Raw genomic sequence first — 254,160 nt, 5'->3', positions numbered from 1 at the left:
AGGACTATGTCTTTTGTTCACGGCCCTCCCAGAAACTGCTTGCTCAAGTCTCAGGAAACTGAAATTGAGGCCTGATCTCTGAGAGAAGACTGAGCAGCCAGTTATGGCATCTGCTTGGTCCTTTCATTGAACATCACAGTCATTCTAAGACGGATGCTCAGTCTTCACGTAACTGTGACTCTCAGTGTCTCATATGACAATAGGTGTGACTTCACAAGTCAATAACTACTATTTTGTTGATTAAGAGATAACACTTGGAATGACTCTTATTTCTTTGATATTGTTCCCACTAATAATAAACACAAAATTATTAAATATTATTGTCAGGCATATGTGAATAATGAAATTGAAGAATGAGATCCAATCTGGCAGGCATTTCCAAGCATATTGCTTGGGGTGGGGATGGAAAAGCCACAGGTATTCACTGACTTTTTGAACACAGACTGTTTTCCTACAACCAGGATACAAAGCCTCAAACAGACTTTATGTTCTAGATATTCAACCTGGTAGATTCATGATGGAGTCAAACAAAGGATAGAAAACACTATGCCTGTGTTGAAAATGTACAAACTGTTGTTATTCCCTAAACAATATAATCCAAAAAATGATTTATATATCATTTGTATTGTATTAGATAGTTTAAGTAATATAGAGGTCATAGACAAATTCCATACCACTTTATATAAGGCAATGGACAGTCTGTGGATTTTGATACACTAAGGTGGTTACCAGGATCCGTAACTTAGGGATACTGAATATGTATATTTTAATACGGTTATAATTCCCACTTTTTATGTAGCTAGCTTTACTAACATATATAAATATATTATACAGGAAAGGTTTAGAAAAATTTGTACATAGTGCACTTTTATTTATTTATTTAAAGAAAGTTTTTTTTTAAATATTACTTACCAATCCCAGTTCACCCTTCCTCCCCTTCTCTCACCCCTCTCACCTCCCCCTATCTCAACCCCATCCACTCCTCAGAGAGGGTAAGGCCTCCCTTGGGAGATCAACAAAGTCTGGCATACTAAGTTGAGACAGGACCAAGCCCCTCCCCACTGTGTCAAGGCTGAGCAAGGTATCCCAACCTAGGGAATGTGTTCCAAAAAGCCATTTCATGCACCAGGGATAAGTCCTGGTCCCACTGCCAGGGGCTCCCCAAACAGATCTAGGCACATTAGTGTCAGCCACATTCAGAGGGCCTAGTTCAGTCCCATGCATGTTCCCCAGCTGATAAGGGAACTCCATGAGCTCCCACCAGCTTGGGTCAGCTGTCTCTGTGGTTTTCTCCATCATGATCTTGACCTCACTTTCTCCTGTGATCCCTCCTCCTTCTCTTCAGCTGAAACCCAGGAGCTCAGTCCAGTGCTTGGCTGTGGGTCTCTCCATCTGCTTCCATCAGTCACTGGATGTGGGTTCTATGATGACAATTAGGGTAGTCACTAATCTGATTATAGGGGAAAGTAAGTCCAGGCACCCTCTCCATTTTTGCTAGGAGTCTTAGCTGGTGTCATCCTTGTGGATTCCTGGGGATTTCCCTAGCACCAGGTTTCTCCCTAACCCCTAATAATTCCCTCTACCAAGATATCTCTTTCATTACTCTTCTTCTCCATCCCTCCCTCCACTTGGCCATCTCAGTCCATCCTGTTCCCTTATACCTTCCCCGTCCCTTCTCTTCTACCCTGGCTCCCAATTTACCCAGGAGATCTTAACTATTTTTCCCTTCCTGGGGCCCTCCATGTGTGTCCCTCTTTAGGGTCCTCCTTTTTACCTAGCTTCTCTGGGGTTTTGGATTGTAGCCTGGTCATCCTTTGCTTTGCATCCAATATCCATTTAAGAGTGGGTACATACCATGTTTGTCTTTCTGGGTCTGGGTAACCTCACTCAGGATGATTATTTCTAGTTTCATCCATTTGCCTACAAATTTCATGATGTCATTGTTCTTTACCACTGAGTAATACCCCATTGTGTAAATGTACCACATTTTCCTTATCCATTCTTTGGTTGAGGGGCATCTAGGTTGTTTCCAGGTTCTGGCTATCATGAATAATGCTGCTATGAACATGGTTGAGCAAGTGACCTTGTGGTATGATTGAGCATTCCTTGGATATATGGTATTGCTGGGTCTTGAGGTAGGTTGATTCCCAATTCCCTGATAAACTGCCACGCCATACTTCACTCCCGTTCTGCAGCAGCTCTCACATAGTTCTACACAGCTGTCTCTCTCCACAACACCGCTGCTGCTGCCTCTTCACAGCCAAACTTGGTAAGTTCCACATCTATGAGAGACCTTGTCTCTCAAATAAATGGGGAGGGGTGGCAAGATAGCTCTATGGGTAAAGGTACTTGCCACTAAGACTGACAACTTAAGTTCAATTCCCAGAACCTACATGGTAGAAAGAGAGAAGCTATTCTCAAAAGTTGTTCTCTGACCTCCACCACACATCACCATACATTCATACAAACAAAAGTAACGAAATGAATAAATAAACAAATGCAAAAAAAAACAAACAAACAAGGTAGTTCTCACCTGAGGAACAATACCCAAGATTGTCTTTTGGCCACCACGTGCCCACACACTCACACTCACATGCAAATGCACACACAGAGAGACAGAAGAAACATAAAACATTCAGCAAAAGTTAAAACAAAGCTACGCCTTCCTAATGTCTAATATACGTGCTGAACGTGAGTAAGTACAGATTACGCACAAAGTTTAGACAGAGAGAACAAATAGTACTGTGGCACCAATCTTAAAATCACAATTTGAAAATGAGCAGAACGTAGACAGTTCGCAGAGTCTAAAGATTTTGAGAGAACTGGGATGTTCCCTTGACATCTCGGGCTCTCACCTGAGCTTCACTTCAGTGTCATGGCCCTGGAGGTTTTGCAATCACAGTCTCAGAAATTTACTGAGGCTTCCATCACACTGCTTTCCATGAAGAAGGCTGTAATGTAAGACTCCCCTGGGGTCCAGGTGTCCCCGCACAGCCAGGCACATCTAGAGATTGTCTCTGAGCTCTACTTCACCTCTGGCTGGGGCTTGAGTTCCAGTGCAGATTCCCGTGATGAGCCCCATGCTTTCCTGCCCCAGAGCAGTGTTGCTTCTATCTCTGCTTCACACATTCAAAAGAAGTGGTGGGAGCGGTCCCTGGGTCATCAGGATAATGTGATTCCAGAGGTTTAATCTTAGGTACCGGCACAGAGACAAGGGATGTCAGCACCAAGACTGACAGTGGAGATGTGTTACTGGGTCTGAGGTCCAAGGTCTGAACTTAATTCTTTCTCTAACCCTCAAACAGTAAGAGTCTTTATCTAGACTCACATTGATTTGAGTTAGAAGAGGTACTTTACAGGCAATTTTTGTCTTCCTGTCTTATTCAAAATGTTTTTCCTGTTATGCTAAAACCAGGTACTGTAGGTCTCTCCTGGCTTCTTTAGCCATTAGGAAAGTAGTTTTGATGCATGAATAGCTGTACGGTGAAATCCTTGAGCTGAAAAAGAAGCAGACCTAAAAGGACAGTAGAAGGCATCCACAGCAGAACAGATCAAACACAAGGAAAATTTGGTGACCTTAAAGATGGGCTATTTGAAAACACACAATCAGAAGAGTAAAATAAAGACCAAAGTGTCTTGAGAAAGCTTATGGGAACTCTAGGGGCATATTAAGAAAGCAGATGTTCAGCCGGGCGGTGGTGGCACGCACCTTTAATCCCAGCACTTGGGAGGCAGAGGCAGACGGATCCCTGTGAGTTCGAGGCCAGCCTGGGCTACAGAGTGAGTTCTAGGAAAGGTGCCAAAGCTACACAGAGAAACCCTGTCTCGAAAAAAAAAAAAAAGAAAAAAAGAAAGCAGATGTTCAAGTGTTTCAAAAGAGACCTTCAAATGCCAAAGTGGCAGAAAGTTTGTTAAAAGGAATAATAACAAGGTTTCCTAAATATAGAGGATGTTTAGGAAAACATACAAATATTCATGTATAACAAGACCAAAAGTTACAAATCAGGTCCTACTCAAAGCTAGTCTACAGTAAGACATGTTCAATTCAAGCAAATCTGCCCCATGGCATATTACATACAATTAAGCCTTCAAAGGCCAAATGGTGTTGGAGAGATAGCTCAGCAGTTAAAATTGCTTGCCGCTCTTGCAGAGGACCTGGGTTTGTTTGCCAGCATCCACACAGTGACTCACATCTGTCCGTAACTCCAATTCCAGGGGATCTGACACCATCTTCTAGGCTCTTCAGGCACCAGGCGTGCACATGGTGAACATACACATATGTAAGCAAACACACACATGAAATAAAGTTGAAAAGAAACCTGTCAAGTTAAGATGATAAGAAAAACAGTACATAAGGGTGTTTCAATATTCATCAGACTTCTCAGTAGAAACCTTACAGGCCAGTAGGGAATGGCATGAGATCCCCATAAAGGAAAAAAATTAAAAAGCTGTCAACCAAGAATAATGTACCTTCAAAGCACCTCTTTTATATAAAGATAGACACTCACAGATAAATAAAAGCTGAGAGAATTAATCGCCATCAGACGTGTTCTACAGAAATAAAAAGTTCTTTGAGCTGAAAGAAACAAATACTAGTGAAAAGAAAACATTGAAAGATCTAGAACTTTCTAGTAATGAGACAGGAGTTAGCTTCTGTTGAGCATGACACAGCCAAGCACACCTGTTAGGACATGAACAATTGATCTAAGAAGCAAGGCCAGTGTCAACAGACCAGCTGGCTAGCTTTCATGAGACATATGTTGGCTATTAATGGTCTTTTATATATTCTTGTTTCGAATGTAGATGGCTTTTACGAAAGCCCCCACTTTTTCCAGGAAAGAGACCCAAGACCACCCTAAGAACAAAGAGTTAACTATGAACAAATGCGGCCACTTCTAAAGAACAAGCTGGCCACTAGAGGTGGGAACAAAGAGACCTTGGTAAGTTCACTGCACTTGAGATACATGCAAGGTAGGAGGATGGAATATGCAGGCCAGTGACTAACATCAGGCAGACAATCAAGGTCAATAACTAACAAAATGGGAGACGGGGATGGACAGAGTGAAGCTTAGTGTAGACTATGTTTGAATTTAATCTGATTTGTGGCCCTTGACCTTCATATACCTAAGGAAGGAGGACTCTGAGTTTGATATCAGGCTGAGCTATGCAGAGAACCAAAGCCAGCCTGAACTATATAAAGATTCTTTGACTCAAATAACAAAAAGGAAAATCAGAAGGGAATGAGAGAGAGGGAGGGAGAGAGAGAGGGTTTTATTAATTTCCTTTTTTTGTTTTTTAATCTATTTCTTGCTCATGTTCCATTATTATCATTTTGAAAGTGATTATAACCAAATGATATACTTTTTATTTTATGGATAGAAATGCTTTCAAATTCCAAAATGGAAACTAAAGCCAACTGAGATCTTTAACATTTTGACTGTGACAGGTCTTGTTTATTTTTCAGAACACTAACTCAGGAGCTGCTGTCCATAACCAGATGTACAGTCAGCAGACTACACCTCTCAGGCATTCCCTTTCTTTCAGTCAAGTTACATCATCTTTACTGCAATCACAGCAGTGATTTCCTAATACTACCTTCCCAGGAGCAAACCCCCTGCATCCACTCCACCTCCCAGATCCATTTGTTTTGTGATTCCCACGGCAGGCACAATAGTTAACATGATAACAAGCTCATCCCTGACGCCTTTGCATTTCACATGTCTTGCACTCAGCGACAGCCTTGATTTATGTGCTAGTTAGTTTTATGTCTACTTGATATGAGCTAGAGTCATTTGGGAAAAGGGAACCTCAATTGAGGTTGGATTGGCCTGTAGATAAGTGCATGGGACATATTCTTGATTGATAATGTGGAGTACCACCTTGGATGGGTGCCTACACAACTAAGTAGACCATGAGAAGCAAGCCAATAAGCACATTTCTCCATGGCGTCTGCATCAGTTGCTGTCTTGAGTTGCTGCCCTAACTTCCCTGAATGGTGTTCTATAAGTTACAAAATCAAATAAACCTCTTTCTCCCCAGGATGCTTTTGGTCATTGGTGTTTTATCACAGCAGTTGAAACCCAAAAAGACACAGTTCTTAGTTAGTGCCTCCAGCTCACTTCTCCTGCCCAGGCACAGAGACAGGAGACCTTCCTACTTCACCCTCATTAGCCACCACCACCTTTCCCCTTCAATGGCTGCAAAAATCACTTATACCAAGATGAACTCCTTCTTGCAAGCTCAAACATTTCAAACCAGAGAAAGTACAAGGAATGTGAGTTCATGCTCTGTCTGTCTGTCTCAATAAGAACTGTCTCAAATGGCTTGATCTGTTTGGGAGGCATCCAGGCAGTGGCACCGGGTCCTGTGCTCATTGCATGAGTCGGCTGTTTGAAACCTGGGGCCTATGCAGGGTCGCTTGGCTCGGCCTGGGAGGAGGGGACTGGACCTACCTGGACTGAGTCTACCAGGTTGATCTCACTCTGCAGGGGAGGCTTTGCCCTGGAGGAGATGGGAATGGGGGGCGGGCTGGAGGGAAGGTGAGGGGGGCGGGAGGGGGGAGAACAAGGGAATCCGTGGCTGATATGTAGAACTGAATTGTATTGCAAAATAAAAGTTTAAAAAAAAAAAAAAGAACTGTCTCAAAGAGAAAGAACGTGAAGTTGGATGGGAAGCGACGTGGGAGGGTCTGGGAGGGGTTGAAGGAAGGGAAAAACATGTATTGTGTGAAATATATATTGTTCAAAATACCTTGTGTGAAAAAAATTAAATAAAAAATTAAAAGCATAAAGCCCTCACACAGAGACACACATTTTGTTCAACTCAGAAAAGGTGTTAGACCAGCAAGGGCACTTCTGCTGAGGAGCAACAGTCAACCTCCACTTGTACTCTCTAAAACCAACAAACTTTGTACTAAGCAAAGCAGGCTATGTGAACTTCTTCCTTTTTATTAATAAAGTCTTTCCTTTCCTTCCTTCCTGCATACCTCTGGCTTGCTATGATATGCATTCTACATTGCAATCTTTTTACTCAAATTTTCTCTGTCATTTTTGTATGTGGAGTTTTTCTATCCCAACTGCCTGGTCCCAAATAAACACACACAGGCTTATAGCAATTACAAATACTTGGCCAATAGCTCAGGCTTATTACTAACTAGCTCTTACGTTTAAATTAACCCATTTCTATTAATCTATGTATTGCCATGTGACTCGTGGCTTTACCTGTCCTCTAGCACATCTTGCTTCCTGAGTGGCTGGCTCACATCTGCCTGACTCCACCTTCCTTTCCTCCACCCTTCCCCCTCCACCACTACATTTTCAGTTTTTCAGTTTGGCTTTCCCACCTAGCCTTATTCTGCCTTAATATAGGCCAGTGAGCTTTTTTTATTAACCAACAAGAGTAATAAATATTCACAGTGCACAGAAGGATTATTCCACAGCACATTTTTTTACAGCTTAGACAGGGCTGGTCATTCATTACTCTCAGCAGAACCTGTATCTCTACCAAAGCCTTTGCATCCCACTCTAATTGCTGTAGGTGTTGTCTACATCTAACAGATGTTATCCCAGGACCTTGCATTACTCACTTGTATCATTGTATATCTGCAATCAAGAATATGGGTAATTGTGCCCAGTGTCTCCCTATGTCACTAGAATGTGTGTGCAAGCACATCAAGGGCTGTATTTTGTTGACAAGTATCCAAGCATTCCATGAGTTCTCTAATGTATATTGGATGCATGGATGCATACAGTATGAAAGAAAGGGAAATTCCAGGTGGTAAAATTGCTTGTGCTATTCACACCACCAGTGGCTCCAGACTGGCTTTTCATCCTGTACCATCCTAAGAAGCTACATGCCACCTCTGACACAGCAGGAGGGTACTGCCTGCATCCCTGGGCTGCATAGCAGTGTGATGCCAGGGAGTGCTAGCCTGGCCAAGGCAAGTACATCAGATCAGAATCATGCTCCCCATCAAGCTGCTGGAAAACCTGAAGCTGCCCATCAGCAGCCAGCCTTCCCTGTCAGTCTTCATGATCATCGGCTGCTCCACAGCTATAGCCTTCCTGTCCCTGGGCTTTCTCTTCAAACACGGAGACTAAGTTCTCCTAAATGGCAGAGGATTGGGATCAGAAAATGAGACCCTGAAGCATTTGTCCAACTACACTACACTACACTACACACACACACACACACACACACACACACACACACACACACACCAGGCCTGGGAAAGCTTTCAGGGGTCATCTTGACTGTGGATCCCCTCATCGTCTTTGGAAGGTGCTCTTTCAAGGTCATCTGTACTCTACCATCCTGGGATAGTGGATTGATGTTCAGGCAACAGAACTCATTAAAGTCGGCATCACCTTCACCCTGCCTGCCACCTGGCGCTCCAGTGACTGTGCCCTACACAACTGTTTCAAGCAGGTGGTGTTCACAGCCTCCATTTCCCACACAGCCTGATGTGTTCCTTGACACCATACAGCCACCCACTGTATTCTAGACACATATAGCAATGCCATGCTCTGGGAAAAGATCTTCACAACCTCCAGAGATGCCAACACAAAATATGCTCGTGAACCACCAAGATGGCTTACGGGTAAAAGTGCTTGTCCTTCAAGCCTGACAACCTAAGTTCATTCCCCAGAATTCAAGGTGAAAGGAGAACAATTCCAGAAAGTTAACTGCTGACCTCCAAATGCACATCATGGCAGGAGCACCTGTACTTCACACATGCATGTGCACACACACACATACACACACATACAACACACACACAAAGACACACATACACACACGTACATAGACATCCACACACATGCGAACACAAACATACCTACATATACATGCACTCTAAATACATATCATGGCCGGAGCATGTGGTAATGTTTTGTGTATGCTCTAACAAATAAAGCTTGTCTGAAGATCAGAGGACAAAGCCAGCCACAGAGTTAGACATAGAGGCCAGACAGTGGTGGCACACACCTTTAATCCTAGTACTAGGTTGAGACGGAAGTGATATGGCTGGGCAGAGAAAGGCATATAAGGCGGGAGGGGACAGGACTCAGAGGCATTCAGTCTGAGGATTCGTGGAGACGGGATCCTCCCCTTTTGGCTAAGGAGTTGGCAAGGTGAGAAGTGGCTGTGGCTTGTTTCCTCTGATCTTTCAGCATTTACCCCGATATCTGGCTCCAGGTTTTTATTGTAAGACCAATTGGGATCCATTAGGAACAGGTAAGGCCCCATCTCCGGACTTAGCAGACCAGGTCCCTAGCCCCTAGGCCCCGGGGGCACATCCTGTGCCCTTCCTCCAAGCCATTGGAGCCCCAGGGACAAGCCAGCTACCCCTTCCCCAGCCTCCTTGCCAAGAAAACAGCCCCCTGTGACACCAGTGAAAACTGGAGACATAAGCCCACCCTGCACCGATTGGGAATAGGTGCTCCCTGAGGCAGAGCCCACTGGTGCCCATTGGACTAAGATCTGCTCTCTGAGACACAGAATCCATCAGCACAGATTGGACCAAGAGCCCAGATTAGACCAAGAGTATCAATCGCACCAAAAGAGGCTCCCTCAGACACAGACAGAACTTGCATGTAGTGGAGGAAGAGATGAGTAGATGTCAGTGCAAAAATACAGTCAACAACATAAAGACTGAACAGAACCTAGTGGTGCTACATCAGCAAGACCTGAACATCCCAAAGCATAAGAAATAGACCTTAAAAATGACTTTCAGAAGATGATAGAGTCCTTTAAAGAGGAAGTGAAAACTGCCCTTAAAGAATTCGAAGTTTTAGACAAACAAAAAATTGGAAAAAATCAATAAATCCCTTAAAGAAAGCCCCCCCAAAAAAAGCAATTAAACAGGTGAACGAAAAAGTCCAAGATCTGAAAACTGAAATAGAGACAATAAAGAAGACACAAACTGAGGGAAGGCTGGAAATGGAAAATCTGAGTAAATGAACAGGAACTACAGATGCAAGCATAACCAACAGAATGCAAGAGATGGAAGAGAGAATCTCTGGGGTTGAAGATATAATAGAGGAAATAGATTCATCAGTCAAAGAAAACACTAACGCCAAAAAAAAGTCATAACACAAAACATTCAGGAAATTTGGGACACCATGAAAAGACCAAAGCTAAGAATAATAGGGATAGAAGAAGGAGAAGAATACCAACTCAAAGGCACAGAAAATATATTCAACAAAATCATAGAAGGAAACTTTCCCAACCTAAAGAAGGAAATGCCTATAAAGATACAAGAAGTTTACAGAACACCAAATAGACTGAATCCAAAAAAAAAGACCCCTCACTACATAATAATCAAACCACTAAATATACAGAATAAAGAAAAAATATTAAGAACTGCAAAGGAAAAAGGCCAAGTAACATATAAAGGCAGACCCATCAGAATAACACCAGACTTCTCAATGGAGATTCTGAAAGCCAGAAGGCCCTAGACAGACGTTATGCAGACACTAAGAGACCATAGATGCCAACCCAGACTATTATATCCAGCAAAACTCTCAATTACGATAGATGGAGTAAACAAAATATTCCATGATAAAACCAGATTTAAAAAATACCTATCCACAAATACAGCCCTACAGAAAGCACTTGAAGGAAAAATCCAACCTAAGGGAGTCAGATACACCCATGAAAATACAGACAATAGATAATCCCACACCAACAAATACCTAAGAAGAGAAACACACAACACTGCCACAAAAAAAAAAAACAAAACAGGAATCAACAATTGCTGGTCATTAATATCCATTAATATCAATGGTCTCAATTTGCCTATAAAAAGACACAGCTGACAGAATGGATATGAAAACAGGATCCGACCTTCTGCTGCATACAAGAAACACACCTCAACTTTAAAGACAGACACTACCTCAGGGTAAAAGTCTGGGAAAAGACTTTCCAATCAAATAAACTTAAGAAGCAAACTGGTGTAGCTATCCTAATATCTAATAAAATAGACTTCAAACTAAAATCAATCTAAAGAGTTTGGGAAGGACATTACATACTTATCACAGTGAAAATCAACCAAGATGAATTCTCAGTTCTGAACATTTATGCCCCAAATACAAGGGCACCCACATTTGTAAAAGAAACATTACTAAAGCTTAAATTGCACGTCAAACCCCACACACTAATAGTGGGAGACTTCAACACCCCAATCTCACTACTGGATAGATCTGCCAGACTGAAACTTAGCAGAGACATAAGGGACCTAACAGAAGTTATGACTCAAATGGACTTAACAGATATCTACAGAATATTCCACCCTAACACAAAAGAATATACCTTCTTCTCAGCACCCCATGGAACCTTCTCTAAAATTGACTACATGATCAGTCACAAAGCAAATCTCAACAGATAAAATTAAAAAAAAATTGGGATAACCTCCTGTATTTTATCGGACCACCATAGCTTAAAGTTAGATTTCAACAACAACAAAAATTACAGAAAGCCTACAATCTTATGGAAACTGAATAATGCTCAACTGAATCACCAAAATCACCAATGGGTCAAGGAAGAAATAATGAAAGAAATTAAAGATTTCTTAGAATTCAATGAAAATGAAAGTACAACATACCCAAACTTATGGGACACTATGAAAGCAGTGCTAAGAGAAAAATTTATATCACTAAATGCCCACATAAAGAAGTTGGAAAAATCTCACACTAGTGATTTAACAGCACACCTGAAAGATCTAGAACAAAAAGAAGCAAACTCACCCAGGAGGAATAGATGCCAGGAAATAATCAAATTGAGAGCTGAAATCAATGAAATAGAAATAAAGAGAATAATACAAAGAATCAATAAAACAAAGGGTTGGTTCTTTGAAAAAAAATCAACAAGATAGACAAGCCCTTATCCAAATTAACCAAAGGGCAGAGAGAGAGCATCCAAATCAACAAAATCAGAAATGAAAAGAGAGACATAACAACAGACAATGAGGAAATCCAGAGAATCATCAAGTCATACTTCAAAAACCTGTACTCCACAAAATTGGAAAATCTGAAAGAAATGGACAATTTTCTGGATAGGTACCACATACCAAAGCAAAAGCAAGACCAGATAAACTATTTAAATAAACCAATAACACCTAAGGAAATAGAAACAGTCATTAAAAGTCTCCCAACCAAAAAAAAGTCCAGGACCAGATGGTTTCAGCACATAATTCTACCAGAATTTCAAAGAGCTAATTTCAATACTCTTCTAATTGTTCCACACAACAGAAACAGAAGGAACATTACCAAACTCTTTTTATGAGGCTACAGTTACCCTGATACCCAAACCACACAAAGATGCAACAAAGAAAGAGAATTACAGACCAATCTCCCTCATGAACATTGATGCAAAAATACACAATAAAATATTGGCAAACAGACTCCAAGAACATATCAAAACAATTATCCACCATGATCAAGTAGGCTTCATCCCAGGGATGCAAAGATGGTTCAACCCACAAAAATCTGTCAATGTAATACAACATATAAACAAACTGAAAGAAAAAAAAACACATGATCATTTCATTAGATGCTGAAAAAACTTTGACAAAATCCAACACCCCTTCATGATAAAGGTCCTAGAGAGATCAGAAATACAAGGAACATACCTAAACACAATAAAGGCAATTTACAGCAAGCTGACAGCATCAAATTAAATGGAGAGAAACTCAAAGTGATTCCACTAAAATCAGGAACAAGACAAGACTGTCGGCTCTCCCCATATTTATTCAATATAGTACTTGAAGTTCTAGCTAGAGCAATAAGACAACATAAGGAGATCAAAGGGAAAAAATTGGAAAGGAAGAAATCAAACTTTCACTATTTGCAGGTGATATGACAGTATACATAAGTGACCCAAAAATTCTACCAGGGAACTCCTACAGCTGATAAAAATCCTTCAGTAATGTGGCAGGATACAAGAATAACTCAAAAAAAAATCAGTAGCCCTCCTATATACAAATGATAAAAGGGCTGAGAAAGAATCAGCTAAACATCACTCTTTACAATAGCCACAAATAATATAAAATACCTTGGGGTAACTCTAACTAAGCCAGTGAAGGACCTGTATGACAAGAACTTTAAGTCTCTGAAGAAAGAAATTGAAGAAGATATCAGAAAATGGAAAGATCTCCCATGCTCGTGAATAGGTAGAATCAACATAGTAAAAATGGCAATCTTACCAAAAGCAATCTACAGATTCAATGCAATCCCCATCAAAATACCAACACAATTCTTCACAGACCTGGAAAGAACAATACTCAACTTCATATGGAAAAACAAAAGACCCAGGATAGCTAAAAGAATCTTGTACAATAAAGCAACCTCTGGAGGCATCACAATCCTTGACTTCAAGCTTTACTATAGAGCTACAGTAATAAAAACAGCTTGGTATTGGCATAAAAACCAACATGTGGTCCAATAGAATCGAACTGAAGACTCTGACATTAATCTGCACACATATGAACACCTAATTTTTGACAAAGAAGCCAAAACTGTACAATGGAAAAAAGAAAGCATCTTCAACAAATGGTGCTGGCATAACTGGATGTCAACATGTAGAAGATTGCAAATAGATCCATATCTGTCACCATGCACAAAACTTAAGTCCAAGTGGATCAAAGACCTCAACATAAATCCAGTTAATCTGAATCTGATAGAAGAGAAAATAGAAAGTAGTCTTGAATGCACTGGCACTGGAGATCACTTCCTAAATATAACACCAGTAGCACAGACACTGAGAGAAACAATTAATAAATGGGACCTCCTGAACTGAGAAGCTTTTGTAGAGCAAAGGATACAGTCAACAAGGCAAAGCAACAGCCTACAGAATGGGAAAAGATCTTCACCAATCCCACATTTGACAAAGGGCTGATATGCAGAATATATAAAGAACTCAAGAAACTAGACATCAAAATACCTAACAGTCCAATTAAAAAATGGGCTATAGAGCTAAACAGAGAATTCTCAACAGAAGAATCTCAAATAGCCGAAAAACATTTAAGGAATTGCTCAACATTCTTAGTCATTAGGAAAATGCAAATCAAAACAACTCCGAGATACCATCTTACACCTGCCAGAATGGCTAAGATTAAAAACACTGAAGACAGCTTATGTTGGAGAGGATGTGAAGCAAAGGGAACACTCCTCCACTGCTGGTGGGAGTGCAAACTTGTACAGCCACTCTGGAAACCAGTACAGCGGTTTCTCAGAAAATTGGGAATCAATCTTCCTCAAGACCCAGCTATACCACTCTTGGGCATATACCTAAGTAATGCTCAGTCATACCACAAGGACACATGCTCAGCTATGTTCATAGCAGCATTATTTGTAATATCCAGAACTTGGAAACAACCTAGATGCCCCTCAACTGAAGAATGGATAAAGAAAATGTGATACATATACACAATGGAGTACTACTCAGCAGAGAAAAAACAATGACATCATGAGGTTTGCAGACAAATGGATGGAACTAAAAAATATCATCCTGCGTGAGGTAACCCAGACTCAGAAGGACAAACATGATATGTACTCACTCATAAGTGAGTACCAGATATAAAGCAAAGGATAACCAGACTGCAAACCACAGCTCCAGGGAGGCTAGCTAGTAAGGAGGACCCTAGGAAGGACTTATAGATTGCCCAGTGATGGAGAAATGGATGAGAGCTACATGAGTGAACTGGGGGTGGGGGCGGTAATGAAGGACAAGGGACAGGGGATGAGAGCTTAGGGGAGGAGGAGGAGGTTTGAGCTCAAACGGAAACAAGTGGGGGAACAAGAGATACCATGATAAATGAAGACCCCATGGGAACAGGGAGAAATAGAGTACTAGGGAGGTTCCCAGGAGTCCACAAGGATGACCCCACCATAGACTACTGGCAATGGTCGAAAGAGTGCCTGAGCTGGCCTACTCTGACAATTGGATGACTGAATACCCTAACTGTCATCATAGAACCCTCATCCAGTGACTGATGGAAGCAGATGTAGAGACCCACTGCAGGGTCCCAGGCGGAGCTCCAGGAGTCCAATCAATGAGAGAGAGGAGGGAGTCTATGAGCAAGAGATATCAAGACCATGACTGGAAAAAGTACAGAGACAACTAGCCAAACTAGTGGAAATGCATGAACTGTGGACCGATAGCTGAGGAAAACCCATGGTACTGGACTAGGCCCTCTGAATAAGCAAGACAGTTGTTTAGCTTGAACTGTTTAGGGGCCCCCCAGGCAGTGGGATCAGGACCTGTCCCTAGTGCATGAGCTGGCTTTTTGGAGCCTAGTGCCTATGGTGAGACACTTTGTGCAGCCTTGGTGCAGGGAAGAGGGCCTTGGACCTTCCTCAGCTGAATCTACCAGGCTAGGCTGACTCCCCCATGGGAGACCTTGCCTTGGAGGAGGTGGGAATGGGGGTGGGTTGGGGGAGAAAGCTAAGGGATGGGAGGAGGAAGGACAGGGGAATCTGTGGTTGGTATGTAAAATGAATAGAAAATCTCTTAATTAAAAAAAAACAAGAAAAAGTATACCTCATGAAAGCTGATTTACATTAAAGACTTAAAGTTATTAAATTCTAAAAAAAAAAAAGAAAGAAAGAAAGAAAATTTGAGACTAGGATTTAAATCACTTTTGACTGAAGATTAATACAGAGAGAAATAACCATCCTATCTATATCAATGTATCAATTCAATGAACAAGGTTGAAGGTGGTCTCCTTTGTCTGAATTAACAGTTCAGCCATGTACTTACAGTTAAAGTGGTATTATGGTTTCTAGCTGATGAATAAATCTCAATAAAAATTTTAAAAAAAGACCAGTTGGATTTGTGCTACAGAGTACCTGTACTTCACACACACACACACATAGACACACACAGAGACACATACACATACACAAAGACTACACATGCACGCACATAAACAAACACATGTACATGTACACACACATACATAAACACACAGACACACACTTACACATATATACGAATGCATGCACATATACATACAAACATGCACACACAGAGATGTACATATATGCATATAAGCACATGCACACACATATATGCACAGACACACACACAATAGAAATAAGTAAAATCATTTTTTAAAATGGGCTCAAGACTACAATCCTTTCCAGTATTATAATGTGGGCAATCAGAAAAGTCCTACACATTTTCAATCCCTAACTCACCATTACTGTTCCAGATGAAAACCATTCATTAAGAAATTTGCATATCATGTCCACTAACTAGTTCCTCTTCATGACCATGATAATATTTTGATATGCTGTTATCAAAGAAAAACCCAGAAAATTGCATCAGAGCAATCCTGAATTTTGTCCCAAGAAAATGGCTTTGGCCGAAGCCTAATCCCACAACTCCCCATTTTCCGGGACTGAGAATCATATTCATTGCCTACAGAGCCAACCAGGGCCTTGTCACTGTGTAAATACTTAATCTTGAAACGCTGGGTTATTCTAGTCAAGGCATTTCAAGTTCCCGTGAATGATCTGCACATATGTATAAAAACTTACCTGGAAATCGGTCCAATGGTGCAAGTGCTTCGCTCTGGATACACCCTGAACCCGTCACCTCACAGGGCTTTAGGGCGAGTGGGGGCTGTGGACATAGTGTTCTTCTGAGTGGTGCTGGGGGACATTGTAAGATAGCTGTCCACTCGGGCGTGTGTGTGTGTGTGTGTGTGTGTGTGTGTGTATGTGTGTACACATGTGTGCGCCTGCGTGCACGATATGAAGCCTTAGAAGATGGCTAACTTGATTTTTAGTTCTCTCTTTAAAGACTTTCAGACTCTTGTGATAAGATTGAGGAAAGAGCCATTTAGCTTGGCCTTTAGAAACATATCACTGGGGCCACCAGATTTCAGATTAAGCCACTACAGTGTTAATAAAGTCCCAGAGAAGGGACTGGAGAGATCACTTGGCAGTTAAGAGTGCAAACTGCTCTTACAAGGACCTAGTTCAGTAGTTTAGTCCTAGAACCTACATCCCGCAGTTCACAGACTCCTCTAATGCCAGCTCTAGGGGATCTGTTGTTCTCTTCTGCCCTCTTCAGGCTCTGCTCTCAAATGCACACATCTCCCCACCACCATACAGACATACATGTAAAATAAATAAAAATAAAACCTTTTCTCAATCCTAATGAAGTGGGGCTACAAGATGAGACCTGTAGCAGGCAGAGTGACGAAAGAGGGAAAAGATGAGCAAGAGTCTCTTTCCCTGCACGGTTGAGTCCAGAATGTTGCTGTCAGTCAGCTTGGTTTGAATCACGGACAATGGCTGGAATCCATAGCCAACAGGAGGAACACTGTAGGCCCGAGGAGAGGATGAGCCAAATGTGCTCAAACAGTGTGATTTATGCTGAGCTCATACACACACATTAAACAGCATTCACTATGAGGTGAAAGATAGATCCCAAGAGCCCCGGACAATGGGGTCAGGGAACTAAGGAGACTGAACTCCTGCTGCTGTTTGGCTGGTGAAAAGTAATTGTGAATTTTACATTGGTGAAATTTGCTGTTTGGTATTAGAATACATTCTTAACAAATATGACTGTGCTATATACCATTTTAATGCATATTTCTCGCTTTATGTTTGGGCTATATCTATTGGCTATATATCTATCATATTTATTTTATATTGTGCTAATAATATTAGACAAAAAGAAAATCTGAGCTATTTTCTTCTTTGAGCTTGAAATGGGCTGCAAAACATTAGTGACAACTCTCAGCATCGACAATACATGTGGCCCAGCAACTGCTAACAGATATATACTTCAGAGATGGGTCAAGTTCTGCAAAAGAGACAGGAACCTTGAAGATGGGGATCATAGCTGCTGGCTGTGGGAAGTTGACAATGACCAGTTGATGAATGACCAGTTAAGAGCAATCATCAAAGATAATCTTTTACAACTACATGAGAAGTTGCCAAAGAACTCAACATGGACCATCTGAAGGTTATTAGCATTTAAAATACAATGAAAAGATTTTTGTTAAAAGGTCAGTAAGTGTGTCTCGTGAGCTGACCAAACATTTTTTAAATGACCATTCTGAGCTTTTTCTACTGTTCTGTGAAAAAATAAAGAGTCATTTGTCAGTTGAATTGTGGTGTGTGACAAAAGTGGATTGTAAAGGATAACCAGCAGCATCCAGCTCAGTGGTTGGATTGGGGAAAGGTCCAAGACACGTCGTAAGATCAAGAAGGTCAAGCTTGCACCCAGAAAAGTCATGGTCACTGTTGGCAGTATTCTTCACGCATCCCAATGAAGCTGTGATGTCTGAGAAGTATGCTCAGCAAATAGCAATGAAAATTGCAACGCCTGTAGCCTTCTTCCCCTGACCAAACTCGACACAGCCAGTGCTTCAGAAGGTCAACAAGTTAGACTACAGAGTTTTGTCTTTTCTCCATGTCCACCCATCTGCTAGCAAACTGACTATGACTTTTTCAGGCATCTGGACAACTGTTTCCAGGGAAATCACTTCCACAACCAATGGGATGCAGAATGGTTTCAAGAGCTCATTGAGTTCCGAAGCATGGATTTCTACATTGCATGAATAAACAAACTTATTTCTTATTGGAAAAAAAATGTGTTCATTGGGGGCTGAAGAGAAGGCTCAACAGTTAAGGGCAGTTGTTGCTCTTACAGGGGACCTGGGTTTGATTCCTAGCCCCCTCATGGTGGTTCACAACCACCTTTAACTCCAGTTCCAGGAGTTAAAGTTCCAGTGTCCTCTTCTAACTTCCACTGGCACCAACATGCACATGATGTATATACATACATGCAGGCAAAATACCCATACTCACACATGAAATGGATAAATCGAAATTTTAAAACTCCTTAAAATGTGTTGATTATAGTGATCCTTATTTTGGCTGACAAAGATGTTTGAGCCCAGTTATGGTTTAGAACTCACAGTCCAAAACAGGAACTCCTTTTCACAAACCTAAGATTTGGGTGGGTACACAAGGCCCAGTCCTCAGATGTTCCTTTCTAGTAGATCCCAATATTAAAATGCCACAGGCCAGTCTGTTGGCCACTCGGGGGTGACCTCTGCCACAAAGCCTTGCCATTACCACCTCAGGTAGCAGTACTGGCTCATCCTCACACTTCTTAGACTGGAGGTCCGGTCAGAGGTCAGCAACCTACTATGAACATAGGTGTTCCAAAACCTGTTGGTCTCTTTCCCTTTTATTTCCACTATATGATATGCCTTCAGTTGAATTGATTTTGATTCTGTTTCTAAGTTTTTCTCATCACAGAACCTGCCATTTCTGTGCATTTTCCTCAGCAGTGGGAAGTACTCAGGTTCCTGGTATTTCAGCATACTGTGGGCACTGTGAAGTGCTGATGCACCCTGCCCATCTCCTGTCTCCTTGTGCATGAACATCTCTAGCTGTTCTGTGATGGCATTTCCTCTCTCACCCATTTCCCATGTTGGAAGTATTTGTATATGCATTTTACAGAATAAAAATATCTGGTTTTCAAAAATGGTTTGTGCATATCCAAAAATCTTACCTTTTGGTTTAATCTATACATAGTTTTTTTTTTTCCTTTATGTTTTGTGACAGGGTTTCACTGTCATAGGCTGACCTCAAACTCCTGAACACAAGTAATCTTCCTGTATCAGCCTTCCAAGGATTACCACAGCGATGGAAAGTTCTTTAATGATACCAGCACGGTAGGAGTATAGGGAGACAGGAGCCACCATCTTTGACTGGTGGACTATAAATACGTACAGCATTCCTAAAAGGTCTGGCAGTAGATGTCAACAAGCTTAAAATCCCCACCTGCTTAAATGTGTCCACGACATTGTCATGAGCAGAGCTGTAGTCCCCAAAGGGGACTTCCTGTAATGAAGGCCCAAGAGCACCGAATGTGAATGTGTTTAGCAGTAAGGTCTTTACAGACATTAAGTGAAAATGAGGCATTTATGCGGGGGGAGGTACCTGAAATGTACCAATGTTTTATAAGAAGAGGAAGTTTGCATGACAGAGAGACAGCTGATACCTGCTCCCAATGGAAAAACCATCTGAAGACAGCAAGGCATCCTCCAAAATAGGGAGAGTGCAGAACTGGGGGATTTCCGGGGCTGCAGAACTTTCTGTTTGTCTGTTTGTTTGTTTTTTCGAGACAGGGTTTCTCTGTGTTTCTTTGCTCCTTTCCTGGAACTCACTCTGTAGCCCAGGTTGGCCTCATACTCACAGAGATCCTCCTGCCTCTGCCTCCCGGGTGCTGGGATTAATGGCGTGTGCCACCACCGCCTGGCCGGGCTGCAGAACTTTAGGACGCTAATTTCCATTGCTTCAACAACCCATTCTGTAGTAGTTACGGCAACCCTAGCTAGCTGATTCCCGCAGACAGATATCTCTTATCAACAAGAAAACAATGGTTGAAGATTTGTAAAACTACTACACTCCCTGAGGTAAATCTGTGTAGTCCAGTTGCTGTTGGTCAGCCATGGTACTGGGTCCTGTGGACAAGGAGGGAGCAAAGCAGGCTCAGGTCCGCTTCTCAGCACTGGCGTTTTTCACAGGAGACACACGTGTACTAGGGTCCTGTGAAGAAGGTCCGCTTCTCAGCACTGGCGTTTTTCACAGGAGACACACGTGTACTAGGGTCCTGTGAAGAAGGTCCGCTTCTCAGCACTGGCGTTTTTCACAGGAGACACACGTGTACTAGGGTCCTGTGAAGAAGGTCCGCTTCTCAGCACTGGCGTTTTTCACAGGAGACCCATGTGTACTAGGGTCCTGTGAAGAAGGTCCGCTTCTCAGCACTGGCGTTTTTCACAGGAGACACACGTGTACTAGGGTCCTGTGAAGAAGGTCCGCTTCTCAGCACTGGCGTTTTCACAGGAGACCCATGTGTACCAGGGTTCTTTGAAGAATTGATGATTGAGTTCCAATCTGAGGGCACTCAGTAGGGGATGCTGGCTCCCTTTGGAGCAGAGGCCCTGCCATAGAAGGAACTTGCCGGCAGGAAAGGAGGCCCTGGTGTGCTAGAGTGGAGAGGATCTAAGAGAGGGAAGGGGGGCTGGAATGGGGAGATACAGGGATCTCCAGAAGAGCCATACCACAGATTGACAGTGTTAAAGCAAACCAAGTCATCTAAGATTTTCTTTGTGCTATAGGAATAATTTCTTGCTTCTCCATTTTAAAATAATTTACCCACTTCTCTGCAGTGACCTAGTATCAAGGGTGGGAGTGGGGGATAACCTAAGTATTGAGATTGGGAGTAAAACAGAGATGTTTATATAAATGTGCTCTTCCATCAAGAACCCTGAAAATACATGCCAAGAGTTTTGGTCACAGTATAAAGCATATACTTAATATCACCTTACATCATTGATTTATTTTTCATTTTTGTGCTTTGGTGTGTGATTTTATGGAAAATGGGCATAAAAGATAGCTCTAATTGGTGACAAAGAGAAACTTCCTTCTTAAAAAATATTTGCTTGCTAGTAAGACATGTTGGAATTTTTATTCTCTCCAAATATATGTCTCTAAAAGGTCATTAGACCATATCCTAAGTAGCTGTAAACAACTTTACCCCTCTTCCCTTCACACTGTGAAAGGGCCCCAGTATTCAGGTCAGGATCTTCCCACACTCTGAGTTTCCCCTGGCCACTGGGATCCCTGTACACAGTAGATAGTGGCCACTGCTATTGGCTAGGTAACTACGTAGTTGCACTGGTTCCCAAACAGAAGAGTAGCCACACACTAACATAATCCACAGAAAACAGGAGTACTTACACTACAGAATAGCGCTCACACTACAGCAAAGTACACACACACACACACACACACACACACACCAGAAAAGTACTTATATCACAGAACAGTGCTCATACTACAGCAAAGTACACTCCTATGCCACAAAATAGTGCTCACACTACAGCAAAGTACACACACACACACACACACACACACACACACTCCACACACCAGAAGAGTACTTATATCCCAGAATAGTGCTCACACTCCAGCAAAGTACACACACACACCGGAAGAGTACTTGTGTCACAGAAGAGTGCTGCTTGCACTGTGTATGCCCAACAACCCCCAGTCAAAGTCCTGTGCACTCCCTGGTTCCATGTCACAGGTTCTCACTGACACAGTATTCAGTTTCCACACTGCTTTGTGGACATGACATGCCTATGGCATTTATGAACTTACAGCAGCTGTGAGCATCCATCCAACCAATACCTTTCCAAGACTATACCATCAACATCCCATTACGTATAAGGAAGGGATTCATGAGGCCCCACCCCCTCCCTGTGAACCAACTGGTAGTTAATGGTTGCTAGAGAGGAAGGAATCATTTTCCTCAGTGGTTGCACCATTGAGGAATTATCCATTCTCCAATAAATATTAGTAATAAATAAATAACCCCCTTCCCATGCTCATGTAACCTTAAATAAACTAAATGGATCACACAAAAAAACATGAAAGTAAGAAGGGGTTTGTTGGGGGGAAAGGAGGTTCAGTAGGAATAGAAAGAGGACAAGGGAAAATAATAGGAGATAGAAGTTATCAAAATACAACAAAATTGTCAAAGGATTTTCTAAAATAGAAATCCATTTCTTGGCATGGAACCATCCTTGATGCTGTCACAATAGCGTGCACATGTATGTGTGTGGTTGTACATTTGTCTAAACTACAAACTCTACAAAACCAAAAGTGAAGTCTAAGGTAAAATATTGACTAAAGATAAAAACGAGGTGATAGTGTAGGTTCACTGATGGCATCAGCTGGACCACTCTGATGGGAGATGTTGATAATGGGAGAGCATGTGGAGCCTGTGTGTGGAGATATTACCAGTGTTTGGGGTCAAGGCCAAGTGTTTCCCAGGTACTGGCTTCTTATCCAAAGAGATGACAATAAATGCTCCTACAAATTTGCTAAAGAAGCAAAACCAGTTACTTCATTCAGAGCAAAGCAATGCTTTGTACAGATCAGAGAGGGAGACACCATCAATATGGAGAGTGTGCCAGCCACATGAGTAAGAGTACTTAAGAACCCCAAATATTGTTTGAGGTTTCTTTTATGGAGTTCAAGACATAGAGATTGGTTACTAAGGGGCATTCTCTGTTTTGTTTGATAAATTAGGTCAAATCATTTTCTACTGCACATGTCCCCATAATGCATCTGACTTAATCATATGCATGCCTAATGATGCATAGGCATAAGATGTTAAAAAGAAGAGTCTTCCTAAAAGTTTACTAGATATCATAATTTTGTTTTATTACACAGGCATTTCAAAGCAGTTCTGGCCAAACTGATCCTTTTATTATTTATATTTGAGTACATTGGGAGTAATTCAAATAGAAACTATCTAAATCTGATGTTTATTGGAAGCTAGGAGACTTAATCTATTGTTCAGAGCTAGCAGTGCTAATGCAGATAGAGTTTCCAGGGAGTTCTGAGATTGCTAGGTGCACTGATTAGAGAGAGGAGTGTGTATAGCCATAGCATGTACAGGTGAAGAAATTGAACTGCCCAGTGCATTATTAAAAGAGGGGAGGGTATAACCAAAAACAAATAGGGTCTCAGGATACTGAACTGTCTCTTATTCTTCCTTGACTGGAAATATGGCTAAGTGGGAAATATCTGTACCTGCTACTTCATACTGCCATAAATATAAAAGTGATCTTTAAAAAAGAATCTGACAACTCTAGGAGACACAATGTCACAGCAAACACCCCGTTCCTCTGGCTCTTACAGCCTTTCCTCACGCTCTTACACAATGTTCCCTGAGCCTTAGGTACAGGAGTTGTTATAGATGTACCAGTTAGAACAGAGCTCCAAAACTCTGAATTTTGGTTGGTTGTGGGTTGTTTTGTAATAGTCTCTGCCTGTTGCAAAGAAAAGTGTCCTTAATGTGGATGGGGAAAGGTCTCAACCCTGCACAAAGAACTTCAGGCAATTAAGGAAAGCTGAGAGCATGAGGGAAGAACACACCAATTGGATATTCACTCTCAAATGGTTAGCCTTGAAAACATGCATACAGTAATATTATAAAGACTGGACAGGTCATAATTATACATTTAATGTAAATATATAAAGAGATCATGAATTTGGAAGAAAGCAAAGGGGGTATGTATGGAAGGGTTTGAGTATCGAAAAAAATATTTTTAAGAAATTTTTTAAAATAAATGTGCTCCAATAGCAGAAGGAATGGGGACACCTTGGTTATATGATATCTTCACCTTTTGATGTGTTATACTCCTGCTTTAACTACAGTCACCCTTCAGTTGCATCACTTCTGTCCCTGAGTAAATGATTACCAGAAAGGCAAGAGTCAACAAAGGTAAGACTCCAGGTCATGGGATTATAAAAGCTGGAGCAAGCCAGAGTGCAGAGTGCACCAGGCACTCGGGAAACCATTTCTTTGTTATCTAACCTCAGAGAGAAAAATCCTGCAGTGGCATTGTTGCTCCCACTTAGCACAAGGAAAATGAATCTCTTGTGAAGACCAAGTACCTTCCCTGAGTTATGTGACTAATGACTTTATTATGATGATAAAGTGACATGCCTGAGCCTATGACATCTTGTTCCTGAATTAGCAACCCTGAACCTTTCATATTTAACAGCAGCAACAGCTTCAGTCTAGCTCTCCGTGAAACTGCCTACAGTGTGACTTTTAACAAGGTGCCAATTTTAACAATTTTATTACAAAAGCATAATAATAATGGTAGGTGTTTAGGAATTTGTTTAAAATGTTTATGTGAGGAAATTTTTATAACATGGTTTCATTCTATCATTAGAGCCGAGGGGACTGTAAATGAGTCATCAAGTCCTACATGGAAACAATGAATTCAGGTGTTTAATGTGTTAAACAGTAACTCTTCCATAATTAATAAAGATAAGCTCAACACCATGCACTGGACACCCTTTTGGGAAGCAACATGTTTTTAAATAATCAGAATTCTTTTTCTGATTCAGGAAATGAGTAGGACCTGCTCTAACTGCTGTTGCACAATAAACCAATGCAAAACAGTCGTGAAGACTCAATTATAAGCTGGTTAAACAACGGATTGTAAGACAAAACTCCTTGCAGCTTTTAATACTCAATTCTTTAGTCTCATTGAATCTTCTCCTACGGCATAGCTTCTTAAACAATCAGTCATGACCCCATATGTAGTCACACAACTTAATGTAAAGTTCAGAAGAGCGTTGACAATAGTAAAAAGTTTCTGAGCACAGAATGACCAAAACTTAGTGAAAAATAAAGCATGAAATGAATCTGAAGTATTTCTGGTGGTGCTCACCTGTGCTGCATCACACAACTTCACTGCAGTCTTGGTTCTTAACACACCAAGTACACATCACACTGCATGTGCCATCATACCTACACTGCCAACTAAACTACTGGAAACAGCTTAACTTACACACTGGCTGGCAGGAATACGTAAAGAAGCATAATTCAATGCCGGGTGGTGGTGGCGCACGCCTTTAATCCCAGCACTCGGGAGGCAGAGCCAGGCGGATCTCTGTGAGTTCAAGGCCAGCCTGGGCTACCAAGTGAGTTCCAGGACAGGCGCAAAGCTACACAGAGAAACCCTGTCTCGAAAAACCAAAAAAAAAAAAAAAAAAAAAAAAAAAGAAGCATAATTTATTTTTATATCCAGTCATGAGCACCATGGTATAAATCCCCTAACAAGGGAGGAGATCCATTAGATATGTATGGAGAGAGATTGTGAATTAGCTGGGTAAGTATTGGAAGTCTAATTAAGAGATGGCAAAGCCAATAGTCTTTTGAGAAGCAAGCTGTGAGGTTTTTAGAAGATATTTGGCCTTTGTAAATAGCCGTGGCTCTGGTGGCTGAGAACAAGAAAGGCAGGATAATAAAAGACATAATAGTTAAGTGGCACTACAGAGTGACCAATAGGATTAGGTAAAAAAGGGACCATGATATAGAGAATCAGAATGAATTTAAATCCCACTCCGGATACAGGAGCTCAACAATGTTGAGGAAGATGAATAAAAACAGGGACCATAACCTGAAGTAAGTAATGTCCCCAGCACAGGAACAGTTTAAGAAATCTTCCTAGAGAATCAGGGCCAGGATTAATTCCCTGAAATAGGCTTGGTCCTGTAGGATCAGTCAGTAAAGGAAGCTTGTAAAATCATATCTGAGAACTGAGAAAGGGAAGAAAGACTCTTGTCTACTCACTGGGATCTGGAAATGTTTAAGGATGGCTTTGAAATGGATCTCATTAGAAAAAGGAAATGGCATCTCAAACAGTTCATAGAAATGGACTTTTTTGAGTTTTAGGTGGAGAAAATTTTAACCTTTTCTTTGTTTAAAAAATTGTTTTCATAAAATATATTTTGATCATATTTGTTCATATCCCCCAACCTCTCCAAGGTCCTCTCTGTCTTCCTACCCACCCAGCTTCATGTGTTCTCATTATCTATCTATCTATCTATCTATCTATCTATCTATCTATCTATCTATCTATCTTTATCTCTATCTCTATCTCTCCTCTCTCCTCTCTCTCTCTCTAGAAAAGAAAATGAAAACTAAAACAAACAATCAAAACTAATAGGACAAAAATAGGAAAACAAAACAAAGCAAAAAGTATACACACAAACAAAAACCCTTTTTGTGTTGGCCAACTACTTATGAGTATGAGGCCTGCTCTGGAGTATGATGGATATGGCCAATGACACTCTGTTGAGGAAAACTGATCTCCCCTTTCCCAGAAGACATTAATTGCAAATAGCTTCTTGATTGGTGTGTGGGAATTTTTTTCTACTTCCCTTTCTCTGTGCTGGGATCTGGTCCAGTTTGAACCTGTACAGGTGTTGTGCATGCTGTCATAGTCTCTATGAGTTCATATGTGTGTCAGCCCCATTGTGTCTACAAGACATTGTCTCCTGGAAATCATTCACAACCTCTGCCTTTTACAATCTTTATGCCTCTTCTTCTGCAGTTCCATGAACCTTAAGGAGAGGGGTTTGATGAAGGCATACCACTTTTATCTGAGAGCCCCAAAGTCTCTCAATCTCTGCACTTTGTGCCATTATGGATCTCTGTATTAACCACCATCCACTACAAGAAGAAGCTTCTCTGGTGAAGGTTGACTGATGTACTGATCTATGGGTATAGCAATATGCCATTAGAAGTCATTTTATTGCTATATTCCTTTAGCAGAGTAATAGTAGTCAGTTTTCTGCTAGGGCTCATGACCTATTTAGTTTCAGGTTTTTGTCAACTTTAGCAGTGTCAGGTATAAGTTCCACCTCACGGGGTGAACTTTAAAATCCAATCAAAAAGTGATTGGTTACCCCATAACATTTGTGCCACAATTGCACTAGTATATCTTGCTTGCAGGTCACCATTGTAGGTTGTAGGCTTTGTGACTGGGAGATATTGGTAATTGCTGTTTTTCCACCTGTACCATACAGAGTACCTTGAATGCCAGTCAGTAAAGGTGAAGCTTCTAGTTGGGAACCAGCTCTATATTTCTGCATTCAGTGACATAAGTAAGTAATGTATTCAGCAACAAGGCCTTACCATGAGGTTGTGAAGGGTAACCAATAGTTTGTGGTGTTTGGGGAAGCAGGTATATGGGACCATTTTGGACATCTACTCAACAAATTGTTAGTCATTGCTGGCACTGGAGGTTTTACTTGGTGGCATAAGATGTCTAGTTGGGGCATTGTCTCCCCTAGTGGATGATGACTTTATTCCCTTCATATATGTATATATTTTAGGAAGCTTCTATAGTCATACATATCTTTTCAGAAGGTCTTCAGTGTTAGCTGTCCTTCCCCACCTTCCCTCTTCTCCTCTCTCTCTCTCAGCCCACACCATTTAATACTCCTAATTTCACCTCTGTCTCTTTGTAAAATCTTATTGTCTTAGTCCTTCCTTGGGAGATCCCCTCCTAACGCCTCTCCTGGTCCCTTATTAGCTACCTAACCTTTGTGGTTATTTTGATAACCCACATATCAAGAGCTTAAAAGCTAACATCCGCATATAAAAGAAAACATGCAATATTTGTCTTTGGGGGTTCTGGATTACCTCACTTTGTTTCAAGTTCCATTCATTTACCTGAAATTTTCAAAACTTCGTTTTTCTTAACAGCTGAATAATCTTTGAGTAAATGCACCATATTTTCATTATCTGTTCATCGGTTCATTGATATCTAGGCTGTTTCCAATGTCTGGATATTATTAGTAGAGCAGTAATGAACATGAATGAGCAAGGACTTTCTGATCAGGACACTGAGAGCACAGTCATTGGGGCCAACAATTAATAAATAGGACTTCATGAAGTTAAAAACATTCAGTACAGAAAAAGAAAATTTTCATTTTTCTGATTGCTAAGAATATTGAAAATTTCTTTAAGTATTTCTCAGACATTTATGTTTCATCTTTTGAGAACTTTCTGCTTACTTCTATACCCCATCTTTAATGGGATTACTTTTTTCTCCCTGGTGTATTTTTTTTTAGTTCTTTGTATGTTCTAGAGGTTAACTCTCTATCATATGTATAATTGGTAACTTTTCTTTCCATTTCTGTAGGCTACCACTTTACTTGAATGATGGTTTCCTTTGCTGTAAGATTTTTAACTTCATAAAGTCTTATTGATTAATTGTTGGCTTTAATGCCTGTGTTATTGGTGTCCTGATCAGAAAGTCCTTTCCTGTGCCAATGAGTTTATATCTATTCTCTACCTTCTCTTTTGTCAGATACAGGGTATCTGATCTTATGGAGTTGAGGTCCTTGATCCATGTGCAGTTGAGTTGTGTGTATGGTGATAGAAATAGACCTATTTTGATTTGACCACACCATTTTTTGGAGACACTATCTTTCTCCATTTTTTTTGTTGGCTCCTTTGTTAAAAAAAAAAAAGCAGGTATTCATAGATGTGTAGGGTTGTATCTGGGTCTTCAATTTGATTCCATTGATCACCATATCTGTTTGTATGGCAATGCTATTCTGTTTTTATTGCCACTGCTCTTTAATACAAATTAAAATCTGGAATGGTGATACCTCCAGCAGTTCTTTTATTATTCAGGAGTGTTTTAGCTATCCTGGGTTTTGGAGGGTTTGTTTGTTTGTTTTTTGCATTTCCATATGAAGTTAAAGATTGTATTTTTCTTTTCTTTTCTTTCTTTCTTTCTTTTTTTTTTTTTTTTTTTTTTTTGGTTTTTCGAGACAGGGTTTCTCTGTGTAGCTTTGTGCCTTTCCTGGATCTCGCTCTGTAGACCAGGCTGGCCTTGAACTCACAAAGATCAGTCTGCCTCTGCCTCCTGAGTGCTGGGATTAAAGGCGTGTGCCACCACCACCCGACAAGATTGTATTTTTCAATTTCTGTGAAGAATTATGTTGGACTTTTAATGGGGATTATGTTGAATCTGTAGATTGTTTTTGGTAGAATGGCCATTTTTACAATATTAACCCTGCTGATCCATAAGCATGGGAGATCTTTCCATTTTCTGGTGTCTTCTTCAATTTCTTTCTTCAGAGTCTTAAAGTTTTTATTATAAAAGTCTTTCACTTGCTTGGTTAGAGTTACTTCAAGATATTTTTGAGGCTCTTTTGAAAGGCACACTTCTTGATTTTTTTTTCTCAGTTTGTCATCATATAGGAAGGCTACCAATTTTGTGTTAATGATTTATTTTACTACTTTGCTGAAGGTGTTTTATCAACTGTAAAACTTTCCTGGTGGAATTTTTAGGGTCTTTTACATATACTATCATAGCATCTGCAAATGACTTCTTCCTTTCCAATTTGTATCCCCTTGGTCTCCATTGGTTGTCTTATTGCTCTAGCTAAGACGTCAAGTACTATATTGGATAGGTATAGAGAAAGTGAACATTTTTTTCTTGCTCCTGATTTTAGTGGAAATGCTTTGGATTTTTCTCCATTTAGGTTGATTGCTGCAGGCCGCAGGAATACATCAGAAGAACTCAGCTGGTTATGGCAAAGTCACTACCTAGAGGAATCAGGGAATTCCTCCAGAGGAAGCCAAATCCCAAGGAGTTTTTGGTGTTACTTGGCTTGTTATATATCAGCTGTATTCTGTTATAAAAATCATGTGTGCCTTCATAGTTTTCCCAATTGATTTTTCCCTAAGAAGGGCTAACAATGTGGACTGATCACTCTCTAGACATACACATTCCAGGCATTTGGAGAATAGCCTCAGGAAAGGCTTTCTCTGGAATCAGATATCTCCCCTAGCCATTTTCAAGGACTAAAGGAGACACCACCCAGGTGGTCACCCAACTTCCGAGGACTAACAGTGATAACCACCCACAGGCGAGTCTCCTGACTTAAGGTAAATTCCACAAGGAGACACCTCCCAGGTGGTCACCCAATTTCCAAGGACTAACAGTGATAACAGCCCACATACAAGTCTCCTGACTTAAGGTAAATTCCACAAGGAGACACCGCCTAGGTCAGGTGGACGTTAAGTAATAGCTTCACACAATTTAGCTCGGACCCTCCTTATATAGACCAGGACTTCCAGGGCAGAGGATGGAGAAGAGAAAAGAGAATGGAAGAACTAGATGGGTAAGAACTTGAGAGGAACAAACTGAGATGGGGAAGAACTAGATTGAAGGGCTAGAAGAGAGGACTAGAGGAACGAGATGGAAGCTGAGGAAGAGCCAGATGGGGAAGAACAAGATGAGGAAGAGCCAGATGAGAGAGAAGGAGACGGGAGAGGAGCTGATAGGGGAAAGAACTAGATAGATGAGAATCCAGAAGGGACAGAACTAGATGAAGGAATTAAGATAGAACCTAGAGGGGACAGTAGATAAATATAGAGAGAAATCAGGCAAGAATGGAGCTAGACATGAGAGCAGAATAGAAGCTGTACAGAGAGAGAACTATCACAGAATAATAGTGTATGAACTAAGGAGTTTCATGTACACAGATTCATTTCTTTTCATCAAAGATTAATTATCAGCTGGTTGTAGATTCTTCCCGGACCCTGGGAGGGGACTATCTAGGGGCTGAACCCCAATAGTCCCTGATAGTTGATATTGGCTTTGAATTGCCTTTATTATGTTGAGGTATGTCCCTTGTATCCCTAGTCTCTCCAGAACTTCTATCACAGAGGGATGTTAGTTTTGTCAAAGATCTTTTATGTATCTGATGAGATGATCATGTGTAGTTTTGGTCTTTCAGTCTGTTTATGTAGTGGGCTACATTTATTGATTTATGTATGTCAAATCATTCCTGCATCTCTGACAGGAAGTCAGCTTCATCTTGATCATGGTGGATAATCTTTTTTATGTGTTCTTATATTAAGATTTCATTTTATTAGGAAGTTTTGTATCTATGTTCATAAAAGATATTAGTCAATAATTTTCATTTTGTTGGATTTTGTGTTTTGATTAGTAGATGGTGCTATAAAAGGAGTTGGGAAATGTTCCTTCAGTTTTTATTTTGTGGAATAGCTTTAAAGTCTGGTAGAATTCTGCACTGAATCCATCTGTCCCTGGGCTTTTCTTGGTTAGGAAACTTAATTACTGTTTCTGTTTCACTAGGAGTAATGAGTTTGTTCAAATGTTCATCTTGATTTAACTTTAGTAGATCATATATACATCAAGAAATTTATTCATTTCTTTTAGGTTTTCCAATTTAGTGGAGTACAGATTTTTAAAGTATGTCCTTATGAGTCTCTGAATTTCCTTTGTGTCTGTTGTAATGACTCTCTTTTCATCCCTAATTTTATTGATTTAGTTATTCTCTCTCCAACGTTTTGTTAATTTGGCTAAGGAAAATATTGTTGTTTTTTTTTTCAAAGAACCAATTCTTTGTTCATTGATTCTTTGTATTTTTGTTGTTATTTGTTTCAATTTTACTAATTTCAGCCCTGAGTTTGGTTATTTCTTCCTATCTACTCATTTAGGTTATTATTTCTTCTTGTTTTTCTAGTTTTAAGTTACTAATATGAACTCTCTCTGGATTTCAATTGTGTTGTTAAGTTACTAATATGAGCTCTCTCTGGATTTCAATTGTATCGTTAAGTTACTAATATGAGCTCTCTCTGGATTTTTTTTTTATGTAGGCAATTAGTGCTATGAACTTTCCTTTTAGAACTGCCTTTATGTGTCCCATAGGTTTGGATATGGTTTGTTTTAAAATTTATTCAATTCTAAAGAGTTCTTAATTTCCTTCTTGATTTCTGTTTTGACAAAATTTTCATTCAGTGGTGAGTTGTTCAGCTTCCACATGTTTGTAAACTTTCTGCCATTCCTATTGTTATAGATATCCAGCTTTAATCCATGGTAGTCACAGATGCAGGGTGTTATTTAAATTTTCTTCTATCTGTTGAGAATTGCTTTGTGTCCTAATGTATGTTCAATTTGGGAGAAAGTTCCATGGACTGTGAGAAGAAAGTATATTGTTCAGTGTTTCTCAGAATGTTCTGTAGATGTCTGCTAGGTCCATTTGACTTATGGCTTTCTTTGTTCTGGAAAAACAATAAAAGCTTCATGAAACTGCTTCCATGTTAGAACATGGAATTTGGGGTCACCTAAATCTGTGTTTCTGGGCCATGCTTACTCAAAATGGCTCAGAATAAACAAACTATCTCTGGTCCCCTTTAAGACAAAAGCTGTGGCTTTTACATCAACAACAGGCACCAGAGTAAAAAGTGGCCAAGATAGGCTCCCTTTCCCAGACCATCAAAATGTCATGTGGGATAGTGTTAACAGACAGGTAATGAAAAAAAAAATATTAGATACATTGTGGTATAGACACAGCAGGAAAGGCAGTGGATAACAAATGCACAGCACATTCTAAGGGGGTGTTTCATTTTAAAAGTTCCTATCAGGTGGTGTTTCAATGTCACATTGCTCCAGAACAGTTGCAGCAACTCTTCTGATGACATAACAAGATAAGGGTTCTGCGTGGAAGCAGCAGTGTCCTTGCTCTGAGCCCAGCCTGTTCCAACACAAAACAACCTTGATCTGTAGTTAGAAGAGCCTACAACAGCTACCTCTAAAAGACTTTCACATACAACATCAGGTCTCTTTCTGTTGGTCTGAATTTTGTCACTCAGTATGATGCTTTGTCTTAGCTAGAGCTGTGTGAACAGCAGTTAAAGGTAACTTTGATTACTAAAAATGAAGAAGTCACTACCTAGTAGACAAAAGTTGGGACCTTTAAAGGACAACATAAAAAGACTTGAAGGGCTTTCACATGAATGAAGAGAGGGGCGGAGAGGGGTGGGGAGGAGGAGAGAATTGGAAGTACTGACTTTAACTTTTCCTTAAATAGTCTCTAAGTCTTCTGACCCCATTCTTTCTCTAGTTCCATGATAAATCAGTGAGTTGGGCAGCATTTTCTGAAACTGGCACCTTGTGGTTTGGTAGGCCATGTTGTGATTTCAAAGTTTTCTGTCACAGTTGTCTTTCTGGTTATGACCACAGAAGCTTCTTGTCCAATTTGCAAAAGGCACATCAAAAAACCATTATCATCACCTTTATACTCTTTGTAACAATGAATTAAAATATTTAAAAAAAAAACTCAAGATCTCCTCCAGAGTTCAGAATAAACTAGCACTTTTCAATTATTTCCGATAATGGCATTCTTGTTTTTTTGTTTGAGACAGGATCTCTGTATCAGGAATCTTAAAAGTTCTTATTAATAAAACCAAACCTGAGCCAGGTATTGGGGTGAAATGCTGGAAGATCAGAGAGACAGAACAAACCACAGCTAACCTCACCTGGCCATCTTCTCAGCTGATCTTGTTTCCTCAGACTGGAAGCCTCTCAGTCCTCATCCAGAATGAATCTCAGCTGAACTGTGCTGCTCCAAAGCCTGAAAGCTTAACCAGCCAAATGCTTAACCAGCCAAATGTTTAACCAGCCAAATGCTTCTAGTTTCTGGTCCTCACGCCTTATATATCGTTCTGCCTTCTACCACCACTCCCTGGGATTAAAGACTCGCTTTCTGGGATAAAAGTTGTGAGTCACTATGCTTGGCTGTATCCTTGAACACATGGATTTCTGCCTCTGGAATGCTAGGATTAAAGGTGTGAGTGCCACCATTTTCTGGCCTCTGTATCTAGTGGCTGTTCTGTTCTCTGACCCCAGATAAATTTATTAGGGTGCACAATATTTTGGGGAATGCAGTACCACCACAGATCTCTCTAGCTAGTTCAGGCTGGTCTTGATCTTGTGATCCCCCTGCCTCAGTTTCCCAAATGCTAGGACTACAGGCATGCACCACCATGCCTAGCTGATGACTCTTTTATCATCCTTGAGGAGAAAGATCTAGCAAACCACCACTTCATCATCAGTCAGCCTTCAGCAATGTCTATTTATAAACTGTTCGACCCACACTCCTCTCGCCCTTGTCTCTTTAAATTGGGAAACTTTTAAAACATTCTTCCAGGACTTGTGGCTTGCAGCCTAAGGGTAGGAAGTACAGCCTACTGCCTGGATTGCCCTGCACCTTGCTGCCAACAGCATGTGGTGACATCTCCAGCTGCCAATAATGATGGAGTGTGACCCTCATGTTATTCCTACCAGCTGCAGACCAGCTGTGAAATGACCACAAATAAAGACCCAGATGACTACAATTTGAAAGCTGTTATAATGTACGTAGACGAGAATACTCTTCTAATAAATTGATAGCGGCAGAAAATCCAGATCCTGGGTCAAACGCAACTTTTAATCGAAATATTTCCCATACACACACAAAGATAAAATATGTATTTCTTAAGCACAGTGTGATGAATTTTGTGTATACATGTCCCTGCATTACCAACCACTGTAGGTGAAGACACATTTGCAGCATCCAATATGGCTTCCCCTATCTCTTATCTAACTCACAGACACTTACATTACCACTTCTGACCTCTGCCCTTGGATGGAATTTGGAACCTTGTGTGGTAAGCATGTTGTGATTTAAAACATTCTCTAAGTGAGGAGTAGTTCCTTAAACTGTGCGCACACTGTGGTTTATGCTGAACATCCGCTTGTTTTCTGGGAACCTGGAATTTGGTGTGGACTAGGCAGGTGTGTCTTAGCTGAGGCCACCAAGCAAAACCTCTCGGGGCTGACCAAGGGTTAAACAACAAGCTAGTATTTTTCACAGTTATGGTTGCTGTGAGGCCCAAGACAAAGGCAGCAAAAGAACACATTTCCGGTGAGCATCTGCTCCCTGGCGTGTAGAGAGCCACCCTCTTGGCTTGCAGAGAGCTGCCCTCTCAGTGCATCATGCCAAGCCAAAGATCATCGTTCTATTGCCTTTTCTAGGGGCACAGTATAAGTCAGAGTTTTCTAAAGTATAGAACCAAAATAGTGAATGTCTTTGTGTGGTCCTTCCAAAGTCAAGCACTCAGCTGAATTAACTGAACAGGGAACTGTCAGGTAGAAGAGTTCCAACACACACACACACATACACACACACACACACACACACACACACACACACACACACGGGGGGGGGGGGTTGGGGAGAGAGAGAGAGAGAGAGAGAGAGAGAGAGAGAGAGAGAGAGAGAGAGAGAACGAACAAGGGGAAATACGAACAAATGTGGAAAACTGACTCATGGAATCATGGAATTTCAGAAGTCCCACAATCTACCATCTGCACAATCTACCATCTCCAACCAAAACAGTTGGTGGAACAATTTTGCCTGACTTCAAAGGCATAAAAATCAGGAGAATCAATGGTGTAAATGCCAATTCAAAGTTAGAGAAGATTAGATGAGATGTTTTGGGTCAAGCAATGAGGCAAATGAGTAGGGGATTATTGCCCCTTAAACTTTATACCTTTGGTGTATTCAAGCCTCCAGTGGATGGATAATACATATCTAGATCAGGAAAGCAAGCTTCATTATGAAGTCAAACAATTCATATGATAATTTCATCAACACATGCAGAAACAAATGTTTAATCTGAACAAAATAATATTTAATCTGAGTAAATCATGGTCAATCAAGTTGGTACATGAAATTAACAATCTTGTGTGTGGTAGTTTTAATGAGAATGGCTTCCATAGGCTCATACGTTTGAATACTAGGTTCCCAGTTGGTGGAACTGTTTGGCAAGAATTAGGAGGTGTGGCATTGTTGAAGGAGGTGTGTCACCTGGGGGCGGGGCTTTGAGGTTTCAAAAGACTTGCACCTTTCCCAATGTGCTCTCTGCCTCCTGCTTAAGGATCAAGATGTGATCTCTCAGCTGCTACTCCAGCCATCTAGCTTCTTACCCTCACTCTATCATCACAAACTCTAACCTTCTAGAATTGTTACGTTGTCTTGGCCATAGTGTTTTATCACAGCAATGGAGAACTAACTAATACTATATGTACTAACCCATTCATAAGAACTCTATCTCAAATTGTGTTTGCTTTTAGAAGGTACAAGATGAAAAAGAACATATCACAGGGGGTAGGGTCTCTTCCTCCACTCCTAACAGATGAGACAGTTGACTCCTGTTGTGTAGCAATCCTGAGGAGACATGGACAAGCACTAATTCACCCATGGTAAGCCACCAGTGACAGATCAAAGAAAGGATCCCACCCAAGTCTAGTTAGTAAACTGGAGTATTTGCTGGAGATACTTACAGCAGTAGGGGTGAGGAGTTGCTTACAGGAGCACAGACAACTCAGAGGCAGGTACATCCATGAGAAGCCCACCCCAGTATGAGGAACAATTCACAACTGCTCAAGTCTGGTAACTCCCTGCCTGACTTGGAGGCAGGCAGCTTCTCCAGGTCACAGAGTCTCTTCTACCAAGAAATGACTAGTGACAATATAACATTGGGAGGGACCTTGTCAAAGCTGTAGGAACTTCCAAAGCCTTGTGAGTTTCATTTACTTCCTGACTCTTAAAATGAATCTCCCTCCTGGAAGGAATGTTTCAATTTGGAGGAAATTACTACAGAATGATCCTTCTTTGAGTTTCTCAGAGTTAAATGTTCTAGATTATCTGAAGTTTGCAATAATGGACAGAGCCAAATTTACTCACTTTTCTCATTATGTAGATAGTTTAGTGATTCATTGAAGCTGGATCCAGACAGATTCATAATTCCAGGCTGTTTTCTGAATTTCTGAATAAATGGCAGGACAAAAAGAAAATGCTAATCTGAGCTTTTTGACAGTTAGGGATTTTGGCCCAATCAGAATATGATATTTTCCTGACCAATGTATCCTTATTTTAGAGGAGCCTTACTCTGCACCTCAGGCTAACCTAAAACTAACTAATTTAGGCCAGTCTCAAACCCAGAGCATTTCTTCTGCCTCAGCCTCTCAAGTGCTAGAATTATAGACATGACTCACCATACCTAGCTTAAGAATGTTTTTCTGTATAAATTATCTCATTCTCCTGGCACTTCACCTTTCTAAGCAAAGATAAGATAAAATAATATCTGGAAATCTGTGAAGTGATAGACTTCAAAGGAAACATACTGATTCTGTTTTAAGAAAATCACTTTATTCTCATTAAGTCAGTAATAAAAATAGCATACAGATGGTTTAAAGAAGCCACTCAAACACTACCTTGTCCCAAACTCTATACATCTCACTGAACTATGAAGGTAGAAGGGCTATTTTGAACTGGTTCTGTGATAGCAGAAAAAAAATTAAATCCCAGAACTTGGGAAGCTTCATGGAAAAATGACATTCATAATGTGCTTTTCACAAAAGCTCTTGAATGCCAGGATGATAAGAGGTAGTGATGTAAACTAACAGCTGGGCCTGTGATCACTTAACAGAGTTGAGGATGAAGCAGCAGAGCTAAGTGGCCCCCACTCCTACACTCACAATCTTGTTTCTAAAATTGTTACAGTTAATGGAATTTATTAAACAGCCTAAATATACAACTCTTTGCTTTCAAATGAAGTCAATACTGCAGACCAGTTTCATCCTGTAACCTGGGATCCTACTGATAATAAATTTGATATAAATATCTTGTCCAAGGGATTGAAATGTACTTAAATACACTAATGACTGAAACTGCCTATCTTTAGAAAAGACTGTCCACATGAATGGTCATTTACTGAATCTCAGAACTCTGATAATAAAGCATTCCTGCAGTGATGTAATAGTTTTTAAATTATAAGACTGGCTTAAACTGTTTATGTTACCCAATGTGGTTTACATAGTGTGTTAATCAACTTTGCATGATATGACAAATTATCCAGGATAACCAACGTTATCCTGTATATTCAACCAAGGAAGAAATAGTTACTTAGGGCTTTCAGTCCACTGTTGGTTGGATCTGCTGCTTTTGGATCTGTGGTGAGGCAGAACATCGTTGCAGAGGGCATGTTTTGGAGTAAATCTGCTCACCCATCAAGGCTGCCAGAAAGCAGATGGATGGATGATAGATGATAGATAGATGAATAGATAGATAGATATGAGAGAGAGAGAGAGAGAGAGAGAGAGAGAGAGAGAGAGAGAGAGAGAGAGAGAGAATGGCAGTAAGTTCCTTAGTGGCATAGTTTCAGTGAGACCCTCCACTTGAAAGTTCCACCACCTCCCATTAGCACCACAAGATGGCAGCCCAGCCCTTATAACATGCAGCCTATGGGAGCCATTTAAATCCATCACATGCTGAAAACTGATTTTCTTCTGGGAGCCTAGAATTTGGGTATTTGCTATGTTGAAAGTGCCTTCAAAACTAGTACCCAATAAAAATTTGAGGTGCTAGGTCTCTACTCCTACCCAGCAAACATGTTTCTTGATGTGTCATAACTCACTGCTTAAGGAATTAAGCATGTCTTTTGTGACTGGAAGAGGGCTCTTGGAAACACAACTCAGTTTTGCTCATGACTTTGCCTATGTACCTGTTTAGTTTAATAATTTTTCTTGTATCCTTTCATTATAATAAATATTAATCATGAGTTTAACACATGCCGAGTACTTTGAGTTCTTTCAATATATCACCAAACCTAAGGTAGTCTTGGAAACCCTGATTGAGGAAGCAAAGGGAATTATTTAAATCTTTGACTTCTGGATTATTTAAATGTAAACATTTCCCAAAGCAACTAGATTTTTACCCTAGAAAGAAAAATATTTAACAACAACAAAAATAAGAAGAAGAAGGAAGAGGAGGAGGAAAGAAACAAGAAAAATAAAGAAAGGGAGGGAGGGAGGGAGGGAGAGAGAGAGAGAGAGAGAGAGAGAGAGAGAGAGAGAGAGAGAGAGAGAGAGAGAGAAGAAAAAGATATGGTCTACATGATAGAAAATCCTCCAACTCATTGGTTTCCTAGCTAAGCCCATTTATTAGAAAATACATACACGTATATGGGAGAGATGACTCCTACCCACCTTGCCTGAGCTGAGGTTTCTATAAGAGGCCTGGAAGAACAAAACTCAAGAGCAGCAGTGGTTAGGTCTCAGCATTGGGAGAATGGCTCTCCCAGCCTGTCTTGAAATCCAGAGGACACATTACCTGTAAAACTCTTCACCAGCTTTCTCATACAGGGGCCTTGGACACTTGGTAGAATATAGTAAGTTGAAATAGACCCTTGTATATGTCCCATAGAATTTTGAAAAGGGCACAAAACTAATCAATGGAAGAAATATCAGATTTTCATCAAATGTTACCAAGGCAGTGTGTATCCACAGTTTAAGAGGAGAAGGAAGAGGAGAAGGCCAATTGAAATAATTTAAATTAGGTGGCCTCTATTCTGGTCCATATATCCATTGTGGCAGCACCATGCTGTCTTTATCTTTGTATAGCATGGTACCTCTGTGGTATAAAATGAGGTCAGATATTATGATGGCTCTAGCAGCATTCCTTCTGCTAAGAATTGCTTCCACTATTTGTGGTCTTTTATGTTTCCATACAACTTTTCATTGTTTTCCTAGTTCTGTGAAAGATATCATTGGAATTTTGATGAAGATTCCATTGAACTCTTAGATTATTTTTGGTGATAGAGCCATTTTCACAATATTCTGCCAATACAGGAGCATGGAAAGTCATTCTACTGTATACCATTATCCTTAATTTCTTTTCCCAGTCTTCTAAAGTATTCATTGTAGCTATCTTTTACTTCCCTGGCAAGTTTATTCCTGTGTTTTGTTTGGTTTGGGTTTTTTGAGCTATTGCTAATATGTTAGTTTTTCAATTTCTTTCTCAGTGTTTGTTTGGTATGTATGAATGCCACTGATCTTTTGTTTTGTTTATTTTTGGTTTGGTTTGGTTTGGGTTTTGTTTTTTTGTTTTGTTTTGTTTTGTTTTTGTATTTCGAGACAGGGTTTCTCTGTGTAGCTTTGCACCTTTCCTGGAACTCACTTGGTAGCCTAGGCTGGCCTTGAACTCACAGAGATCCGCCTGGCTCTGCCTCCCAAGTCCTGGGATTAAAGGCGTGCACCACCACCGCCCGGCTGGGTTTTGGTTTTTTGAGACAGGTTCTCACTGTATATCTCTGGCTGGGTTTGGAACTTACTATGTAGTCCAGGCTGGCCTCAAACTCACAGAGACCCACCTGCCTCTGCTTCCCAAGTGCTGAAATTAAAGCTGTGTAGCACTACATCTGACCAAACACCCCTGATTTCTGTATGTTGATTTAGGATCCTGAAACTTTTTACTGGAAGTTTCAGGTTTTTAATTATTATTTAAGAGTTATCTCATAGATTTGTAGAATCTTTTAAATATAGAATCATGTTATTTACAAATAGAGATACTTAAAATTATTTCTTTCCTATCTTCATTCTTTTATATCTGTGTCTTGTCTTATTTCTCTAACTAAGACTTCAATTTCAAGCACTATAATAAGGGAGAGGAGCCTTAATATCCACCTGTAAAAGAAAGAAATGAATTGCATATCTTTCACCCTATACAAAAATTGATTCAAAATAAATCAAAGATTTTAATTTAAAGCCTGAAATGCTGAAAGTACTGGAGACACGGAGAATTCACTTCAAGTTATAGGAATAGGTAACAGGACTTGAGCAGCACAGGAAGTGTTCGAAGAGAATTAACAAACAGGACTTCATGAAATCAAACACTTTCTGGCCAGCAAACAATCAACAAAGCAAACAGACTGTCTATAGCATGGGAGAAAAAAAATGCCAAGTATACTTCAAACAAGGGATTAATACCTAGAATATAACTTAAAAAAATTACACCTTCACCAAAACAAAACAAGCAAGCAAACAAACAAACAAAAACATGTTCAACATGGTTAGCCATCAGGGAAATGCGATTAAAAACTACTCTGAGGTTCTTCCTCACCCCTCTCAGAATAACTACCATAAAGAGAAGACACAACATCCAGTGCTGGGGAGAATATGGGAAAAGTGGAACTCCTATTCCCTGCTAGCAGAAGTGTAAACAAATGTAGCCATTATGGAAATCAGTATGGATATTTCCGTAAAAAAAAAAAAAAAAAAGAGAGAGAGAGCCATATGACCCAGCTTTACCATGCCTGGGCATAGATACCAAGGACTCTATAGTTTGCCACAGAGACATTTGCACATTCCTGTCTAATACTGCCTTACTTAAACAGTTGGGAAATGATAGCAGCCTAGCTATCCATAACAGAGGAGTGGATAACAAAAATGTAGTATACATACACGACATCACTTTACTCATCTGTAAAGAAAAATGAAATCATATGCAGGGAATGGATCGATCTAGAAAATATATTGTAAGCAAGGTAACACAGACTGAGAAAGACAATATTGTCTTCCATATGTGACTCATGGCTTATAATGTCTCTGTATACAAGTGGGAGGTCTGAGGTCAATGTGGGTACAGGTTATGAAACTAGTCCGGAGACCACTAGAGGAGAGCATAGAGGCTGAGGAAAGGTGGGAGGCAGCAAGGCAGGCCACATCAAAAGGAAAAAGGAAAAGAGGCTGTGGAAGATGACAAGGGTGTGACCCCAGGCACGGGGGAGATGACAGAGGAGGCGAATAAATACATATACGTGTAAGTTTTGTGTGAAAAAAATGTCATGATGAAACCCAATATCCTAATTTTAAAACTTTTAAATAAAAAATTGAAATTTAGATGGAAACACAAAATGAAGACAGGCAAAAATATTCACAAACCATGCATTCAGGAAAGGACTAGTATCTAGAATCCATATACATTTTCAAAATTCAACATTGAAAAAAAACCAAAGAATTTAATTATAAAATAAGCCAAATCTATGAAGGAAGGTTTTTTTTTTTTTAACTGAGAAAGATAAATAAATGGAAAATAAGTTCATGAAAAGGTAGCTCTCAACATTAGTTACTAAATAAAGGCGAATTAAAAGCATAAAGTGGCTGGAGAGACGACTCAGTCATTAGAGTGCTTGGTACACAAACACTAGGACCTGAGTTTGGGTCTTTGGCACCTACGTGGTAACAGAAAGCTGGGCATGCAAGCCTGCAAGCCTAGCTCTGGGGAAGCGGAGACAGGAGGGTCCCTGTGTCTTGCTAGCTAGCCCCTCCAGCTGAACTGAAGAGCTCCAGGTTCAGTGAGAGATGCTATATTCCAAAACAAAGGGGGATAACTCCCGAGGAATTACCCCCACACTTGATCTCGGCCTTCCACACACATGCCTGCCACCAAGCCTGCCAACCTGAGTTTGAAGCCTGGAACCCACATGGTTGAAAGTGAGAACCAACTCCTGCAAGTTGTCCTCTGACCTATGCCGTGGCACTTGAATGTCCACACACAGGCAAACTAAACAACACCAAAAAAATGTAATTAGATTTTTCCCCCCCAAATAACAGTCATGTACAAGGCAGCATTTCTACACTTCCAAAAGATACCAATTCTCAAGAGTGGCAATGAACTAAGTCACTAAGGATGAAAAGATCTTATAAACCTGTGAGTGGGCATAAACGTGGCAAACGAGTGCATAAATTATACACGAGTTATCAGTCACAGGGGAAGAGGGGGAAGTTGGGTTACTATTCACGGCTCCTTGCAGACAAATGCAGAGGTTGCCTCTGACAGCAGAATGAGCTGCCAGTTGATTGAATCATGACATGACAGGCCCCTGACAAGTAAAGTAGTACCACCTACTCAACCAAAGATTGGATGGAAGTTTAATGAGGTAGAAATCATCAGGACCAAGAGACAATTATCAGGAAGGCTCGGGAAAATGGGGATCCTACATATCATAAGTTGGATATGAAGCACAATGCAATCAGGTCCCACTAGAAGCAGCTATAGTGAAGGTGCAGGGCAGGGACCACAGCACAATCAAGTCTGGAACTAGCAGTGATGGGGGTGGGTTGTGAGGGAAAAGGGCTATCTGGGGTACAGCCATAGCAACTGAGTTGATTCCTAGCTGATACCAGTATTAGTGGTGGTCGGCAACATTGGCGCTGGACTGGCAAGAATCATAGAAAAGCTGGAGCAGCCAGGAACTTGTTCATTAAATATTTTATCAACCCTTTCTCCAGCATCAACTGTTTCAGGCATTGTGTTGGGAGGATAAATAAACTAACAAGTACCCATCATATATCTAATTTGGTAACAAGTTCAGGAGTACAAAGGTTACTATATCATGATCCCCACTCTTCAAGGAATCAGAATGAGCTGAGTAGCCGATATAAGAACAAATAACTATGGAGATATGGTATTAGTGGGAAAGAAACATAAACTGTCATCTGATGGTGTAGTCATTTTGCTGGTGCTATAAAAGATCCCCAAGACCCACAAGGCCAAAAGACAGCGGTGACTCTCAAAGGTTCCTACCATGATCCACAGCATGGATGCACCCATACACACCCATACACAACATAAATAAAGGGGAAAACTTTCAAATATGTTTTAGTTCCAATGGTTTATTCAAACTGGGAACCTGTAATCCTCCAAGATATCACAGAAAAATGTGAAGTTATAAGGGGAGAATCCTTTCGTTGTTGTTCTGAAAAAGCCAAGATTATTTACAGGGCAAGAGATTCTTCTTTTGAAGTTCTGGGACCAGCACAGTACCCGCAGCGATCTCTTATTTGATCAATTCCATTACACTACCATTTTTAGTTTGTTGCTAGTAAAACATTTCACTGGTGCAAGAAAAAAGGCACAGCCCTGAAGTTTCAGATGGGGCGATCCTAATTTAATCAGCCCATGTTGGTACATCTCCTTTGCATATTCATGTAATGCTGTTATGTTGAGCGTCCCATGGTACTTAAAAGCCAAATGACCACCTATATATATATATATATTTTTTTTACACAGGGGTGTTCAAACCTGAAATGAAGAGCCATAGTCTGTAATATTTATTTATTCATGCTTGTCTTTTCTTCTTGAAAATAATGTGAATTCCAAACACCTTGCAATGTAATGTTCATCTTTTGAGACCTGACCCAGAGTTCATGAAAGAAAACAGATGTGACAAAGTTATTACAGATAAAAGAGTTGAATTAAAATATACTCTGGAAACGAGGGAGGAAGATTTAAGAAAGCTATTTCAAATAAGTGAGCAAATTAGAGCTCTGTGACAGGTACATGTGCTCCAGGGAAGATTGTACGGGCTAGGATGTCAGGTGGAATTCCGCTCAAGACACAGACGTAAGGATGACTGGATCCAGGGCCCCGGAAGAAAAGTCTCTACTCTGAAAGCTTCCTAACAGACGCATCGCCTTTATAACTCCTGCAGCGGGAGCACACGGGCACCCTCAGGTCACTTCCTCCCTTTCTCCGTTCCCATCTAGCCTTTGCCCTCTGCCCTTGCCCCAGTCACTATAAACTCGTCCAAACCACAGTCTGGATCCTGCAGCGGTATGAAGCCGGGTTGCACCGCACAGTGTGTTCTCACCTTTTCCTCACACGTAGCCACAACCTCCACACGGGTCCCCAAACCCACCCATCACCTGGGCGGCCGGCCCCTCCACCCCCGCCGGCCAGACCTCCACAGCTCTTCTGCACTCCCGCCCACTCGCAACGCTCCAGGGAGCTGTCCCTCTGCTGATCCCCACGCGCCCCGATCTCGCTCCACTGGCGACAGCGCCACCCGTCCTTCCACCCTGGAGGAGGAGGAGGAGGAGGAGAGGTCAGCTGTCACCTAGGGCCTCCCAGGGGATTGCAAGCACACGGGAAAGGCGACCCAGAGCGCCCGGCTCCGACCCGGCCTTCTGACCCCGGAAGTGATTCTCCCCTACACACACGAGAGGGGCGGGCACAGCCGCGGGTCTAGCCCGGCATGCCCTGGGCTTCCGGTGACCTCTGGCCCTTCTCTGCCGTCCGCTCGTGCTGCCTGGCGTGCTCGCTCGCGCGTTGCTTTCTTCCACGCTCCCGGCTTCCTCCCCACGCTGCCCGGTGACCGTGGCGCCCGCGACCGGCGCGGCGGCGGCGGCGGCGGCGGAGGACAGTCGTCATGGCCGCCTCTAAGCCCATGGAGGCGGCGATGGCGGCGGCGGCGGCGGCGGCGGCGGCGCCCGGTTCTGGAAATGGAGTGGGCGGTGGCAGCGGGACTGCGGGCCCCGGCTCGGGCTCGGGGACCCTGCCGCGATGGCACGTGGCTCTGGCCATCGGGGCGCCCCTGTTGCTGGGTGCCGGGGCCATGTACCTGTGGAGCCGAAGGCGAAGGCGCAAGGAGGCGGGAGGCCGGGGCGACGCCAGCGGCCTGAAGCGCAACAGCGAACGGAAGACCCCGGAGGGCAGGGCCAGCCCGGCCCTGGGCAGCGGCCACCCCGACGGTTCTGGTGACACCCTGGAAATGGTGAGAAGCCGCCCGGGCCGCAGAGGTGGAAACGAGCGGATGCAGCTTTTCCCTGACCCGTTATGCGGGTGAGGGGCCCTCCCACCACCGGTCGGAAACGGCCGGGTGGCCGCAGAGGACCTGAGAGTCGTTCCTGGTTGCCTGTATAGGGAGTGGAGTAGCAGCTCCTGGCAGGCTAGCTTAGAGATTTTTTTCTTTAACCATTTCCTTTGGGATCCAGCAGGATCTTTGCGTGTCTTCTCAGTGACACAGCATTTATCCCTAGTGGTGTAGGTATGGGAAACACGCACCAATATAATAATTCTATTAAGCGAAGAAAGGTAAATTTCACGAGCGATTGGAGTTGTGCCGTGATTTGTTCCTGTGATTCCCAAGGCCAGAACTTACCAAGAACCGTTTAATAACTAACGTGCCATTCCTCTTTTGGAAGGGGGAGTTGAGCAACTACGGGACAAAATTGGAAAAATTCGTTAGGTAGCTTTGTATATAGGAAATAAGCCAGTTTCTAAGGAGTAAAGTAGTGCCCCCCACACACACACACACACGCACATACTTGGGCTGAAAGCATCTTCAAATTTTCTATTTCACTTGCATGTACACATGTGTCCAAGCCTGATATGTCTGGTAAAGAGTCTCTGGTGTTAGAACAAGCACTGGAGTGATGAATTGCTTTGATCTGGTGATCTATTAAATCTTTTTGACAAATCTGACAGCTGTGTGGAGAATTGGCATGGCCTGAGATTGAGTGAGGTAAGGGACTTTATCTGGATCTGGAGTTATATGGTGGTCTTACCAGAGTAAATCGAGTTCAGAGAGACTCACCAGTAATAATTCAGTAAATTCTTTATACGCGTGCAACCTAGATACACTTATGGTCCTGAGAAAAATTGTGTACAGTTAAATGAATGCCAGTCGTTTTCATTCTACCCTGACTGAAGACCCATTTTATTGATTTTATTTTTTTAGTAAGTAGCTTCGGGAGAAGTTCTGATACATGACTATAGCGGTAGTGCTTACCGTGTGTGACTCACTGTACGAGTCCCGAAAGAAAGCCGTTTGCTCTCTCCTATGGGGAAATAGTCTATTTCTAACTAGAAATTACTATGTTGGAGGGAACCGTGATCTTTAAGAACTGAGATGTCATTCTAGATTGGCCTGTGGAGCGTTGGTGAGCCCACTTTATCTCACTGGCATCCTAGTAGGCTAGGAGGATTAAAATATTAAGCCCCTTCTATTTTATCCAGCACTACCAATGTTAAACCAAAGTTTTAACATTTAGGATGAAAGCCTGGGCACTGGCTGTGCAAACTGTGCTGGACTACCAACCCCAAGAAGCCAGTTTCAGAGATAAGTAATGGTAAAAAGCAGAGGTTTATTTGGTGTGGCCGCCTGGAAAGAGGGACAGATAGAAGATTCCAGTAACCCCCAAGTTTGTCTTTAGGCTGCTCACAAGAACTTAAGGTTTAAGAAGAGAAAGAATCAGGCAAGAGATATGTATAATTAAGCAGCTCTGGTCAAGAAGTGATATGGTTGACCTTTGTCTCCAATCTGATCCTGCAAGGGGGAGTTGGAGGGCTGGGTGAAGGGCTCCTAAGAGGATTAATTTGGTTCCTACAAGATGATTACTGTGTTCCAGGGTGTGGACTCCAGGATAATTACCCTCCTCTGAAGGGTGCTCTGCCCTCTGAAGTTTTGTTCTTACCGGAATCCAAGGTGACTCGAGGAAACAGGTTAAGGACAATGAAACCGCTGCCTTTAGTTGGACTGAATGTGACAGACACAAAATGAATGCTGGGATGTTAGGCTTTTATTCTTTTGGGCCAGAGTGAAGTTGTAAGCATATTTTTAGCAAAGGCCTCTTCTAAGTGCTTGTTCTGGTTTGATTGTGAGTGCCAGTGAAGATGGTTGTCAAGAACATTCTTTGACTTGATTGTCCATTGTCATACATCATTTCCGTATGTATGAAATTTTGTACATGTGAAAAGTTCATGTACAAAATGTCTATTTAATTTTAATCTGGAATAGGAGATAACTGAAAGTTTTCATAAGAGTTTTTGGTTCTGTAGTACTTATAAATATAATTAAATTAAAAATAAGGGAGCTGGCCTGGAGAAGTAGCTTAACAGTTAAGAGTGCATATTGCTCTTGCAGAGAGGACAGGAGTTTGATTACCAGCAGCAGTTCCTGACAGCTCATGCCTGTAATTCAGCTCCAAGGGGACCCAGTATCTACAGCCTTCGAGGACACCTGTACATGGGTGCACATAAGTGAGCACACACAATTAAAAAATAAATTAAGAGTAGTTTTACATATCAAACTGCTTTAGCATAACACTGTAATTTTAGCCACATCCCCTATTCCAGGCATCCTTTTACTGTTGATTTGGAAAGAATTAGTAAATTCTCTTTCAGAATTTAGATTTCTTTAATTCTCTTTTCATTTTTGCAGCATTGTCTACAGCCAATGATTTTCATATTTTTATAAGTGGTTTATAGTTTTATAATGAATAATTTTGATTGACCTGACTTCTGTTGAGTTCTCTGTATAACTTGGACTGCTTTAAAATGATTATTATGTTTGCTCCAAAATAAAACTGAGCAAAACACTTGCATATACCATTTTCTTACTGCACCATGTAGAATTTAGGGATGTGTTCTTGGAATTACTGGATTATTATTTAGCAAGGCAACATTAGAAATCTTCATATTTTCTAATTGAAATGTATACTTTTAACTGTTGGTAACAATAAATATTGAAGACTATTTTTGCCTTTTAAAAATGAATTTCCTTAGTGTCATTATGAGTGTCTGAATGTAACTGACTGTTCATCCTAATTTATAGATTACCTGTGGTTGAAGGACTTGCTCTGTATTTGAATAGATGAGCATTTGTTTTAGCTGAAGGAAAACTAGAAGGTTTCTAATGCTGTGTTATTTCTCCAGCTGAGAAATAACTACATTTTAAAGAGAATTAGGAATCAACAAGTATCTGTTCAGAGTTCACTGTTAGAGTGAATGGAAACCTGTTTAGTTTTGTCTTAGGGCTTATGTTTGCCCAAATGTAAAATGAACTAGAGATATTACAGTGTTTCCATCTATTGGATTAGATGTTTATTTGTGTGATGTGGACCATATCCAATTATCACTTTTATGAGGTAGCAAAAACTTGGAAGAAAAATGTAAAGCTATTCATGTTGGTTTTAAGTAACTAGAATTTCAAGATATCATTAAAGAAAACATCTGATGGTTGATAGTTTCTAAGATTGAAGTAAAGTATGAAACCATATTCCATTTAAGCAGTTGTAAAATTTACCAGTGTTCCATGTTGCTCCAGTAGTTTTTTCAAACTTGAATTAGATTTTCAAAATTGGAAGATTTATTTTATTCATGATACTTCACGCTCTAGATTTGATCTACCTCAAAGGACTAACAAATACACACTAAACCTGGTATCCTAATGCACTAATAAATATGCATTAGTTTAAGAGCAGTGTTGATTTCATAAATTTATTGATTTCATAATTTTGTATTCAGTTATGCTTTAAATCCAATGATAAGAGAAAGTAGCCATTGTGATATTCAAGATTTTTAGCCATACAGATATTATACCACATGAAGTATTAGGGAACCACAGATCTATGCCAGAATAGTATTTAAACATGTTAGTGAAGGGTTAAGATTGTTTGCTGTCATAATCTTCCTTGAAATGAAATGATTCTCTTTTCCTAAATGATGTTTCTAGTTTATTTTTTTAGTCTTTTTTTATTTTTACTTATGTGTTTGTGTGTGTACAAGTATGGTTATGTGCACCTGAGTGAAGGTGCTCCTGGAGACCAGAGGCATCAGATTCCCCTGGAGCTGAGGTTAGAGGTGTTTGTGAGCCACCCAACATGGATGCTGTCTCCTCCTCCACCACCACCATCTCTCTCTGTCTCTGACTGTCTCTCTCTCTGATTTCTTTTTTTTTTTTTTAAAGGCAATGTCTCACTGTGTAGGCCTGGCTGGCCCTCAGACTCAGAGAACTGTCTTGATTCTGCTTCCCAAATACTAGGACTAAAGGCATACACTCTCAGGTTTAACTCTGGTCATTTTTTAAAGAAATTAACATGGGTTACTTGTGACACTCCTATTATAATTAATACTTTTCTTACCATTAATAATTTATACTGCCATTTAATAACATTTTCTATTGATGGGACACATTTTCCCTGATTTTATTTTATTTTATTTTTTTTTAATATCTTTCCAGTCTCTTCTACTTTTTTCCTTTTAATGACTTTCAAGGTTCTGTTGTGAGAATTCTTAATTACTCTACCAATTCCATGAATGTTAGCCATACTACTTACAAGGTCTAACTTAAAAGGAATCTTCATTTGTCTCACAAGTATTTCAGTCTCCTCTTCTTAATTACTGTGCCTCATAAAATGTACCAAGTAGAACCTTAGGTGTCATCACTATCTCTTTTTACCACTTTTGTGTTCTCCATGTCTAATCAGAAAATAAACCAGAATATTCTACATCATGTCTTAAGTACCTGACTACTCTATTCCCACTGCTGTCATTTTTCAACTGCGTAGCTACTATCTTTTTTTAAAAATTTTTTATTATAGTCAGCTCTATCCATGTTTCCTTTATCCATGAATTCAACAAATGGAGGATCAAAGATATTTGGGGGGGGGGAGAGAAACTTGCACAACTATTGAACATGTACAGATTATTTTCTGACGATTCCCTAGATAACAACACAGTAATGATTTACGTAGCACTTACATAAACATACACTTAGGTAATGAATAATCTAGAGATGATTGAAACAGGAGAGGACTAGACATTGTAGCATAGTTGGTAGAGTGCTTGGCTAGCTTAGCTTACACAAAGCTTCGATCCCCAGCACTGCATAAAACCAGGTGTGGTACATGCTTGCAATCCTAGCACTCAGGAGGTAGAAGAAGGAGGATCAGAGGTCCAGGGTCCTCCTCCACTACATAGGAAATAATATATAGAAAAAGCTATAGTCATAGCTGCTTGGGAAGATTATGTAAGCCCACAAGTTTGAAACCAGCCTGAGCAGAAGAGCATGACTCTGTCACTGAATCAAACCAGTTATGCTAGAGGATATACCTAGGTAATATGCAAATAATGTACAGGATATTTGAACATCCACAGATTTTGGTGTGGGATGAGGAAGTTCTAGAACTAATCGTGGATATTGAAGGACAACTGTTGTCTTATACTTTACTGTCACTATTGGATTAAATCCCATGAGTCCCGTGCTTAAAATAATAAAGTTCTATTTATCTTGAATGATGTTCCTCCTTGTAGTTAATTCCTCCTTAACCTTATTACTCTTATCCTGCCTGAGTACTGGGATTACAGAATATGTCACCCCACTCAGCTGCCATTTGCTGTTGATTCTGGTATTTGGATGTTTTATGAACATTGCCTGATGCCTCTCTCTCACATTCTCCTCACCCAACAGTGAAGTCATCTCACCTTTTCTGAAATCTCTGTCTATGTAATCCCATAATTCCCCAGGCTATAACACTTATCACATGGTGCTAAAGTTTCTTATTCCTGCCTTTACTGCTGTAGTCTTGAATCTGTGAACACTGGAGCTGGCTATGTTTTATTTCTAGTCTCAGAACTTAATGCAGTGCCTGACACATGGCAGGTGATTGAAACTAATCTTCAACTATAATTAATGTGTTTATAAGTTTATAGGCATAAATTAATGAATGAAGAATCCTAATGTAGGATGGTTCTACTTAAAATTTGTCAACTTTATGATGGAATGAAAGCAACAAACATTCAGTAGAAACTGTATTTTGAATTTTCATCTTGTTCCAGACTAGGTGCTGTGCTCTATGGGATAATCTTTTGCAATTAGGGGCAGCAGAGTTGTGTGAATAAACCACCAGCACTCTACATTTTACTGTGATGCTAAGCTATGATGTTGACTAGCTTAGGTTCACTAAATGCATTTATTTTTGTTTTTGAGTTTTGGAGACAGGATTTCTCTGTGTAGCTCTGACTGTCCTGGAACTCACTCTGTAGACCAGGCTGGCCTCAGACTCAAGAGATCCCTCTACCTCTGCCTCCCAAGTACTGGGATTAAAGCTGTGCACTGCCCAACACCAAAAAAAAAAATAAATAAATCTTTATAAAAAAAAATTACAAGATAATTTTACATATGTTTGTTAAGAATTTATAGTAATTTGCTGTTGCCAATTGTATATCACTTTGAACACACTCTGTAACATACTCATGATGTCAAGAGACTTGTTTTTAGATTCCAGTCCTTTTCTGGTGTCTTGTACGTTTTTATGTCTATTAATTCTCTTCTTTCTTTCTTTCTTTCTTTCTTTCTTTCTTTCTTTCTTTCTTTCTTTCTTTTTTTCTTTTCCCCCCAAGACAGTTTCTCTGTGTAGCCTCGCTGTCCTGGAACTTTCTATGGAGACCAGGCTGACCTCAAACTCACATATCTGCCTGCCGTTGCCTCCCAAGTGCTAGAATTAGTCTGCCTATTAATTCTTTTGGGTTGATGTTTTTCCTCCCTGAAACACTTTTTTGACTGTTCATTGGTCATTTTGGTTTCAGAGAAGATTATAAGCAACTTTCACTAACAATTTGCTGGCACTGAAACTTAATACCTAGAACTTCTATTGCAAACTGTAACTTGTTTTTCAGAGGATAGCCTCTTCAAGACATGGTGGGCAGCTTTTGCCTCTTATTTGACAAGTTTTTGCACAGAGTAATGTTGGTTGAAGAGAGAAAAGATATATTTAATACTTTTCATTGTTTCTTAAATGTATAGCCTGAGATAGCTGCTTTTGACTCTGTTTTACCCCATACATTTGGATTTATGTGCATATGTAGTTGCTATTCCTTGAACTAATAATTTTCTTGTCAGCAGTGTGATTTACTACTAGTCTAACGTGTTGCTTATGTAGATTGAGATTTCAGTATTTGATTAGTAGTAATTCATTTGAAAAGTGGTCATTTACTTGTATTCTATATTAGTACATAGCATGTGCCTTCGGGATTAAGACTACCCTGTTGGTTGTTGTATGGCTGTGTCTACAAAGGATTGGTGCCAGGGATGTCCAAATCTATAATACTTGAGTGCCTTGGTTGTTTTTGTGTGTGTGTGTGTGTGTGTGTGTGTGTGTGTATGTGTGTGTGTGATACTTTTGTATAAAGTATACATCATACTTTATATGCATACTCATGCTGATGTCTTCTTGATATATCTGTAATACCTAATACAAGGTATGTGTTATTTACTTACTATTTTTGGAATAATAAAAACAAAAGTGTGTATATGTAGTACAGATTCAAGATCTGATACAGATCTTTTGAGGCCTAATCAATATGTGCCAACAGCAGTTAAGGGTTTTTTGGTTTTTCTCCCTTGAATATTTTCATTTCACACTTTGTTGAAGCCGTGAACATGGAGGGACAAATGTGTAGTTATGAATTTAGAGCTTGGGGATATGGCTCAGAAAGTAATGTGCTTATTGATCAAGTCTGAGGACCCGAGTTCAGATCCCTAGTACCCACGTAGAAGGCAGTTGGAGACCATAGCATTGAGAGAAGAGAGGCATGTGCATCCTAAAGGCTCACTAGCCAGCCAGTCTAGACAAAACTGCCATAAGGATTGGTTCTCACCATCTCAAAAAATAAGGTAGAAAGGCAGTTGAGGAAGATATCCCAACATCAGTCTCTGGCTGCCACACACAGACAGCATGAACTAAATTGTGCTTTCCTGGCAAAAAGAAAAAGAAGTAGTTGTGCTGGAGATTTCTATTTGCATGGAATGGAATAAGTCTGTAGTGAGCATCATGCTTGAGTGTTTCCTTTGTTTAGTTCCAGAGTATATGCATTGGTGGTTGGTTGGTTGGTTGGTTGGTTGGTTGGTTGGTTGGGGTTTTTTTTTGGCCTTGTGTGCAGGCAAGTGGGCAGGTATGGTGAGAGTTGCTCTGTTGATGAAGATTCTTAATTTCCTAAAGCATCCTCCATAAACACAAGCCAGCTATGCCATACAGTATAGAAGTAACATGTAGTTAAGTCAGATCCATGGAGTTGACTCCTCCCTTAGGCATGTTTTTAATTCTGTCAGGGCTTTATGCATTAAATTGGACTAATACACCTCTTATGTCTTCAGTATGAAGCTCTTAAGAATATTTCATAAGCGGGCTGAAGAGATGGCTTGACTGTTAAAGGCTAGGCTCACAATCAAAAATATAATAATATTTTATAAGCAATTTTGACAGTAACTGATAATGTGCTTCATACATCATTTCCATGATCCTCCAGTTTTGGATCCAGATAATTGTTGGATTGATTTATTAGAATCACATGGGCATAACTGCTGGTGATTATTCATTATGAGGAGAAGGAACTTACTCAAATCTGGGGCAGAAAATGTTAAATTTTATAATTTTAAGTAATTGGTAGTATGACATAACGAGGAGAAAGGAACATCTTTAATTTATTTATATTCTTTTCCAATATCCAAAGATTAAACTTATGGCCTTGTATTGCCTTCTTTGAGGAAAGTAGACACATGAGACTTAGTCTCTTCATACTATCCTCGGAGAGACTGAGGGAATTTTAGCTTTGTTTTAATATTAAACAAGTCTTCCCAAGGTTGCCAGGCTGGCCACCATTCTACTGGTATCAGGTGATCTTGTCTGAGCGTCCCTAGTGGGACTAGCATGTGGTATGATTAATGTGTGTGAATGTGCATGCGCGCGCACACGCGCACACACACACACACACATACACACACACACACACACACACACACACACACACACACACGGGTGTGAAGGTTAGAGGTCAGCTTCGGGTAGTATTTCTCAGAAGTTGCTCTACCTTGTTTCTTAAGACAGGTTCTCTCGGGTCTGGAGAGATGGCTCAGAGGTTAAGAGCACTGACTGCTCTTCCAGAGGACCTGAGTTCAATTCCCAGCAACCACATGGTGGCTCACAACCATCCATAATGAGATCTGGTGCCCTCTTCTGGCCTGCAGTCATACATGCAGACAGAACACTGTATACATAATAAATAAAATCTTTAAAAAAAAAAAAAAAAAAAAAAAAAGACAGGTTCTCTCACTGGGACCAGGGGCTCTGATTAGACTAAGCTGGCTGGCCAGACAGGCAGCCCCAGGGATTCACCTGTCTCTGCCCGGTTCTGGGATTACACAAGTGCCAGCATGCCCGGCGTTTTATGTAGGACCAAACTTAGGTCATCTTATACTGCATGCACGCTGTGAACTGAGTACCAAGATTAATGCTCTTTAAGCTTGCCAAACTTGCATGTATGCGACCAGTGTGTAATAAAACTAATTGTGATAAAAGACTCAGGAGAAATAACTTTTCATAAAATTTAATTATAAAATTTATAGCACTGCGAAAAGACTACCAAAATCAAGTTGCTTCCAGTAATGTTTAAATGATGCTATCCTTTCTTTTAATAACTTTAGTAGCTTATGAATAGACCAGTAGACTACATGAAAAGATAGAACTGGTTTCTCATGATGTTCCCATTATGTTTGAGATCTTCTTGTCTTCATTCCTCATTTGTGAAACTTTGTTTTGAGGTGTTTTCTCCCCTAACTTCTGCCTTGGGTAGACAATGAAATGCCTTTGAAAAGCAGTACGAAAAGATTTCTGTGGGGGTGGAATTAAAACCCCTGTATTAAAAAAAAAGTCTATTGTGGTCTTCTTTTCCCTCAGTACATTTAATTTTTGCCGGAAAAGCCTAGTTTGGGGTGTAGCAGAAGGCTAGTGTTTGTGATAAAGTCCGTCATGTGGGAGGAGGTAGCTTCTCGTGACTGTCCTTGCTGTGTTGCTGTCTCTTCTCTGCAGTTTTATTGCAGAGAAACTATGGGCCAGAAAATAATGGGAGTCCAGGGAGTCAGAAGGTGAGGCCTGGTGGTGAACATTGTGATACACTGTAGTTAAGTGGCTCTCGTTGTGTGTCTGTATAATTGGATTCTTTTTCAACTCTGTCTTCAGACCACCATTTATTTTCAGTAGTACAATAAGGACGTTAAGTAGACTTAAGAAATCAGGATAATTTTAAAAGGAAATTGTTATAAAACTTAATTGAGGGGCTGGAGAGATGGCTCAGGTTAAGAATACTTGTTGCTCTTGTGAGAGGACCTGAGTTCAATTTCCAGCACCCATATAGTGACTGATAACCATATGTTATCACAGTTCAGAAGATCTGATACCTTCTTTTGTCCTCATGTGGTACATGGACATCCATACATGCAACACATCATATGCATAAAAGTAAATAAAAATTAAGAAGTAGCTAGTTGAGATTCAGTTTGTTGATTTTCACACATTTAGACTTTGCTAAATGAAACGTGCTGTCCTCTTTCTTAAATCTCGTATCCCTTTCTCCAGGTTCCTCCTCATCCTCTTGTCAGTCTTAGCTCCAGCTGCTTCTCCTTGAGTTCTTGTGATTTAGGAGGAGTTCATTGCCTGTTTGTGCCAAGGAAACAGGGTTCTGTACTTTACCAGAAAGTCTTTAGTTAAAATATGGAATAACTGAAATGTGTTGATAGTAATGCACATTATTTTCTACATAAATAGTCCCTAATGTTTTAGGGTAGTGAACAGTCTTCCAGTAACTCAGAAACAATGAAAATTTACTGTGCTAAATAAAATAATGCTTTTCTTTTGTTTTTACGTACTATCAAAGACAGTCAAAATTCTTTATTTTAAAGTTTTATTAAGCAAAAAGATCAATAATTATACTTTTGGGCAGATTGTACTTTTATCAATAGAACTATGTTATATTCCATCTGTAGCTTTTAAGAGTGGTCCTTAGATACTGCCTTTTGTGTTATATGTGCCTTTTATAGTGTGTATTTTTCCTTTCTTAAATGTTTCTGTGTCATTTTGCTTTAAGTCATCTTATTTAGGCAGCATTTAGTTTTACTTTTAAACAACTTGAAAATCTTAATCAAAGACTCACCTATTCACATTTATTACTGATTAGTATCATTAATGATTATTGCTGTATTTACTTTTTGTCCTTGTGCCATCCTTTCTGCCTTTCAATATATTGGTTGTTGGCCTGCTCTAGGTTCATTTTAGTACTAAAGCTGTGGTGTCATGTCTGTCTATGTTGTATTTAACTTCAAACACTCGTTTGTCAAATTACAGAATTTAGAGTTGGAATTCTTGCTTCAGAGCTTTGTGATAGTTAATTATTTGTCAGGACCTAATATTGGCAGTGGTACCTGATTTGTTCTTTTTCTTTTGTAGTTAACCTGATTTTCTTTTCTACTTAAACATCTTAGGGATTTTTTGTTGTTGTTGTTGTTGTGGTTTTTTTTTTGGTTTTTTTTTGTTTTTTTTGGTTTTTTGAGACAGGATTTCTCTGTGTAGTTTTGCACCTTTCCTGGAACTCACTTTGTAGACCAGGCTGGCCTTGAACTCACAGAGATCTGCCTGCCTCTGCCTCCTGAGTGCTGGGATTAAAGGCATGCGTCACTACCGCCCAGTGGGATTTTTGCTATATAAATTTCAGCATAACATGTTTAAATAATGTGTAGGGGCTTTTTTCCTAATTTTTTATACTCTCTTTAACTATATCTTTCCCTTGGAACCTTGCTAGATAGATGTTGGAACTTATTTGCTTATTTCTTTCAAATTTCTCACCCCCATCCTCTGTTCTCATTGCATTCTGGAAGTTTCCTTGATTCCACCTTGTACTTAATTTGTTCTTCAGCTGTACTTGTAATATACGTCCTCTATTACGTTAATTATATTAATGTTTTTCCTTTTCAAGATGTCTAACTGTGGGTTGTAGGCGTTTTATATTTCGGTTGTAGAACTTGTGCTTTCCATGTAAGAGGCCCTGAGTTCAAGCTCCAGCAGCTTCTCCCCACTACCTTCTCTTGCTACTCAATTTCTTTATCAGATAGCAGTTTTCTGTTGGAGTTAGGTGCCTCTCTTGCATGCATTGGCTTCCTTTCAGTGTTAGCAATTTCTCTTTGTGCTTTTTTTGGAAAGAGACCCATCCTCCCTTCTGGATGACACGGTCCTAATGCAATATGACTTGTGCTTTTTTCTAGTTGAGAAAGGCAATTAATGAGGTTATCCTAAATGCAAACTGTCCAGCTATCACCCTGATGGTTGTCTTCCTAATGTCACACAGGGGTTCTCTTTTGTCGTTTTATCTTTTCTTTTTTTCTTTTTTGGTTTTTCAAGACAGGGTTTCCCTATGTAGTCCTGGCTGTTCTGGAACTCACTTTGTAGACTGGGTTGGCCTCCAACTCAGAGATCTACCTGCCTCTGCCTCTCGAGTGCTGGGATTAAAGATGTGCATTACCATGCTTGGTTTATTTGTCTTTTTTTGTTGCTTCCAGCATGTTTTCATAGTCCCATGGATGTGCCCCCCCTCCCCCCAAAATATCACAAAGTTCTAAGTAAGTTTACAATTTTGTTCTTAGCTGTATTCATAGCTATCCTAGGACACATGAAGCCTTGGCTACAGGTGGGACATTCATATAACCTATTTATTCTTGAAATATGTTTCATGATTGTTATTTGACTTATACTGGAAAAGCTTTTAGAAGATGAATAAATCTGTTGACAAATGAAAGATTTTCACTCATCTATTGATTTGTGTTCTTGGTTCCTTTTATCCCACATCTTGGTTTTAAAAATACATATATTTGCCAAGCAATGGTGGCACATGCCTTTAATCCCAGCACTTAGGAGGCAGAGGCAGGTGGATCTCTGTGGGTTGGAGGCCAGCTTGGTCTACAGAGTGAGTTGCAGGACAGGCTCCAAAGCTACATAGAGAGACCCTGTCTCGGGGGAAAAAAAAAATGCATATAGATCTTGTTAGTTCTGTCCAGCTTACACTGTCTAGGTTATATCCCTATGTGAAATAGATAGTTTGAGTTACCTACAAATCCTTCTTTGTACACTATACTGAAAAAAACAACCCTATAACTATAAGATGCTAAAGAAGGGCAACAAAGAGTAAACAGGGAGCTTGCTACCTGTGAGAGGCCCTGGGTTTGATTCCTAGTACCTCCAAAAAGAAAAGTAGTAGTACATATGTTTGCAGCCATTATCAAAATCTTCTGAGGGTTATAAGGGATCAGCTGACATGACCCCATCATTTCGGTCATAACTACCCTTTGCCTGGGTTGGTTGCCTTGACAGTGTCTTAACTGATAGGAGACATAATAAGCATTTTGAGAGAGGCTAGGTACTCTCTTGTTAGCAGGAGCCTACCTTTGTCTACGCCTTCTGCCTTGGTATAGGGATCCTTGCTGCTGCTCAAAATGTGAAGTTGAGGATCTATTGGCCTCTTTTTTATTTAGTTGTTGCTATTTGCTTTTGAATAGGGTCTTGCTCTTTAGCCCAGACTGGCCTTCAGCTCTTGCCTTAGACTTTCTAGTGCTGGGATTACAAGTTTGTGCTACCACACCCAGCTATGGTTACTGGTTTTCATACACTGGGACTAGATTTTTTCCAAAACAAGGGGTTTAAATTACTTTGGCTGAGAAACATGTCTTTATAGCCATTTGGTTGGCAGACATTAACATTGTCACTTCTACTGTCGGCAGAAATGATAGAGAAATGATATTTAATGTGTTAGTCTTTTTGGAGAAAAGTCTGAGTGGTTTTAAACTGTAAACACACATCCTATCTTCTCATCTTTCATCAGCTGGTTTAATCACTATGGTCTGAATTTATTCTTGAATGTCAGTACTTAATAATGGTTTTCTCTCATTTCAGAATTCTCTGGATAGAGCCCAAGCAGCCAAAAACAAAGGCAACAAATATTTCAAAGCAGGAAAATATGAACAAGCTATCCAGTGCTATACTGAAGCTATTAGTTTGTGCCCTACTGAGAAGAATGTAGACCTTTCTACATTTTATCAAAACAGAGCTGCTGCCTTTGAACAGTTGGTATGTACTCTGGTGTTTCCTGTTTATCTGCTTAAAGTCTCAGTTAATTCTGCTCAGATCCAATGCACTTTTTGAAGTTAACTTGAAATTATAAGAATTTTTCATTTCATTGTTGCTAGCCAAAATTGTACACCAAAATTCTACAAATTTTAATTTTTATTAAAATCAGATAGTTGAGAAGGTTAACATTTCATGGTGATCCTGGCCTCCTCAACAGTTTGAGACTATTTGTTCAACTTTCTGTCTCTCTACCAACAGTATGCAAAAGGAAGAAAACGATGAGTTCCTTTTACACATGCTGTTTGTGCCATGTCTTTTGTTGCTGTCGTGTCTCGTACAGTTTTTACATCAGCGTAGCCAAATCTTCCATTCTTCTTAAAGACTATGTAGTAGGACTGTATGCTTTCAGAGAGGATTGATGCGTTTAAACAGTGGAGTAGAGGGTGTTAATAGAGGAACCAAGACATGTAAATGCTCTGAGACGAGCATTTGGTGTTTACAAAAGTAAAGTCTCCTGAGTACAGGAAATGAAAGTGGAAGTGAGCAGGGACAAAATCAGGAAAAGCCGGTAGGCAGTAAGTTTACATTTGAGCTAAGTGTGATGCTCGATTCCTGTGTTCTTAGCACTTGGGAGGTAGAGGATCATGAGTTGATGGCCAGTATGGGTTACATAGCAAGACCTTGGCTGAAGAAACTGATGAATAAATGAAACAAAATGAATTTGCAGTTGATTCTGAGTACAGTGGAAGTATTTAAGGGATTTTAGCAGGGGAGGAATATCATCAAAGATTTCTCCCACTGTTCTGTCAAGAATATATTGCATCAGAAAGGATGATAGTATATTGTTGGGATAGCCTACACAGCATGTAAAAGAAAGCTGAAGACCAGCGAAATTTGCTATTGCATTGGATATGAAAAGTAAATGCAAAAGAATTTAATGCCATAAAGGTGGAGAAGGAGCGAGACAGCTAAGTGGATAGTTTTACACCCATTTGTAATTTAGCAGGGTAGCCCAGCTAGCGATAACTTTGTGGATCACCTGATTTTAGATGTAAAATAAAGCCAGACAATCACCCAAGGAGAAGCGAGAGGTGAGTCTTTCAAGATTGTAGCGTGTAGTCAAGTAGAAGGAAGGAATTCAGCCAAATAAAGTGAGAGGGAGCAGCCAGTAATGTAGATAGCAAGTCAAGTGGCAGCGAGATGAACTGGTGACAGGTTGCTGGTAAGTAGGTAGTAACTGTAAAGAGTAACGAAGTCTGGGCATGTGTCCAGGTCATGGGATGGTTCGGAAGAGAGGTGGACTTTTGCAGGGAAGGACTAACTGAAAGAGTAAAGATCTTGGCATGGGGAAGGTGTGGCTCCAGATCACCAGTGATAAAAGGGACTACTTTTCTCAATTTTAGCAGGAGTGAAAATGTGCTGTGAGCACAAAGACACAGGTGGGTCTAAGGTAGAAAGTCTAAATATCTTCATTGCCTCTTTGTAGAAATCTGGTGTAGTGTCTTTATTTCGTGTGTGTGTGTGTGTGTGTGTGTGTGTGTGTGTGTGTGTGTGTGTGTGTGTATGCACTATTGAGAACCCCTTAACACTTGGCCTGTTAGGTTTTGAAAACTCAATTCTGTTGAACTGTTTTCAACGTAACTTTTTTTTGTTCTTTTCATGTTTTCAATTACAGCAAAAATGGAAAGAGGTGGCACAAGATTGTACAAAGGCTGTGGAACTTAATCCCAAATATGTGAAAGCTCTCTTTAGACGTGCAAAAGCCCATGAGAAGCTAGACAATAAGAAGGAGTGTTTAGAAGGTGAGGGTCTTTCTGTGTTTTCATAGGAAAATTGCTGGAGGCTGTGTGGTCATTAGTCAATTTATATGAAACTGCCTGTGAGTGTAGAAATCAGCTAATTGTCTTTCAATGTTAAACTGTTCCCCAGTTGAGATTTTTGTTCTCTAAATTGTAATTACTAGTATGTAAGTTCTGTCTGTTTTCAGCTGTGGAGTTTTTCTTTGTTTGGTTTTTATTATTGGTGTTTTTGAGACAGGCTGTATATAACCTGGTTGTTCTGGAACTCACTATGTAGACTAGCTGACATCGAGCTCACAGAGATCCACCTGCCTCTGCCTCCCAACTAAGGAGGTGCTAAGATTTAAGGTGTGCACCACCATGCCCAACCTTAACTGAGGAATTATTAATAAGTATTAAGACTCATTGAATAACTCTTTGACTAAGGAAATCAGAAAAGTAGTTTTAGCAGGTTAGTGTTGACATATTTTCAACTACTTCCTTGTAGAAATGTGAAATAATTTGGAGATGAATCATTAAGGAAGATGCTTTTTGCCCTTCATATTTTCAAACATTATTTTCTACACAATTGCAGAGTGTGTCATTCTCGGAAAATGTTATAAATGTTCTTTTGCCTCTAATTGGCCATGTCTGCTTCCAAAACTGCAATTAAAGTACAGGTCACAGGCTTTTAAGTTCATTTTTCTAAGTGATGTGAAGCTAAACCAAAGTGTAATTTCTACAGTCTAAAAGTACTTTCAGTACATGTTCACAAGTCCTTTAAAAACATCAGTAATAAAATTTAGCCACAATTACTCTTTTAATAACTTTTGGGGGTTGATACTAGGGAATAAAAACTCAGGATCTCACAAATGCTAAGCATGCTTTCCGCCATTGAGCTGAGCCTAAAATGCTTTTTTGTTCTGTTTTGTTTTTTTAAAGGAACGAGTCTAAAAGGATGTGGCTGTTTTATTTAGATCATGTTAGAAAATTTAAAGGTTTTTGTGATGTCATATGATGGTTGAAAGAATATTGTTTTTAAAATGGGAATACTAAGCTTTGAACTAGACTTTGAAGCAGATATAATTGGCAGAGAAGAGGTTGATTGGAATTTAGATCAAAGAAATGGGGTGAGAAATGAAGAATGGTGTTAGAGCTAGTTAAAGTTAGCAGGGAATTGTAATGCCCTGTTGACTTGTTTGGAAGAGTTAGGCTGTGGACTTGTGAAAAATGGAGAGTAGAAAGAGAAGTAACAGCTACTGAATGAATACTTGGAGGAAAAGGATAAGTGATTAAGGAACTTCTGTTCTTTCACATTTCAGACCACTGGATTGTGAGCTATGGCATAACCAGTTGAAAGTGGTATTTTCAGGCAAATTTGGAGTTCTGTGGCAAAGTAGCTTTAGAGACAGGGAATAACTCGAAGGCTTTAAAAAAGCTACTTAGGATTAATTGTGTGGAGAAGTTTGATAACAGCCTGGGCAGCAAAGCAAGATGTGAGAGCGTCTACTATGTCCACTTGCCTTGTGTTACTAGTCAAAAGAGAAGATTCTGGACTCCTTGTTTTCTTTGCTATCTACAGAACGTTAGAGCATTGACAGACATCAGAAATAAACAGGATAGGCCCATTCATTTCACAGGTGAGAAAACCCCCAGAGGAATAAAGTATTGACACTTTCTTGAAAATTAAACAGTCCCACCTTGCTTTGAGTTGAGTTTGCCTTTTTGTAGTTTAGTTGTACCTGTTTGATGCTGCTGGTCATCTTCACAATAATTCCATAATTCCACTTTCACATCATTTCCAGATGTTACTGCTGTGTGTATATTAGAAGGCTTCCAAAACGAGCAGAGCATGCTGTTAGCTGATAAAGTCCTTAAACTTCTCGGGAAAGAGAACGCCAAAGAAAAATACAAGGTAAGTTGATATGAGTTGGGGAACAGTTGGATAGTCCTTGAGACTGACAGTGTTAGGATAACAGCTGGAACTAGAACTGGGTTGTATTTCTTCTTCTCCTACACTTGGGTTGTTATGGCATATCCATTTTCAGTAAGCCCAAACCTGTACTCAGAGACTAGAATTCATTTTATGTACTAGGGATTGCCATGTAATAACCCAAAGACCAAATCTAGTCTGCTTCCTATATGTTAACCACTTGCATATTGTTTAGGGCTACTTTTGTGCTGCTGCAACACATTTTAGTGGTTGTCAAGTATACAAAGTCTATGTAGTCTACAGGGCCTCTCTGTCTATCACCTGATCTTTTATAGAAAAATATTTGCCAACTCCTGCTCTGTATCATTAATTTTTAAACAAAGCTCTATGCTAGAGCAACGGATACAAATACTTGTCCCAGATCCAGGCTGGTAGCTCTTAATGTAATTCATTCGGTTAAAGCTCTGTGCTAGAGCAGTGTGTACAAATGCTTGGTCCCAGATCCAAGCTGGCCGTTCTATAATGTAATTCAAGCACTTGGGAGGCTAGGATAGGAAGAGCACCATGAATTTGAGGCCAGCCTGTGCTATCTGAGAGAGAGACAGAGAGACGGGGGGGGGGGGGGGGAGATAGAGGAGAGAGAAGGTCCAGTCTTTTGCTTTAATGGGAGAGATGTCATTAAGTATAAAAGACGTACTATGGTTAGGTATTAGAGGGGAGAGGTATGTAGAGCGCTGGGAGAATGACAGAGCTTAGCCAGAAATGACTGGTGGTGTACTGCTGATTGCAGGAGTTCAGGGCACTTGTTCGCATTTCCTTTACTGATGACTCCATTTTCTCCTACATTGATCTTTGTAACTAATCTCTATAGGTAGGCTTAGGTGGTGCATGCCTATAGTTCCAGTAATTGGGAAGCAAAGCAAGGGGATTCCCAGTTGAAGACGAGCTAGTCAATATAGAGTGAGACCCTGTCTCAGAACAACAAACATCTGGTTTCTTTAACATAGGCTTTCATGTATCAAACATGCACTGTTAATCCAAGAGCAATATAACTAACTGTATTAGGGTCCAGAACTTTTTTGCTTTTGAGCAATTCATAATGGAATTCTTTACAATCACCTGGGAAACGTGTTAGATTCCCAGTCTTACCCTGTGGCTTAGAGCTTAATACTGTCTGTTAATTTGAAACTGAAAATCCACTGTTTATAAGTCATTACTCTGCAGTGTACTTGCTGCTTTGATTAGTGTTTTCTCATTTAAAAAAGAAGCTTAAACATGGTTGAATTTCAGAACCGTGAACCTCTGATGCCATCGCCACAGTTTATTAAGTCTTACTTCAGTTCTTTCACGGATGATATAATTTCTCAACCAATGCTTAAAGGAGAGAAGTCTGACGAAGATAAAGACAAGGAAGGAGAAGCTTTAGAAGTAAAAGAAAAGTAAGTATGCTGAGCATGGTGTCTGCTGGATGGGCTTTGGGACCATGGAGCACAAGTAGATTCACAGTCACCTTTAAAGGAAAATCTACATACAGATAGTTACATATAACTTTAAGTTGTATATAACTATAGATATACCTCTTTCTAGCAGTTATCTGTCATTTCTCTGGTACTTCAGATTTTACTGTTGGTAGGCGATTTGAATAAAGGGTACTACCTTAAGTTTAAGTGCAGGGTGATTCTCATTTATACGCTGATGAACAATTAGCAATGCTATAAATTTCTTTAAGGTTTTTCTGCTTGTCCAGGACAGTGGCATTCCTAATGACTTCTTGTCTTTGATACTATAGAAAGCTGAAACCAAAGGACAAGTGTCTTTATGGCTAGAGACCTTGTGATGTCATATATATATGTATATATATATATATGTATATATACATATATATATATATGCCATATAGGCTTCCTATTCATTCATATCTGTCAGTGCTTGTGGTTTTCAGTTAGACTAACTCTTCCCTGAGAGAAGGCAATAATATTACTAGTTGCGTATCTGTTAATGTGTGTGAAAGGGAGAATAATACTGTTCCCTGTAGTAAAACATAACTGAGTTTTAAGGAAGTGTGCAATTACACCAAAATATGTAAATGTTAATTGGTATACAATCTTTCAGAAAGTCATAGTTGAGAAATATGTTTCAGATGTCACTTAACTTCAGTAACAGTGATACAGATAATTTCCTCTTCTGCTAAGTAAATAGTTTTCATCCCATAAAAACTAGAGCAAAGTTAATCATATTCTATGAGCCATAGTGAGCAATGTCAGGCTGTGAATCATAAACTCAGAAGAGCTCACAACGGGAACTGTTGCTGCAATTTGGGGTTTGTAGTTCGGTCTCACTCTGAGCCTTGGCGTCATCCTCTTTTTGATGAAACTAGTACTTCTAATGCATAGCTTCTAGGGTTGTTTGAGGGTTTAGAGACCGATGTAATTACTTACCATGTTTTCAGTCAGTGGGAACTTTTTGCTTTCGATCTGATTTTAATATAATTGCTTCTATTTTCTTACACTGGTAATCTGAGCAACAAAATAAAAAGTAAAAGGTTAGTGTGAAGTTAGAAGAGTTTGATATAATTTTTCTTATAAATCACATACTAGTTTTCTCTATATAGACCAGTGGTTCTCAACCTTCCTAATGCTGCAACCCTTCATACAGTTCTTCATATTGTGGCAACCCCCAACTATGGAATTATTTTGTTGCTACCTCAACTAATTTTGCTACTGTTAGGAATCGTAATGCCCAACCCTCAGGTTGAGAACACTATCTAGAATATAACAACTGAAATGAGAAATTGAACTTTAATTTATAATGCTCTTTAATACAGATGCCCTTTAACTTATGAAGGATTAAACCCATATAAATACATTGTAAGTTGAAAATATGGTAAGTCAAGTATGCATTTACTTTATGTAACCCACTGAATAATATAGTATACTGTCATTTATTTACTTGTAGTCTTGTGGTGACTGGGAGCTGTGGCTATTCAGCATCGTTGCACAGTATTGTGCCACATGTCTCTAGTCTACGGCAAGATAAAACCTTGAAGTATATACTTCCAAAGTCTATCATTTTTCAAGCCATGTTAATGTTCAACCGTCATAAATCAAATGTCTTAGAAGTCTTGTGGTATACATTTTTTTCAGTCAGAAACCTCTTCATTAAGCATCTCCAGTAGCAACCATCTTAGAAGAAGAATATTGTACCCAGTCGGTGGTGGCACACACCTTTAATCCCAGCACTCAGGAGGCAGAGGCAGGTGGATCTCTGAGTTTGAGGCCAGCCTAGTCTATAGAGTAGGTCCTAGGATAGCCAGGGCTAAACAGAGAAACCCTGACAAGAAAAAACTGAGAGGGGGGAGGAAGAAGAGGAGGAATGTTGTATTCACTGTGTTTTTAAAGAGAGGTCATTCTAGGGGCTTTGCAAGATAGCTTGTTGGGTAAAGGGGCTTGCCTCGCAAGTCTGCTGACCTGAGCTAATTCTGGGTCTGCTTCTTTTTTTTTTTTTTTTTTTTTTTTTTTGGTTTTTCAAGACAGGGTCTCTCTGTGTAGCTTTGCGCCTTTCCTGGAACTCACTTGGTAGCCCAGGCTGGCCTCGAACTCACAGAGATCCACCTGGCTCTGCCTCCCGAGTGCTGGGATTAAAGGCGTGCGCCACCACCGCCCGGCTCTGGGTCTGCTTCTTAAGGTGGAACAATAAACCTATTTTTGAGACACTTCAGTGTTTTTACTTCTAGTTTTTCTTCCTTACTCACTCCATCTTCCACAAAACAATGATCTGTACAAAACAGGCCTGGCCACTCTTCTTGCCTTGACTATTGTCTATTTCCTTCTGTGTTCTTCTCTTATCCCTTGAATAGCTGTTGAGTACACTACTGATAGGCCCCAGACAGGAAGTAAGACAAGGTCCTCGTCCGTATTACAAAAGAGTGTCTTTCTCATTAGCTCACTTCACATTACCTAATGTTAGAATCGGGGTACTAGCCTAAGCATTCTGCCAGTGACCCTGCTGATGCCTCTGCTTGAAAACTGTTTCTCAAGGTATCAAGAAAATCCTGCTGGTTAAGAAAGCCTAGTCAGTTTAATCTCTCCCCCCAGCTCCAGTCCCATTCTGACAGATTAATATAGGAGGAAAAGACAGTTTGGAGTGTCGTATGTGGCAAGTTTTAGCATTTGATCTTTCCTTAGTAATAATCTCCTGTTTGCTTTCATCTTCAGTTCTGGATATTTAAAAGCTAAACAGTATATGGAAGAAGAAAACTATGACAAGATCATAAGCGAATGCTCAAAGGAAATAGATGCTCAAGGCAAATACATGGCGGAAGCCTTACTACTGCGAGCCACCTTCTACCTGCTCATTGGCAGTGCCAATGCTGCCAAACCCGACCTAGATAAGGTCATCAGTTTGAAGGACGCTAATGTGAAGGTACGTTTGGAAATGTGTGTGCGTGTGGAAAGTCAGAAAGTGAACATGATTTCTTCTACAGTTGCATTGCTCCATACCTTAGCATTTCGCTAGCAGTTCTCTGAAAGGCTGTTTTTTATTTTGAGGAATCTGCGTCTATTACTATTGGTGTAGTGAATCTGAAGGGGTAATATTTATCTTCAGGTAAGAAATAGACATCTTTTTTTCTACAGCAGTTACTATTAGCTCCCTCTTGTGGCTATAGCCTACTAAAAAATTGTCTTTGGATAGTAGCGTCAGTGAATGATGCTCTTGTAAGTATTCTTAAAATCCTTTTGGAATTTTCATATTGAAGTTACCCTACAAAATTTTCCTTAATTTCTTTTTGTGCTGATTTCCTAATTACTAAAACTATTGTATTCTGCTATAAAACATACATATTATTGCTTGAAGAAGAAACCTGTATTTATGATCATGACCTATAGCTTTAACAGAAAGGAGCAATAATATCTACTGTATGCCATGTATAAAAATTAACTCAAAAGGAACCAAAAACCTAAATGTAAGAACTAAAAATAAAACTTAGGAAACCAGGAATTAGTATTTGTTATCTTATAGTAGGAAGTAGTTTCTGAGATATGACACCTAAAATACAACTTCAAAAAAAAAAAGGTGCCAGCAAGATGTCTCAGTAGATAAAGACCTTGCTCCAAAAGCTGACAACTTGAGTCAGTCCCTCGAGCCCAGAGGGTAGGAGAAAGGGTGGACTCAAGCAAGTTGTCCTCTGACTTCCACACACTTTCTGTGGTAGATGCTTGTGCACACACAAAGTAAATAAGTGAATGCAAAAAAGAGAAAAAGAATAACTTTTGAGCTGGGCATGGTGGCCTGTACTTGGGTGTCTGAGGTTGGAGGATAGCTTAAAGTAAGCCTGTGCTTGAAAGGACAGTATCAGAAAACTGAAAACACCTTCCAGAGAATGGAAGAAAATGTTCAAGAAGCATTTATATGATAAAGTCTTTGTAATCAAGAATAGAAGCTTAGAACCCACCAGTAAAAGGGAACCTAACCTGAGAATACACAAAAGAATACACAAAAGGGAACTTAACCTGAGAATACACAAAAGAATACACAAAAGGGAACCTAACCTGAGAATACACAAAAGAATACACAAAGGGGAACCTAACCTGAGAATACACAAAATAATACACAAAGGGGAACCTAACCTGAGAATACACAAAAGGGAACCTAACCTGAGACTACACAAAAGCATATACAAAAGGGAACCTATCCTGAGAATACACAAAAGAATACACAAAAGGGAACTTAACCTGAGAATACACAAAAGAATACACAAAAGGGAACCTAATCTGAGACTACACAAAAGGGAACCTAACCTGAGAATACACAAAAGCATATACAAAAGGGAACCTAACCTGAGAATGCACAAAAGAATACACAAAAGGGAACCTAACCTGAGAATACACAAAAGAATACACAAAAGGGAACCTAACCTGAGAATACACAAAAGAATACACAAAAGGGAACCTAACCTGAGAATACACAAAAGAATACACAAAAGGAAACCTAACCTGAGAATACACAAAATAATACACAAAGGGGAACCTAACCTGAGAATACACAAAAGGGAACCTAACCTGAGACTACACAAAAGCATATACAAAAGGGAACCTATCCTGAGAATACACAAAAGAATACACAAAAGGGAACTTAACCTGAGAATACACAAAAAAAATACACAAAGGGGAACCTAACCTGAGAATGCACAAAAGAATACACAAAAGGGAACTTAACCTGAGAATACACAAAAGAATACACAAAAGGGAACCTAATCTGAGACTACACAAAAGGGAACCTAACCTGAGAATACACAAAAGCATATACAAAAGGGAACCTAACCTGAGAATGCACAAAAGAATACACAAAAGGGAACCTAACCTGAGAATACACAAAAGAATACACAAAGGGGAACCTAACCTGAGAATGCACAAAAGAATACACAAAAGGGAACCTAACCTGAGAATGCACAAAAAAATACACAAAAGACAGCTCACTGGAGACTGTTGTACAAATGACCAATGACAGCATGAGAAAGTGCCCAGCACCACTGCCTGCTGGGACAGTGTCAGCCAGAACTTTTGAAGTACCTCTTCATTCCTAAAGCAAAGGCAGGCTGACTGTAAATAAAAAACAGGGATTGTAACAAATACTGGTAAGGATATAGGGAAATTGGAACCATGTGTTGCTGGTAGGAATGTAAAATGGTAAAGAGTCTTAGGAAATTAGTTTGGCAATTCTTAAAAAAGTTAAAATAAAAAATTGCCTTGTAATCTGTGAAAGCTGTTTCCAGGGAATTTAAGACAGACATACATACCTGAATGTTCACAGCAGTATTACTCCTGACAGTCAAAAGATAAAAATAACCTATATGTCCACTATCATTTAAATATTACTGTGCCATAAGCAGGAATGCTAATGCATGCCACATCAATGAAAATTCTAAATGAAAACCAGAAAAAGAGCCATATAATATATGAAACATTCCAAATGTATAAATGTGAGGAAATAGACTAGAGATAAATGGTTTCTGTTGGAGGCATTTACTGTGTGTGTGAGTTCTCTGGGTACAATAAAATGCTCTGAAATTTGTAGCAATCAGTCTTCTGTTTAGTTAATGTACTACCAAACTTGCTTATAGTGTTTAGGAGGGTGAACTTTATAGTAGGCATTACAGATTTTTTTTTTTTATTCTAAATTGGATTTTAAAATTAACGAGGAACGTTTTCTTATTTTGGGTGTGTAGCTTCGAGCAAATGCCCTTATCAAAAGAGGCACCATGTGCATGCAGCAGCAGCAGCCTATGCTATCTACTCAGGATTTCAACATGGCTGCAGAGATTGATCCTCAGAACTCAGATGTTTATCACCACCGAGGACAAGTAGGTCTGATCTTATCTACAATTCTGGTCAATAACTTGATAACCACATTTCAGAATTTCTTGAAGGTTAAGTATTTTAGAGATTGGATTGGCTTTTACTTACATTTTGAATATTTATTATAGTTTTGGTATTATGGAAGATAGGGAAGGCAAAAATATATGGGCTTGGCAGATCAGCTAGTTGATTGGGTGTACCTAGGTTATAAATTTTCAGTGAGTAAACACTAATCCCACTTGGTAAACATTGAAATGATTCTTTGTAATTACATGTATGTGTCTGTAGGGGTTTGTGTATGAGTGCAGGCTCCCAGGGAGGCCAGGGTATCAGATCCACTAGAGCTGGAGTGGTGGCAGTTGTAAGCTACCCAACACTATCCAGGGAGCCAAACACCCAGAACACACCCGGTCTAGTTTGTTTAACATGGCTTCTTACAGTACAGTGTAGTAGAAGAGAGGAACAGTTCCTATAACAACTAAAAATATTTGTTCATTTATTTTAGATCTAAGTCTCTACTGTTGTGCAAGCTCATCTGAGCATACAGTACTCAGCAGCCTGAGTACTGGGATTGCAGATGTATCTGACCTGAAGTTCTTTATAGGGGAGAATTTTGTCCAGTGTTTCTGAAAGGTGTTACATGGTGTTGAAATGACACTTAAAAATTCTTGCCATTTCTATCTTTATTTTTAGAGTCTTGAAATTAATTGAATGGTGATTATATAAAGTCTAGCCTACTTTGAAATGTACAGAGGCACATAAATTTTTTACATTTCTTATTTTTTATCCAAATTGCAGTGAAAAATGGATTGTCATGTTTTATTTTTAAATCAGACGTTTTGAGTTTTTAGAATCATGACTTGTTTTACTTCAAAGTAATTTTATGTTGAATAATGAATAAATGCTGAGCATTAACTGATAATAGGAGAGAAATAGAGAAATGTAGTGCAAGCTTAAATGTTGAGCCTGTTATTTTGATTGCATTTAATTATATATATTCTTTCTTTAGCTGAAAATTCTGCTGGATCTAGTTGAAGAAGCAGTGGCAGATTTTGATGCGTGTATTAGATTAAGACCCAAGTTTGCTCTGGCACAAGCTCAGAAGTGTTTTGCATTGGTAGGTGCCGTTTTCACTTGTGATTTTATAAGCAACATTTGTATTTCTTAGTATTCCACAAAATGAATATCTCATTGTCCACAGAATCATGTTTTTCTCAAATGGTAAATTCAGGGAGGAAAGATGTTTGAAGCATGTTATTTGACATATAGCTGCCCTTGGACTCACAACCCTCCTGCCTCAGCCTCTCATGCTGGTGTTGCAGGTGTGCACTACACACCAACTCCTGATTTTATAACAATTCCTTCTCTACCATAAACTAGTTTAAAGGATTCAAAAACAATATGAGGAAATAATTTATAGTCATGACATGACATAACTGCTTTTGCTTTCCCTATGACCAGTCCTAAAATAATTTTCTCTTTAAAGAAAGTTGTTATAAATATTTATAAGTTTAAGATGAAAATAAAATTGCTACATTAAAAAGTCTGTAGATAGGCTATAGCTTGGTGATAGAGTGTGTAAAGGCCTAACATATATATGGTCCTTGTTTTGAATTTTGGCACTGCAGACAAGTGCATAAATCAAAATTATGGTATAGGCGGAGTTTTCCTGTCCCGGCAGCACTCCCAAATAACCTCTCAGAAACTTAATATTAATTGTAAATGCTCAGCCGATAGCTCAGGCTTACTACTAACTAGCTCTTACGACTTAGACTAACCCATTTCTGTTAATCTGTGTGTTGCTCTGAAGCTCGTGGCATTTACCTCTCTGGCATATCTTGCTTCCTCTCTATCTAGCTGGCCTATCAGCTTTTTATTAAACCAATTTGAGTAACAGATCTTCACTATATACAAAAGGATCATTTCACAGCATTATGCCATCTATATGCTTAGTTAACATCTTAGTTTTCTGTTGCTGTGGAGAGACAGCATAACCAAGGCAGCTTAGAAAAGAAAGCATTTAATTGAGTGCTACATTTTGAAATGGTATCCATTATCATGTCAGGGAGCATGGCAGAAGACAGGCAGGCATGGTGCTGGAACAGTGGTTCAGAGCTCACATCTGAGCCGTGGGAGGGAGAGAAACTGGGCCTGGCATGGACATTTGAAACCTCAAAGCCCACCCCCAGTGACACACCTCCAATAAGGCCACACCTCCTAATCCTCCCCACAAAAAAGTAAGAACTGAGCATTCTGATTTATGACTCTATGAAGGCCATTCACATTCAAACCACCGCAAGGCCTTAAGAGTTTCTCTGCTTTCTTCAGCACACTTAGTGGTCCTATAGTCCTAACATAGTGTTTGATTCTCTGCTGCTGAGTCGTTTGTTCCTTGAAGTCTTTTTGGATACAGCAAATTGTTAACAAGTCACCTGCTTTTCTGGAAATGCTTTTGTAATGTTCTGTATCTTTAATAATATGTTAAGATTCCAGAAGTTTCTTTAGCTCTTTGACTGGGTTGTTGTGATTTTTAAACAGTATCGCCAGGCATATACAGCAAACAATTCTTCACAAGTCCAGGCAGCTATGAAAGGTTTTGAAGAGGTCATAAAGAAATTTCCAAGGTGTGCCGAAGGCTATGCACTTTATGCCCAGGTAAGTGTAAACATTTTTTTTTTCTTTCTTTTTTTTTTTTTTTTTTGGTTTTTCGAGACAGGGTTTCTCTGTGTAGCTTTGCGCCTTTTCCTGGAACTCACTTGGTAGCCCAGGCTGGCCTCGAACTCACAGAGATCCGCCTGGCTCTGCCTCCCAAGTGCTGGGATTAAAGGCGTGCGCCACCACCGCCTGGCAAACATTTTTTTAAGAACTGCATTTGTAAACTGGATCCAGTATGGAATTGTGCTAGCCTAATCACAGTTTCTGTGGATGCAGGCAGCGTTGTTTCTGCTTTGATTGTGAAGGCCCATGGCATGGTCCTGAGTCATACAATCTGGAAACTGACCCTAAGCTCAGAAGGTGGAGAAGCTCTGGGCAAGCATTTCTCTTGTGCTTTTAGTAGAACTAGATTAGCAAAATTGCCTTCAGAAAATTTACTCTTTACTTAAGTGATAGGGAAAATATCCGTGGAATGGGGGTCTTTTTGCTTTATCAAAGCCCTTTAAATGGTTATCTAAGCTGTAATTGTTTACTTTCTCTTTTGTTCGTTTAAAATTCTTGTTAATTAGCATACAAAGTAACCTTTTTGGTTGCTTTTTTACTTTTATGCTACATGTATTCTGTTACCCATTTGTCACTCGAACCTCTCTTTACACATTAGTGGTCTGCTTTCTAGTTTCATGACCTGTAACAACCATGTACTTACACCTATGTATAAACATATAAAAATTCAACGCTTGGTTATGCACATGAGATAGATCATGTGATATTTGTCTTTCTGAGTCTAGCTTACATCACATAATAAAATAGTTTTCAGAACTGTTTACTTAATGAAATTGCCTGTCATCCTTGCACAAGAGAACATACTGATCTTTCTTGGAATGTCCTAATTTATGTGCTGCCAAAGTGAGGAATGTCTAACCCCTACCTCCCCAAGCCAGAATTCCCTGATATTAGAATTGTAGGTAGTTATTAGCTACCTTATGGGTGCTGGGAATCAAACCTGTGTTCTTCTGAGAGAGCAGCCAGGACTTTTAACCACAGCTGTCTCTCCAGCTACTGTCTAAAATTCTTTTTTTTTTTTCTTTACCTTGTAGCTTTGGCTGGTCTGGAACTCACTACATACACCAGGCTGGCTTTAAACTTGTAAGATCCATCCCCTCTGTCCCCCAAGTGCTTGGCTTAAAGTCATGTACCACAAAATTTGGCTAAAAATTCTTGAAACTTTTGTTTTAGAGTTGAAGTTACAGAAAGCAAGATTTAAGCCCAAATTAACTTTACTCTTATTTGAAATTCTTCAAAACATTGATTTTTGAGTCATCTATGTTAGTGGATAACTTCCTTCCCTTTGTCTTTCAGTTGAAATTTGCCTTTTCTGTATTTATTTTTTCCCTTTCGTGAGACAGGATCTTACTATGCAACCCAGAGTGGCCTTGAACTCATGATTTTCCTTGACCTGGCCTGCTAAGTGCTGAGGTTGTTGTGAGCCTTTGTCACCATACCAGATTCTAACCTTTTTTTCCCCTTAATTACAAAAGAAAACTCTAAGAATTTTCTCCATAACTATCATAGGAATAGAAAACATTAAAAAGGACTCTTCTCCAATCCTTTCTTAAGTTGCTAGTTTTATCTTATTTTCCCTCATGCTCTTTAGTGACATTTCATAAAAACTTGGAGGGTTTATTGAAGGAGGGAGGCCTATAAAAAAGTTGATTTGTGTGGAGGCTGTTCTTCCAATGTGTTCCACACGCCACTGGACAACAACTGATCATCTGGGACATGAAACAACCTAGAAGTTGTTGTCTCTTTAGTCTTAGTTCTATCCAGTTCTTTATAAAAATGACGTGTTGTTGCTCACTACACATGCAAAGTAACTATAAAAGCATGCACTAGCTGGGCATTGGTGGTGGCACACACCTTAGTCCCAGCACTCAAGAGGCAGAGACAGGCAGATCTCTGAGTTCAAGTCCAGCCTGGTCCAGGACAACCAGAGCAGCACAGAGAAAGCCTGTCTCGCAAAACCACAGGGCGGGAGGTGTGGGTGAGGGGAGTGGAGATGCCACTATATAAAGGTAAACTAAGACAAACATCTATCATGTAATAGAGTGGACAGGAACCATTCTTTGTTGTAGAATTCAGGACTTGTAGAAATTTGGACAACTTTCTGTGAGGAATTAGGAAGGCAGAGACCACTGCTCTTCAGTAGAACTAGCACCAGGAAGATCTTCTGCAGCGTGTCTCCAAATCACCCTTCTCCTCTCCCTTTTAAGTGGGTTTGATTCGTAGGCAGCCTTTTCACAGTGGTTCTAGCATTTATTCACTGAGGATGTCAGTATAACTTTACCCTGTGCTTATGTAATCTAAGACTTGTTTTCCGTAGCTTCTATAAAAGGTATACAGGATCAATTTTGTTTTAACTCTCAATGCTTGGGTTAGGTGCTAGCACATCTCCAAGTTAATACGCTCTGGTAGCCATGAAAATCTGATGACAGTAAACGTACATTTATAATGCACCCTTTGAAAGGAGTCTAGCCCTTAGACTAATTCCCTTAATATTACCATAATACATACAAGTATAGATTTGTGAAAATGTGATAACATAGCTGTCATTAAAGTAGGCTCCTCTGTTCTTCAGCTCCCAAACTCTCTGATTTCATTTAACTACTCATGAAAAGACAGGACAGTTAGGATCACATATTTATAGTAGGCACACCCTAAAAACTTGAATAATTAAGATGTAAAATTTAAACTGGCTTAAATTAATTTCAAACAATAATTTGATGGTAAATAAATAAACTTAAATACTTAATAAACAGTATACTTTTAACTTTCAGGTTAGCAATTGCATTAATATATATAACTGAAGTTTCTCTTCACATAGGCATTAACAGATCAACAACAATTTGGTAAAGCTGATGAAATGTATGATAAATGTATTGATTTGGAACCAGATAATGCTACAACTTATGTTCATAAAGGGTATGTATTTTTCTGGTTCTGTTTGTTCCAATAAGACACTAAAATTTCTTTCACAGTAATAGAATATTTCTTTTAGCCTTACAGAAATGATTCAGAGTAGACATATCAATGAATTACTTGATTGATTTCTTACAGTATGTAAATTTTTTTAATCTTTGTGCATATGAGCATGTGATATGTGTACATGTGTGATATGTGTGAATGTGGACACACGCTTGCCATGATGGATCTGAGAGGACAATCCTCACTTTGTACCTTGTCAGCTTCCCCAACCAAAAAGGGAGAATTTATTTATTAAACAGTATTTGAAAACAGTGATCGTAGATTGTTCCATGATACACAGCCTAAATTTACCAATAGTTTGTAAGTTCATAATATTTCTGCTATGACTAATTATGAAACTAGTCATTTTAATTGTAATATGTTGTGGAAGATTCTTAGGATGCAAGTTTGTGTGTTTGTTTGGAGACAGTCTTATGTAGTCCTAGCTCACTTTGAATGCATAAAGATCACTTCCTTCTGCCTTGCAAGTGCTGGGATTCAAGTGTGTACCATCATGGCCATCTGCAAAACTAGTTTGTAGTGTGTGTGTGTGTGTGTGTGTGTGTGTGTGTGTGTGTGTGTTGTTGTTGTTGTTGTTGTTGCAGGAAAGTAAGCTATATAAAAATTAAAATAGGGAGAAGCTGAGGCAGAAAGATCTCGAGTTTGAAGCCACCCTGAGCTAGTGAGAACCTTCCCCACAAAATTAAGCCTAAAATAATTATTGTATTTGTTAGGATATACATATTTGGGTGGAGTTTAAGGGGAAAAAAAACTAAAATTAAGTCTGGATGGGACTGGAGAGATTGCTCAGCAGTTAAGAACAGTACTTATTTTCCAGGGGACCCAAGTTGAGATCCCAACATCCATGTCATCAGGCAACTCTAAACTGCCTATAACTCCAGCTCAGGGGATCTGACACCCTCCTTTGGCCTCCACTAGAACTTGAACATATGTGTCATACATTCACAGAAGCACACAAACATAAATGGAAAAAAGTGGGAAGGCTAGAAAATAAGTATTCTATACATTTGATTTTTTTAATGATTGTATCAAATTATTAAGAATTTATAATATATTCAATAAATTCAAAATAATGTAACAATTTTAGTTTTGTAAGGATAAAATAGTTTATATTCTCACAGTAAAGAGAAGCCTTAATTTGCAGGACAATTTTTTGGCAGTATGTCTAACATACTTTTTATTCCCATGAAGTGGAACCAAACACAGCTGAGACCACGGGCTGACTGTACACTAGAAACCAGCCAGTGCCAGGAGCAGAGTAGAAAAGAGATAAAGAAATGAGACCCAAACACACAACATTCCCCTGGGACCTGAGGCCAGGAGTAAAACCAGGACTGGATTCCACAGTCAAAACCGGTTCCAGGACGAGGGTGGAAGGGAGAGAGGTGTAGGGGCTTGGAAGCAGTCACTACTCTTGGTATTTCCATTCAGTTGTCCCTCTTTTTTAGAAATACAGAGGCAAAAAAGATTGGACCGCGATCTGTGGCTGCAATTCACCATCAGAAATCAGGACCAAAAGCCTCCAGGGTGGTGTTGATTGTGTTCTTTTTTAGTCTGCTTTTCCTTAGGAACTAAGTTATGTGTTTATGGAGGGCAGAAACCAAACCTTACATTTCTATTTCTATCAGTACTGGGTCCATCTAACTGCCCTTTTTTCATTCCCAGTTTACTTCAACTTCAGTGGAAGCAAGATTTGGATAAAGGTTTGGAGCTTATCAGCAAAGCTATTGAAATTGACAACAAATGTGATTTTGCATATGAAACCATGGGAACCATTGAAGTGCAGAGGTAATTTCTAGAGTTTCTTCTTAGAAATGTAATGAAGCACCATAGATTTTTGGGTTTCATTCTCATTACATACATTTGATTATCAATCAATAGCCATTAAATTTTTAAAGTTTGCTGGACTTTTGATGCACACTTCCCTAAAAATTAGGGACATTGGATTTGCCTCATTTCATTATTTTTCCAAATTAAAAGTTACACTTGTAAAAGCTGTCATGCTTGTTCCTTAAAAAGTGAGTCTGGGTCTTTATGTATTGTGTATGATTTCTTTTTTCACTTTGATTGTTCTTGTGGGAAGACCAGAAACACCTGGTTTAGTCAGTGTCAGTTACAAGGAACACATAGCCAGGCTGAGGTGGGTTCTGGATCCTGCTACAAAGAAGCAACCAGCCAAGAAACTGGACATGTTGTACCATCTTATGAATTTTCATAAAAATCTTGGTTTGGTTGGATTTCTTACAGTTCTGATTTCCCATTATTTGTTTTGTGTAACTATTTACCAAGAATTGCACTTACGATCATTTACTATTGACAGCTATGTATGTAGAGGACTATACCATCTTAATACTGGCGTTTCCTCCAGTACGTATTCTAGACCAAGTACTGAAGGTCAGTGTCTTCCAAATCTCACTTCTGTTGACCTAATCCCCTGTCTTTTTATGATCCCAATATACGATTAAAGAGTACAGAAACTAATAGTCAGGCTGACGAGGCTAATAGGGTCACCCTGAGATATTAGTGAGGACAGATTTGAGTCCACACTTCACTGAGGTCAAGGTGACTAATCTTGCCACTATGACTTGTCAGGAGTCAGCACAGGTCTTCCTAGTTCCTATTAGGCTGCCCTTCCTGTGGCTCTCTTTCCTCCAAAGACTAATGAACATTGTGGTTCTTCTGATGGCGGGTATATACAAATATGTTTTCTTAACTACTAACTAGTTACTGCAAATAAAATAATGTTTTACTAGGATAGAAGAGTGGTTCCTAATTATGCTTGAGCATAGCTCTGGATTCTTCTTAGATTAGTGCATATAAAAATACTTCACATTTAATTTAAGGTATTCATAGACATTGCCTTAAAAGGATGGGGGTTGAGGGAATTTTATGAGTTAAACTGTGCTTTGGAAGTCCATTGGGGATGGAGCTAAGTTGATAGAATGCTTGCCCAGCATACTTGAGGCCCTAAGTCCATTCCCCAGCACTCCAACTGGGCATGGGGACAGACTTCTGAAAGAACTCTGGAGGTGGAGGCAGAAGGATCAGAGAAGTTCAGGGTTCTTCTAAGCTACATAGGGAGTTTTAGGTAAGGCCGGGCTAGAAATCTTGTCTCAAAAAAGGAAAGAGTTCATTGTAAATCCTACCTTAAAATTAAATGATTGGCATTGCTGGTTCTGCTAAATTTTGTAGATCTGTAGTTCATGATGTTAGCCATATGCTGTAGGAAGATAAATATGGTTACCTTTAGGGGTTCTTACAGTCTAACTGACAGTTAAATAATATTGACTTTGATTTTAGTTGCAGGATTATGCACATGCACACATGCATGATATATAGTTTTCCTAAACAGTTGTTTCTTAGTAACTATAAAACTTAGCTACACATAAATGTAAGAGGTAAACTTTGTTAGCCATAGCATGTCATCCATTTATTAATTGAGGGAACTGAAAGGTACCCATCAGTGAGCTAGTAGATGATCTGCCTATGAATATAGGGACAGTAGAACTCTGGGGAATATTGGGAATAAAGTGGTTAATTCTTCTGGGAAGAGAAGGTGGGGGAGTATCTTGTGTAAAGTTACACTGTTTGAAATAGGTCCTAAGGCAAGGATTTGAGGTTTGGCATGATCAAGGAACTGAGATTGACCTGTGACTGCATGGAAGTTCACAGGTTTGAGCATTGAGGGGAAGAGATGAGATAATAATCTTGTGTGTGGGCTTACATGGTCCTTCAAGGGGCAGGCCTCTGAGGGCTGCTAGTGTTCTGATGTTGTTGCCATAAGTCTCACATTTCAGCAGAAACATGGGGACTTTTAGACCCCAGGAAGAATTGTGACTTTTAAATAATAATTTAATTGCCCTAGTCTTACCGTATTTAAACGAAGGATACAAGATAATATAGAATAGTATTTTTAAGAATAGTTAGAATTCATTGGTACTTTCAGTGTGCTGTGCTACGCACTCTTGTTTATTATGAAAAAAACCATTTTATTAGAATTATAGTTGAAGGCTTCATGCAGCACAGTTAAACTTTATTGGTTATTGAAAAGTGCTTGTTAAAGAATCTTTGAAATTTGGATTTCTTTTTTTAGAGGAAACATGGAGAAAGCCATTGACATGTTCAACAAAGCTATCAACCTGGCCAAGTCAGAAATGGAGATGGCTCATCTGTATTCACTTTGCGATGCTGCCCATGCCCAGACGGAAGTAGCAAAGAAATATGGATTAAAACCACCGACATTATAAAACCAAGGGGAAAGCAGACTGACTCTTTTTAAAAGAAGTTTACCCCCTCTTCAACTGAACCCTGAACACACTGTCATGAACTGTGTTGAATGGTGGAACTTGGTATTCCCTTTGTGATGTTGTCATTCATTACATCTGTTTCATGTTTAGGTGTTGTGGGCGTGGCTGTTGAAGGAAGTTTGCAGTCTTGCAGCTTTTATTCCCTGTGCAACAAGAGCTTAGAACCTGTTAAAGGGATATGAAAACAAACTTGTAGAATACAAACAGTAATTGGCCATGCAAATAAAAACTTTGATTTGTTGATTTGCTTTTTTTTATATTGGGGTGGGGATTATGTTCTGATTGATTTTGTTTTTATAGCTGTTTGTATAATATGAGTGTTTTATAGTATGTTGGTCTTTAACATAGTAAGTGCTGTAAAATAGACTTCTTTTATATTCAATTAATCCTTTTTAATTTTTTTGAAGGATGAAAAGCTTCAATATGGATTTCAGTAAAATTGAAAGACTTTAAGCTATTGTCAGCATGCACAGTGCCTCTGATTCTGTAGTACTTTAGTAAATTATGCAGAAGCAAACTATTCTGATTGATACTTGTACGGGAAGACTATTAATGAGGGACTGAACAAGGAAGGTAAGATAAGAGACGTGTATATAATTGCCCGTGCCTATTCCATAGTAAGTACTATTTAATAGTGTGCTTTTTAAAGAAAATGGGTGTATGTGAACAACCCACATACAGATGGAGTACATGTGATGATATATAGGAATATTTAATTAGTTTAAATTTTCTAGTGACAGAAATATGGTAAAGGTTCAAAAAGGATGTCAGTCCTGGAGCCAGAGCATACTTTTTTGAAATGACAAGTTTAATGCTTTAGCTGTGGCTGTAATAACTTAAGGGATTTTGAGCCAGTATTTTCAGAGATGTCCAATACATAGAGTACTTTTTGTATTGAGGTAACCTTGACCTCTAAGGACTGTGGTCCATGTCCACATCTCCAGGGATACTGACAGTTGACTTTACTTTTGTTCTGTTCATTTTTATCTGTACCTCATCCTCTCTTTGGAATCACTAAGGTATGTTTCCATTCATTACTTTCACAGACTATCCTTTTGCTTATTTATATGCTGGATTTTTCTGGGGGGGGGGGCAGGCGCAGATTCTTACTGAGTCTGTTTCCAAGATCCAGGATAGGTAGAGGTTTATTTACATGAAATGATTAAAAAGAGCAAGTCTTTTAAGACTTATGGACATGACGTCTAACTATAGTTTACATAGTTGAGAGTAAAGGAGCATTTTACACTCTTATTTAAAAGGGTGCTTCATCCCACTGAAACCAAATGATTCTGTCTACAAATGCTGTCTTTTTAGAAACTATTAGAAATGACTCCTCTTTCAAAGTTAGTCTTTGGACAATATTGGTAAGCCTGTGGCTGATTTTAATAGGGGCAGTTAATATGATTTAAGGTGATTAATTGGGATAATGGAAAGTTGGAGAGCTCTTCGTTTTGTTCTGAAATAATTCTCCAATGATGATAACCCTAAATACAGGAATGTCCTACATCTCTGAATGTGACCTCTTCGCTTAAAAAGTTTTGTTTTTTTTTTTATTTGCATGGCTGTATTTACATTAATACTGACATTTTCTACTCTGCTCCCTTCTTTCTTGGGGCTGGGTAGGAAACAATGAAGCATGTGCCATTCAGTACTGTCATTCCAAATACTCACCAACTTTTTTGCCTGTTGTGAACATATTTGAAGCTGCACTAAAGCTGCATCTGTCTGTATCTTTTCTTTTGTAAATGGCTTCACATGTAAATTCACAAAATAAATACTACATTCAAGCTTTTCTATCTATTCTTGTAACAGAGATAGGTAGTTTGTTCATTTATTAACTAATACCCTTTTCAGTCAGTCTCTTGTTGGTTAAGACTAACTTTGGAAATAGACATATACAAGTTTTTATTAGTATGCTTGGGAAAATCCTAAGACTATTCATCCCTGTAACAATGAAACAAAGCTCTCTGGAGAGCAGTAGCTGAAGAACCCCCTCCTTCGTCCTTTATCTGTATCTTATACTTGTACAGCCACCTAGAAAACCACCTGTTAGATGTTGTCATGGGGCTCCATTCTTCATACTGTTTAGGGGGTGGACTTGTGATTGTAAGCTAAAGCCATAAACCGAATAAAGTCTTAGTGACCTTGGGTTTGATATACAACAGAAAAAGAACATATTTCAAAAGGAGATAAAGGAGGGCTGGAGGGGTTTGGTTTCAAGGACTGCACCCATATGTGGCAGCTCACAAACTGTCCATAACTAGCTGTAGATCTAGCTTCTGGAGTCAGGCACCAGACACATGTGCTGTGCAAACATGCATGCAGGCAAAATAAGTAAACACATAAAAGTAATCATTTTAAAAAAATAAAAAAATAACTTGTCCTTCATGAAAATGCACAATGTTTGTTCTTCAAATAATTCTTTAAAAAATGAAAATTATCCAGGCGGTTGTGGCACACACCTTTAATCCCAGCTCTTGGGAGGCAGAGGCAGGTGAATCTCCATGAGTTCAAAGTCAGCCTGGTGTACAAAGTGAGTTCCAGGACACCCATGGTGGGTACACAGAGAAACCCTGTCTCAAGGGGGAAAAAAACCAGTTAGTTGGCATGGTGGCAGAAGCCTGTAATCTCAGCACTGAGGAAGCAGAGATAGGAAAGTCACATGGCAAGACACAAAATAATGAAATACTAAGAATGGGTGAAGTTCCAGCTGTGTGGGAAAGAACATGTGTAGCATGTGAAGTCTCTGTTAAATCCCCAGTGTGGGAAGGGTAAATGTCATTTTCCCCTCCTCAGAGTAGGAGACTGTCAAACAATACTTGAAAAAGAATTTACATCAAAATAGGTAAGTAACAACACTTGATAAATAAAGCCATAACAATATGGGCAAAAAGGTATCAACTGATACTTCACCAAAGATACATGTGAAAAGGTTAGTCGCCCGGCGGTGGTGGCGCACGCCTTTAATCCCAGCACTCGGGAGGCAGAGCCAGGCGGATCTCTGTGAGTTCGAGGCCAGCCTGGGCTACCAAGTGAGTTCCAGGAAAGGCGCAAAGCTACACAGAGAAACCCTGTCTCAAAAGACCAAAAAAAAAAAAAAAAAAAAAAGAAAAGAGGTTAGTATCAGTCATTAGATAAATCAGTTTTCAAAAATACCTTTTGTCCTACTGTATGAGGTATGCATGTGGAAGGCAACATTCTAGAATTGGCTCCTTCCATCATAGGTTCCAAGGACTGAACTAGGTTATCAGGCCTGCAAAGCCAGTGCTTTACCCACTAAGCCATCTCTCCAGCCCAAGAAAGAAATAGTAAACTTAACAGTGAAGAAGCTGGTCATGGCATGGTGCCTATAATCCCAGCACTGGGGAGGCGGATGTAAGAGAACTCCAAGTTCAAGGCCAGTATAGGCTACATAGCAAGACACCATCTCCAAAAAAGGAAAAGTATAATAAAAATTTAACCATCCTGAGTGTCAATGAGGATAGAGAATAGGGGACAACTAGAACTCATATAATTGTTGGCAGCAGTATAAAATGGTATGACCACTTTGGAAAACAGTTTAACAGTGAAATAGATATTTGAACCCACCAATCCACTCCTAAAGACATGAAAACCTTTGTTTCTAACTCTTTGATTTGAAAGCCGGGAAGAACTTGATGTCCATCAAGTAATACATCTGTGATGCACAGGTAAGATAAACTGTACCAATAAAAGTACGAGGTCGTAATTCACTTTTTACATAATTCTAGAAAATTCAAAGTACTCTGTGGTGGGAAAGCTTACCAGTCATTGAATAGCTAGAGAGGTTACAAGATTATAGGGAGGGCCTGAAGAGATGGTTAAGAGTGCTTACTGCTCTCTTCTCTGGGAGAGAACCTGGATTCAGTTCCTATCACCCACATTGGGCAGCTCATGAATACTTCTAACTCAAGCCCCGGGGGATTTCCTCTGGCCTCTGAGAGCACCTGACATAGCCACACATGGACATGAATAATATATTTTTAAAGCTTATAGGAAACTTCCAGTGGTAGTACACATACTCACTTTCATGATTGGTATTTCATAGTTTTATATGTGTACCAAATTTTACCAAGTCATATATTTCATTTTTTAGTCACTTGATTTTGTTACTCTGTGAGTAACCACAGTAAGACTGACTGACTGACTGACTGACTGACTGACTATATATATATAAGTCAAAACTTATATATATATATATATATATATATAAGTTTTGACTTAACCAGTATGTTAAATGGCTATTATATATTGAATCAGTTGTGTTAGAGCAGTATTGTACAGGCCACAGAACCCAACTGCGCATCTATTACTGTTTAGAAGCAACATATTAAACTCCATTGTTTTCTTTTTTTGTGGACTTTTTATTTCTATTTGTCTTATTGCTTTTATTTCTATTTGTCTTTTGCTTGTTGGTTTTGATTTTCATTTTTGTAGAGTTTTTTTTTGTTTTTGAAAGAGAGAACAAAGTTGGATGGGGGGAGTTGGAGAGGGGGAAAACATCAAAATATATTGTATGAAAGCCAATTTTAATAAAAATGTTTTTGAAAACATTTGGGATATTAGTACTGTGGAAATCCATATTCCTACAAGAGTCCATTTTCTCCGACAGCTGAGTATCACACCTTGACCAGCCTACCACTAGCTACACAGACAAACAAGAATGCTTAGTCTTCAGGTTTTAATTGTACAAAAGGTTCTTAAGACTGAAATGCCTAAGAATCGCCAGCCTAAGTAGTTATTTATCAGGGGAGCTAGAACATCAGACCAAGCAAATTTAAAGAAAAGTCTTCACTCAATAAGGGGCTTGTGATGCAGATCAGTGGTAGAATTAACATGTGTAAGGCTGGGTTCATTTTCCCAGCACTGTCCCTAAAAAGGATTTAGTAAAGTTAATTATCATACAGAGTACCATCCTGCTTGTGATATGTCAGGAACAAATTTCAGGGCTTCTTTGTCTCTACTGCATAAAGGTCTGTTCTTTTCTGTTTTAAAATGGGAATTTGCTGCCGAATTTCAGCCAGCTTCTTCAGGTCTGCAAAAACAGGAACATGCATGATGAATAATTTGCAACTCCTTACCAACCAACGAGATTCTTCCCCAGACTAAAAACAACCAGTCTTAGCAAGTGACTCAGTAACATTGGCCTCATCTGGACGCTGTTGTCCTGGTGCTGGTCCTGGGCTCAATTCAAACCAAAGAAAGCCCAGTAAGACGGAGTCCCAGAGCTCATCCTCAGAACCAGACCCAGAATATCAACCAGAATAGAAGAGCAGGACACCTGAACCACAGCAGTGCAGATCTTACCTATGTCTGAGTATAGGATCATTTCTTCAGTGCCAGCTTTGGTTAGGACCTGTCCCCTGAAGGAGATTGAGAGAATGAATTGAGATTCACTGACATCTGGTGATAGTCAAATTCTCAATATTTTCCTCCTTGTCTAACAGGCCAAAAGAAAGATTCTAAGATCTAAAACAAGAAAACGGTATAAATTCGGAATCTACTATTTATGTTGTTTAATAAACTGCACACTGCTAGAAAATGATAGCTATTCTATGATTATAAATATATGGGAATAGAACTATCAGTAATCAACAGGAAGTACCAATATACTTCCTGGTGAAGCCCCTTCCAAGGATGGTCTCCATCAGTTCCTTATACCCTCCCAGCTGTTACCACACCTGAGAGTAGTGTGGCTGGGCCTGTGCAGGACCCAGATGTACTAGAACAGTGTTTCTCAACCTAAAGGGTGAATGACCCTTTGACAGGGGCCACCTAAGACCATAGGAAAACAGATAAAATCAGTTATGAAGTAGTGACAAAAATAATTTTATGGGTGGGGTCACCACATGAGGAACTGTATTGAAGGGTCGCAGCATTAGGAAGGTTGAGAACCATTGTACTAGAGCCTCTACATGGGTGGCTAAGATCCCTGGCTCCCTATGCTAATGAGTTCTGGTTTCAGACTGGAGGGAAAGACTAGCCCACAACGTCTGAATGAAAGTGGTAAAAGTCTATATGCTGGCAGGAGCAACAGCCCTTCAGAAGTCCAGGGGAAGGCTAATCTGGAAAACTATTTCCAGTACCCAGCCTTTTGGCCCAGCGCAAGAGCTCAAAAACACATCTAGAGAAATTATTAATTTTTAGAATAATATGTCATAACAAACCATCTGGCATAACTGTACTCATCAGTCACTCCTGGAAAGGATGAACTAATACCATTAGTTTCATTTGATTAAATCCTCTTTTCTAAATTTCCACCCATCTGTCCTGCCAAATTCAAAGTTCTTTCTCTATGAAGGTACCAAAACCCTTCAGAAGAAATAAAAGGGTAGAGCACATAGCACATGTAATTACTCTTCAGAAACAGCCACTCTAGGTAGCAATCACAACTGGCTGTAGAGCCTGTACCAACATCTAGACAGGAACGTGACAGAAGCCAGCCTAACCCCTCCAGTTCTCCAGTGCCTGTAAACCCTGGTGTGTGGAACTACTGAGAATCAGTCGTCACATCTTGTGAAGCCTCTGCATCACACACACACACAAACACACACACACACTGGGGAAACCTCTTGGGACCCCACAGGGATATTTAAACTCTTGGGTTTGATGACTAGTCTGTTTATTCTGAAATTGTAGAAATGCTTTCGTGTGTGTGTGTGTGTGTGTGTGTGTGTGTGTGTGTGTGTGTGTGTACATACACAGAAGTACCATGGACTAAAGCCAGCTTCTGAAGTCCAAAGGTCTAGTAGGGATGCATGTCTGAGTTGAAATCCTATGTGAGAATGTATGCTGTAAACTTAACACCTGCAGTTACCGACCGTGCGGCTTATCCATGGAGAAAACTCTGCTACTGGACAGATGTTTTATGTTCACATAAGGTAAAATGCTTTACCTTTTCACCGGGGACAGCTAGTTTCCTCTAACCCAATGGTTCTCAACCTTCCTAATACTATGACCCTTTAATACAGTTCATGTTGTGGTGGTGACCCCTAACCATAAAATTGTTTTCATTGCTACTTCATAACTGTGATTTTGCTGTTACAGATATATAATTATATGTAATTATATATAATACATATAATAAATGTACATAATGTAAATATCTGATATACAGGATACCTGATATGAGATCCCTGCGAAAGGGTCATGACCCACAGGTTGAGAGTCATTGCTTTAACTCATTCCCCTATCTTTCTAATCGTTACATGGGGAGTAACATTTTTGCCTTATTTCTCATTCCTACCCTGGGACCAGCCACTTAGCCTAAATTTTAGCCAAAAGCTAAGAATTCTGGAACCATTTACTAAAACCAACTGCCTACCCCACTGCTGCTGCCTTACTTATTTTGTATGATTGCCAAGACAGCTCCTTAGACAAGCAAAAGAGGACACAGGCCAAGGACAGCCTGGTAAGCAGGATGGTTTCCCTCACAGGGATTGGAAGTGGAAGCCCCCCTTTATACCTGTTGGGATATGTGGGTAAAAGGGAGGAGGCATTTTGGGGGAGACAGTCCTGTGTCATCTTTCAATTCCCAGCTGAGCTCAGCCTAAGACACACTCACCAAGGATCCACAACAGTGCTGTGTCCCCAGACCACATATGAGGCTTTGTCATCCCGGGCAGGAGAGGCTGTAGCCACGTACACTTGATTATCAACAGCCCTGTTGTCAACAGACAGACAGAAAGCAAATACTTTACACTTTGTAGACCTGCAATATGTTTTTTTTTTTTTTTTTTTTTTTTTTTGAGACAGAGTTTCTTTGTGTAGCTTTGGAGCCTGTCCTAGAATTCGCTCTGGAGACCAGGCTGGCCTCAAACTCACAGAGATCCGCCTGCCTCTGCTTCCCAAACGCTGGGATGAAAGGCGTGCGCCACCACCGCCCAGATGCAATATGTTTCTATCCAAGTATATACAGTTATTAAAAAAAAAAAAAGACAGAAACTATGAAAACACTAGAAGAAAACATAGGAAAAGGCTTCTGGACATTGGAATGAGCAATGATTTTTAGGAATAAGACACAAAAATAGGCACATGGCATTATGACCAAACTAAGACAGCAAATGAAGGTACCAAGAATGGCAAGAAAAGCTCCAGGAAGGAGAAATATATACAAATACGTAGCTAACATCTCTAAAATCTCAATATCACAAGACAACCCAATTTCAAAATGGTGAAGCATGTCTGTAACTCCACCAGTCGGGGGAGGCTGAAGCAGGAGGAATCAGAGTTCAAAGTCAGCCTGGCCTACTTATTGAGACTCAAGGAGGAGCAACAGAGCTAACTAGGTATTAAAAAGAAGCCAAACAAACAGTGCTACAATTCAGGGCCGGAATGTCCTCCAAAGGCCCATCTGAGGCTGGCTCCTCAGCCCACAGCACTCCTGGGAGGGGAGCTAATACAACTTTTACAGGGAGTAAGTCACAGCGGCAGAAGTTAGGCTATTGGGGGTGCCCTGGAAGAACACGGGACCCCAGCCCCTCCTCTCTCTTTTCTGCCTGGGGTGAAAAGGCCCGCACTACACTCTCCAGTCAAGTAAAATGAAACCTCTGAAAGTAGGGCCAAGATACACTGTCCATCCTTCTAAGTTCTTTATTTAGGGCATTTTGTCACAATGATAGACAGCTGACAAACACAAATGGCCAACGGAAATATTTTTAAAACGCTCAATATCACTAATCATCAGGCAAATGCAACTCGAAACCATGATGACCAACCACAAACTGCCTCACTCTAGTTCAAATGGCTGTTATCAAGAAGTAAGAAATCCCGGTGAGAGTGTGGAGAAGAAAACCACTACTAATGTGACTGTAAGTTAGCATAGCCATTGTGGGAAGCAGTAGAGTTTCCTTCAAAAGTTATAAACAGAACATGTGGTCCAGAAATCCTACTAAAAGGTATAAATCTAAATGAAATAGAATAGCACATGAAAAAAATCATTTGAACCCCAGCATTGCTGGACTATTCACAAGAGCCAAGAAATGGTAACATCCTGTGTCTGTTAACTGACGAGTAGATAAAGGTCGTACTATGTACAACAGAATGGCGCTTAGCCATTGCAAAATGGATGGAACTGGGTTGGTGAAATAGTTCAGGTGTGCCGCTCACGCACGCATGCGCACACATACATACAGACACACAGAAAAAAAAGAAGGAGAGAAAGAGGCGTATGTACAATCTAAAATAAGTTGATTTTATAAGCCAGGCATGGCACAGGCCTTTAATCCTAGCATCTTTAGAGGGCACTGCTATGGCATTGGAGACCGTATCCAGCAGAGCTCTTTGTACAGATTCACCCTTTCTAAACGCATCTGGATGCCAGGACAGGCTGGGTCAGGGGCAGAATTCCACTTATGGCTGATACTCCATCAACACTGAGAGGCTTGATTCCTTTCTTACCGGGCTCGCTGGAGCAACTCCCAGTGGGCAGGTCCAGTGGTCAGATTGAAAGCTCCGGGATACACTAAGAGCTGGCAGCCTCCAGGCATGAAAGAAGAAAATGCAATGTTGAACACTCGATGACTCTGGTCCCACCCTGTATTCCTTATCCAACAGAGCCAAACTCAAACTCTTCCACACACAGCAAGAGGTCGGTCTGGTAAGACACAGACAGATACGACTCTGAATTTAAAAGTCTTAGAGCTATTCCTATAAAACACAGCCACAAGAAAAATGAGCTGGATGGCTGACATCAGAACTTGTGCCTTCACTTTTAAAAAAGTAGAGAGCTGTGATCAAAATGTTGCTCGGCGCCAGATGGTCAGCACCGCACAGTGAAGTGTGTGATGTGACTTTCCAACCGACTGGGGCAATACGGTTTCCGACACTGTTAGGCCCAGAATGCACGCGCCTCATCTGCTGAACAGGTCATCCGTACCACTTCACTTAGGTAAGTGACGGTGGTTTCAGTGCCGTCGTAAGGAGCTGGGATGTGCTGAATGCCACCAGACGGGCTTTGTAAGTTCTCTCCTTGGTCCTCCTTCAGAGCAGTTCTCTGAGGGAGCTAGAAACCACACCTCTTTAGAGAGGAAAAATGAGGGATCAAAGTGCTGTGCCAACTCAGGGGAAGGGCTAGAACCAGAATTCGGATCTCCTGACTTGGCTCATTCTATTTTACAAACAGGAGGTCTTGTCCAGACCAAAATATTACTGACTATAGATGTGAGTACTGAAATCCAAGAGGGTACAGACCATTGCTCCGTTTCCAGTGAACTCCCTGTAACTTCAGCACAGTGATAGGAGGGAGGCAGAGGGTGGACAGGGTATTCGGGAACGAAGCTTCTGCTTTGGCTACACAGTGTATGAAATCATATCCCCCAAACCATATCATCCGCAGAAGTCTGTTTAGCAAGCTGGTGTGGTAGAGCTGGACATGAATACATTAACACTCTACCTCCAAGATTTGGTGCATTTGTGCAAATTTTCTGTGTTTTTGTTTGTCTTGTTTTGTTTGGTTTTTTTGTTTTTGTTTTTTTTTTTTTTTTTTTTGAGCAACTTCATGTTAAGGGCTCCCTTCATGCCACAGGACCATCCTTCCCAGACTCAAACCTCCGAGTAGCTTCCCAACCCACCTGTATAGTATTATCTCACCTCTCTGTGCATAGATTTGTGCCAGTTCTGCGAAGCGCATATCGTAGCAGATGCCCAGGCCTACTTTGCAGTAAGCTGTTTCCAAACAGAAAACACACCCATGAGAAGTGAATCTCCGGCAGCATGGGGCAAAAGGGTAAACCTTCTCTGATCACAAAACACTGACAGGGAAGAATTGATACGGGACTCCTATATAGAGACAATGTGTACGTTCAATCCTATTGGGATATCATCTCAAAGATATCATTCACCACCTCAGGACAGCTATGAGAAGTTCCTTGTGAGTCATGCGTACTATCTAAGTAGGGTGTGTCAGTTGTGGCCCAACAGGAACACTGTGGATGGTCAGGAGGCTGTAACCCAATGGAAGAGAAATACCATGTCAAAACCCTGGGTTTCTATTCTGTTCAAACTTTCTAGACCTCTGACTGCTTACCTTCCCCAATTCTGAACTTTTAGGGATGCTAAGTGAAAAAGGTGGGGACAGACATAGAAGGAAAAGTATCTGCTCCTCTCTTCTGGGATTACTATAAGAGGCAAACGTATCTGGTACGTACGAGTGTCAAATGTGGAGAGACTGTCACCAGGACTCAATGTTTTAGATTCTTGAAATGTAATTTTCCCAGGAACATCAATGTCAAACAGATGGATCTGCATCACAAATAATTGATTTGGTTACTGTGGGAGCCCGTTTTCGGGTTCCTCGTGGCTTTACCCAGCAGATCCGCATAGAGGATGATTAGGACCACGGGCCTGAGTGCAGGTGTCTGAGATGGTCTGCACTTGGCTGTGCTGGGGGAGGAGGTCTTTTGCTCCACCCCTTGGCGTCTCTATAAAAACCCTGGGGCAGAGACAGTCGGGGCCCGTTGGAATAGGTTCCAGGCCCTCTCGAGGGTTCCAGGCCCTCTCGAGGCTATCCTTTATTTTCTATCTGTTTATCTCCGCAAGATTCTATAAATCCTTCTATCTAATATTTCCTGCTGCTCGCACTCAGGAAAACTCTGGGGAACTGTGGGGGTGGTGGGTAAACGCCCCACAGGTTACCCCTTTCCCCACAGGCCTCACAGCAGTAGTGGCAGATATCTCACTGTGGTCAGATAAGGAAATACTCTTAAGACTGACAATACAAACATCCCGTTTGCCCATATTGCACCTACAAGCTGACTGACATCAAATCCCTATTGCTCTGTGTGGGATCTCAGGCACAGCATTAAACAATAGGTTTAAATAATCTTGTATTTAAATAAGAGTATTAAATAATCTTGTTTCCGGTCTCTGAAGGAATAGGTTCACTATTTTACCTATTCTATCTACTACAGGAAAATGGGGAAATGATGTAGGTTTTATCACCTGTTTTCTACAGGTGTGCAAAATGCAGTCTCCTCATGGGATGTAATATGTTGCTTTTACTCACTATAAATGCTCAGAATCAGAATCAAAACTGGCTAAAGAGGAGGAGACACTTGGCAGGCAGAGACAGGCGTAACTCTGTAAGTCTGAGGCCAGCCTGGTCTACAAGAATAGCCAGGGCTATGTAGAAACCCTGTATCAAAAAACCAACAATGACAGCAAAGAAAACAAAAAGAATGAGCAGCATTTAAAACAGGCAAGCTGTCGGGCAGTGGTGACGCATGCCTTTAATCCCAGCAATCGGGAGGCAGAGCCAGGCGGATCTCTGTGAGTTTGAGGCCAGCCTGGTCTACAGAGGGAGTTCCAGGGAAGACTCTAAAACTACACAGAGAAACCCTGTCTCAAAAAACATAAAAAAAAAAAACCTAAAAAAAAAAACAAAACCAAAAAACAACAGGCAAGCTGGCATGGGGGCACATGCCTGTAATCCTAGAACTAAGGATGCTCACACCCGGGGATTGCCACAAGTTCAAGGCCAGTCTGGACTACTTGAGTTTAATTTAAAGCCACCCTATTTACATAGAAAGACCCTGTCTTCAAACAAAACAAAAACAAAATCCCAGTAAAATTTTGCAAAACAAAGTCAGCAATGCATATATAATAATGCATCTCTTCCAGATGAGCTTTCTTTTTTTTTTTTTTTCTTTTTTTTTTTTTTCCCGAGACAGGGTTTCTCTGTGTAGCCCTGGATGTCCTAGAACTAGCTCTGTAGACCAGGCTGGCCTTGAACTCAGAGATCTGCCTGCCTCTGACTTCTGAGTCCTGGGATTAAAGGTGTGTGCCACCATCACCTGGCTAAAATGAACTTTTTTCCAGGAAAGCAAATGCAGCTTGACATCAGAAAATCAACCGATATAATTTATCACATGAGTAAAAGAAAGGCAGACGATCCCAAGGATGTCTACTGAGCATTAGTAAACTTACGCTGAGGAGCAGTGGCAGTGACTAAACTCAGGCCATACCCGTACTACATAAGCACTCCACCACTAAGGCGTGTCCAGCCTGTCCCTGGTAAACTTCTACAACCAACCGTGATTTTAAAAACGAAACAACAAGACTCTGCCATGAAAGGAACTCTTTTCATGTCATAGTCATAGTAAACAATGCTAAAACAATCATCATATTTAGGGGAAAAATAATGAACGTGTTCCTTCTGAGACTGGAAACAAGGCAAGGACACCTGTTATTTTCTGGTGGTATTCCTGAGATCCTACACGGAACAACAACAACAACAACAAAAAAGGTGAAATATGGAAGTAGGAGGAAGAACGAACGAGGCTGTCTTTCTCAGATTATATAATTGGTACTCAAAGTTAAATTAGGAGAATTAATGGGTAAATTCAGTAATGTTGCTACATACAAAACCAGTAGTTTAAAGATTAATTATATTTTTACATCCTAGCAAGAAACAGAAAATAGCTGGGTGTTGGTGGCTCACGCCTTTAATCCCAGCACTCGGGAGGCAGAGCCAGGCGGATCTCTGTGAGTTCGAGGCCAGCCAGGGCTACAGAGCGAGATCCAGGAAAGGCGCAAAGCTACACAGAGAAACCCTGTCTCGAAAAACCAACAACAACAAAAAAAAACAAGAAACAGAAAATGAAAGATGATGAGATTTGTATACCCCCTACTCACCTTTCTGTGCTTTACCAATAAACTTCCATCAGGCCCAAACACAGCACAGGTGTTATACAGTTTCCCAGCATCCTCTTCAGGGATGGAGCCTTTCATTGAGGGAAATATATAGTCACTCCAAGCAATAGCAAAAAAGAATGGGCCAATAACTTTGTGATGCTAGGTAAAGCCCTGGGAAATAGTCACTTGGTCCAATAATAAACTTTATCCCAAGCATTCTTTTTCCTCCTTGAATATATGTCAGTGATTAAACTCCAAATTATTGATAAACTATAATTAGGCCAGACGTCACAGGAAAGTTTAAAAAATAACCAAACTGGCCCTGAAATTCAGCCACGACATTTCACAACAGTTAATATGTAACATTAGAGCAAAATCAGGAATTCCTCATTGCTCAAATTCATCATCTTACAACAAAACTGAATCCCAGAGACCCCAGGATAAGAATGTTAAGATACAAGCCTTTCTCCATCACAGAACCAATTCGGTACACATTGCCACCACCTATTCATTCCTAATCCTTAATAATCATGATAATCATGACACAAAATAATCTTGTTCATTATATTTATTGAACCTCTGGAGGTTTACTATGCATGCCCCCCCCCCACCATCAGCACATAGAATACAGGTAAGGTTTCTCTTGCCACATTCTATCTAGTCACACTCCTTTTACAGGGAAAGTTATCAGTTCAGTGTGTTTCTTTCTATGGTATTTACTAGGCCTTTTACATATATAATTCCCTGTGAAAGTATACAGTCATCTTTTGTGGGGGAGATTAATCTAAGTGGCAAATTCTGTTCATAATCATGCTGAACTTGCATATTTTTACACTTAGTGTTTGAAGTGAATCCCAAGCTGACGTTGAACTTAACAATCCTCCTGCCTCTGCTTTCCAAGGGCTGAGATTATAGGTGTATGACACCATCCCTGGCAACCTCATTCTTTTCAAGGGCTGAAATGTGTTAGTTTAAATGTAACAAAAGGCATTCTGATGTTTTTAAGGTTTAGATGTTACACCACATGGAAGGAATTACCTCCAATGAGATAAACGCTATTCTCCTTTGCTACTTCAGAGAGCTTCTGTGTGGACTCTCCAGGAATCTTCTCTGCATATTCAGGAAAGTAGTTTGTTCCATATGGAGAATTAAAGCATTCCTAGATTAATGTTAGAAGAGAAAAAAGGGAAGCAAACCGTTTCAAATTCTGCAGAAAGTGGAAGCACACTACTTCCCACTCTGGTCCTGTGTGAGCAGATACAACACCTTTAGGAAAAGACCTAAGGCTAAACAGCACGCAATCAAAGGCAGACAGGCAATTAGCCCGTAGCCCGGCGAGGACGGAGGAAACAGACCGGTTATTCTGGTGACCCTGGCAGACCGCTAGACCTGGAGACGGTAGAATGACCAGTTTTTGGACATCCAGGCCCACCGTAGCTCAGGTTTATTCTGTGATTTTGGATACTGAGATGAATTCTGGAGTTCAGAATTATCCTAAGTTTGTAAAGCAACAAAACTTACGCATAAAACGTTCTGAAAGCTACAGAAGTGAAGACACTTTACTCACTGTAGACAAGCTGTTTCTAATCCCATCTTGGCACTGTCCTCATGATCCTATGATGTCTCTCTCAGACGGAAAAAGTGGGTGAGGATGAAACAAAGATAGGGATGGGACACCAAGGACAATGACACCAATACAGACATACAACACACAGCTGCCTTCAACAGTTCTCTGACGCCTTTAATCCCAACACTCAGGAGGCAGAGAGGCAGGTGGATCTCTGAGTTTGAGGCTACCCTGTTCTACAGAGAGTTTCGGGACAGCCAAGGCTACACAGAGAAACCCTGTCGAGAGAGAGAGAGAGAGAGAGAGAGAGAGAGAGAGAGAGAGAGAGAGAGAGAGAGAGAGAGAGAGAGAGAACGGGAAGGGAGGGGAGGGGAGGGGAAGGGAGGGGAGGGGAGGGGAGGGGAGAGGAGGGGAGAGGAGGGGAGAGGAGGGAAGAAAAGGAAAGGAAAGGAAGAAAAAAGTGGACGTCTCCTGTAGAATGACATCCAAGACTGACCTCTGGCCTCTCAGGGAGTGCACACACACACACACACACACACACACACACACACACACACACACGAGATTAACAATAAGACTCCCTTTGTTAACGATTCCTGCTTATCCAGGAACTCCAAGGCTGACCCTGTACTTACCTTCCATCAAATATGACACATGGTACAACCTTCAACCAAAGGCTCAAAACAATTTTTCAAAAAATGCTGAACAGTGCTAAAACAGCATGGTCTGACCTGAGCTTAAACGTGACAACCACAGAAAAGCCTTCACTATGTAAGGAACAAAGTAAGCATTCAGTCCCCGAGAGTGTTACCTTGAGGTAATTGCCCTGAAATTTTGTATTCCTCATCTGAATAGAGCAGGTGATCCTGTTAGACCTGTAACCATGTTAGACGTCTTACAACAAAGACCCCTGCTAGTCTTTGTGATAGAGGAGACAAACACCGAACAATACCAAAAGACACCTCTGCAGGTAGGACACATGAGGACCTCCACTGGCAAGCAAGACTGAGGCACGTCCCCGGCTCCTAGAGAGGGCCGGCTGCCCCCATACTTACCGGCAGGGAGACCACTTTGGCACCTTGCTTGGCTGCCTCCCGGACGAGGCTACAAGCCCGGGCAATGTTATCTGATTTAATGGAAGAAACGTGAAGCTGGATGAGCGCCAATCGGAAAGCTGAGGAAAAAGACAAAAGGAAGCCGTCGTCGTCAGATCTGCCCACTAAAAGTTAAGAGAACCAGGATTCCCAAACAGAGCATCTGGGAACGTTTGGACATGGTATTGATTGTCACAACTACGGGCAATCTAAAGGATAAATTACGTCACCGACACTGACAAAACTTGGCTTCTGATGAAGGCCAGAATTGTCCTTAAAAGCATAAAAACTACGATCTCTCATTCCTTGGTTTACCCTAAATATGGTAAACAAAGCTACGATTCGCCCTGGATGCCTCTTATTGAACAGTGACAGAATCTGGATAAAAACAAAAGAAACCAGAACCCGGCATTACTTTCAGGTTGACATACCCGAGCTGTCACCAGAGTTCACACAAACTCACAAGGTCCCCCCGAACCTAAGAAGCTGGGCTGTCTCTGTTTCTGAGGGAAGGGTGGATAAACTCACTACGATCTAGCTTCCACTCTCCCTGAAGCCACTCTAGGGATAAGGTCCCGACCCAGGCTCGGGGCTGGTGGAAAGCTCCAGAGCAGGCTGGAGCAGGGAAACCCGCCACTGGAGTCCTCCGTGCGCAGGACTTGTGGCTTCACCTCCTCAACTGAAGATTCCCTGGCTGCCCTAATAACCATCACACATTGGTAATGACGATGACCCAAGGGGGAGGGACGCAAAACACCCCGAGTGAAGGGCCCAGTATGAGAACAACATTTAAATGAGCATGCCAGGTCGTTGCCCCTATAAGCATTTACAGACCAGGAAGCTTGCTGCGGGAAATCCGCACCAAGTCCCTGGACCAAGTGGCCCTTGAGGCTAACAGACGAAATGTGAAGTTCGAGATGCGACTAACAACCCTCTGTTAGGCGAGGGAGTTAGGGCCCCGAAACGTGAAACCACCACCCACCCCACAGCTCTGGGACCCGCAGGGGGAGCAGCTCAGGACGACTGGCACGGAGACCTGGGCTCGCACGGCGGCCTGTGCTCGCACGGCCGGCGGCCCCACTAGCCCGGGCTTCCCGGAGCAGCCCCGGCTCGGAGCGATCTGAGCGACCGGCAAGGCGGCCCGGGGCACGCAGAGGCCCAGCCGGCTCATCTGCACCGCCGCACCGAAGCCTCCGCTCCCCCCCGGGAGCTCGACGACCAGGCCGCGAGCTACTTACTAGCCATGGCTCTGCTCCGGAGCACCGAGCGCGACGGGGAACGCGACCAGTCAATCCGGTGGCCGAGCGCGGGAGGCGGGGCCGAGCAACGCGCAGAAGGGGCGTGGCCAAGACCTGGGCCGAGGGGCGGGGCCTTGATGAGTTCGGAGCGCTAAGTGTTTGGTTTTGACCTTTGTTATTTTGTGCTGTGTTGCAGTGCTGGGCAGTAAGCCGACGGCTTTGCACTTGTTGAGTACCTATCTACCACTGAGCTACCTCCTTGCCCCGGCTCTGCACTAAAAATGGCTCACTCTTTGCGCTTGGATACATGAAAGAGAAAGGGATAATTACAAATTCTTTAACTAAAGGCCTTCAGAAGGAAGGGCAAAGAGGAGTAGTAGCCTACATTACGGTGGTGTGCCTTAAACGGTTAAGGAGTGGTACCTTTTGGTAGAAAGGCTCTTTATGTGGTAAAAAGGACTGAAATTTCAGGTTGGATCACAGCAGTGGCCAGGGTAATGAATGCTACGTACTGACAGACGTGAGGTGGTGCACCTGGTTGATTCAGGCTAACAGACCTCAGAAGCTTGCTCAGAAAGTGGCAGGGAGAGAGTTGGTGCTAGGCGGTTCTAAGACTTGGCGTTTGTGTTTATTACTTAATTCGCTGTTTTGATTCGTTTGGGGGCTTTTCTGGTTTTCAGACGGGGTCTCATGTAACCCACGCTGCCTTTTAATTTATTATGTAGCCGAGGCCGGCCTTGACTCCCGAATGCAGGGACGGAGTCCTGTACCACACCCCCAGCTACACTGCTTTCTAACTTTTGCAGTGGCTGGGTTGAAAGTGCATACCTCGTCACATTTGCAGAGCCTGGAAGCAAGGGGACTGGCGAGCTGGGACAAGACCGGAACCAAATGCCTGGAGATCAAATCCCCCCAAAGAAAACTTAGCCAAAAGAGCATCGGGGGTGGGGGTGGTGTGGTGTGTGTAAAGGTTGAACCTTTACAAACTTTAGGGTGTAGCATTTGGGGGGTGGGGAGAGAGGCAGAGAGCCAGAAACAACAGTTTAAAAAGGTCAAAGCAGGGGCTGGAGAGATGGCTCAGTGGTTAAGAGCACTTACTGCTCCTGTAGAGGACCTGGGTTTGGTTCCCAGCACCCACGTCGGGTATCTCAAAGGGATCGCAGAATCATCTAATAACCTGGGGACATTGTGGAAGAGGGTAAAGAAAGAATGTACGAGCCTAAAGGTGTGTGTGAGTGAGTGCTGCAGTATGACCTTATTTATCCAGGTATAACATATTCACCCCATCTCCATCTTACACTAGAAACGGCATTGGCCTGGTAGCCACAGCAACTGCTAGAGAATGCCAGGTCTATGGAAATGGATCTTGAAAGGAAAAGTATCCGCTTAAGACCCCCAAGGCCAAGTTCTCAGCACAAAGGAGATTCATTTTCCCCAGAGGGACAGGGAATAAGAGACCAACACTGGAGACAGAGGACAAGGGAGATGGGGAAGAGAACAAGGGAGAAGGGGAAGGGGTATGTGCCCCAGAGGGACCAAGGACTGCCTCTGGATAGAGAGGAGACAGATGTATGTGGTCCAGAGGTGAATGGCAGTTTATAAAGGTTCAGGGGAAACCCTGCGTTAAGATGAGCTGCTAATTTTAATTGGCATGTTAATGAGGTGAGCCAGGGGGCTTTTGACTGCTTGACTTCAGTACTTTGATAGCTGGACCTTGGTAGTCAGCCTCAGGAGGAGGAAGTAGCCAAATAAGGAGAAAGACCTTAGTGGCCAGCTTTAGGAATGTAATCTAATGGTTTTTAGCAAAGCAGGAATAGAGGAGAAGGGCAAGGCCTGCCGGAACCATGCCTGCCACACTCAAGCTGGCCAGAGGCCCTTTAGATCTATTGACCTGTCCTAGTAAAAAGAGGAGGGTAGGGTCACAGGACCATTACTTCCCGAGCTCATCATCCTCCTGCCTCAATATTATTATTTAATAGCTGGGACAATGAGCACCCCAGTACCCCTAAGGTGTCATTAGTTTTAAGCTACCTAAGGTGCATGAATAGAAATAGGAATATAGTAGAAATGTTTACTCTGCAGATAAAATACAAATAAAAAAAAGAACAGACAGCCTTGAGAACAGAAGTTTTGAGCAAACTGTATCCGTTTATTTACAATTGTAATTTATAAACAGTAACACAAACATCTTTACATTAGTATTATGAAAAAAGTCCCATAGCTGAGATGGTTGAAAAATGAGACTTGAGGACATTTCAAAGAGGGTGTCAAGAAAATGGAAAAATGCAATACAATAGTTTGGGGAAGAGTTATAAATATCAAGTACTGCACAGGTGCAATTTCATGCAAATGTCTTCAACCACTCAAATAAATTGTTTTTATTTAGATATTAGAATAAGGTTCTTTTAATTGTGTTATCTTTTATTCACTTGATTTCCATTAAGCAAATTAAAACAACTGGCTACTAGTGGGGTACATCTAGATATTTCTATCAGCCAACCCCTTAAAGAAAATCTATTACGGTTTATGACATGGCAGGTTATAGTTCCTATTTTTCAAACAGATTTTATGAAAATCATCCCATGGTCCAAAAGATGTTTCTGGATCTCTCATCACATGTGACTCATCTGGGCCACAGAAATTAACCTGAGCAAGCTGCAAAATAAAGCAGACTGCTCGGTTTTGTCAGAGTGAAAACAGTTTCAGCTACTGACATTGTTACTGAGAAGACAAAACCAAAAGAACAGTTTTAGAAAGTGATATAAAAACACTGAAATTTCTATGGCTCTCTGATTATCTGTCTTTTTTTTAACTGGACATTAGTGTGGTCACAGGTGATCATCTCAAGAAGGATAAATCAGAGCAGTCAAAACACTCTGAAATATCCTAGACCAAATAATCCATGTAATAAAGACCAATGACATTTTACAGATACCATTCTGTCCCCCAAATGCTAATCTGAACCTTAACATGCCTACTTACTTCTAATGCTGTTAACTGTTCCTTAGCAACCACTGGGATGGAGCTTGGAATCTCTGAGGCAATTAGTCGACAACTAATCACCTCCTGGAGTGAAGAGGAGTGAAACTCATGCTTCAGGGTTTCACTAGGGCTCAGTTTTGAGTTGGCTACAATCTCCATTCATTCCATTAAACAGACTTCAATCTTTTTAAGAACAGAAACAGTGAGCTAATTATTAATCTATACTTTCAATTTTCTGATATTGCTCATTGCAGCAAAACTCAATGTAGCAATTAACTCTCTTCAACTAAATCTATCTCTAAATTTCAGTGAAGACATTGCAAATATGTATGTGTACAGTTGTTTTAGAACCTGAAAATGATGCATATCCCTTAAAACAGCTCTTCAAAACAGAACTGCATTCTGTGCCCTTGTTCCATAGGGCACAAGGCCAGTTACTTCAAAGTCATTTAATAACTGGCCTTTATAATAAATCATTTTATAAAACCAAAGATGCAAAAGAAATGTTTAAAAAAGTGTACCCATCCCGAGATTGATTACAATAATTTGCACTTAGACCCTCTACTCAGGCACCCTCATGAGCAAATGAAAGGTCTCTGGTTAGTACTGAGTCAGGAAATATATTTTCATGTTTCTCTTGGTTGCCATAATTTCACTTAAATAACTTTCTTTTACATTAACTTTCCAAAGCATCCAACACTTTCATGATCTGCTGTTTTATGGCTCTGGTAGCATCTCCTGCATTTGGAATCAAATACCTATCGGAGAAAAAAATACAGATGCGTATTAATTAATACAGCACTTCTCCTTCAGGGTTCTACTAAGATGTCACCTCTAACTAGAAACTTTCCTTGACCAATGAAGCTAGCAGAAATGCCCTCCTGTGTACTCCCACAAACTTACCCCAATAGACAATCAAAACATTACTTGAAAATCTAAAAGTCAAAGTGATGGGACTTTTCATATAATACACAGCTAAGATTCTCTGAACTACCAATAAGTGTGTATAATATCCAAATAAAACACAGGTAAAAGATTATACTTGCTGTAGTGGTTTGAAAGAAAATGGTCCCCAAAGAGAGTGGCACTGTTGGGAGGTGAGGCCTTGTTGGAGAAGTGTGTCACTATGGGGGTGGGCTTTGAGGACTCCTATGCTTAAGCTACTCCCAATGCCACAGTTTACTCCCTGTTGCCTGAGGATCATGATGTAGAACTCCCAGCTCCTTCTCCAGCACCATTTCTGCCTGCATGCTGCCATGTCCTGCCATGATGATAATGAACTAAACCTCTGAAACTATAAGCTACCCAATTAAATGTTTTCCTTATAAGAGTTGCCGTGGTCATGGTGTCTCTTCACAGCAATAGAAGCCCTAAGACACATGCTGTCTAGAACAGATGTAATTCAATCGGCTACAGTTATAATTTTGTTTCAGCATCCAATTCCAAAGACAATGACAACTCTAGAACTTGCTAGTTTGACCTTAAGCAAAACATTAAGTTGTCTAAAACAGATTCAAACCACCCTCCACTTACGACGTTTTGATGATAGAAAATAAAATACAAATTTAGCATTCTAAGACAAATTTAGTTCACTGAAAAGTCAGCATTTAGTATAGCACTTGTATAATTCTTTTCCTAAAAAAAGTTCACTTGTGTATGTGCATGTGTGTATACAAACATGGGCAGGCATGCACACATGCATGTGTGAATCTGTGTAGGTCTGTGTACACAGAGAGCAGAAGAGGGTGCTGGATGTCTTGCAGGTGGAGGTACAGCATCTGTGAGCCACTGGACATGCTTCTAGGTGCTGGGAACTGAGCTCCTAGAGGCCTCAAGCACAGAGCAGGGTCTCTACTGTTGCAGCAAGTCTTACTGCTTTGTTTATTTTGATGTTACACTGATTTGGTGTGGAGGGTGCTCATAGAGTGTGAAGTGGAGGTCAGGAGAGTTGGGTCTCCTTCTACCATGTGGATCCCAGGGACTGAACTCGGGTTGTCAGGCTTGGTGACAAGTGCCTTTATCTGCTTAGCCATCTCTCGTAACCTCTAGATAATTCCTGATGATCCCGGTGTCAAGAAGTTTATGAAATTTGCTACAGCATTTCTGAACTCATGCATCAGTGTTGAAGGCACCTATGACCAAGTATCAGGAAGAGGGTGACAAAGGCACCGTCACTGGAGGGGAGAGCTTCACGGTCCTATTCCAACACCCACTCACCAAAATCAAGAAGCAACTGGTTAATGATTTGCATTCATTCAGACAATATAAAAACATCTTACCTTTCAATAGCCAAGATTTCTATCCCAGAAGCACTGCTGTTTCCATATTTGAAGGTAATCAGCTCGGGATGTTTTTTTTTGGACGTAATTTTAACTACAGAATTTAGTGCTTGTCGAGACTGGATGTAAGCCAGTCCTTTCCGAGAAAGAATCTCCCTTAAGCAGTACATATGTGTTGCAGTTACCAGCAGGTGACTTGAAAGAAAGAAGTTTAAATGAATGGGATTCAAAGCAGACATGTTACTTCAACAGCTCCAGTATGAGAAAATTCAACTTTAAAAGACATGACTTTTGAGTTAGCTATGAAGCTACTCTATAAACAAGCTACATATTTTTCTTTAATTTTATGCAAAATTGTTTTGGTAACAGATAATACCACAACTATTTAAGAGTTTTATAGTAAGAAGTCCAGTATAATATATAAATAATTTGTACCTCCAATGGACTATCCTGCCATTCTCAAAAGTTTTAACAGGATTCTCTACACTCAAAGTATTCTCTGCCTATACACCAAGGTCAATATCGAAGGCCACTACGCAATTGCTGGGTTTCCTTACATATTTTATAATATTCTGCAACTAAATCCTGAAGGCAAAATGGGCATAGATTAAACAACAACAGAAAACCCCCAAACTCTTATACCTTAGCTCATAACTTTTAAGACAACAATAAGATAAATTATCAGATGTGCCTAGCATATGAAACATTTTACAAGATAATTGGCCTAGACTCCTGAAGAGAACAGTTTGTGGGAGAGAGGTAAAGTTCAACCATACACTGGACGAGATGAGCATTGACAGACAATGCAGTATGGACCCAGAAGAGAAAGGAGATTACCCAAGTTAACTTGGGAATACTGAAAATTCCAGGGTCTCAGTGTTGGGCAATATTAATTTAATAACATTCAGGTGAAGTAATGACATTGGGCTATCTATGCTGAAGCATTTAGGGGGAAGTAGCACATGTATAAGCTCCTTCTGAAAGACCTGAGTCTGTGCTATGGTTATGGGGACCTGAAGGGATGCCAAAAGCTGGCATGTCCAGGAGAGGCATATCAAGGAGCTCAATATACTCAGTCAATGTTTTGTCTCAGAATTTTCAAAACACAAATTACTTAAGAACTTTAAAAAACTGAGACACTTAACACAAGTTGACAGTAGGAAATTATGTCATTTTGCACTTGAATAAAAGTCCCTTGCAATTACTTTTATATTAACTTCACCCAATTTGAGTTTACTTCTAAAGACATTTTCAAAAGTACCTGGGAAACATATGTCCACTTTCTTTGACTTCTTTACAGGGAAAATGATGCTTGGTGTCTGGCTTGTTTATCCAGGTCTGAATGTTTACCACTTCCTTTCTGTCATCATCCGACATTGAAGAACTGTCGATTTCATCTAGGAAGAAAGAAAAGCGTTAAACAGGGCATCAGCAACTCAAACACGTTTCTAAGCAATCTGACTTTTTGTCGGTGTGTGTTGAACTCATGAGAAAGAGAGGGGGAAAAAAGCCATCTAATCCTACTGGCTATGTTATGCAACAACAACTTTACGGTAAGAAGTCCAGTCAAGACTTGGGGTACATATTGAAGAGTTTTGATAAGGGTAACACAACTATGGTTCTACCCTGTCAGCAATAAGCATCTCTCTTGAGGCAAAGGAGGCCACGCCCTCCTTTGCCAGTTTCTGATTTTAAACAGAAAATAACACCTAATTCAACCTGCATTACATCAGGAAAATATTTTTCATGAGAAAACCCCTACAACATTCTCATTTTGTTTTTCTAATGTAAGAAAAAGGAATTACAGGTTCCTAGGGTTAACAGTTAGAAATGCTTCTCCCTTTGTACCTGTGTGTGTGTTCCTGTGAGTGCCCGTGTGTGTGTGCAAGCGCCTGTGGAGGTCAGATGATAACCTCTGGTGTCAATCTTCAGAAGCCAACTACTTTCTAAATTTTTGAATTTTTATATTTATTTCCTTATCATTAAACTATGTTAGTTTTATTTATGTGCACGTGTGTGTCAGTGTGTGCCATGTGTGGGGATGCCTGTAGGGGACAGAAGAGAACAAGCAGTTGTGAGCCACTGGACATGGTATTGGGAAATAGGCTCAGGCCCCCTGGAAAAGTGGCAAGTGCTCTTAACTGCTGAGCCATCTCTCCAACCTGGTTCATTTTATACATGTATGTGGGTGTGGGTGCTGGGTGTAGGTGCAGAGATTCTTTTGTAGGAATCAGGTCTATCCTTCCATTCTGTGGGTCCTGAACTCAAGTTACCATGCTTGGTAGCAAACATCTTTACCTGCCAACCCATCTGACCTCTCCCTTCCCCTTCACAATTACCTTTCTTTTTCCTTTTCTTTCTTTCCTCTTTCTTTCTTTCTTTTTTTCCTTTACTTATATTCTCGAGATAGAGTTTCTCTAGGTATCTCTGGCTGTCCTGGAACTCTCTCTGTAGACTAGGCTGGTCTTGAACTCAGAGGTCTGCCTGCCTCTTCCTCCCGAGTGCTAGGATTAAACTCAGGTGCCACCATGCCTGACACAACCACTGTGGGGCATCTACCCACTAACCCCACAGCTCCCCAGAGTTTTCATTGTGAGCAGCAGGAAATATTAGATAGAAGGATTTATATTACGGAGATAAACAGATAGAAAATAAAGGACAGCCTCGAGAGGCCCTGGAACCTTTTCCAACAGGCCCCGACTGTCTCTGCCCCAGGGTATTTATAGAGACGCCAAGGGGTGGAGCAAAAGATCTAACCCCCCAGCACAGCCAAGTGTAGACCATCTCAGACACCTGCACTCAGGCCCGTGGTCCTAATCATCCTCTATGCGGATCTGCTGGGTAAAGCCACGAGGAACCCGAAAATGGGCTCCCACAAACCACCTTTCTTTTGGAGATGGGATTTTCACTGGCCTGGCACTCAGTGAGCAGACCAGGCTGGCTGGCCAGTGGACAAATTCCAGGATCCATATGTCTGCATTCTGGCTGCTGGGATTACCAGCATGGACCACTGTGGTGACTAGTTTTATGACAACTTAACAGAGTAACTCTGAAAGAGAAAACCTCAACTGAGAAAATGCCCCAGTAGACGGGTCTAAGTAAGTGTGTGGTGAGTTTTCTTATTGATTGATGTGAGAAGGCCAGATCACTATATGCAGTGTCAGCCCTGGGCTGGTGGATCTGGGCGCTATAAGAAAGCAGGTTCAGCAAACCATGAAAAGCAAGCCAGTAAGCAGCATTCCTCCCTGGCTTCTGCTTCAGGTCCTGCCTCCAGGTTCTGTCCTTGAGTTCCTGCCCTCAGTGATGGAGATGACCTGAGAGCAGCAACATGAAACAAACGCTTCCCTCCAAGTTGCTTGGATCATGCCATTTCATCCCAGCAACGGAAACCCTAACTAAGCCACCACAGTAACCTTCTTAAGTGGCAGAGGGGACTGAACTCAGGTCCAAGCACTTTACTGACTGGGTTATCTCCCCAGTCCTTTCCCTCTGCTTTTTAATAACTAGTTCAAAATACAGACGATGCAAAAGAAAATGTCACGTGTCAATATTCCAGCTTAAGTAGTAGTAAAGCCCTCATGGTATCACTCCTTAATCAGAGTCCCTTTACTGACAAATACTGACCACCTCTGTGCGAACAGTTCTACACGTGTCTTTTCTGTCATCAATTTGCTCGTCTTAACAATGTGGGAGTGTTTTGCAGTTCCCATGAGGGAGGCAATGTAATTACATCCATTCTCCTGTGCCTTTCCTCTTCTCCCAAGACTGCTGCATGTATGCACACTGGCACATGTGGTCCTGGTTTCCTTGTTTTGCTGTGGCCAGTTTCCATATCATAAATATGTGTGTGTGCAGGGAAGTGTTAGACCACAATCTACTCGTCCACCCGCCTCCACTCTGGCTCATGAAGGAAGCTGAGACAATCAGAAGGACAAATGCATAGCAACAGGAAGATGGAAAGGGACCACGAAAGGACAAATAACTAGAAATGCATGTACTTCAATGCAAGTTTTTTAGCAGTCAATTCTGTGACAGTTATAGAAACATCAAGTATGTTTCTCTTTAGCAATCTTACTGCTAAGAGTTAACTCTCTAGATATACTTTCAAAGTTCATCTTGATATATGTAAAAAATTTAGCCATTTAAAACTGACAGAAATCAGAAAACTACTAGAGTTGAATCCTGAACTAGGCAAGCAGGTGATTATACATGATGAAGAGAATAAACAGATAAGATGAGGTAAACATCAGGTATTATACTAAGTGGAAAGGACGATGGCATTTAGTAGTCTTTCCCTCATTTTTGTACACATTAACATAGCTTTTTCTAACTCAATGTACACATTAACTATGGTTACTTAATCACATAATTGAGGCTGTGGAATTATAAGTAAAACTGATAAACTGAATTTTTAAACACAAAGACAATCCTAGGTGAGGTAACTCTTCCTGGTACCACAGTGCCATCTAGTGGCCTTGTAGGACCTTTGCAACTTCCTCCATTCCCCCAGATCTCAGGCTCCAGGAGGACGGGTGGGTGTACAAAGGGTTAAATACAACTGCCACAAACTGCCTCTTAGCTGAAGACTCCGGTTAGTGGAGACCTATGTAAAACTTCTGCTTAGATTTTTAGTAGGCACAATTCAAGAATTCTAAAAACAAAGCATTACATTACATTTCATAGCAGTACCAAAATCACAGTTATGAGGTAGCAATGAAAACAATTTTATGGTTGGGGTCACCACGACATGAGGAATTGTGTTAAAGGGTCAGAGTATTAGGAAGGGTGAGAGCCGCTGCCCTCGACTTCCTGCTACAGTAGTTTGTTGTGTGAAGCGTCTGTGTTCTAGTCCCAGGATGACTGCCACACGGGGATGTGTAAAAGAGCCTGCACATTAGTGTATTACTCAACCTGTGTCGTACTCCTCTTCATCCCCAATGCTGAACACGGGCTTTACTCCACGGTAAGGCTTGCCCACTCGGTCGCTGCTGCTCACATGCCTGTATTCAAACAAGTTAAGGAAAGAAACACCACTAAGAAGGAATCAAAGAGTTTTAACTATTCAAACAAAATAGTTTTGCCCTTCACAGACCACCCATAGCTTCAGGACAACTATTCTAAGAAAAATGAAAGAAGATAAATTATGTGGGCGAAAAAGCATTATGTCTAGCCAAGTTAAACAATTTCAATGCTCCTATTTAATCCAGTTGTTAGATGCTTCAGTGTCTGAGGAAGTTACCCTCTATGCTGTCCCTTCATTTGTAAAATAATAATAACAAAAGATTCTGCCCTTCAGGATTACTGTGAAAATTAACAAGCTATCCCTCTCCTTTCAAAGCTCTTAGAACAATCCCTGTCTACAGTGGGTGATATGTACACATTTACTGCACCAAGAACCCAGCAGGAAGGCTCGAGGCTCCTTTGGAAGCTGCAAGTTTCTCAGTTTTCCCTCTCTGTTTCCATCACTGCTGCTTCTGTTCTAGTCCATACCAAGATTCTACTTCTTTTGCATAAATTAAAATGTTTCCGTAAAATACTACATAGTTATGGGAAATTGTTTTCTTTGTAAAAGAACTACCCACTACCAAAAAGACTAGAAGTGTTCTTTCTTCATCTACCATGAAAACACTCAATCTTCTGTTTTTCAAGACTCTTAATCTGGGGAGACAGGGTTTCTCTGTGTAGCTTTGTGCCTTTCCTGGAACTCACTTTTAAATCAAGCCTCCTCAAAGCAAGCAAGCAAGCAAACACTAATTGAGTTTAGTATGACAGATCCTCTTAGAATTACAAGTTAGGTTAACCTGTACTTAAAATTTTATTGATTTAAAAGTCAAAATTTTGTTAAAACATTTATTATTATTATTATTATTATTATTATTATTATTATTATTATTATTATTGGTTTTGCCTGCATGTATGTCTGTATAAGGATGTCAGATCCCCTAGAACTGAAGTTACAGACAGTTGTGAGCTGCCATGTGGGTGCTGGGAATTGAACCTGGATCCTCTGGAAGAGCAGCCAGTGCTCTTAATTGCTCCAGCTAGTTGAAACATTTCTAATGTAAAATTATCCTGTAAGCTATCAAACTTGATAGGAGGTGTCAAGAGTTTAGACCTGGAACGTCCCCCAGAGAAGCAGGTGGTAAAGCTTATTCCCAGTGTGGAGCTCTTTGGAAGGTGGCAGAAACGACAAGCTATTTCCAAGCTAAGTTTCTGGGATTAAACTCAGGTTCTCATGCTTGCAAGGCAAACATTTTGCTGATTAAGCTCCTTACCCTACAGTGAAAAGTTTGTATGAACAAGAATAATAAAGATTTCTGTGACATTTCCTTAAATTCCCACAAGTGTAATGAAATCCAATGGAGTTTTTTATTTACACTGGTTTGTTTGGGCTATTTTTTAAAGGTAGTATATTGATATTTTTATCAGAAATAAGATACATCTACAGAAATAGTTTGGACAAAAATTAACTTGCTGAGCTCAGAAATAAACTTGATTCATTCAAATTGCTAATTGAATTGCGCTTTCAAAACAAATACACCTGTACATGGACCACAAAAGATTCAAGTAAAAGTAAAAATTAAGATTCTGGGGAAAAACAAATTTAAACTGCCCAAGAAGCCAACTCAGTGGTCTTATAGAAGGATGATTCATAAATAGATGATAATTCCCAATAGAACAATTTTCCTTAAAATAGCCTAAGGTAAAATTAAATAGTTCTCCTGTAATTGCCTTGTGTAGGAACAGTCAAATATTCAAGTTATTCAAGTGTTATTTTTAAAATGCTTTTTCCAATTACTGAAAATATTGAAATGATGAGACAGTAAACCCACAATGGCTTACTTTCTACCCAGACTCTTCACAAATTCTCTCTTAGTATTTGTTGTGAGTTCACAGACTTGTATGTGTCACGGAGTGTAAGCGGAGGGCAGAGGACAATTCGTGGCAGTTGGGTCTCTCCTTCCACCACGTGGGTCCTGGGATCAAACTCAGGGAGTCAGCCTTGGCAACAAGTATCTTTATGTGCTCAGCCACCTTACTAGCCTTACACTTTCTTTTGTAAATGTTCAGTTATTGCTATATTAATATCCTATTGTTATTTATATTAATATTTAAACCGAAGAAAATTCTGCAAGAATGAAAATTATAATGCAGCATAAAGTTATTAAGTTGGTAGTGCTCATTTGCTTAACATAATTTAAAGACTCCAATCGCCAACTGCCATCTTACTGGGGAGAGAGAAGGAAACAGCTTAGACAGTAAAATGTCTCCCACGGTCTCCTTCAGGGAAAATCCAAATGCAGAACCCTAGAACTACAGTTCTTTCAAACAGATTTATAGATGTTAATTCATCAACCTAAATGCATATATCCCATTAAGAAAAATCAGAAAATACACATTTACATAAAGCACATGAGTTAAAACTTGATGCCAAGGATGTGGCTCACTGGTAAAGAACATGCATCAGCATGTTCTAGACCCTTGGTTTAACTCCAGCATCAGGTTTTGGACCATGAACTGTTTCTAAATTTAGGTGCTGTAGTTTTATGTAAGGGCAGGAGAGAATGGTAAATTATTGATACACTAATGTTCTGATAACTCCTGGCTCCATGGATATTGTCCTGTTTTCCTTTCCCTGCTTCAGAATAAAAACTGCAAAACTTATAAAGTCCTTGGGTTTGAGCAAGTTTGATTTTCATCTGAGGAATGGGAGATGGAGACATGCAAGGGAAAAAAATCAAGCACAAAGCAAAACGGAAAGCACAATGTCAGAGTGGTACACTGCCATAATCATACTGAAAAGGTTAGCTTTAGAAAGAGCAGCATGAGCTGGGCGGTGGTGGCACACGCCTTTAATACCAGCACTCGGGAGGCAGAATCAGGAGGATCTCTGTGAGATTGAGGCCAGCCTGGACTACAGAGCGAGATCCAGGACAGGCACCAAAACTACACAGAGAAACCCTGTCTCGAAAAAACAAAACAACAACAACAACAACAAAAAAAAAAAGAGCAGCATGAAACTTTAGCCCAGTCAGCACAAGGTTCACAGACAGCAGGGGCATGCTAGAGGAAACTGATAGATGGGATGGATCAGTTGGGCTGCTCTACTCATTCGCTTACCGCTCTGTACATGATCTGTCTGGCCAAGGAAGATTGAAAGACATTCTATAGCAAATCAAGGCAGAGGACAGAACAAAATGATTATAAAAAAAACGCAGCAACTTTAGAAAATACATAATAAAATCAATTTCTCAACCCAGCACAGACATTATAAAGAAAATATTTCAATCATCTCAAGCACAAAGGGAAATGAAGAGAAGCCAGTTTTATATGATACTTTACCAGACAACAGTCTTTTCAACTTATAGCTATCATTTGTCAATCTTAAAGAAACTAGTGCCCTTTAAAAGAAAAATTTTAATGTTCATACACAAAATGTAGCAGCAAGACTGGGGACTCAGAAGCACTAACTGAGAGCTTGGCTTTTGAGAGCAGATGTAACTTTATTGAGCAGGCAAATCTTTCAGGCTTGATCAATACTTTAATACTGGCTATTTTAGATGAGGCACAAATTCTGGATTAGTGAAGACAACTCCTCATGACCTTTGTACTTACTAAAGACTCTTGTATGCGACGTGCACTCTACTGAAAGGGGCATTCAGTTCCTAACATCAGAGTCTCAACTTTCCCCATACTTGCATGGAAGACAGGAGAGGAAATCAAATGCTAACTCATGCTCATGCTCAGGCTTGCCCAGAAACAAATCCCACATTTGAATTAGAAAGAATCTTTCGGCTTTTGCACTGTGACATGGCATCGTCTACGAAGTTCACACTTGAGAACTGTGTAATCAAGTTACACACATCACAAAAGTATCCCATAATGTTTTAAGTTTGGCCACACTCACAGCTATCCTGGGCTGCAGAATGTGCACCCGTGAATTAGACTACCACACACAAAAGCGTATCCTATACTCAGAACAAACAGCAAAACAAATATCTTCCAATGGGCTTGTCTGTTGCTCATCATGTCCCCTTTTTAATTCATGAAAAAATGGACTTCATTCATATTTTTAAACAAATTCCTACAGAGACCTGAACTTAGTAAAGCAGGATTCCACTGTATTAAGCATGACCAAATTATCTAGGTTTTAAATTCCTGGAGCAGAAGTTCCTGTTGTGAACTAACTGTCCGGTGGCATTTGGAGAGCAGCTGCTCCATGAACTATTAACCATGAACACAGGGACACGGGGACTATTTTAATGAAGGGAATGAAGGAAAAACCCGGATGCCTCTTCCTCTGAACACTGGGAAAGGGATCTATAGAGAGAACACAAGCAGTAAGCTCAGCCCTGCAGTTAGGATGAAATCAAATCTGACAGAAAATGTATGGTCCTGTTCTACACTACTTTCAACCAAGTTCAGTCACTGTGAGACACATCTCTTCAGTTTTAAGTATCCACCATAAGTCCATACTGTATAAGAGACTCACCGGTCCACAGGAGTTGATGTATTCTCAATAAAACTGATGACCTTCTCCCTGACATTAACAGATTTCGTCTTTAGAGCCACAGTCATTTTATTTACAAGGGACTTCATTCCTCTATCGTTTGAGCCATTACAAGATTCACCCTGAAAAACAAGAACATCGATGAACCACTCTCTAGGCAATTAACACATATATGACTGTTAAAGATTATCTACACTGTAGACAGAATTGTATCCCCACCAAATTCATGCTGAAGTACTAAAATCCAGTGCATCTCAGAAAGCCACTGTATTTGGACAAAGGGCCTTTAGAGAAATAATTAGGATTAAATTAGGTCAGGGTAGGTTCAATTCTATCTATTAGGGGAGAGTGTACATTTGGCCTTTCCTCTACACACATTCCCATGTCTCCTCTTCTGTGAAGAGTGGGTTAGAGGCTGGGGAGAAGACTCAGTCGGTCAAGTGTTCACCATGCAAGCAGGACGATCTGCTTTAGATCCCAGCCCCTTGTGAAACTGAGGCACAGCAGTATACATCTACAACCCCAGAACTGCGCTAGGGAGGGACAGGGACCATAGGACAGTACCTGACATTGGCCATCCAATCTACCTGAACTGGTAAGCCCCAGGTCCATTAAGAGGCCTGTCTCAAAAATAATAAGGTGACTGAGAAAGACAGATGTCAACCTCTGGCCTACATGAGTGCACAGACATGAAGCTGTGTTTGTAACAGAAAAAGGTGGAAAGCAATATAAGTACTTAGCAACAGGGTATTAACTAAATAAATTAAAACACACACAATGGACTATTATTTAGTTCTTGTATACCTAGAGGATCAAGGTAAAAAGAAATCCTCAGAGAAGCCTTGTCTGCCAATGTGACAATGATCTGTTTTGATCACATGGCAGAAAATAAGCCTCCACACATCTACAGTGCATCACTATGCACATTCCTGTCACCTAGTCCTCAGGCCCTCCTTACGGGAACAGTCTGTTATCACTGTATTGCACAGGTAGAGAAACCACAGCTCAAAGGTCTTACTGGAAATCAGAAAAAGGGGAAGCTGTGTTGCGGAATATTTGTTTAATTCTGTAAAGATGTGTGGCTGTTTTACCTTGCCTGCTTAAGGCACCTGGTTAGTCTAACAACAAGCTGAACTGCCAGTAGTGAGGGATGAGGTATAGGCAGAACTCCCAGGCAGGGAGAGTAAGTAGGAGGAGGAATTTAGGCTCAAGAGAAAGCAAAAGAAATGCCAGGGAGACACCAGGGGCCAGCCAGGAGACACGGAGGAAGCAGGGAAGTAAGACATACAGAATGAAAGAAAGGTAAAAAGCCCCAAGGCCAAACGTAGATGAACAGGAACAGGTTAGATTAAGTTAAAAGAGCTAGAGGGACAGGCCTAAGCTAAGGCCACACACTCACAATTAATAAGAAGTCTCTGTGTCTTAATTTAGGAGCTGTTTGGCAGCCCAAGAAAATTCCAACTACCAATTTGTACAGATGAATTCTGGACCCAAGAATGGCAGAGACCCAAGTCCAAATGAGTAAATGTGTTCCTGTACATTACTTTTGTCTCTGTTTTACAGAATAAACACTATAAATGACACTTAATAAACATTGTTTATTAAGAAAACAATGTAATGACATCTAATTCAACTGACAAGACTTTTTGCCCAGGTATTTCCAAAGCAAAACACATGTACTTACCCCCTATAACAAAAACTCACATAATTCACATCACAATAACTAACCATCAAATATATTAAGCAGGCCAACTTTTTACTTTCTCTACCTGGACCATTCACGCATGGAAACAGACTGAAGTCTTTCTTAATCATGTAAGCTCACAGTGAGGAAGGATACAGGAACACTATGCAGGAGATGTGGACAGAGTCTAGTATTCTGCCAGCCCAGACAAAATGAGCTCACTGAAGAGAGCTCCAGCCAGTTCATCACTTCATTAACCTCACAATAGTAAGTCCTCATTGTGTACTAAATCTCTGCTGTTGTGCTGGAGTTTGAGAGTCAAGCACCTTTTCTGGAAACTGATCCACATGTACTCACATCAACAGAACTGATGCTGCTCCTTGAGCCTGAGGTACTAGCAATCCAATGGCCATATCCACTTTCTGGTCCCTCCACATTAATGTCGGCCAGGTGCTGCTGCAGGGCTTATGACAAACAAGACAGACAAAGCAAAAGCTGAGACTCTGGAAAGATGGAAGTATAATAACACAGCACAGGGAAATGAAGAACCATCCAAGGACATAATCGACAAATGTGCTGTCCTGCACCCTCACTAAGAACTCCAGGCCACAGGCAACCTTCCTCTCCAGCTGTCTAAAGTCCTCTGCCATCCCGAGAGTGAAGATTAGGAAGCTTTTGTCTCCTCCTTACAAAGCAATCTTTCAAGTACTAACAGATATATGTGCAGAACTCAACAGAATGAAGAATTAATAGAAGACCTAAGAGACATCAATCCATTTTCCCATAATAATGTAGACTTAGGCAGTAATGGTCAGACAAAGATTAATGCAGGGGGGAAAAAACCTTTAAAAGGCTTTCTAAACTCTAGACTAAAACTCCAGCACTCAGGAATCTGAAGAAGGGAGAAAATGAGTCTGGGTCACACGGAGTACCTGGGATAGGTAACAAGTTCCAGGCCAGCTTAGGCTGGAAAGGACAGCAAGAACACTCGAGAATTATATGACTTGTAACCAACTTTTGTACTGTGTTATGAGGATTTCTAGTAACAGTAGGTAATGCATCAATATTTGTTTACCAGTATCTTTTTTTTTTTTTTTTTTGAGACAGGGTCTCACTATGTAGTCCTGGCTAGCCTCAAACTCACGGAGATCCACCTGCCTCTGACTTCTGAGTGCTGCACTTAAATGTGTCCCACCTGGCAACAATGTATTTTAAAAAATTTTTTGAGACAGGGTCTCATTTGTCCCAAGCTGTTCCCAAATTTGCTAGGTAGCTGAGGATAACCTTGATCCTCCTATCTCTACCTCCAGAGAGCTGGGAAGTAAATCCAAGGGCCTTGTGCACGCTAGGAAAGCACTCCACAAAATAAGCTATAGCCCCAATTCTCACTTACACACACACACACACACACACACACACACACACACACACACACACACACACACGTACTCATGCACACACATCTTTGTTGTTGTGAATGGGAGGGATTTTGTTTATTTTGCTATTTATTTGTTTGTTTATTTATTGGAGATGGGGTTTCGCTATATAGTTCAGGCTGGCCTGGAACTTCCTATGTAGCACAGTCAATTGGCCCTCAAACTCCTGGTCCACTTAAAGGCTGAGGCAAAAGGATCAGGAGCTCAGAGGGAAAATGCTTGCCTTGCATGCATGAGGCCCTGGGTTCAATCCCAAGCACCTTGTGAAATAAAAACAAAAAGGTTTGAAACCGAAGCTAAGTAAGCACATTCATGTATCTAAATGGTCTGTATTCACTCATTTCAATCGCCTGTGTCATTTGTTGTCTATGTACGCTCTACTTGCCTTCTCTTTTCTGAAACTACGCAATGACTGGAGACAGAAGATACACAATAACTAGTTTATAATTCTAAATCAGCGCTACTGATAATCACTGTAGTCTTTGTCTGAAAAGTAGAAGCAAAATTAATACATTAAGGCTTACCCATAAATCCTCCACTGGCAATACTAACATATTCTTTGTTTTTCTGTAATAAAAGACAAAATGTAAATTATTACAAACTGCAGCTTAGTTAAAGCTCCGGATAGTCCTAAAGTCCTAAAATATATAGTTAGATCTTACATTTCTAGCATGTCTCTTTCCTTGACAGTCTAGACTTCAGCACAGAGTAACATGTCTGGATCTGGCATGTTGTAGGAGTTGGTGCTTGAGCAAAAGAGAGGGGACAGCTTCATGGCCATTAAGACTGTGTGTGGTGTTATTTGTGTTACAGTCTCCACAGTACAAGGGTCAAACAAAACGGAATGAAATGACATTTCAGAATGTCATCAAAGTAGGATTTTAAAGTTTGAAATCTTTTGTGTCCTTTACTAAAAGGTAATATAAAAATATTATAGCTGGTTATAAAAAGGGAAATGACGGAATTACCATTTTGCAAACTACTAAAAACTTGTAAACATTAGATGTGTTGCTTTCCAGGCTAAGTCCTCAAGGTTGCAAAGCTGAGACAGCCTGGGCTACATAAAAGGGAAGAAACAAAACAACCACCAAAAAACCTAAGGCTAAAAAGATGACTCAGCAGGTAAAGGCACTCGCCACCAAGCCTGACAGCCTGAGTCTGACCTCCAGAACCCACACGGTAGGAGGAGAACAGGATCTCACGAGCCGTGCTCTGCTCCACGTATGCAATATGTCATGCGTGCATGTGCAAACTGGTGCAATATGTCATGCGTGCATGTGTACACTGGTGCAATATGCCGTGTGTGTATGTGCACACTGGTGCACATACAAAGAAATGAACTAAAATGTCACATTTTCTAATTCAAAAACAAAAGGAAAAATACATAATGGATCTAAGTGATGGCAAAACAAAGCAGAGATGGAGAAAGAAACACCAGGTGAACATAAGTAGAAAACTAGTAGTAGGAAAACTACAAAGACAAATTTTTTTGGGTTGTTTCAACAAATACATGCAAGGATACAATTAAAAACTGGAAGCCCATAAATTAAAAACATAACAATGCCATGATTTAAAACCCATAAAAAGCAAGAAAATGAGAATAGTATTTTTTGTATTAAAGTATGACAGTATGATTATGTTATAAAGATTTTATCACAGTCTGTTCCTCCACTTTAAAAAAAATTAGCTGGTTTTGATGGAACACATCTTTAATCCCAAGCACTTGGAAGGCAAAGGCAGATGGATATCTGTGAGTTTGTGGCCAGCCTGATCTACACAGTGAGTTCAGAACAGCCAGAGCTAGGTAGAGAAAACCTGACTCAAAAAACAAAACAAAACAACCACCACCACCAACAACAACAAAACATTTAAAGATTAAAAAAAAACAAAAACCTTATATTTATTTGTGTAGGTATATGCACATGAGTGCGGTTGCCTGCAAAGACATCAGGTCCCCTGGAACTGGAATTACAGAAAGATGCAAGTTGTCTTTAGTGGATGCTGGGAACCAAACTGCTAGCCAACTCTTTAGTCCCCTACTTATCTATTTTTATTTATCTTCATTTTGTGTGTGTGCATGTGTGTTGGGGCATACAAACACATGTGTGGTGTGTGCATGTGTAGACAAAAGCCAGAAATCAATGGTAGGTCTTCCTCATGAGCTTGCAATCTTTTTTGAGACAAGGTCATTCATTGAACCATTCTGGGATTATAGGTGCACACCACCACACCAGACTTTTTATGTGGGTGGTGGGGATTGAACTCAGGACCTCAAGACTCTGTTGCAAGCACCGTACTAAGCCATCTCCCCAGGCCCCCAATTCTTCTACCTTGCAATTTCTTTGAAAGTTTTGTGATGAAAATTAGGGGGAAGGAATTCTAAAACTCCATCAAGAATTTAAATAATAAACGACAAAGTTCATAATAGCCCAAACTCCTGCCATATGATATCCCTTACAGCATAGTTTATACTGGAACATTTTAAAATGGGCCACTTAGGTTTATGACTAAGGTGAGTCTGAACTCTGCACTCTCCCAAATAAACCTTAAGAATGTGTAAAGGCACTGAATAAACTCTCCGCCAAAGACCTTTGCTTCTCTGACGTTTTTCCCAAAGACTTAAGTGTTAGAAGAATTTTCTCAAACCAAGTTCCTCAGAAAATACGACAGAACTAGAAATGGATCAAGATGGAGTGGCTGTGGAGGAATAAGATCACTGTCTTCCTATGGGTGGACTTCAGGGTGGGACCGACCAGAAAAAGTACTGAACTAACAGCTGTTTTTATAAAAAAGAGCCATCAATGGCCGAGCCACCGAGGCAGAGGGTCAACTGCATAAAATCACAATGCACAGGAGCTGTGTTAAAGCTCCAGGGGGAAAATATGTCATGGGTATATATATATACACATACATATATACAATATATATAATCAAAACAAGTAAAATCATTCAAATAAATCAGATCTCTACTATTAAAAGTTCTAGAACATGAAGAGAGAAAGATGAACACAACAGAGTAATCTGGGGATACATTCTGGCACAGAGGAAGCCAGTATGTTAAGAAAACTCATCAACAAAACCATAGCACAGTTAGTTTCCTATTTGGAAAAAAAAAATCATGTCCTACATCACTTCTTACACACAAAATTGATTCCATATGGTTCATAACTTCAAAAATATCATATGAGCATATAACAAAAATATTGCAAAGAAGATATTTCTAATAAGATACCAAGTAAGCCGGGCGGTGGTGGCGCACGCCTTTAATCCCAGCACTCGGGAGGCAGAGCCAGGCGGATCTCTGTGAGTTCGAGGCCAGCCTGGACTACCAAGTGAGTTCCAGGAAAGGCACAAAGCTACACAGAGAAACCCTGTCTCGGAAAAAAAAAAAAAAAAAAAGATACCAAGTAAAGAAGCAGTTATAAAGAATATAGATAACTCCGGTAGAGTATACAAAAGCATACTCATTAGCTGTGGATTTCTTTAAGGTGTCGGCAACAACCAAGCCAGATGGGATAGTCTATGTCAGCGTACCTGTAAAAAGTGTGCCAGCACCATGTTCATATACATGTCTTCTTCCTCTCGGCCACTGCCCATAAAACAGAGGTGCTCCCCACCGGCAATGGAGCCAGACTCAAGGGACTGCTTCTGTGCTTCCAGCAAGGACTTCACTGACTGTGCAAACTCGGATGGATTCTGGAGCATCTAGACAATTGCAAAAATTTGAAATCTGGCAAACATACATTTGCAAACCTTGAAATATATTTCCAAGCACACTACCAACATTAAAACCAAGCATAAAAGGAATGGAAAATGAAAAGGCTTAGTTAGGTAAGTACAACTCCAGGGATAAAATAAAAGCTTCATATATATATTGGAGCAAAGGCTGAGGAAAAATACTGTTCAATTAGAGGGAAAAAATTGTTTCATAAATAACAAAGTCCAGCTACAGTAATCCTGAATCATAGTGGCTAAACAGGTTTAACTTCAAACAGAATAAGTAAAAACTACAGATCAAAACTGTAGGCAGAGTTTTCCTGTCCCGCAGCCGTTCAACCAGTAGCCGCTTCCCAAATAGCTGACTCAGAGACTTAATACAAATTATAAATGCTCAGCCAATAGCTCAGGCTTATTGCTAACTAGCTCTTAAATTTTAAGTTAACCCATATTCCTTATTTACACTCTGCCACATAGTGGTACCTTTATTAGCATGGCACATTCATCTCCTGCTCCCCCTGCTTCCGCCTGGCCACTCTTCTGACTCCACCCAAGATCAGCTTTGGACTACACACTGCTCAGGATAATTCCAAGGTGGCTAGCTGAAATGGTCCACTCTCATGTACTACTCCAGCCAGGACTTCAGACAAGTCCTTTACTTTCCCATTACTCAGAGACTGACAACAAATGATATAGCTAGCTCTCCCAGGGCTTGACCCTTGTTTTGGTTTTTTTCAGAGTCCCCTAGAGATGCTGTTGCCCCTTGGACAGCAGGAAGTAATTTTAGGAATACAACACCCACATTCCCAAGAGGTGGGGTGGATGGTTTTTGGTCTTTCACTGGGTTATGGATATTTGCCATTGTGTAGAGGGGTTAGTTACAAGTTGTTACTGGGTATGGTCAAAAAAAAGAGGGGGGGAGATAGATATGATAGGATAAAAAGGTAAATTATTGAATCTACTTCAAACTAAAAAAGCAACTATTAGTCTTAAATAATTTATATTGGTATGAATTTTTGTATATTGATACCAATTTAAGGTTATTTTTGTTATACTATATATATATTTCTACTTCTGTTTAAGGTATGTTTGTATATTGTTACAAATTTGAGGTTATTGTCCTTATACTGTACATCTGATTCTATTTTTGCTTAAGGCATTACTTATACAGCTCCTACCTATACAACTTGTTTAATTATGCAATGTGAAGTTAGTCCTTAAAAACTATTTAGGATAATAAAAAAATAAAGGCTAATAGTCACTCATAACTATCAAATATCATAACTATAGTCATGTTAGTTAGGTTTTCTAGGTATACAGAGATATATTTCAGATAGACAGGTAATCCTTAAACAATTCAAAGATCTATAGAATATGGCATTTAAAATGTTTTAATAACTTAGACTTTTCTCAACGTCTGCTCCTGGCAGCACTGATCTACTTCTAAAAAGGATGATGGACATTGAAGAAACTTCATATGGAGTTTGCTTTCTTTGTGGCAAATTTGTAGCCATTAGGGCAAGAAACTGCCCTTGCCTCGACTGTTGATAGTATGCTGTCCAAACTGGACAAGCAGAACACAAAGAAAGGTGACTGCCGAATTTTGCAAAGACAGAGTAAGACAGTCCTTCAAAATTTCCTGCTTCTGAAAAAAAGTCTGTCAGATATTCTAGGCCTGTAGGCCAAAGATAGATACCCCAATATTGCAGAGGAACCTTGGGGGACTGTCCAGGAAGTCAGCTGTTTCTGTCATTTCTCACATTTTTTGGAAGTCGCTTGCTTGCACTTCCTGCTTACACAGGTAATATTAATTCCTTCTCAGGTCTTTGATGGGGTTGAAGACTAGATAGACAGTTACAGTTACAGTTCTCCTGAATCTTGGCAAAAGGCATATTAAGTACAATATGTACAAGTGCTTATGGAGGCCAGAAGATGGGTCTGATCAGATCTCCTGGAACTGGACTTATAAGCAATTGTGAGCTGTCATGTGGGTGCTAGGAAACAAACTCAAGTCCTCTACAAGATCAACATGTGCTCTTAACCTCTTAGCCATCTCTCCAGCACCATAGGAAAAGAAACTTTAAAAAGAGAGACAAAAGGTGTTTGCACCTTACTTGTTTACCTCTATTTTCAGCCATCACTCTAGAAAACAAACAAAAAACCCATGATGATAATGCCCAAGAATGTGGCTGCTACAAAACACGCACAGATGAGGTCCACAGTACTTCGGATCTCTAAAGAGCAATGTCCATAGCCCTCAACCCACTAACTTTACTTCGAATAGTCTACTTCTTTACAGAACTATGTGAAAAACTACACAGAATATGTGTAATGTTTTCAACAGCAGCTTTGTTACACAAAACCTGAAAGTAATTCAAATGTACATTAATCGAGAACAAACTATGGTAGTATCTGTACCAGGGACCTTTATGAAACATTGAAGGAAATGTGTTTAAATGAAAGATCTCTAAGAAACTGTTAAGCAAAAATAAAGTGGCAAAAGAAGAAATATATACATATGTATTAAAGGTAAAGATTGAGCAAGCCGATGATAGAGCTTATTCAGAATATTTTTTAAAAGAATGTTAATTCATGAAAATGAAGGTATATATCAATCACGAGTAAATTTTAAGAACAAGCATGACAGAAATCAGAAGGAGAGGCACAGCGCTCATGCAGGGGACACCCACAGGCTAGCATGTCCTTTCTCACCCATAATGTCAGAATTCTGGGCCCTACCTTCATTTTCTGTCAGTTCCCCTCAATACCACCCAGCCCTGAAACACATGCTCTGGCCCCAGGGCCACCATCTCCAGACATGATGAGGAAGAGAATAGGAGGTGGTGGCGGTGGTAGCTGGGTGTGTGTGTGTGTGGGGGGGGGGGTCCTCCCTATTCCTATGTCTGCTCCTACCTCTGAGGCTCTACAACCTCAGAGTGGCTTACATGGTGCCAGTCTCAACAGTTCTAAGCACCTGTTATGACCATATTTATTTTACCCACTTCTCCAACAGAAATCACCCAAGGATAGTAACTTTAACAGGTAAGCACGTACATGTCAGCTACTACTGTGCCCACCTATCAGCTTTTTATATACATACTCATAAACTTTAAAAACAGCTTCCAGCAAAACCATCTAGGTGTCTTATCCAATTATGCTAAGAGCTCATATTTCTACAGTACTTACTAGATGCAAGGCACAATGCTAAGTGATCTACCCTTGAGATTGCTCACAGTGAGTGCAGAATTGACTGACATAACAATGGGAAGGAACAGTGAGCCACAGTTAACAGCTGTCACTATTTATGATGACACTGACCCCAGGAGAAAAGGGAACTCTAGCCCTACCCACAGACAGACTCTGCCTTAAGCAAAAGGAAAGCATCCTCATCAGGTCACGAAATCTGGTCACGAGCCAAAGAGGAAAGCACTGTCTCTTGTAGAACATCTGCCGTGCACTCGTACTAACCAGGTCTGAATCTAAGTGGAACGCTGTCGACAAATGTCCGGCATTATACTGTTCTGCAGGACGGCAGTCCACCACGAAGAACCGGACTCCTTCCTAAAAGGGAAACAACATTTGACATTCTGGAATTTGACATGAAGTTCACATCACATGACAGAACTGTGAAAAGAAACCAAAATATGGGGAACAAGTGTTTTGTAAACGGATCTCACAGGGAATTAGGAGGACCCAATTTGTATAGACACAAAAAAGTAACTTTTAGGATCTAAATACTTATGTCTGTTTTAAATAGTTAACACATATTTTTTTATGTATTGAGCTTGAAAGTCTCAATATGTAGCAAGAGTCTGGCAATTTGAGCTGAAATACTAAATATAGTGGAAATCAACACTTTTTATTATCTTAAACACAGTGCCAGATAAAATTATTTTCAGGCCGGGCGGTGGTGGCGCACGCCTTTAATCCCAGCACTCGGGAGGCAGAGCCAGGCGGATCTCTGTGAGTTCGAGACCAGCCTGGGCTACCAAGTGAGTTCCAGGAAAGGCGCAAAGCTACACAGAGAAACCCTGTCTCAAAAAACCAAAAAAAAAAAAAAAAAAAATTATTTTCAGGTCCACAAATTTACCAGCAATCCAATTCAAAGAACTAAACATTTTTAAGTATATGGAGGAGCTAGGAGTCTTTTTAACCTGGACTTTATTTTCTTTTTGATGTTACTTATGCAAAGAAAAACGTGACTGTTTACAACAAGCCTAGACAAAGACAGAGCTACAGTAGGAAGTTGAACTTGATGTGCTATAAAAGCCCCATCTCCTCAGAGCTGAGCCTCTTCCAGGCATAGTCTTGGAAATACAGCACATAGTCCAGAGCTTAGCCATGGTACTGTTATTTCGGCACATACCCAGAAAGCTCACTCATTAAACTGACTCATATTTTTATGAAGAACACACTAGAACACCATGACATATTTTCATAACTCTCTTTGGTTTGCTTTATGGCATTAAACTATAATTCAGCAAGCTGTGTAACTGCCCAGGACTTAACTGTCAGAGGCTAAGTCCACCTTTTAAGTTCTTCACACAGTTCCATGTTCACTGGCTTTAATGACATGTGAAAAGGGAAACTGTTGTCAAGAGAGACGAGAATAATTGTTGGCAGTACAAATACACAAGCCACATGGACAGGAGACGGAGCATCCTTATCTCTAGGCAATGTGATGTAAATGAATTGTGTGGGAATGCTGATTATTTCTTGTCGGTAGCAGGTACTGAACCCAGGGCCTTGGTCATACAAAATCCGTGCTAACACTCAGCTGTAACTGCAGCCCCAGCTCTCTACATTTCCAGGGCACAGCTTCGGACGGGGCTTTCCTTGGCTTACCCTTTGCAGCTGGTTTGCTTGAAGGATCTCTGACACCGAAACAGCCAGACACAGAGCCTGGCTCAGATCTGCCTCTTCATCCTTGATTCCCAACAGTGTACTACCAAAGAGATGATGATTGTCCTACACAAAGAGAAAACGGTGAACATTACAAGGAAAATCAAAATGTTCTTCCTACAAGTATTTTCCATTAAACTATGATAAAATGTAAAATTGTTACCACCTTGAGTCTAACTGATTTTTTAAAACTTAGTAACACATAATCTCAAAGTTCACTCTGTGTGTGTGTATGTATGTGTATGTGTGTGTGTGTGTGTGTGTGTGTGTGTCATAAAGTCTCTGTCAGAATTCACACAAAATCAAAGACTAAGAAGAATCCTTCTACACAGTTCTATCCTAACACCTACATTAAACATTAACTGTTGGGGCTGAAGCAGTCAGTAGTAGAATAAGCTTCCCTAGCATGCTCAAGACACTGGTCTGCCTGGTGTTAACGGTGCCCACTGTTAACTGGGAAGGTGAGACAGGAGTACTGCATCAACTCAGACCAGCCTGCGCTACAGAGCAAGAGCCAGGCTAATCAGGCTATAGAGCAAGACCTGTCCAAAAGAGAGTAAGAAGGCTGTGGGTTTGAACCCCAGCACTGGAGTAAGAGCACAATGATGAATGGGTCAAAGAAGAAATAAAAAAGAAATAAAGAATTCCATGAAAACACAACACAACAAAACCTCTAGGACACAGTGAAAGCATCCCATAAGAGAAATTTACAGTTCTAACTGCCTATTTTTAAAAAAAAATCAGAAAGAGCACAAATAAATGACTTAATGATGCTATTTAAAAAACTGGAAAAACAAGAACAAACTAAATCCAAACCCAGTAATTAGCAAGAAATTATAAAAAAAATCAGAGCAGAAATAGAAATAAAGAAATAAAACAGGGGGCTGGAGAGATAGCTCAGAGGTTAAGAGAACTGACTGTTCTTCCAGAGGTCCTGAGTTCAATTTCCAGCAACCACATGGTGGCTCACAACCATCTGTAATGAGATCTGGCGCCCTCTTCTGCATACATAACGAATAAATAAATCTTTATAAAAAAAAAAAAGGAAATAAAACAATACAAAGAATCTAAGAGCTGGTTCTTTGTGAAGATAAATAAGAGAGATACATCCTTGGCCCAACTAACTAAAATATTGTGCTCAAAGCACTAGTTGGAGCAATAAGGGAAGAGAAGGAAATTAAAGGATTACAAATAGGAAAAGAAGTCAAAGAATCCCTATTTGAAGATGACATACAGAAGAGACCCCCAAAATTCTACCAGAAAACTTCTCAGAATGCTGAGCAAATTCAACTGCATGTTTGGATACAAAATCACCTTGCACAAATCAGTAGTTTTTCTATACATCGACAACAAATGTAGGAGGCACAGAGGCTCTTGTGCTCACAGATAAACACTAGGGGAACCAGGAATATTAAATACACAAGGTTGTCTCTTCAACAGAGAGATGTATGGACCTGTTTCCACCCAGAAGTCAGGGAGAGGAGGTGGTTAAGAGCTAGGTTACCTCTGTACTATCTGTATGACAGAAACCACACTGGATACCTTCCCCCCCCCCCCCCCCCGACCCTCATAGTGAGTTTGTCAATCTATGGAACCTGTTGAGGAATATTATTTTAAGGTGTGTTACTTTTATTTATGTTGCATTTGTTTAACTCTGTGAAGCTGTGTTACTTTGCCTGTTTAAAACACCTGATGGTCTAATAAAGAACTGAACGCCCAACAGCAAGGCAGGAGAAAGGATAGGTGGGGCTGGCAGGCAAAGAAAATATATAGAAGGAGAAATCTGGGAGAAAAGAAAAGAAGTAGCCAGAGAAGGAGGAGGACATCAGGGGCCAGCCACCCAGCTACACAGCCAGCCACAGAGTAAGAAAGAAAGGTGTACAGAAATAGAGAAAGGTGAAAGCCCAGAGGCATAAGACAGACAGGATAACTTAAGGAAAGCTGGCAAACAACAAGCCAAGCTAAGGCCAAGCATTTATAATTAAGAATAAGCCTCATGTGTGTGATTTACTTGTGATCTGGGTGGCAGGACCCCAAAGAAACAAAAGTAAAAAAATCCAACCAACAACAAGAACCTATCTTTATGGAAGGTGTCACATGTACTTTACCAAGAGTTTTAATGTAGTCACGTCTTAAGGTTTATTGTGCTCAGAATTAAGTTAATTACCACTAGGAAAAATTTTCACCAAATTGTGCTGTTTTAATATGTGTGTTTAATATGCTTAAGATAAACTATGGAGGGTCAGGCTCCTGAACTTTCAACCAACACTGGCTACTGAGTCATGTTAAACCAAACTGCCTTCTTGCCTCCCACAGATCACTACTCTGCTGGCTGTGGTAGTTGCAGAGACTTAAGCAAACAAACAAATCATAAAAGGAGATCATGGACATACTCTGATTCACAACAACATCAAGAAAATATCTATGAATAAAACTATCCAAGGAAGTGAAAGACCTCGATAATGAAAACTTTAAACCTCTGAAGAAAGAGATAATGACACTAGAAAATGGAAAGACGTCCAATGCTCATGCATTGGTAGAATTAATATTATGAAAATGACCATTCTACCAAAAGCCATTTGCAGATTCAACACAATCAAAACCCCCATTTCACTCTTCACAGAATAGAAAAAAACTATTCTAAAATTCGTATGGAACCACAAAAGACCCTAGATAGTCAAAACAATCCTGAGCAAAAAGAAGAATGGTGGAGGGATTAACATCCCAGATCTCAAGATATATTAGAAAGCCACAGCAATAAAAACAATATGGTACTGGCTCAAAAAACAAACATGTAGACCAATGGATCAAAAGCAAAGAGCCAAACATGAGTGCATGTGCTTCAGCCATTTAGACTTCACCAAGATGCTAAAAACTCATGCTGAAGAAAAGAAAGTATTTTTAGCAAATGGTATAATGAATAAATGGTACTGAGAAAACATGCAGAATTTAATTATACCTGTAGCTATTACCTTTAATGAAAAACTATCTTCGTATGTATCAAAGCCCTAACCATGAAACCTAAGACACCAAAACTGATAGAAGAAAACATAGGTGTTTTATTCAGAAAAGGACTTTCTGAATAGGACTCCATTTGCCTAAGAATTAAGGCCAACAACTGACAAGTGAGACTCAATAAACTAAAAAGCTTTGCACAGCCAAAGAAACAATTAACTGGGTGAAGAAGGAGCCCACAAAATGGAAGAGAACTTGCCAGTTACACATCTAACAGAGGATTAATAACCAGAATACATAAAGAATTTTTTAAAAAAAGGGTCAAAAAAAACCAAACAATCTATTCAAAACGGACTTGGGATCTAAACAGAGACTTCTCAAGAAGAATAAGTAAAAATAGCTAAGAAGGGCTGGAGAGATGGCTCAGGGGTTAAGAGCACTGACTGCTCTTCCAGAGGTCCTGAGTTCAATTCCCAGCAACCACATGGTGGCTCACAACCATCTGTAATGAGATCTGGTGCCCTCTTCTGGCCTGCAGTCATACATGCTGTATACATAATAAATAAATACATCTTTAAAAAAATTAGCTAAGAAATATCTCAAAAAAATGTTAATCATGTCTAGCAATCCAGGAAATGCAAATCATAACAATTTTGAGATTTCATCTTAACCCAGTCAGAATGGCAAAGATCAATAAAACTGACAATAAATGCTAGAAAGGGTGTGAGAAAAGAGGAACCTCATTCACAGTTGGTGGGATTGGAAACTGCTCCAGCCACCCCGGAAGTCGGTGTGGAGAATTCTCAAAAATCTAAAAATAAATCTACCATGTGACTTAGCTATAGCATGCCTTGGCATCTGCCTAAAGGACTTGACATTCTACTCTACAGATCTCTGCTCAGCCATGTCATTGCTGCTCTATTTGCAAAAGATAAAATCTGGAAGCAAACCTAAATGCCCTTCAACTGACAAATAGATAATGAAAATGTGGTCCACATACACTGTAGAATACTGTTCAGCTGTAAAGAGAAATAAAATCATGAAATCTGCAGTAAGTGCAGCGCTCACTCCTCATTGAGGAAACTTCCCTTTGCAACAGACAGAAACACTACAGAAATAACAACCGATCAAAACAGAGTTGTGGAGCCCAGTCCCCACTGATACATCTATAACACAACTCCTACACCTGAGACTCAGGGACAGAAAGACTGTAAGAGCCAGAGGAACAGAAAGTTTGCTATGACAGATGTTTCCTAGAACATCAGCAGCTATACCCATGAAGTTTCACCAACACAACTGCCTAAATATGACCTGAACAAGACATCAATAGACATGCTAACGTGGGAAGGGTAGGAAGTTCATGAGGTCTCAGGCAATTTAGGAATGCTGAGCGTGGGAGAATAATCTTCCCCAGGAAGAGGACACCCATTAGTTATCTAATACTAAGTAGTCAGCCCTGAAAACACATACACACAAGTAACATTATATGGACTGACCAGGTTGTATTTACATATTTACATATTATATATATATATATATATATATATATATATATATATATATATATATATATATATATGCTTCTAAGGTAAAGTGACCCCAGTAAAGCAGTTCTGCATATCTATGGTTACCCAAGGATCAACTCCACATAAAGGAGACCTAACTACATACCCACCATTGGATCACTGAATTTCCAAAGTTACAAAAGCACTAATTTGGGAAATAATCTCCACATGACTAGAAACTAACAAAGAAACAGAACAAAGGCAAGATACTTCCTGCTATAATTTTTGTCAAGTCTAAAGGAAATTCCATTCCCCCAAATTCTGGCAGTTAGACAAAAGCCAGCATTCCTCAGGAACTTGTGAAGTCAGTTGCCCTCTATCAAGAGGAGCTATTTCCCTTATCACTGACAGAAGGGACAAATGACTATCTGTGGTGGCTATTAGCATACTAAAGTGCATGCTGGCCTCCAGGCTCCCTCAGCATCACAAGTACCTGTTACACATTTCAGAGTCAATGCTAGCATCCTAGCTCTTCTTACCTCCGCCCTTACCCTGAAGTCCCTCCACTCTCCCGAGTTACTCATTCTCCTTATAACCCTGCTATTTCCACTATGCTCACTCTTTGTCCTCTTTCTTTGTTCTCCCCTTTCTGTCTTCATCTTCCTCTCTGGTCTCTCTCTCTGGCTCGTTCTCCCTCTCTCCCTCCCACTGTGTGTGTGTGTGTGTGTGTGTGTGTGTGTGTGTGTGTGTGTGTGTTCAGGCTTTTCTACTTTCTTCTTTCTACTCTCCCACACTCTTCCTCTCTCTGCTCGGCTCCTGCTTCTCTCATGGCCAGGTCCAGTCTGCTAGCCATGTTCCTCTCTGCTGTGGACTCTTCCAGGTGCCTCTGGCTGTTCTCTCTCATATCTACAATAAAAGCCTTCCTGTTAAACATACCACTGAGCAGCAACAGTCATGTTGACAGTGTCTATTTAGTCCATTTCTCTATTAGGGAGAGAATTTATAGTGAGAGACCACAAAAACAAACTAACACATTTTTTAAAAAGTGGAAAAGAACCACAATTGAAATATTTTAACTGAAGTGACTACAATGTAAACAAGAACATAAAACATCCAACACAGACCAGTTTGCCATTTCTCATCTTTTACCTTCCTAAAAGAAGCTGGTGTTTTACTACAGTAATACTGAGCCAAAGAGAAGAGGTCTTCTATATCTTCCAGATTCAAACTAGATGGAGTGTTTTCCAAGAAGTCTGAAACGCAATTACAGACATGGCAACAGTTAATCAATTATTTATGAAGTATTTTCTTCACAATTATTTGTGAAGAAAACTGTCCCTGTTTAAAGTTACAACAGTTCCAACATAAGCAACATATAAACAATCTCGGCAGTGGTTCTCTGATGGGCTGTTTTCATCCTGTACACAATGCTGGGAACTGGACCCAGGGCCTTGTGGATACTAGTGCTTAAGAACCTGAGAGCTGAATGAAACCTCAGAACTCTGCCACATCCACCCTGTAACACTCTGGATGAGGTAACTGTGTTAGAGGCAGATCACATGACCTCAAGTGTTATTTTACACTACTTACGGATAACTTCTTCTTTGCTCTCAGACTCTTGTGCTGAAATAACTTCTCTGTAAAAAGGAACCAAGTGAACTTGAGTTAAATATTAAAGCACCATATCAAAAGTTGAAAAAAGAATAACATACTTGATACTTACTTTGTATTTACAAGGATAATTAACATTAAAAAATAAATAAAAAATGGATCTGCTTGCTGTAGATATCCATCCCATATCGCCTGAGTGACTTCAATGGAACAGTAATGTGCAAAAAGACTCCCAAGCTACAGTCAGGAGAGAGAGAGACAGAGACATAAACCACTGGAGCTGACTCAGCCTTTTCAAGTTAGTGAAGCAAACTAGTCAGTAACATCATAGTAAATCATCTGCACCTGGCATTTAATGTGTACCTTAACTTTAGCATATGGAACCCAAAGGCAGGACACTGGGGCCACTTAACTAGCCGTGTGACTTAAGGCACGTCATTTACCCTCATTAAAGCTTCCATTTCTACTTCTGTGACAAACAAAAATAAACAACACAAAAGAATACTCATTTTCTCCAGTGCTAAGAAGAGATAGTTAACCTAACTTTAGAGTGATCAAGACATACCTCTTCCATCGTATTGTATGTGCTATTCAGAACTTGTAAGGTGAGTTACACATTATTACTGATTACAGAAAGCGTTCAGCTTAGAAGGTAATTAAGAGGATCCAGCACAGCAGCTTAAGGATTCCAGTAAAAGCTCAACTCAGTACTAATGTCAGTTGCTCCCAAAGCTTACTTATAAATACATCACGGAAATATGAGACAAAACTCAAATTCTTCAATTTTTTAGATTTTTGGGAGCTCTCTGGGCTTTGTGTTTCAAGTAAAAGGAATTACTAATTTATAACTTTCTCTACCACCTGTGTTTTAAAGCACATGAAGATCTAATTTCACTAGCTATTAAGTTTTCCTTAAGCCCAAAAATAACTACATCTAAAGAATTACATTTAAAGTATCTCATGGCTAAAAGGAACATAAATATTTAGTGGAGACTTTGTATCAGGCACTAACTTATTGTTATGTACTGTTTATTAATTACCTTTAGTTCTTACAGTAGGCCTTAAGAGTAAGCTTCTCTCCCTAGACAAGGACTAGACTTGGATGACGTAACTATCCTAAGTTCATAGAGCTGAGCTGTGGTGCTAGGACTAGGAAAAGCCCATGATTCCACAGCCCATAGCTGAGCATCTAACCAGAAGGCTTTAAAGCACAAAAATGCTGCTGCAAAATACTTTCTCAGTTTTTTTTTTCTGAAAAAATTACTATAACAAATGCAGACAGGAAGGTATGAATATAAACTAGAATATGCAGCCATCCTTAACCTCAGCCAAACTAAAGACACCATTACATTTCTCAGTCATGGGTTCCAAATAAAAAAACAACAAAACACCTTGCATTTCATCAAAGGCAAACTATCTGGCAGACCAGCTGGAGAGAACTTGGTTGTTCTAGCACACATTTTAAACCCTCTAGCACAGCACAGTACTAATGTAGAGTTTTGGCAATGGAAATGTCATATCCTAGGCAGAGACCAACATTAATCATTAAAATGCTTAAGAAATAATTCCCGGGGCTGGAGAGATGGCTCTGAGGTTAAGAGCACCGACTACTCTGCCAAAGGACCCGGGGTTCAATTCCCAGCGTCCACATGGCAGCTCACAACTATCTGTAACTCCAGTTCCAGGGGACCAGACACCCTCACACAGACATACATGAGGCCAAACACTAATGTTCATAAAAAGAAAAAAGAAAAAAAAAAAAGAAAGAAATAATTCCCTATTCTAACAAAAATAAATAGGTTTAATGGCAACATATAAACTCAGGGATGCTACAATTTTATATGAATTTTATTTTTAACTCAAAATGACAAAATTGGACAGAGAACTGAGCCAGAGGCTATTGAGATTTAATGCGTCTGGAAATGAAACCAGTTAGGATGCTCGAATTACCATTTATGATTTCTAAATGATCCCATCATCTCCTGAGACATTATTATATTATTATTCCCATTTTACAGATAAAGAAACTGGAGCTCTGAGCCAACTGCCTAGGCTCACACAGTTACCAGGAGGCAGAATGGGAAGCTCCCTAAAGAAACGGTACGTAAGGTATGATCAAAGAATATGTTTAGGGCTGGAGAGACCGCTCAGAGGTTAAGAGCACTGATTGCTCTTCGAGAGGTCCTGAGTTCAATTCCCAGCAACCACATGGTGGCTCACAACCATCTATAATGAGTTCTGGTGCCCTCTTCTGCTGGGCAGGGGTACATACAGACAGAACGCTGTATATATAATAAATAAATAAATCTTAAAAAAAAAGACACATATCACAAACATGTGGCAAAAAAAAAAAAGAATATGTTTAGCTCCTTAGTAGTCTTCTAGCACTCAACCAATGCTGTAGGAATATCTTCATGTCAGCCTAGTAGGGCATTCTCAGAGTATGATCTGAGAATCCTAAAATCCCCAAGATTCTGTACCGGGAAATTCATAAACCACCACTATTTCACAAAAATTCTTAAGACTTTTAGTTGTCTATTTCACACTCATTCCCTCATTCATGAGCAGAATTCTCAGAAGACTACGAGATAACATTACAAACTGAATACATTTAGAAGCAGTTATATAAGCCCATCTGTCTTTAATTTAAGCGAGCAATAATGAAACATGAAAATAAAAAATAACTGCATTATTCTCACTACTCTCTTTGGGAAATAGAGACATTTTTCACTGTAAGGTAGGCTAATTATGTTAGCATATAACAGATTTAGCATTACTTTTAGATGAACTAACAACAAATAATTAAAATTCCTTAGTTTTTACCTCCTAGTCAACATAATCCATATGAACAATGAATCATCAAAAAATTTTAAGAGCATATGGGGTTCTGAGACTCAAAGATCTGAGAAACTATCAGATCTAGAATGAGACATCCCACTGAAAATATACATACAGAAGGAAAAGCACTCTTTTATAGTCTTTTCTATTAACCATTTGGTAATTTTAGCTTTCCTCATGATTATTGATCAGTTCATATATACACTATCAATAGTTTCAACACGTAAAGTTTATAAGCATTATATATATATATATTTACAAAAATATAAAAATTAGTTTTAATACATATCATATGTAAGTATATAAATACATAATATTCACTAATATATATGAAATATATTACTGCTATTTCTATATATATGTAAAATAACAAAAGACTAATGTTGTGGGGTCTTGGGGGGATTCAGCATTTTACTACATAGCCCAGCCTAGCCCTGAACCCACATTCTTTCCTGCCTCTAACTAACTATAGTTTTATAGAAACTATTTTTCATTAAATGTTCCTACTTTCACTTTATTACCCAGTTGAGTGCATAGGAGTCTGGAGTGATTTTCTTTGTATCAAGAAAAGAACAAAGCTCAGGCTCATGGTACTGGATGAGCAATCGGAAGAGATGAAATGGCCTCCCCTTCAGGGAACAATCCCTACGAGAAAGAGAAGCAAAGTTTCTCATTACTAGGTCATACACGATCACATTGGCATTCAGTCCTCCTGAAACACCATTTCCTCCTTCACTGTCAGAGCATCCCAGCATTCACAGCAAGCTCTCTGAGAGCCAGGCAGAGCTCTCTTCTAACATCTTTCCATAGATCTGCTTATGACTGACATGCAGCCACTTGAGGGAGGTTTTCGAGGCAAACCCAGGAGCACTCAAGTGAAAGGACTTCAGGGATCACTAAAAATAGCATTTAGGTTATTGTGCCACAGGCATGGTAGCCAAAGATCTAGAGGGCCCTGAGAGTGAGTCCAGCCTCCTCCTTCCTTGCCAAGAAAGCAGAAACTTCTTGGACTGCTTCAGTTTTGCACCACACTTTACACGTTCAGAGAGGAATGTCTTTCAACAAAGGTATAAGTCTGGAAAGACCACAGATGACATTTCAGAATATGACCTCTTAGCCTGAGACACTATCAAAATGGCCTAGGTACCAGGTGTCCACAGTAAATTCCAGAAAGTACTAAATGCCCAGCTTCAAAGGGTGCTGTCTAAGTATGACGAAAAACTTAAATTTATATACTGTTTCAAAGTAAGTCACCAAGTATATACTCTGCCATTTTTATTATCACAAGGCCTTTTCCCAAAGAAATATCACATTCCTGTGCAGATACTTCAAAAGAAGAGGAATTGCAAAAGGATAGAAACGTGTTCTGATGCCTGAATTCCCTGTGGCTTTTCACTATTAACTCAGGAAGCATCTTATCTAGTCAGCCACAAGCAGGCTCATCTGCCTAGGGTGGTCATGGGAGCTACCCAAACCCTGACTTCAAACTGTAGCCACACATCTGCTCCATGTGGATCAGGTACAGAGCGGTCCACATGCTAGCTCAGTACTCAGGAGACAGGGATGTCTCTTCCTGACCACACGCTGTCTCTGACGGAAATACAGAAGCCACACCTTCAAGTAAATCGTTGGTGTGCTCAAGATTTGGCGATACTACTGCCATCACACTTTGTGTATTTGTGTACTTAACATCTCAAAACTGAACAGTTATTTCATGGCAAAATACTCTACCAAAGACAGCCCATTTTCAGTAGCTTGATCTTACTGACCTTTGAACCACTGTATCTAAAACCAAACAAACAAAAAGCACTAAAAACATGGCTACTTTGCCCAGTGGTCTGTTACAGTCAGGTGGTACTATGAACTCTTCATTTAGGCCTGTAGGTTTCACTCACGGCTCAGTCTCCATAAACTACCTCAGTTTTAGTACTGAGATGCACCTACTCAGTACAAAGGAGCGAGGCAAGACTGTTCTCTGATGTATTAGTGAAAGCCCAGGCCATCATAATAAAAGCTAGCTACTTATGGAAGAAGCACTACCACATACTGTAATAAACATTTCACAAACTTACTTCATTTTATCTTCACAAACAACCTATCGACCCCCATGCCCACTTTACAAATGAGAATACTGAGGTTCAAGTATGTCACTGAAGGCCATACTGCTTGCAGTTAATAAATTAGGAACCATGACTTGACCACAGAAACTGGGCCTTAGCTCATTATGCAATGCTACCATCTTCCCATATGTAAAACTTAGTACATAGCCGGGCGGTGGTGGCACACACCTTTAATCCCAGCACTTGGAAGGCAGAGGCAAGCAGATCTCTGTGAGTTTGAAGCCAGCCTGGTCTACAAAGCGAGTTCCAGAACAGACTCCAAAGCTACACACAGAAAGCCTGTCTCGAAAAAAACCCAAAACAAACGAACAAACAAAAAGTCCACTAAATAATTATCACAGCTTTAACATGAAAGCATCATTAATTAGGGCCATCAAGATGGTTCAGTAGGTAAAGGCGTTTGCCACTAAGCTTCATGACCTAAATTCAATCCCAGGAACCCACTCCCACAGACTGTCCTCTGACCTCCATACATACACATGTGCATGCATACATACACAATAGAGAAATAATGTAATAAAAACTTTAAAAAGCATCATTAAAAATATTTTTAAATGATGGGCATTTAGTTCAGTGGTAGAACATATACTTGGCATGTGTAAGGACACAGGTTCAATTCTCAGCACTACAAAAATAAAAATAAATAAAAATGCTATTCATAGGGCATAAATGAACATTACATCTGTAAAATACAATATTTAACATCGATGCAGTGGTTTGTTATGGCTTTCAACTATCACTGTCTTGTTATCTTTGTCTTTTGAGACAGTGTCTCCTTCTGTAGTCCAGGCTGGATTAGAACTGACGATGCAGTCCAAGCTCACTGTGAACTCACAGCAATCCTCCTGTCACTCCTCCCAAGTGCTGAGATTGCAGGTGAGCCACCATGCACAGCTTGCTTGTTTGGTTGTTTTTTTGTAACTTATAAAATGTATTTTATGTTATTTGAGCATTTTGTCTGAATGTATGTCTGTGTACTATGTTCATGCAGTGTCTGAAGAGGTCAGAAGGTGTCAGATCTCCTGGAACTAGAGTTACAGACAGTTGTGAGCTGCCATGTGGGTGCTGGGAATAGAACCTAGGTCCTCTGCATGAGCTGCCAGTGCTCTTGACTGATGAGTCATCTCTCCAGCCTCCATGCCCACCTTTCAATCTACCCCTTTTGATATTACAAATGGCAGTACACAGAAGGCCCAGAGAGAACTGTATTTATCCTGGTAAGAATAATCCTAAATCTGAATACTTTCCCAACTGGGTAAATGCAGAACAATCAAATGCTAAGGTAGAACACAGAGGCAGGAAGAATCATAGCAGTGGGAACTACAATTTTCGGCCTTATGAGGGCCTCCCCACCCTCCCCACTGCCATGGCCCCTTCCATAAGCAGCTACATGTCTGTCTAGTCTCAGCAAAAGCATCATTGGCTGGGGAAGCCATCCTTGATCCTGATGGTAAATTAAGTCACCCACAGCATATTCCTATAGCATTCTATATTTCACCTTCCTAAGACTCTGCACATTTCACTTACTAGTTCAACATCTGCACATGTAGGACTGGGTTCCTGCCTGAAGTCCTAGCAGCTCCCGGAGGCAGTACTGCCACTTATCTGCACATGCAGGACGATATTCCTAACTGCAATCCCAGCACCTCACAGAAAGTGGGACTTACAAAATCCCGTTAGTTTTACTTTTCAGTAAAGATAGTAAGGTAAAAATAACATCAAATAAACCTAAAGTTAAGCTACAAATATCAACTCTAGTAGTGCAACTTCCTAATACAAAGAATCCTTTAAAAATCTTTATAATGGGGGCTGGAGAGATGGCTCAGCACTTAACTGCACTGGCTGTTCTTTCAGAGGACTAGGTTCGATTCCCAGCACTCACATGGGGACTCACAACCATCCGTAAATTCAGTTCCAGAAATCAGATGTCACATTCTGGCCTCTCCAGACACCAGGCACTCATGTGGTACACACACATACATGCAGGCAAGACACCCATATACATAATCAAGAAATTTTTCTAAATGTTTGTCACAAGAACAAAGTCAAACAGCAATTATACCTCTGGCAACCTCAAAAATTACTTGGCCTATTTACTTTACCATCAAAAGAAATCTAACAAACTTTATTTCAAAGTGAAATGGACTTTCATAACCACAACCAAATCATATTTTACCTGGGAATGTACTTATTCATGATGGCATAAAAGCAGTTGTATAGGTCGCTGCGAGGCAGCTGCAGACACACCAGTGGCTTTAGTAGATGAGTCCAGCTCAGGGATGTGCTGTATTTAACATTGCGTGATTTACAGTAAAAAGTAATTACAGATTCCACATCCAGAAGTAAATCTGCTGCCTTCTCCTTTGGCACTGAGAGCTGCTCTAGAAATAAAGCATCAAACCACAGTTACCAGGGAACTACTAGAGGCTCAGGGACGGGGCATACTACCTGTCCACAAATACATTCTGGGAGTGTATGAAACGATGATAAAAGCAGTAAAATCCTGACAGTACTTTTCTCATAATTTTTTTTTTTTATTTTTGTAGTAAGGAAATAGAACCAAGGCTTTGCATACACTAGGTACCTGCTTTATCACTGAGCTATGTCTAGTAGTTCTTATATTCAATAGACACTGGTTCACAGATGCAAAACCTAAGAGAAAACAGTTAAAATTCTTTATAACAACCTCATTTTAATTTTTAAAGCTGTCACTGTGTATACTCGTTGTATACGGTACAGTGTTACCTAAGGACATCGTCATACAACGATATATTTATGCTAAATATATTCTCCCTAATCTTCTAACTTTTTTTTTTTTTTGGTTTTTCGAGACAGGGTGTCTCTGTGTAGCTTTGCGCCTTTCCTGGAACTCACTTGGTAACCCAGGCTGGCCTCGAACTCACAGAGATCCGCCTGGCTCTGCCTCCCGAGTGCTGGGATTAAAGGCGTGCGCCACCACCGCCCGGCCTTAATCTTCTAACTTAAAGCAAAAATGCTGTTACAGAACAACCATCAGTTTCACATGAAGTCTTGTGTTTTTTTTCCCTAGCCCTCAGAGAGAAGGGAAGACAGAAGACAGTTTACTAACAAACAGTACTTAGTGACATTGACCACAGTCATGTGAAATGGAAGATGGCCAATTTGAGGCGGAGTGGTGGGCAACGACAGGCATAAGCCATGGAGCTAGAAAGCCAACGGACATATTCTAACAGGACTATCAAGTGTTCCACAATGTGAAGCTTTGGTAAGTAGAGGGAAAATTCATTCTCTACCATAAAATTCAGTACTTTATTCCTTCCCTTCCCTTGTTCTAAATCTTAGTTTTTATTTTGTAATAAAGCTAATCAAACATGCACAAGCAAAATTACCTATGACTTCTCATACTGGTATTCTCATATAGAATAAACAGATATAAAATGTGAATTAAATATGAACAAAACTATAACCATTATTATTTTTTTTTTTTTTTTTGGTTTTTCGAGACAGGGTTTCTCTGTGTAGCTTTGCGCCTTTCCTGGAACTCACTTGGTAGCCCAGGCTGGCCTTGAACTCACAGAGATCCGCCTGGCTCTGCCTTCCGAGTGCTGGGATTAAAGGCGTGCGCCACCACCGCCCGGCCAAAATGTAGGCTTCAAAGTCCCATTCTTTTTGTTTGTTTGGTTTTTTTGTTGTTGTTCGTTTTGTTTTGTTTTTCGAGACAGGGTTTCTCTGTGTAGTTTTTGGTGCCTGTCCTGGATCTCACTCTGTAGACCAGGCTGGCCTCGAACTCACAGAGATCCACCTGCTTCTGCCTCCTGAGTGCTGGGATTAAAGGCGTGTGCCACCACCGCCCTGCAATAACCATTATTATTAACATCAAGGTAATCTCAGAAATATATGATATACATCATGTGAAGTCTTCAAATCTCTGGTCCAAATTCCCTTTCTTTTGTTCACACTAACAATAGTCTTTCTGCCTGCTTGCCTGCCTGTCTGTCTGTAGTCTGGTGATAGAACCCAGGCTCTTGTATGTGTCAGGCAAGCACTCCACTGAGCTACATCTCAGATATAGTTTCTGAATCGTTAGTACACTGAAGCCTGTTTGTTTTTTTTTTTTATTTTACACTGAAGCCTGTTTAACCAATGCATTAACTAAGATGTAACAGAAAAACAAAAGATTCCAACGTACTATAAATAATCAGAAAATACAGGTATAAACTACATTGGCTTAATATATATCATGAATTAACACAGATTTTGTAGAGTGGCAGAAAACATATTCACCCATGATTTGTAACAATTTTAAAACAGTAGATCATGATCTGCAATACATAAACTTAGAGAAAACAGTCTCTTTCTTTGAAGGCTGCATATAAGCATGTGGGCCTATAATTATATGAGAAAAAAGGTGAAGAGCACAACAAAACTGCAAATATGTAAAAAAATCAATAATATAAAAGGAACAGTAAAAACTGGGCTCTTTCTCAAAATTGTATGTCTCAAGATTTTTTTTTAAAGGGCCAAACTTTTTACAAGACTTTTACAAATTCAACATATCACAAATTATAACAAGATATCCTTTTCACAGTTATCAAACTTACCAATAAACTCTAGGCAATCCTTATGAATAGTGTTCTGCTCGGGCAAGTCTAAAATACCATCCCAGGATGCCAAACTATCGCCTTTTCCTGCAACGTTCAGAGCAATCTGGAAGAAAGATGTTAGAAGCAACTAGCACCATTGTTACTGCTCTTTCCTGTAAAATATTCTGCACTAAAGAAAGCAGGAATTTAGGAATAATAACAAGATTACAAGCTTAAGTATCTGTACACTACCAAGTGTCACCACCACCAAGTGACAAAATTCTCCTATAGTAGATTTCTCCACTTCATGTTGATTCAGTGAATAGAGTGAATTATACAATATTTGTATACTTACAAACATGGCTTTATTTAAACTTTTTTTGAAATGTAAAACTAAGAATGTAATATTGAAAATTAAAAAATATACCTATGCCATGTACAATTAAAAATTATAAAAAAGAATTCTTAATGAATTGAGATGTTATTTTGTAAGTTTTTTCAAGTATATGTAAAAACTATTTCATTTATTTATTTATTTATTTATTTATTTATTTATTTATTTATTTATCTATTTATTTATTTATTTGAGACAGGGTCTGTCTACGTAGCCCTGGCTATCCTGGAACTCACTCTGCAGACCAGGCTGGCCACTATACATTTTTATTTTATTTTATTGGCAATGTTGGGGGGGATTTGAACCTAGAAGCCCTGCACAGGGTGGGCAAGCACCCTACCACGGAGGCACATCCCCAACCAAAATTAGCACTGTCTTAATTAACAGACTCAAGTGACCGTCAAATGCAATAAGTAGTCCTTCCAGCATTTGAATCTGAGCAAATCACCATAAAATTACTATTCTAAGATAATTGAAGAAATTATTTTGATACTAAAGAATTGTGGTTTTTAGACAACTAATGGTTGGTGGAGAGAGAAAGACATTTTCTTCAGTGGGTAGAGCCACTAGATAAGACTGCCTACGCTCCTATAAGTAACTCTAAAGATACCTGGATCACCTCCCCACAAAAGGGGGTGAAAAGACATGAAATTAGAAGAGACTTACTACAAAGAGGAGCAGGACCAGCGAGAAAGGAAGGGACAAGAGGGTGGTGGAAGGGAATATGACCAAAGTATGTAATATATATGTGTGAAGCTGTTACAATGAAATCATTATTGTGCACAGTTAATATGCACTGATTAAAAAGTAAGAAGTACTGTTCTTCGGGTGTCTAATGGTCTTAAAGTCACTTCAAAATTATTTTTCAGAAATTTCATTTTGAAGTATTTTAGTATACTACTAAGGATTTGCTTTAAAATAATTCAGCATCAAGGGACAGGGAAGATAGGAAGAGAATATTAGTCAAACAAGACTGGTCAGATACTGGTAAAAGTTGAAGTTGAATTATAGATACATGACAGTTCACTGCATAAGTCTCCACTCTTTTCAGTAGCAAGGCACACAGAGCATCTGTATATTCTGCTTTAGGAGACGGATTTCTGCCTTCATAGACATTATCAGATTAGAGGAACTATTAAATAAAGAATGGCACAAGCAGGTTGATCAATCGCACTGTGAAATCGTGAAAACAACCCATGGTAACTTATCCATGGCAGTAGAAATGGCTAACGCCTGATAAAGCACTCACCATGTGCCATACACTACTCTATGTGTTTAAATTCCTGCAATACTGCATTTAGAATGTTATGTGCAGTTATAATTCCAATTCTGTTAAATGTATATACACATAAGAAAAAAAGAAAGGACATGCATCTAGACATTATTGTGTGGTTTACTTACTGGTAGTAACATGATTTTTTTTTTTTTTTCCGAGACAGGGTTTCTCTGTGTAGCTTTGTGCCTTTCCTGGATTTCGCTCTGTAGACCAGGCTGGCCTTGTACTCACAAAGATCCGCCTGCCTCTGCCTCCCAAGTGCTGGGATTAAAGGCGTACACTGCCACCGCCCAGCGTAACATGATTTTTTATTTCATCCTTTAAGCTTATAACTTTTCACAAATATCTAATATCTTTATTCAATTTTTTTCTTTTTTTTTTTTTTTCAATCTCCCACCCTACCAAGCCTGTGTCTTCCCTATCTGTCCCTTTCCCAGATTCACTTTTGTTTTTGTTGTTGGATCCATTTGGTTGACTCAGGGCCATCTATGTGACCACTGAACTAGAAATGCCCATTGGAGCCTGGTGGGGTCACCAACAGATAAACAACTGATGACATTTACCACCCCATCACCTCAATTTCTCCATAGGAAAAAGCACAGTAGAAAACGGTAGAGACCCAAGTCCCTTCTCCATTTCTGGCTGGCTGGTGGGCTCATTCCCTTTTTTTTTTTTTTTTTAATGATTTGTTTATTTGCATTGTAGAAGGGTGCATCTGTATAAGGGTGTTGGATCCCCTGGAACTGGGATTATAGACAGTTGTGAGCTGCCATGTGGGTGCTGGGAACTGAACCTGTGTCCTCTAGAAGAGCAGCCAGTGCTCTCAACCGCTGAGCCATCTCTCCAGCCTCATGATGGGCCCATTCTTGAGCAGGCCCAGTGTAGTTAGCATAGTTGCTGAGCATTTATGAGAAAAGAAGACACATATGTGAGGTATAGTGGTGCTCACCTGTCATCCCAGCACTATAGAACAGAGAGGAAGGAAGGTGGATTGCAAGGCTAGGCAGTGAAACATAGCAAGATCCTGTCTCAAACAAAACAATGTCAAAACCCACAACCAAAACCCTACATACATCAGAGAACAGCTGGAAAAGCAAAATAAAGAAAAACTGTAACCCTAACACTCACAGACATATTTACTTTAATATACCTCAGATCATTCCATGTGTATCTATATGTGTTCTATTTTACTTACTGTGCATGTTTCTTCTCTTAGCTACCATTCACTAACAATCTTCATACGAATTACAGCCATTTCTATCACCATTGTAAACATTATTATTAAGGACAGAAAACACTACAGAAACATTTATTTTGAGACAGGGTCTCATTGTGTCTTCCTGGCTGGCCTAGAATTCACTATATAGACCAGTCAAGCCTTGAGCTCAGAGATCTGCCTGTCTCTGCCTCCCAGTGCAGGCAGGGATTAAAGGCGTGTGCAACTACACCTGGTTCAGAAACATTTAGTTAGTTACTCAGGTCCATTTTCTAGATGCAGCATACTCATAAACAGTCTTTTCAGAGAGTTGAAAAACAATTATTAAAAATTCTGTTAAGTGACTACATTTTACTCATAGGTTTCAAGTTACCTTCCAAACCTGTGCCCTCAGTTCAGCAGGCAGAGGTCTCCCTTGAATTATATTTCTCAAAGTTTCAAGATCACAACCTCCTGCTTCCAGGGCTTCTTCAAGATCTTTTTCCCTAAAAAGAAGAAGAAAGAAAAGTCCTGTTCATTCAAACTACTCTTGAATCATCTTTTTTTTTTTTTTTCTTGTACAAATTCTCTCATAAGGACAGGCAGCTAAAGGTTTTGGGCAGTCCGAACACAACAACACAAGGCACATGCAGCACCATACGTTCCGTTTCAGGGACAGTTCTGCCTTCCCAGGAATTACCGACCAGAGACGTTAAGTAGAAGACAGCACAAGCACATTGAAAGCACTGTCAACTCATGAAGACAAGTCCCAGGGACGTATTCATGGCATTTGGAGGGCCTGATGCAGCACTCACATGTGCAAGGCACTGTTCCACAATTCACATGTGTTCACTTATTGTTTGTTTAGAAACAGGATCTCATATACCCCAGGCTGACCTGAAACTTACACTTCTGTTCCTCCTCCCTCCATCTCCCAAGAGCTGGGATTACAGCCATACGACCACCCCAACCTGCACGTGTTCTTTTTAATCTCCACTACAGTGAGCTTACACACATCACTGGCTGCAGCTACAGTGCAAAATAAGGCAAAGAGGGGTTATGAACAGTTATGAGACAACTGGAGTAACCATCCTATGATATCAAAAATAATTATTCTTGTTTTTAATATGTTATCATCTCATGGCTATAATTGATAGCAAAGCCAGAAGACAAATTTTAGCAGTCTGGATTCAAATTCATAACATTATGCTAAACAGTGGCAAAGAGGAGAAACCCTAAAATTCCACCAAGACATCCAAAGCACTGCAGTCAGGACTACTTACTGCATAATTCTATCAGTGCTCTTCCCAGAGCAGAGCCCGACTTACAACAAGTGTTTGATAAATGTCAACAGAACAAAACAGGGCTCCACTGTTGTATTAAAACTGAAAACAAAACATCATCAAGCAAAGTAGGGGCAATTATGCTCAATCTACCATGTCTGAGGAGAAAAGTAGAAAGTTAATTTTCTTTCCACCATGCATGGTTAGGATGGTAAGTTAAGAACTTCCACAAGGTATGAGCTGTTTTGTAGCTAGAAATATCCTTAAATCAATTCCTTAGGAATTTCAGAGGTTGACATTTCAGTCATTTATTATTTTAGCATATATTAAAATCTGTAACAATGTAAAAAATCATAACTCCTTCATAATTTATAGCATTCTTGAAGCAACTTAAGAAGAAAGGTAGGGTTGCTAGAATCAGGAAATCAGGATGCTGTCTAACCTTCTGTAGTTTTAAAGAAAAATCAATGACTGAATAATTTAGACCTCCCCACACTGATACGATTCTAAGACTACTGTGTAAATGTACACATTTCATTAGGTTGTTCTCTTAACAGAAAGGAATGAAATGAAAATGGAATCACTCAGGTACAATCAACAGAAAAGCACCGGTCAAGTGCAAAGTGTCCTTCAACTAAGTTAGTCCAAATTCACACGGACACACTGGTGACCACACAAGGCATATTTTGGTCTTTTGCAAATAATCACTACAAAGCTGGAAAATGAAACGAGAAAATAATCACTACAAAGAAAAGGAAACAGAACGAGAGATTTCAAGGTTAGTGTTGAACGTGCAGACCTCATAAAGACTGGAGTCTGTCTAGTTCATGCTAACCAAGCTATACAATACAGACAATAACAATTTCAAATGTGGTTTATAACTGTGAAATTAAGAAAAGACAATGTATGCATGGTAGATAAATACCATATGTTGTCAAATGTATAAATGAAATGAAGAAAATATCCTTTAATTAAGATGGAATTTTATAATATAAATGAACTAGAATTTTTCTAAATTTTTAGGCCAACTCTTATTTTCTTTTTGAAGTAGCTCTGCCAAATACCTTACTATTCTAGACAACAAAGCTAGTATTTGGTCAAAATGCCCACTCTTCCAAGGACTTTCAGAATCATAAGTAGCGTACAAGCACACTGGTTAATGCAGCTGCTGCTGGATTCTGTGATGCTTTGCCAGGGGATCACCATCTGTGGTGGCAGCAGAGACTGTAAGCAAGTAGAGACCAGAAAATACTATACTTGAAGTAGTAAAGACACTTTCCACAAAACCTAAATAATTCAAAACAACAGTGTCTTTTGAGGAAACCAAAGGTTCAGTTTTCAGACTTTAAACACTACCACTTGCAACTGTAGTAGAGAGCTGTGAACACTGCAGTTGAAGACTGTATGGAAGGATGAGCAGAGATGGGAACTTGATATAGCATTCAGCTCCCAAAGAGGCTCAAGTCTCAGCCTTTGAACCTACAAGTCTCACTGGGTCCGGAGAGGTTTGAGTGGACAGACTGTAGTTTTCAGCCTTCTTTGGCTACAAGAAACTTCTAGCTGACCTTACAAGCTAAAGCTTGGTACAAATACACTAGACAAGCAGACAAGGCCCCCAAACAGTAAAGTATAAGCTTTATTCACAAAAATAAGCAAGGATTCCCTTTGTTTGGCAAGTTCAAGACACAGCAAATACAAAGCCTTGTGGTTGGAAGTAAACAGAAAACCACCTCCCCCCTGGCTCTGTAACTCTGAAACTATAACATATATTAGAACACAACAGGGTGCTTCAATGAGCTACCAATAACATGCTTACAAAATACAAATGAAAGTCCAACAATGGGTTTCACATCTGTGATCTCAGGAATCATGATACTAAAGGGCAAGAGAATTGTGGAAGTTCAAGGCCAACCAGGACTACTGAGTGAGTTCCTGTCTCAAAAAACAAAAACCTAAAAACAGAAAGAAAAGAAAGTAATAACTACCTCCAAAATAAAATTTCCTCTCATAGTATGTTTTGTGGCAAAATCATCAAAGCACTCTAACCCAAGGTGTTTTAGAATTACGGCCAGGCAGACAAGGGCTCATACTGTAGCTATTAACTGAGTTGGATCCTCTTCCATCAGATAGACAGGAGCTGGGACATATAGAGACAAAAGCATAACTCCATCCACTTCCAAACTTAATATGCATTCCCAATGCTTCTAATTAGTAAATCCAACTGAAAATTTTTATAATTGTTCTTAAATAAGCCATTAAATAAATCATATGAAAAATATGACTTCCAAAACAACAGATATTATCAATGTAGACCTTGGTTGCCTCTGTGGAATTGAGGGTGAGCCCCTATTGCTGAAGACATCAGACACATAAGACACAGGACGTGGATGATGTGAATTCAATCTGACCTGAAGGCCTCTTTCCTGTCATCTACCTTCCATGGTTCCAGAAAATACTACGCAAGCTTCCGACAGAGGGAAGCAACTCAACAGTCCTACTCAGCAGCAATACCTATGAAGCATGACAATGACCAGAACGACATGATAGACATAAAGGTGCAATACATGGCACTCACGTGTCAATGGTTGTCTAACTGAACTTAAAGCCCACTCAACAGGTGGGAAATCCTTGTACGGGAACCCAGCCAACTTCCTGGGGCTAGTGAAGCCATGGATCTTAGAAAAAAAACTTACTACCACCACTTTGCTAGACCAGCATAATTCCTTACTACATTCTAAATCTTATCTCTATACCAATAGAAAAATGTAGCAATCACCCCTTATCAGAAGCCTCTCTTTACAGCAAATGAAAACCACAACATGATACAATGAAAGATCAACAGACTGTGGGGAGCCCAGCCCCGACAGATACAACTACATCACAGTTCCTCTATCTATGGCTTAGCCAACATCATGGAAGAGAGTGTAGAAGACTGTAAGAACCAGGAAGTGTCCTGTAAAACGTTCTCTGCTAGAAACAGCTGCATAAACAAAAATGGAAGAACAGCAATATCACTGTACATGTAATGTGGAAAGAGGGAAACTTCCTACTACTAAACAAAGAACTACAGGCAACTACTGACTGCTGGGAGACAATTAGCTTCTCCCAGGGATGAGCCACTTATTGGTTGTCCTATCCAGAATGGTCAGCCTTGAGACCATATACACACCACCAACAGAGACAGACTCAGATTGCTGTATTCACATATATTTGCGTGCACAAATGCACACACGCGCGCTCATTGTCTTTCCCTCAACTATGTTCAAAAACTTCTTTTACTCACAATTTCAAAATTTACAAAAACTGTTTAATTATATACATTGTTTAAACGGAAGGAAAACAAGACTTACTTCACCTATTGTTTCAAGCATATTTCTGTATGTAAAGAAACATCACATCATTGGAATTCCCTCATCACTCCTTCCCACCAACCCTTCCTCACCTCGTTCATTTATTCTCTGCCTCTACATATTTACCTACTTGGAGTATTTCACATAAATGTAATCGTGGCACATGACCTTTAATGCCTGGTTTCTTCCTTTAGCATTATGTTTCAAGCTCTACTCATGCTGTAGTCTACATATCAGCACATGCTTTTACTGCCAAATAATCTTCCAGCACATGAATATATCCTATTTTGTTTGCCTATATGATGATGGGCATTTGAGTTGTTTCAAATTGGATATTATGACTACCTACTAAACTTAAATCAAGTGGTTAAACGTATGATTTCTCCTTAAAGAGCTCTGGAAGAATTTAAGAAGCAAATCTATTAAAGAGATGGGAGCAGCTCTTACTGGCTTGCAGTTCATTCAGATTTGTTTAGATGTAAGGCACTATGTGCACATGTTAAGCCATGGCAGCTCCATGTGTGTATCATGTAGACATCACTGCTAGCTTTAAGCCTGACCAGTTGTTTCTACTTCTAAACTAACTAACCAGCCAGCTGTAAGCACTGGCAAACAGTATGACAGGCAGTAAGCACTCATTTCGAGTTGTTTTGTGGCTTACTTTGTGCCTTGCACTTCTGAGTGCTTCCTATTGCACAGCTCATGAGACATCAGCACCAAACTTCTTTTGGGCTTATTGTGCTACGATTTTTTAGCATGCTGGTTACAAATTACTAACCCTGAACATTCTGTAGGACAGCTGGTAGAAACACAAATAGGAGAGTTTTGTTACAGAATCATCTGTACAACAGCTATGGACAGAGTTCAGTGACCATAAGGTGCTTTGTGTAACCTGCTATTTTTAAATACAATCTCAAACCACCAACACTTTCTAGGTATTTCAGGCAAGACATGGGATGAAACATTAAGAAAGCCCTGGGGAACTTGCAGTCTTTTGAGAGTTTAACTTATTTATAAAATCTTGTCATCCGGGTTGGTGTCAGAATAAGGTATGACTGTCATATTTTATTGGCTGGTATATTTATAAGCCATGGGGGAACATACCACATTTTTAGATTAAAACTTAATGAAACTATGGTTAGAAGTATTCCTTCAAAAGCAGCCTTGGGAGATTCCTTTATCAAATGATACAACCCTTTCTAGAATATGTGTGTTAACCAGAACCCTTTATTAAGTAAAGAAGATGCTAAACATAGTTCTTTTGGTCAGACAGCCCACACAAATGTGGCAGCAACAAGATTTCTTCACTCTGCAACGGGAAAAGGATACAGCAATCACAGAAATTCAGTTCTGTAAAAATTAAAATTAACTATAAATGGAAAAATGTCAGCAAGTCTTTTTTAAAGATTTCCTTTTTTATCCACAAGCTATGAAGATCAAATTGTACCACATGGTAGCCCTTGCTCTCCTAAGGGATAAACTTGAGGAGTTACTTTGGGGCGGGGGGAGAAATTTCGAACAGTTGCATGTGTGAAGCTGAGCTGTGTCTGCTGTACGGTTTTCCATCCGAAACCGCAGAAGAGTTCTCCACTGGTGAACAGTAACCCCCATTGGCTCTAACTTCTTTCCCTGTGCTTTCTCAAGATAAAAGTCCTCAGCATCGTCCTATTCACCTACGCGTTTACTTGCTGGTTTACTTGTGGATGTGAACATGTGCACATGCCACAACACATATGCACAGACAACAGGACAACTTTCAGGGTCAGTTGTCTCCCTCCACCCCATAGGTCCTGGGATCGAACTCAGGCAGTCAGCTTGGCAGCAAGCATCTTTACCTGCTGAGCCATCTCACCAGCCCACTTTCCAGAGAGAAATCTATTTTGAGTCAAAGCAATTTACTTGGGAATTAAAAACAGAAAATTGTTAGCTTAAAATAAAAAAAAAAAATGGGATGAAAATGGCAAAGTCTATCGGAGACATTACCTCTATCTGTTACAAATTTCTTTTTCTTTCAGGATTTCTCTCTATAACAGCACTGGCTGTCGTGGAACTCATTTTGCTGACCAGGCTGGCCTCCAACTCACAAAGATCACCTGCCTCTGCCTCCCAAGTGCTGGGATTAAAGCGTGCACCACCACACTCGGCTCCCTTACAAATTTCTAGTCTACCCAAAGTACAATGACTAAAAACAAACAACAATAACAAAACAGTATTATTTCTCTTGAAAACAGTCTTAGGAAAAAATAGACTGAAGTGGGAAAGTGATCATTTTGTAACATCTGTGCAATCTTATTTCCCAAAAGTACTTGATGTGAAAAAAAATTAAAAAAAAAAATTCTACTTTGGCAAGGAATGTATATGCCCAACTTACTGGATTCCAAGCACTGATCAAGATTTCCTTGATAAAAGAGGCTTTCACTTATCTTCACGTTGGCTGCTTGATGGAATTTACAAAACAAACCTCAAGAAGTTCTGGTATTCACTAGATATGATGGTTCCCACATTATCCTAGAACTGGGGCAGGAGGACTGCCACAAACTCAAGGCCAACCTGGCCTATATACTGGGTTCTAGGCCAGCCTATACCCTATCACCAAGCAAAAAGGATTTCTGGTATTCACCTGCACATTCACGAGAGGGTACAGTTTTCTAAGGAGCATTTTTTGTTAACGTTCATCCTTCAGAACAAAGGAAAGGGCCAGCGAGATGACTCAGGAAGTCAAGATGCTTGCTGCACATGCCTACTGCCCTGAGTTCAACCATGGCACCCACATGAAGGTGAAAGGAGAGATCCAACTCCACAAGTTCATTCTCTGTCCTTCACACACACACACACACACACACACACACACACACACACACACACAAAAAAAAAAAAAAAATAGAAACTCTTTACAGGGAAATAATACACAGTTTCCTAGGTATTTAAAGCAAGTAAGTTACTTATTTCTCCATCACTGAATTAAAGCAACCGAGAAACTGTCGAGTTGTTAAGGTTATCAAAACAGTAGTATTGCTTCCATGTCCTAAATATTATCAAAAATAAAAATAAACTAATCTTCTAATATATGATAGATTACTTGTTATATTAACATACAGCATAATATACATTATGTGCATTTATCTAATATACATATATTTATTAATATATAACATTAAATAAATTTACTTTCTATTTAGATGACGTAGGTAACCATACTAAGTTAAAAAAACCCTGTGATTTGAGACAGGGATATAAGAACATAATATTATGAAAATAAAAGGTATATATATATATATGATAGTGTACCTATAAATTTCTCCTTATTATCCTATCATGTCAATTATGAATTGTCTCTTCTCATGGATATAAGAGAGTTAGTAATGTACACAGCTCACAGATGTATCCTTATATCTATACAGGGTCCACAAATAGTCAACACACATATATGCTCAATAATGCACATCTTTGAATACTGTGCTTTCCAAAACACATACAAATTCAACATTTGATCATATTTTTATGAGGGCTTTGTTTAGGAGTCTCTTAAAAGATATGTGAGATATATAACATAAATTCAGTCCATATTAGAACGATCACAGGGCTTACAGAAAGAAGACATTAATTAAGTACATATCTTTGATTAACAGGATGTGCTATATGATCTCTCTAAGTCCATCCTCTCACCTCCAAGAAGGCATTAACAGTAATTCTTAGCTTCCTGTCTCAAAGCACTGCTGTAAAATGCACATCACTTGTGTGTGTGCACATGAGTACACAGCAGGAAAAGCTCTATACAAATGTTTAATAACACTGCTTATATTTCCTTGCTAAACTTTTTCAATATCATCTGCTATGGTTTGTATCTGAAATACTTTCTCACAGGCTCACATTTGAACAATTGGCCTCACACTGTGGCACTATTTTGTATTATTCCTTCTGACAAAATGATGAATTAAACCAACCAGAACACAGCACTACAATGAACAGCTCTGGCTTTAATACTGCTTCCATTTTTCCCCTAAAACTTTACCCAGCAGCTTGAATTAAACCGTACTGAGTGGATATTTGTTCAGCCATGAATGCTTTGCTAAACGATTTTTCTTTCTGATATGTAAGGACGGGCATTGTCTTTGGTTGACACCAAACAGAGGCCACATTTCAGCATTGTGTGGCAGAAATGCTCTACCAAGCATAGTTTATCAACTCTATTCAAAACTGTCCTCTTCATAAACTGGCTGTACCTTACAGATGTACATTACATTATAGATGTTTCTTTAGAGAATTGACCCTTTTACAACTAAAAAAAAAGTGTAATACTTGAAGAAGAATTCAGCAACACATTAGAATCATGAATCAAAGTGCACGCTGAGTAAAATTTCTAGATTAAGTAAGCTCAGAATGCCAACAATCATAAAATTAAAAGAAAAAAAAGTTTGGTTATAGATTTGTATCTCTAAGGAATATTTAAGAAAGAATTACAGAAAATAAAAGCATATGAGCCAGGTGGTAGTGGCATACACCTTTAATCCCAGCACTCAAGAAGCAGAGGTAGACGGATCTCGGAGTTCAAAGCTAGCCTGATCTACAAAGCAAGTTCCAGGACAGCCAAGGCTGTTACACCGAGAAACTCTGTCTTGAAAAACCAAAAAAAGAATAATTTAACTTTGATTTTATTAATTCAAATTCTAGAATAGTTTTTCAATTAACTTTAAATCATTTTAAGTTATAAAAAATTTTTTATTAAGAAAAAAATTTTTTTATCTTTCCAGTTTTTATTTAAAGCTGTCACATGGACATCTGGCTTGTAACACTCCATGAAAAATAATTACTCTCATCAGCACTCTGTGCCAAGTTATGTTCAGATATGGAATATTTACTAAGGTTCACTCTAATTTTATGTAAACCTGAAGAAAATAACATTTTATTATAATTTTCAAGGGGGAGAGAGTAAAAATATCTTATACAAAATAAACTAAGTGGTATGAGAAAAAATTATTTTCTAACAGCCTGAATCTATTGTCCAGCTTCCTAAATGATGCAGATGTACAGAGGTGGCAATAAGTGCTAATTACAGTGACGTCATTAGATGTCAAAAAAATTTAATGGGCAATGTATGCATGAAGGTGTGTATATGTGGCTGACACATAGATTTAAGAAATTTTTTTTCATTCATTTTACATACCAATCAAAGATCCCCTCTTCCCTCCTCCTGCCCCCCCCAAAGTTATAAAAATTAAACCATCTTAAGTTATAACAATTTTATGAGGGATTTCACCACACCCTTTGAGCTTCCATGGCAGAGGTTCTAGAGCGGTGGGAAGCTTAAGCAGATCACCTTGCTTTCTAAAAGGAAGGAGCATTATACCAGCCAGCAAACATTAGGAAATGTATATGAAATGATAGCTTGGTATAGTCTGTATTCATTCACATACATTCATCCAACCAACATTCACTGAGCTACCTGCTATTTCCTTGGAAGTCATTTCCTTTGAGAAGTTCACATCTACAAAGCAGTAAGTAAGATGGCTCAGCAGTTAATGTGCTTTCTGTCAAGCCTGATTACTTGCGTTCAATAACCAGCACACACACGGTGGAAAGAGAATCTTGACAGACCTCTACACATCTCTCTCACACACAATAAATTAAGCACATGAACACACAATTACACACAAAAAATGTTAAATAAACAAATAATAAAGAGCTATGTGATTAGATAAAATACAGCATAACTTACTAGGTTATACAATGTAATGTAATATAAAAAAATCCTCTGACTTATTCATTCTGAGATATACATTACCCACACCTAATTAGCTAAGGTGCAATTCATGAACAAACAGAACTGATGTCATGTAGGAACTACTCAGAAATAAACAATCTCAGGTCCCACCTAAGATCTGAATCAGTCTGTATTTTTAATGAGCTCCAAGGTAATTCCAATATATATTTAAAATTTAGGAAGAACTGGTGATTTAAAATACAACTAAAAACCAGTAAATAGGTAGATGTGATAATCAAAAAAATCTATGTATTTAAAGATTTATTTATTTTTACTTTTTATGTGAATGAGTGTTTACCTACATGTGTGTGTGTGTACATTCTGGAGCCTAGAGCCAGGTGTCGGATCCCCTGGAGTTACAGACAGTTATTTGTGGATGCTAGGAACTGAATCCAAGCCCTCTTCAAGAGCAGCAGATGTTCTTATCCACTAAGCCATATTTCCAACCTCTTAAAAAAAAAAAAAGCCCCTTTCTGAGCCCTTTAAAAAGTATATACATATTTTTAACAAGTTCAGCTATTTAGTTTCAGTTATTAGGAAGGAAATTGGAATACTATTCACTATCTACAAAGAGAGAAGACAGGAAAAACTAGTAAAAAGCAATTTCAAAGTGAGATAGCAGTGCTGGGCTATTTAAAATAACATTAATCTACCATGTCAGCTACAAAAAAGACCTAAATGTCTCATTGTGTTACACTAAGACAATGTTCTTTCTGTTGTTTTGTTTTTTGAGACAGGGTCTTAATGAGTATCCCTGGCTGTCCTGGAACTCTGTAGACCAGGGTGGCCTCACACCCACAGAGATCTGTCTGCCTCTGTCTCCTGAGTGCTGGGATTAAAGACGTGCCCAACCAGGCCCACTGTAGCTGATGGTCTTAAATGTGCCTTCCGGTCTCGATCATAAATGCTTGAGGACAGGGCCCTAGGTTTTTCTTTCCTCTCTTCTTCTCCTCGTCCTCCTTCCTCCTCCTCTCATGTCTTTCTTCCTCTCACCCTGGCTACTTCATGCTCCGTGGTTTCTGAGACAGGGTCTCACTCTGCAGCCCAGGCTGCTCTAAAATTTACTATGTAGCTCAGGTTGAACTTGCACTAACTCCCCCGCTCCAATCTCCTGTGTGAATAATGCTGGGATTAGCAGTAAACCACCATGTCCAGCCTAGTTTGATCCACAGTCAAAAGGATGAGTTTGGTGGTAATATGCACAATACACTTTGGAAAACCTTACAAATGACAAAGTTAAAATTAAACATGACGGCTAAACTAAAAACCATTTTGTAACAACCCCATTTACCAGGCACTCAAGGAAAAGTGGGTTTACTGATCTATGGCTCCCAAAGTCTTCCCTTACTCTATGGGAAGTGGCCAGGGGAAGAGTGGGACTGGAGAGAAGAAAGGGCGGAAGAGATGGGGTGAGACTACAAATTACAACAAACATTCCTGGAGATAAAACAAGCAAAAGTGGGAACCCACACCGAATATACGAACTGTGCTGGCTAGTGTTATGTCAACTTGACACAAGCTAGAGTCATCTGAGAGGAGGGAGCCTCAACTGAGAAAATGCCTCCATATGATCAGGCTGGAGGCAAGCCTGTAGGGCATTTTCTTAATTAGTGATAAGACCCAGCCTATAGTGGGGTAATGCTATCCCTGGGCTAATGGTCTTGGGTGCTATAAGAAAGCAGGCTGAGCAAGCCATGAGGAGCAAGCTGGTAAGCAGCACCCCTCCATGGCCTCTGCATCAGCTCCTGCCTCCAGGTTCCTGCCCTGTGTGAGTCCCTGTCCTGACTTCCTTCAATGACTGCAATGTGGAAGTGTAAGTCAAATAAACCCTTTCTTCCCCAAGTTGCTTTGGTCATGGTGTTTCATCATGGCAACAGTAACCCTAAGACACAGACTGTAAGGGATCTTTAAGAGAATAAATGCTACCATTAGCAACCATCCACTAGAGTGCCCTTGCCCCATAACCACACACACATAAGAGTCTCAACCTAAGAACTTCCTTACAAAGCTTTAACTCAGAAAAATTCACCCCTATGGTCCTCAATCCAGCTGACTAAAGACAGTTTATACATAATACAATTCAATCTTCCCAGACTGTAAATTCATGATATAAACAGATAGGTCACTTTCTAAAAAGTTCTGTATCACTAATTTTAAAAGGTTTCCATAATTCGTTAAAATCTTTTCATTAAGCTGGCAATATAGCACAGTGTAGGTAGAATACTTGTTTACAATGTACAAGGCCCTAGGTTGGATTCCCCAGCACCACTCCCCAGCCCGAGGAAAAAAAAGTTTTACCGATTTTCCAGACCCATCTTTGTCTTAACGCAGGCAGTTGTAGTTATTACTCTCCAAACAAATCATTGGTTTTCTTGCCTAAGCCCCTGCTTCTGCCATTTCTCTGGTCTCTTGATGGCCATGCATAGTAACTAATATTTGAAGTGTGGCTAGAACAACTGAAATTCAGTATAAATGCAAACCGTACACGAGCTTTTTCATAGGTAAAAATTAAAATCTGAAGCTGGGCGTGGTGGAGCACACCTTTAATCCTAGCACTTGGGAGGCAGGGGTAGGTGGATCTCTGTGAGTCCAGTCAAGGCTACATAGACCTTTACAGGCCAGCTACGGCTACACAGTGGGACCCTGCCTCAAAATAAATATGTAAGTGAAAACCTTTTTAAATAATAAGTACATGTTCAAATAACATACCGGATATGTTTTTTTTAAATACAGTAAAATTTTACCTCTTTTTTTAAAGTTTTCAGTGAGGCAAAGGAAAAATTGTTTTTACTTCTGTAGCTCACATTTTAATTATTTTGAACAGTGTTAAGGTAAATTTTACTAATTCTTCAGAGTCTAACTCACACACCAGGGCCTCCATGAAGCTTTTGTAATGTATGTTGAGGTGGTTTCTGCCTCTTCTGAACTCCCATAACACTTTTATTCACAATCTCAAAGAACAAAATTAACTTTATCTTGTTACTTTGTGTACCTGTCACAGTCCCCCCAAGTCCAATATAAGCTACCTGAAAGAAACAAGATTTATGTTTTCCTCCTATACTCTGAAAAAAACATGCACTAAGATGCTGATGGCCACTGAGGTAAACGTCTCAATTACTGCATCATCTATCCCATTCAACCATTTCCATCGCTCTGTAACCCAGGCTAGCCTCGAACTCATAGAGATCCACCTGGCTCTGCCTCCTGAGTGCTGGGATTAAAGGTGTGCGCTACCATCGCCCGGCTAAAGTACGTCTACCAATTCTTTTCATTGTGTTTATGTAAACAGTGCCAGTGATCCATATAAAAACAGTGTGAACGGGAAAAAAAATCCGTGAGTATTACATGCGGTCAATATACTTTTATCAACTGATCAAACTACTTCCAAAGTAGACGTGTTTGCTAATAATTAATGACACTGGGTGGGAAAAAAAATGCCTACCAAAAGGTATTGGAAGAGTTGGGGTTGTATCACAGTTGGTAGACTGCTTGTCTTAGCACACATGAAACCTTGAGTTCAGTCTCCAGCACTACATACACCAGGTAGCATAGAGCTTGCCTATAACCCAGCAGGAGAAAGCAAGAAGATCAGAAGTTCACAGTCATCCTCAGCCACACAAAAAGTTGGAGGCCAGCCTTGAACTACATGAGTCCCTTCAAAAACAAAATCTTCCCATGGTCCAGAAAGGCAGACATGCAAAAGCTTGGGAGAGACGATAATAAAGTCTAATAGGCCATCCAAAGCTATGCAATCAAGTTGTGAGGAAAGTGATGGGAAGGAAAAATAACACTTGAGGAAGACAAATGTTGGAAACTGTTGGGAGTCAAACAAAATTAATTAAAAAAAAAAAAAAGCTGAACTATGGAGGAGGAATGCTGCTGGGTGTGTCTCCCAACCTCTGTACTGTCAAAGGTTGCGTTGGTTATTTCCAAAGACCTTGTTTCAAATGAGCTCTTCATCCAGCCACTTCCTCCTTAGCGCGCCCACTCCAAGTCCCTGGCTTAGGGACTCGGCGAACTCAAGTGTGGAAGCCACCCTCCTGGGCTGGACCAAGAGGGAGGACCTGACTTGGGCGCAGATCCGGGACGACCCGGGAGTGCCCGGGATTCCGCCCCAGCCGCAGGAGCCCACGGGCAGAGGGGACCCGGAGACAGAGGGGGGCGGGGCAGAGGACCCGGAGGCGGACAGGTGCCCAGCTCCACGCCCGGGCAGCCGGCACGTCCCGGACGGGCAGGATGGAGAACAGGAGGAGAGGGGGCCATGGGGAATTAAACCTGGGCTCGCACTCACCAGCTGTCCCCGCCCGACGTTGACAGTGGCAGAAGCTCTTCTCCTTCCGCCATTGCTGTTGACGTCCACGTCACTTTGCCGAAAAGTGGACCTGGCGCCGAGACTTGCCTCCGAGACTCAGTGTCGTAAAAGGAGTTCTGAAGTCTGACACGGAGGAGGCTCCCCCGAGCGAAAGGGGTGGGAGGCGAGGAACTGGAGGGATGCAACGTCACCGCGTCCCGAGGGCGAAAGGCGGAGCCTGGCGCTTGTGGGAGGCAGCGACTCGGGGAAGACCACATATCCCAGGATGCCATGGGGCCGCGAGCAAAGTGGGAGGGGCACGAGGTTTGTGGGCGGGTCCACTGGGAGTGGGCGTGGCTCGGCGGGAAGGCGTGGCTCGGAGGAGGCTCTTGAACGTGAGGCATCCCGGCTTGGCGTTTCCTTAGCGTCTCCGTTCCTATTTGGCGTGGAACTGTGAGCCAGACTTGAGAGAGTCCCAGCTGGTGGAGAGAGGAGGGCAAGAACGAATTCACACAGAGGTGGGCTGAATGTGTGAGTAAGGAAAGGGCAGACCACCTCATTTGTCAGGACCATTCAAAAAAAAAAAAAAAAAAATGCCAAGACCAGGAATAGTGCAATGTACAGCGCCTGCCCAGCGTCCTCAGTGCAATCCTCAGTTCAATCACCAGCGCCACAAGAAAATAAAAATACACGAAAGGCTACATACTCTATGTCTGAATACTTAAAAGTTATAAATCAAACTATTCTGTAAAGAAAATAAGGTTCTAGCCTTCACAGCCAGAAGAATCAACTCTAGTTGGAATTCTGGAACCGGAATTCCAGTTGAAGAGAGCTGTCAAGATCCTTCCCTTCCTATCCTATGTCCCATTTGTCCCTCGTAGATGGACCTCCCCGTTCCACACTCGGGCTTCATCCACAGCGCCAATATTACCTCTAGCCTCTTGGCTATCCTTGACCACTACAGATTCAGGACGGACCTGAAGAAATACTGGTAAGTCCTAGGAGCAACGATGCAGTGAACTACATAAAACATGAATAAATCTGAAGATTTCTTGTTAAATGAGCAAAACGGATTACAAACGAGTGGCGTTGTTTATGTTTGGTATCAATATATTAGGAATAAATACATGTACACTGAAAAATGCAGGGGTGATGTGTAGAAAAATTGGAAAGGCAATTAAATTTTAGATGGGGCAGAAATGACCTGTTTCATTGGTTGTTTGGTTTTTGTTTTGTGTTTTGTTTGTTTGGTTTTGGTTGGGTTTTTTTGGGTTTTTTGTTTTGTTGTTGTTGTTGTTTTTGAGACAGGGTCTTACTAGGTGGCCTTGACTAGCTTGGAACTCGCTATGTAGACCAGGCTGGCCTGGAACTCATAGAGATCCACTTGCCTATGCTTGTGTTTGTTCTTTTAGACATGGGTTTTTGCTGTGTTACTGAGGTTGGTCTTGACTCCAGGCTCGTGTCTTTGAGCTTGTGGGCTCAAGTATTCTTCCTGCCTCAGCCTCTCCAGTAGATAGTATGACAGGTGTTTGCCACTGTACTGGCTTTATAATTTAATGTTTTATCTTTAGGAGCTGAGTGGTGCCTTCAGGGGTGCCCATTATTTTTTATAAAGTATACTTTGGTACCAAAAATGCTCTATAATTTAAAAAAAATTATTTGAACAGTGTAGTACAGCTGTCTCAGTTATATCCCCAAACATGTTGACTTCCCTTTGAAAAAAGAGACAATAAAAAGCTGAACATTATTGTAGTCACTTCCAAGCCTGGAGTAGATGTGTAATATTCAGTTCTTCGTTGCAGAGAAATCTTTTTTTACATAGAATGTGGCTATAGGTGACCATTATCAATCAATCAGTCAATCAATCAATCAATCAATCAATCAAAGGTGTGACTCAGATCATCATTCCAATGCACAGACCCTCTGGGGGATCCCTTCAGTTGTTCCAGGAGGTTTTCAGAAAAATGGCTCAAACACTATTCAGTCAGTGACAGGCAAGCAATTGTTCATCAGTCAAGGTGATTCCAGCCTCCAAAGTGCAGTTTATTTTTATTGTAACCAAATTAGTGAGTGTGTTATAGTCGGTGCAGTAAAAATATCCTATTAAAAATATATTACTTAATATTGTCAAACAGTTCTTCACTCTGTGAAAGTAGGTTGAACCTTTAGATTTCTTTTTAATCTGTTCAAACCAGCTATGTGGGCATCTGATTTGTGCAGATCTAAGACCCAGGCCCAGACAAGCACTGTGCTTGTTTGGATGACCTGCTTCTGCCATCTTGAAATTAATATTTGGAATAAAGAGTCTTCTCCTTTTCTTTTCTTTTTTGTTTTGTTATTTTTTTCAAGACAGGATTTCTCTGTGTAGGCCTGGCTGTCCTGGAACTTTCTCTGTAGACAAGGCTGGCTTCAAAATCCAAGATCCACCTGCCTCTGCCTCTCAAGTGCTAGGATTAAAGGCATGCCCCACCATGCCTGCTTGAGTCTTACTGTGTTCATTTTGTACCCGTCCTCACAATTAGGACAGCTACTGCCCGAAAAAGTGAATAGCATCTTAATATCTAATATAACAATTTCCTTTGGTAATAATGCTGTCAGGGGCATTTATTCATTTCTCATCTATCCATTCCAAGTTCCCCATAATCTTCATTTGGAGACCATGATGTGCATAATGAACCCCATCTCCTCCATTGACAATTGGAGGCCTATGCTTTTGAAGTCAACTCCTCACATCATTAGGATGCTTTTGGTTGTCTTCTTGAATAGCTTCCCCTGAGTCATTTCCCTGGTGTTTGGGTTGTTAACAACCAAGCTGCTGAGCTTGCACATGTTTCTGTGGTAGGTCAGTCTTTGCCCTCTCTAATCTTTCTTTTGTTCTTCTTCAGCATCAGAAACCTCTTCCTTTACCTTGCTTGGTCTTCTGAAAAACCAAACCCTGCACTGGATGAGGCTGCTGAGATAGTGTGGATAGCTCTGGGTGTTGAGGCCTCTCATCGTAAGGCCTTGTTTTTGCTCTGGCTCTGGTTTTCCCACATTTCCCCTAACATGCCTCATTCCCTGAGATGGCAGTGGTTTTACCGCCTGCAGAACACTTTCTAGCTGGCTGCATATTTGTGTGTGTTCTTTCCATTATTCAAAAGGTCCTGCTAGCTACCTGGATGGTTACATGTTTAAAATATTAGCATGAAACTACTGGTAGAGTGTATTAAATTCTAGTGATAGACCTCTGCTTCAGACCAAACCAAAAATAAAGCTCTTAAGAGATAGAGGTTTCATAATGAAATCATGTGCCAGCACTTTCCTTACAGTATTTTTCTCTCTTAACTACAACATCTAATTTATGTTTCTTCATCTGGAGAAGAGGGGTGTAGAGTCCTTTTCTATTGTTTTTATAAACCTAGTGCTATGCTTAGGTGGAGTTGATTGTGGTGACATGTGTACGATGCTGTGCGGTCACAACATCATCCAGTGAGATATTGTGTCTCCAGCCTGCATTTATGTTCGAGTCCTCACATCCTAAAGAAAAGGTATAATATTTTTCACATTAACCTTGAATAAAATCAGAGTTTATTTTACTTGAATTGTAGAAAAATATAAAAATGCTGTTAGCTATTATTTGATGTTTGGGGTCTGTGGTGGTTTGAATGAAAAATGGCCCTCATAGACTCGTAGGGGGTGGCATTATTGGAGCTGTGGCCTTGCTGGCGGAAATGTGTAACTGGAGGGTAGGCTTTTGGGTTTCAGAAGCTCCAGCCAGGCCCAGTGTCTCTCTCTCTCTCTCTTCCTGCTTCTGCCAATCCAGGTGCAGAATTCTCCGCTCCTTCTCCAGCACCATGTCTGCCTGCATGCCATCATGTTCCACCATGATGATAATGGACTAAATCCCTAAAACTGTAAGCTAGCCCCAATTAAATGTTTTCTTTATTAAGAGTTGCTGTGGTCATGGTGTCTCTTCACAGCAATAGAAACCCTAATTAAGACAGGGTCATATAATTAGGTGATTTATGTTGTATAACATATACTTAATTCATACTATTTCTATAACAAATAGCAAATTCTCAATAAATATTTGTTAAATGAACTGAGAGATTTGGGGAAGTATTTTTAGAATAGATGAAACCATTAAACTACATAGAAACAACTGGTTGTTACCAAGGTCAACTAGGATTATGAACTGATCTGTGTGGTCATAGTAACTGAATTGTATGGTAGTTTCTTTTATTGGTTTCATTTATTTATTTATTTACTTACTTACTTAATTAAATTGGGTCTTGGAGGCCTCAAATTTCTAGGCTCAACTGATTCTCCTGCCTCAACTTCCTGAGTAGCTGGGAATATAAGCATATTCTATGACACTTGTGTTCTGTACTTTTCATTATAGAATTATAGTGTGTGTGTGTGTGTGTGTGTGTGTGTGTGTGTGTGTGTGTGTGTAGTGGAGGGATATATGACTTATAACTTTTGATCACTTATCCCATATTCATACAGCTCTTTCATGACTCATGCACATTCTCAGCTAATGATGACATAATAAGATATAGCAGTCTACCTCTGTGTAACAAATTACCTTGGAACTCAATTGCTTGAAAGAAGAACCACTTATCTCTCAATATCAGTGCATCAGAAATTTGAGAACAGCTTGGCTGCATGTTAAGGCTCAGGTTTTTGTGTTGTTTTGTTTGAGACAAAGTCTCACTCTGTAGCCCTGGCTGGCCTGTAACTGGCTACATAGACCAGTTTGGCCTCCAACTCACTAAGATCTACCTGCCTCTAACTCCTGTGCTGGGATTACAGGGTCTTTTGAAATCATGATCAAGATATCAGCCAAAATGGCAGTCATGAAGTCAAAGGAAGGCACTGGACGAAGTGGTTACTCCCTCCCGTGGCTGGTCACTCACACAGCTGACAAGCCTTTTAGGCCCACCCCATATGAACTTCTTAATGGCCTGCTTGAATATCCTCTTGAAATGGCGACTGCTGTCCCCAAGAATAAGAGTTGAACAGAGGGACTGGCAAGATAGCTTAAAGGGTAAAGTTGCCCATCACTAACAACCTGAGTTTGAGCTGAGAGAGAAGGAATCAGCTCCCTCAAGCTGTTCTCTGACCTACACAGAGGAGACAGAGACAGACAGACAGACAGACAGATACACACACACACACACACACACACACACACACACACACACACAACTCATAATCAAAAAAAGTAAGGAAAAAACTAAGGTCAAAATCATCATTTTTGTTTGTGCTCTGGCCCTGGATGTCAGAGTCCCATCACTTCCACAACATCCTATGTATCAGTTCTGTTGTGTAGACGGAAACTACATGGGGCAAGGATCCCCATATTAGAGGCTGGCCGCACATCAGATCCTGCACATTCTTCATTGTCCCATCGGGTTTGATACTGAGGTCCCTGCTCCTATCACCTCAGCCTTCTTTTTATGTTCTACCTCTTCCAAACTTGTAAAAGATTACTAGCAAGCCCTTTCATCTGCACATACACAGAATTCTGTGATCTTGGTTGTCTCTTTGTTTTATTTTGTAAGAGAGCATCTTGAATTCTTGAACTCGAAAAAAATGACAGCCATTTATAAGTTCCTAGACCCCACTAACATGAAATGCAGAACTGAAAGCATAGATGTCACTCAACATTCTTGCAACATAACAAAATATTTATTTTTGTTGGTGAAGCTATCATGTGAGAGTTTCAGGATTTTAAACATTTCCGGGGCTTTCCCTTTTTATCTAATAAGGACAAATGTTTTCACAATTATCAAAAGAATTTCAAGTATTTGTAACCTTGAAATCCCATCAAGGATTCACATTCCAAGACGCCTTTAACTATTGACGCTTACCATCGAATTTAATGATGAAGGAAACCAAGTTCATTCCCATTCACAGACGAGAAGTAAACAGTTGGCAGCAATTTCAGCGTCTGCTTTTAATCAGCCTACAAGTGTTAAGCAAACAGCGATTAAAACAACTAGCTGAACACAGTAATACTTCTCCATTGTGTTTTTCCACTTGTTGACTTTTCTAATTCAAGCTGACACTTTAATAGGCTATGTAGATGAACCAACCCAAAGTCAACATTTGGAAAGAGACTGACCCATTCTTGAGTTTGGGGTATTTAGTGTGGGGGCCTGTTTTACTCTTCCCTCATTCCGAGTGTGTTCCCAAATGTTCCAAACAAAACGCTCTTCTTCATGGGTTGAGTCACTCCTGCTTGGAAACAGGGCTAGTAAACAGTGTATTAAATGAAACTAGACGAGTGTCTAAGAGGTGAATTCTTGCTTTTTGTGAATTAATACCTCTCAGGACACACATTTTGTAAGTAGTGTCCTTTAGAAGATGCCAGTGTTATTTTTATGTATGTATTTAAGGAATGTCTTCATTCACTTCAGACTCCCTTCCTCTTAGGTGTATTCCCTTCAAAATAAGAAAGTTATTAATGAGTAACGAAAGGTAGTTAGAGGGAATTGTATGATATGTATGTTAAAAATAATGAGTATGTTCTAATTTCGACAAATATGTTTATTTATAATCTACATTCCAAGTTTACTCGAAAAGAGTACAGAATTTAAAGAAAATCCAAGACATCATGAATATGAAAATGACCACAGGGCCAAAAACTTGTTTTGGTCCAAGATTGCTACAAATGTGACCCAACACATTTGTATATAATAACATCATGTTATAATGCCAAATGGTTTGAACACCTCTAGTTTACATACAGAATTTCTTCTCTGAGCTGGAGAGATGGCTGAGAGGTTAAGGGTGAATGAAATGATGACATGACTGCTCCAAGGTATGGTTAAGGAGAATTTTACTGTAGATATGAAGAATAGTTCAGCTAAATGCATCTGGAAGGGTCCAGACTGAAGCAGGCTATGGCAGGGGTGGAGGATGCGGGGCGGGGAAGGAGAGAGTGCAAGAAGACCAAGAAAACATATGGACAAAATGGCAGGTTTATATAGGAATGAGAAGCTAGGTGAATGGAAGCGAAGCCCAGCCCCTGGGCTGGAGGGGTTTAGGGTAGTGGGTGGGGTGAGAAGTTCTAATAGGGGCCACAGGTACTGAGTGAGCCTTGTCCAGGTTTCTTTGGGACCTGACAAAGACCACTTGTTGCTCTCGCAAAGGACCTGGGTTTGGTTCTTAGCACCCACACAGTAGCAGTTCCAAAGGATCCATTGCCATCTTCTGACCTCCTCAGGAACCAGGAACAGACATGATACACATACATGCACATGGACGAAATACTTATACAATAAAATAAACCTTTAAAAATATTTCGTCTTAATAATTTTGCTCTTGGTTTATTTCTGATAATCAACAACTAAATTTCTACTGTTAATTCTCTCCTATAAATGGTAGCCCCTGTATTTATATGTCTAATTCTGCTTTTCTTTTCTGCTCTTTCTCTGTATATCTAGCCATCATCTGTTTGATGGTTGTGCTTAGGTGACTCGCCAATATTCTGAACTAACATTTCTAAAACAAAGTTCATTGTCTACTTACCTGAGGCTCTTCCTGTCGTGTCTACAGTGTTGAGGAATTTGCATTGTGTGTCAGCTCATGGGCCAGAGGCTTAAGCATTATTCTGACTTCTTCCTTCTCCTTCCCATGAATCATCAGGGCCGATGAATTTCTACCCTCGAAATCTTTATTATGTTGCTGCCTTTGTAGTTGTTCCTCATCATGGTCTATACACATTCCTTAATTAGCCTCTATCCTCTTGACATTCTGTGCAGTGAAGACGATCTCTACTCTCAGGTTTGAAACATGCAGTCCTCCGGATCAACTTCCATAGCGGTTTTTACTGTGTTATTTTCCATCCATGGACATCTCCGTACATTTTTCAGTGTTCCTCCTCTAACAGCACCCCATCACCTTAGAGAAGACCCCAGGCTACACGTCTGTTACGTGCTTGGTCCGATGGAGGTGTTTGAATGTGTGCCCCTTGATGCACATGTTCGAGAGTGACAGTCTACTTCAAACCCTTCGATGATGTGGCATTCTCTACGTCAAACGTTTCATTTCCTCAGACCACAGTGTTTCCCCATCTTCCCTTCTAACCTTCACATCAGCTACTGTGCATTAAACACCCCGGAGAAGCCCTGGTACATACACCATGACCTTCTGTTTGCTGCAGCCTCGACCTTCTGCCATGTTGCAGTCACTCAATTAACTGCTTCTGATCATACGACCTGAGCAGAATTTCCTCTGTTACTCCTTTGCCTAGGCAGGTCAACTCCTGCATTTGCTACCACCATTCCTTAACATACATCAGTTATTTTATTTATCAACCTTATGTTTATCATGTGGTTATATTTGAGACATATACACATGAGATCTTTGGGACTAATTTATCCTTACATTGCCAAAGCCTAGTATATTGCCTGATACATAATTATAATTTGCTGTATTAATGAAGGGATGTAAGATAAATTGCTATAAACACTTGCAGAGCAATTACTATGTGCTACATGTTGTTCAAAGCACTGCTAACTCATGCTATCTTGTCAACAACCTTCTAACAGCAATGAATGAATATGCAGTTCAACTTCAAGTAAATAAAATAGCTGAGTCATTTTCTTCGTGGTTTACGAAGAATCTCTTTAGAAATAAAAATGATGGTCATGTTTGTATTAATTGAGAAAGGCATGAGTTCAGAGTCCTTCTTTAGTCATAACAAGTAAGAAGAATTTCTCAGAAATCCAGATGACCTCCTGTTTCTGCATAATGAAATCCTTGCTGGCAAAGGCAAAATTTGGTGCCACATTTTTTAACCTCAAGAAAAATAATTTCACCAGGCAGTGATGATGTATGCCTTTAATCCCAGCACTTGGGAGGCAGAGGCAGTTGGATCTCTCTGAGTTGGAGGCCAACCTGGTCCACAAAGCCAGAACACCCAGAGCTACACAGACAAACCCTGTCTCAAAACAAACAAATAAACAAAACAAAAAAACAGAAAAAAACAAAACAAAAATAAAATTAAAAAAGAAAAAGAAATTCTTTTGCCATGACAATATTATTATTAAATGTATTTGCACATTTAATGATAGTCCATCAGCTGAGATCAAACCTGATTAAAATTTTCCCAGTCATCGTCTTTTCAGTGTCCTAGAAGGCCCTAGTTACCTGTAACCCTAACATTTTCTCCAAATTGAAAGCTCCTTATCAGACATCTTTAGGCCTACTTATAAATGACATTCAGATAGCCAAAGCTGGGGGAAGGAATTTCAGATATTGAATGACATGATGAAGTGTGTTGTTGTTTATTTTGCTCTTTTGGGGGCCACAACACCCAGATCCCAAATAAATCACACATGGAGGCTTATTCTTAATTATGAATACCCAGCCTTAGCTTGGCTTGTTTCTTGCCAGCTTTCCTTAGCTTAAATTATCCCATCTACCTTTTGCCTCTGGACTTTTTCGTTCTCTTACTTCTGTACATCTTACTCTTACTCCATGGCTTGCTGTGTAACTGAGTGGCTGGCCCCTGGAGTCCTCCTCCTTCTCTGGCTACTTCTTCTTTTCTCCCAGATTTCTCCTTCTATATATCCCCTCTGCCTGCCAGCCCCACCTATCCTTTCTCCTGCCTTGCTATTGGCCATTCAGTTCTTTATTAGACCAGCAGGTGTTTTAGACAAGCACGGTAACACAGCTTCACAGAGTTAAACAAATGCAACATAAACAAAAGTAACACACCTTAAAATAATATTCTACAACACAAGTGCACCTAAGTGCCAGGTATTCTGATGTGAAGGATAGAAGTCCATCCTGTTTGGAGAGAAGCGTTCCTTTAGAGAGATGATGGGAAGATGCATCACATCAGTATTTGGTATAGAATGGAGACTGACTGAGGCTCTTAAACAAGAGGCAACCATGTAACCTAGAGGGAATTTTTACAAATATGAATGTAGGATGGAGTTCATGTTAGACTGAATGTGGAAGTCAACAGAGACAAAGATGTTGGATGGGAAATAATAAGAACTAAACTACGGGGCTGGAGAGATGGCTCAGCAATTAAGAGCACTGGCTGCTCATCCACAGGACCTGGGTTCAATTTCCAGCATCCAGTGGTGGCTCCCAATTGTCTGAAACTCCAGTCCCAGTGGATACAATGCCCTCTTCCAGCCTCCACAGTCACACGTGATGCACGCGTGTACACTCCGGCACACACACACACTGGGGCATGCACATACACTTTTTTTTTTTAAATTAAGATCCTGAACTAGGATGGCTGCCACAGAGCAGAAAGAAAGTGAGAAAGGTTGTCAACAGAGAAAGATTATGAAAGACACCGTTCCCAGTTAATTATGAGACACAGGAGAGGGATAGCAGGGTGGCCCAGATAACGGCCCCCAAGAGACTCGGTTCAGACGGAGGTAAGATAGAAATGGAGCATGTGAGACAACGGCAAGCAGAATGTAGGTCAGAACGGGGATAATGTCCGAAGATCTAAATCCTGAAAAACTCCCATTCTACTCATTTCTGTGGGATAAAAAGTAGCCAGCCAAGAGACAGAAAATGGCAGGAGTTGGTCAACCTTTTGGGAATAGAAATTGGGAAATACTTTCAAAACTTTAGACATAGGCATTCTATCCTAACAGTTGGTCTCATGGACTATTTGGGATATTTGCACAAATAGGTGAGAACATAGACAAAGATGCTTACTCTTGGCTTGCAATGGTTAAAAACAAAACAAAACTGGCCGGGCTGATTGTCCATCAGTGACTGCTTCAGCTGTCCAGTGAAATGCTAGGTTATCCCTAAAACAAGTTAGAGCTGTGCATGCTGATATGGAAAATATATGAAAAATTTTTAATATATGAAAAATTTACGAGTTCTGAAATAGCATATCCAGTAAAACCTTGTTTTCTCCCAAAATTTCATATGCACATAGAAAGGTATGAAAAAATATATTTGGTTTCCGGGTGTGGTAGTGAACATCTTTAATCTCAGCACTTGGGAGGCAGAGGCAGGCAGATCTCTGTGAATTCAAGGTCAGCCTGGTCTACATAGTGAGTTCCAGGACAGCCCGGGCTATGTCATGAGACCCTGTCTCAAAACAACAACAACAACAACAGAATATATTTGGCATTACTAACTTTGATAAGTCTGATTTAGGAGAATCTTCATTTTATACGTCTATACATTCATTGAAATATTTCCCCAATAAACATGTATTGGATTTGTAATGAGGATAAAATATTAGGAAGCTCCTTTTAGAAAAAACTGGAATTTTTTGAAAACCAGTTATAGACTTTAAGGCTATCAGTGAGTCACTGATATCAAAGATGAGATACCTTGCTGGAACAAGGCAGGTGAACTTAACCTTGAGAGATAGTGGCATGTGGCATCTAGTATATGCAAGTAAACGCTTAGGTCCTTTTCGGTTGGGCACCCCCAAAATATTGTAATCACTTTTGTATCTTCTCACACTGCTTTTCCTTTGTCCCTTGAATAAGTCCCATCTCTCACAACATGGCCTTTGTACCCGATGCGCCTGTTCTCTGTCTTAAGAGAGTCCCCCTGCTCTACAGGCCCCAACATAGGTACACGAAACTCTAGCTATCCACTGTTCTACAGACATCAGTTGTTAACTTTCTCAGAGAAGTGTCAAGGAATCCTTTTGGAACATGAAATCCTGCCTATTATTTGTGTCTCTATACCCACCATGTGTGGTTGAGGAGTCAGAAAACTAAGTGGGAAAAAGAAAATCAAGTGATATATGTATGTGCATATATATATATATATATATATATATATATATATATATATATATATGAGTCGTAGTTATATCTTAAAATATTTCTTCTTCTTCTTCTTCTTCTTCTTCTTCTCCTCCTCCTCCTCCTCCTCCTCCTCCTCCTCTTCCTCCTGCTCCTTCTTCTTCAACTTTATTACCTATTTCTTTTATTTTTTGTTTGTTTTTGTTTTTTTTATGTTACAATTTTTAACATAATTTCTTTACTGATTCTTTGGGAATTTCACACCATACACCTCAATTCTGCTCCTTTCTCAGTCCCCCTATATCCTCCCCTCACCCCTGCAGCACCCCCAAAAGAAAATTTTAAAAAATCAGAACGAAATAAAACATAGCAAGCAAACGAACAAAAACAAGAATAAAACAAAACGAAACAAAAAACCCTCTTTGCTTCTCCGTCTTTCCTGCCTCTCCAACACTTATTCTTCGTCTTGGCGGCATTGGGAGCCGTGTGTTACACAGTATACCCTTTTGTCCAATCAGTTTTGCTAGCAAATGTTCATTGTAATGAGTCATCTATCTGGTTCAAGGCCTCTGGTTTCTGGCACACCATCATCACTGGATCCTCACAAAACTCCTCTGGAATATCCCTCGGCCACCCCAAGTTAGAGAGATCCTGCAGGTATCGTTCCACAGGACTAGTCCCTTCACGAGCTCCAGCAGGTTCTAGGTGGGGTAGATGTTAGAGTGGACCAACCCAAGGCCCGGCTGTGGACCTGGGTGGTAGCTAAGCTGATCAGTCTGGGCCACAGCGCCAGCCCCTACTCAGGCCGGCCAGAGCCAGCTCCCCTACACCCAAGCAATCAGGGTCAATTCTCCCTCACCTGTGGTGAGGAGGGGGCCATCTATCCCGAGTGGGGTTGGGGAGAGGGAGGCAGCCCTCTCGTGAGGGTCCAGGCCAGCTGTCCAGCTTTCCCAGGGCCAGTGAAAGGCGGGACCAGCTCATCATGGCCCTCTGGTTTCATCACGCGTGGGTCCTATGGCCCCCTGAGGTGACATGGGCCACAGACATCAACACAGATCCCAGCTGTAGATGGACAGTGGACCCAGAAATGGCCCTCAGCAGCAGCTCAGGTCGGACAACATTCTGGCTCCAGGTAGAAGCACTGGCCACTCAGATCAGGATGACTCCGGTGGCAGCATGGCCCCCAGACACCAACAAGGCCACAGATTACGGCCCCAATCCCCGGCTTCCGTGTGACCTTTGGTGGCAACATGGGCTCCAGACTTCAACACAGATCCCAGCCCAGGTAGGACCACGTGTTTTCTTTTCTTTCTTTCTTTCTTTCTTTCTTTCTTTCTTTTTTTTTTTTTTTTTGAGACAGGGTCCTGTAACTCACTCTGTTGTAAACCAAGCTGGCCTCGAACTCACAGAGGTACCTACCTCTGCCTCCTGAGTGTTATGATTAAAGGCGTGTGCCACACCTGGCTTTATTTCTTTGCCTTTTAAGTTTCTTTGTGGTTCTTTGTAAATGTTTTGCATATGTACTGTAAGAGAGCCTTGGACTCATCTGCAGATCGTTAATTCCTTTTCCAGTCCTCTGTACATCTGAATAACGGAGGGAGCTAAACCGACAGGAAAACACCTACTACCCAAGTGCGTTTTTAAACTTCCTCGGGTGATTTCTCATGTGTGGACCATATGGAGAATCACTGGCAGAGGTAATGTTGAAGCTGCACTCTATGTGGAAAGCCGGAGAACACTTACACCTGGTTGCCTCGGACCCTTCCTTACAACTGGGCTCCAGATGGTGTCAGACCTACATCTTCTAACAGAGGCCGAAGGCGGAAAGCTCTAGAAAGTCTAGTACTCGGGATGCCTCTGAGTAAGGCTAATGGCCTGAGTCAAAGCAGCTGGCTGTAGGACTCATTTGATTACATGTGCAGCTGGTTTCGGGACAGTCGTCATAAACAGGAGCAGACACAGTGCCTATGGGGACCCAGACAGATTCCCTTCTCTGTCACTCACGTGACTCCGGGACTTTTAGGGCGTACAAATATTATTTCAGTATGTTAAGGGATGGGGGAGCCTGAGGCTCTGGGAGATTTCCGCTTTCTTTTTCTGCACAGCCCAACTGTTACATGAACCCTGATTCCCAAAGTCTTGAACGGTTTACCAGTTGAGGAGGCTCTGGATCAGGACAACTGATCCCCAGGTCTAGGTTTGTGACAAACCAGACTCAACAGGTCTTATTTAAATCGCCTCTGCTCCCAAAGCTTCAGTTTCCTATAACGAAGTAATGTGCCCCCCCCTACAGTTCTAGCAAGTGACGCTAGGTGGCACTCGTGTAACTTCAGTGGGGAGCAGTTGGGGCGGGCTTGGCTGCCAGACTCCTTCAGTTCCTTAAAAGACCCAGGGACAATTGGGAAATAATACAGATTCAGGGGGACTGTTTTTATTAAGAACTTTTGGGTCTGTGATAGCCTGTAGTATTTTTTACAAGATTCTTTTATTAATTATGCCCAGCTTTCATAGTCTTCTTTTCCCATCTGAAGGTTTTGAATGTGGAATAGAAACTATTTCTATGTCTGAGCCACGTTTATTTTCTTGTTCTTTGTTTTTGGTGTTTGGTCAAAGTCTTAACTATGCAGCTTAGGCAGGCCTCAAATTTGAAATCTCCTTGTCTTAGCCACCCAAATACCCAAATACCCCATCCAGTTGATGTGGGTTTTTTTTTTAATTATTTATTTATTTATTTGTATCCCTATTTGTAGGTTTCTCCGCTGATGCAGTAAACCAAATTGAGCTGAATTAAGAAGTAAAGAACTAGGTTTAATCCGAGTAAAGCACTGAGAGGGAGCAGGAGAGAAATCACATGGCTGGTCTAAAGGGCGTGGTTTAAATACCCTGTAGGAGCACCAAGGTGGTGATGTGCCACAAGGTTGGTTCGGGCTATGGTAAGCTTTTGGGTGGGGTCTTGGGCCCCTGGAGGGTTTCTCTGAGAGGGTGGGGTTTGGAGGTGGAGGCGTTGGAGTGGGGCGAGATGTAGGCACAGGGCTATGACACGCGTCCTCCACAAACTGGGTGGAACTCGACTTTTGGCATTTCTCTGAGAGAACGGGGATTGAGGAGGCAGGAATGGGGCTTTCTCAGCCAGCTGTTCTAGCCAAACAATAGTTTACATTTGTAACTGTGTGTGTGACATAAAAGCATATCATTTGGCAAGTACCACGCTCTCCCAGTCACATGCCACTCATCAGGAACTTTTGAAAGAGAACCCCTGAACCAATAATATGCTTTAGACTCTCTCCCCCCTTTTTTTAGAGAAATGCACTTATTCTTTCACGTGATGAGCTGCCTACCACTATGCAGGGTCAACTTGACATAGCTCTTGGTCCAAGCCTCGCTCCTCAGTGTTTGTCCAGACATCTGAAGTTCCCAGTGGAGCTCTTCCCAACTCTAGTTCATCTCAGGAATTCAGTCCTGCTCAACTGAATCAGAACATCCATTGCCCCAAAGATGACACTTCCTTCATTGACCAAAGTCATCCAGGCCACCTGCAGCCCTTTCCTTCTGTCCAGGACCACAGAAGTAGCAGCTAAGGACCTAGAAACAAGAACAAATATACAAGCACTGATTTGGGAGTATAACTGTGAGATCTGAGAAGACATTTATGAATTTCCATATTGCTGATTCATTTTGAGAGTCAGAGGAAAATTCTGGCTTTCACACCTTTGAGTTGTGTGAATTTTCTGGGTTGAGGTATCATCAGAACTCCCCAACCCAGAGGTGAGGTGTGATATGTGTTAGGTTTTCTGTAGAAGGCTCAATGCCCACATGCCTGTTCACAGGGAGAGGTTAGAGCTATCTGAAGCCCACATATGAACACCGGTGGCATTTGGGGTGATTTCCCATTGCCATTTGTTTACTTTTCTATATTTTTCAAGTTTAAAGAGCACAATTTAAAAAAAAAGATACTTCAAAAATGGGTAGAGATGGTGCACACATTTAATCCTAGCACTCAGGAGGCAGAGGCAGGTGGATCTCTTAAGTTCGAGGCCAGCTTGGTCTACAGAGCAAGTTCTAGGACAGCCAGGGCTACACAGAGAAGCCCTGTCTTGAAAAAAAAACAAAAACAAAAACAAAACAAACAAACAAAAATTACTTTAGAAGAAAAAGGAAGAAGGTTCTAACAAAGAACAGTTATTCGTAAATTACCTTGTTTATGGTTAAACAGCTAGTGTGATTTCAAAGGGGGGGTTGTATTTACTTTGGACATGGGAAATATATGCCTCTAATTTGATACAGTGGCTGCACTGGGACACTGAGAAGACTTTGACGAACATTGTTAACATTCCTCAACCCATTAAAATAAGAGTCTTGAAACAAAAGGAGGATATACAATTTTAAAATCATGTATAATTCTCTGTAATGATTATTATTTATTTATCATCCGTGTGTGTGTGTGTGTGTGTGTGTGTGTGTGTGTGTGTGTGTGTGTGTGTGTATGAGTATATGCTACAGCTCACCTGGAACTGTAATTGCAGACAATTGTGAGCTGCCAGATATGGGTGCTGGGAGTTGAACTCAGGTCCTCCTCTAGAAAGAACAGTAAGTTCTCTGAACTGCTGAGCCATCTCTCCATCCCCCCTACTTTTATGTTTAATTATGTGTATAAGTGTATGGGTTTGTTCATGTGACTACAGTGCCCTTGAAGACCAGAAGAGAGTGTCAGATTTCCTGGAGCTGGAGTTACAGGTAAATGTGAGTGTCTTCTGGAGAGCAGTACTTGCTTTTAACTGCTGAGCCAGCTCTTCAGCCCTGATAATTTGTACCTATTTTCTTCCATCAAAGTGGAGTTCTCTCTGCATGGGATTACATTTCTCTATTCTTTCAATGACCTGTTTTTAGTTTTCATCTTCATGCCAATTCTACAAAGTCTGGCAGGTCCTCAGTTGTGGTTTCTTTTAGCCCTTTTTATTGTCATTCACTGTTTTTTCCATCCCAAGAGAAACAAGACTGGACTCTTTGGAAGGAAGTTTAATCGAGTTTGGACACAAACTAGTTATATGAGTACAGTGATGCTCTGAATTCTGGTTTTCCATTGGTAACAAGAAGAATAGGGACCTGGGGTGATATCTTAGTCAGTCATGAGGACCTGAGTTCAAATCCCAAGCACCCATATGCAGCAGAACATAGTGGTGTGTATCTGTAATTCCATCTGTGGTGATGGAGATTGACAGGCATCTGGAGCTCATTGGCTAGCCATCCCAGACATCTTAGTGAAAAGTACCAGGTTCACTGGGAGAACCTGTCTCAAAAACCAAATGTAGCTGAAGTTTTCCTGTGCTTGCCCGGCACCAAGATCCCACAGCCACTTATAAAATTCCTGTGTCCTGCCTGGTCCTGTAACTGCTCTGACCCAAGTAAACACACAGAGGCTTATATTATTTTTAAACTATGGCCATGGCAGGCTTCTTGCTAGCTAGCTCTTATATCTTAAATTAACCCATTTTTATAAATCTATACTTTGCCACATGGCTCATAGCCTACTGGTACCTTTATATCTTGCTTCTCATGGAGGTGGCTGGCAGCATCTCTTCTCCTCTCTCCCTAGTTGGAATGTCTCATCTAACCTTATTCTGTCTCACTATTGGCCAAACAGTTTTATTATCAACCAATCAGAGAAACACGTATTCACAGTGTACAGAATGACATCACCCATTATTTCCCCTTTTCTTTCTATTCAAAAGGAAGGTTTTAACTTCAATATAGTAAAATTACATATAACAAAACAGTTATCAAGCAAGAATTATAGTTACAATATCTAGTCTATCTAATTAAAGAAGATATCCTATCTATCCTATATTTGTGAGTCTAAAGTTTCATATCTAATTTCTTTTATCGTGACTAAGGAAAACCATAATTATAACTATCTAATCTTCAACTACATCAAAGACCTCAGAAGGATACAATATTATCTAAGTAAACAAGAAGAGCATTGTAAGCAACTTCCAAAAATCTAGAATGACAGAGACAGCTGTCTGCCTGGACAGTCATCCAAAGTTCCTCTGCAATGTTGGGGCATCTATCTTCAGCCCACAGGCCTAGAGTCTCTCAGTTGCTTCTTCCTGTGTCCTTTAGAATATCTGGAAGTTTCTTCTGCAAAGTAGGAACCCGAAGGACCATTTCGCCTTGCAAAGTTCAGTGGTCACCTATGTGTTCAGTTTATACAACATATCAAGCAGTCGATGCAAGGGCACTATTTTACCCAGTGGATAACTTTTGTCACAATGAAAGCAAACTCCATAATGAGTTTCTTCAATGCCCATTATCTTCTCTGAAGTAGATTCCTTTCTCTAACTATAAACCTCTGTCCTTTGCTAGTGTTCTCCCTCTCTCTCTCTCTCTCTCTCTCTCTCTCTCTCTCTCTCTCTCTTTCTCTCTCAGAATCAGACATAGCCCTCCTTTTAATTTTTCCTCCCTCTTTACTGTGGGTTGAACCTAGGGGCCCATACTGGGAAAGTACTCTACTGCTGTGTTCCCTGTCCTTTCCCTGTTTTGTTTAAGGGACACCACTCTTCTCCACAATGGCTGGGCTAATTCACATTCTCACCAGCAGAGGGCAAGTTTCACATTTCCCTGATGCTTAGAGACACTGAACATCTTTTCACATATTATCTGTCCTTTGTTTTCTTTTTCTAAAATTATTTTATTTTATTTGTGTGTATGAGTATTTTGCCTACATGTATGTCTGTGCACCACACGCATCGGATCCTCCGGAACTGGAGTTACAAAAGGTTTGTGAGTGTTAGGAATTAAACCTGGGCCCCCTGGAAGAGCAGCCAAGGTGCTCAATGGCTGGCTCATCTCTCAAGCCTATTATTTGTTGTTGAGATGGGCTGGCCTCACTATTTATCTGAGGTTGGCCTTGAACTCCTGATCCTCTTGGGACTGCAGATGTGTGCATGCACTGTCATGATCTCTCTCTCTCTCTCTCTCTCTCTCTCTCTCTCTCTCTCTCTCTCTCAAGTTTCACTAGCTTGGACTCAATTGTCTGGCATTTTAATATTGCCTTCTTCTGCCGGTTTGATCTTTGTTTCACATGCCCGGCATACTGATTTCTTTCTTTTTGTTGTGTTGTGGTTTTGGTTGGTTGGTTGGTTACTAGTTGGTTTTGAAACAGGCTTCCACCATAACCCAGGCAAGGATGAAACTGGCCATGTCACTCAGGCTGCCTGAACTCATAACAATTTTCCTCCCTCAGCCTCCGGAGTGCTGGGATCACAGGCATGCATTCACACTCCACCTCCCTCTGAAATGTATGTGTGCCTTACTGAGAAGTTTGTGTAAGTCTTCTGAATAGTAAACGTTGCCTAACAGCCTGTTTCATTAAAGCCTTTACTTACAATCTGTGTGTCAGTTCTTATCATCTGTTTACACTGCAAGAGTTTTTAGAAGATCATTGACATTCATACTCACTTGGGTGGCAGAGGCAGGCAGATCTCTGAGTTTGGGGCCAGCCTGGTCTACAGAGTGAGTTCCAGGACAGCTAGAGCTACACAGAGAAACCCTGTCTCAAAAAAAAAAAAAAAAAAAGAAAAGAAAAGAAAAGAAAAGAAAAAAAAAGAAAAGAAAACCCTTCATTCATCCTGTCACACTGCCATGTGCTGTGGATTTCTGTGTACTTCAAGCATTCCCTTCCATTCTCCGCCCTCTAGCTTCTGTGTAGTGACTCTTAAGGGCTGGGCTATTATTTAAGCAAGTCAAACTCTTCTTGTTCAATACCAGAATGTGCTGAGAACTTACTTAATACTGAAAATGCAAAAAAACTAAATGAACAACTAATCAAATGAAGAAAAAATAAATCTGACGCATGTCTATTCAGCAGCCCCATCTAAAATACCTTTATCTCTTGCATATTGCTCACCACTAAATATAACTACCTTGCAGGAAATCTATCTGATGAATTTCTGAGCTTTCTGTCTTTGCTTCCTGGGCAGTGTCTAACATAGATAGTATTATAAAAAATTAGATAAGGGATCACAAAGGCAACAGGACCAACAGTGGAGGGCAATGTCAAGCCTCTACCCTTATTTATACAGCATACAAAGCCACGCCCTTGGCTCTGTCTAAATCAGGTATTGTCAGCCACCAAGGTAACAACTTAATGACCAAACCTGATAGAGAAGAAGATGATCTTCAGTGCCACATTTCATTCATAATGGTGACAGAAATAATGCCACTTGATCTGTTTACTTCTAAAGAATGTGCTTACTATCATAATCAGATCATATGCCAGGAACAAATCATCCTGTTTTGTTTACATTTTCTGGTATCAGCACTGTACCAATTTTATATCATCTGTCATCTTACCATTATTCATTTCTATGCTGGCATTTTAAAAATTGCATTACTTATTTATTGTATGTGTGCATGGGCATGTAGAGGAGGGCCAGAGGATGACAACCTCCCCTACTATCATATGGGACCCAAGAATTGCACTCAGGCTTGGCAGTAACAGTCTTGACTCACTGACTTCTCTGCTAGAATTTTTAAAAGCAAACTCTAGACATCATGATTTCACCCATCAATACACTGGTCTCAAGTAAAAAACAAAGGCAGAGCCATAACTTTGATACTTTTATTGCACTCAACTAGCATAATCAGTACTCTCATTGCCTTTAGTCTATAATCTATTTTTAAAATTTTTATTTATTTCTTTTATGTGTATGGGTATCTTGCCTGGATATGTGTCTGGGCACCATGTGTGTGCCTGGTGTATACAGATACCAGAAAAGGGCACTGGATCCCCCAGCACTGGAGTTAAGACAGTTGTGAGCCATCCTGTGGGTGTTGTAAACTGAACCCGGGTCCTCTGGAAGAACAGCCAAGTGCACTTAGTTGCTGAGCCATTTCTCCAGTCCCCAGTCTACAGTGTCTTTAAACATCTCTGCACCAAAGGGGCTATTGTCTTGAGGCTGTCCCCGGTGCACATCTTGTCCCTTACATCCTATTTGTGCGTACACATCATTTGTACCGGGAGGCAGAGAAGGAATTTTCAGTGTTCCCTGGAGTCTTTAACTTGGGCTACTGACAGGGAATTCTTATTGAATCCTTGAAAATGACACGATTAATGAGTCACACAAGGGAAAGGAGTGATGAGAAGAGGGGGCGCCACTATGAAAGTGGCCTCAGGACATTGGGTTTATCACAAAGTCCTTTCCTTGAGTCTGTTAATTTTTCAGTTTTAGTTGAGGGACTGTATTTGACCCCAGTGGAATTAGGAGTCCTTTCCTATATTTGCCAAACTGCTGAAGCCAGTGGATATTCAAGCAAAAACATGTCCAAATTTGGGGCCACAGAGGAGCCTCTGTGTGAATTATTGCTCCTGAAACCTCTCCACACAGCTGTCTGTGGAGAGGGAGAGATGGGGTCAGGATTCTTGGATGAGCTGCAGTCCATTTTCTGAGGATGTGGTTGATCCCAGAAAATACACAGCTAATTTATAAGAGGCTCGGAAGAAGGCAGCTGCCTTGAAGAAAACACATTGAGAATTCTAGGGGTCAAAAACTGACCTCAATTCTTATGGGAAATTTTCACTGGTGTGTACCAAAAAAGGCTGTAGGAAGTTGTGGGCCATCTGAAGGCTCCTGACAATACTATTTTACCTCTTAGACAAAAGGAGTTGCAAGACAACAATCTTTAAATACAGACTCAGCTCAGTACTGGCTGGAAGGAAGGCCTTCCTCTAGCACTCGCCCAGATCCTAGGATTTAACTGTTATTTTCAATTTAACAGAGTCCAACAGGGTAGATACATACATCAATAAATTTTTAGATGTGAATTATTTTTTATAGTCTTTGAGTCTTTAGAAGCTAATAAATCACATTAAACACAGCCCCAGATTATCTGTCTTCCTTTTTAATGCCTCTGCAAGACCATGCATTATCTCACCAGATCGGAATGTGACAGATTCTATTTTGAATCTTCCAACAACTCTTTTCATTTAGCCTTTCTGAGAACCAGAGTTGAAAAGAATTTGTGCAAGCACAAGTCACCCCCAGTTCACTGGACCTTTCAGTTCTGGTTTCAAAGACGTCAGTGTCTTCTTAAGAGCCATATGGACACTTGAGAGTGTTCTCAGGAGAATGAAATCCTTGTGCTGAGAAGTTATCTGCAGAGAATCCTTCACAGAGCTCTGTCTGGTGATACAGTGACACATGTGTGGCCAAAATAAATGTTCTGAGCACTTAAAGAACAGGACTGTTTCAGTGAACCCAATAAACCCCAATTAACGAGACTCTCCGTTGGTACGGAGACTATTCATTTCCAATGAAACTAGCAAGACAGGAGTCTCACAAAAAAAAAAAAAAAAAAAAAAAACCCACCACCACCACCAACAACAACAACAAAAAAAACAAAAAGAGTAAAGAGCATGCTGCCCAAGCATGTTACAAGGTACAGCTGAGAGCTACACTCGTCATTCTCTCCCTCCCTCCCTCCCTCCCTCATGTATGTATAAGTGTGTGGTATACGCATGCATCCCCATGTGTATAGAGATGCATTGGCCCATGGTTGTGCTTGTTGAAGTGTCTGCCTTTGTTACTCTCTACCTTATCTTTTTGAAGCAGAGTCTCTCTCACTGAACTTGGAGTTCACCATTTGGCTCAACTGGTCACAGGGACCTTGGGATTCTGCCTGTCTTTACACTGGGGTTACAAGAATGGGCTGCTTTTATGTAGGTGCTGCAGATTCTGGGGTCCTCATGCACAGCAAGCACTTTACCCACTGAACCATCTCCCCAGCCCTGCCGCACAATTATCGACTCAGAAACAGCTTTTGGTATCTGCTCTTCCAAATTTGCAAGTACAGCATGTCAATCCTGAGGGTATGTGTGTGTGTGTGCTTGCATTTGTCTTAACGCATGACTAAAAATTCAATTTGGGGGGCTGGAGAGTGGCTCAGGAAATAATAGTGATTGCCACCAAGCCATATGCCCCATCCCTTGAACCTACATGTTGTAAGAAATGAGTCACTCCTGCAAGTTATCTCCCACAGTTATCTTCTGACCTCCACAAGTGTGCAGTAGCATATGTGTGTTCCCCTTGCCCATTAATAATAACTCCCCATTCTTCTCTCTGCCAAGCCCCTGATAGCCACCGTCCTGTCTCAATGAATTGGACTGTCCTAGCTGTCTTGTGTTAGTGAAATCATATAGTGTTTTTCTTGTTTTTGTAAGTCACTTATTAAGGTTGTTATAGTGTCCTCAATGCTCATCCCAGTTTTGGAATGTCCATCTCTCAAAGGCTGGGTAGCATTCCATTGTCTGTAGCCCTCATTCAGTTACCCAGCCTCTGTCCATGGACACTTGGCTGCTTCTACTTTTTGGCTACTGCTACCAGTATGCACACACAAATACATCTTCGAGATCTTGCTTTCTAATAGTTTTTTAACTTATGTGTATAGATGTTTTGCAATCTATTTTCAAAATATCACAGAGAATTACCCAGGTGATAACTGATAGTACATGTTGGGCCCATCTTAGATAACATTTATCCTGACATTAAATACTCGCTTCCCAGCCACAATTTCCCCTCTCTCTTCTCCTCCCAGTACCTTCCTCAACCCCCACTTCTGTTCCCACTCTCCAATCCACTCCTCCTCCATTTCTGTTTAGGAAGGACAGGTCTCTCATGAGTATCAACTAAACATGGCATATCAAGTTGCAATAAGACTAAGCACCTCCCTAAGTATTAAGGCTGGGCAAGGTGACCCAGTATGAGGGGTAGGTTCCCAAAAGCCAGTAAGAGTTGGAGACAGCCCCTGTTCCCACTGTTATGAGTTCCACAAGAGAACCAAGCTACACAACTGTAGCATATATGCAGAGTGAGGTCAGTCCCATGCAGGCTCCCTGGCTGTCAGTCCATTCTCTGTGAGCCCCCATGAACCTAAGATAGTTGATTCTGTGAGTTTTCTTGTGATGTCCTTGACTCCTCTGGCTCCTACAATCCTTTCTTCCCCTCTTCTGCAGGATTCCCTGAACTCCACCTAACGTTTGGCTGTGAGTCTGCATTTGCATATGCATTTCCACCAGTTGCTTGATGAAGCCTCTCGGATGACAATTGGGCTAGGCAGCAATTGGGTGACAGGAGATAGTCAGTTCAGACTATGTATCCGCTATTGCTAGGAGTCTGAGCTGGGGTCATTCTTGTAGATTCCTGGGAGATTCCCTTGTGCCAGTCTTTTACCTGACCCCCAAAATATGCCCCCCTTTCTAGTAGTCTCTTCCCCTAACCTGATCACTCATGTTCCCATCCCCACGTGCCCACAATCTACTCACAAAATCTCTTCTATTTCCCCTTCCCAGGGAGATCCAGGCATCCCTACCTGGATCCCAAATATTGTTTATAAATGTTTATTTTTATTTAAAGCGGTTTGATTATAAATACAACCTCTTTCTAAAAAAGAAAAGTGGATATAGATATGATAGAATAAAAGGGTAGATTTTTGAATCTACTTTTAAAGAGCAACAACTTATTTGAAATATTTTATATTGCTATAGATTTTAGTTTATTGATAAAAATTTAAAGTTAATTTTGTTATACTGTATATACATTTCTACTCTGGTTTAAGATATTATATTTATGTAACTTTTAAATAGTAATAAATAATTAAAAATACAGATTAATAATTAGTCTTTTACAATAGTCAAACTTATAGTCATGTTAGTTAAGTTTTCTAGGTATACATAGATATAATTCAATTAGGTAGGTCATCTTTAAATACTTCAAAGACATACAGAATATGGCATTTAAAATGTTTTAAACTTAGACTTTCTGGACAGTGAGACATCTGCTTTTGGTAGTACCAATCTACTTCAGAGAGGAGGATGGGCATTGAAGACACTCCATATGGAGTTTATCTTCTTCTTGGCAGAACTGGCCATTTGGGCAAGAACCTGTTCTTGCCTGGACTGCTTGACAAAATGTTGTATAAACTGGACATGCAGAACCCATAGGAAAATGACCACTGAATTTGCCAAAATGGGGTGAAATGGTTCTTCAGGTCCCTTCTTCGCAGAGAAGACAGCCAAATATTCTACAGGACACAGGGAGAAGTGACTAACAAGCTCTAGGCCTACAGGCTGAAGATGGATGCCCCAATGTTACAGAGGAACTTTGGATGACTGTCCAGGAAGGCAGCTGTTGCTGTCATTTCCAGAATTTTGGAATTTGCTTACAATGCATTTCCTGTTTACTTAGGTAATATTATATACTTCTGAGGTCTTTGTTGTAGTTGAAGACTAGATAGATATATTACAATTTTCCTTAGTTATGATAAAAGATAAATTAGATATGAAACTTTAGACTCACAAATATAGGATATAATATTTTCTTTAATTTTGCAAAATATAAATAGACTAGATATTGTAACTATAATTCTTACTTGATAACTGTTCTATTATATGTAGTTTTACTATGTTAATGTTAAAACCTTCCTTTTTGATTAGATAGAAAAGGGGAAGTGCTATAGGATGTCTTTCTGTATGTTGTGAATATGTGTGTCTCTGATTGGTTGATAAATAAAGCTGCATTGGCCTATGGCAGGGCAGGATGGAGCCAGGTGGGAAAATCCAAAACAGATAGTGGGAGGAGAAAGGAGGGGAAGGACATGCTGCTAGCCACGGGCAGGAGAAGCAAGATGTAAAAATACCAGTAAGCCGCAAGCCATGTGGCAACTTACAGATTAATAGAAATGAGTTAATTTAAAATATAAGAGCTAGCTAGCAAGAAGCTTGAGCCATAGGCCATGGCCATACAGATTGTAATTAATATAAGTCTCTGTGTGTTTATTTGGGACTGAGCATCTGCAGGACTGGGTGGGACACAGGAAACCTTCCAGCTACATTACACCAAGATATTTTATATTATTTGAGGCTATTGTAAAGGGTGTTGATTCTCTGATTTCTTTTTCAGCCTGTTTATTGTTTGTATATAGGGGGGTTACTGATTTTTTTTTAGTTAATCTTGTATCCAGCCACTTGACTAAAGGTGTTTATCATCTGCAGAAGTTCCCTGGTAGAGTTCTTGGGGTTGATTATGTATACTATCATATAATCTTTGAATAATGATACTTCTTCTTTTCCTTCGGTATTCCCTTGATCTCCTTTAGTTGTTTTACTGCTCTAGCTAGAACTTCAAATTCTATATTGAATAGGTATGGAGAGAGTGGACAACCCTGTCTTGTTCGTGATTTTAGTGGAATCGCTTTGAGTTTCTCTCCATTTGATTTGATGTTGGCAATTGCCTTGCTGTAAATTGCCTTTATTATGTTTAGGTATGTCCCTCATATCCCCGATCTCTCCAAGACTTTTGTCATGAAGGGGTGTTGGATTTTGTCAAAGGCTTTTTCAGCATCTAATGAGATTATCACGTTTTTTTTTTTTTTTTTTTGGTTTTTTTGAGACAGGGTTTCTCTGTGTAGCTTTGCGCCTTTCCTGGAACTCACTTGGTAGTCCAGGCTGGACTCGAACTCACAGAGATCCGCCTGGCTCTGCCTCCCGAGTGCTGGGATTAAAGGCGTGCGCCACCACCGCCCGGCTACGTTTTTTTTTCTTTCAGTTTGTTTATATGGTGGATTACATTGACAGATTTTCATATGTTGAACCATCCCTGCATCTCTGGGATGAAGCCTACTTGGTCATGGTGGATTATCTTTTTGATGTGTTCTTGGATGTGGTTTGCCAGTATTTTATTGAGTATTTTTGCATCAATGTTCATGAGTGAAATTGGTCTCTAATTCTCTTTCTTTGTTGAGTCTATGTATGGTTTGGGTATCAGGGTGACTGTGGTCTCATAGAAAGAATTTGGCAATATTTCTTCTGTTTCTATTTTGTGAAATAATTTGAAGAGTATTGGTATTAGCTCTTCTTTGAAAGTCTGGTAGAATTCTGTGTTAAAACTGTATGGCCCTGGGCTTTTTTGGTTGGGAGATTTTTAATGACTGTTTCTATTTCCCTAGGGGTTATTGATCTATTTAAACTGTTTATTTAATCTTTTTAAAATATTTATTTATTCATGTATTTTATGTGTACAGCAAAATAAGGAATTTTACCCCATTACAGATGGTTGTGAGCTACCATGTGGTTGCTGGGAATTGAACTCAGGACCTCTGGAAGAGCAGTCAATGCTCTTAACCACCGAGCCATCTCTCCAGTCTCCTGTTTATTTAATCTTGATTTAACTTTGGTAAGTAGTATCTATCAAGAAATTTGTCCATTTCTTTTAGATTTTCCAGTTTTGTGGAGTACAGGTTTTTGAAGTATGACCTAATGATTCTCTAGATTTCCCTGGAGTCTGCTGTTATGTCTCCTTTTTTGTTTCTGAGTTTGTTGATTTGGATATTTTTCTCTCTGCCTTTTAGTTAGTTTGGATAAGGGTTTATGTATTTTCTTGAAGAATTAACTCTTTGTTTCATTGATTCTTTGTATTGTTCTCTTGGTTTCTATTTTATTGATTTCAGTCCTCAGTTTGATTATTTCCTGCCATCTACTCCTCTTAGGTGTGTCTGCTTTTTTTTTTCCTAGAGCTTTTGGGTGTGCTGTTAAGTTGCTAGTATGAGATCTCTCCAAATTCTTCATGAAGGCACTTAGTGCTATGCAGTTTTCTCTTAGCATTGCTTTCCTTGTGTCCCATACATTTGGGTATGTTGTGCATTCATTTGCATTGAATTCTAGGAAGTCTTTAACTTCTTTATTTCTTCTTTGACCCAGTAGTAACTCAGTAGAGAGTTTTTCAGTTTTCATGAGTTTATAGACTTTCTGCTGTTTCTGTTGTTGTTGAACTCCATCTTTTTAATCCATGGTGGTCTGATAAGATGCAGGGGATTATTTTAATTTTTTTGTATTTGTTGAGTTTTGCTTTGTTGCTGAATATGTGATCAATTTTGGAAAAGGTTCTATGCAGTGCTGAGAAGAAGGTATATTCTTTTGTGTTTGGATGAAATGTTCTGTAGGTATCTATTAGGTCCATTTGAGTCATAATGTCTGTTAATCCTGTTACTTCTCTATTTAGTTTCTGTATGGATAACCTATTCATTGGTGAGAGTGAGGTGTTAAACTATTATTGTGTGGGGTTCTATGTGTGATTTAAGCTTTAGAAATGTCTCTTTTACAAATGTTGGTGCCATTATATTTGGGGCATAGATTTTTCGGAATTGAGACATTGTCTTGATGGATTTTTTTCTTTGATGAATATGAAATGCCCTTCTCCATCTCTTTTGATTAATTTTGGTTGGAAGTCTAATTTTGTTAGATAATAGGATAGCTAAACCAGCTTGATTCTTAGGTCCATTTGATTGGAAAATCTTTTTCTAACCCTTTATTCTGAGATACAATATATATCTTTGATGTTGAGGTGTGTTTCTTGTATGCAGCAGAATGATGAATCCTGTTTCTGTATCCATTCCATTAGCCTGTGTCTCTTTACTAGGAAATTGAGTCCATTGATATTTAGAGACATTAATGACTATTTATTGTTAATACCTGTTTTGTTGTTGTTGGGTTGTGTGTGTGTGTGTGTGTGTGTGTGTGTGTGTGTGTGTATGCATCTGTGCATGTGTTTCCCTTCTTTGGGTTTTGCTGGTATGAAATTAACTATTGCCTGTGTTTTTGCGGTGTAGTTAACTTCCTGGGGTTGGAGTTTTTCTTCTAGCACCTTCTGTAGAGCGGGGTTTGTGGATAGATAATAGTTAAATTTGACTTTGTCATAAAATATCTTTTTTTTCTCCATCTATGGTGATTGACAGTTTTGCTGGGTATAGTAGTCTGGGCTGGCACCCATGATCTCTTAGAGTCTGCAAGACATCACTACATTCCTTTCTGGGTTTTAGGGTCTCCATTGAGAAGTTGAGTGTGACTTTAATAAGTCTACCTTATATGTTATATATGTTACTTGGCCTTTTTTCCTTGCTGCTTTTAATATTTTTTTTCTGTATTTTTAGTGTTTGATTATTATGTGGTGAGGGGATTTTCTTTTCTGTGGTGATATTGTGTTCCCCAAAATATTGTGCACTTTAATAAACTTATCTGGGGCCAGAGAACAGAACAGCCACAATATCAAACAGAGGTTAGGCAGTGGTAGCACATGCCTTTAATCCTAGCATTCCAGAGGTAGAGATCTATTTGGATCTCTATGAGTTTAAGGCCATACTGGAAACAGCCAGGCATGGTGACACATGCCTTTAATCCCAGAAAGTGAACCTTTAATCCCAGGAAGTGATGGCAGAAAGCAGAAAGGTATATAAGGTGTGAGAACCAGAAACTAGAGCTGGTTAAGCTTTTAGGTTTTCGAGCAGCAGTTCAGCTGAGACCCATTTGGATGAGGACACAGGCTTCCAGTCTGAGGAAAAAGGATCAGCTGAGGAACTGGCGAGGTGAGGTAGCTGTGGCTTGTTCTGCTTCTCTGATCTTCCAGCATTCACCCCAATATCTGGCTTCAGGTTTGTTTTTATTAATACGACCTGTTAAGATTCATGCTACACTTTTCTGATCCAATCTATTTGGTGTTCTGTAGGCTTCTTGTACATTTATAGGCATATCCTTCTTTTAGGTTGGAAAATTTTTCTTCTATGAGTTTGTTAAATATATTCTCTGGGTTTTTGAGCTGTGCTTCTTCTTATATTCCGATTATTCTTATGTTTCGTCTTTTCATAATGTTGCAGATTTCCTGAATTTTTTTTGTTAAGAATTTTTCTCATACTTCTTGGTGAGGCACCATACTGCTATTAGAAGTAGCAGTAAAATCAATGTATTTGCCACTGTTTACCTAAGTTAAGTAATAGCTAAAGACAGCTTTCTTTCTTAGTGGGAATTGGAGGGGAAATCAAATTAATTTGGACTAATTAATGCTGACAACTGACTAGGAGCCATTTTTAATGGAATAAATTTACTTTTTTTCCTAAAAATTATCTTGTAGTAAAATTGACTTTTTTTGATATATAATAAACATGTGTAGATCAAGGTAACTTCTACCACAATCAAGATTAGAGCAATTCTATCACAACCCCTCCTCTATCTCTATTCTCCTTTTGCCTCTTTGAGAATTTCATACAGTATGTGACATCTCTGTGACTAGACACTTAAGGGTGACTAATGGCTTCACTTGGAGCCATTTTGAGCAGGGACATCCTAAAGTACAAACCAGTATCATTACCATGGTAGGCAGCCATAAACATAATGTGTTCCACTGGTCTCAGGACACCAGCCTCTGAATTCATGTGGATCCCCATCTTCTGTTGGGAAAGGGTGTTGGCCAAATTATAAGGTTAGTGGTTGAGGATTATGATCAGGTTTAGCTCCTGGGCTACAAGGCATGGTAACAGCAAGTGAAGTCACCATCTGGGTTACATGATCATTTCATGGGTCATAATGTGTATCATCTACACATAAAGAACATAGAGGAAGAAATGAATCTTAGAAATAAGAAAGGTTCTTTTGTAGAGGTTATAAAATGTTTTTATTTCTCCTGCAATAACCAGTAGATTAATTTTCTGGCCTATTTAATAAAATGCATTTAGCAGAGTAAAATCAAACAGTCATAGTGTATCTGTTAGAATGTTTTAGCTGCAAGTTAACAGAACAGCCACCTGAAAGTATCTGACATAAGAGGATTATTTTCACTCTCTATAGCAGCCAGTTATAGGGCTGAATTGATGGTCTCCACAATGCTATGAAGAGCCCAGCTCTTCCCATTCTCCATGTCTCCATCCTCAATATGAAAATGTCAGGATCTCAAATTGCTCACCTCTTGTTTGTAAGATGGTTGGAGCAGCTCCAGACATGTTATTATCATACAATTGCATTCATATGTAGAAGCAGGGGACATCTACAGATTGTGTGTGTGTGTATGTGTGTTGCATGTGGTGCAGTGTGTACACATATGACATTGTTTTCCTCGATCACTCTCCACCTTGTTTTTTGAGACAGGGTCTCTCATTGAACCTGGAGGTCATTTCTACACGTGGCCAGTGAGCTCCCAGGGTCCTTCTGTTTCCCTCTCCCCACAACCCTGTGGTTACAGGCACACACAGCCATCCCTGGCTTTTCCATAGGTGCTGGGGATTCAAATCCAGGTCCTTTGCTTACACAGTAAGCACTCTTTCCCACTGAGCCATCTCCCCAGTCTCTACACGAGAGTTCTTTTGTGTGCTTCTTCCTCTTCCTCTTCCTCCTCCTCTCTCTCTTCTTCCCCTTCCATCTTCTGCCTTAGAGAAAGGTGGTTTCCTGAACTGACCCAATGGACTTCATACAGAACTGCACCACGTGGTAAAGTATGTCCCGAGCATTTCAGTGTCTACTGTATTTCAAGCTCTGGCGGGAAGGGAGAGGGTGAGGAGACAGTCCCCGAGACAGTGGCTCTAAGGCGCTTCTAACCACATCGCACATAGAACGAGCTTGCTCCTTCTCAGCTTTCTGTGCCGTTTCTCCCTTTATCCCCTTCAGTGTCCCCACATTTTTTTTTTAACCTTTAGAGAAATCATGGAAATCCAATTGCTCACCCTCCACAAACTAAAGCCCTGCTGGTCACTCAACCCCGACCTTCCTTGTCGTTTCTGGAGCACCCATTTTCAAAGACCATTTGGAGACTCCATGACTTCTCAAGAGAACTGCCCGCCTTAGAAATGGAAAATACATTTGTAATGCCTCGTCCACAGATGCCGACTATGAACAAGGACTGAGAATGTTTATAAATAAAACAAACAAATCAACAGTGATTTTCCAGTGTTACCCTGCAGCAAAAAGCTTGAGAATTGAGAGGCCTGCCCTCATCTGTCCCTGCTGCTGCTGCTGGCCTTGAGCCCCACAAGATACTTCTTGTCATCAGAGCAATGACTTCAGTTTTTCCATCCCAACTGTGGTGAGAATGAGTAAGAAAAGCAGAACCTACCTCTGGAAGCAAGACCCAAGCTCCGCACTCATAGAAGGGAGATCCGTTGCTAGGCAGTAGTTCACTCTCTAGATTTCGAAGACTTCCTACATTTGTCAGAATAGTTCTGAATCATCCGGTGGAGACCACAGGACAGAATGCTGATACTGGACGACTTTCCTCTGCGCAGCAAAGTTCCCTGCTTCTAAATGAACTGTCCCCACTGCCGTCTGAGACACTGTAATCCAAATTTCTCTATTTCACCACCTTCTTTCCTAATCATTTTACCACATCATCATTTTTTAGGGGAGAAAAGATGAGGATTTTTTTTAAAGCCTCACTCCAAAATGAAGTCTCTCTGAAACACTGATCTGTTACTAGGTTAAAAAAACAAACTAACAACATAGTTTTTAGGAATCTGCTTAATAGAGACTTCAGAAAAACTTAAAAACTTTTTTTTTTTTTGAGACAAGGTTTTGCTGCAAAGCCTAGGCTGGCCTAATATTGGCCATCCTCCTGCCTCAGCCTCCCTCATACTAGGATTACAGGTATGCTCAACCATACTTGGCCTTCCAAGGGTAACTCTATTTGGCAAACAAAAGCCGAGTTAGCAATGGAATTGTGAGCCAGTCCTGGTGAAAGAGACTCTGGGTTGAACCTTTGAGTGGCTCCCTTGGCTCTCAGGACAGGAAATGGACTTTGCTGTGGAGAAGCCAGCAAAGAGCTGCTTTTGTGGTACAACCACTTACGGATATTCAGAGACAAAAAATGTTGATAACCACAGGCCACGGTGCTGGGGAATTGCTGGACACATTGCAAAGCAGCCGTTGGAAGCTTTGTTTCCTCTTATGAACATTGCATTCATGAAGCCAGTGCCAAGCAACACAGCAGATGAAACCCCAGCCTTCTTAGGCTGGTTTCATTGGGATGGCTGCAACACTGGCTGGGGAAGGATGCTTTGTCAAAGCCAGTGGGTATTCTGGCTTAGGCGTTCTGGAGTTATGTGGAAGGAGTTGGAAGTCTGGTGCTGCTGGGAACATTTCCTTAATCCATAACATAAAGGAACCGAGAAAAACCTAGAAGAGCGGGGGAATCATGATCAACCATGGGATGAAGGTGTACATTTGTGGGGGGCTACCAAAGTTGATGCAAGACTAATGAGGAATGAAGAAAATCTCACAAGGCCCCACCCTAGATAAAGAACTGCAGACACCTAATGGTTGCTGAGAGACAGTGAGTTAGCCTTTCCCAGGGATGAGGCCTCTCTAATTGGTTATCCCAATACAAAGTAAACAGCCCTGAAACCATGTGCACACAAACAAAAATGGACACAGTGGGTCGTATTTATGTATTTCAATCTCTCTTTCTCTCTCTCTCTCTCTCTCTCTCTCTCTCTCTCTCTGTGTGTGTGTGTAATAATAATAATCAAAGCAAAAGATGCTCTCATTTTGAAAGTGATGGGGGGCGGGGTGGGACTTGGGTGGAGTTGGATGGAAAAACAAAGGTTGATGTAGGATAAAACCCCTTCACAGCTGGGGCGCTGGCTCCTCTGGCTGCCCTCAGCATTGTGAGCTTGCCACACAAGGCCATAGCCTAATAGGTACATTTTGAATAAACATCAGCTCTACATTACCACCATCACCATTGCCATCGTCGTCATCATTATCACAGGGTATCGTGTATCCCATACTGGCCTCAGATTCACAGTGTGGCTGATTATAAGCTTGAACTCAGGATCCTCTGCCTTTACTTCTTGAGCGATTGCAGGCATACAGACACCATCACACATGGGACTTATACGGTGCTGGAAAGTGAAATTCAAGGCCTTGTACATGCTGATACAGTATCATAGTATATGGACAAAGGAAATTGAGATCTAATGGCTACATTTATGCCTTTCCTAATCAGCACTGTAATGGAGGAATGTGGACTAAAAAAATATAAGGGATGGGGGTCTGAAGTCAGTGGGCTTGATTTCAATCAGACCTTCTTATAACTCTGCCCTGGACAGGTCACCTAAAGCACCAGCAGTAACTCAGCCACAGCCTCGGCCCAACTCTACATCGTTGTTCTCTCGTAACTCCATCCTATGCAGTCCTATTCCCAATGCCTCTGTCCCTGCATCTAAAATACACACCAAAATAGACGTGCCTTAAAGGTCTGGGTTTCCCAACAGTCCCAAGCTCCTCTTCTCGTGCTCTTATGCACTCAAACACACCCAGACTCACACTCAGACAGACTCTCACTGATTTTCCATTTTGTTCTTTTTCTCTTGCTCTCAAGTACATTCTTCCTCCTCTCTTTGCGTTGTTGTCAGGGTTGGAGACAGACTAGATTAGCACAGTTTCTCCAAGCTTGCACCAAATGCTTCACAGTGATATAGGAACAAGCCATGCACCATGGTATACACCTGTTGTTCTAACACTCAGGAGACCGAGGCAGGAGAATCATCTGGGCATAAGACATCCAAGACCATTCAATGAGATCCTAATACACATACCTGAAGAATTTAGAAACGTGCAGAAAGAAGGGGGTTATATGGTAGGAGTGGGGGTTAGGGACATGGAATGGGAGCCAATGAAAATCAGAGAATTCTAGTTTCCCACTACTGGGAGGTTGATGGTGAACAAGGAGGACTTCCAGACCATACCAGGGTGAGAGTCCTGTGGGGACAAATGGCTTTGGGTGTACTGGCTTTGGAGAAGCAAGAAAAAGGCACGAATGGCCATTTGTTTTTCTCAAATTGGTTTCTCGTGAATACAACTTATGTTTTTGTTCAGTTTCTCCCCATAAGCCAACACTAGCTCCAAGGGAAATCAAGAGTGCTTTCTTTGGGAAGGTGCTTACCCACTTGTTGAACACAGGTGCCTTCCTAGTTTCTATATGGTTAATTTTATGCCAACTTGGCCAAGCTATGGAGTTCCAAGATACCTGGGTGGGTTATTCTGGATGCTTCTGATGAGAATTACAACAGTGGACTCTTCATAAGCAGATTGTCCTACATAGTGTGTGGAACCCTGACTAGAAAAGGGTAGACTTTCTGATCAAGAGGGAACACTCAGCAAACTCGGAGTCCACCCACAGCATTACAGTTCTTGGCAGAATACTTTTGGACTTATTAACTGTAAGTCTTTTCTTGAGCAGGACTCATCTACTAGAATGTACAGTTCCCAACAATAACACAAGCCAATTATAAGGAATGTTTAGCTACCAACATCACACACACACACACACACACACACACACACACACACACACAGAGAGAGAGAGAGAGAGAGAGAGAGAGAGAGAGACAGAGAGAGAGAGAGAGAGAGAGAGAGAGAGAGAGAGAGAGAGAGAGAGATTTTTCTGTCTTACCAATACATCCCTAACTGATACAGCATCTTTATACCTTATATCCTTATGAGTTTGAGATACAGCCATTGTATTTGCTTTCTCTAATTAGCACTGAAAAGGAGAGTTGTGGGACAGAGGGCCAGGAGCTCAGGGTCAGAGGTTAGTTTTGCTCTGTTCTGGAACCCCCAAACCCCAGAAACAATTGCTGAGATGATTACAGCATCAACAGACAGTGGTGTAGCGACTTTCTGCTGCCGCTTACCCTGTGCTTGAAATAACAAGTTCCATGTGTGGATAGAATTCAAGTAGTCAACATCCCTGTTGAGCCTGGCGTGATGGTTAATACTGACAGTTAACTTCACAGGACTTAGAATCACGTAAGAGACAAGCCTCTGGGAAGACCTGTGAGGAACTGTCTACTCTAAGCTGAGGTGGAAGACCCAAGATACATGTGGGCAGCACCACTCCATGGGCTGGAGTCCCAGACTACATAAAAAGCAAAGGCCAGCTGAGCATCAGCAGTCATCTCGCGCTCTGATTTCTGACTCCTCGTGCAATGTGGCCAGCTGCCTCCTGCTCTTAGCAGCCGTACCTTCGCCGACAAGATGGACTGGAACTATAAACCCAAACAACCCCCTCCTCTCTTAAGTTGCTGCTGCTTCAGCTTTTCCTTTTTCTTTCTTTGTAGACCGGGCTGGCCCTGAACTCACAGAGATCCACCTAACTCTGCCTCCCGACTGCTGGGATTAACGGTGTGCACCACCACCGACAGGCTCAGGCCTGCCTTCAAAAATGCTTCAGGTGTTTGATCACAGCAAGGCAGATAACTAATATAACTAGTGTAATGGTACATGCTTATGATCTTAGCACTAGGGAAACTGAGGCAGGAGGCCAGTCTGCGTAGACAGTGAGTTTGAGGCCGGCCATCATTCATATTCTAGATAGTGTCATTTTAATATCAGGCCTAGAATTGCTTTGTGTCCTCAACAGGCTCAAAATAGTTTAAAGGATTAGTAACTCTTAGTGCTATTATCTTGTAACATTAAAGAAACTTTCTTTTTGATGTATTTTAGATACTCAGGGCATAGGTAAACATTGCTTGGTCTATTCTTAGCATAAAACTTGGTTGCAACTCAGTTCTACTGCTCAGCTCAACAACTGTGCTTTGAAAAAAATCTATAAATTCATCCAGCCAGAAAACCAAGTCTAATTGGACAGCTAAAAGGACTCAGTTCCGGCTTGCTTGCTCTTATTGTCATGGCAGACCCCTGGGGAACTCACCCACTCTCAAGTACAAGAACTTCAAATTCTTAACACTTGGTCTGGAGTTCAAAAATCATTTATTGTCTTCATTCCAAGAACATTTTACTGCACATATTTTCCGCCTCCTCTTCTTCCTCCTCTTCCCCCCTTCTCTTCACCCCACTCTGGGAAACTCATTATTTATCCACATAGTTGGGATTATATTTGATTGAGTCGATCCAGTAACCCCTTGTTGAGATAGCTCAGAAATGTTTCCAGCTTTGCCAGAGATCTTTGGTTCTTTTACTTCGTTGTCCATTTCTGCCTTCTGCTATTCTTCTTTTCAAACCTTGATTTCCCTCCTACAGGAAACATTTTCTATTCCTTTTCAGCATCAAGTAAATTGCCAGGATGGCAAAAGAGGCCAACAATGTCAAGGCCCCTGTCACTGTGTAAGTAAGCCCCAAGAAAAGGCCACCTCCTCCAATCCACGTCAGGGTGGAAAGAACAACAGATTTTTCTCCCTGGAACACAGTAACTGGAAAATCTAGAAGATGTGTTAAGGATTCAGTATTTTTCATCGGTACCATGGCATATACAAATACACTACATTAAATTATATAAAATTGACCTTTTTCCGTAGACATGAAACAGTTATTCATGTTTCAACACAGTCAACTAGTACTCTATTTTGCTAGAACAAAATTAGTCAGTACAATGGTCCCCTCCACATAGCTATAGTGTACAAAAGAGATGCTGAAGTATATTGATCAGAATGATTTGCCAGCAGCTAGATAAGGAGCAGATATCTAACTGCCTTTGATGAATCTAAGGTAGCACAAAGAATATAAATAGTGTTCACAGCAAGCCGAAAGTTTTCTTCGTGAATCAGAAGACTCCGGAGAGGCTAAGTTCCTTAACAGGCCAAAGCACGGATCCTCCCCACAGATAAGATTCTTTAAGAAGAATGAGAATAATAAATAAAGCAGAATGGACAGTGTAACGTTTTTGGTGAGAACACTAAGGGTGGCGGGTTTGTTAGGGTTCTGCAAAGGCAGTGTCCCTGTTACTGGTGAGAAAGTGTTTGAAGTGGGTTTGCTATGCCGCATTTGAATGATGTCATCTTCATGATGCATGCGGCCTGAGGGTTTTCAACATCTGGTGCCTTTTGTAAATGAAACTAATAAACAAACAAAGCCTTCTCATAGCAACACAGAGGACAGAGGCATTTCCCAGCAAAGCTCTTAAAAGGCTTCCAATCTCTTGGCAACATGCTATTTAAAGACAAAGAGCAAACATGTTAGAGACACGTTCTCTGTTTCTTTTTTTAATCCTGGAATTCTTCATTGTCACCTGGTCCTTGGGTGCTGCCTTACCTCATCTTCCTGCCTGTGTTCTCTCCTAGTTCATTTGAAAGGGAGCGTCCTATCCTCACCTGGAGGGCATCATTTTCCCCTTTAGTGGCAGGCACTACTACAGTAGGCTTTAGCTCCAGTCTAGGCTTCAGCCAGGTCACACAGGGGTAGTGTGAGCAAGAGGGCTCACGCTCAGGGTTGAATTTGTGCATGGACCATCGAGAGATCAGCATTCGAGAGTGGCTGTTAGCAGTCACAGAGGAGAGCATGTCTGGAGGGGAAAAACTGTCTCCCTTGTAGGACGCGGCTTCCTTTCCTCACTCCCAAACCCAAATTGTAGCAAGGGGTGAAGGCAGCATTTTTGATCATGTTTTTTCCTCTGCAGTTTCCTGTGTAGTTTACTGTTATGATAGTCAGGAAGTCTCAAGAGAGTCAACTTGAGAGACACTCACCAGGCAACATCCACTCTCTGTTTTAAAGCAACTACTGCAAAAGAAAACTAAAGGCTGACGAGGTAGAGATGTCACGTCAGCAGGGACCTCATAGAGGAGCACCCCTACTCTCCCGTGGAAGAGTTCCACACACCTCCTCTAGGAGAAAGAAAAAATCCTGTGGTAGGGCAAAGGACCACATGTGGACATATGCATTTCACATTGTGTCAAGGCTTTTCTATCCCAGGACTAGTCATATAGTTCAGTGGAGGAGCATTTGCTTAGTGTGCCTATGGTTCTGGGTCCAATCCCTGGCATTGAAAAATAAAACAAGAATTTCTCATTGAACCTCTCTGGGAGTTAGAGAGACTGTGGAAGTGGACAAGTCAGTGGAGAAGCTCTGGCCTGCTGGGTGTCCTCTAGAACAATCCTAGCCAGTAACCCTGGTGTGGATGCCTAATTGGATGCTGCCAAGCTGGGTGAGAACCTAGCTAAGGAATCTACCTCCTTCAGGGAAATGAACTCTGAAGACCACAGTTAGTATCAATGTAAATATGTAACTGCTTAAAGATAAGACTTGGTTACATTTTATAGTTAAAACTTCATTTTTTTTAAATCCAGACTCACATTTGTATCTTTAAATTCGGAGGAAAAATCATAATCCATTATTAGAACACATGTCTCCTAACTCGGCCCATATGCCTGTTACTAAGACATGGTCTCCCACTGGCAGGCTCTGTACCTAAGGGAGGAAGAGCACACATCTGCAGTGCAGAGCTCACAGCATTCCTGGCCTGGATCGCAACAAGCTGTCCACATCCACAATGACGTCTTCATTGAGGGAGCCATTGTTTGCTGGATGGTCTCTATCTAGCCCATAGGTAGGTTTGGTCATGTACAGAGCTTCCCATTTCCCAGGGTGATGCGTCGGGGAGATGGGGGCTCCCTTGCTCTAACACACTTTTATCTAAAGGTTCTATGGTCTGTGTCAGTGTCTGCTATTCCAGTCTGCCTTCCAGATGTACTTATTACCCCCCCCCCTTTATTTTTTTATTCTCCATCTCACTCTACTCAATATGGCATGCTTCACCTCACTGCTTTAGATGTCTAGATCTACTGTTTATTGGTCTTTCTTGGGGACAAAAATACTCCTTTCCTGTTTCCATACCTGATATTGCTACTGCCTGTTGTTCCTTAAAAAAAGACACATAAATAATTTGGACACTTTTATATGATGATGTTATAGTTGATGATATTAGCGAAAGAAGACATATCTTTGGGCTTAAGGTACTTGAAAATCAGCAAGTGCAAGAAGGGCATGCTGACCTTCCATCCTCTTCTGATGACATGGAGAGGAATGAAACACGCCCTCTGACACTAGAATTACTTTTTGCTAGGTGTGGGGACAAATGCCTTTAATCTCAGTGCTTGGGAGGCAGAAGTAGGAAGATCTCTGTGCATTTGAGGTTAGCCTGGTCTACATAGTGAGTTCCAGGATAGCCAGAGCTACATAGTGAGACCCTAACACAAAAAGAAAGAGAGAAAGAAAGAAAGAAAGAAAGAAAGAAAGAAAGAAAGAAAGAAAGAAAGAAAGAAAGAAAGAAGGTAGGAAAGAAAGAGAGAAGGAAAGAGAGAAAGAAAGGAAGGAAGAAAGGAAGAAAAAAGAAAGAAAGAAAAGAAGGAAGGAAGGAAGGAAGGAAGGAAGGGAGAAAGAAAATATCTTTACCATCAGAAGTCAACCTGTGAAGACAAATTTGGTTAAACTAACCCTCAGCAGTTCTTCCATAATTGACACTTCTTTAAAACTAGTGTGTAAATACATGCAGTCACTTCTTTGGGTCTCTCTATTTCTTGGGAGGGTTCCAAACTACAATATAAACAAAATTTGCATATTCTTCTCTTGACATGTCAGTCCTGAGATAGAACCTCCCCCTCCCCACCCCCAAATCAAGGAGGAGGCATTTTCCTCCTCTGTGTGTATTACTATAAAGTGGCTATTGTTTTTTAGTGGTACACATATTTGGCTGGAGGACAGAAACAGAATGTAAGAACTCAACAATGAGCAGCCAGATTTTGCCTTCACTCTGGGAAAAGGAAGTGGCATAAAGGATACTATAGGATATGTTGAAACTGTAGTTACCAGCAGGTAAACCGTCAACAAAATTGTGCACACGATTGAGTCGGCGGTACAGTTTTTTGAAAGTGGGAAAGGCAGCTGTCCGCATCCATACAATGAGGTCCTCATTGATGAAGCCATTGTTTCCTGGGTCATCTGTGTCTAGCTCATAGATAGGTTTGGCCCAATGCGGAGGCTTTGCACTTCCTGGGGGAGTGGGGGATGAAGAATATGGTAGAGAAAAGTCAGCTCTCCCTTTAGTTTTCCTTAGAGGAAGAACTGCATTCACAACAAAGGAGAAATTTGACTTTAAAAGAAGAATGTGTGTGTAAGTTTAATATGTAATCCTTAATTGTATTGGTTTAAAACATTTGAAGAAAGAGTGTATGATAATTTTGTAGGGTTAATAAGAGATATCAGAGACACCACAGCTAGCTCCTGCGGTAAGGGTGAGTGCTGTCAAGACTGAAGACCCGAGTTCAATCCCTGGAACCCACATAGTGGGAGATGAGAACCAGCTCTCAAAAGCTATCTTCTGACCTCCTGCACATGCACCACAGCATACTCATTCCCTGTCCCTCTACCCACCCACGCTCACCTCATGATCATAGAAATACATTCTAAAAAACAAGAACAGGAAGAGAAAGTGGGAGGGAGTAACCAGCACTGGAATCACAGGCTTGTATGAAGTCAGGAGACCAGACTCGGACTTTGCCCCAACTCTCACGCTTTGATTTTCTGCTGACAGCATTGCTATCCCCACTCTACAAAGCACCCTTGAAAACAGACTTGCCCTCATCTGTTCCCTATCATTTATTCCAGCACCTGGAACACAATAGGTATTCAATTATCAATCAATGCTTGATGAAGGGATCAAAGAGTCTTATTCAACCTGCCAAAAGTTGATAGAATCCATGTTGAATTTCAGAGAGCTAATCAACAACAGTAAATTGTGTGAGGGACTTTTTACTACTGTATGGCTAGTCCTTCTACTGATGGGGACTCAAAAGATAAATAAGAAGCCTCTTGGATGGGTATGGTGTCACATCCTTTTAATCCCAGCACTGAGAGGTAGAGACAGGTGATTCTATGAGTTCTCAGTCAGTCAAGGGTACACGGTGAGACCTTGCCTCAAAGACAACAACAACAACAAATCCCATAACCAGAACACCATTCTTCTCCAATGCTTCTAATAGAGCCCCCAGGTACAGGCTAAGGTACTTATCAAAGCTATACTAAGTCTGGTATGATTAGTCTACTGGAGTAGTTTATACCATACATGTCCCTCTGGAAATAATCCTGTGCTGGAGAATCCTCCTCTGCAAATATCATGGAACCTGTCTATTTTAGCCTTTCCCAAGACATCAGTCATTGATTCTAATTAAAAAATGTGTTTGGAACCTACATTGTAGAACCCAGCTACTTACTAGTTTACTTACATGGTTACTTGTAACCATGACCCAAGGCGATGTGTGCCAGGGACAACTGGGGCCAGAACACTGCTTGTAGAAATGCGGGTTTTAAGACCTCCCTATCACCTTCCAATCTCACCACTTCCCATATATCTGGATAGTATCAGATGCATGCATGGTCTGGTCTGAGACATCAGCTTTCTTCATTTTCCAAGTTAATTTGGGTCATTTGTTTTCATTCATTCATTGATTCATTCATTAATACCATTTCTTGATTGTTTACTTTGTATCAAAGGTCAAGGATAAAAAAACTGTGTAAGATCTTTGAAGGAACTCACAGACTACTACACAGACTATAATGTGATAACACTTTGAGGCAGGAACACAGGATGGCAAAGGATAAGAGAAATTTAAGGACTCTACAGTATAGGCCTACAGATATTGTGGTAAGACAAAGCAATAAAATGTTGTCAAGTTCCTTGAAAAACTAGTGATTGATTGTAGATGCAGGGACTAGGCAGCACAGGGCAGCCCCAGTTGATGTCTGCTGCCCATGAGTCCATGCAATTTGGTATTTATTGCAAACAGTCTGTACACATGTAACTTCACTCTTTCAGCCTCTAGACATGGTCTTGCCTAGTGTGTGAGACGTACACGTGCAGTGAATGGGGCAACTACTTGAACTTGTGATTGTGTCTGAAAGATGAGTGGAGACTTTTTCAGTCAAACTACAACGGAAGGTATCTCTAAGGCCCTGCCAGCTGCTCAACATTCCAGCTAGCAGGCATGCAGTTTCTGACTTTACTGGTTAGATGTGTGAGGCTGCCGGGCTGTAACTCAGGGGGGTGGTGTTTTGGGGTTGGAGTTTAGGCAACAACAGGTCTAGCTGTGTGTTCATGATGCTTCTGTAGGAAATGGATGCTGAGCAGTCCAGCTGAGAAGCATGTACACTCTAAATGGCCACTTTATGATATGGTGTGAACAGATCACTAGGTATGATTAGGTATCAGATTTTTATTTTATAATAAATCCTTTTAGCTGTGAAGAGCTAAAAACTGGAATGCATGTTTAATGTAAAATTAAGTGTATTTTCTTAAAGTTGCTGAAAACGACTCAGTTTGGTTGACATCATCCAACCACAGCAACCACAATGATGTTAATGACCATGTGAAAATAAAAAAAAAAAAAAGTAAATCAGAAGAACACCTGAACTTATTTCAAAAGTTTGTGATTAAAGACTGTATCCAGACAATGGTTTAACTCCTACAGAAAGTCCATTTATATATCTTTCTGGGAGCATGGCTTCATTAAGATTAAATGGAGCTGGGCATGGTGGCATTAACCTTCACACCCAGCACTCAGTAGGCAGGGTCAGGAGCATCTCCATGAGGCCAAGGCCTGCCACAGTGAGACTATAAGACCCTGATTCCAGAAAATAAGAAATAAATGGATTTATTTTTATTTTCATTTTGTTGTTGTGGTTGTTTATATAGTTTTTTGATACAAAGTCCTTTCCCACATTCCTGAGTGCTGGGATGGGCAGTGTACTTAGCCTACCTAGTTTCAGTGTGTGTGTGTGTGTGTGTGTGTGTGTGTGTGTGTGTGTGTGTGTGTGTGAAGGTGTACCTGTGTCCACGCTCATAATAAACACTGGGTGTCAGTCAATGTGCATAGCTTTTTGAGATAGGGTCTCTCCTAAACCTAGGGTATGCCAATTGGTTAAACTGGCTGGCTAGGAGCTCCAGGGATCTACCTGTTTCTCCAGTTCCCTGCCCCAGGACTAGGGTCACAAGTGTGCATTGCCACATTCAGCCTTTTATGCAGATACCAGGGATTTGAACTCAGATCCTCACGCTGCAGCAAGCACTTTAAACTACTGAGCTCTCTATCTCTCTAGCCCCTAGGTTTTTACTTAAATTTTTTTCATAGCCAAAGAAAAGGTCTTAATGTGTTAACTTCATTAGCACTAAAGAACTGTGAACAGTTAAATGAAGCTAGTTTTATGTGAATGTCTTCAGAAGGGAAAATTCAAGCAATAATAAACCCTTGGGTTTAATTCCTCATAGAATCAAAGCAAAGCTTTTAGAAAGTCAATCATGAAGATAAAAATCTGGCATTTATTATAGATGTTACTATAAACTCACTTAAGAACTCCAACAATCAAGTTTAAATTGTTTGCTTTTATAGTAATAAAAGAAGTGCAAATTTGGTGGAGCAGTACCCCAGAGTGAAGCTAATTCCCTGAGCAAGTAGAGAAAGCAACAGAGAGGAAATGCCCTTAAACTGGTGTGGTACACGCCTAAATCACAGTAGTGCCCATTAATGCTACAACACATTACTTGTCAAGAGTTTCAGCCGGGCAGGGTGACGCATGCCTTTAATCCCAGCACTCGGGAGGCAGAGGCCAGGAGGATCTCTGTGAGTTCGAGGCTAGCCTGGGCTACCAAGTGAGTTCCAGGAGAGGTGCAAAGCTACACAGAGAAACCCTGTCTCGAAAAACAAAAAAACAAAAAACAACAAAACAACAATAACAACAAAAGTTTCAGCTGCACAAAGAAGTATTTTTTCTATATTGACAAAAAAATTGCAAAACACTCAGAGTGACATGTGTGACAGGCAGATACGTATTTCAGCAGGCATATCATTGAAGACAGTTTTTGGAATGCCTCAAACTTTAAGGAAGGCTTTTGCCTATCAGCAACTCATGTCGTGGTCTACAGTGATCCCCAACTTTTCTGTTTTTTAATGAGCCCTTTAACTTAGGGTTGCATTTTGTGCAAGACACTTGAAAACTTTTTTTAAAGTACGCAACATAGGTAATGTCAGAAGTGTTGGGTTGTGAAGACTTTGTGAGCGAAACTTATGGAAAACTAAGCTTCCAAACAAAGAAATGTTAAAATTTACTCAGGTGACAGTAAAGGAATAACTGAACGTATTACATAATGATAGTTCAAAATAAGATTCAATTTTTGAATTTCATAATTATGCCTCAGATTATTTTGACTTTTATAAAGACTATTGGTAGCACTCTTACTTTTGGTTAAAAAAAATTTCTGTGCCAGAATAAAGTGATATTGAGAAAGTCCAGGATTTATACTGTAGCATCTAAACTTCATGATACATTCAAAAAACCCAAAATAGAAAAAACTGTGGAGTAAAAAATGCCTAGGAAAATATTTGGATTAAAATACTAGCATATTTCACTACAATGAAATAAAAATTCACATTCTCCTCTGTACTGGCTGGTTTTGTGTGCTAACTCCATACAAACTAGTCATCAGAGAGGAAGGAGCCTTAGCTGAGGAAATGCCTCCATGAGATCCAGCTGTAAGGCGTTTTCTCATGTAGTGACCAATGAGGGATGGCGCAGCCCATAGTAGGTGGTGCCATCCCTGGGCTGTTAGTTCTGGGTTCCAGGGCAGTCAGGGGTACACAGAGAAATCCTGTCTCAAAACCCACTCAAAAATGTGTCCAGTTTCATGATAAATTGTAGCTTAAACATGAGTTTCCTAAAACATTTACTTTTTCTTTTTTTTTTTTTTTTGTTTTTTTTGTTTTTTTTTTTTTTTTTTCGAGACAGGGTTTCTCTGTGCAGCTTTGCGCCTTTTCCTGGAACTCACTTGGTAGCCCAGGCTGGCCTCGAACTCACAGAGATCCACCTGGCTCTGCCTCCCGAGTGCTGGGATTAAAGGCGTGCGTGCGTGCGCCGCCGCCGCCGCCGCCGCCGCCGCCGCCGCCGCCGCCGCCGCCGCCGCCGCCGCCGCCGCCACCACCACCGCCCGGCCTAAAACATTTACTTGTTCTTAATGGTTAATTTGAACAAAACACAGAACCAGTTATTTCATATAAACCATGGAGGTGCCCAGGATGGGGAAAGTGAGGGCAACAGGAATCAAAGAAATAAAAAAAGAAGCCTCGTGGGATCTTCTACACGCGCGCGCGCGCACGCACACACACACACACACACACACACACACACACACACTTATAAAAATAGGGAACCAGGCACACACCTTTGATCTCAGCACTCTGGAGGCAGAGGCCGGCAGATTTCTGAGTTCTGCAGTAGCCTGGTATACACAGTGAGTTCAGAACAGTCAGGACTATGTAGAGAGACCCTGTCTCCAAACATAGGGGTGGGGGAGCTCTATTGAGTAACTGTCTGGATCTTACCTGCAAAGGCACTAGCAAGATCACCGGCTCTTGGATTCCGAAATTTGACATACTTATCTGTCCACCATGTAAGCCCACTCTTTAGCATTGGGACTTCTATATTTATAGACGAATTAAGGTTGTATGAAAGAGTTATGGTATCTGAAAGGAAATTTAAAATTATAGTAGAGATGTTAGGTAGCTATTTTGCCACCTTTTAAAATGCAGACCCAGACCCAGACGAAAAACAAATTAGTTTTGTTTTTTTTTTTTTTTGCAGACACTCAACACGCCTACATGCCATACATGCTTAACCATGAGATCATTTTTTCTTTAACCAACATTGAGCCAATTATTGAAAAATATTCTTTGGCTCCATTTAATTGTGTTCTCTGACTGTTCTTCAGATTGCTGGCAAGGGAGAAGTTATTTACAAATGAAACACCAGACCTCAGTGTTCGGGCTTATTCTGGATAAAATACTTGGCGTTAAACAAGCAAATCAAACCAGCCACTCAGCTGCCCGGGTTGCATCCTGGATGTGGCGGTGGTTACACACTTAGGAAAGAGATAGGAAAAAGTCACCCACCGTTGAACATGCTGTTGGCAACTGCACCACAAGGAATGATGGGAGTGCCGTTGTGGGACAACTGGAATGGAGAACAGTTCTTAACATCCTGTGTGCAAGACCGTGTATCAGTGAGAAGTGCTTTTGGCAAACTCTCCGACTATTGAAAGAGAGAACACTGGCAATGTGCATCAACCCTTATTAGTGTGTTGGCATGGGCAAGGATTATGGACTGCTACCTGTTTTCCTCAGGGTTTCTGGCTCACTCAGACTAGAATATGTTCAGTCTTTGGAGACATACGTGCATACGGATGTCTAGGTATTTTATTTCCTTTTTAATAACACAGAGCATGCCAAAACTATTTGCAGGAAAATTTTTTTTTTACCTTGTTATGCTTAGTATCACATTAAGTCTACATGGGAACACTTCTAAAAATCTTTTTGTGAAAGTGTACCATATTCAGAAGAGTATTCGGGCCAGAATCCATAGCTAGATGACTTCATAGGGAACTGCTTGCTAAACATGTTTAGGTTATCACTTCCATAGACTGTCAGGATGGAATAACAATCCAGCTAGCTTCTCTTGTTAACATATAGGAACTACTGAGGATAATCATACAATCCTAGGTTACACCTAGGCTTTTATACCCCGTTAAACCAAAGCCTTTTATTAAAGCAAATTTCCTTTAAGTAGGATGGATCAAGGACCTCAGTTATAAAAAGGCGAACATGGTTAGCAAGTGAATCAAGCAGACACCAAGGTCTCTCAGAGCACAGGATAGCTACTTCGATGGCTAGCACTCACACTAACTGCTTTAAAGGGGGCCAGTGCTCGCTCCTGATAATATTTATCTAAAATGCTCAGCTCCTTCACTTTAAGAATGAAGTGAACATTTCTATCTTCAAAAACCTAGATTCTGAGCCCTGCCCAACTCTGGTCTTTTAGAATGAAGAAACCCCCTGGCTTAAACAGAAGAGAACATTACACCAATGGGACTGAGCCTTACCCAAATATCCTTCCCCACCAGTTGACTGTTGCTTCTCGATAAAATATATCGATAGAGGTTCTGATAGAAACCATACAATTTGTAGTACATATAAACATCACCCTGCATAGAAGAGAAATAAGAAGCAAATAAGATAAATTGACTGGGATATTAATAAACATTGACACCTTCTAAAAAAAAAAAAAACACCAGGAAACAGTATACAAAAACGTCAATGGGAACTGAAAGTTTCTTTTTGGAAACTAGAAACTCAAAAATAAAAAAAATGTTCGGAGATAGGGTCTCACTGTATAGTCCTGGTTGACATAGGACCAGGCCAGCCTTGAACTTAGGAGATCTGGCTTCCTCTATCTCTGGAGTGCTGGGATTAAAGATGTGTGCCGTCACCATTCCCAGCTTTAGGCTGTGTATTTTCAGTGCATAAATTCAGAGTTATGGATTTTGTCTCTTTGTGGCGATACCAGGAAAATACTTGGCATACCATGTTCTAAACTTTTAAAATAACTATTTACAAGATTGCAATATCTAGGTATTTTTTCTTGACGGAACATGTTTTTCTTTTTGGGGTTCCCCAATCAATCTGAAACAGCTGGAACATCAGCAGCACTGGTATAAGCTTTCCTGGCAGCCTCTTCGGTGTGGCAGCTTCCGGTACAACGTCATTACTTTTGTCAGCTTCAGAGTGGAGAGACAAGGACTGAAGCAGCTGAAGTGGTTTGAGTAATTAATATCCAACAACCTTCCAGTGATTTTCCCAGTAAGAGTGGGGTGCGTGACTTGATTAAGAGGAGACTGCTGTTCATCCAATATTTGCCGGTGCTCTTGAGTGGGACAGCAGTCAAAAGCTAATGACCTTGTATGTGAAGACCAGGCCATGTATTAAGATGTGCTGGAGACTATGCAGTATATTTATACTATGGCATAGTGAGACAGCAGAATACCCACAGCAGCCGCGGCTGTAGGTTAGGGACCTCTTGTCTGTGGTGCTGTCTCATTGTATCAACTGGTAGTCTAGGAGCAGTTGGGTGGATGGTAGTACTGGGTATATTTTGGGATGGATGAGGGCTGGCATGCTGAGGGTTTCAGTGAGGACTTGGTTTTAGATGAACAACCTTGCTAGGATAGGATGATTGTTTGGAGCTTGATTCTGAGTTTGTGGGGTAGTTGCCATGGGATGACCTGAAGGAGGTGCTGACTGGCAAGGTTGACTGTGGGTTTGTGTGTGTTGCTCAGTGGGATGGACCCAGGGCTTGTCTTTGCACTAAGCTGAAGCTGCACACAGCCATTTGGTGGTCATTGTTCTCTCATTTCAGAAGGTGTTTTAATGCTTCTTTGGGGGAGGACAAACATACCACACCAAACATTTTGCGTGTTACATTGATGTAAGCACCGAGAGCCATGAATACAGTTTCAAATCCAGGGGATGTAACTTAGAACTGGAGTCACTAAGCATGTGCAGGTGAATATGCAGGCTGGGCACATGGGAGGCAGGAGACTAGGAACTCCTTGTGCTCAGGCTCTGGTGAAGAACGTCATTAGCTTAGCAACAAGTTCTGTGCTTTCCCTAAGAGCGCAGATGGGTGGGAACTGATACTAGGTTTTCTCTTTGTGATTTTTCTTCCTTCAAAAACTTAAATATCCTGAGCCTTCAAGGAGGAAAGGAGGGAGGGGAATTCAGGAAGTATGGATAGACTCGAGGGCTAGAAGAAGGTCAAGAACGAGAGCAAGGAAGGTCGCAGGCTGCAGTATTTCTTCAAACCATTCAGCAAGCTGACAGGAAGGCTTGTGCGATGATGCCTCACAGGACGCTTCTCTTCTGGGGAGAGTCTACCTTAGTTACTGCTGTGATCAGCCAGTGGCCCCTAAGATCCCCTGGAAGCCTGGCCCTTGGGCCCAGAGCTAGGACCACACCTCAGCTACACTCCCCGCATGCAGCGCTGAGAAGAGATTTTTATGCCTCCATGGTTCTATCTAGCAGTCAAGACTCAAATGAAAAATGTATTTTATTCTACTTCTCAAAGATATTTCAAATGTCCATCCTGTGCTCTGCATTCTACACCCTTTCCTTGCAGTGTCCCCCACACAGACCTGGTTCCCTCTGTCAGGGTGGACAGCTCTCCTTGCCTCCTCCTGTTCTGGGAAGTTTCTTCACGGAATCTCCCCAGAACCTGTATTCACAGAGAGAGTTTAATCAGCCCAACAGCAGGGGTTTTTCTTTGTATTTCTTGGCATTCCTCACACTGCCAGTGAACCACGCTGAGAGCCTCTTTCGGATCCAGGAAATGCACTGGTAAGATGACTTGGGGTAGGAGAATCCACGGAGAAATCCGCCAGGTAAAACTCTTGACACTAACTTAACGTGTGACCTTAGCCAAGTCATGTAACTTCTCAGTCCATTAACGATTTCACTTAACACGAGGTGCTAAATGTAGTAAGTTCTATAGCCCTGTCCACACACATATTTATAATAGAACCTGTGTGATTGATCATACAAATCATGTTGGAAAGTTAAGAATCTTGAGGTTGGGGTGGGGGTGGGCTTTTTGGAGACAGGTAGAAACCTGATGCAAGGGAAACTCCCACAAGCCTACAAGGGTGACCCCAGCTAAGACGCCTAGCAAGAGTGAACTGAACTGGCCATCTCCTGTGATCAGATTGGTGACTACCCCAGTTGTCATCAGAGAGCCTTCATCCAGTAACTGATGGAAACAGACACAGAGACCCACAGCCAAACACTAGGAGAAGCTTGGGAAATCCTGCTGGAGAGAGGGACAAAGGATCATAGGAGCCAGAAGGTTCAAGGATATCACAAGAAAACCCACAGAATCAACTAACCTGGCTCATAAGAATTCATAGAGTCTGAACCAACAACCAGGGAGCCTGCATGAGACTGACCTGTCTACATTTATGTGACAGTTGTGTAGCTTGGTCTATTTGTGGAACTCATAACAATGAGAGCAGGTTCTGTCCTAATGCTTTGGCTAGCTCTTGGGAATCTATTCCTCACACTGCATTGCCTTGCCTAGTCTAAATACAAGGGGAGGTGCCTAGTCTTATGGCAACTTGATATGCCATGCTTTGTTGATATCTATAGGCCCCCCCCCTTTTTGAATAGAAACAGGAAGAGTGGATTGGGGAGCAGGTATGGAGAGGGAATGGGAAGAAAGGAGAGAGGGGAAACTGGTCAGGATGTAAAATAAATAAATTAAATTAAAAATAGAATCTTGAGGCTTAGAAACAGAAAAAAAGCAACAATATAACAACACAAAAGGCATTGTGAGGTTGTAGGGTCATGGACTCAAGACTTATCATTTCTACCTTGCTTTATTTCTTATATCTTTCAGTTTTTGGAAAGCATTTGATGGAAAGTGCAAAAACAACATGCAGAAATATGTGGAGGTCCACCAGTATGAAGTGAATTGACTCACCTCCATTTTCTCTGGAAGGTAAAAGGGGACCGAGCAAGTGCACTCTTTGTCAAAGTTTGAGCTATCTTCCCGTAGCTGAGCACAATTTCCACATATATTTGTGTAATTAATCTGTCAGGCAGGGAAACACAATAATTCATGTAGAGGTTAGATGAGCCCACATCTGAAAATTCCATGTCCCAGCCTATCCAAAGTCTTCAGTTTTTTGGAGATGGAGCCCGTGGCATGGCTAGAGGACAGCCTGCAGTGTGGGTGTTCTTTTCTGGGGTGCTTGGGAGGAGGCCTTCTTACAAGTCTTCCACTGGGTCGCCAGAAGGCATTTTGCCACTGGCTGGGAACTCCCATATCTCTGTTGCACACTTCTGTGACTGGCTGGGAGGAAGCCACTTTCCCTCAGTCCTGAGTAGGGGCTGCTAGGAAGGCATTAGCCGGTGATTCACGAAAACCGTGCTTCCAGCCCGAGCCTAATCACCTTTACAGGAAACTAACTCTCTAGTTTCCATTTTTTTCTATGGAAAATATTCGCATTAATTACCTCACACGTCATCTGGAGGAAGTTACTGAAAGTGACAAAGCAGGAAAACAGTATTTCCAAAGGAGATTATTGATGTATGTGCAATAATTCTCAGCTTGAGAAAGTGGTGTGTTCTGCTTTTTGAAAGTTAAATTCTGTGGAAAAATTATATAATGAACTCTTTAAAAAAGAAAAAAAAAAAGAGTCAAGTGTCCCAAGTGAGTGACGCCTGTGTGCTCTGGCAAGGCACTCCGCACTCAGTTCTGGGAGGATGAAGCTGGAAGACAGTGGGAGGCAAGGTTCAGAGATGGGGTAGGGGCTTGGGGGACCAGGAACTGCGTGATCCCCAATCCTGTGGGCGGCTTCTGCTTCCCTGTCTATGATGAAGAGCAATCAGAGGATTCTGGCCGAGTGGTAGCTCAGAGAAGCAAGGAAGTGGCTTTTTCTCTGATAAGGTGCCAGTAGGATGTAGGATTCTTTTGGAGAGAAGACTGACAGGAAAAAAGGAATACTGAGTCTTTGTGAAGTCCCTTAGAGTTAAAACAGAAAAGCGAAGGGGAATATTAAAGTGCTACCAATGCTCTAAGTCACCATTCTCCACACCCACGGCGTGTGGAGAATTACTCTGAGAAAACTATTCCATTTCTGGTTGTGGAACCATGCTTCAACTTATAAAGAATGTTGGAGAACAGGACAGTATGCCAGTCAAGAGCAAGCACAGACAGCACACTGAACCACACCAAGGGAACTGGGGCTCCAGTGTGGCCAAAGTCCCCTTTTGACTGGAGGATTATTTTTGACCTCTAGGACCCGAAATTTTGATCATCAGCATATTTGGTAGAACAGTTTTATCTACCAGAGATGTCATACTGGAATGCACTTTATTTCATAGATTCCATTCCTTGGTGTAGGAACATAGAATTAGAAGAAATGTTTCATGACCACACAGTTTTTGATGAGATGGTATCTCTGATGCTTTCTACCTTTAAGAATTTTAGTGAGAAACACATATCCCCAATATACTAGGTACACAATGACAGTATTTTGCAATTCAGTGTTCAGCTGAATTTGTAAACCTTTAGATAAAAACAGAGCAAAGCGCCGGGCGGTGGTGGCGCACGCCTTTAATCCCAGCACTCGGGAGGCAGAGCCAGGCGGATCTCTGTGAGTTCGAGGCCAGCCTGGGCTACCAAGTGAGTTCCAGGAAAAGGCGCAAAGCTACACAGAGAAACCCTGTCTCGAAAAACAAAAAACAAAAAACAAAACAAAACAAAACAAAACAAAACAAAAAAACAGAGCAAAGACTGTAGTTTGCTATTCATAGAATTTGAGAGGCAGGTGTCATTCATACTTAAAGTGACTTGTAGAGAGTGATTCCTCTCATTGAATATATAGCTAAAGACAATGCAATTTAGCACATTAAAAAGATACCCATATTCCCACAATTGTTTGCAGTTCTATTCATAATATTATGGAATTGATCTCAATCTAATTGTCCAGGACAGATGAATACAGACAACGTAGTGTATCATATCTATAATGGAACATTATTAGGTCATAAAGATAAAACCTTGTCATTTGCAGCAAAATGAACAGCTATGGAGGCTACTAGAACAAGTGATATTGCATGCTGTCATTTATACATGGAAGCTTAAACAGTTCGTGTACAGGAGAAGAGTAGCCAGAGCTCAGGAAGGGAGGGCAGTGGGGGGAGGGATGAAGCTGACTGAAGTGACCCAAACACAGACAGAATAATCCTTGTGCTCCACAGGACAGTAGTGTATCAATGGCTCGTAGTAACTTCCTATATATTTCATAGCTATCTAGAAGAGAGGAACTAGAATCTAATCATAAAGAAAGCAAGGAGAGGAAAATGGCAATTCCCTTGGTTTGCTCAGTATGCATTTGTAAACATGTACTAAAACAACTCACTGTGCCCAGTAAACTATTACAACCATGACACGTTAACTACACAAGAATAACATTAAAAGCTCATATGCTTAAAAAAGAAAACCCAGATCTTTATTTTTGGCTCTGGGCTCATTAACATATGGATTACTGGGGTCTGGTGGGCTTTCGAACTACACCCTCCCCTTCTGCTTCTGTTTGTTGCTTGCTCACTTCTCCAAGATCATCTGACTTGGGCAGGCTTTTGTACGTAAATATGGCTGTAGATGATCAGCCATATTTACGTACAAATACGTACAAGAATGATGTCAACACAAAGGGCTCTTTTTCCATCTGCATCCCTGCCAGCCCAAAGTTGGGTGGATCCAGTCATACTTAGTTTCCCATTGAGAGGCTATGTTCTTAAAGTGACTGCTCCCATTTATAATCCCAAACTGAGCAACTTTGGAAATTAAAAGCGTAAACCACGACAAACCTCGATTTCCCTGGTGCTCTTTGCAGACAGTAGAAGGATGATGCCCATACAGAGGCAGAATCCTCCTGTGGCAAAAAAGATAGAGAGGACCACCGAGGCAGATAAATCTAGCTGGTGGGCAGGCAACGTTTGCTGCTTCAGGGCTGTGTTTTCTGGCATTCTGGACAGGTCATACTGGGGCATCATCTCCATTTTGGTCCTGTAGGTGACTTACAGACTTTAGGGATATTTAGAACATTCACACTTGTAGTCCTATCACATAATGCTAATACTACATGAAGAATGACATGAAGTTGTAAAGTTCTGTCTTGTTCTCTAGGCAGACCTGCTACCTGCATTAAGCAGAGCTCTCTCCAGTCACTGCTGGGTGCCCTTGATTTCAGTTCAGTAAGCCTGTTGTGTTAAATGCCAGGCCTAAGAGAGTTTGCCTTAGCGTCACTAAAAACCAACTGCTCACACTCAGAAGCAGTTGTTATGGGAAGGTTCTGAGGTTTGTTGGCTAAGTCGAGGCAAAAGCTTCCTAAGTGTATCTTTATGAACTTGTGTAAATCTTTGGTGATTAATACAATTGAAGTTAGGGCTATCAGCTTTCCTCCCAATACGGCTATTGCCTAACACGAACTAATATGATCTAAGTTGGGAAAATGCTCCGAGACCAGAGCTAGCTCTGCCATTTGTGAGGGAGAAAGGAGAAGCAAACAGGAATTTGCAGAATGTAGTTGCATGTATTAACATCACTAGCTTGCTTGCTTGCTTTCATACATAAGAAAGATCCAGACAGAAAATGTAGATGACAACATTTCCTCCTGGGGCTGGAGAGATGGCTCAATGGTTAAAAGCACTGGCTGCCCTTCCTGAGGACTCAAGCTCGATTCCCAGCACCCATAGGGCACTTCACAAGTGTCTTTAATTCCAGACCCAAGGGATCCAATACCCTCTTCTGGCCTCCTCAGGCATTGCATGCACATGGTGCACAGAAAAAATACTCCTGCACATGATTCAGGCAATATACTCATACATACAATATAAAATAAAAACCTTGAAAGAAAAAGGCTCCCCTTAGCCTCTCTCAAATCTACTCTTTAGAGGTTAGTGAAGCTTCATCGGATGTTCAGCCTTGCAATATGATATTAGTTCTGGTTTGAGGGTTTTCTCCCTTGGCCGTTAACAATTTATAAATATTCCTTTACGCAGGCTTTGAATTTTATAAAGTCGGCAGAGAAGCCATGGTGTGTCAATGACAAATGGCCCTGATTTAAAAGAACATCAAGTAAATGCAAATATATACAGTAGGAGGTTTCCAATTCAGAATCAGTCTTTATACTTGCAAAACAGACAAACAAAAAGAAAATCCCCCATGGGAGATTTCAGCATGCCATTTGAATCTGACCTATAAGTGGTCACTGGACAGGCTGCTGCTCTCACCTACCAGACAGCGTGAGAGGTCAGAGGACACAGTTAGCATCCGCTAGTTGTTTTGCTAAATGAACATGGCTAAGGGCTTGGCTTTAAAGAGCAGCCACATACTACAAGATTAGATTTATCTGTATAAAACTGCCCCACAAGACACCAGGCACGTTTGTGACTTAAGGTCCTGCTCCAATGTTGGAGCAGATAATGCTCAGCGAAAGGGTTATTTCTACCAGAGCATTAAGAACAGTATTTCTTAGCCTTCTAATAAAACAAGATTACAAACTTGAAAAAGCTTCACGGGTAGTTGTTAATCGTGCCTCTCCAGAAAATCAAATCCATAGACACGTAAGTATATATTATAAAGAATTGTCTCACACAATTTTAGAGGCTTAAGTCCAAAATCTGTGGAGTCCCGTCAGTGTCCCAGTTGAGTTCTGAAGACCAACAGACTGGCATAACCTCAGGAAGAGTCAGTTTTTCAGTTAGAATTCTGTTAGTTGGGGGTGGGGGAACTCAGCCTTCAGTTCTGGGCAGGTCTTAAATGGGGGGGGGGGCGGTGAATCCCACTCACATAATAGAGGGCAATCTGATTCAATTAAGTCTGATGATGTAAATGTTACTCTTACCACAGACAACCTCACAGAATAATGCCTCACTATCTGGCACCATGTGGCTCAGCCAAGTAGACATATTAAAACCTGTCATCATAGGCAGGAAGTACAGACATTTCTAGGGCAATGTTCTTGAGATAACCAGGTACACATTATATACGCACCTATTTATATTCACTCTCTTTTCTAAACTTTTGATGTTTTTCATTAATTTTTTCTTACAAACATATTTTGATCATATTCTTTCCTTTCCAACTCTTCCCCACCACCCTACCTATTCAACCTCATATTCCTTCTCAAAAAACCCCAAAAAAACGGAAAATAAAAATCTAGTAAGACAAAAAATACCCAAACAAAACAAAATGAAAAGACCCCCCCCAAAAAAAAACAATAACCACAAAACAAAACAAATCTCCCAAACTCCAGACTCTGTTTTCTATTGGCCAACTATTCCTGTCCTGTCCTGGGGTATGGTTGGTATACTCTTGAACATTCCGTAGTGTATTTCCTTTCCCAGCAGGTATTGACGACAAATAGCTTCTTGGTTAGGGGTGGGATTTTGTGTTCACTGCCCTTCTCAGTGCTGGGATCATGTCTGGTTTGAACTTGCTCAGGTCTTGTGCATGCTGTCACAGGCTCTGTGAATTTGTGTGTTTCACTCCTGTTGTTTAGAAGACAATGTTTCCTCAGAGTCATCCATCACCTTGGCTCTTACAAGCTTTGCCTCCTCTTCCACATACGTAGATCCCTGAGCCTTGAGGGGAAGGGTTTGATGACATCTTAGGACTGAGTGCTCTGAAGACTCACGCTCTGCACATTGTCCAGCTGTGGGTCTTTGTGTTAATTACCGTCTATTGCAAGAAGAATCTTCTCTGCTGAGGATCCAGTGAGGCACTTATCTATGGGCATAGCATTGTTATTAGGAGTGATTTTATTGCCATGCTCCTTTAGCAGAATAATAGTAGTAGGTTTTTCCTAGGGTTCATGACCTACCCCAGTCTCAGGTTGTTTTTTCTAGGGCCCATGACCTACCTTAGGTTCTTGGCCAGTTCAGCAGTTTTGAGTATGGTTTCCATCTTGTGGAGTGGGCCTAAATCCGGTTCTAGATAACACAACTTACACTTGCAAATACATTTCATTTGCTTTGCTTATTAATAACGTTCCTCAACACTTTTGACAAGTGGATATGTTGTGTGGCATAGAATATTTAGCTGCATCCCTGACTTCAACCAGCTTAGTGTCAGTCACACCTCCCACTGAATGCCAGTAGTAGCCTCCTGCTCCAGTACGCAGCTAAACATAATTTTAGGCATTGCAAATGTACCCTAAAGCTGGGCAGTGGTGGTGTGCTGTGGAATATTATTTTAAGGTGTGTTACTTTTGTTTATGTTGTATTTGTTTAACTCTGTGAACCTGTGTTACTGGGCCTGTATAAAACACCCGATTGGTCTAATAAAGAACTGAACGGCCAATAGCAAGGCAGGAGAAAGGATGGGTGGTGCTTGCAGGCAGAGAGGATATATAGAGGGAGAAATGTGGGAGGAGAGAGCGAGGATCCAGAGAAGAAGGACTCCAGGGACCAGCCACCCAGCTACACAACCAGCAACGGAGTAAGAGAACAGGAAAAGCCCAGAGCCAAAAGGTAGTCGGGATAATTTAAGTTAAGAAAAGCTGACTAGAAAGTAAGCCAAGCTAAGGCTGGGCATTCATAAGTAAGAATAAGCCTCTGTGTGTGAATTATTTGGGAGCTGTGTGAATTATTTGGGAGCTGAGTGGTGGGCCCCCCAAACAAATGAGTAAAATACCAAGAACAACAGTGGCACATACCTTTTATTGCAGCATTTGAGAGGCAGAGGTAGGAGGATCTCTGAGTTCGAGGCCAGCCTGGTCAACATAGGAGTTCCAAGCTAGTCATGCTAGTGAGATCCTGTCTTGAGGAGAGAAAAAAAAAAAAAAAGCAAATGTACCCTAAGAGGGGAAGTTGCCTAAGAACCACTGTTCTGAACTGACACCCATTGGCTAGTAGCTTGTTGTGTGGTGGTATCACTAAAAAATTTGGGGAGGGATTTTCTTAAATCATAGTCTTTATTTGTCCTTAATCATGGTGTAACCTGGTATGTACACTCTCTATGTACACTCACTGGAGACAGGGAACCAATGACAGACCAAAGTAATGATTCCAATGCAGTGTACTTACTGAGCTTCCTTGCAGGGGGTGGGGGGTACTGACCCCCAAACAGCCACATGGCTTTAATCTCATCCCAGCATGGGTAACTCTATCATCACGGCTTAGGTGGGGTCTATTCTTCAGGGAATGGTCTACCTATATACTAAAACCTACACTGTATGTTTTAATAACTCCTAAAACCACATGCATTTGGGGCAGAACTACATAGGGATGGGAGCAGGGTGCAGAAAGGAGTGGCTGGAATCTAACGACTCTCCCAAGTTTCTATTCTATGCAGGAGTGTCAACAGCAGTCATATCAGTTGTTCTGGTTTAGACAGTGATGGCAGCTAATGTTTGGAGGACAGCCCGTCACAATACCTTTTAGGCAGTATCACACACTTTACAAATTTGGACTGCCTTACATCTAATAGTCTTTCCCTATTACCTGCAGGGATGCACATATGGTAAATATGTGTAGAGTCAGGACGTGGTTATGTGTGCAGGGTGGACACTCCCAATATTCCCAATGGTCTCAGGGTTATGGGAAAGTTGGTGGATTGTTCTGAATTTTGCCAGGCTTAGACTGCCATGTCTTCATAGGAGCTTATGCCTGGTGTATATTTTTCTAGATTGTCTAAGATGACAAACAGTTACATGCCTGGAAGCTATGATGCGATCTGTTTTATTTATCATTGGATAAGGAAATCTCACTTGTTAGGGTTGAAAGGATGAAAATAACAGGGTTTGGCTTGGCCCTAACATTTCACTTCCCTAGCGGCTCTCCTCTCTCTTCGTTGAGCTCCAATCAGGGTCTCTGAAGGTGAAGTGCAGTCCTGTCTCCTTTGCTCACTTGTGTGGCAGCTCTGAGGCCTGAGGAGGTGCACAGGCAGTGCTCACTGGAATGTAGCAGTGTGTGGTTTTGCTTGACTGTGATTTGCCACCCTGTGAGCTAGAATAACTTCAATGTGAAACTTCATCAGCGACGGCATCCATTTCCTTTACTATCTGATGGCTGTACGCTCGAGTTTCCAAAAAGACAGCTTGATTTCCCGAATGGAATCTGAGTCCTGGGCCTGACTTCCCTTTCTATTATTAGTTCTTTGTGAGACTCAGTTTATTGACTATAAAACATGAACAAGAACTGGACATAGTGTTGCATGGTTCAATACCAGCACTTGGGAAGCAGAGGCTGGCAGATCTGAGATTTTAGGCCAGCCTGGTCAACACAGTGAGTGCCAGGATAGCCAAGGGAAACATGAGAGCTTGTCTCAACATAACAAAAAATGAATTAAAAGTGTGACTAATACTGTTAGGAATGTTTCAGTGGCGAAGCAGACTATATATGGAATTGTACACATGTTGCTTAGAACAGAGCAGATAATTATATGAGTAACAAAATGGAGTTTGATCAGTAGCCAGGTGTGGTGGTACATGCCTTTAAACCCAGCACTAAGGAAAGAGAAGCAGGTGGATCTCTGAGTTTGGGGCTAGCCTGGTCTACAGAATAGCCAGGACTATGTAGGGAAATCCTGTCTTGAAACAAAACAAATGAAAAAGAAATTTGATCAATAAAATAAAAATAGTAATATATTATAACCCACAGAATAAAATATTCATGTGTCCTCGTTGGTGTAAGAAATAACTGAATGAAGAAACCAAGAAAAAGGAAAGCTTTTCACAGGGATTCCAATAAAGATCAAAAGAATGAAAGGAACAGAAAAGATACTGCAGTAATAATCTGTGGCTGCTAAAAATGACTGGGTGGCTTGAAGAAAAAGGTATTTACATGTCTTTAAAGTAACTCCTCCAACACAGATATGGACTACAACGGGAAAACTGGTACATCCTTCTACCATGGAGGAAAGTGGCAGATGGCACCTTTACCGGATGTTCAAGGCCAGTATCATGGGAACTAAGACACGGTAACATTCTGCATCCCCTGATAGGACACAGTGAGACGGACATGCTACCACTGTGGCTCTGACTGAAAGCCACAGAACTTCATGTTATGATACAGACAATCAGAGTTTGGGACGGTTTACAAAAGGAAGGACGAGCGCTCATCCCGTGACGTCAGGAGGGAAGGGAAGCACAAGGCACTGTCGCCGTAAGGAAGACTACTCAGTGCAGCAGGATCCTCCACGGGGTCCTTGGCCGGGACGAGGCCATCAGAAGAGAAACTGGTGCTATCAGAATGACATGCACAGCTATTTAACTGCACTGTGCTGGTGTTGGCTTACTATCAAACTGGGGACCTGTGCACTGGGTCTATTAGATGGTACCATGGGGAGAACCTGGGGAAGGGGACATGGGAATTATCTACACTATTTTTGCAAAAACTGTCCATGTTGGAAACTGTTTCAAATTAAAACGTCGAATCAAGTAAGTGGACAAGGCTGCCGTATTTATTATCGGCTTGTACCAGGCACACTTTCTCTTTCTAGTTCTGTGGGCCACACTGTGTGCTGAGACCATGCTTCACATAGGCGTCAGACGGCACCTGACAGGCACAGAGATATGAAGAGACCATAAATAACATGACACTGTGCTTCCAGCTTCCCTTCAAGCTATGACAAAGACCCAGCAGGCATCTGTCTCCCCATGGTGGGATCCCTCCCAGCTGACCTGCCTGACAAGGGCTGTGAGCTGATAGCTCCCTTTTCTCTGTCTAAGCTGACCAATCAGAAATGAGGGAAGCGGGGCTCATCCCAGGCCACCAAAAGCACTTACAACCCTGAGCCATCTTCTGGCTGTGGGTAGGAAGTGGATTTTGGTTTCCAGATCCCCTCACCACTTGAGGGAAGTCTACTTTTGAGCTACAGCCCCAGCCGTCATGCTTAGTTTACCAACTTGCTCCCTGGGCATCATCTCATGGTCTCTGACAGTTTTGTGAGGTAGCATTCCCATTTTGGAGCCTCTAAGACAGACTGAAGCTCAGAGAGGGAAGTGGCTCTGGTTCTCAGCTGCTACTTCCTGTCTCCTGCATAGTCAAAGCAGAGGAGAAGAAAAACCCAGTCTGCTCAACAAAGACAACACGCACAAGGCAGAGCTTCTTTATTGTGTGAGGGCATGAGCCGGAGGACAGCTGTCCAAGAATCCCCAGTACGCATTCTCAGTGACCCACCGGGTGACGGATGCAGTTCACATCATTACATCACGGTAGGTAGTTACTGAGCACTTGCGGGATGTTGGCAACTGGATACTTCACCAGGACCCAGGCTTAGAAAAGGCCCAGCTTCAAGGACTCCGACTTGCACAGGCTAAATACTCCCATATCTAGAAGCTCAAAAACCTCTTTTCTTATCTAAATGAGAGAAAAAAAAAAACAATAGAAAGGTTATGATCACACGAAAGTAGTCCTAGTGAACAAAGTCTACATGTGGGGTTCCAGGTGTTCATACAGCTGTTATGCTCAGAATCAGAGAGGGCAAAGTCCACACCTGGGGCTCCAGATGTTCATACAGCTGCCATGGCCAGAATCAGAGAGGGCTAGGTCCACATTTGGGGCCCCAGATGTTCATACAGCTGTTATGGCCAGAGCCGGGCGGTGGTGGCGCACGCCTTTAATCCCAGCACTCGGGAGGCAGAGCCAGGCGGATCTCTGTGAGTTCGAGGCCAGCCTGGGCTACCAAGTGAGTCCCAGGAAAGGCGCAAAGCTACACAGAGAAACCCTGTCTCGAAAAACCAAAAAACAAAACAAAACAAAACAAAACAAAAAACAAAAAAAACAGCTGTTATGGCCAGAATGAGAGTGGGCAAAAGTCCTGTGCATGTTGATTCAGAGTTGAGACATAAGTAAAGGAAGAGTACTATGTAAAACATCAGTGCCATTAAAGGGCCTTTACGTTTGCATCCATCCAAAAGAAAATGCCATAGCAATGTTCAAGGACTCCAAAGTGCTTTTTGTAACCCAGATTTTCATGCAAGGATCCAATAAAGGATTGACTGCCTTGTGATCATTGTTAATGGCATGAACATAACAAAGATATCTATGATGCAGGAGACAGTTGTGTAGCTTGGTCTGTTTGAGGGGCCCTTGGAAGCAGATCAGGATCTGTACCTGGTGCATGAGCTGGCTTTTCGGAGCCCACTACCTATGGTGGGACACCTTGCACAGCCTTGATGCGGGGAGAGGGGCTTGGACCTGCCTCAACTGAATGTACCAGGCTCTGCTGACTCCCCATTGGAGGCCTTACTCTTTTGGTGGAGGGGATTGGGAGGGGAGGCTGGGCGGGAGAGTGGGAGGAGGGATGAGAGGGGGATTTGTGGTTGATATGTAAAATGAATAAAAACATTTTTTAAAATAAAAAAATGTAAAAACTGATGATAAATTTCTGACAATGTTATAGTGGATTAATCACATTTAACATTATAATAGAAACTATAAAACCTGGCTTTGTGTCTGACATATAACTAGTTAAAAAAAGGCTATTCATGGAGGCACAGTGTACCCCATTGTGTGTGTGTGTGCGCGCACGTGTACATGTGCCAATGGTTTTTAAACTTGATGCTTAATACAACTCATCAATCAATTATAATGAACTTTGTTCAGTCTAGGGAAGTAGTTTTATGTGGTAAATTAACTCAGCACGTTTTAGAGACGTAATCCAAGCCTCTTTGATAGTGACTGGTATGATACATCCTGAGAGGTGATTGACAGCCTTATTTATTATTACATAACTCCCTTCCCACACATATCAGATTAGATTGAAAAATTGTTCCATGATAACACGGTGGGTGGCAAAATAAAATTTCTATATTATGAGGGCAATGAGCTATTTTTCATAAATATACAGTGAGCTGTGCGGTGCCCACAAAGGCATTCAGTCATTCAGTTTGAATCTACTGAGACACAGAAACCCTCCACACAAAATGAAAACATCTTTGTAAATTATGTAAGTAGGTTTTGTGGGGATCTGAAGAAGCCAACCAGGAGGCAGCTTCTCTTCCCCCGATTTGGCCCAAAATGTACATGTAAGAATAAACAGCAAAGATGGCCGTCTGTGAGGAGAGAGAGGCACAGGAAAAAGGCAAATCCTCCAGATCGTCGAGCTTCTTTGAAGTACAGATGTCCTAGCGGGGTAGGGGCCATGGCCATTTAGTGGGCAACCAAACGGATTGTATACTACACATGGAAAGGATACAGTTATGTGTAAGCGGATGAGATGGTTCTATAATGGTTACCTCAGTGTTGAAGACAGAAATTATTTCCAAAGCCAGAATGTGCTGGCTCCCCATGCCAAAGACTTTATTACTGTGTTTGAACTTAAGTTCAAATTGGGAAAAAAAAAGATTAAAGACAACAGCTGATTACACAGTACCTCGGGAATGTCCATCATTCTCCTTAGCTTCTGATCTCTCCAGTTCCAGTCGAAAACCAGAAACTTTAAGGGGTTCAAATTAAGGCCATCTGAAAGACACAGCGAGAGTCGCGGTAGGAAAGACCTCACGACGTAAGCCTATTAAAATGGTTTTCATCCTCCTGGCTGCCTCACTCTCCGGCCTCTCCCCCAGCAATGAACCTCTGCACACTGACGCTCGCTTGATGGGAAACACATGCAGCACTCTGACACATGCAGCTGTATCGCTGCTTCTGAGGACAGAGAAGCCACCCTGCTTAAGTCTGTCAATACTCAGGTGTTCAGGTGAAAGCCAGAGGCTGGGGTCTCCTTCCTGACAGGGATTTGAGAAGCCGTCTCCTATAGCCAGGGCAAGTGGGCCTTCAGAGGAGTTGAGAGCACCAGAGTCTGCGTGAGTCTGAGGAGGTGGGGGGAAGGATGCTTGGGGGGGGGGCTACCCAATGATGAGGCTGGCAAATCATGTTAGGATGACACCCACTCTGCTGCTTGGTTTACCTCGAATTATTCACATGAAGACTGGAGGAGACCCAGGACTGTTGGTCCTCAGGTTCTGAAAGGCGGGCACAAATCCGGCTCCTTCAGTTGTTTCAAAGTCTTGCACGCCATGCTTGGAAACAGTATCTGAAGCTTCCCCACATGCAGCTGTCCCCACAGCCTTTCCCTCTGCAGCACCTCCCTCTCTGCCCCAGGTAATTATAATACCTAGTATTTACAACACTCACTGGAACGGTGCTAACAAACCCAGAAAAGGTAACAAGTTGATAGTCCCCCTTTAAAGGAGACTCAGAGCTGTCGAGTACAAGCAGAGAAGCCTCCCCTTTACCCAGAGCTATCAAACATGCACTGACAAAACAGCTTTCTTTCTATGATGTCCCAGTTAAGAAAACTACCAGAAGCTTAAAGGTACTCCAACGATGATCACTGTGTTACGCATAACTTTAAAAAACTGGATAAAATCCAAGTATTCTATACTAAAAGTATTGCAGACGGACAATGTAATACATAGATATTACAAATGAGAAGTAAATCAATTTCCTGAGAAGGAAAAATCCTCTTAAGGTATAAATATACATATTACAAATGAGGTGTATATATTATATTTATAATATAAAGTCTCTTTATATGTATACATATAAAACAAATACACTGTAACCATGTGGAATGTTATATGATCTCTGCTTCATAAAAATACATACTTGTGTATAAAAAAGACAGAAAGGCAGTATACCCATTATAATTAACTAGAAATTATCTCTAAAGTAACTTATTTTTTATCCCCATCTTAAGTTTTTTTTTTTTTTTTGGTTTTTCGAGACAGGGTTTCTCTGTGTAGCTTTGCGCCTTTCCTGGAACTCACGTGGTAGCCCAGGCTGGCCTCGAACTCACGGAGATCCACCTGGCTCTGCCTCCCGAGTGCTGGGATTAAAGGCGTGCGCCACCACCGCCCGGCCCCCATCTTAAGTTAAGAAACTTATTTAGTGTGTGTATGTGTGCATGTGTGTATGTGTGCATGCCTGCATGCCAAGGTGAGAGTATAAAGGTCAGGGGACAACTCTGAGGAGTCAGCCCTCCCTTCCCCCTGTGTTCCAAGAATCAAAGTCAAGACCTCAGGCTTGGTGGCAAGCACCCTTACCCACTTTGCCATCTCACCTGCCCCTTCTCTATCTTCCTGCATTTCTCACAGGCCCCGAGTCAGAACATTTCCTTAATTGCTAAATTAAAACACCACCATTCCGAAGATTGTTTTACAGACCCCAGTGTCATGGGATGTCTTTCATGTCTGGACACTCTCCTTACATACTGAAAATATAAGCATTGTGTTGAGAATATAAAATGTGCTTATATGTGTTAAGAACACATAAGCAGTTATATGACTGCTCTAGCTTTGACAGAACCTCAGTTCCCAGAGTGCTGGGGCTATCTTTATAAACACCTTCCATGCATCCTAACACTGTGGCTAATATGTTTTAAACTATCCAATCAGATTCAGAAGTAAAAGCTTTCACTAATATCACATAAAAAAAATCAACAGCCCAACATTATTTTTCCATATAAAACAGGCCGTCAAATAGAGTTTTCCCAACTGTAGAAATCTACTCAACAGCTTGGACCACTTCTTTCTGTCTCCTTCCCTTCCTTCCTCTCTGCTTCTATTTGAAACCTAAAAAGGGCCCTATTGGTAGGTGGTGGTGGGAATTGGGTAACACAGAAAAAGTCCGGGGTCCCAGAAGGGGCGAGCTGAATTTTGAGCTGAGTGTTGTTGGGGAGTCATGGACCAACCCGAGAATCTCTCCCTGGCCTCTCCCAGTGCCCATACAATTTCCTCAAATCTGCATCTCTTAGAAGGAGCAGACTTGGTACCTAACACCTGCTTCCTAATTCCAAAGCCTTCCTATGTCCATAAAACAAACACCCCGGTATCAAGGAACCCCTGGGGTTGGGGGGGAGGCTCTGGAATGAAGAAGCCCTGGCCTAAGACCATGGGTGGAGTCACTCATCTCTTTTGAGGCTCTGTTTTCTCTTATAAAAATTAAGAGTCCTAGCCAGCCAAGGATGCTGTGGATACCAGTTAGAAAGTACACAAAAGGATGTCCAGCATAACACCAGTTACAAGTAGAAATTCAAAAAATGTTTCTAACAGGAACCTTCAGTGTCTTAATTCTTTGCCATTTGCACAGAACTCTGCAGTCAGTGGGTTTAATTAGCTGTAGGTTATTGTCACCTGGAGAAGAATGCCAGGCATTTTAGATGTTGTTTCCTGAGTTATAATATTGCTGAAGATGTTACTTTGGCATATACAAAATAATTCAGGACTGGAGCCAGACAGAAGACAAAGTCACATTACTGTATTAAGCAATTTGAAAATGAAGAACGAAATCAATAAATCTGAACCAGCCTTTGGGCTCAGGTCTGTGACTTCACCTGCTCTGGGGGCTTAAGGAAGACCCCAAGATCAAGGCCAGCCTCGGCAGCTTAATGAGATTGCATCTCCAAGTACAAAGTAAAAAGAGTGCTGGTGATACAGTGTTAGAGCACTTGCCTAGCGTGGGCATGGCTTTAGATTCAATCTCTAGCACCTCAAAAACACCTCAGACCCTCAAACCTAAAGGTCTGGTCAAGAACAGGTAATAGGATTACCAGCAGGTTTTTAGGCTTCTGGCTTGAGGAAGTTGGCAAACTATTAAAACCCCCCAGGAATTCTGGAATACTTACTGTGTAAAGCATTAAAAGGGAAATGTGCTTGGGAGGAATATTCAGGAATATCTCTGTATCATCTATAGAAACGGTGTTTTCATTTCAGTACACTTATTATCCCATCATAACTAGAATGGGAGTCTCTGAGAACCAAGCCTCAATTTCCTGAGAAGGAAATACTCAGCATAGCTGACTCTACCAAGGACTGCTAATGGTGGTAAAGGCTGTGTGGATTCACTCAGCTGCTCAGAGCCACTGGAATTTGAATGTGTTTAGTTGGGCAAACGCATTTCAGTGGGCCACGGTCCTTGTCGTTCCCCATAGCACTGTTCAAACTGGCTGGCTTCTGAGATCAAAGGCTGAGTTGAGTTTCTCACTGGGCGATTTACAGAGGTCTGTTTTTCTTCTTGTAAAAAAGCACTCCAAATGTGCTTCCTAGACTCACATGGGGGCAAGGTAAAGGGCTAGCTATAACCAGAATTCTCACCATCCTCATTTCATACCTTGTTTAACAAGTTCTTTGATTCTCCCTGGAGTTCCCACACCCAGGTGTATCACACGCTTCTCCAGCAACTTTACCTGCTTCTGGATCTGGAGAAGAAAGAAAAGGCAGAATCATTAAGAAAGTATAATCACAGGCCACTTTAGAGCATTTTATCTCTACGTAAAAAATAAAAAAGCAAACAGGCTACTTGTGTTTGGGAACGATTGGGAACAAAAGAAGAACTTTTTTTTTTTTTTTTTTAGAACACTGGCCAATGGCCAAGGAATTGGGAATCAGACCTCAGCGTCTATTCAGGAATAGAGCCAGGCAGTGGTAGTGGCTGCAGTGGCCAGGGTGGCCATGGAAAGGCACAGAATTCAGAGAAAACCAGTGCAGTTGTTAAATCTGTCCTATCAGGAGTGGATAAGAGAAAGCGATTTCTAGGGAGATTAGAAGAGGCTGAATGGGAGTGCTGAGGTTTTCTGATGCCATTAGGGACGACTTACCTCTCTTATCAGAACTACAGGGCCTTGCTCACCTTTATATGTTTTGCAAATAATTTCATAACTTTGGCATCTCCTTTGAATGCTGTCAGTGACCTAACGAAAAGGAGTATGTTAATTAATGCACTGAATAGATGATGATAATTTACTCATTTAAGAATTCACTATTTACAAGTTATAGTTTATTGTTCAAAAGACTTCTAAATGTGTACAGTTATGTTTGTATCTACACACAAAAAGATCATTAGGCAAGTCTCTCTCTGCTATGAAACTGGAGTGGGCTTTTAGGCTGACGTGTGTGAAATCACTCAAGAGGCTGAGGCAGGAGGACTGTGGTGAGGCTGAGGCAGGAGGACTGTGGTGAGTTCGAGACCATGCCGTATGTCTACATGGCATAGCAAGACACTATCTCAAAAAAGGAAAAAAAAAAATCAGAAATGGGGAAAGGCTTTGACTCAGGTATGTAGCTACGTGTCCTTCTAAGTCAAACACAAGGCCAGCCACTTTGGTTTCTATGAAGATTCAAACACATGCGCCTGCAGTTCTCTAAACAGAATTTCGGTGTTTCAGGTGTCTGGCAGAGAATTTTCCCTGCAGTTTTGCATAATATGTCTCAAAAAACCCAAAACCAAAAAAACCGAAAACAAAAAACAAAAGCAACAAAACTGGTTACAAGAGGAAGTCTCGGAGCAGTGGGGTCCGCCCGTGATCTGGGGGAACCCAGTTGTCTGAAAGTCTGCTGGGGTGTCCAGACAGAGAACCACAGGATGGGTGCACCAGGGAGGAGGGCAGAACCTCCCCCCCCCCAACTTTTCCATATTGTAGACTGAACTTCTCTGTAAAATTTCATACATGAGGGAGGGAAGGAGGAAGGAAGGAAAAAAGACATTGGACAGTAGATCTTGATTCCTGAGAGCAGGTGTGAATCATGCATGAGTGAAGTGATTCTTTAGGTGGCAGCCGTGAGGACTGGGGGGCACTACAGACCACATGTCTCTGAAAAGGTCAGTTATTAAGCCAATCGCTAAGATGTGAGATTACAAATCCAGTGCTGAGACTTTATTTCTGGAGAAGTCAAGCATCTAGGTTTTTAGATGTACAATGTATTAAAAATCTATCTATCTATCTATCTATCTATCTATCTATCTATCTATCTATCTATCTATCTATCTATCCATCCATCCATCCATCCATCCATCCATCCATCCATCCATCCATCCATCCATCCACCCACCCATCCTTCATTCTAAATGGAGTCTTGCTATATACCCGAGACGGTCCTTGAACTTGTTATGCATGCTGTCGTCAAATTTGTAACACTCCCCTTGCTGCCACTCCCAAGTGCTGGGATTGCATGCATGCAACAATATGCTCAGTTTCATTTGAACCTTTTAGGACCAAAATGCTATTGGGTAGACTCATCCTTGGGTTGTTGACTTATAACATCTGTATGTAGGTGAGGTAGTCCATTCAGTTCTAGGTATTCAACAATTTGGATCTATCTACATCAACTCAGGTAATCAGTTTTGAAAGTCAAGGCTGCTCTGTTTGGCACCTTAGAGGAAAGGACTGTTCTGATAGCAGGCCCCCGGAGTCTACAAACAGTTGCTCTATGAACAAGCAGGTTACACCATCTGCCCATTATTTTATTTGATATATGACATTAATGACAGTGCCAATATGTCACCCTGGGGTCATTTTTGATTTTTAAATTTAAACTCACAGAATGCCAGGGATCTGTGAACAAACACATTCTGTCCACAGAAGTTGGGACCATCTCTACAACCTAACAAGGCTTTATGGAAGAGATCATGAACTCCACTTCCAGTTGGCTTCATCTGATTTTTTGATGTTTATTGTTTTCTTTTTAACCATCTGTTTTTCATTTTGGTGTATTTCTGTGTATCACCTAAAATTCTGTTTTGAGTTAAAGTGGGTATAATGAACAAGTAAGTTTTTAGTTAAGATTTAGAGTTATACTTAAGATGGGGTATTACTTTCCTTGATGTCATTATATTTTGAGAAATAATGTTGACCAGGAGGAAGCTATTGATACACAAAATAGCGAAACATGCGATCCAATTTCTATTGCAAATAAGTTCTTAATCACACATAAGCATTCTCCATTGCAGGGTTAACAAGGAAAACAACAGGACTTATGGCTCTCAAGAGAACGGATGTCCTTACAGTAGGATTATTAAACACTGGTCCTTGGGCCGGCTCAGACCACACTTTGTAATTCATTTAACCTTGAAATGGATCATAATATATCTGGGCACAGCTGGTAAATGAAGTGTGACGACCCAGTGCTTTTATACCCCTTAGGAAGGAATTTATAAACAGTAAAAGCTCAAATCAACATGACAACTTGTTTTTAAGAGGTCACATGTAGGCCAACTTCTTTGCCATTAGCATCTCAACTTCCAGTGGGTCTGTAGTAGTCCTGTCTAAAACTCAGAGAAGTTGGTGTGAAATGCTCTGGTTTCAGGGCCAACAAGTACAGATGGCTACCCAGGTAAACAGGAGTACTGAGGATCAATTATGTTCGGAGCAGACGAACTTGAAAGGAACATTTTGCTTTACTGGAGGGTGTGGGATATGATTTCATGTGTGTGCTGAGGTGGAGAAAGCAGAATCTGAAGGGACAATAAAGTTTAACAACTACTTTTCTAAAGTCATGATTAGATTAGTTCATCTAGAAAAACAGATGTTAAATCGCCGCGGAGTCCACATCCCTGCACCTCAGGGTACTTGACAAAGCTCCTGTTTCAAGACAGACTTCCTTTGTTTTGTCTGCTGTCAAAGCCTGGTTCCCAGACAGGGCTTTCCCTGTAAATGCCACCCTACTCTGTCTGTCCTCTCAATGTTACACAGACCCAGTGGAAGAGTTTTTTGTTTATTCTACAAAAGCAGCAAGTGGGAATGCCTGTGAAAGCGCTTAATAATGTGTCAACTTATCTTTACTATAAAATTTTTTTCCTTTAAGTTTTTGGTCCATTTGGAATTGATCTTGGTAGAAGGAGTGAGATGGGAATCTGACTTTACTTTTCTGGATGGCTACTCAGTTGTTCAACACGATGGTTGAAAATCCATCTTCCTCTGCTGACTTCTTGTCATCTTTTCCGTGTACTACATCTTCACTTGCATTTGGGTCTGCTTCTTCCCTTTCACGTCTGGCCCACTGATCCCTTCTGCCTGTCCTGCATGTGACAGACCCAGAGGCTTTGAACAGCTGAGACTATAACATATGTATTGCGGTCTGAAAGGGACAGTGAGCGCCTCTTCTCAGTGGCCTTTAAAACCCTTTGTCGGCCATTTTTAGCTGTATGTTTTCGTAAAAGTTTAAAATTAGTTTATCTAGTTAAAAAAAACCCAAATTTTCCTGGATTTTTACTCGGAAACCTGTGAAATTTGTAGATGACCCTAAGTAAAGCAGGCATATTTACAACACTGAGTCTCCCTTCTCAAGCATATGGTACCCACATTAATGTAAGAGCTTTTCCACCCCATGACATTTTCTTTACATAGGTTTAGACAGTTTATTCCCTGGTGTTCTGCCTTTCCTTGGTCCTATTTTGAGTCAGAGCATGCCTTCCATTTGCTTGCTGTTGTTCGCTAGTGTGGGCTTGTTGCTCTCACCCCTGCCCTGCACAATGTGTTTCCCCACACGGCAGTGTAGGTGTGCCTTTCAAATGGCTCACAGCACTCCTCTGGCCCACAGCCTTCCATGGCACCTACTTCAGGGCTCTCTGCTGCTCATTTGGAAGCCTACCTCTGACTCCAGGTCAAGAAAGCTATGTGGCCCTGTCCTTCACTTCATCTGAGTCTCTGCTCTCAAGCCATCCCTTAAAAAAAAGAATCCTCTTCCGCGTCCATCTCGTTTGCACGCACGCCTTATTTTCTTCATATAATGCATCACTGTTTAGGGTACTGTCATGCACACTTACTCGGTTACTCTCAGCTTCCCCACCAGAACGTGAATCTCATGGGGCGGGGACCCTGTTTTACTTATTGCACATAGAATACACAGGTTGGGACTCTGTTTTACTTATTGCACATAGAATACACAGGTTGGCACGTATTAGAAAACACTCAGGAGACCCCTACTGCTGACACGGACCTGATGAGCTCCAGGGCTCGCACAGCAGAGCTGCAGAGGATCAGCATCAGAACCGACTTCTTCTCGCCGTGGGTCTTCCGAAGTTTGACCCACTTAGGACAGACTGAAAGACAGACCACAAAAACTGTAGTGAAGACAGTAAGACAGTGCTGCGGACACTGGATAATCTCCAGTTATTGATCTGTAAGTGCTTAAGAAAACAAACAAGCACGGATTGTTATTACACTTTCTGCTATTTTAGATACCAGATTAAACTTATGTTTAATGCTTGAAGACGCTGTTGACTAATAGGGTAATTCTGATTCGATCATGTTAGATTTTAGTTCGGCTTAGCCTTTTGTTTGTTTAAAGACAGGATCTCAGTGCAGAGCCCTAGCCAGCCTGGAACTCATAGACATCCACCAGTCTGGGGTTAGAGACATGGGTCAGCATACCCGGCCCATGTTAAATTTTAAAGAGACATCCAGCATGATCTAAAATGGAACTGACAATAAGTAATACTTCAAATTCATTATTATGTTTATTCAATAGGCTTAGAATTTTAATATTTTCAAGTTTTTATGCCAGGATATTATTTGTATTATAATCCAGGTTTATATTTATGAAGTTAAATTCTGAGACGTGTTTAATAAGCACACTGAGAGGCTGACAGAAGAATGTCGAATCTCTCTATGTAAGTTATGGTATTGCTGGAAACAAGTAAATGATATTTTGATATGAATAATCTAGGTTTTTTTCTGGTTATACACAATACAAACTAAAATATCAAATCAGATTGGCTGTAATAGCTAGGTCTGAATTCTGAACATGTAAACAGAAGTTCTCCCAGCTATTAAAAATCGCATGGCTCAGTTTCTTGATCTTTCAGGTAAGAATGTCAAGATAAGGAGACTGGAGGCTTTGGGCTACGACATCCCTTTCCAGATTCCCAGACTAACGCATCTAAACATTATAAAACCCAAATGGGGCCAAACCCAAGTCCCCAAAGCCAGAGCAAAACGGGAATACATTTAAACATTAAAGTGACATGAAATAATGAGCATCACAATAATGAGCCTATAATCTCAGCATGTGAGAAGCTGAGGCAGGGGAATAGATCACCCTGGCCTAAATTGTACAACTGAGGAAAAAGAAGGTGTAACACTAAATCCCTCTCCACTTAAGCTAGAAACTTAAATTCACATGTAGTGCATGTGTGTGCATATATATGTGCATATATAATATATAGTATATTATACTACATTAAATGAAACTGCAATATAGATGTATTTAATTTAGAGAGATTAACCTTATTTATTTGGGTTTTTTAGTCTCCCTCTGTAGCTCAGGTTAGTCTTGAATACGTGTTGATCTTCCTGCTTCAGTCTCCTGAGCAAGCTGGGATTATGGGTGTACCGACATACCCGACTTAAAACCTGTTCTTTTGTGGAATAATGACCTGGTGAATAATTTTTTAAATATCAGACTTTACTTACTTTCTTTTAGGTATGAAGAGAGACTGTGAGTCAAATCGTTGGCCTTGAGGAAACAGGAGTCTAGAAATACGAGAAATATGCTTTGCTAAGAACTTTGCAAGCACACAGTCAAAACAGATTAAATGTGAATGATGAATTCTTGAATGAGTTATAAAACGTGAGTGACTTGGAGGCTCATTATTTAAAGTGTTATTTAAAAATAGCAAGCAGTAGCAATAACAGACTTTTTATTTTTTCACTTAAAATGTTTTATTTCTAGTTTTACATTTTTACCTAAAATGTAATTACATCACTTCTCCCTCCTCCTCTCTCCTAGCTTCCCCAGGTTTCCTCTGCCAACCCCTTCCACACCCCCACTCTCAAACTGATAGCATCTTTTTCTATTGTTATCGTGACACACACACATACGCACAAGTATAGAAATATAACCTGTTGTGTACATTTTTGTTGTTTGTGTATATGTGAGGATGACCAGTGTATATTGGATAACCCGGGCTCATCCCTGGGATAGGAACTTTTAACCCTAGAGCAGTGAAGTAAAAGCTCTGCATATCATTTACAGATAGGTGAGGCATCTTTACATTTGAAATCTGTGACTGAGGCAGTGTGCAGAGGCCAGGTGAAGCGGCTGAGAAATTCATGCGAGAACCTCAAATCCATTAGTTACCTAGAAGAGCAAACTGACAGAGCAATGGGGAAAAGTCAGTAGGATGGCAATGTTAGAAGATGTGCCACAGAAAGAGTTACGGAGGATGTGGGGTGATGGTAACATTTACCAACTGAGGGCAGACTTGTCAACCGCTAAACTTACTTTGGAAAGTAATAATACTAAGATTATATACTCTGTGATCCTCTGATTTATTTTCTGGGTGAACAACGGAAAGAAATTTTTGTGTGTCCTGTAAATGGACACACAAAAAGGTTAATTTTGGCCAAATTTATGATCTTGAGATGTGGGAAGCCATACACGTGTCCACATCTGGGAAAAGGGGTGAGCGCTTTGTGGCAGATGAAAGAAGTGGAACACTATGTAGCATCTCTAAGAAATGACTCAGATGTACACAAAGCCACATCTGGCATATCTGGAAAAAGTGTGAAGAAACAGAAGGAGAGGCTCTGCAAATGTAATTTCTAAAAATAAAAATACATACCCAAATGGCATATGAGAATGCATACATAAAAATGTGTAGCAACTATTTAAATACTTACGAGGAAAGGAAATATAGTATAGATTTGGAAAGAATGGGAATAATGTATCAAAATATAACAATTCAGCCTAGCTGTAAAATACAACACAACACATCAAAATAAAACAGGGCCTCTGCTGACCACGGATTATGTAACAATATTAACTCTGAGTGGAATCATTCACTCTGAGCCTGAGATATATAAAAAAGTAACATTATGGTTATCAGCTCAATTCCTTCTATAAGAAAAAGTTCCTGTGTAAACATAGGGTGTTAGGGAGTGAACTATTACTAAATGCAGTATGATTTAATTTAGTGGTACATATAATACATATAACTCATATTACATAATACTTTCAGAGTTCTTGCCTCAGCAGAGGCAGGGAGCCTTTGATGGCCTTTACAGTTACAGTTCTCCCAGCTGTGACAGGGTCAGGCTCATCTGGAGAACTTTATACAAAACAGTGACAACAAGAATGGACTCTACTTGGCTAAGTCCCTGATGGTGGCTTGTGTTTCTTTGGAGGAGACTCCTGGGTGAGTTGGTTGCAGCTGGACTGCAGGCACTTAGGGTCACTGATCTAAACCAAAGCAGCCCTCAGGAGACAGTAGAGGTTAATTAGCTCCAGGTGCCTTTGGTCTGGAAATCCCTAATTAAGTTCCCATGTGTAACATGCTAGCAGTGTACAGCAAAATTAATGGTAATTAAGAGGACATGTTCCTGCCCTTCAGACACAAACAGCCTCAGATTAAAATCCAGTCAGACACTCAACAAACTGATTAGGAACAATACTTTATAACTGACATCCCTTCTTTACCTTATTCCAGATAACAAATGGCATCATCTATCTCTTCAGCTAGCATGGTTACTACCTCTGGAGGCTGGTCTTGGTCTTGGTGAAGCGACTAGGGGTCTTTTCTATGAAATCTTCTAATGATGCCTTAATTGACTATGTCTCAGAGAAATCATCTATTAGCTAATAATAAAGCCTGTTCTTTCTGGCTGTTTCCAACACACTTCCTCCCCACAAAAGAAAAAAAAAAACATGAGTCCATGATCTTACCCAGTTATGTTACGGGGCTTAAATATAACTAATATAATACAAACTTATTATGGAACTCGGATTTGAATCCCAAGGGCTTCTTATAACCGTTAGCTCTCAACAATTCTACATAGAGTCAAGGTTTATGATGTTCTCTGAGGTCACAGAATAGCAGGATGTCCTTCACAAATCCTTCCAGGGCTCAAGTTACATGCTCATGAGGAACTAGAAGAGGAAACTGAGTCACAGTAAAAACTGGCCATCAGCCTCAGCTTGAGCAGAGGATTTGTGACACCACTTGGCTCCTGCCATAGAGCAGCCAGGATACAGCTCTCACACTGGAGGAGCAGCCCTCTGGGCTCAGTAAACTTTAGATTCTAGATCCTGTTCACATCCAAGTGCATGCCTCCAGTTCCCTCAAGGGCAACTGTCTTGGAAAAGAACAGACGGGGGGGCACTCCTGCTGCTAATCCCAAAGAGCACTTCAAAAAATAGCACAGAAGAATTACAACTATGCAGGGAACAGGCTGTTCTTCAGCTTCTCAAGCTTCTAGAACGCATAGAGCTGTAATGGAAAGTCAGCTACTGTTGACTTCTTCCCAAAGCTGTTTCCAGTAGTCTCGAAATAGCTTATCTGGAGCAGTGGTGCCAAAGCTCTCAGGGTTTGCTTTCAGGATAACATCTGTTTTCTCCTGTCCTTGCCCAGGAACCTCACAGATGCGCCAGAATCTAAAAGCTCGGAGTAGGGACTGTATTTTTGCAGTATCTTCTAAATTCTAAATAAGGTACTGGGCCTCAAACTATAGCGGTATCTGTGAAATGCAGAATTCTATGACTACATTTGGCTAGTTGGCTTGAAAGAGACTTGGGTACAACCTGAATACAACTCTAAAACTGAAACCATGCCACCACAGAAATACAACTAAAATGCTTATTAAAAAAAAAGTCTTGTTAATTTTTTGGAGATAGGGTGTTTATTCTATAGTTTAGGCTGGACTCACACTTGCTGTGATCCTTCTGCCTCAGGCTCCTGAGTTCTGGGATTCAGGACCTAGCTTAACAGGCTTCCTAAGCTAAAATTCTTATTTATAAAAGAAGGGTCAACAAAGTTTCACACCAATATTTTTCAATGTGTGAAGTGTCCTTATGTGAGTTTAATATCTATCTTCATTAAAGACATTTACTCTGTGAAGGGTCTGCTAAAATTGTGTACTGAACAGTTAATCTTCCCAGGAAAAGATAACGTACATGCACAAATCTAGTATTTAATTCAGCAAATACCTTTTTTAGTATCCCAAATAAATCACTAAGAGTTACAAAGTATTAGATGGAGGGAAGAGGATTACGAGCAAGGAAAATGTATAAATTCTGCCAGTAGAGATACCGATAAAACAGTAGATGTGAATTGACCTTGTCTGTTCCCGGTCCTTAGGACAACCAAAGCCCGGCTGTACCTGGTAGGTTCAGCTCTTCTAACTCAATCACAGACCGACTGCCACTGTAATGGTCCTTGACAAGCTGCTGAAGGTCTCCAGGGCTCCCTGGTTTGGGTTCTGATTTTGCAAGAATATCAGAAATTTTCTTCTAAAACAAGAGAAGAGAAAAAAAGTAGAACACTAGATTTTAGAATGGCGTGTGGCATAGGTTCATTTCTCTGGCATTTAAATGGCAAGTAGCTTTTGGTGATAGCTGAGTGGGAAACCTTCTTGCATACTTCTTAGACATAGTGAGTGCTTGAAAAATGAAGAAATAATCTAAAGGGCTCCTTGTAATGTCTGGTCTGCATCTTTCAGAAGTGAAAATTTTGCATTCAGCTCAGTAGGTTATTTTTTCTGATAAAGGTCTTGTTGCTATGGAAACTTCTCTCTTACTCCTAAATGATTTGTACTCCTGAAAGAGCAGAATTTTGAGAACTTCTTGTATAACCTGCCTTTTAGGTGGCAGGCCTCAGACTGAACTTCTGCAGACTAAGCTGAGCACAGGTGCTCACTGGAAAGTGGACTTGACGCTACTGAGTCTCCTGGTTTAGAAGGAGATCCCAAGGCCCCAAGGGAACACAACAGAAGAGATGTCCCAGGAGATACTTTCTCTCATCTCTTTTGATGTGGGCACCTTTGTATAGAACTTTTATTTAATGTATAATATTATAATACGTGGAAGCACAATTGTCCATTTTTGTCATAAACTCCCTTATTTCCTTCTAATGTTTCTCCAAAGACCCAGAAAGAGCGGTTCCTACCGACTCCCCGACTCCCAATGTCAGAACTACTCAAGGTTCCATCAAAGATATCAATCTAACATTGTCACCATGGGCATATGTTAGCATGACCTCAGCCAAGCTTGAGGTCCTCAAGGCTCCTCAAGGCTCTGTGTGACTGAATTATCAAAGTGAAGTTAAAAAGGCACTTCTTTAAGGGCTTGCCAAACCTCAGCCAATTTGGCATGTCCTACCTTTCTATTTGGCCATTTTTGAGGAAAGAAAACATACGTATGCGCACCCCTTTCTGACTGCTTGCTGTTAAATAGCTAACTGGTTGGACCCTCTCTTCTCTCACCCCAATCATTTCCTCAGCCGACCTCAGCAGCAGACCTTGCTTGACCTGCAGAGAAGCGCACTGCTGTTCTCACAGCGGCTGTAGAGGGGGAAGCGGAGTCTGCATAGGAGCAGCAGCGTCTTCTCTGTGCACAGAGCCATTATTTAAGAGGAAGGGGAGCATTTGCCTTGAATTATGGCCTGAATTAGAGTTAGAAATGATCGACAGTGCCTTCCTCTGCTTGTTTTCTTTTCGTCATTACTTTTGTGTATAAGGCTTAAAGCTGGAATGGCTAGGAAGAGGGTAACAGATTTTCTTGGATAAAGTAGAGGAGTATGTGTCAGAGAAGTTCTGGGCTCTGTCTAGATTAGAATCTATGTGTGATGCCACAGTGAAAACCCAGAGGCAAGAAAGCTGTTGGTGTCTCACAAGAGTGACATGCGAGTCAGGAAAGTTTAGTTTTAGTTCCCTAAAGAAAACTTATTCCTAGAAACCTTAGGAAAGTTAACAGATCTCACTAAATCTTACAATTTCTGAATCTCTTAGTTGGGGACCGAAATAACTTCACATAAGTATGGTATATAAAAATGTCATGGAAGCCACATGTGTCCATACCCCTGTAACAAACTGTTCTGGTACCTTTTTCCACTTCCTGGTCTTCCGGGCTTCCTCTTTTGTTTCCTTTGGTTGTGTCAAGAAACACTCTGTAGGCTGTAATGAAATATAAATGAGAAAACGTTCATCTTTGCAGGATGAAGTGTCAATGGACGTTATGAATCCCAAAGCATTTTCTGCCGGGCACAAACTCCTTGGAGTACCTTGGTAACATTCCACAGAGATGCTGGAAGGCCCACTGGAGCTGTTATGCAGCAGCTGAGCCGACAGAATTTGAGAAAGTCAGAAAGTAGAGATGACGGAAGACTGGAAAAATCTTTGAACAGAGATCAAAATGTGTGAGTGAGTGAGTGTATACATGTGCTTGATGTGTGCAGATTATTAGAGCTGGAAGCCAGGGGCTGGTTTGTAAAATACAGGCAGAAAGAGACATGCTTAAAAGGATGATGTGGCAAGGCAGTCCACGACTGACTGAAGTTTTCCATCAGCGCTGATTGTAGTACCCGCTCCTTCCCTCTTTTCAACATCAGAGAAAATCCAAAGTAGGATGTGTTTACTTATGTTTTTACAAAACCAGCTGTGCCAGCCAGCTGTACCCATGGAGTCATTGCAACATGACCACAGAATAAACGATCTTGCTAACGGTCTGAAAACAGGCCCCCCACTCTAGCACCCAGTGATTGATCTGCCAGTGGCCCCGAGCCCCAAGGACCCTACATAGCTTCGTGCTATTTTTAAGCTGAGTTTTGTTCTTTAAGGTAGAAAAGCAGGAAATTTGGACTAAAACTTTGATTTATAAAATGGAATGTGCAGGTTCCACATGTATTAATCATAAGCAGCAAAATAAAATGTTTCCTGTGCTGGATCTTTATGCAACATTTCATGCAGGTTGCCAAGAAAGATGTAAAATGGAAGTAGAAAGTTAGATTCATTCCAAGTAGAGGATAGCTGTTTAGCCAGTCAGTCACCAGCAGCAGCCTTGTCTCTATGGCTCTGCTCAAAATGATTGTAGATGAAAATTTTTAAGAAGGCGAGCAGATTAAAGCCAGGCATGGTGGCACACACCTTTAATCCCAGTGGGAGAAGCAGAGGTAGGTGGATCTCTGTGAGTTTGAGACCAGCCTGGTCTATATAGTGGGTTCAAGGACAGCCAGAGCTACAGAGTGAGACCCTGTCTCCAACAACAACAACAACAAGAAAACCTGAAGATTAGGAATGCCTACAGCCTCAAATCAAAGAGGGATACAATGGTCCATAACTTCTTTAAGACACTGGGCCAACAACAACATTGTTTAGACATTGTTTCAGGCAGTAGGGTAGATTAAAAAAACATGGGAATCTTTCATCCTTAGCTTCTTTACAGTTTAAACAAAAAACCTGTGAAGACCAATTGCCTTGCAGCTTAAGAAAATAAAGATACTGTCTTTCTTACTTAGAAAGTTAAGCTGCCTTGTGGATTTAGATTCATGTCCATTTAATGTTGGTACATGCCGGTAAGAAACTGGGCCAAGGCTGCTAATATGTCACAGGAGATGCCAGATGGCCATAAGCCTCTAATTACAGAACAAGGAAGCATTGAGCTCTTCCTTCTGAGGCAAAGGTCTGGATGTAATTAGCAGAGTCCCTAAAGCACATGTTGGAGCCAGGCCTATAACCAACACTTGGGAGGCCGAGGCAGGAAGACGGCCATGAGGTAGTGAATGAAAGAAAGAAAGGAAGGAGGAGGCCATGACTACTCCTAAAGGATGGAGAGTTTAACTGTAGTGAGAAGGGAGAAAGCGGGCCAAGGGAAGAGTCCAGGCTGATCATGGCCAGCAGACTAAACTGGACGTGAGGGGAGAGAGGAGGAGGGGGAGCGAGAGAGGCAGCCTGGGCCAAGAGACCAAGGGACCAGTGCAGCCAAGACCACTGAGTTTTATATCTAGGGATCAGGCTAGGGGAAGGGAAGCGGAGTCCAGCCCCTGGGAGGGAGAGGTTTAGGGTAGGGGATGGAGTGAGGAGTGGGGGGAAGAGCCATAGGAGAGGGAGAGAGGGAGGGAGGGAGGGAGGGAGAGAGAGAGACAGAGAGAGAGAGAGAGAGAGAGAGAGAGAGAGAGAGACAGACAGACAGACAGACAGAGACAGAGAGACCTATCTCAAAACAACAACGAAGACAACCAAACCAACCCCGCCCCCGCCCCCCTCCTCCCCAAATTCTGGTATTAGTTTTGTTAACCATTATGAAGGTTCTGGGGAAGCTGATGTAGACACCTATTTTGTTTTCTTACTTAGCATATGGAGCTATTCTCTACAAGAAGGTTTTGTTGTACCCAGAGTCCCCCAAGGACCACCAAGAGACTGAATCCAATGCAAAAGCAAAGAGTCTTTTTACTACAAGTTAACTCAGGACTCTCCGTCCGTCTGATGCAGCAGCAGAGCAGAGGCCCTGAGTAGCAATTCGGCAGGGTTTTTAAAGCAAGGGGGTCTGGGGTCTACAGACTACACAGGAATAGACTCAGGATTGGTTTATGCTGGTGGCAATCATGTTAATAACTTTTAATTGGCTAGGGTTAGTTGGGGGTTACAATTATCCATTTTCAGGCAGGCCTGGACAAATCCTAGGCTTTGACCTTGAGCTGCCATGGAGGCTGGCTGGCCTAGCACATACTGACTGTGGCGGCTGACTCAGTGGCCCAGGCTCTGTCCTTGAGCTGTCATGGAGGCTCACTGCCCTCACATGTACACACTGACCCATGCACATAGCTCCAAGTTGGTGAGGGGTCCCAGACAGTAAACAACTGGCTGAACCTTGAGCAGTCAGAGTACGTGCAGAAAGGGAGCTACTGCAAGGACTATGTCTTTTGTTCATGGCCCTCCCAGAAACTTGCTCAAGTCTCAGGAAACTGAAACTGAGGCCTGATCTCTGAGAGAAGACTGAGCAGCCTGTTATGGCATCTGCCTGGTCCTTTCAGGTTTAATGTGCTGATTACAGATTTTTAGATTTAAAAGATGATTAATTCAAACATGACGTGAGTTAACCCTAAACATGAGCTCACTTATTAAGGGTACGTACGGGCTCTTCAATTCTGGAGTTAAAAATAAAAACGCAATTCTGAATTGCTAACTTTAGCCCGCTGTCTTCTGACAGCTGCTGTCTACCCTTGAGGACCGCACAGACAACGTGGCAGACCCAGACTAGCCACTCAGCACTTCTAGAAGTTATTCCCATAGGACGAGACCTAAACAACCCATAAATGATGTCCTGTCTTTATAGTAGTCTTAAATATGTAGTCTGAAGAATCATGTGTATTCAGTATTCACAAGAACAGAAATCTTTTAAAGACAAGGTTTTGCTATCTAGCCCTGGTAGGCTTGGGACTCACTCTGTAGTCCAGGCTGTCCTCAGTCTCACAGAGATCCTCCTGCCTCTACCTCCCAGGTACTGGGAGTAAAGGCGTGCACTATCATACCTGGCTAAACACAGCTTTTAAGCATTTATGACACAATTAATTCTCAATTTCTTAAGTATTAAATACTACATGCTTGAAGACTGCTTCTCACAGCAAACCAATCTCAAAATGAAGAAGGTTGGAAAAGTATACACCTATAAAGCCCAAGACACTAGAAGAGACAACTTTGGTGCAAAAATTTCAACCCTATTTTGGAAAATGGAGAAAATGGAAAGTGGTTCAGGCTGGGTGGAGGTGGAAACTAACATTGAATGAGACTGACCTGATGGGCTGTGAAGAAGCCCAGTACTTGAAGGGGTCCAAGAAAGTTTACAGCTAGAACAAATTGTCTCCTCACCCCATTCTCAATCTGTTCTAATCTCCTACCCAGGAAGCCAAGCAAACATCCCATTACTGCTTCCTTTCCCTGGTCCTTCCTGCCAATGGGCCATTCTCTGGGCAGATGAGGATGTCTAGCAAGGGAAAGCACAGAGCTTGTGGTTTTCCACCATTTCCCACTGCCATGGCATACTTGTGCACTATTACCCTTTTTCCTTTTCTTGAGATAGGGTCCAGTGGTGTAGCTCAGACTGGCCCAGAACACAAGATTTTCCTTTCTCAATCTCCCAAGCACTGGGATTAGAGGCGTATATCACCACACTTGGCTCTAGATAGACTACTGAATCTTAGAAAAACATGAATGGCAAGAAAAATGCTGAAAGAAAGTGACATTTGGGGGTTTTAAAAATAAAGTTTGTGACTATCATCTTCCCAATAGTTACACTAATAAAAAAATGCTCTAAATTGAGTTTTTTTTTTTGTTTTTTTTTAAAAAAGAGGATTGTTCTTCAATACAAACAAAGCTAAGGTTAACTAGATATTTAAATAAAAGTCCCCGATATGGGAGCCAAAAAACATTACTGAAAAAGAAGTAATATCAAATAGTAAGGAAAAAACGTGCAAAAGAACAATAATTGGAGAATGCCCTTCTAGGACTAAAGGAAACCTTTTAGAACAAAAGCTCCTCAGAAGAATGGTACAATGAGAACTTCACACTGTGGAGCATCATTGTGGAATTTAGAATAATTGTGGATAAAGAAAAGAGTCTAAGAATTTACAAAAGGAAAATTAAATGCAAAATACAAAGGATCAGATCTGAGTGTGTGGTTTCAGCAAGGTTTCCTGGATTGTCTTATCACCTGCAACTCTTAGGGTAATACACAGCATTCTCTCCACTGATGCTAGCCAGGAGAGCTGGTCCAGCTGTGAGGAGAGGGAGGGACTACAGTGGTTTGAATAAAATGCCCCCTGCAGGTTTGGCATTCGAACAACTGGTACCCAGTTGGTGCCACTGTTGGGAGAAGTGTAGGAGGTGTGGCTTTGATGGAGAAAGTGTGTCACAGTGGCGAGCCTTGGGGTTTAAAAGCCTCCTGACATTCCCAGTGCTCTTTCTCTATACTTTGTGCTTGTGGTTAGAGATGGAAGCTCTTAGCATCTGACTCTAGCTGCCATGCCTGCCTGCTGCTCTGCCCTGACATATGGATTCTAGCTCTCTGGAACCTTAAGCCGAAATAAACACATTTCTTATAAGTTGCCTCATTCATAGTATTTTATCACAGCAACAGAAAAGTAACTAATACAGTGACATAATGTGAACCTTTGAGTATTTCACAGGTTTAGAATAGCATTTAAAAGACGTGTACATACCTAAAAGAATAGGAGATGAATCCACACCCGTGCAAAGGCCAGGCACAGCTCTGAGAGTCTGGGGATTATTACTGTCTGATAACAAGTGTATGATACCTGACAAAATTACTAGAAAAAAAGAGTCTTACCACAGCCTGTGTGTGCCTGTAAATGTAAAAGAGCTGCAGCTATTCTTGGGGCTTGTGTAATACTTCATACCCCTCCTTGCCCCAATTTCCCATCCTCTGAAAACTCAATAACGAGAGGTACTCTGTGGGGCTGTGATACAAATGCTCAAGAGGCTTTTGAGCAGGTTAAGGTCCTTCTAGGACAGGCACACATCTGTATGTCCTATTGCCAATGTCCTTCCATGTGAGAGGTTACCAGACACTCAGAAAGCTACATAAGGAGCTGTGGAAAACAACCAGAGCAAATGGTTCCAATAGGCTTCTAATCTCAGGCACGGGCAGGGGCAGGAACTCAGGAGACAATGCTAGGGAAGCAACTGCTGGCTCTCTACAGACATTACAACAGGAAGAATCCACCACTGGCCCCACCTTGGTGACTATAAGACCAGCTGATCCAAGTAAGGTTCGGATTGAAGGCCTGTGGCAAAGGCTTTTTCTGAGATGGCACAGAATCAAATCCTACGATGGTGGCATGCATATATCTATCTATATATCTATATCTATCTATCAATGTGGTGTAGAGTCTACGAGCTCTGTCACCAATGCCATGCAGGTTGTATTGGGGCCAGTGTCCTTTCAAGTCACTAAGCTAGTCCCTCTGAGCTAAGCTACATGCAGTATTAGAGAGGAGATCACTCATCTCTGCAGATGCCTGTTAGATGGATTGTATGAGTAGGAGCACAAAACAGGAATGGGTGGCTATAGCAATGCAAGTGATCACAGACACCACATGGACAGAAAAAGGAGAAGGCAAAAGTAGCCAGTGTGCTGATTACAGAGCAATATGGGTAGTAGTAATTGCTGAGAGTTGGCCTGGGATAACACATACCAACAGTTGGACTGCACTTAGAGACTTCAATTTATGACTTACCTAACGGGAAAAGGAAAGCTGTCAGGTTCTGAGTTGGCCATCATGAGAACAACAGATGTAAAAGGAAATACATACCAGAGTCCAGCAGGAATCAGAACCCCTGGCAGTTTTCCACATGGAAGCCAATAGCCCATTGATTTCTCCTGGAAATCAGGAAGCAGATGCCCTTGCCAAAGTATGAGCCAGTTGCCCTCAGGTGCTACTAGAGGCTGCTCATTGGGCTCATGTAAAGTCTGGTCACAGGAGGACAACATGGGATGGTGTCTTACTGAGTGTCCTATTGCTGTGAAGAGACACCATGACCAAGGCAACTCTTATGAAAGGAAGCATTTAATTGGGGGCTTGCTCACAGTTTCAGAGGTTTAGTCCATGATCATCATGGCAGAAAACATTGTAGCAGGCAGGCAAGTGCTGGTGCTTTAACTGAAAGCTATATCCTGATCCATAAGCTGCAGGGTGGGGAGGGAGGGAGGGAAGGAAAGAGAGAGGTGGGAGGTGGACAGAGAGACAAGACAGAGAGACAGAGACTGGGACTGGTTTGGGCTTTTGAAACCTCAATGCCCACCCCCAGGACACGCTTCCTATAACAAGGCCATGTGCCCCCTAATCTCTCTCAAATACTGCCATCTGAGAGAGTCGCTATCACAGGGACTGGGCATTCAAATGTATGAGCCTATTCAAACCACCACACATGGAAACAGCTAAAGCCTCTGGCACGACACCCTGGGTGCTGTTGTGAAGCCTGCTTTCGATTGTGGCCTTGTGGATGGATGCCATGATAGGACCCACACACAAGTCAACTTTCCCCACGGAAGACTGGCATATAGCTCATATAGTACCTATAGCTGTTGTCAGCAAAGGATAAAAGTGATCCCTTAGCTGGGTGGATACTGTCACAGGCCTTTCCATAGAAGTGACGGACAGGTGAAGCCACATCAAGGAGTTCACCCAACTTAATGCTATGTACGGGCACCCACTGAGAAGTGACAGTGACAGCAGTGGTGTCCCCACAGACACAGCTCTCCGGCCCCTGCAATACATTAGAAAAAACACCCGGGAAGCCAGGCCTCACTGGTTTACAGTTAGGAAAACATGGCCTTTTGAGAGGCAGAGAGAGTAAAAGCTTCCCTCAACCCCAGCAGCAGTTGATGTTAGAGTCAAGAAAATTCTGTAGCATGGCTGGTTACACATGCTCACAGTGACTGTCACCTGTCTGGTTTTGTTTGCTGGCTCAGGAGCTGGAGCGGTGTCCTGCGGCGTCATTTCTGGGTCTCCTCCTTCCTCACCACCTGATGGTTCTGAAAGGAGATAAGAAGTTAAAGAGCGCCTCTCCCATTCAGTGCAACCTTGGTAGTCCTGGCTTTCATTAGAAGATGACTTGAATGGAAATTATCGAAGTTGGAAACTGATTTAAGCACTCGGACGCTAGTCTTGTTTAGAATCTGAAAAACTAAAGATCACTAGAGAACATTTAATTACGTGTTATAGTTTGAGTCTGAAATGTCCCCTACGGTGTGATTAAGAAATGGTCCAACAAGAGGTGGGGTGGGGGTACGATGTGCATGCACTCAGTCCCAGCATTCAGGAGGCAGAGGAAGAAGGATATTTATGAGTTCAAGGCCAGCCTGGTCTACACTGCACAGTGAGTTCCACGATAGCCAGGACTACATAGAGAGACCCTGTTTCCAAAGAAGACCCAAACCAACCAAACCAAAGCAAACCAAAACCAAATCCAAAGGATGTGGCAGTACAACTTCTAGAAACTGGGGCTCAATCTTTGAAATTACCACATGATTTCTAGACTTCAACTTGTAGATTAGCACATAATTTTATTCTGCTCATGGTACGTGAGATGGTATCAAATACATATTAGGTTTCCTATCTACCTAAGCCAAACGCTTTTTGAGAATATGCTTAAGTGTCCAAAGTATTCAGCTCAGGGTTAGTTTGGAATTAAAAACCATCCCTTATTTACATTTTTAAAGATTTATTTTATGTATAGGAAGGTTTTTTTTGTCTGCATGTATAGATGTGCACCATGTGCATGTCTGGTGTCCCAGGAGGTTAGAAAAAGGGCAGATATCCTGTAACTGGAGTTTTGGATGGTATGAGCTGTCACGTGGGTGCTGAGAACTGAACCCATGTCATCTGCAAGAGCAGTAAATGACAGCTGAGCCATCTCTCTAGCCCCTAGTCCTTATGAAAATGTTAAATTTCCTTCTTCTTTTTTTTTTTTTCCCCTCGAGACAGGGTTTCTCTGTGTGACAACCTTGGCTGTCCTGGAACCCGCTTTGTAGACCAGGCTGGCCTTGAACTCACAGAAATCTACCTGCATCTGCCTCCCAACTACTGGGATTAAAGACATGCACTACCATGCCTGCCTCTAAAAGTATTAAATATGTGATACAACTATTTTCATATACTACTGTTAGCTTTAAAAGCTTTAAAAAAAGAATGACCTACACATAAATAGAGGAAAAGCTTTAGACTCTGTGTTTCTCGATTCCCTAGAATTTGCTAGCTGCAAAATACAGTCTATATTTGGCTAATCTAGTTGAAAATAGGTAACATACTTAAAAGACTCTATGCCCATGAGAAACATTTAAAATATCTTATTAATCAAATACTCTGAATCTCAGTTACTTCTTATTCCAAAAGTTATTTCATCTTTTGAAACTTTTCACATAAAATGAGATCATCTTGTCACTGTGGCTTGAACACATTAGCTGTTTCCTTAGTCTGACATTTTTTTGGTTCCAAAAGAGGAAGCTGCTCCCCTGAAGTAAGGATGGTGGTTCTGTGATTTCCATTAAGAGAACAGTGCAAGAAAAGTATAGCAGTTCAAGCTAGCCAGTTTTTCAGGGCTGCTGGGATGTGAGGTGACGCCAGGCCTGTCCCACTCAGTCCCAGTGGGTCATTCAGCCTGTGAAGCAGAGGCACCAAGACAGGATTGCATTTCTTCAACTCCCCGAGGACTGTTTAAAAACCACACGGCCAGATGGGATTGGCTGAATTTTTCCGAAAGAGGAGGCAAGGACAACGTCCTTTTCCGACCCATGGCAACAGTATCAATTACAAACAGAAGGTTGCTCAGTTTTCTCTCAGCGTTTGCCTTTATCTCTATATAAATATCTTAAGTCCAATTTCCCAGCATCGAGGCTTTGAGAGGGATGCTGACAATGAAATCATATAGTCAATTGCTCTTTCGAAGTTTGTGAAAGAATGTTATTTAAATCACAACCTATTCTTACTGTAATGGCTATCCTTGGTTGTTAACTTGACTACATCTGGAATTAACTAAATCCCAAGCAGCTGGGTACACTGTGAGGGATTTTTCTTAATTAAAGCACTTGCAGAGGAAGACCCACTTTTAATCCAGGTCTTTTGAGAAGGGAAGATCCACCTTTAATCTGGGCCACACCTTCTGGTGGCAGATTACATAGAGGACATGGAAGAAGGACGCTTTTGCTCTTTGCCTGCTGGCTCTTGCTGCCAGGCTCATTCCTTCACTGTTGGTATTCTGGCATATACTGAAGATCAGCTGGGACATATAGGCTCGTGGGCTAAACTGGATTCTTGAGCTTTCTGTTGGTACACAGCCATTGTTAAAATAGTTGGACCACAGCCTGTAAGTCACTCTAATACATTCCATACATATTTATCACAAGTTATTTTCCGTATTGTCTGGCGCAGGAATCTGCACACTTGAGGTACACGATCATCTAGAGAGTGGGTGATTGGTGCAGAGCAGTCGTGCTGGTTATGGTTTCTTATCACTGTGATAAAAACACTATGATCAACAGCAACGTGGGGAGAAAGGGATTTATTTCAGCTTACAGTCGCAGTTCCTCAAGTCAGGAACAGGAAGCCAGGGCAGGAACTCGCGGCAGGAACCTAGGGCAGGAACTAAAGGGGAGGCCCTGGAGGGACACTGCTCACTGGCTTGCTTTTATGGCTTAACCAGCTTGTTTTCTTACACAACTCAAGACCATACGCCCAGAGTGGCACCACCCACAGTGAGATGGGCCTTCCTACATCAACCATTAGTTAAGAAAATGCCCCACAGATTTCCCCACAGGGCAACCTGATGGAGGCATTTTCTCAACTGACCTCTTCCCAGATGACCCTAGTTTTTTTCAGGTTGATATAAGAACTAGTTAGCACAGCACTTATGGCCACTGTTGGTGTTGCTCAAATCTGCTATTGTGCATAAGAAGTCTAAAGTAGAGTGAAAGCAAGTAGTTGTGTCCTGATGAACTTTACAGTGACATTTTTATTGGATTTGGCCACGAGCCTTCATTTACAAAACACTGACTTACTACATGTAAGTTAAAAGTAAAAAGAGGTTTCGAGGTTTGTAAAGCATAGTTTTTAACTGTTTGATAGGAACACCTATATATGATCATAGATAAATTTGTTTTGATTTTTGTTTGTTTGTTTGAGCCAGGGTCTTGTTATACAGACCAGGCTGGCCTCTAACTCGCCATCTCCCTGCCTTAAAGTCTCTCTGGGCTCTATTTTATCTATCTATCTATCTATCTATCTATCTATCTATCTATCTACCTATCTATCTAATCATTCATTTATTGTGCATGATTTTTGCCTGCATATGAATGGGCAGGATGTGCATGCCTGGTGCCCTTGGAGGTCAGAGGAGGGCATCAGGTCCCCTGGAACTGTAGTTACAGGTGGTTTTGAGCTGCCATGTGGGTGCTAAAAAAAGAACCCAGGTCCTCTGCAAGAGTAACAACTGCTCTTAACTACTGAAAACCTCGAAAGGCCCCTGCCTTAGTCTCCAGAGGGTGGCAAATTTGTGTTTTTTAGAATTTTTCTACTTATGAACACTTATCTCTTAATCGCTTACATATATATGAACATCTCCTCACTCCATTTTGAACTTGTCAGTTTTTAATAGTAATTCTAACAACTTTTTAACTTGCACACAACCTAAGTATACTGGCACACAACAGTTCAGGGACTTTTAATGGCTTCCTGTTCAATTGCTCCCATATAACTATGTTCTGACTCTCTTTTCACCTGGGGAGTGGTAAGGGTTCTTCTGTATTTCTAAAAGTGTTTGGCTGTTCTCTGGGAAAGCTACATCATATAAACTGAAAAGTCATGCTGCATATAGAGCCTTAAACGCTCTAAAGAGTTTTGCTACAATTACTCATCCCTTGGAGCCAGATTGTTTTACTTGGCCAGGAGAACCAGGGCTCAGAACTCTCTTCAAGAACCTTGTTCCCAGCTCATTAAGAGACTCCCACCAGCATCACTAAGCAAGCACACGTTCCCACACTTCAGCCATGCAGGACACAGTGAGGGGCGGGGAGGATGAGGCAGTGAGGAGTCATGTTACAGAAGAAGAGGTAGTCAACTTCACTGAGAGGTAGTGCGATAAAGGAGGTGCCATGTTCTAATTGCTTCTGTACATCCATAGGACAGTTAATACAGATACACTGTGACTAGAAGAATAGGCTTTGCGGCATGTAGGCCACCTCAACCAAGAATCATTTTATCTGTAAGTGCATCTCACTCAGGTTATTCAGGAAACATAGTATCTTTGAACTTTACTATCTCTTATCACCTCCTACCATCTTACCTCTTCCCTTAAGTTAGAAAGACCTGAAAGCAGAATTAAGGCTGTCCTAGGGCTGTCTTAGGGCAGTAGCAGGCACCTCCAACTTTCCAAGAAAAAGAAAATGAGGGAGAAAGACACGGGGAGATGGAGACCCGGGGGAGGAGGTGGAGGAAGAGCCAGGAACTCAAGGCCAAGTCTATCAAGCCAGCACATGGCATCCGACCACTGGGACAGGCTGTTCAAGAGTCTTGCCATGCCTGGCCATGTCATGTCATGGATATTGGAACCCCCAAAGTCTTCTGAAGGTTTACACTGATTTACCAGGCTTCACGCTGGAATAGCTTTTGCCATTCTGTGCTCCACCCCCACTGGCTCTTACATTTTTTTCTATTGTCTTGATATTCTCTTATATACAGCAAAGAACTGGGCTAGATTCTTTATCTCTTAAGTTCCTCAGGGTCCCTTCTTCTTCCAAAAGACCTGACCGAAGAAATGTTTTAGGACAAAGATCTGAGCCAGTACGCTGGAACGCAGTATCTGTTGGTCTTTTGAACTTGGGGTGATTCAGAATGGGGAGTGGGGGCCATTCCTTTCCCCCACTTATTTTGCCATTTCTAATGGCAACAGCCACAATTTCCTCCACGTTCCAATAATGGTTCTATTTTCAGTCTGGGATGTCCCTAGCAACAGATTCAGAGTTTTGCTTACAAAATATGCCGCATGTTCCCACAGGAAACTTTAAAGCCAAGAATGTGGAGCAGGATGGCAACACATGAGATGAAGTTGCTTTCTGGGTCCTGACATTCTGAGAGAGGTAGAGTGTTCACACCAACAAGAGGACCTCGGAGAGAACTTGGCTGAAGAAAGTCTGAGTTGGGGAAATGCTCATGTTTCTCCTGCCACTTTTAAGTCAGTCGAGTTAAATCTTGCTTATTATCTAAAAAGGCTGACTGCTCTAGTTTAGTAATACTCTATGTATTTCTTAAAAAAAATAATAAAGATGAACTCTATCGTGGTAGCACATGCCTTTGGTCCTAGTACTTGGGAGGCAGAGGCAGATAGTATTGCTGTGAGTTCTAGGCCAGCCTGGTCTACAGAGTTCTAGGACAAAGATCTGAGCCCAAGTCTATCAAGCCCGGACTCGGGCTGCATAGAGGGACCCTTTCTAAACAAACAAACAAACAAACAAACAAACAAACATATGTTTACTTTCTATGTCTGTGTGTGCTCACTTATCTGTACATGCACTACATGTGTACAGATGCCTGTGGAGCCCAGAAGAGCCAATAGATGTACTGTCTTTGAGCCAACACTTGATGTGGGTGCTGGAACGGGAGCTTGGGTCCTCTGCAAGAGCAGCATGTGCTCTAAGCCACTGACCCATCTCTGCTGCTCGCCCAATGTCCTTATTTAAAATGCCCACAGAAAAAAAAACTCCTCGTGAACCTATGTCTATGCCAAGGCCACAACATCCTCACTTCACCTTTGAACTCTCCTGCTTCCACTGGGCCTCAGTGGCAGGGGGAAGAGCCTTCAATGCCCCAAACCAACGGCTACCTTTGTGACAAACACTGGGAGTAGGTCATACAGGAATCGGGCGACAGTTTTCCAGGGAAAACTTCTTTCTGTCCTGCAATAAAGCATCCCCCACCTACTTTCTTTTTCACTTAAGGAAAAAAAGATAAGTTGGCTTGTGACATGGATCCAACTTCAGTACCGCATGTTCATGTTTCTTTCTAGCCTGCTTTATCCTGAGATAACTGTACATTTAGTTCCAATTGCCGAACTGTGAACTAGGTGAACAGGCTGTGAATGACAGTGGTAGCATTCTGTGCCTCTTTTCACAGAGTTTACCTGATTAGTATATTTGGTGCATCTGGAAGCACTATAGAAACTCTCCATTCCTAGATGAGAAAGCAGTAACAATGGCAATTCTTATATAATCCTTATTTTTATACAAGACACTTCCAAATGCTCTAAGCAAATTAATTCAACCCTCGTGTGAATCTTAAGAGTAGGGGCTACTGTGATTACTGCCCACTTTACAGAGCTGGAAACTGAGGCAAGGTTGATGACAAGAGTGCCAGGCTTTAGAGCCAGGCAGTATGGATTCAAAGCTCTACCCATGATAAATTGCCCCATTACGTTGGAAAGTCAATTAAGCTCCTTTCTGGTGGTATGGGTGTCTATGGGATTTGAGCACAGCTTAGTATAACCATTTATGCTATTTTTAACGAGAACTCATCTAACCGAGGGAGAAGGTGCCGCATGTAGCAATCAGTTCCCCTCTTCCCTAAAGCCCCAAACCAACAAGTCAGGACCTTTCCCCTTATTCCCTGTTTTATCTGTGCTTTATGTCGTCACCGTCTGATTAGTGTCTGTATCCCACAGGGACTCATTTGCATGTTACTACGGGTTACTACTGCACAGGTGAAGGAACAGTGATGAGAACATCCTCGGGGCTATCTGTTCCCTAATAAATATCTGAAGAATGCCTCATAAATTAATCATTGTGTGCATACAGTTTTGTGCATGTGTGTGAGTATGAGTGTGTGTGCGCACACGAGTGCACCAGAGATTGTTGGTGCACCTTGACTGTTGTTATCTGTCTGTTCTTTGGAGACAGGGTCTCCTGTCAAACCTGAGATCACTGAGGAGGCCATGCTAGGAAGCCCGTGAACTCCTGTCTTGGTCCACACCTCCCGGCTCTGCCACCACACCCGGCTTTTTACATGGGCGTGGGGGATCTAACTCAGGCTCCCCTGCTTGCATTGTGCGCACTTTACTGACTGGGCCTTCTCCCCGGCCTCTGCAGGACACCTTCTAATGGCTCCCAGAACAGAGCTCTGGGTGGCTGTTTTAAGAGGTGTCAGGACAGAGGAGTGATGGGAGGACACTAGGAAGTCTAAGGTTTTTAGTTCCAACTTTTATGATTTGGAGCAAATCACTTACTTTATGCTACAGTTTTCTCATTTGTCGACTGGTGAAGTCATACTGCTGTGAATTATGATTCTCTTTTGGTTTATGGTAAGTTCTCTTGGAAAGGTATACACCATGGCCATGTCAAAATTTCCACAGTGTGGTAGAATGTTGAAGCACTGAAGGAAAGGGTAATGTCTTAAAAAATACAGGTGACTATGGCTCTTTATGTGGGTCTGCAAGTTATGTAATTTTTCCTAAGAGAAATTTCGTAAGGAAGACACTGGAGTCTGGAGTCAGCCTTGCAGTCCAGTGTTACAATGTTTAATCTCAGGGAAGAGACAGAATACAATGGAAGGCACAATTCTGTTAGGATTGCCTTTGGCTCTCCCTCAGAGACTCCGACCTCCTGCTGATTATTTGCTGCATACCCTCACGTGTCTTGCAAATCCATAAATACTCATGCTCCCCATAGGAAAGGCCCTTTCTTAGGGCTCAGGACAATGTGCTTTTCTGTTTTGTCTTTAGAGTTTCCTACTGCTAAACTGTCTTAAGGACGTCAGGCTATCAACTCACTGTCAAGTCCATGCTAAGAGGGTTTATATTTAGAATGTTCCAGAACCCCACTTCCTTGGTCTGATGATGGCGTTGGATAAAGCAACATGGAACAACCTAACGGAATAGATAAGATGGTCTAAAATCTAACTCCATTTGTAAATCAAGTTAGATGGAGGGGTTCTTTGTTCAAAAATTAATTAAAATTTATAAAGAACTTGTAAATAAAAAAATCACTTAGTGAAATTTTAAATAACATTGTTTACCACTTTTCCTAATACAATGTGAGGACATAATGTGAGGCTGGAGAGGTGGCTCCACAGTTAAGAGCACTGGCTGCTCTTCCAGAGGTCATGAGTTCAATTCCTAGCACCTACACAGCAGCTCGCACTGTCTGTAACTCCAGTTCCCAGGGTTTCTGCTACTCTCACACAGACATACATCCAGATAAAACCTCAATGAACATAAAAGAAAAATATTTTATATATTTAAAGAACATAATATATTAATTACAGATATTACAAAAAATATAGAAAATTTAAAAGAAACAAAAATTTGGTCCCACTATAAAAAGATGGTTTGATTAAAAAACAAAATTTCGATTTTGATGCATTTGCTTCCACATTTTGTTCTCGCTCTGTGTACATAAGCGTGTGTGTATTCACATACACATACTCAATTTTACATACCTAGAATTATGTGCTATATATAAACACTTGACCCTTTAACATTGTATGTAAACATTTTCCTATGCCACTAAATAGTTTTTTGTTTTGTTTTGTAGAAAAGGTCCTCTTATGTTGTCAGGATGGCTTCGAACTCATGATCCTCCTACTTCAGTGTCACACATTCTGGGACTGATGAGATCAGACTACGTCCAGCTCTAAGTCACTTCACATTGTGTCACATGGTGTCTCTTTTGAAAGCTATACACTGCCCCGAGACACTGCATTTTACATGCTATGTTTAACTTATGGTGAGTGAAAAACAGGTAGGGGACAGACAGTTGAGAGCTCTAGACGGTCCAATAGGCTTCAGGCTCATTTTAAAGTCCCACTGCTGAAATGGTCTACTCAAATTGCTTGTGTCTACTGATTCGACTATTTGGTAGTGGTTCTGCACTTTGCCTCTAGGCCTCCACGGCTTTGCACTTTGCCTGGGCAGCTGAACTTGACTCGGAAGTTCAGCTCAACTCTGGCTTGACTCTGCAGACTGATAAAGGTTTGTTATGTAACTCCATGGAAATGGAAATCCTCTTTGCACCTCTATCAGCTTTCTGCTGCCTTCAAGAAGGCCTTTGGGAAACTCCTTGAACTCTGCTGTGGCCTATTGTAGCCATTCTGTAACACACACACACACACACACACACACACACACACACACACGGAGGGAGGGAGGGAGGGAGGGAGGGAGGGAGGGAGGGAGGGAGGGAGGGAGAGAGAGAGAGAGAGAGAGAGAGAGAGAGAGAGAGAGAGATGTGATCTAAGAGTTAAATACTTGTAGTCAGAATCAAAACAAGGAACCTACATTTTCCAAAGGCCAACTACTGAGGGAAATCAGGACTACCTAGCAAATCATGGCTGAGAACACTGATACAGCTAATGAGTTTATTGTTAGCCAATAAATTCTGACATTGTAGAAAGTTACAATCATGTCTGTTTCTGCTCATGATAGTGTACCACTACATTTAGTTCCTTGAATATTATCTGTATTCTCATAAAAGATTTTTAGAAGGGAAACTACATTGTACAAGACATGAATTAAAAACAAAACAAAAAAAAAAAACAAAAAACCAAACAAACCTTAAATTCTATTTCCTAGAAGATTTGAGTCAACTTATGTTTAACATTGCAAAGTATTAACCATCTTATCATAACCCAGCAAACAGTGGGCATTATATTCTTTATACTACCAACCAGTAAAAACGACACATTTTAATTTGATGAGAAGCAAGGCTCAGCATTTTTCTTGTTTTAATAGTCATGTGCATTTTTACATGAGTAGAAATTCTTAACCTTTGCTCATTTGTCAAGGAGATTTCAGTGTTTTCAGTATCTATTTGTTGAAGTCTTTTAATGTCAGAGTTAAATTTTAAATGTTTCATTTTTATTTTTAAATTATTTTTGATGTATAGATATTTAAACTATATTAAGATCAAATAATCATGTATTTTCATTGCAATTCTACTTGGAAAATTCCCTCATTCCAAAGCAGGTAACTTTATCTATTGGGGGGGGGGTCCTAACTTGAGGCCTTGGGCTATACTCAGTCAAGGACAGCTGTAAATAGGCCCAAGAAAAAGTCATAAACTTACTTAAAATGCTATCGATCTTTTTTCAATTTTCTTTTTTAACTTGAACACACTAGGCATCCTCTACCAATGAACTACATTCTCAGACTTTGTTTTCACTTTTAATTGTGAGACATGGTCTCACTAAATGCCCAGGCTGTCTCTGAACTCATTCCCTGGCCCAGAAAGGCCTTGACTCAGTCTCCTGAGTATCTGGAATTCTAAGTCTAAGCCACCAGGTTTAGCCTTGCTTGAGAAATTTTATGTGGCTGCAGGTATATTGGTATATACAGGCATACAAATGAAGCATTTACTGATAATATGTCAGGAACATTTTTATTTTAAAACAATTCTTTGGTGTGTATATATAATTCTCACCACTTATTAAAGACAAAACCAAATTTGCATACTAATTAGATGGATGTGCTGGTTTATTTGTATATTAAGAATTAAATTTTGGGACTAGAGAGATGGCTCCAAGGTTAAGAGCACTTGTTGCTCTTGCAGA

The 254,160-nt window shown here is 40.9% G+C and overlaps 5 protein-coding genes, 1 long non-coding RNA gene and 1 pseudogene across 12 annotated transcripts in view; 3 read left to right on the top strand and 4 right to left on the bottom strand.

The window, feature by feature from the left end:
• Positions 1–4,883: 4,883 nt before the first annotated feature.
• On the top strand, positions 4,884–16,374 carry LOC131922888 (transmembrane protein 248-like; annotated as a pseudogene).
• Positions 16,375–45,255: 28,881 nt separating this feature from the next.
• On the top strand, positions 45,256–80,880 carry Tomm70 (translocase of outer mitochondrial membrane 70). The gene is made up of 12 exons (XM_059277389.1): positions 45,256–45,615; positions 59,396–59,569; positions 61,245–61,371; positions 63,153–63,262; positions 64,571–64,719; positions 67,495–67,702; positions 70,506–70,640; positions 71,645–71,752; positions 73,174–73,290; positions 76,172–76,269; positions 77,998–78,120; positions 80,426–80,880. Exons 1-12 carry the CDS (start codon positions 45,271–45,273, stop codon positions 80,577–80,579), a joined length of 1,848 nt encoding a protein of 615 aa, XP_059133372.1. The 5' UTR covers positions 45,256–45,270; the 3' UTR covers positions 80,580–80,880.
• Positions 64,945–98,277, bottom strand: Nit2 (nitrilase family member 2). 4 transcript variants are annotated; one of them, XR_009382323.1, is made up of 14 exons: positions 98,189–98,277; positions 96,912–97,030; positions 95,328–95,448; positions 94,290–94,378; positions 91,805–91,898; positions 91,248–91,322; positions 90,057–90,135; positions 88,222–88,320; positions 85,965–86,020; positions 85,570–85,692; positions 80,623–80,804; positions 79,479–79,552; positions 65,719–65,796; positions 64,945–65,073 (listed from the first exon to the last, which is right to left on the bottom strand). XR_009382323.1 is itself a non-coding variant. In XM_059277390.1 (11 exons), the coding sequence occupies exons 1-10, from the start codon at positions 98,193–98,195 to the stop codon at positions 85,601–85,603; spliced, it is 831 nt and encodes a 276-aa protein (XP_059133373.1). In that variant the 5' UTR covers positions 98,196–98,277; the 3' UTR covers positions 80,589–80,804; positions 85,570–85,600. The 4 variants fall into 4 exon arrangements, 1 of the variants encoding a protein (XP_059133373.1); XR_009382324.1 differs by lacking the exon at positions 80,623–80,804 and having other exon boundaries at positions 64,946–65,073; XR_009382325.1 differs by lacking the exons at positions 96,912–97,030; positions 98,189–98,277 and adding an exon at positions 96,668–96,784 and having other exon boundaries at positions 64,946–65,073.
• A 3,493-nt stretch (positions 98,278–101,770) lies between these two features.
• On the bottom strand, positions 101,771–158,090 carry Tbc1d23 (TBC1 domain family member 23). Of its 2 annotated transcripts, XM_059276803.1 has the most exons (19): positions 157,841–158,090; positions 143,550–143,661; positions 140,309–140,414; positions 137,905–138,109; positions 134,130–134,253; positions 130,883–131,007; positions 130,750–130,796; positions 130,309–130,412; positions 124,643–124,765; positions 123,266–123,358; positions 119,615–119,785; positions 116,605–116,647; positions 115,002–115,108; positions 112,943–113,082; positions 111,571–111,615; positions 108,361–108,449; positions 104,711–104,846; positions 103,450–103,644; positions 101,771–101,928 (listed from the first exon to the last, which is right to left on the bottom strand). In XM_059276803.1, the coding sequence occupies exons 1-19, from the start codon at positions 157,891–157,893 to the stop codon at positions 101,847–101,849; spliced, it is 2,100 nt and encodes a 699-aa protein (XP_059132786.1). In that variant the 5' UTR covers positions 157,894–158,090; the 3' UTR covers positions 101,771–101,846. The 2 variants fall into 2 exon arrangements, with proteins under 2 accessions (XP_059132786.1, XP_059132787.1); XM_059276804.1 differs by lacking the exon at positions 111,571–111,615.
• Positions 123,128–124,864, top strand: LOC131922125 (uncharacterized). The gene is made up of 2 exons (XR_009382218.1): positions 123,128–123,268; positions 124,652–124,864. It is a non-coding gene; the product is annotated as an uncharacterized LOC131922125 (long non-coding RNA).
• A 36,053-nt stretch (positions 158,091–194,143) lies between the features above and the next one.
• LOC131922150 (cell cycle control protein 50C) lies at positions 194,144–213,282 on the bottom strand. Of its 3 annotated transcripts, XM_059276852.1 has the most exons (8): positions 212,855–213,282; positions 211,426–211,624; positions 208,529–208,639; positions 205,101–205,202; positions 204,115–204,202; positions 203,548–203,688; positions 197,960–198,169; positions 194,144–194,607 (listed from the first exon to the last, which is right to left on the bottom strand). In XM_059276852.1, the coding sequence occupies exons 2-8, from the start codon at positions 211,615–211,617 to the stop codon at positions 194,423–194,425; spliced, it is 1,029 nt and encodes a 342-aa protein (XP_059132835.1). In that variant the 5' UTR covers positions 211,618–211,624; positions 212,855–213,282; the 3' UTR covers positions 194,144–194,422. The 3 variants fall into 3 exon arrangements, with proteins under 3 accessions (XP_059132835.1, XP_059132833.1, XP_059132834.1); XM_059276850.1 differs by lacking the exon at positions 208,529–208,639; XM_059276851.1 differs by lacking the exon at positions 208,529–208,639 and having other exon boundaries at positions 213,214–213,222.
• A 5,375-nt stretch (positions 213,283–218,657) lies between these two features.
• Cmss1 (cms1 ribosomal small subunit homolog) overlaps positions 218,658–254,160 on the bottom strand; it is a 322,789-nt gene continuing 287,286 nt past the window's right edge. The window contains exons 2-10 of the mRNA XM_059277572.1: positions 243,517–243,605; positions 236,159–236,230; positions 234,440–234,569; positions 230,756–230,815; positions 229,281–229,383; positions 225,196–225,256; positions 224,677–224,764; positions 220,940–221,028; positions 218,658–218,922 (exon numbers count right to left, since the gene is read on the bottom strand). Coding sequence (XP_059133555.1) covers positions 218,839–218,922; positions 220,940–221,028; positions 224,677–224,764; positions 225,196–225,256; positions 229,281–229,383; positions 230,756–230,815; positions 234,440–234,569; positions 236,159–236,230; positions 243,517–243,605 — 776 coding nt within the window. The 3' untranslated portion in view covers positions 218,658–218,838. The remainder of the gene's footprint in view (positions 218,923–220,939; positions 221,029–224,676; positions 224,765–225,195; positions 225,257–229,280; positions 229,384–230,755; positions 230,816–234,439; positions 234,570–236,158; positions 236,231–243,516; positions 243,606–254,160) is intronic.

This window comes from Peromyscus eremicus, chromosome 12, assembly GCF_949786415.1.
Source record: "Peromyscus eremicus chromosome 12, PerEre_H2_v1, whole genome shotgun sequence".
Taxonomy (NCBI): Eukaryota; Metazoa; Chordata; class Mammalia; order Rodentia; family Cricetidae; genus Peromyscus; species Peromyscus eremicus.
The sequence above is the reverse complement of the archived record's forward strand: the minus strand, read 5'-3'. Positions and strand labels throughout refer to the sequence as shown.

Bases quoted from the DNA above. Each gene is read 5' to 3' on its own strand.
- Tbc1d23 (XM_059276803.1), bottom strand. From the start codon at position 157,893: ATGGCGGAAGGAGAAGAGCTTCTGCCACTGTCAACGTCGGGCGGGGAC. The intron at 119,786-123,265 runs GTTAGTACGAGT...GCAATTGTCTAG, and splicing joins TCCACTTAGATTCAGACCTG to ATGCTCCAGAATCCATCCGA. The intron at 111,616-112,942 runs GTGAGTCTCTTA...GATTTGCTATAG, and splicing joins ACATCAACTCCTGTGGACCG to AATGTCTTTCAATCTTCCTT.
- Tomm70 (XM_059277389.1), top strand. From the start codon at position 45,271: ATGGCCGCCTCTAAGCCCATGGAGGCGGCGATGGCGGCGGCGGCGGCG. The intron at 59,570-61,244 runs GTATGTACTCTG...TTTCAATTACAG, and splicing joins CTGCTGCCTTTGAACAGTTG to CAAAAATGGAAAGAGGTGGC. The intron at 76,270-77,997 runs GTATGTATTTTT...TTTCATTCCCAG, and splicing joins ACAACTTATGTTCATAAAGG to TTTACTTCAACTTCAGTGGA.
- LOC131922150 (XM_059276852.1), bottom strand. From the start codon at position 211,617: ATGGAGATGATGCCCCAGTATGACCTGTCCAGAATGCCAGAAAACACA. The intron at 203,689-204,114 runs GTGGGTGACTTT...ATTTCCTTTCAG, and splicing joins TGCCAACAGCATGTTCAACG to ATACCATAACTCTTTCATAC. The intron at 198,170-203,547 runs GTAAGATCCAGA...CCACTCCCCCAG, and splicing joins TCTTGCTAGTGCCTTTGCAG to GAAGTGCAAAGCCTCCGCAT.
- Nit2 (XM_059277390.1), bottom strand. The intron at 91,323-91,804 runs GTACGTACCAGA...GTTTGGAAACAG, and splicing joins TCTCTCCACATTTGACACTC to CTTACTGCAAAGTAGGCCTG. The intron at 88,321-90,056 runs GTAAGAAAGGAA...TGTTGACAACAG, and splicing joins GAGTTGCTCCAGCGAGCCCG to GGCTGTTGATAATCAAGTGT.